Genomic DNA, 250,405 nt, shown 5'->3' with positions numbered 1-250,405 from the left:
ATCCCCGCTGCCTCTGACAGAACTGCCATGCGGCTTACACAGTACAGTATACAATGTTGAATGCTTCTCTTTTGCATCATATTTCCATTCTTCAGACATCAAAGACATTCTGCTCAGTATACGACCTTGTTCTGCTGTCTTCCTATTTCTTGCAGTCCACGGTCAAACATGTTCAGTGATTGGATTTAAGTTCTTACATCACAAATGGTTGGTGCTTGGCTTCCTGCAGCCCTGTCAGATCAGCACTGACTTCCATCAACATGGCATCATCTATCTTCTCTAACGACTCTTAACAGGGCTCCATGTTATTCTCCCTATGAGGCCTTGGCACCTCCGTTCCATAATGAGGCAGTGAAGAAAAGGGGTGCAGATTAGAATAACAGCCTTAACTAATCCATAACAGGCCGATGAGGCGCCACGTTTGGGGAAACCGTGTCATTTCTCATTTTGCAGTGCCACGGAAAAATCTCTCTCTCAACCCCCACGCAAAAACAAGCCCCAAGAATAGCGGCTGTGGCAAGCCGCCGGCACAAGGACGGCAATCAACAAAACATAGCTTCTTCCCCTGTCTCTCTCCTTTTCTCAGCTCGCACCAATAGTCTGAGGAGAGAGAGAGGAAATCTATGCCTCTCACTGTTGACTTTGGAAATCAAAGATGAGTTTTAGCTCGGAGGAAACCACTGAGGGCTCCAGCCCCCATCTCAGGGACAGAGGCAGCTCTGCCAGTGATTGCTATCGACAAGTCTTGTTCTTTAGTGATGGGCAAACGAGGCTTTCTTGAAACAGCAAGGCTTTCCAGCCAATAGTTTTCTTAAAATGGGTTTTATTTCTCCAGGCTGGGGGTGTTCACTAGGGGCCCCTGCTGGTCATAAGAATATCCAGCAGACAGGTTTATTATAGATTTAGACAGTGGAGAACTAAGAGAGAACTATTATGAGCAACCGTCGAAGCTCTGTAGCATTACTGATGTAACAAGGACCAAAACAACATTTTTCACTGACACTGTGGCCAAATGGTCAACAGTTTTTCACTCTGCTCAAAAAAAAGTTTAAAGATTAAACCCCCTGCTGTCCTGCAGCTGATTAAATATTGAAAACAAGATCAGATCCAGCATTATGTGTAATATATTTCACTTCAAACTTAATTTGCATTTAGAAACACTCATCAAGCAGCAAGAGGCCTCTTTTACAAGTGTGTCCAATTTGCAAGTCAAAAACCAGATACACATGAAAAAGAAGCGCATAGTGATTGATGGCATCTGGGGGTATTAGAGCGAGACTTGATGCGTGTACATAGATAACGTCAATTTATGACTGAAAGACAGATGGCCGATTATGTCTGAAGGATCTGGGGAACAAGCTTATCTTCACCTTTAAAGTGTAGATCAGTGCTTCGACATATATGAGTTTGTCATCAAACCTTATGCACAAGTAGACTCATTTCATGCACGTTTAATAAAAAATAACAGTTTGAAGGTTGATTACTTATTCTTGTCTGCAATTACAGGATGGCTTAGAAATGCTCTTTTAAAACCAGCAAAAGCAAGCTGCAGTTGTTCAATAGCTAGGTTACACTGAGCATTACAACATATGCTGATGACACACTCACATTGTACCCAAGTGCGATACACTTTTATTCATGTATAATGAAATGAAAGGACCTGAACTAGAGCCTTGAGTAACTCCTTTGTGCTAACGCTGTTAGCTACAGTCCATTAGACAAATAACCATGAAGCTATCTGCAAAGTACTTAAAGCAAATGGATAAAAGCTTTTATATTGTCAGCTGTGTCAGAGACAGCATGAATCTAACGAGGCTAAATCAGTGTGTGGATTTAAAGCTTACTTTACCACAAACATAAAAAGCTTGTGGTTGTTGTGCAAATAGGGTCATGGAGTTTCTTACTACACTGCTCAAAAACATTAAGGGAACTCTTAAATCACACATCAGATGCTGATGAAAGAATAATTCAAGTTGAAATATCTTTAGTGATGTACATTGTATATTTGTTGAGAAAAAAATGGCCTAACAATGGTCAGTGGAAAATCATCAACCCACTGAGGGCTGGATTCAAAATCACACCGAGAATCAAAGTAAAAAAAATGAAATCAACCAACTTGTGGGAATTTTATCATGTCAACTCATAATGTGACTCAGTAGTGTGTATGGCCCCTGTGTGGCCCATAGGTGCTCAGTTGGATTAAGGTCAGGGGAACGAGAGGGCCAGTCAATGGCATCAATGCCTTTGTCATCCAGGAACTGCCTACACACTCTGGCCAGGCATTGTGCTGCACCAGGAGGAACCCAGATCTCACTGCACCAGTGTAAGATCTGACATCTGCTGGTACATAACAGCAGTCAGGGTACCGTTGGCAGTGACATGGAGGTCTGTGCAACCCTCCAAGGATATGCCTCCTCACTGACCCACCGCCAAACTGGATGGCTAGATGATGGCAGCTCAATGTTCACCATGGCGTCTCCAGACTCTTTCACGGCTGTCACGTGGTCAGTGTGAACCTGCTCTCATCTGTGAAGAGAACAGGGCACCAATGGCCGACCTGCCAATTCTGGTGTTCTCTGGTGAATGCCAATGGAGATGCATGGTGCTGGGCTGTGAGCACAGGTCCAACTAGGGGACATCAGGCCCTCATGGAGTCTGCTTCTGACAGTTTGGTCAGAAACTTGCACACCAGTAGGCTGCTGGAGGTTGTGTTGTAGGGCTCTGGCAGTGCTCCTCCTGTTCTTTTTCACACGAAGGAGCAGATATTGGTCCTGCTGCTGCGTTGATGCCTTTCTACAGCCCATCCAGCTCTCCTCATGTAACAGCCAGTCTCCTGGTCTCTCCTCCATGCTCTTGAGACTGTGCTGGGAGATACAGCAAACCTTTTTATGATCACATGTATGGATGTGCCATCCTGGAGGAGCTGGACTACCTGTGCAGCCTAATAGGCTGCAGGTACAGCCTCATGCTACCAGTAGTGACAAGGACACTGATTTCCATAAAACAATAGCAAATTGCTAACACATTGAACTATGACTGATGGTCGACTGCTTTGTGATTTTCTCCTCTTTTATATGTTGATGAAACCTGTCACTGTATTGTGCTCTCGTAAAAATCCCGAAGAAATGGTCCCAGGTAAGGAGAATCACGCTCTTGTTGTGCAGCATCAGTAGCTGGATTCAACACGAGTGTCAGGTTCTCTAATCGCAGCAAGTCCGACTGATGAGCTGCTGCAGTTCTGGCCATTATCTATCACTTCCACAGCAGCTGCAGGCGATGATATGAATTGCAATGGTGAGAAACACGGAGCACCTTCTGTTGCATGCTCATGTCAGGTTACTATAATTTAATTTGACGTTTGACTTCAGCGTTGTTCACTTAGCCAATGGCCCTCCATTTCTTTGCACATACGATGTCTAGTGTGCCTCCCTAAAATGTTAGCTAATTTTGGACATGAAACAAAACTGCACCTTTTTGGACCATCTTGGCAGATTGCAAAAAACCCCACTGTGTATGTTGATGTATGCATGAAGCTGTGATGAAAGCTCAGCATGCAGCTCAGTCTGTTTGTCCTAGAAGTCGGTGTCTGTGCGTTCCACATCTGGATGCATTTTGCGTGTTTATGATGTAGCCGTACATTTATGCCATGTGAGTTTTGCATCACTGTGTTTTGCCAGCATCTCCTGTAATAAGGTCTGATTTAAGGTTGACCGGAGCACACCAGGAATAGTGCCTCGTCCCTCATTTCCTCTGCAGCCAGTGGAGATGAGATCTCTTCACAATATTTACCCAGGGAATAATGATGTTTGATTTGACTCTCTTCTGGGTGTGTCTCTGTGAGGGCTATTTTCGCCCACTGCAGCCACTGAGAGAGAAAACAGACAGGAGCTATGTCCACAGGAAAATAAGCCTCAGATCATTGTTTATGGATGATGCTAGGTCAGTGTATTTCTGTGCCCGGCCTTTAGAATGAAGAGCTGCTGTGTTGCACTGTGTGTAGCGTGAGTCACGCTCATTTTCTTAGCTTATTCCATTTTACTTACATGCTCTCGAGCAACTCAGGTTGGATTCAGTGTGCAGATGATGCATCTTTTGAGATTCTCAGCACTGAAAGGCAGTTATTCCAAAATGAGTGTCTCTTTATGTCTGTTTGTGGTCATTTTGCATCACTCTGTAGTCATTTAGAATTTCTGTCGATGTATTTTGCATCTCTAAGTAGGCATTTTGTGTCTCTCTTTGTCCATTTGTGGTCATTTTGCATCCCTCTGTAGATATTTAGCATCTCTGTAGGAATGTTGTGTCCTATTTTATCTGTTTGTTGTTGTTTCACATTCTTATGTAGTTAGTTAGCATCTCTTTGTATTAGCATTTTGTGTCTCATAGTATCTGTGGTTGTTTTGCATCACTTTGTAGTCATTTAGCATGTCTGTGTGGGTATTTTGCATTTCCCTTTGTCCGTATCTGGTCATTTTGCATCCCTTTGTAGTCTGTAACATCTCTTGCAAGCATTTTGCATTTCTTTGTAGTTTTCTGTGTCTCTTTGTAGGTATTTGTGGTCGTTTTGCATCACTTTGTAGTCATTTAGTGTCTCATTGTAAGCATTTTGCATCTTTTTGTAATCATTTTGTATCTCTTCCTGCCTGTTTGTGGTCATTTTGCATCCCTTTGGAGACATTTAGCATCTCTTTGTAGGAATTTTATGTCTATCTCTTTTGTGGTTGTGTTGCATCTTGTTTGTGGTCGTTTAGTGTATCTTTGTGGGCAACTTGTGTCTATTTTTATCTGTTTGTGGTCATTTTGCATCCCTTTGTAGTCTATAGCATGTCTTTGCAAGCTTTTCTTTGTAGTTTTTTTTTGCATCTCTTTGTAGGCATATTTTGTCTCTTTATTTTAGCGTATATTTGCAGTATTCTTAAGTCATTTCATGTCATGCAGTTTTGTGTGTGTGTGTAAGTGTTCGTGTTTTTGTATTTATTTAGCATATCTTTGTAGATGTTTAGAGCATCTTTGCTGACATTTGGTGTTTCACTTTGGTCATTTAGGGCATCTTTATGCCCTCTTTATGGTTATTTGCATCTTTTTGTAGTTGTTTTGTAGCCTTTGGTGGTGTTTGGTGTCTCTTTGTGTTGTTTGGTGTCCCTTTGTGGATGTTTGGTGTCTCTTTGTGTTGTTTAGTGTCTCTGAGGATGTTTTGGGTCTCTTTGTCTATGTTTTGTCTCTTTCAGGTGAAGCAGAACTCTCAGTTGCTGCTATTGGTTGAACCTCAGTTTGTGAAGATGAAGAGAAACGTTAGCCCAGTGACCCCAGGATATCTTGGGCCTCCATGACAGTAAGTAGAACATAATAATCTGTTTTTATGAAGCTCCAGAGAGTAGATGTGGGGTTCTGCATGAAATATTTATGATTTGATTGATTTCCTGATATGGATCATCAACCATCATATGCAGATATGACGTATAGGGGAAATAAACAACACAGAAAAGGGGAATATTTACTAGATAGGTTTTCTAACAAACCAATTTATTAAAATGTCCATTCTGATTGGAATTCATTATGTGTAGCAGCTATTCAAAGCTAAAGTAGGACTTGGGAATCCTCTGGGATTGTGGGTTGTATTTACCCACCTTGAGTTTCCTCAGCAACTCAGCTCCAATGCTACAGAAACGCACTGTAGAATTTACCTCATTATAGTCTGCACACTCTCTGAGGAGCAGAGTCATTTGCATGGCTTGTCAAACCATGTTAATATTGACAAAGATTTGAACCCATTTTAATCATGCCACGTAAAAGGTATACAAAGTTGTTTACGACTGCTCCACCGCTGAGCGATAGGCACATTCCGTACTGCAGTGCACATTAAAAAAGATTGCACTTTGTTCCAAGCAGCAATTGCAAATCAGACGTCAGAGAGGTAGAGGAAAAATAGATGACTGCGATGGCAGTTTGAGTCTAACGAAAATGCATTTACATATTAAACCACACAGCAGCGTGCGGAGGGAGGCTCTGTTTGAATTGCACGCTCCAGCCTGCCTTCCCTCAGTGTAAGGAGTAGCAGGGGCCTCGCCGCTGTGACTGCAGTACCGTAAATTTGAAGTTGTTTACGGATGCTGCCATCTTGGTGCGCTCCGGGAGGGAAACTTGGAGCGGGGCCATTTACCGGCAGCTTGATGAGAGTGCAGTGAGGCGAGTTAATTAATACAACATCCCTGGGCCCACAGGCTAGGCTGCAAAGCTAACCCAGGAGGGAGGAAGAGATAGAGAGAGGAGACAGAGAAAGGGGATGGAAGAAAGGACAAATCATGCGTGGGAATCACAGATATATACAGAGAGAATAAAACTGTGAGCAGTAAGGCTATGGTACCTGCTAGGCAGCAAATCACTGGCCAGTGCTCTCCTATGCTAAACAATGATATCATTTTTAAACAATATGCTCCCTATTTAGCAATTCTGATCAAATCCTAATGTCACTATGTCAGAATAAGCGATCATAGTTGTACAAGGACACATGGCAGGCGTTCAGGAGTGTAGGTTTCAATTCAACACTGGGGGAGACACATACAAAATGAAAAGTCTGGGGGTTCTCCAACAGAAAACTGAGCACCAAACAGTTAATTTCCCACTTTCTTTTTTCCCCACTAAGTTGTGTCTGTTCTTCATCAATTTATAGTGTAAATGTGTCTGGGTTTTTATCGGGGGTGACAAATGCACATGTTATAAATAATGAGGGGGACGTGCCCCCTGTGTCCCCCCGCAGACATTTGACCCTGCCCAGTCATACCCTGCTGTCTTTCATGACTTGTACATTGGAGCTCAGTAAGATGCCACAGATGGACCCTTATGCTGTGCCGGTTATTTTCAAGAAACTACATAGATTAAAAAGAAACAGTTGTCACACCCAAAGCTACGTCTGTTGAGTCAGATCATTCCTGGGCTGAGTATTGTGTAGTCTGATTTTACTGTAAGTGTGTGAGTAGATGTCAGAGTAAGTTTCTGGAAAGGCAGGCAGGAGGTCATACTTTACATCAGTTTGAAGTGTGTAATATGTGTTTTGGTTCCTTTGGTTGAGATACACTTCACTGTGTTTTCTGCAGGAAAATATAGGAGTAGAAGTCACACCTCAGAGGCCTCAGGAGTGGACCAGAGTCACATGACTTGGATTCGACTCAGAAGCAAGTCACAAATTTGACGACTTGAATCAAAAATAGTTGCAGCTCGACTTGAATTTTAACACCAGGGATGAGTGAGTACACCATTATCTGTATCTTTGTATCTGTTTAACTGACTAAATTATCTGTATCTGTATCTGTGATCAAAATGGATGGAGTTTAGACCAGTAGTGGGCCACAAGAAATTATTTCAAGCCTGAAATTGATGTGGGTTGATTAGAAGTTCCTATATTTATTATTAGAAAACTATTTGCATACAACAATCTCGGAACTGAGCTCCAGGTCATTTTTAAACAAAAGAATAAGAGATTGAACAACCTGGTGTCACTCCAAAGTCATCCAAATCCGGCACTTGGGCAGTGACTTGCAGCGTCAGACACTGACGAAAAAAGCCGTTGGCTTAATACATGGGCAGTCGCCATTATAGTTTATCGGCGCTTAGCGGTGTCAAGGGGAAACACTGCCGGACAAGGACGAAAGTTAAGGCGGCAAAAGTCCAAGTAGGGCGGGCACAAGTTGTGGTGGATGGGTTCAAAAAACACCGACTTTCATCTGGGAGAACAGTGTTCGCATCCTGTAAGGTGATTATTTTCCCCGTTAAAGGGTTTTCCCTTATCCGCCATGAGGGTCCAAGGACAGAGGGATATTGGATGCTGTCAAACCCTCTGAGGCAAATTTCGATTGGTGATATTGAGCTTTATAAACAAAACTGAATTGAATTAAAGCCAAACCCTGTTCTTTATTCCTAAATCCAACCATATGCATCAGCGGGAAAAAAGTCAGTTTGCGCTGTTGTACTGATGTAGTGCATTTATTTTGAAAAAGACTGTGTGAAAACATTACATTTCCTGTGAAAACAGAAGTGTGTTTTGAAAGAAGACAATGCATGCAACAGGCAGAATTTGACATGGTGTCCCAGAACATCAACAACCAACGCACGCAAGGTAGGTTGCACGCCATATCCGGACACGGAAGGTCCATGACCAAGCGTCAATATGTGACGAGGTCAAAGTTAGAATGTGTGGGATTGAACACAGGCACCCAAATGAAGATTTCCCTTCATCAAGAGTACAGATATTTTACCCGTGTAGTACTCGTACTCGTACACAGTATGTTATCTGTACCAGATGTACCAATCCAAGTATTCGGCTCCACCCTTTTTAACACCAATGACTCGTGACTTTATTTGGACTTGAGCCTTTTGACTTGAAAATACTCAATACGTTCCCTCAAACCTAAAGATTAAAAAGTATGCTACTTAAAAAACATGCAACAAATCAATGTATTTACCTTCATTTCCTTTATTAACCAATATCAATGCTAATCATTTCCAGCAAGCTGACATTCATTCTCTAGACCCACTTTGTTTGAACCAATCCAGCAGCATCCAGTCAGGTTGCAGGCGAGAACCATGAAACACTAATGCTATGTTACTGAGCAGCAGTTGGGAAAAGATAGAAAAGATAATTTTGTTCATGTCCACAAACTATGCATGATCTGTTAGTTAAAATGACATTAAATTTGGTGGGAGTGCATAATGATTAAAGTTTAGTCTAGTGTATACTAGACTTGAAACTTACTTGTAACTTTCAAAACTATGATCTGGTCCCACCTCTGCTCAACACTGAATCAAATTCAGAAGGTGATACAGGACGGCCCTGGTATTTACTCACCCACACTACAAGCTGCAGCGTGTAGAATATGTTAGACTCTATTAAAAATGCATCTGCTACAATCACACTCCAGCTTCCTCCTACTGGAATAACTGGATACCACCACTGAAGGTAGTGAGAGGAAGACTGACAGCAGACATGTGCTCCAGTGTGTATCTCGGTCCAACCCACTCCTACATAAACTTGAAACACATGGATCTATTGGCCTCCCTGACCTCTTAAACAAAGCGGAAAAGGAGAAACTTTGGTTTCCCTTCGCCTGCAACCGATTTTTGGTTGTGAGCTAAGATGTTTTTCAGCCATGGCACCTCAGTTGCCGCTTCCCCTTAACTTTGCCTCAGTGAGAAAACTCCTGTCTGTTGAGCTCCATCAAACAAGAGAAAAACTTGCCTGGAGATAGAGGAGTCCGTGGGGAGGTCCTCGCCTCCCCCTCTCGCTCTTTCTCTCTCCTTCTGTATCCATTTATTCTAGCTGGCAAAAAAAAACAACTTTGGGACCAAGGTTGTCAAACAATACTTTTTTTCCCTCCTGCAGAGGTGAATTCTACAAGAGGATAAAAGCAAATAACAATCTGCAAACTCAGCTATCCAGGAGTATTCTTCATTGTAATACACAACAATGTATGTAGTCGATGGAGAGAATACATCTCTTAAAAAAAGCTCTGACTGGCCGGTGCTCTCACGCCACAATGATATCATTTTTTAACAATAAGCTGCCTCATTCATTGACTAAGTTTATCACATTTGCAAATCAGCCAAATGACGGCAGCAAAATACTGTAAATAGCACGCCTGCCAGTAGACACAAAAGAGATAGGGGCTATAAATACCCTGAATAAATCCTCCTAATCAGGAAGCGGGAGAAGCATGAGTTGTGTTGATATAGGAAGCTGGTGGCTGAATCCCATTTTAAATGCTTTCGCCAGCTTTTTCCTTTTGGTTAATGTTTAGAATTCACTCGATAATTACCATATTAAAATGCATGTAGGAGTCTGTGCAGTTGTGGTGGGAAAAGATAAGGCAGCGAGGGGGGGGGGGGAGTCCACCGGAGGCCTATCAGTCAGCTCTGAATTGCTTTATAATTACTGAGATGCACAGACATAATTTCCGTCTAAAAATAATGCAAAGTTTCATTTCCATCCCTTCCCTTAATACTGTTGTGTGGGGGGAAGACTCTCCCCCACCTTCTCCCTCTCTCCCGAGCATTAACTTAACCTCTTCCTGTATTAGTCGGTGTGGTGCCATGTTAAGCACAGTGTAGCCTAGTTTCTGCACAGCGTGAGTGTTACTGCCTCCCTGTTTTGGGATTGGAGAAGAATCCAAATTCTGACACATTGGGGTTGTATTCATGAATATGACATACTGTCTGGCTAAAGATTTTTTTTACTTGTTGGAGTTTTATTTGCATAGAATTCTCTTAAGTTAAAATCTATTGTGTATACCACCAAAACAAATTATTTATTCTGTGCACAGACAAAGTTTCCCGTACTGAATAGCTGGATCTGTCGGTATCGCTTGGCCTTAATTAGGCCGAACCTGGAGACTGCCGCCAATGTAATGGGCTTTCTGATGGAGGTTTGGTTATTAAAGTTTAGGACATTTTTTAGGCCAACAGATGGCTGGGTGATTTTTTTTCCTGAAACAGTTCAAGTAAAGGTGAGTCTGCCCAGTTTAGACTTTAGTTCTTGCTAGAGAACTCCAAACATCTAAAACTGAGCCTCCACAGATAATAATTAATAACGTTTGTTGGCTTTTCTTCACAATTATTTTTGCACCATTAAAGACAGCTTCCCTCAGTAACAGACATATGAAAAAGAAGGACATTTTTATCTCTTGTTTTTTTGATGGGTTATTTCCAGTATTGTACATTTTTAAGGGGACATTCCACCAAAACATAGAAAATAACCCTGACAATGACACTGGATTTAGAGACGACACATTTTAAAAGAACAGCTGAGATACGACCTGTGGCTATAGACCAGGTGAGGAGGGCCTGAGAAAAGATGCTATCAACTTGCATTATGGGAAATGTAGGAGCCATACTTGGGGAAAAGACAGGATATTTCAGTCTGTGCTGCTTCATTGGTTACCATTCCTTTTTCTAAGGATGGCACCATTGGTCTGTCGCAGAGTCATCCGTAGGGCCAGTTTTGTAAACCCACACCTGAGAAGCTCAGTACAGGAGCTGTTACCCTTAATTATCGGCTATTCAAATCCAGATGGATCACGCCCTGCCCCATTATTATAGCCCAGTTTTCACCAAACACTTTCAGTATAGTACCTTTGGAACCAAAATAACCCTTCAGACATGGTACCTAGACCCTAGAGTTTCCACTGCAAACAGTACCCTTAAATGTGGGCAGGGTTGTTGTCACTCCCTGCTCCGTCCAGCACTCACTGTATTTCCTCATTAACAGTGACACAGTAGGAAGTCTGCACCTCTTTTATCGTCCACAGAACAGGATAGCACATCCACATTTTCAGAATAAAATAAAACAGGCCGCAGTGAGAGTCTCTCTCCATGGGATATTTAGAAATAGCAGGTTTGTACATTTTGTCCTTCTCTGGCAAGCTCAGCCGTCCAGAGCCCACAGGAACAATGCTCTGTGACACTTTTTTTTTTTTTTTTTTTTGCATTAGGTTATATACAGTTCACAGAAAATTAAAATATATTTTCAAACACTTGAAGATCCGCTCATTACTAAAAGTGTTTGTTATCCAAGAGAGACGATAAAAATTAAGTGATGGTCAAAATTGTCACATTGAAATTTAAGGTGTGTTGATTGAGTCAAATCATGATCTCATGCATTGAGTAACATTGCAAGTTAATGTTCCGCCTAAAAAGTTGCCGGCAGTCGGCCCAGTGAATAAAGTTATTTTTTCTCTGACTCCAGCTGCTGCAAGAGGCAGCAAAACATCCTTTCATTTTATAGTTACAGCCCACTAATAAAACTCTCCACGGTATGAACAGTGGTTACGTAAGCTTATGACCAGCCACAGCTCAGCCCTGAGCAGAGTGACTGTCCTCTATTGACCAGTCAACAGACTGCAGTGTTCACAGCTCCACCTTTTAGTACCAGATCTGTGTGCTAGGTACCCCAACAGAGGGGGGACCAAATTGATACCATCCACAACCTTTCACAGTGGAAAGAGATTTTTTTTTTCTTTTTCACATTTTGCGTAATGCACTGTCCCATTCAGATGTGCAAAGCAGTCGCACAGTCAGCTCCCACTTGTGGTTGCTGTAATGCAAAGTGACACGAAGATTACTGATTTTCTGGTAATCATCTCTCCGCATATCCAAAGTAGCTGCTCTGTTCTTCTCAGTCAGGTGCATCCTCAGTTCTGAAATGATGTTTTGTGGAATGCCCTCTGCATATCTTGACAGTCTGCCCCTCGATACAGTTGTCGGATCAGGCAGAAGCTGCTGAGCTGTGCTCACACCCATGAATTTATATCTATTTGGCATTTTGATATTTGGAGTTGGTACCTGTGGGTACTGAATCCCATGCAGGACTTTGGTCTGACAGTTTGTCCACCAATTTAGTCCAGACTGTCATATCTTAATAGCTGTTAGTGAGAATGCGATGTCTTTTTGTTCAGAAATTTAATTGTACCTATTCATTGAATCAGAGGTGTACATATAGACAGTGCAGGCAGTGCGGTTGCACTGGGGCCTGTGGGGTGGAGGGGCCCATAGAGAGTGGGCCCTCCAACAATGTGTTCAAAGGAGAACTTCAGTTCAATTCACACATTTTATTCACAAAAACAAATAAAGAAAAAAGTACATGTGCACTTCATAAGCAACAATGGAGATGTGAAATGGAATGGCCCCTCATAACCACCTTACACAACTGCAATGGATCCTGTGATTTTGGTGAGCCCCTGACCTGTAGCGTGAGCATGAAGTGATTAGAATGTGTGCAAACATGCCAAACTTCAGCAGACCACAATTCCCATTAGAAACAGTAACGTTACCATTTAGCTCAAAGCAGTGCTTCAGTGCAGCCTCAAAGAGCAGCTAGCACAACTGCAGACTGGTTATTGTTCATCTGTTTCCTTTAAAATCTCCCAGCTATGTGACGGTGTTGCGAATCCAACCCTTTGAGGGAATGCACAGTGCTACTGAGGTTAAAAAATAGGAAAAAAGGATGAACAAAAAATAATTTAAAGATTAATATAATTTCGGGATGTTGTCAGTAACCAGAGTGTAAAGACTTGGACAGTGTTGCTGTATGTGATCGGCGGTATTTCTGTTCACAGTGAACACCAAAATCTGGAACAATACAATTGTTCTTTGGGAGGTCTGTAGCCCACAAAAACAGTAGCCGAGGAAGGGAAAGGTTGCAGGAGGGGGGTGCGCAACGACCGGCAGGTTCTCCTATGATGAAATATTGATGGCGCTGACTTTGATTCTGCAATAGGTACTTTTGATCCAGATCTGTCGCGGCAGAAGAGACACCCTCCCCCCTATTCTTCCTCAGGTGTATCACTGGTCTATTCGCTTTCGAAAAATGCCACCCCTCCTCCACCACCTTTGATCACACATGTAGACTTTGAAGAAGAACTTATAGAGATCAGTGATGTGTGTATACAGGCAGGCAGATACTGTAGGTCTATAACTCAATATGTTGCAGCGGGTGCTGGGTGAGCGCCAGCGACAGGGCTTTGCAGTTAGTCAGTTGTTGACTTTTATTTATCATGACTGCTGCTGCTGTAATTGATGACTGAATCAAACACAGTGTGGAAAAGTAACCGCTGACTTCTTTGCTTTTTCAGCTGAGCAGCGATCGTGTCTCTTTCCCTCTCAGCACTCGTCTCAAATTTAAATCCAATACTTCCAAAAGAGGGGGCAAAAAAAGCAAGCTGTATTATTTAAAGAGACAGATTTCATTCAGAAAAAAAACTCAGGGCATTGTTCAGGCTATAAATCCTGAGGCTACACTGTCAGTGTGTTCACATCTCTCGTTCAGCTCTTTGCAGATTTGTAGATCGGCCCCCGATGCATCCACTACATGCTTTCCTGCCTCTTTTATTCTACTAAAAAGAGTCAAGTGCTCTTTTCTTTTGTCTGCCTACAATCCGGCGTGTGTGTGGAGTGGAGAGTATGATGTGTCCACTGCAGCGCTGTGTCCCTGGGTAATGGAGCAGAGAGCCATCTGTCTGTCTGGCTGGCCATCCGTCCGCATCCTCAGATCCTATCGCTGTGTCTCACCTGCTAATGAAAAGCTCGCAGGTACTCTGCCGCGGCCCTTAAAATGGATGACTTCCCTGCACAGTGGAGGCTGCCATGCACACTCGGCTCCCCTATCACTCTTCTTCTTCGTCTCTTTTCCTTTCCAACCCTCCCTGCAGCATGCTAACACTCAGTTCTGACCTTTTTGTGCTATTTTTCCACTTGTTTGATTTAAATTCGGGGCATCACACGCTGACCACGGCAGCAAATACTAGCAGCTGCTGAAGCTAACAAGCTCATAATCCACAGTCTGCTTTCTTCTCCTCCTAAATAGAATTCTGATATTTGTTTTGAAATCTAAATTGGCTCCTTGTTGTTTACCCTATTGCTCAGAAGAATGCAGTACTTACTTTTTCCTGCCCCTCCCTGGGAACCTGTATTATGCAACAGAAAAATAATGGCCCAGCTCGGCCACACTATATGTTTGAAATGCAAAGCAGCGACGCAGAGAAGGCGCTTCGTTAATAATTGCTGTAATTGTATAAGTATGTGGAAACTGCTACACAAAATGGAGCAATGACTATTATCAGGTTGATAACCAATAATTACTTACAAACTCTGTGCTCATTAAGCAGCTCCTGTGGAGAAACTGAGCTCAATATAGCCCTCCAGAATCCCCTCCCCTCGCCCACCAGGATCCCGCTGCTCTCCGTCTCCCTCTTGTTATACATCCCAGTTTCTCTCTTCTCTTCCTCCATCCCGCTCTGCTTTTCATTCCATCTGCCATCCACATTGTTCTGTTTCAATCACTTTCCATCTCTTCACTCGGGGGCCCGCTCCTCTTTGTCCCCCCTCTCTCTTTTTCTTTCTCGGCCTTCCGTTCTCTCTGTCTGTGAGTGGTCTGTGACATTTCCCTGCTTAAACCCCAACATCCTGTTTATTTATGTACATGGCACGCCGCTCTCCACCTCCCTCCTCTCTCTGGTCCTTCTCTCCCTGAAAGATTAACCATCTCCTCTGCATCTCTTCTCATCTATCATCCTAATGGGGGCTACAGGAAGTAAAAAAACAACAATTTGCAGAGGGAGAAGCAGTCGCAGAAGGGCGAGGAGAGCGTTTGGATCGCAATTGTTGATTCCAGTCGTGACGTGACGCTGGTGGCACGGGACCAGGCCCCCGCTTTAACAGTGGAACGTGTCAACTGATGGGTGGAAAGTTGAGAGTCTTGTGTTCAAAGTGTGACGATGGATAGAGTGACAGATGATGTCAAAAAAAAAAACAACAACCAAAAAATAAAATAAATGCATAATAAAATAAAAATAATATAACAGTAAAACATATAAAAACAATAATTAAAAAAAAAACATATTTTTAAAAATGATTAGAATATATATATATATATATATATATATATATATATATATATAAAAACCTGATAGTTAAAACAGAGATTTGGGCATGAAAATATATTAAAAAAAAGATGCACTTTAGCTGTTCTTGGGTTTCAGTTAATGTTAGCTCATTATTTTAGGTTTTTATTTAAAAAAATAAATAGAGAGAAATCCATTTTTGTATTTATCTGTGTTTATTAGCAAACAAAAACACTGAAAAATAAATAAAAAATATGATTATAATAATAAAAAAAATCCAGATTTTAAAAATGCAGTTTATAGCACAGCTAGTCAGAGTTAGAGTATTTTATTTTTCACATACTTATAGGAGCTCTGGCATATAATCAGCAGCTCATTTGCATGATCTTCTTAACTTTTTATTACCAGAAACATTTTGTGACCTTTCCTCATCGCTGCAGTAAACCATGGTAAACTCAAGCATGAAAGGAAACAACTTTTGGGTGCATGTGGAGATGTAATGGGTGAAAATTGGCTTCTACCGATCATCCTCTTTTCAAAAGGAAATCTGGATATTTTTTTTTAAATGCAAATCAGTGGAAAAATTATTTTAAACATCAGCTAACACCAAAGCAGCCCATACCAGATAGCCAGTACACTTTTAACATGCGATTACTTTTTGAACAAACTGAATCCCCGTTGCAAACACTGCTACAGAGGTGTGACATTATTAGGTTTCATGCAAATAAGCAGCAGCTCCCAACACTGCTGACATCTGTCATATCCCTCTTGGTTAATTTCAATTTGTAACCACTGTTCCTTTTTGTCAGCGCAGTCTTCCTTTGTTTGATAAGTGCTGTCACAGTTTTCCCCTTGACATTCAAAACCATTTTACAGTTCTTTTTTAAGCGACGCACGTGCACTTTGGGCACGGATGATTTTGCTTCTTTTGAGCTCTGTTTGCCTCAAAAAAGCTCAAATATCAAAGTGCTGATTACAAGCACAAACCTGGCATTAAATCTAATGTGACTCACCTTTTTGGCAGTGCTGGTAATCATCCTTAATTGAATATGCTCTGTATGTTCCGGTTATTTCATGTCATTTATGGGAAATTTTTAAAAATGCCCGTTTATTGCTTTGCTTCCCAGGCCCTGAACCGTCTCTCCAGCAGCCTCCTCCACTGTCAGTGGGAGAAGCCAACTGCAGGAGGCCCCTGGTAACCACATGCTATCACAGCTCGGCCTTCCAGCCTCCAACCGCGACACGCTTACACTCATCCACTCCACAGGGGAAGTGTTGAGCCTCACTCGCCGATGTGAGAGCACAAACACAGAAACATTTACCCTCCACTAGATAGGCAGCGCTGCTTATACCTCCCCTCCCTTCCTCCTTCTCTCAATTTCACATTTCTCTCTCTCCGTCTCTCTCTGCTCCTCCCACTGCTGTTTCCTACTCGGTTAGTTTGTCTCTCTCCTCCTCTCAAAACGTGCTTTTCCCTCAAGCTTTGTCGCGGGCTCTGTCATTTTTGTTGTTGTTTGTCTGTGTATCTTTCTCTTCCTCCTGCTCCTCTTCCCCATCCTCCTGTCAATATTAGTCTTTGTTCATCTGCATTTCTAATTCTCTCTCTCCTCTTCATTCTTATACGGCGTCAGCTTACTCTCTTACTGAGCGAAGCAATGTGTGACGCTGAAGCCGATGCTATCCTAAAGTATATCTACCAGTGTTTGGACTTAGTGTAGATTTTGAGGTAATACCTCAGTCTGTTTTCAGACTTTGTTTTCCTTTATTAAGACAGTAATGCTTGCACTGTTTGGTTGTTTCTGAAATACTGCACAGTAAAACAGAATCAGCCTGTGTGGAAGAAGCTGCCCTTAGCTTCTCAAAAAGAATAATTAAGATACAACAGAGCACGATTAAAACCAGTCGATAGAATTTTTGAAAGAAGAAATAACACATTTTGCTTCTAACAAATCAAGAGTAGCATTTGTTAAATAAAAAAATGCAGTCTTGCTTAATTCAGTACAATAAGGTAGAACAACCTCTTCTCATTCCAACTTATCTGATACCACCACTTTGTCACTGTCCTTAACATGAAAATATGACGCACTACGTAGCCTCCTGCATCAGTTTTAGACAAGTATACAGTCTATTAAAAAATAAACTTACTATGTGAGTAAAACATTGCATTTTACATGTATTTCCTTAGGTTTAGGCAACAAAGCACATGGTTAGGTTTAGGAAAAACATCATGGTTTGGCTTAAAATAAGTACAGTTCTCACTAACGTAATGTTGCCTCACGTGGCATATGTCATGTGACTTATGTCACCAGTGTAGTATGCCACACATACTAGTACACTACTTTGTTATTTTGGTTTCACACGGAAAAAGAAAAGCAGGCTCTCATGTAAAAGCCTAGTGTTTGAATAAGTCACCCACCCTACACGGACTTCCTCATGTGGTACATATCATACTGCAGCGAAGAGCGTCTTGGTGCATTTGTATCTGATCCTGGAATCACTGACAAAGTGGTGGCATTTGATGAGTTTGGAGTGAGAACGGGCTCAGTAGAACACGGAGTAGACAACTAAAATAATTAAGTAGCTGGAAAGGTAATCAGCAAATTAACTAGAATAGTAACGAAATATGCCAAGTAACCAGAAAAGTAACTGAAACAAGCAAGAAACTAGAAAAGTACCAAAAAGGCCAAATATTCCACGAACAACTAAATTAAGCAAAGTAACGAAGAAAGAACCTAAAAGTAATTAAAATGTGCTAAGTATTAGTGTGCTAGTATTAGTTATTAGTTAACTAGTTACTTGGAGAATAACTTAAATCTACAAAGTAACTAGGAGAGTGACGACAGTCCGCAAGTAACTACAAAAAAGTAAGTAAAATAAGCCAAGTAAAAGGCAGAGCAGCAAAATCCGTCAGGTGGCTAGATAAGTAATTAAAAAAGCAAAAGAACTAGGAAAGTAACTAAAATCAGCAAAGTATCCAGGAAATTAACTAACTGGGAAAGTATTGAAAATCAGCAAGTAATTAGTAATTAAGAGTAACTAAAATGAGCAAAGAAAGTAGAAAAGTACCAAAAATAAGCCAAATATTAGAAAATAACTAAAGTTAGCAAAGTAACTACGCAAGTAATTAAAATCAGAAAAGTAACTGAATATACTGTAAGAGTGAAGTAAAAATAGGCAAAAGTTAATAAAATAGTATCAGTTATTAGTTACTTAGTTATTAGGAAAATAACTAAAATCTGCAAAGTAACTAGGAGGGTGACAGTAACTAGAAAAAGTAAAATAAGCCAAGTAAGCGAAAGAATAACAAAATCAGCAAGGTGGCTAGAAAAGTAACTAAAATAAGGAAGTAACTAGGGAAGTAACTAAAATAAGTAAAAGAACTAGGAAAGTAACTAAAATCAGAAAAGTAGCCAGGAAATTAACTAACTGGGAAAGTAACAAAAATCAGCAAGTAATTAAGAAAGTTACACAATAAGCAGAGTAACTAGGAAAGTAACTTAAATCAGCAGAGTTCTAGAAAATATGACATTGTTATGGCATGCTAGTCCTAGAAAAGGCATCGTATAGTATGCCATTAAAATGTCACATTATAGTGTGTTTAACAAGTCATAGAAGAGTTTGTCATACAAATGTCACAGTATGCCATACAAACTAAAGTAGTATAGTAATGTAAACTGTCATGGTATATATTATATCATAAAAATGTCAGTGTAGTATGTCAAAAAAAGTTTAAGTATAATATATAATAAGAAGGCATAGTATAGTATGTCATACAAGATGTAATAGTACACAACCCCAATTCCAAAAAAGGTTTGGACGCTTTGCAAAACGAATATAACAACAGGCTGCGATGATCTTTAACTCCTTGTTGACCTATTTTCAGTACGATGACAGGCTATTTAATGTTCATACTGATAAACTTTAGTGTTTATTCTTCTCATTCTGAATTGTTATTCCTGCAATGCGTTCCAAAACAAGTTAGAACAGGGGCATACCTTAGCAGATCCTGGCTTTTTAACCATTCACAATTTGCATAGTAAATTTAGCCAAAAACAACTGGAAAATTGAACTTGTCAGACCACAGCTCACTTTTCCACTTTGTCTCAGTCCATCTCAGATGAGCTTCGGTCCGGGGAGTCAATGCGTTTCTAGACATTGTTGATATATAACTTAAGAGTCTTTACGTGCATTTGTAGATGTTAGCCACAAACAGTGTTTACTGACTGGTTTTCCAAAGTCCTCCTGAACCCATACAGTAATATCCTTGATGCATGATGTGCAGTCTGAGGGGTCAAAGGTAAGAGGTATTCAGTACTGGTTTTAAGTCTTATCCCTTATGTGCAAAAGTTTCTCCAGATTCTCTGAATCTTTTGATATGATGGTGAACCTCGTGCCATCCTTGTGTGTGAATGACTGAGCATTTTGAAGATGCCCTTTTCATACACCATAATGATACTATCGCCTGTTACCAATTAGGTTGTTCCAAAGTGCTGAGCATACCACAACTTTCCCAGTCTTTTGTTACCTCTTTCTCAACTTTTTCAGAATGTGTTGTGGGACGCAAATTCAGAATGAGTGAGTATTTTGTCTTAGTACTGTATTCAGTTGAACAAAATCCAAAAAGGCTTTGCACATCAGTGCGTCCTGTTTTTATTTAGATTTTCCACAGTGTCCCAGCATTTTTGGAATCAGGATTGTAATATGGCATTAAAATATTTATATATATATATATATATACACACACACATATATATAATAAAAAATAATCTCATAAATAATATTTGATGACTAGATTAAACTTTATTGTCATTGCACAGAGCACAGATACTGATAGACTGAATGGAGTTTAACATCTAATCAGAAGTGCAAAAAACAGAAAAGTGCAGAGCAGGTACAACATGTAGACAAAATAAAATATTGACTGAATAGTAAACAGTGAGGGGTCTGAATATACTAGATATATACAGTAAGAGCTGTATGAGGAGTATTAACACTGTGTGTAATTGTTGTCAGTGAGATGTAGAGATCAGCAAGGTGAAAGATGAGGAGAGGACGCCGTTGCTGAGCCTGCTGGTCCTTGAAAGGGATTTCCTGTAGCGCCTTCAAGAGGGGAAGAGGGCAAAAAGCCTGTGGCTGGGTAAGAGGTGTCATGTTGCTGTCCAGTGTGCCATAGAAAAAACTCACAATAAGTCAGAAGTATGTGTGTTATAAATGTATTTTATTTATAATTATTAATGTACAGTATGGCACAAAAGATGTGATGATATAGTATAATTGCATGTCTTGAAATTTAAAAAAACCCATAGTATAGTATATAAAAAAAGTCATTCTATACTATGTCATAAAACAGGAATATAAAATGTGATAGTAAAGTATGCCATAAAAAAAGTATAGCATGTGGAATATCAATAACGTCAAAGAAACTAAAAAAAAAAATTACAAACACACCGGCGTATAGTTTGTCAAAAAATATCCATAGTTTGGTATGTCAAAAGAGTTATGTAAAGTATATAATCAGAAAGTCATATAACATGTTCTCAAATCACATCAAATCAAGTCAAATAAATTCAAATCAAATCAGGCTTAAATGGTCATCTCAACAAACATACAACAGTGATGCAGGTACAACAAAACAGTGTTTGCGGGGAATCGTTCCAACACTAAATTAATAAATACTGATACCATAAAATAGACACCAATAAAATACAATAAAACCCTAACTAGCCAGCAAAGTGTGCCCGAAGAAAAATTATATAATATTATTATATTATTATGAAAGAAAACTGTCAAAAATTTTCATTCAAAATGTTTAATAGTGTATCATATCGGAAAAAAGTCATAGCGTAGTATGTCATTCAAAATTTGCATTAAAAAGTCATAGTATGTCGTCCAATATCATGAAAAAAAGGCATAGTATAGTATGTCGTCCAATATCATGAAAAAAGTCATAGTATAGTATGTCGTTCAAAATCATGAAAAAATGTCATAGTATAGTATGTTGTCCAAAATCATGAAAAAATGTCATAGTATAGTATGTTGTCCAAAAACATGAAAAAATGTCATAGTATAGTATAGTATATCGTTCAAAATGGCATGAAAAAAAGTCATAGTATAGTATGTCGTCCAAAATTGCATAACAAAGTCATAGTATAGTATGTCGTTCAAAATCATGAAAAAATGTCATAGTATAGTATGTTGTCCAAAAACATCAAAAAATGTCATAGTATAGTATGTCGTCCAAAATCATGAAAAAATGTCATAGTATAGTATATTGTTCAAAACTGGATAAAAAAGTCATAGTATAGTATGTCATCAAAAATCATGAAAAAATGTCATAGTATAGTATATTGTTCAAAACTGGATAAAAAAGTCATAGCATAGTATGTCGTTCAAAATTGCATAAAAAAGTCATAGTATAGTATGTCTTCCAAAATCGTGAAAAAAAGTCAAAGTATAGTATAGTATATCGTTCAAAATGGCATGAAAAAAAAGTCATAGTATAGTATGTCGTCCAAAATTGCATAACAAAGTCATAGTATAGTATGTCGTTTAAAATCATGAAAAAATGTCATAGTATAGTATGTTGTCCAAAAACATCAAAAAATGTCATAGTATGGTATGTCGTCCAAAATCATGAAAAAATGTCATACTATAGTATGTTGTCCAAAAACATGAAAAAAAGTCATAGTATAGTATGTCGTTCAAAATTGCATAAAAAAGTCAAAGTACAGTATGTCTTCCAAAATCATGAAAAAATGTCATAGTATAGTATATTGTTCAAAACTGGATAAAAAAGTCATAGTATGGTATGTCTTCCAAAATCATGAAAAAATGTCATAGTATAGTATATTGTTCAAAACTGGATAAAAAATGTCATAGTATGGTATGTCGTCCAAAATCATGAAAAAATGTCATAGTATAGTATGTCGTCCAAAATCATGAAAAAATGTCATAGTATACTATTGTTCAGAACTGCATAAAAAAGTCATAGTATAGTATGTCTTCCAAAATCGTGAAAAAAAGTCATAGTATAGTATATCGTTCAAAATTGCATGAAAAAAAGTCATAGTATAGTATGTCGTCCAAAATCATGAAAAAAAGTCATAGTATAGTATGTCGTCCAAAATCGTGAAAAAAAAGTCATAGTATAGTATGTCGTCCAAAATCATGAAAACAAGTCATTGTATCGTATGTTGTCCAAAATCATGAAAAAAAGTCATAGTATAGTATGTTGTCCAAAATCATGAAAAAATGTCATAGTATGGTATGTCGTCCAAAATCATGAAAAAATGTCATAGTATAGTATGTTGTCCAAAAACATGAAAAAAAGTCATAGTATAGTATGTCGTCCAAAATTGCATAAAAAAGTCAAAGTACAGTATGTCTTCCAAAATCATGAAAAAATGTCATAGTATAGCACATTGTTCAAAACTGGATAAAAAAGTCATAGTATAGTATGTCGTCCAAAATCATGAAAAAATGTCATTGTATAGTATATTGTTCAAAACTGGATAAAAAAGTCATAGTATGGTATGTCGTCCAAAATCATGAAAAAATGTCATAGTATAGTATGTCATCAAAAATCATGAAAAAATGTCATAGTATAGTATATTGTTCAAAACTGGACAAAAAAGTCATAGTATAGTATGTCATCCAAAATCATCAAAAAATGTCATAGTATAGTATGTCGTCCAAAATCATCAAAAAAAGTCATAGTATAGTATGTCATCAAAAATCATGAAAAAATGTCATAGTATAGTATATTGTTCAAAACTGGATAAAAAAGTCATAGTATAGTATGTCATCAAAAATCATGAAAAAATGTCATAGTATAGTATATTGTTCAAAACTGGATAAAAAAGTCATAGTATAGTATGTCTTCCAAAATCATGAAAAAAGTCATAGCATAGTATGTCGTCCAAAATTGCATGTAAAAGTCATAGTATAGTATGTCTTCCAAAATCATGAAAAAAGTCATAGTATAGCATGTTGTCCAAAACCATGAAAAAATGTCACAGTATAGTATGTCGTCCAAAATCATGAAAAAAAGTCATAGTATAGTATGTCGTCCAAAATCATGAAAAATGTCATAGTATAGTATGTTGTCCAAAAACATGAAAAAATGTCATAGTATGGTATGTCGTCCAAAATCATGAAAAAATGTCATAGTATAGTATGTTGTCCAAAAACATGAAAAAAGTCATAGTATAGTATGTCGTCCAATATCATGAAAAAGTCATAGTATAGTATGTCGTTCAAAATTGCATAAAAAAGTCAAAGTATAGTATGTCTTCCAAAATCATGAAAAAGTCATAGTATAGTATGTCGTTCAAAATTGCATAAAAAAGTCATAGTATAGTATGTCGTTCAAAATTGCATGTAAAAGTCATAGTATGGTATGTCGTCCAAAATCATGAAAAAATGTCATAGTATAGCATGTCGTCCAAAACCATGAAAAAAAGTCATAGTATAGTATGTCGTCCAAAACCATGAAAAAAGTCATAGTATAGTATGTCGTCCAGAATCATTAAAAACGTCATAGTATAGTATGTCGTCCAGAATCATTAAAAATGTCATAGTATAGTATGTCCTTCAAAATCATGAAAAAACAGTCATAGTATATATGTCGTCCAAAACCATGAAAAAAGTCATAGTATAGTATGTCGTCCAGAACCATGAAAAAAAGTCATAGTATATTATATTTTTCAAAACTGGATAAAAAAGTCATAGTATAGTATGTCGTCCAAAATCATGAAAAAATGTCACAGTATAGTATATTGTTCAAAACTGGATAAAAAAGTCATAGTATAGTATGTCTTCCAAAATCATGAAAAAATGTCATAGTATGATATGTCTTCCAAAATCATGAAAAAAAGTCATAGTATAGTATAGTATATCGTTCAAAATTGCATGAAAAAAAGTCATAGTATAGTATGTCGTCCAAAATCATGAAAAAATGTCATAGGATGGTATGTCGTCCAAAATCATGAAAAAAGTCATAGTATAGTATGTTGTCCAAAATAATGAAAAAGTCATAGTATAGTATGTTCAAAACTGCATAAAAAGTCATAGTATAGTATGTCGTCCAAAATCATGAAAAAAGTCATAGTATAGTATGTCGTCCAAAATCATGAAAAAAAGTCATAGTATAGTATGTCGTCCAAAATCATGAAAAAAAGTCATAGTATAGTATGTCGTCCAAAATCATGAAAAAAAGTCATAGTATAGTATGTCGTCCAAAATCATGAAAAAAAGTCATAGTATAGTATGTCGTCCAAAATCATGAAAAAAGTCATAGTATAGTATGTCGTCCAAAATCATGAAAAAAAGTCATAGTATAGTATGTCGTCCAAAAACATGAAAAAAAGTCATAGTATAGTATGTCGTCCAAAATCATGAAAAAATGTCATAGTATAGTATGTCGTCCAAAATCATGAAAAAAAGTCATAGTATAGTATGTCGTCCAAAATCATGAAAAAATGTCATAGTATAGTATGTCGTCCAAAATCATGAAAAAATGTCATAGTATAGTATGTCGTCCAAAATCATGAAAAAATGTCATAGGATGGTATGTCGTCCAAAATCATGAAAAAAATGTCATAGTATAGTATGTCGTCCAAAATCATGAAAAAATGTCATAGGATGGTATGTCGTCCAAAATCATGAAAAAAATGTCATAGTATAGTATGTCGTCCAAAATCATGAAAAAATATCATAGTATAGTATGTCGTCCAAAATCATGAAAAAAATGTCATAGTATAGTATGTCTTCCAAAATCATGAAAAAAGTCATAGTATAGTATATCGTTCAAGATTGCATGAAAAAAGTCATAGTATAGTATGTCGTTCAAAATCATGAAAAATGTCATAGTATAGTATGTTGTCCAAAAACATGAAAAAATGTCATAGTATGGTATGTCGTCCAAAATCATGAAAAAATGTCATAGTATAGTATGTTGTCCAAAAACATGAAAAAAGTCATAGTATAGTATGTCGTCCAAAATCGTGAAAAAAGTCATAGTATACTATGTCGTTCAAAATTGCATAAAAAAGTCAAAGTACAGTATGTCTTCCAAAATCATGAAAAAAAGTCATAGTATAGTATGTCGTTCAAAATTGCATAAAAAAGTCAAAGTACAGTATGTCTTCCAAAATCATGAAAAAAAGTCATAGTATAGTATGTCGTTCAAAATTGCATAAAAAAGTCAAAGTATAGTATGTCTTCCAAAATCATGAAAAAGTCATAGTATAGTATGTCGTCCAAAATCATGAAAAAATGTCATAGTATAGTATGTCGTCCAAAATCATGAAAAAAGTCATAGTATAGTATGTCGTCCAAAATCATGAAAAAAATGTCATAGTATAGTATGTCTTCCAAAATCATGAAAAAAAGTCATAGTATAGTATGTCGTCCAAAATCATGAAAAAAATGTCATAGTATAGTATGTCTTCCAAAATCATGAAAAAAATGTCATAGTATAGTATATTGTTCAAAACTGGATAAAAAAGTCATAGTATAGTATGTCGTCCAAAATCATGAAAAAATGTCACAGTATAGTATATTGTTCAAAACTGGATAAAAAAGTCATAGTATAGTATGTCTTCCAAAATCATGAAAAAATGTCATAGTATAGTATGTCGTCCAAAATCATGAAAAAAAGTCATAGTATAGTATGTCGTCCAAAATCGTGACAAAAAGTCATAGTATAGTATGTCGTCCAAAATTGTGAAAAAAAGTCAAAGTATAGTATGCCGTCCAGAATCCTGAAAAAAAGTCATAGTATAGTATGTCGTCCAAAATCATGAAAAAAAGTCATAGTATAGTATGTCGTCCAGAACCATGAAAAAAAGTCATAGTATAGTATGTCGTCCAAAATCATGAAAAAATGTCATAGTATAGTATGTCGTTCAAAATCACAAAAAAGTCATAGTATAGTATGCCGTCCAAAATCATGAAAAAATGTCATAGTATAGTGTGTCGTTCAAAATCACAAAAAAGTCATAGTATAGTATCTCATCCAAAATCATGAAAAAATGTCATAGTATAGTATGTCGTCGACAATCATGAAAAAATGTCATAGGATGGTATGTCGTCCAAAATCATGAAAAAAAGTCATAGTATAGTATGTCGTCCAAAAACATGAAAAAAAGTCATAGTATAGTATGTCGTCCAAAATCATGAAAAAATGTCATAGGATGGTATGTCGTCCAAAATCATGAAAAAATGTCATAGTATAGTATGTCGTCCAAAATCATGAAAAAATGTCATAGTATAGTATGTCGTCCAAAATCATGAAAAAAAGTCATAGTATAGTATGTCGTCCAAAATCATGAAAAAATGTCATAGTATAGTATGTCGTCCAAAATCATGAAAAAATGTCATAGTATAGTATGTCGTCCAAAATCATGAAAAAATGTCATAGTATAGTATGTCGTCCAAAATCATGAAAAAATGTCATAGTATAGTATGTCGTCCAAAATCATGAAAAAAGTCAAAGCATAGTATGTCGTCAAAAACCATGAAAAAAAGTCAAAGCATAGTATGTCGTCCAAAATCATGAAAAAAAGTCATAGTATAGTATATCGTTCAAGATTGCATGAAAAAAGTCATAGTATAGTATGTCGTCCAAAATCATGAAAAAAGTCATAGTATAGTATGTCGTCCAAAAACATGAAAAAAGTCATAGTATAGTATGTCGTCCAAAATCATGAAAAAAGTCATAGTAAAGTATTAAGTCCAAAACCATAAAAAAGTCATAGTATAGTATGTCGTCCAAAATCATTAAAAAATTTCATAGTATAGTATGTCGTCCAAAATCATGAAAAAAAGTCATAGTATAGTATGTCTTCCAAAATCATGAAAAAAAGTCATAGTATAGTATGTCGTCCAAAATCATGAAAAAAATTTCAAAGTATAGTATGTCTTCCAAAATCATGAAAAAGTCATAGTATAGTATGTCGTTCAAAATTGCATAAAAAAGTCAAAGTATAGTATGTCTTCCAAAATCATGAAAAAGTCATAGTATAGTATGTCGTCCAAAATCATGAAAAAAAGTCATAGTATAGTATGTCGTCCAAAATCATGAAAAAATGTCATAGTATAGTATGTCGTCCAAAATCATGAAAAAAGTCATAGTATAGTATGTCGTCCAAAATCATGAAAAAATGTCATAGTATAGTATGTCGTCCAAAATCATGAAAAACGTCATAGTATAGTATGTCTTCCAAAATCATGAAAAAATAGTCATACTATAGTATATTGTTCAAAACTCATGAAAAAGTCATAGTATAGTATGTTGCCCCAAATCATGAAAAAAAGTCATAGTATAGTATGTTCAAAATCATGAAAAAAAGGCATAGTATAGTATGTCTTCCAAAATCATGAAAAAATGTCATAGTATGATATGTCTTCCAAAATCATGAAAAAAAGTCATAGTATAGTATAGTATATCGTTCAAAATTGCATGAAAAAAAGTCATAGTATAGTATGTCGTCCAAAATTGTATAAAAAAGTCAAAGTATAGTATGTCGTCCAAAATCATGAAAAAATGTCATAGGATGGTATGTTGTCCAAAATCATGAAAAAACGTCATAGTATATTGTTCAAAACTGCATAAAAAAGTCATAGTATAGTATGTCGTCCAAAATCATGAAAAAATGTCATAGGATGGTATGTCGTCCAAAATCATGAAAAAATATCATAGTATAGTATGTCGTCCAAAATCATGAAAAAAATATCATAGTATAGTATGTCGTCCAAAATTGTATAAAAAAGTCAAAGTATCGTATGTCGTCCAATATCATGAAAAAATGTCATAGTATAGTATGTCGTCCAAAATCATGAAAAAATGTCATAGGATGGTATGTCGTCCAAAATCATGAAAAAAAATCATAGTATAGTATGTCGTCCAAAAACATGAAAAAATGTCATAGTATAGTATGTCGTCCAAAATCATGAAAAATGTCATAGTATAGTATGTCGTCCAAAATCATGAAAAAAATGTCATAGTATAGTATGTCGTCCAAAATCATGAAAAAATATCATAGTATAGTATGTCTTCCAAAATCATGAAAAAAAGTCATAGTATAGTATGTCGTCCAAAATCATGAAAAAAATGTCATAGTATAGTATGTCTTCCAAAATCATGAAAAAAATGTAAAAGTATAGTATATTGTTCAAAATCATGAAAAATGTCATAGTATAGTATGTCGTCAAAATCTATGAAAAAAAGTCATAGTATAGCATGTCGTCCAAAATCATGAAAAAAGTCATAGTATGGTATGTCGTCCAAAATCATGAAAAAATGTCATAGTATAGTATGTCATCAAAAATCATGAAAAAATGTCATAGTATAGTATATTGTTCAAAACTGGACAAAAAAGTCATAGTATAGTATGTCTTCCAAAATCATGAAAAAATTTAATATTTTATTATGTATTCAAAAATAATGAAAAATGTCTTAGTATAGTATGTCATTCACAAACATGTAAAAAAGTCATAGTATAGTATGTCGTCCAAAATCATGAAAAAAGTCATAGTATAGCATGTCGTCCAAAATCATGAAAAAAGTCATAGTATAGTATGTCGTCCAAAATCATGAAAAAAGTCATAGTATAGTATGTCATCCAAAATCATGAAAAAAAGTCATAGTATAGTATGTCTTCCAAAACCATGAAAAAAGTTATAGTACACTGTGTCATCCCAAATCATGACAAAAAGTCATAGTATAGTATGTTGTCCAAAATGATGAAAAAAAAGTCATAGTATAGTATGTCGTCAAAATCATGAAAAAGTCATAGTATACTATGTCGCTCAAAATCATGAAAAAAGTCATAGAACAGTATGTCTTCCAAAATCATGAAAAAAGTCATATTATAGTATGTCGTCTAAAAACATGAATAAAGTCATATTATAGTATGTTGTCCAAAACCATGAAAAAAAGTCATAGTATAGTATGTCGTCCAAAATCATGAAAAAAGTCATAGTATAGTATGTCTTCCAAAATCATGAAAAAAAGTCATAGTATAGTATGTCGTCCAAAATCATGAAAAAAGTCATAGTATAGTATGTCGTCCAAAATCATGAAAAAAGTCATAGTATAGTATGTCGTCCAAAATCATGAAAAAAGTCATAGTATAGTATGTCGTCCAAAATCATGAAAAAAGTCATAGTATAGTATGTCGTCCAAAATCATGAAAAAAGTCATAGTATAGTATGTCGTCCAAAATCATGAAAAAAGTCATAGTATAGTATGTCGTCCAAAATCATGAAAAATGTCATAGTATGGTATGTCGTCCAAAATCATGAAAAAATGTCATAGTATAGTATGTTGTCCAAAAACATGAAAAAAGTCATAGTATAGTATGTCGTCCAAAATCGTGAAAAAAGTCATAGTATAGTATGTCAAAATTGCATGAAAAAAGTCATAGTATAGTATGTCTTCCAAAATCATGAAAAAAGTCATAGTATAGTATGTCGTCCAAAATTGCATAAAAAAGTCATAGTATAGTATGTCTTCCAAAATCATGAAAAAATGTCATAGTATAGTATGTTGTCCAAAATCATGAAAAAAATGTCATAGTATAGTATGTCTTCCAAAATCATGAAAAAAATGTCATAGTATAGTATGTCGTTCAAAATTGCATAAAAAAGTCAAAGTACAGTATGTCGTCCAAAATCATGAAAAAAAGTCATAGTATAAAATATGAAAACATGAAAAAACGTCATAGTATAGTATGTCGACCAAAATCATGAAAAAAAGTCATAGTATAGTATGTCGTCCAAAATCATGAAAAAATGTCATAGTATAGTATGTCGTCCAAAATCATGAAAAAAATGTCATAGTATAGTATGTCTTCCAAAATCATGAAAAAAAGTCATAGTATAGTATGTCGTCCAAAATCATGAAAAAAATGTCATAGTATAGTATGTCTTCCAAAATCATGAAAAAAATGTCATAGTATAGTATATTGTTCAAAACTGGATAAAAAAGTCATAGTATAGTATGTCGTCCAAAATCATGAAAAAATGTCACAGTATAGTATATTGTTCAAAACTGGATAAAAAAGTCATAGTATAGTATGTCGTCCAAAATCATGAAACAAAGATCCAAAATCATGACAAAATGTCATAGTATAGTATATTGTTCAAAACTGGATAAAAAAGTCATAGTATAGTATGTCTTCCAAAATCATGACAAAATGTCATAGTATGATATGTCTTCCAAAATTATGAAAAAAAGTCATAGTATAGTATGTCATCCAAAATCATGAAAAAATGTCATAGGATGGTATGTCGTCCAAAATCATGAAAAAACGTCATAGTATATTGTTCAAAATTGTATAAAAAAGTCAAAGTATCGTATGTCGTCCAATATCATGAAAAAAAGTCATAGTATAGTATGTCGTTCAAAATTGCATAAAAAAGTCAAAGTATAGTATGTCTTCCAAAATCATGAAAAAGTCATAGTATAGTATGTCGTTCAAAATTGCATAAAAAAGTCAAAGTACAGTATGTCGTCCAAAATCATGAAAAAAAGTCATAGTATAGTATGTCGTCCAAAATCATGAAAAAATGTAATAGTATGGTATGTTGTCCAAAATCAGGTAAAAAAGGTCATAATATAATATGTTGTCCAAAATCATGAAAAACAGTCATAGTATAGTATGTCATCAAAAGTCATGAAAAAAGTCATAGTATAGTATGTCGTCCAAAATCATGAAAAAACGTCATAGTATAGTATGTCGTCCAAATCATGACAAAAAAGTCATAGTGTAATATGTCGTCCAAAATCATAAAAAAAGTCATAGTATAGTATGTCGTCCAAAATCATGAAAAATGTCATAGGATGGTATATGTCCAAAATCATGAAAAAAGTCATAGTATAGTATGTCGTCCAAAATCATGAAAAAAGTCATAGTATAGTATGTTGTCCAAAATCATGAAAAAAGTCATAGTATAGTATGTCGTCCAAAATCATGAAAAAAGTCATAGTATAGTATGTTGTCCAAAATCATGAAAAAAAGTCATAGTATAGTATGTCGTCCAAAATCATGAAAAAAGTCATAGTATAGTATGTCGTCCAAAATCATGAAAAAAGTCATAGTATAGTATGTCGTCCAAAATCATGAAAAAAGTCATAGTATAGTATGTCGTCCAAAATCATGAAAAAAGTCATAGTATAGTATGTCGTCCAAAATCATGAAAAAAGTCATAGTATAGTATGTTGTCCAAAATGATGAAAAAAGTCATAGTATAGTATGTCGTCCAAAATGATGAAAAAAGTCATAGTATAGTATGTTGTCCAAAATCACGAAAAAAGTCATACCATAGTATGTCATCCAAAATTTCGGCAAAATAGTCATAGTATAGTATGTTATCCAAAAATTTGGCAAAAAAGTCATAGTATAGTATGTCGTCCAAAATCATGAAAAAATGTCATAGTATAGTATGTCGTCCAAAATCATGAAAAAAAGTCATAGTATAGTATGTCGTCCAAAATCATGAAAAAATGTCATAGTATAGTATGTTGTCCAAAATCATGAAAAAAAGTCATAGTATAGTATGTCGTCCAAAATCATGAAAAAATGTCATAGTATAGTATATTGTTCAGAACTGCATAAAAAAGTCATAGCATAGTATGTCGTCCAAAATCATGAAAAAATGTCATAGTATAGTATGTCGTCCAAAATCATGAAAAAACGTCATAGTATATTGTTCAAAACTGCATAAAAAAGTCATAGTATAGTATGTCGTCCAAAATCATGAAAAAAAGTCATAGTATAGTATGTCGTCCAAAATCATGAAAAAAAGTCAAAGTATAGTATGTCGTCCAAAATCATGAAAAAAAGTCATAGTATAGTATGTCGTCCAAAATCATGAAAAAATGTCATAGTATAGTATGTCATCCAAAATCATGAAAAAATGTCATAGTATAGTATGTCGTCCAAAATCATGAAAAAATGTCATAGTATAGTATGTCATCGAAAGTCATTAAAAACGTCATAGTATAATATGTCGTTAAAAATCATGAAAAAAACGTCATAGTATAGTATGTTGTTAAAAATCATGAAAAATGTCATAGTATAGTATGTCATCCAAAATCATGAAAAAAATGTCATAGTATAGTATGTCGTCCAAAATCATGAAAAAATGTCATAGGATGGTATGTCGTCCAAAATCATGAAAAAATAGTCATAGGATGGTATGTTGTCCAAAATCATGAAAAAATAGTCATAGGATGGTATGTTGTCCAAAATCATGAAAAAACGTCATAGTATATTGTTCAAAACTGCATAAAAAAGTCATAGTATAGTATGTCGTTCAAAATCATGAAAAAATGTCATAGTATAGTATGTCGTCCAAAATCATGAAAAAAGTCATAGTATAGTATGTCGTCCAAAATCATGAAAAAAGTCATAGTATAGTATGTCGTCAAAAATCATGAAAAAACATCATAGTATAGCATGTCGTCCAAAATCATGAAAAAACGTCATAGTATAGTATGTCATCAAAAATTATGGAAAAAAGTCACAGTATAGTATGTCGTCCAAAATCATGAAAAAAGTCATAGTATAGTATGTCGTCCAAAATCATGAAAAAAGTCATAGTATAGTATGTCGTCAAAAATCATGAAAAAACTTCATAGTATAGTATGTTGTTCAAAATAATGAAAAAAAGTCATAGTATAGTATGTTGCTCAAAATCATGAAAAAAAGTCATAGTATAGTATGTCGTCCAAAATCATGAAAAAACTTCAGAGTATAGTATGTCGTCCAAAATCATGAAAAAACGTCAGAGTATAGTATGTTGTTCAAAATCATGAAAAAAAAGTCATAGTATAGTATGTCGTCCAAAACCTTGAAAAAAGGTCATAGTATAGTGTGTTGTCCAAAACCATGAAAATAGTCATAGTATAGTATGTAGTTAGAAATCATTAAACAAAGTCATAGTATAATATGTCATCCAAAACCGTGAAAAAAGTCATAGTATAGTATGTCCTTGGAAATCATGAAAAAAAGTCATAGTATAGCATGTCGTCCAAAATCATGAAAAAAGTCATAGTATAGTATATCCTTCGAAATCATGAAAAAAAGTCATAGTATAGCATGTCGTCCAAAATCATGAAAAAAAGTCATAGTATAATATGTCGTCCAAAGTAATCAAAAAGTCATAGTATAGTATATCGTTCAAAGTAATCAAAAAAAGTCATAGTATAGTATGTCGTCCAAAGTAATCAAAACAAGTCATAGTATAGTGTCGTCCAAAGTAATCAAAACAAGTCATAGTATAGCATGTCGTCCAAAGTAATCAAAAAAAATCATAGTATAGTATGTCGTCCAAAGTAATCAAAACAAGTCATAGTATAGTATGTCGTCCAAAATCATGAAAAACTTCATAGTAAAGTATATTGTTCAAAAATGCAAAAAAAAGTCATAGTATAGTATGTCATCAAAAATCATGAAAAAATGTCATAGTATAGTATATTGTTCAAAACTGGATAAAAAAGTCATAGCATAGTATGTCGTTCAAAATTGCATAAAAAAGTCATAGTATAGTATGTCGTTCAAAATTGCATGTAAAAGTCATAGTATGGTATGTCGTCCAAAATCATGAAAAAATGTCATAGTATATTATGTTGTCCAAAAACATGAAAAAAGTCATAGTATAGTATGTCGTCCAAAATCGTGAAAAAAGTCATAGTATACTATGTCGTTCAAAATTGCATAAGAAAGTCAAAGTACAGTATGTCTTCCAAAATCATGAAAAAAAGTCATAGTATAGTATGTCGTACAAAATAAAGAAAAAAATTCAAAGTAAGGCATGTCTTCCAAAATCATGAAAAAAAGTCATAGTATAGTATGTCGTTCAAAATTGCATAAAAAAGTCAAAGTATAGTATGTCTTCCAAAATCATGAAAAAGTCATAGTATAGTATGTCGTCCAAAATCATGAAAAAAAGTCATAGTATAGTATGTCGTCCAAAATCATGAAAAAATGTCATAGGATGGTATGTCGTCCAAAATCATGAAAAAATATCATAGTATAGTATGTCTTCCAAAATCATGAAAAAAAGTCATAGATAGTATAGTATGTCGTCCAAAATCGTGACAAAAAGTTGTAGTATAGTATGTGGTCCAAAATCGTGAAAAAAAGTCATAGTATAGCATGTCGTCCAAAATTGTGAAAAAAAGTCAAAGTATAGTATGTCGTCCAAAATCATGAAAAAATGTCATAGTATAGTATGTCGTCCAAAATCATGAAAAAAAGTCATAGCATAGTATGTCGTCCAAAATTGCATAAAAAAGTCATAGTATAGTATGTCGTTCAAAATTGCATGTAAAAGTCATAGTATAGTATGTCTTCCAAAATCATGAAAAAAGTCATAGTATAGTATATCGTTCAAAATTGCATGAAAAAAGTCATAGTATAGTATGTCGTTCAAAATCATGAAAAATGTCATAGTATGGTATGTCGTCCAAAATCATGAAAAAATGTCATAGTATAGTATGTTGTCCAAAAACATGAAAAAAGTCATAGTATAGTATGTCGTCCAAAATCGTGAAAAAAGTCATAGTATACTATGTCGTTCAAAATTGCATAAGAAAGTCAAAGTACAGTATGTCTTCCAAAATCATGAAAAAAAGTCATAGTATAGTATGTCGTTCAAAATTGCATAAAAAAGTCAAAGTACAGTATGTCTTCCAAAATCATGAAAAAAAGTCATAGTATAGTATGTCGTTCAAAATTGCATAAAAAAGTCAAAGTACAGTATGTCGTCCAAAATCATGAAAAAAAGTCATAGTATAGTATGTCGTCCAAAATCATGAAAAAATGTCATAGGATGGTATGTCGTCCAAAATCATGAAAAAAATGTCATAGTATAGTATGTCGTCCAAAATCATGAAAAAATATCATAGTATAGTATGTCTTCCAAAATCATGAAAAAAAGTCATAGTATAGTATGTCGTCCAAAATCATGAAAAAAATGTCATAGTATAGTATGTCTTCCAAAATCATGAAAAAAATGTCATAGTATAGTATATTGTTCAAAACTGGATAAAAAAGTCATAGTATAGTATGTCGTCCAAAATCATGAAAAAATGTCACAGTATAGTATATTGTTCAAAACTGGATAAAAACGTCATAGTATAGTATGTCGTTGAAGATCATGAAAAAAATGTCATAGTATAGTATATTGTCCAAAAATATGTAAAAACGTCATAGTATAGTATGTTATCAAAAATCATAAAAAATATCATGGTAAAGTATGCCGTCCAAAACCATGAAAAAAATGTCATAGTATAGTATGTCGTCCAAAATCATGAAAAAATGTCATAGGATGGTATGTCGTCCAAAATCATGAAAAAACGTCATAGTATATTGTTCAAAACTGCATAAAAAAGTCATAGTATAGTATGTCGTTCAAAATCATGAAAAAATGTCATAGTATAGTATGTCGTTCAAAATTGCATAAAAAAGTCAAAGTACAGTATGTCGTCCAAAATCATGAAAAAAAGTCATAGTATAGTATGTCGTTCAAAATTGCATAAAAAAGTCAAAGTACAGTATGTCGTCCAAAATCATGAAAAAAAGTCATAGTATAGTATGTCGTCCAAAATCATGAAAAAATGTCATAGGATGGTATGTCGTCCAAAATCATGAAAAAAATGTCATAGTATAGTATGTCGTCCAAAATCATGAAAAAATATCATAGTATGATATGTCGTCCAAAATCATGAAAAAATGTCACAGTATAGTATATTGTTCAAAACTGGATAAAAAAGTCATAGTATAGTATGTCTTCCAAAATCATGAAAAAATGTCATAGTATGATATGTCTTCCAAAATCATGAAAAAAAGTCATAGTATAGTATGTCGTCCAAAATCATGAAAAAATGTCATAGGATGGTATGTCGTCCAAAATCATGAAAAAACGTCATAGTATATTGTTCAAAACTGCATAAAAAAGTCATAGTATAGTATGTCGTTCAAAATCATGAAAAAATGTCATAGTATAGTATGTTGTCCAAAATCATGAAAAAAAGTCATAGTATAGTATGTCGTCCAAAATCATGAAAAAATGTCATAGTATATTGTTCAAAACTGCATAAAAAAGTCATAGCATAGTATGTCGTCCAAAATCATGAAAAAATGTCATAGTATAGTATGTCGTCCAAAATCATGAAAAAAAGTCATAGTATAGTATATTGTTCAGAACTGCATAAAAAAGTCATAGCATAGTATGTCGTCCAAAATCATGAAAAAATGTCATAGTATAGTATGTCGTCCAATATCATGAAAAAAAGTCATAGTATAGTATGTTGTCCAAAATCATGAAAAAAAGTCATAGTATAGTATGTCGTCCAAAATCATGAAAAAATGTCATAGGATGGTATGTCGTCCAAAATCATGAAAAAAAAGTCATAGTATATTATTAATGTAATACAAAATCATGAAAAAAAAGTAATAGTATAGTATGTCGTTCAAAATCAGGAAAAAATGTCATAGTATAGTATGTCGTTCAAAATCATGAAAAAATGTCATAGGATGGTATGTCGTCCAAAATCATGAAAAAGTCATAGTATAGTATGTTCAAAACTGATAAAAAGTCATAGTATAGTATGTCGTCCAAAATCATGAAAAAAGTCATAGTATAGTATGTCGTCCAAAATCATGAAAAAAGTCATAGTATAGTATGTAGACCAAAATCATGAAAAAAAGTCATAGTATAGTATGTAGTCCAAAATCATGAAAAAAGTCATAGTATAGTATGTCGCCCAAAATCATGAAAAAAAGTCATAGTATAGTATGTCGTCCAAAATCATGAAAAAAAGTCATAGTATAGTATGTCGTCCAAAATGGTAAAAAAAAGTCAAAGTATCGTATGTCGTCCAAAATCATGAAAAAATGTCATAGTATAGAATGGCGTCAAAAATCATGAAAAAAAGTCATAGGATGGTATGTCGTCCAAAATCATGAAAAAGTCATAGTATAGTATTGTTCAAAATCATGAAAAAGTCATAGTATAGTATGTTGTCCAAAAACATCAAAAAATGTCATAGTATAGTATGTCGTCAAAAATCATGAAAAACGTCATAGTATAGTATATTGTTCAAAACTGCAGAAAAAAGTCATAGTATAGTATGTCGTCCAAAATCATGAAAAAATGTCATAGTATAGTATATTGTTCAAAACTGGATAAAAAAGTCATAGTATAGTATGTCATCAAAAATCATGAAAAAATGTCATAGTATAGTATGTCGTCCAAAATCATGAAAAACGTCATAGTATAGTATATTGTTCAAAACTGCATAAAAAAGTCAGAGTATAGTATGTCAAAAATCTTTATAAAAAAGTCATAGTATAGTATGTCGTCCAAAATCATGATAAAAAAAGTCATAGTATAGTATGTCGTCCAAAAATAATGAAAAAGTCATAGTATAGTATGTCGTGTGAAGTCATGAAAAAAAAGTCATAGCATAGTATGTCGTTGAAAACCATGAAAAAAGTTATAGTACACTGTGTCATCCCAAATCATGACAAAAAGTATGTCGTCCAAAATGATGAAAAAAAAGTCATAGTATAGTATGTCGTCCAAAGTATGTCGTCAAAATATCATAAAAAATGTCATAGTATAGTATGTTGTCCAAAATTATGAAAAAAATGTCATAGTATAGTATGTCGTCAAAATATCATAAAAAATGTCATAGTATAGTATGTTGTCCAAAATCATGAAAAAAGTCATAGTATAGTATGTCGTCCAAAATTGTATAAAAAAGTCAAAGTATCGTATGTCGTCCAATATCATGAAAAAAAGTCATAGTATAGTATGTCGTCCAAAATCATGAAAAAATGTCATAGGATGGTATGTCGTCCAAAATCATGAAAAAAAAGTCATAGTATAGTATGTTCAAAACTGCATAAAAATGTCATAGTATAGTATGTCGTCCAAAATCATGAAAAAATATCATAGTATAGTATGTCGTCCAAAATCATGAAAAAAGTCATAGTATAGTATGTCGTCCAAAATTGTATAAAAAAGTCAAAGTATCGTATGTCGTCCAATATCATGAAAAAAAGTCATAGTATAGTATGTCGTCCAAAATCATGAAAAAATGTCATAGGATGGTATGTCGTCCAAAATCATGAAAAAACGTCATAGTATATTGTTCAAAACTGCATAAAAAAGTCATAGTATAGTATGTCGTTCAAAATCATGAAAAAATGTCATAGTATAGTATGTTGTCCAAAATCATGAAAAAAGTCATAGTATAGTATGTCGTCCAAAATTGTATAAAAAAGTCATAGTATAGTATGTTGTCCAAAATCATGAAAAAAAGTCATAGTATAGTATGTCGTCCAAAATCATGAAAAAATGTCATAGGATGGTATGTCGTCCAAAATCATGAAAAAAAAGTCATAGTATAGTATGTCGTCCAAAATCATGAAAAAACGTCATTGTATATTGTTCAAAACTGCATAAAAAAGTCATAGTATAGTATGTCGTTCAAAATCATGAAAAAATGTCATAGTATAGTATATTGTTCAAAACTGCATAAAAAAGTCATAGCATAGTATGTCGTCCAAAATCATGAAAAAATGTCATAGTATAGTATATTGTTCAGAACTGCATAAAAAAGTCATAGCATAGTATGTCGTCCAAAATCATGAAAAAAAGTCATAGTATAGTATGTCGTTCAAAATCATGAAAAAATGTCATGGTGTAGTATGTTGTCCAAAAACATGAAAAAAGTCATAGTATAGTATGTCGTCCAAAATTGTATAAAAAAGTCAAAGTATCGTATGTCGTCCAAAATCATGAAAAAAAGTCATAGTATAGTATGTCGTCCAAAATTGTATAAAAAAGTCAAAGTATCGTATGTCGTCCAAAATCATGAAAAAAAGTCATAGTATAGTATGTCGTCCAAAATCATGAAAAAATGTCATAGGATGGTATGTCGTCCAAAATCATGAAAAAAAAGTCATAGTATAGTATGTCGTCCAAAATCATGAAAAAACATCATAGTATATTGTTCAAAACTGCATAAAAAAGTCATAGTATAGTATGTCGTTCAAAATCATGAAAAAATGTCATAGTATAGTATATTGTTCAAAACTGCATAAAAAAGTCATAGCATAGTATGTCGTCCAAAATCATGAAAAAATGTCATAGTATAGTATATTGTTCAGAACTGCATAAAAAAGTCATAGCATAGTATGTCGTCCAAAATCATGAAAAAAAGTCATAGTATAGTATGTCGTCCAATATCATGAAAAAAAGTCATAGTATAGTATGTCGTTCAAAATCATGAAAAAATGTCATGGTGTAGTATGTTGTCCAAAAACATGAAAAAAATGTCATAGTATAGTATGTCGTCCAAAATCATGAAAAAAGTCATAGTATAGTATGTCGTCCAAAATTGTATAAAAAAGTCAAAGTATCGTATGTCGTCCAATATCATGAAAAAATGTCATAGTATAGTATGTCGTCCAAAATCATGAAAAACGTCATAGTATAGTATATTGTTCAAAACTGCATAAAAAAGTCATAGTATAGTATGTCGTTCAAAATCATGAAAAAATGTCATAGTATAGTATGTTGTCCAAAATCATGAAAAAAGTCATAGTATAGTATGTCGTCCAAAATTGTATAAAAAAGTCAAAGTATCGTATGTCGTCCAATATCATGAAAAAAAGTCATAGTATAGTATGTCGTCCAAAATCATGAAAAACGTCATAGTAAATCATGAAAAAACGTCATAGTATATTGTTCAAAACTGCATAAAAAAGTCATAGTATAGTATGTCGTTCAAAATCATGAAAAAATGTCATAGTATAGTATGTCGTCCAAAATCATGAAAAAATATCATAGTATAGTATGTCGTCCAAAATCATGAAAAAAAAGTCATAGTATAGTATGTCGTCCAAAATCATGAAAAAACGTCATAGTATATTGTTCAAAACTGCATAAAAAAGTCATAGTATAGTATGTCGTTCAAAATCATGAAAAAATGTCACAGTATAGTATGTCGTTCAAAATCATGAAAAACGTCATAGTATAGTATATTGTTCAAAACTGCATAAAAAAGTCATAGCATAGTATGTCGTCCAAAATCATGAAAAAATGTCATAGTATAGTATATTGTTCAAAACTGCATAAAAAAGTCATAGCATAGTATGTCGTCCAAAATCATGAAAAAATGTCATAGTATAGTATGTCGTCCAAAATCATGAAAAAATGTCATAGTATAGTATGTCGTCCAAAATCATGAAAAAATGTCATAGTATAGTATATTGTTCAAAACTGGATAAAAAAGTCATAGCATAGTATGTCGTCCAAAATCATGAAAAAAAGTCATAGTATAGTATGTCGTTCAAAATCATGAAAAAATGTCATGGTGTAGTATGTTGTCCAAAAACATGAAAAAAATGTCATAGTATAGTATGTCGTCCAAAATCATGAAAAAATGTCATAGTATAGTATGTTGTCCAAAATCATGAAAAAAGTCATAGTATAGTATGTCGTCCAAAATTGTATAAAAAAGTCAAAGTATCGTATGTCGTCCAAAATCATGAAAAAATTCATAGTATAGTATGTCGCCCAAAATCATGAAAAAAAGTAATAGGATGGTATGTCGTACAAAATCATGAAAAAGTCATAGTATATTGTTCAAAACTGCATAAAAAAGTCATAGTATAGTATGTCCAAAATCATGAAAAAATGTCATAGTATAGTATGTTGTCCAAAATCATGAAAAAGTCATAGTATAGTATGTCTCAAAATCATAAAAGGTCATAGTATAGTATGTCGTCCAAAATCATGAAAAAAAGTCATAGTATAGTATGTCGCCCAAAATCATGAAAAAAGTCATAGTATAGTATGTCGTCCGAAATCATGAAAAAAAGTCATAGTATAGTATGTCGTCCAAAATCATGAAAAAAGTCATAGTATATAGTTAAAAAAATCATAAAAAATTAATAGTATAGTATGTCGTTCAAAATCATTAAAAAATTTCATAGTATATTATATTGTTCAAAACTGCATAAAAAAGTCATAGTATAGTATGTCGTCCAAAATCATGAAAAAATGTCATAGTATAGTATATTGTTCAGAACTGCATAAAAAAGTCATAGCATAGTATGTCGTCCAAAATCATGAAAAAAAGTCATAGTATAGTATGTCGTTCAAAATCATGAAAAAATGTCATGGTGTAGTATGTTGTCCAAAAACATGAAAAAAATGTCATAGTATAGTATGTCGTCCAAAATCATGAAAAAATGTCATAGTATAGTATGTTGTCCAAAATCATGAAAAAAGTCATAGTATAGTATGTCGTCCAAAATTGTATAAAAAAGTCAAAGTATCGTATGTCGTCCAATATCATGAAAAAAAGTCATAGTATAGTATGTTGTCCAAAATCATGAAAAAAAGTCATAGTATAGTATGTCGTCCAAAATCATGAAAAACGTCATAGTATGTCGTTCAAAATTGCATAAAAAAGTCAAAGTATAGTATGTCTTCCAAAATCATGAAAAAGTCATAGTATAGTATGTCGTCCAAAATCATGAAAAAATGTCATAGTATAGTATGTCGTCCAAAATTGTATAAAAAAGTCAAAGTATCGTATGTCGTCCAATATCATGAAAAAAAGTCATAGTATAGTATGTCGTCCAAAATCATGAAAAAATGTCATAGGATGGTATGTCGTCCAAAATCATGAAAAAACGTCATAGTATATTGTTCAAAACTGCATAAAAAAGTCATAGTATAGTATGTCGTTCAAAATCATGAAAAAATGTCATAGTATAGTATGTCGTCCAAAATCATGAAAAAATGTCATAGGATGGTATGTCGTCCAAAATCATGAAAAAATATCATAGTATAGTATGTCGTCCAAAATCATGAAAAAAATATCATAGTATAGTATGTCGTCCAAAATCATGAAAAACGTCATAGTATAGTATATTGTTCAAAACTGCAGAAAAAAGTCATAGTATAGTATGTCGTCCAAAATCATGAAAAAATGTCATAGTATAGTATGTTGTCCAAAATCATGAAAAACGTCATAGTATAGTATATTGTTCAAAACTGCATAAAAAAGTCATAGTATAGTATGTCGTCCAAAATCATGAAAAAATGTCATAGTATAGTATGTCGTCCAAAACTGCATAAAAAAGTCATAGTATAGTATGTCGTCCAAAATCATGAAAAAAAAGTCATAGTATAGTATATTGTTCAAAACTGCAGAAAAAAGTCATAGTATAGTATGTCGTCCAAAATCATGAAAAAAAAGTCATAGTATAGTATGTCGTCCAAAATCATGAAAAAACGTCATAGTATATTGTTCAAAACTGCATAAAAAAGTCATAGTATAGTATGTCGTTCAAAATCATGAAAAAATGTCATAGTATAGTATGTTGTCCAAAATCATGAAAAACGTCATAGTATAGTATATTGTTCAAAACTGCAGAAAAAAGTCATAGTATAGTATGTCGTCCAAAATCATGAAAAAATGTCATAGTATAGTATGTTGTCCAAAATCATGAAAAACGTCATAGTATAGTATATTGTTCAAAACTGCATAAAAAAGTCATAGTATAGTATGTCGTCCAAAATCATGAAAAAATGTCATAGTATAGTATGTCGTCCAAAACTGCATAAAAAAGTCATAGTATAGTATGTCGTCCAAAATCATGAAAAAAAAGTCATAGTATAGTATGTCGTCCAAAATCATGAAAAAACGTCATAGTATATTGTTCAAAACTGCATAAAAAAGTCATAGTATAGTATGTCGTTCAAAATCATGAAAAACGTCATAGTATAGTATGTCGTTCAAAATCATGAAAAACGTCATAGTATAGTATATTGTTCAAAACTGCAGAAAAAATGTCATAGTATAGTATGTCGTCCAAAATCATGAAAAACGTCATAGTATAGTATATTGTTCAAAACTGCAGAAAAAAGTCATAGTATAGTATGTCGTCCAAAATCATGAAAAAACGTCATAGTATATTGTTCAAAACTGCATAAAAAAGTCATAGTATAGTATGTCGTCCAAAATCATGAAAAAATGTCATAGGATAGTATGTCGTCCAAAATCATGAAAAACGTCATAGTATAGTATATTGTTCAAAACTGCAGAAAAAATGTAATAGTATAGTATGTCGTCCAAAACTGCATAAAAAAAGTCATAGTATAGTATGACGTTCAAAATTGTATAAAAAAGTCATAGTATAGTATGTCGTCCAAAACTGCATAAAAAAGTCATAGTATAGTATGTCGTCCAAAACTGCATAAAAAAGTCATAGTATAGTATGTCGTTCAAAATCATGAAAAAATGTCATAGTATAGTATGTCGTCCAAAATCATGAAAAAATGTCATAGGATGGTATGTCGTCCAAAATCATGAAAAAAAATCATAGTATAGTATGTCGTCCAAAAACATGAAAAAAATGTCATAGTATAGTATGTCGTCCAAAATCATGAAAAAATGTCATAGGATGGTATGTCGTCCAAAATCATGAAAAAAAAGTCATAGTATAGTATGTCGTCCAAAATCATGAAAAACGTCATAGTATAGTATATTGTTCAAAACTGCATAAAAAAGTCATAGTATAGTATGTCGTCCAAAATCATGAAAAAATGTCATAGTATAGTATATTGTTCAAAACTGCAGAAAAAATGTCATAGTATAGTATGTCGTCCAAAATCATGAAAAAACGTCATAGTATATTGTTCAAAACTGCATAAAAAAGTCATAGTATAGTATGTCGTTCAAAATCATGAAAAAATGTCACAGTATAGTATGTCGTTCAAAATCATGAAAAACGTCATAGTATAGTATATTGTTCAAAACTGCAGAAAAAAGTCAAAGTATCGTATGTCGTCCAAAATCATGAAAAAAAGTCATAGTATAGTATGTCGTTCAAAATCATGAAAAAATGTCATAGTATAGTATGTCGTCCAAAATCATGAAAAACGTCATAGTATAGTATATTGTTCAAAACTGCATAAAAAAGTCAGAGTATAGTATATTGTTCAAAACTGCAGAAAAAATGTCATAGTATAGTATGTCGTCAAAAATCATGAAAAACGTCATAGTATAGTATATTGTTCAAAACTGCAGAAAAAAGTCATAGTATAGTATGTCGTCCAAAATCATGAAAAAATGTCATAGTATAGTATGTTGTCCAAAATCATGAAAAACGTCATAGTATAGTATATTGTTCAAAACTGCAGAAAAAAGTCATAGTATAGTATGTCGTCCAAAATCATGAAAAAATGTCATAGTATAGTATATTGTTCAAAACTGCATAAAAAAGTCATAGTATAGTATGTCGTCCAAAACTGCATAAAAAAGTCATAGTATAGTATGTCGTCCAAAATCATGAAAAAATGTCATAGTATAGTATGTCGTTCAAAATCATGAAAAAATGTCACAGTATAGTATGTCGTTCAAAATCATGAAAAACGTCATAGTATAGTATATTGTTCAAAACTGCAGAAAAAATGTAATAGTATAGTATGTCGTCCAAAACTGCATAAAAAAAGTCATAGTATAGTATGACGTTCAAAACTGCATAAAAAAGTCATAGTATAGTATGTCGTTCAACATCATGAAAAAATGTCATGGTATAGTATGTCGTTTAACATCATGAAAAAAAGTCATAGTATACTGTAGTATGTCGTCCAAAACTACATAAAAAAGTCACAGAATAGTATGTTGTAGAAAATTGCATAAAAAAAATTTATAGTGTAGTATTTTTATGCAATTTTGGACGACATACTATACAATGACATTTTTATGCCGTTTTGAACGACATACTATACTATGACTTTTTTCATGATTTTGGACGACATACTATACTGTGACTTCTTTTCATACAATTTTGAACAACAAACTACATGCTTTTTTAATCATGATTTTGGATGATATACTATAGTATGAATCGTCAGTAGAGTCTCAGCATCAGTCATAGTTACGACTGAGCTGCAGCAGTACGGCAAGCAGCTTTAGCAGCAGAGAAGCCGGACTTGCTCGAATGGTCTGCTGGAAAACCGAAGATCACGGACGCAGCGATGCGGCCCTGCCACGGCAGCTGTCTGTGGGCAAACAAATCAGTCTCCAGCAAGCTGCTGTCCAGTAACCTTGAATCTTTAGGGGAGGGGGGGCGGACACGACTCGCGGCAGTATTTAGAATTTGAGTGCAGTCACCGTTTTGGCCACATTCTTACATACAGTGCCTTTAATGCAATTTTGAACGACATACTATACTATGACTTTTTTTCATGATTTTGGACGACTTACTAAACTATGACTTTTTCATGCAAGTTTGAATGACATACTATACTATGATATTTTTATGCCGTTTTGAACGATATAATATACTATACGACAACTTACTAAACTATGACTTTTTTTATGCAATTTTGAATGACATGCTATAGTATGACTTTTTTTCTCGTGATTTTGGACGACATATGACTTCTTTTAGGCAATTTTGAACGATATAATACACTGTGACTTTTTTTTAAGTAATTTTGAACAACAAACTGTGACTTTTTTTATGCAATTTCAACGACATACTATAATGACTTTTTTAATGCAATTTCAACGACATACTATACTATGACTTTTTCATGTAATTTTCAACGACTTACTAAACTATAACTTTTTCATGCAAGTTTGAATGACATACTGTACTATGACATTTTTATGCCGTTTTGAATAATATAATATACTATAATTTTTTTATGCAATTTTGAACGACATACTATACTATGACATTTTTATTCAAGTTTGAACGACATACTATACTATGATATTTTTTCATTTATGGACAACATACTATACTATGACTTTTTTTCATGATTTTGGACAACATACTATGACATTTTTTCATGATTTTGGATGACATGCTATACTATGACATTTTTTCATGATTTTGGACAACATACTATTCTATAATTTTGTTTTAATGTAATTTTGAGCGACATGCTATTGGATGACTTTTTTGCAATTTTGAACGACAGTGAAGTTTTTTTCATGATTTTGGACGACATAGTATACTATGACATTTTTTCATGATTTTGAACGACATACCATACTACAACTTTTTTATTCAGTTTTTAACGACATAATATACTATGACTTTGTTTCATGATTTTGGACGACATACTATACTGTGACTTTTTCATGCCATTTTGAATGACATACTATACTTTGACTTTTTTTTGTCCTGGTATGCCTGTGTGTGATTGTTTTTCTTGAGTGGACGAGGGACCCCAAGAGGAAAGTAATTGGGAGTAGGAAACAGACATGGATAAAAGTGGTATGGGGGTTACCATAGGAATTACACAGCCCTGTTTCCTTCACTGTTTCATTGAATACCTTTCATAAATGTCTGAAACATGAATAAAGACAGTTGGAAAAAAAGGTAATGTATTTTTGTCATTTAAAAAAAAATAAAGCATGTTGAAAAAAGTACAGTACTATAGTTTGTTAAAAAATGTCATTGTATAGTATGCTAAAACCATCATAATAAATTATGTCAAAAAAGCCATAGTATACTATGTTAAAAATGTCACAGTAAGTATGTGGAAAAAAAGCCATTGCATAGAATGTTAAAAACAAGTTATAGTATAGAATGCTAATAAAACTCATACTATAGTATGTTAAAAAAAGTTATTTTATACTCTGTTACAAAAAAGTCATAGAATAGTAAGTTTAAAAAGCTATAGTATAGTATGTCAAAAAAAGTCCTACTATAGTATGTTAAAAAAAAGTCACAGTATCGTACGTTAAAAAAGTCAGAATAGTATGTTAAAAAAGTTAACATTTAGTATATGAAAAAAAGTCACAGTATCGTATGTTAAAAAAGTCAGAATAGTATGTTAAAGTTAACATTTAGTATATGAAAAAAAGTCACAGTATCGTATGTTAAAAAAGTTAACATTTAGTATATGAAAAAAAGTCAAAGTATCGTATGTTAAAAAAGTCAGAATAGTATGTTAAAAAAGTTAACATTTAGTATACGAAAAAGTCACGGTATCGTATGTTAAAAAAGTCAACATAGTATGTTAAAAAAGTCATAGTATAGTATGTTAAAAAGTCAGAATATTATGTTAAAAAAGTCATAGTACAGTATGTTAAAAAAAATCACAGTATAGTATATTAAAAACGTCATAGTAGAGGATGTTAAAAAAGTCATAATAGTATGTTAAAAAAAGTGATAATATACTATGTTAAAAAAAGTCAACATAGTATGTTAAAAAAAAGTCATAGCATAGTATGTTAAAAAAGTCATAATAGTATGTTAAAAAAGTGATAATATACTATGTTAAAAAAAGTCAACATAGTATGTTAAAAAAAAGTCATAGTATAGTATGTTAAAAAAGTCAGAATAGTATGTTAAAAAAGTCATAGTATAGTATGTTAAAAAAGTCAGACTAGTATGTTAAAAAAGTCACAGTATAATATGTTAAAGTCAGAATAGTATGTTAAAAAAGTCATAGTATAGTATGTTAAAAAAGTCAGAATAGTATGTTAAAAAAGTCATAGTATAGTATGTTAAAAAAAAGTCAGAATAGTATGTTAAAAAAGTCACAGTATAGTATGTTAAAAAAGTCAGAATAATATGTTAAAAAAGTCACAGTATAGTATGTTAAAAACCGTAACAATATCGGATGTTAAAAAAGTCATAACAGTATGTTAAAGACGTTATAGATTGTCAAAAAAGTCAAACTAAAGTATGTTAAACAATAGTGATCGTATTGGATGTTAAAAGAGTTATAGTACGTTAAAAAAAGTTATAGTACAGTATAATAAAATAAGTCATATAGTATAGTATGTTAAAAAAAATTCATGGTATATTATGTTTGTATGTATACACACACGCACGCACGCACAAACACACAAATAGTATTTCTGAAAAAAAAAAAAAAAAATGCCACAAAAGTGTATGTCGAAAAAAGGCATAGTATAGTATGTTGAAAAAAGTCATGGTATATTATGTTTGTATTTATATACAGTACAGGCCAAAAGTTTGGACACACCTTCTCATGCGTTTTCTTTATTTTCATGACTATTTCCATTGTAGATTCTCACTGAAGGCATCAAAACTATGAATGAACACATGTGGAGTTATGTACTTAACAAAAAAAGGTGAAATAACTGAAAACATGTTTTATATTCTAGTTTCTTCAAAATAGCCACCCTTTGCTCTGATTACTGCTTTGCACACTCTTGGCATTCTCTCCATGAGCTTCAAGAGGTAGTCACCTGAAATGGTTTTCCAACAGTCTTGAAGGAGTTCCCAGAGGTGTTTAGCACTTGTTGGCCCCTTTGCCTTCACTCTGCGGTCCAGCTCACCCCAAACCATCTCCATTGGGTTCAGGTCCGGTGACTGTGGAGGCCAGGTCATCTGCCGCAGCACTCCATCACTCTCCTTCTTGGTCAAATAGCCCTTACACAGCCTGGAGGTGTGTTTGGGGTCATTGTCCTGTTGAAAAATAAATGATCGTCCAACTAAACGCAAACCGGATGGGATGGCATGTCGCTGCAGGATGCTGTGGTAGCCATGCTGGGTCAGTGTGCCTTCAGTTTTGAATAAATCCCCAACAGTGTCACCAGCAAAACACCCCCACACCATCACACCTCCTCCTCCATGCTTCACAGTGGGAACCAGGCATGTGGAATCCATCCGTTCACCTTTTCTGCGTCTCACAAAGACGGAACCAAAGATCTCAAATTTGGACTCATCAGACCAAAGCACAGATTTCCACTGGTCTAATGTCCATTCCTTGTGTTTCTTGGCCCAAACAAATCTCTTCTGCTTGTTGCCTCTCCTTAGCAGTGGTTTCCTAGCAGCTATTTGACCATGAAGGCCTGATTCGCGCAGTCTCCTCTTAACAGTTGTTCTAGAGATGGGTCTGCTGCTAGAACTCTGTGTGGCATTCATCTGGTCTCTGATCTGAGCTGCTGTTAACTTGCGATTTCTGAGGCTGGTGACTCGGATGAACTTATCCTCAGAAGCAGAGGTGACTCTTGGTCTTCCTTTCCTGGGTCGGTCCTCATGTGTGCCAGTTTCGTTGTAGCGCTTGATGGTTTTTGCGACTCCACTTGGGGACACATTTAAAGTTTTTGTAATTTTCCGGACTGACTGACCTTCATTTCTTAAAGTAATGATGGCCACTGGTTTTTCTTTAGTTAGCTGATTGGTTCTTGCCATAATATGAATTTTAACAGTTGTCCAATAGGGCTGTCGGCTGTGTATTAACCTGACTTCTGCACAACACAACTGATGGTCCCAACCCCATTGATAAAGCAAGAAATTCCACTAATTAACCCTGATAAGGCACACCTGTGAAGTGGAAACCATTTCAGGTGACTACCTCTTGAAGCTCATGGAGAGAATGCCAAGAGTGTGCAAAGCAGTAATCAGAGCAAAGGGTGGCTATTTTGAAGAAACTAGAATATAAAACATGTTTTCAGTTATTTCACCTTTTTTTGTTAAGTACATGACTCCACATGTGTTCATTCATAGTTTTGATGCCTTCAGTGAGAATCTACAATGGAAATAGTCATGAAAATAAAGAAAACGCATTGAATGAGAAGGTGTGTCCAAACTTTTGGCCTGTACTGTATATATATATATATATACACACACACACACATACACACAGACACTGACACAGACACAGAAATAGTATTTCTGAAAAAAAAAAAAAATAGTATAGTATAGTATTGTGTTAAAAAACAGGCACAGTATAGCATGTAAAAAAAAAAAAGTTGTCATATGATATGTCATAAAAAAAAAGCCATAGTAGTATCTAGTTTTCTAGTAGTTTAGTATGCCAGAAAAAAATTCACAGAATGTCTGCTGAAAAAATGTCATAGTATGCCATGTATTGTGTTTTGAAAAAAAGAAACAGTATAGCATGTAAAAAAAAACACAAACGTAAAAATTGTGAACTGACTGACTAGCCCAGCACCTGCTAATGTGCGCTCACCTGTTTTCTCTGATAACTTAAGATCCAGATGTTAAGGAGCGTTTTACTGGGAGCTGAATCTTTCTGCAGAGGTCTCTTCCTCTCTAAAACAGACAGACCCAATGATTTAAACCTGTAAAAGCATCAATAATGCAGCTTTGCGTTAAAAAAACGTGTGTTTTTCCTACACTCGTTGTAGACAGCTGTAGGCTAAGGTGGCCAACACAAAAATGCAAGTCTTTGGTTTGTCTGTTCTGGGCTACTACAGACTCATGGCAGTACAACATGGTGATCTTCGTAGACTAGTGCTGTGTCTTAAATCACATACTTCCATCATATATTGCATGCACTATGTACTTACTTACATTTTGACAGGGTAGTGTTGAATGTGCTTTTATGACACATAATGAATGTCCGTAGCTGATACCGGCTGGCTCTTTCACTAGCTGATCTACCGAGTTAATGATTGTTGCCACACTTTGTGAATATTTACAACTTGTAGAGAATCTGATCTCAAATGCACTGTATTTTGCAATACTTCTCAGTGTGAACGCACTTATGCACTAAAAATAGCAAGTTTAGAGGTATCCGACCTGAAACACAGCAGAGGACCAGCTCCCTGTGTTCACGTATATATGTATATAAACGGCTCATACTAAGGTAATGAAAACACAACTATTCTTATTTTCAGGAGATTACACACTAAATAAAACATACTTATTATATTACATTTCTGCCAATAAATTTCCCCTAAAACTTTTACAGTAATAATCTTGAACATTTTCATTAAATAAATTCCTGTTATGTCACTATCTATTGCCAAATTTTAGCAAATAAATAAATAAATAAATAAATAAATAAATAAATAAATAAATAAATAAACTGTGGCTGCCAAAGGTTGGGGGATTTTTTTCGTGGTCCAACCAATCATCATTTTCATCATTTTTGACAGCAGATCAGTTTGACATATTTCAGGGATTACAGAAAGAGAAGGAGCAGCTACAGAGAGCTGTCAGATGAAGAGCTGCAGGCAACAGGTTGCAAACCTCCAACTTAGCAAGTTAACAAACTCCTTTCACTGTGCCCTGCTGTCCGTGGACTCATGCCCTGTGCAGCATGAAATCAGATCATGGTTCCTCACAGAATTATGTAAAAAGGCCAGACTTCTTTATTAAAACAATGGACAATGGACAATATAAGAAGACATGATCCCAAAAAACTGCAAGATATTAGTAAAAACATTAAAAACAAGGAAACCAGTAAAAAAAAAAAAAGAAAAAAAAAATTAAAAGCAAACAAACAAACAAGGAATCATAGGAGAGGGGCTGGAGCCTATCCCAGCTGTCATCGGGTGAGAGGCAGGGTTCACCGTGGACAGGTCACCAGACTATCACAGTGCTGACACATAGAGACAGACAACCATTCACACTCACATTCACACCTATGGACAATTTAGAGTCATCAATTAACCTGCATGTCTTTGGACTGTGGGAGGAAGCTGGAGTTCAAAAACAAAGTTAAAGACAAACAAACAAGAAAATGACCTGGAAAAATGTCTTAAAAATTATAATAATTCTGTAACATAATTTTAAACATATAACAATGATAATTATAGATGCAGTTTTTACCTTAAAATAATTTTCTAAATTTATTAATTTTTTGCAATTTGTGGAACATTTATTATAAAGTTGCTCTTTGCATTTCCCCCCCATGATTTTGAAAGAAACTGCACCAATCTGCTCAGAGTTCAAAGGTTTTCAGAGGAAAGCAGCACAGGAAAAGTGATGTTGTTCCAGGTTTCAAAGGGTTAATATTAGAAACAAAACTTGGTAAAAGTAATTACCTTAAATAATCTTAAGAAAAAGAAATTATATTAAAGCTTTGTGTCACTGTATCTGCAACACATACTGAATGTTGTATATACTGTATGTACTGTATTCTCACAAACCTAACACCTCTAAATGGTGTTGTTTGCAAAAAAGAAATATGTAGGCTATAGGCTGATTGTGAAGCGTCAGTATCGTGACTGAATAGATTGGAGTAAGTGTGGACGCGAGGGAGACGGATGTGACTGTCGCACGCCGACTCAACGCGAGCGTCCTTTTTTTCCCTCTCAGCCCTGAGGGTATAACTGGCCTCCCTTCAAAAGAGGAAGCTTAAAAACAATCTCCACAAGAGTAAAAAGACGGCGCTGGGTTGTGGTGGGCGTCAGTCAACCAGTCAGTCACTCACTAGTCAGTCAGTCAGTCAGTCAGGCGAAGGCCCCACTGTCTCCCACTCCAGAGAACAGGTACCCTGAACTAGTTTCTACAAAGCTGAGTCGGAGATTTAATGCAATATAAAGCCTCTGGGCCCTTTTAGCAATTTGGAGTCAACACACAAATACACCCACGCTCAACTGGAAAGACTTTCTATCCCTGCCCCTTCATGTGCAAATGTGCTGAATGGAGGTGTGTAAGTATGTGCTAGTGTGTGCGTCTGTGTGTGCTCAGTTTCCCTCCTGAATCCTTCCCACAACTCCCTTCTTCCCTTTTCTGATCTGCAGCAACACATCAATGGCCAGTCAGTTCAAAAAACCCAGTACAGAAACTCACAGTGCTAGCTTTTCTTTTTTTTCTTTCCAAATAAATGTCCATTTAAACCGCAATCTTCCAATGTGGTTCCCACCTACGCTGTGTGGGGTGAAGCACGCAAGTAATTTAACACATGATGATCATTCAGTAAAGTGAGGAGTTGTTGATACCCTGCAGATTGTCAAATCTGTTCCTTTGTGCGAGCAGGTTTTATCCAGGGAAAAAGTTCTTTACGAGACACCATCACATCACACCATATGGCAATGATGCAATATAAACTTTTCTCCAGATGCCAGTAATGCCTTCTGCAATATTAGCTAGAGTGCTGCTCTTGACACTGTCTGTGTGATTGGCAGTATTTCCAGCTGTTGGTCGTCGTAGGAGCCTGTGAAGGCTCCGTGTTTTTTTATGCTGACATCAGCTCTGGCATCTGTTGCATATCTGAAACTCCAAGTGGTATTGTGTTGTTTCCTTGAGATGGTGGAGAAGGAAAGTGGATAGCATCCTTAGAAAATCTGTTGTCTTTCCAGATTGGCTGATCAATTTGCGTTTGCCTTTACAGCTGCAAGATAATCATGATAATTACAGAGTGAGACTTTGCTGAATTAACACATTGTGTTCCACTCAGAATCTGAAGTCAAATCGCGTCTGCGAAAAGAGTTAGTGTGTTCCACTCAGAATCTGAAGTCAAATCGCGTCTGCAAAAAGAGTTAGTGTGTTAGTGTTAGTGTAGACTTAGTGTTATAAGCCAGTTTAGTTTCTAAAATTTTGTGCAGGGATGTCTTTTGTCTGATTCGGTTGACACAAATCTGACCATTGTCCTGAAAAACCGAAGGTGAAAGCAAATAGTTAGATTCGTCATCAAATAGAGAATGTGGATGGGAGCTGAATCCAGATAAATAAAAAACAGCAGTCCCTGGGCTACAAAGCCTGAGGCTATTGCATTGCTAGCAGGCAAACAGCCACCCAGCTGCCCCAGCAGGGTAGGAATATATCAGGCAGCCTATTGGATACCTGACAGCTGATTTAGCTCCCCCTTAATGAGCAGAGGGCCCTGCTGCACAAACCCCACAATCTGTTACATAACAACATCATAAATAGCATGCACAGTAAGGAGCAGACTGCTAACGCTGGCAGAATCTTGTGAAATCAAGAGATGTTATACGCAGTACACAATGCAGCACTAATAATAGTTGAAAGTGTGTAGACATTGTTAAAGGGTTGTGAAGCTATACATTAGAGTGCATAAATCTGTAGGTCTAATTATATATAAAACACTTTTTTAAATGACTCTTCAGGCAACGTTATGACAACGTTACAGTAAAAGCAGAAGAAGAATCAGGTAAGGTTAAAATAAAATATGATGAATTTTTATTTGTGCTTATGAATAAGCAGTTCTTTGATACAGCAGTTACAATGATAGCAATGTCATTGTCTTTATTCAGCAATCTACACTGTAATGTCGCTCAATACTGAAATATAGTGCAGTGAAAGAGGTATTTAAAGGATAAAACTCCCAGTCTTTTGTATTTTTCCTGACAAGAAAACATCTTAAAATCTTGAAAAGACAACAATGTGTTACTTTGGCTCTCAATACCTTTCGACTTCCCTGTCGTGTTGCTGGTGCTCAGTCCCAAGCCCATTTGTTCTTTCTGATGATGTAAATCTGTAGTAACAGGTCACAAATATGAAGTTACAGTTTTAAAAGAGGCTAAACAATTCCCTAAAACAGCTGGGCACTGTAGTTTTTAGCCAATGTTACTCAAACAGGAGTAAATGGTGCATTTGTTGGGGACTACTTTCAGCTGCAGATTGATACACATTTGGTACTAGAGTGAGTTTTTACAGCAGAATGATGGTGCATGGTGGACTGACTCAAGATAAACTACACTGCTCATGTTCATCATAATGTCACCCAGTACAACAGTGTGGATTATTGATCTTTTTAATAGTTTTTGGATGACAACAGAGCGCTATGCTAAGCTAGTTCAGGCTTTGGCTAAACAGGAAATACTATAGAGGGATGAAACCATTGCTGGTTTGATCTTTTCAAAGGTTTTACTGAGGAAAAACTTTAAATATCACTAGACTTGAACTTTAAAATTTAAGTAAGGCTATACCAAGGTAGCCAGTATAATGAAGTAAGGACACAGTCCATTTATTTGTGCTTTCATTTGACAAAGCAGTTACATTAGTGGAAATGCCATTAGACCCTAGTTTCACTTTACTGATTACATTATTTACATAATGATTTTGTTGGGCCTTAAGTATTAACCCGTCTAAGGAATATACTGCAGTGTGAAGAATACTTGTGTACACTAAGTAATTCAATTAATGCTCTATTCAAATATTAACACATGGCAATGTAAAGCAACACCGTGACAATTAATGAAAACTAAAGTGGCCCAGGAGCAGTGTTACTGAAAACCAGATTCTGACCTTAGCAAGACTTGCTTGGAAGTATATATGTTCTGACAACACAGATGTCAGAGGAGACCCTCAGGACCCCAGCTTGTCACCGCGGGCTAGCCAGGGGGGGGGCAAGTTAATCTAGGCTAGGCCAGTAAGGGAAGGGGTCACAGTTCACTGTGTATGCCCCGCTGCTTCAGCACCGGCTGACAGGCCACAGGAGTCTGAAAGTCCATGATGTACTGGCATTTGCTGGGCTCCTTCACCGATCGCAAGGCTGTCTCCGTTCCGCATGTCAGTGTGACCTAGAAAAGCACAAAGAGAGAAAAGTTGAGGTGGTGCAGGGAGAAGAGCCGTTGTTAGCCTGAGTCAAGAGCCATGCCAGTTTTATCTCCCGATGGGGGCTGATTGAAGACGCTGTCCTTCCTCTTGTTTTAGTAATTTTCGCAGCAATTTCAAACTTTTGTGAAGAAATTAGATTCACTGCAAATGATAGAATTATGCAAAAAAAAATACAGTACTAGTGGAGCTGGTGATTCAACTATAATCAGGTCTCTTGTCAAATAAAATAATGGCACTGTTCATGAAGAGTTTCATCACTGCCTAGCCTACAATCAGAGTCTACAAGACCTGAAGTGATGCTGTGACTGGGGGACACTGTGGCATTATGGGACATCGCTGCTGTCGTCTTCACGTGTGAACAGTGATTACCACTGTCACGACTTTAATAGGTGACTTTGACACCCTCTGCAAGAGAGTGGAAGGGAAAAGCAACTTATTTTACTTCTAGGGGGTTTCCATAGCAACCCCTCACATCATACTGCACCCGGAGCAGACAATCCCTCCGGCGAACAAAAGCACCTGGAGAGAGAGAGAGATTGGAACTTGACAGGTATTATTGTGCTGAAGTTTCAGGCTGGTACAACTGGTGATTTGGTTTTGTCCCGTACTTGGATTAAAAATAGTCTTTTGTTATGTCACTTAGTATCTCGTTGCACAGAGATATTAAGTGGGTGTGTGCCGCTCGGTGAGACAAAGTGTTTTCTTATGTGTGTGTTCATGGTTATTGGGGATTCAGTTCTGACTTGAGGGTGTCAGAGCCATAGGTCAGTGTTGGGTGGCAATACTTTAGACTTGTAGGATTATTTTTGTGTGATTCCAGAGCGTAATTTCTCCACCTTGTGTTTGTACTTGCTTGTGTCTTGACACATAACGTATATCAGTTAAAGAGGCACTTCAACTTTATTACACATGAGGATCAGTTCAGACATTGTGGTTAGTGCTACTCAGCCTGTAAAAACAGTTTGTATCTCTGCTGTGTCAAATCTGATGATGATGGTGTCATCAGGGTTATCGCATCTGGGACTTCCTCATTTATAACAGAAAGCTTGAGTCACAAACTGGACATGTGGAGCCTGCAAGACGAAGGGATAGTCTAATGAAAGATGTTATAAGTTGCGTTATAGGAAATGTAAGCAGTACAGTACGGTTCAGTTCAGTTCGCATTCTTTCTGTTTCCACTGTGAAAAGTTGTGGATGGTACCAATGGAACCGCTCCATACCGTCCCCATTTTTAGTTCCCCCTCTGTTGGGGTACCTAGTACACAGATGTGGTATTAAAAAGTGGAGCTGTGAACACTGTGTCCGTTGACTGGTCAACAGCAGACGGTCACTCTGCTCAGGACTGAGTTGTGGCTGGTTTTGAGGCTCATGTAGAGTTTTACATATGTTAGTAAACTATAGCTATAAAATGAAAGGACTGGTTCTTGGGTTATTTTTTGTTCTGAAAATGTCAGTGTTCATCTTTGTTCTGTGGACTATAAATGAGGTGCGGACTGATAAAGGAGGAAATACAGTATAAGTTCTGCACAGAGCGGTGAGTGACAACAACCCCGCCCACATTAAAGAGTCCTTTTTGCAGTGGAAACGCTAAGTGGACCTGGGTCTAGGTACCATGTCTGAAGGGTTACTTTTGGTTCCAAAGGTACCATACTGAAAGTGTTTGATGGAAACAGGGTTTTAGAGCTTGACATAAGTACATCTTGGCTTCTGCTACATCAATTTTGTCCGTTCTCTTAAATATAAGCACAATATTGTGTTACTTTAAAACATGAATATAAGAGCTAAAGTTAAAGGATTACTTGACCCCTAAACACATGATTTTAGCAGTATTTTAACATATGTGAAGTTTAGTTTAGCCCACAGTGATCGCTTACAGTGCTGCTACTTTTACCAACACTGCAGCTTTGTGATGACAACTAGGATAAAACACATATTTCATTAGAAAAATAATCCCCACACTGTTAATTGGCTCCCGTTATTATAAATGCCACATTTGGGTCAGTTAGACCTCATCAGTCGTTAACAAGGTTCTTTTCTAGCCTTTACTGCAGGAGCAGAAACAGTCTGACATTAAAGTTTTTTACGTGACATTCATCATCATCCAGCTTCATAGCAAAAAATAATCTGTAGTAATGTCACATTTAGGCCTAAAGCCCACTGGTACCTACACGTAATTTAAGTCTCGGCCGACTGTGAATTTTCGGATAGTATTTTCATTGTTTTGACATTTTACGTTATAAGTAGGGCTGTCAAATGATTAAAAAAAATCTAATGACTTACATGCTCTGTTTTTAATTAATCTAAATTACTCGCATACATCAACAAGTATTTTAAAAATTTCAGTTCAAATGTTCAATTAGCAGATGTGTCTTGGTAAAACTGCTGGACTTTGGACACAATTACACCCCTGTCCTCTACCACCGAAACTAATCTGTTAGTCGAGTTAGACTTAATCAGTTTGCGTCTAGTCAAGTGTGGCTTCTAGTGATAGCATATGTGGGTATGTTAGGTCGGACCTCCACGTTCGCTGCTAAATGCTTTGCGTTGAGGTTATAGTTCAGGCTTTAAGTACTCCTGTGGTATTAAAATTCCTTACTACAGAAATAGCAGAGAACGTTAGGAATGTTAGAATGTTAGGGTTAGTCAAACCAGACAATGAAAAGATATCCTGGGCGGCTTTGTAGCACAGGCCTCTGCAGCTCCTGTGTCGAGCAAGGTTAAATTACTGTTTTTGTCAATGGAGTCTGGCTTTGAAGAAAGCATCGATTAATTTTCACTTTTAGTTCAGTTTCCTCTTGGAAAAGGTTGTCCATTGTAGACATACTGAGCATACAGCTGGATAAATGAGTTCGTAAGCAGATGTTTTGATAGAGTTTTACTGTTGTTACACATTAACTTTAATTTGTCCAGAATTTTCTCTGTTTTTGGATTTGTCGTTCACCAGAGGCCTGCGAGAAAAAGGATTTCTTCATAGATTTAATGTAACATCCAGTGAGTAATTAATATAAAATGGTCAGCGTTCCTTTAACATTTCTAAGCAAAACAAATAACCATGTGATGGGTATGTCTGAATGAATGCTGGATCGGAATATAATAAAGTTAAAGGATAAATCTGGTGGGGCGGCACGGTGGTGTGGTGGTTAGCACTCTCGCCTCACAGCAAAAGGGTTGCCGGTTCGATCCCGGGCGTGGGAGCCCTTCTGTGCGGAGTTTGCATGTTCTCCCCGTGTCAGCGTGGGTTCTCTCCGGGCACTCCGGCTTCCTCCCACAGTCCAAAGACATGCAGATTGGGGACTAGGTTAATTGATAACTCTAAATTGTCCGTAGGTGTGAATGTGTGAGTGTGAATGGTTGTTTGTCTCTATGTGTCAGCCCTGGCGACCTGTCCAGGGTGTACCCTGCCTCTCGCCCGATGTCAGCTGGGATAGGCTCCAGCCCCCCCGCGACCCTCAAGAGGATGAAGCGGTTAGAAGATGCTGAGTTCTGGCAACACGGCAACATCACCAGAAAGACAAAGAAACAGAGAAGAAACACAATCAGACAGGTTGTGAAAAAGTTTATTGTCTAGTACAATATTTACATGACCAATAGAAATGATGGCCACACCTACAAATATCTGACCTATATTATAATAAACTAGAATTCTCCTTTAAGCAATGGGAGAGGCTGTATAAGATCTGGGGCCACAGTTGTGCTAGCTGTACAATAGCTAAACTCACTGCACACATGTAACAGTCACAGTCCAGTACTTTGAATTTAATTAATAACTGAAACAGTTGAGTTCACTCTTCCCCACAGACTCTTAAGATACACTGCACGCTGCTTGAATTTGGATTACCTCAATATCCATCGCTGAAACAATACATCACTGGTCCCACTACTCAAGTATAAAGAGAGAAGTGAGTTTCACCGCTGAAAGAGAGAGCACTACCCAAAGACGAGGTTCAGCATTTCAAATATAATGAGCGTCGACTTCTGACGAGACTTCATTTATGCCGACTGCACTCGGTTAGGGGGTCGTATCAAAGGAATTCAATTTAGTCTTTTCAAAGGGGGCCCCTGGATGGCATGAGTACATACATTTGCAAACGACATTTATTGGACTCTGATTTGAAGAGGGGGCCAGGCAAAGAAAATAAGATGATTAAATGTGCTACATTTTCAATTGAGCAAATTCTCACACAAAAATGTAAATGGATCTCATAAAAGTGGCTGAAAGGAAGAGGCAATACTAGGAAAATACAGAGAAGAGTAAAAGAGGAGAAAGCTGCAGGAGAATGCAGCCGGAGCAACATTAACCAGAAAACCAATGTAGACTGACAGAGGGGGGGAAAGCAAGTCAGCTTCCATCACTTGGCTTTGAACAAAACATCTTTTTGCCAGGCTGCTGAGTGGGCCATGAGGACTGAACGTCTTTTACTGATTGACTGACTAACTCTCCATTGTTGAAATGCACATGCGCAGAGCAAGGCATGCAGGGAGCAGACTGGGCAGGAAGGCTTCAAACTGTCCCCAGTGAATGTGGAGAGAGGAGCTTCGTTTGGCTGTTTCTCTTAGCTTTCCCTCTGGAAATTAGCAAACCACAGCCTCTCTGTACAGTTAACTTAATTTGTATTTATTTGTAAGGTTGACTGTTAAAGTCATTATCTACAGCAGTGATACCCAACCAGGGGTACCTGTAGCCCAGTGGGTACTTGGCAAGATTGTAGAGTAGCTCAACTAATTTGCAAAAATCGAAGATATGATTTAATTAAAATGACATTTCCACAAATTAAGTCAGATTGAATACTACATGTTACAATTATGTAAGACAGTCCCTCCAGGATCTCGCTGCTAAAAAACCTTGAATTTGCTGCCAGAAACCCTTGAATTTATGGTCAATTTGGTCAAAAATTGAGATAAAAAATTGTGGCATTTTTATGTGATTTTTTTGCGGGAAATTGCGGCTAATGACAAAAGGAGGAAAAAAAAAATGTGATTTTTGTCATGTAGTCACTTGCTATAATAATCATACTGAATATTACAAAAATAGCTGCAAATGTTTTTTATAGGTCTCTTCTTTAGTTTTATTTGATTTGTTTCAAAACATGGACTTCAACACATGTAGACATATAAGATACATCTTCTGTGAACATAACATTTTAATACATTTAACACATATTGTATACATTTAAACATTTGATGACGCGTCTCATGACGTTTCAAATGACGTGGCATGTGTGACAACTTCTGGTCGGCCAGAAAAATCACGGGACTTTTTAAAAATTGCAAGCCCCCGCAAATATTGCGGACGTTCGTTGAATTTGCGTTAATTATTGCGATCGCAAGATTACGATTTCCTGGAGGGACTGGTAAGAATGCCTGAAAGCATTTGGCAAGCAGAGAAGTTTAAATAGGTACCTAACAGTGTTGAATATGAAAAAAAATAGCTGAAAGTACTGACTAAACAGTTCAAATATTCAGCTAAAAGTAATGGACGACTGTAAAAGTTAAAAGTATTGCATATATTAGGGATGCACGATAATGTTGGCACATCATTGATATCAGCAGATATTGGCTTTAAAATGAAATATCGTAACGGCCAACATGCTGATAATATCGGTATGTCATCGGTATGTCAACCAATATAGGCTTTAAAATGATCAGACTCGATGCATACATACGTACACATTTTTCGTAATTTGAACAATCAACAGATATAATATACATTGACCAGTATTGTATAAAGTGGAAATATTGATATCATTATCGGCCAAATGAGTTGTTACATTTCAGCATATCGGATATTGACAAAAAGTCCATTACCGTCCTTACCTTAAAGTCCTGACTAAACAGGTCAGGTAATTCGCTTAAAGTAATGGATAAACAGTTAAAATAGGTGGCTGTAAATGCTGTAAATGCTGTAAATGTACAAGTGGCTGAAATTGCAACACTTTTGCTACAAAATCAAACTACTGTAAATTCTTAAATAAGCCTCAATTTAACTCAGCGGCCAAGAGAACCAGGTTTATATTAAATACAGGCCTTTATTGCTATTCCCCCTGTTCCCCATTTTAATGAAAACTCAAAACCTCCTCCATGTTTACTGTTGTCTCGATAAATTGATAATAACATTTCCACAACACTAATTTCATCAGCACAGCAAGAGTCATGTCTGGTGTTCAACTTTGCCTCTACCCCCAAACACTGTTAGGTTACAGTGCATTAAACACATCCTCCATATAAAAGATCTCATAGCCTTCCCTTTAAATGTAGGCCTTTAGTAAGAAAAACATCAGAAAGTGTTCAGTTTTGTCGCCTCACATCCATCAGAAGCACAGCAATCAAGAAACGACTTGAATTAATTACAGTATGAAAACATTATTTCTGTTCTAAGTGGTGAGTATCACATTACTCTGTGGCTGAATAACACTTATTAAACTGGCAAAATTTGTTGTAATAGCCTGTTTTTAGAAAGGGCCTGCTACTCTCTGGAGCTGAGGTAAATAAAGACCTCTAATACTACTACAGAACATTGTCCTGTAATACTGACAGACACTTTAAGTACTGAGCAGCACCAGGGACACATTCTACCAGAGGACATTGGTTTTATGGTGTGAGCATTTACCAGATTGTTCTATGCAGGTGTCTGAACTGAAGTGATAGGCTCACACCTGACAATGTCGACCAGTGGTTCCCAACTGGTCCAGATTTCCCCTTAGTCATTTGTTCAAGGTCCACACAGGATCGAGCTAGTTTTGTCTTTGTCAGGTAGGTGTCTGTTAGTCACTGTACGTCAAAATAAAGTGTTGTTTACAAAGCTGACATGTTCGCGAGTCACTTCATTCACAATCGGACTTAGACTTGCATGGCTTAATCTTTGAGACAAGCATATGCTACTGGCAGGATCAACCAGGTAGCCCCCCTTTTGGACCACGACCCACCAGTTAGGAACCACTGATACAAACCAAAATGTAAATTACAAAGATAGAATGCATGATTGGTATAGTTTTTCTTTTTACTTTTAAAGTCTAAAATCTCCACATTTGCCATAATGAATTAAAATCCAAATGAGGTCTGTATAACATTTTTATTCAGGCTGAAACTCTAATGAGTTGTGCAAATGACTTCTCTTTGTTGCCTCATCCTTTACTGTATCGTCTGTCCATCTGTCTATATAACAGTCTGTCAGTGTATGTACCATTTGTTCATCCATACATTTATTCATATGTGTTTCTTTGTGCTCTCATATGCTACTGTGAGTGTATGAGTGTGCGTGTGTCTACTGTATGTTTGTATGTACTGTCACTCATGCAGTACTTACTGTAGTACTGCGTGAACCTCCTTGCCAGCAGGGTTCTCCATTCTCATACTCCATCTGACTGTACTGGTTCTTTGGTGTTCCGGCCCACATCCCCCACCTCCTGAAATCAAAAGAAATAAGACATGATTGATTATTAAGTGTATGTTGAAACAAAATTTCCGACTATTAGTCACGCTAAACAAAATTCAGTAATTTCCTACTCCTTTATAAACAGTTGGGACAAATTGCGCACAGAAACATATAATTTGTTTTCAACACCACTAGGTTGGCTTATTGAAAAACACTTCCTCCCAGCAAACATAAAAAGCTGGCAAGATGGCCAGTCTGGCAGTGCCCTCCTTTGGATCCTGGCACCACAGCTCTCGCGTCCCCTCTCCTCTTCAACAATGGAGGGGAAATATTAATTACCATTTTGTCAGAGTTAATTCTGTGTGCGATACCACACGAGGGAAGGAGAAGAGAAAAAAAACACGACGCCAGTGAAGCCCATCTCAAATGAGGCTGTGCCTGCCCAGTGCTAGCTAATTACATTCTCACCAAACATTTCAAGGGGAGTTAGGAAAACCAAAGCAAACCAGGGTGCCAGTGGACACAGTCCAACACAGCTTGCAGTACTGACAGATGCCATTTGATTACGCTTTCACCGGCTAACTTTCTCTGATCTTTTGTTGAACTTGAGCAGCTTCTTTGAGGTGGCGTCGACCGCAGTCGTGCTGCTGGTTAAGTATTGATTTTTGTAAAACACTGTAATCCTGCTCGGGAGGAAAATCTTTCCTGCATTTGGTGCATGGTCTATTGCAGATTTTACTGACGTGTGTTGCCCTACAGAGGCGAGCAGCTACTTCTCTCTGCAATGCTAAGAGAACACAAAACAAATACTGAAATCAATCTTTCTACTTTCAGAGACGCATACATCAAGAAATAAAACCTGATGGTCTGCAAGCCTGTTTTTTTGTAAATAGCTTGTCGATGTTCTGTTAATCATTCTGGATAAAGAGCTACAAAAAGCTATAAATTCAGCATATTGTTCTTTTAATCTGCCTAAGTGCTTTTCTCACAACTGCCAACCCTATCACGAGTGCACAATCCTCGATCAATGTGCCTACACTGACCTTTCCACTTTGGATTTCAGTAACAGGATCAGCTCTGTTTTTTGAGTAATGCTTTTAGTATTATGAAAGATAATCTGCTATATTTAATGGCCTATTATGATATTGTTACTGGTTCTGTTATTGATCTCAATACTTATGTGTGTGCAAAGATTCATGAGTTTTCGAGTATCCTAAGCCCCTCAAAAATGTGCTTCTTTTCGGAAAAAAATAAATTAATAGATAGGCTAAATGATAATTCCTTCAGTTTTTAAGAGGGTCCTCACACCACGGGTGCTCGGGCCCTAATAAATATAGACCAGTCCCGATAACTAATTTTATTGGATGATATATTGTCACAGAAATAATTGGGATAAATTATATTATTGCCATTTTGAGACCTTTTTGTGCCAATGATATACTTTTAATTCTTAAGAATATTAGACAGTGATATTCTTGGAATTGGAAATTTACATATAAATATATTTTTAAAACGTAATTAACACCTGTTAATATGTGCATTGAAATATATATTTATATAACATTATATTACCTTATAGGAGAAGATCAAAATTTCTAAATTTGAGACTTAACACAAAGTTTGGCCAATAAAAACCAAACTAAGTGATGCCCCTTGCGACTAATGAATAAGATGAGCGAAACTCAGGGAACACTGCAGTTACCTCCATAATGTGGCTACTGTGATGCTGAGGGGCAATTCTGCATTTCCTAGGCAAAGGAAGGACCCGCTCTACTCTCCCGTCTGATTATCTATTATTCGTTGGCATCATTAGTTGGACTGGATAGGATTGGGCAAGAGGAGTGGTATTGGTTAGGGTAAAAATATCTGGGTAAGCCAATCAGAGGCAGAGCAGGGTGGGCCATGTCTTCGCTATGCTAGAAGATGGTCTGGGAGTTGTTGGAGGGTAAAACTACAAACAATGAACTTTTTAGGATGTTGCCAGGGTTTGGCAAGCTAACCACTTGCACTTTGAAGTGTTTTTTATTTTTCTTTGGACTTGCGCATGTAGGCAGGCATGGAGAGGAAGACAAGGTAAAATTGTTGCACCACAGTCTTATAACAGTTGGGAAACCTCTGCTGTTTATGTTAGCATCACGTTGGCTAACATGTTGGTAACACTGGTTGGTGATTTATGGACATGATCGAAGTCATGCCCCCCCCCCCCCCCCCCGAAAAAAACAACACAATATTGTAACTACAAATCTTAGATGGCAAAAGACAGAGGGACTGATTAGAATTTAGCAAGTAGTAGTAAAACACAACGTACTCTTTTTGGTTATGTGAAATAGTGTCCAACAAACATAGAATTTCTTTCCACATTTCTTTAAATGCAGTTTTATTCTCATTTGACCTTGATGAAGGCAAACATGGGAGTCCTCTTTGATTTCAAAAAGCACTCTCCAGCTTTTATGGACACATGGATGTCTTCAGGTCCCTGAGTGTGGCTTTTCTGCTGTCCATGATGTGCATGGCTTATTTAAGATGCCTGAACGGGTCAGTCAGAGGTGAATTGCTCACACAAGTGGAAGCCGGCTGGGCCCGAGCGTCTCGCCTTTTCCTTCCAGCCTGTTTGATTGGGTTTTAGCACTCTGTTAGTACCAGGAGGCCCTCAAATGGATTGCTGTCAGGGCCAGCAGACATGGCAAGCGGAGAAAGTGACAGTGCTCCGGCTCTCGCTGCTGGTTGACCAGCGATCCCTTGCGCATCACCTTCATGCCTCCTGGTTTGCCATACACCACCAGCCACTAACACACACGCACACCTCATTCCCTCACCTCACCTTTGTTCGCTTCCTTCCTTAATCTCCATTCTCGCTCTGTCAGCCCCCCTGCGCCCCAGGAGGCAGCGTAGGCCCTGTCAATTAGGCTTAAGTTATCACTGAGATGTAGCCGACACACTCAAGTCATTTGGATTCACAGAAGTCACAAGATGAAATCTTATTGACAAATCATTCCCTGTAATAATACCTGCCTGCACTTAATATTGGCAGGCCATTCTCTACAGTCACCACCAGACTAGTGCACAGCTCTTTATTTACACCTCAGAAAAACATCACATTGGGCCTCACTGCTTAATTCCATGGCACCAGGGTGCATAAACATTACTATATGTTAGTCTGACCCTGTGACTGTCAATATAGCACAACCCGAATGTGCAAAATGCAACCCCCCTGGCTCAATGACAACTTCATTTTCTCATCCAATTTATCACAGTTTGGCTTTAATCTGCAGCCATGATACACATGATGCTCACTTGCACTTGTAGCAGCAGGGCCAGTATCTTGAAATTATCTGGGTCTCTGTATGTATTTTCTTCCTTCTGAACATGCTGGCTGATCTGCTGCACCTGCTTTCTGCAGCCAAGCTGGAAATACTGTTTGCCTGTTCAACAAAATGGTTCACACCCAACTACTGCTATTCGGATAAGACTAAAATTTTTAAAGGCAGAACAAGGAAAACAGACACTCTTCTGTTTTCAGCATGGATGAACATAATTTAAGTATGTAAATAGATTAACGTTGGCATTAGAGGGTAAATTGCATCTTGGCTTTTGTAGAAAATCCATTTCCGACCACATGGAGACACGACTGGCCACAAACGCAGACTTCCCTTTAATGATTGATGACGGTTGATAGTGAACACATGCTCCTTTTAAGGCTTAAAACCTGGAGAATCTTATTTACAGATATCTGGGTTATAATTCAATCACTGTCTGGCCTCCTCTAATGCCATAAAATGCACCTTCCATCACAGATAAACCTGCAATAGCGGCATATCTAGGCAGCTAAACCTATTATCCATACATTTGCTTTGCATTGTGGGTGAGATAGTGGGCCTCGGAGAACTCAGACACGCCTCTAACCGCACACAATCTCATTTAATTTTCTCTCTGAATCACTAAGGTGTGATTTCTGTTGACACACAGAATAGCAGATGGAGTTGTGATTTAATTACATGCATTACCCACGAAGAGACCATTAAAATTGCAGTTTCACCTCCTTGATACCTTCAGAGCTAAGTATACTGCAAGACTATATACAGATCTGAAGAACATACTATATCAGAGAACACGTGAAATAGTTTTTGTAACTGTCATGACAAAATTGGTCTCGGACTACTCATATTGTTTGACTGATTTTGTTTTATAATCTAATCCTCATTAGGAATAATTAGCATTAAAAAGCTGATTAGCTTCTCCTTTTCTTCTTCTGATAATGGCTTGAGCTGATATAAGCTCCTCTTATTTCTTTAAAACGATGCGGTCGCCAGTGATTCTGTTTTAAACTTCATCGCGGCATTAATCCGTATGCCTCGAGTGATAAATCCCGAAGATCCACGGCTAATCTCGCTCAACACTGAGAGGAGAGTTACCCCCTCTGATATAGCCACAAATCAACCTTTCAGAAGCAATTATCATTTAGACAACTCCACTCTGGTGTTTAAACACCCCGCAGATAGTGAGGGGCGGGAGACAAATCTGGGCCAAAGGTGTATTTGTGCATGCCTTGATGTGCGTTTGTGTATTTTTGTGTTGTGTTTTGAGACCCTCTGCCTTCACTGGAGAGACACTGAATGAACAAAACCACAGGGGGGAAAAAACACAATGGTGGCCCCGTTTGGTATATCTGTGGTTTCCTCAAGAAAACTGAATATAAATTTGCTTATCTGCCTCCAGTGCTTTGTCTGTATGATTGGAGACATTAGAAAGGCCATATAAACTCTACTGAACGTTATGTCTGTCATGCACAGGAGCTGCCTGCACATATTCATGCATGAATCATGTTTGCACACGTGTACTGCATGTAAAGGAATTATATTCACATTTTTACAACATGTGCTTTTACAAGCAAAGTGTATATACAGTGAGGCATGTAGGACTGGGTATTTAAAGAAGTATTTCACATTAAACTGGGCTGTCTATGCAGTAGAAAGATGCAAATACTTTTGAAGTTGGTGCTACGTGACCAGAGAAAACAAAAGAAAATGGCTGTGGTATTTGCTTTTACTCAAGAGGTAGAAAACCCACAACTACCTGAATACACTGCGCCACCGCAGATTAATAAACAATACCAAAGATGGGCGACGCAAAGAATGTAGTGCAAGCTTGTCTGTTTTAACAGGAAACAATATGGCTGCCAGCTGGTTAGAAACAATCTCATATTACAGTTAAACAGTAAGCTAAAATATATTTCTGAAAACATTTATGGTGAGAAATAGGTAACACAGAAACAGACTTTTGGTTCATCTCAGTTTTTTCAGCCTGTGTTTTACAATACAGAAAACCTACAACTACCAGAATGCACTGTGCAGCACCGAACACTCTGAATATACGCAGTAGTGTTTCTCCTGCTGGCCTGGCCCACCAGTTCCAGCTCGGCTCATAGACTTTACACTGTGATGATGTTACAGATTTTTAACTTGTTTTTCTCAGCTCCAGGAAAGTTTCACAAAAGTAAAATCTCCATGGATCCAAAATTCAAGACAGAAAGAAAGATAATTGACCTTGGTTACAGTTCAAGGTGTCCTATCAGCAGTTGTACGGACGTCTCTTTTATAATGACGACCTATGGGGAAAATGCTTTTTAGGCTGCAATACTGCGAGTGGCCACTGGGAAAAATTTGCTGCAAGGCTGAGCTTGGCCATTTTTCCACAGGATACAATACGGTGCCACTTCCTGTTCACAAATTCTCATATTACAACAGTGCACTAAAATATGTTTCTGAAGACAGTTTAGATGAGGAATAGGCAAAATAGCAAGAGAATCTTGAGCTCCTTTTACACTACCAGATTTTTGGTGAATATTGGGCCGTTCTGCCGGCAAGCTGCGAGCATTTAGACACACAGAGTTGATCCGAGGCACCCAATTTTCCGCCTCGTAGAGTAGTCATATTGGTGGAACACTTTAAGTTTAAAAAGACCGAGGCGGCCTTCCGCCACGGGAGGGGCTGTTGAAGACTTGTGGGAGGAGCTGTTGATGATGCCGCATGTCCGACCCACTGGCAGTGGATAAACAGGAAACAGCTGATAGCAGGAATTAGTGAGCAGCTAGTAGCAAGAGGGAAACGCAAACCTGACAGACAATGTAAAGATGAACAACTAGGGAGACAAGGAATAGCACGCTGTCCTTGTCCTCGCAAAGGAAAAGGCCATTAACCGTCAGTTGACGGGGACAGTGAAGAACGGGCCAATTCATGAGAAAATCGCCATCTGACTAGCCGCGGATTCCCTCCCATGTCACTGGTTACATCACACGCTGAGCTACACGTTGTGTTACTTTATTTTATGACACATTGACTGAAAAGTTTCCATGGTGTCAAGTAACTGCCATGTACTGAAAACAACCACTGACTGCTTGGTTAATCTTTGCTCATTTTAAATCAGAATTTTGGTCATTCTATGGTGTATCTTATTTTGTATTTTAATATTTTCATTTCTACTGGCAGGTATTTTAATGCAGGATCAATTTGTGTAAATGCATTCTGAATTAACTGGCAGCCAGAAAACACATCACAGACACCTTTATTTTGAATTTCTACAGTTTAGCGCTAATTAGAAACTTAAATTAAAAGCAAATGGAGAAATACACTGAAAAAAATTATTCCTCAATGTCAGGTATGAAAAACAGGCTGTTAGGTATGGCACTGAAACATTTCAGCTCTAGAGGTATCTCGCATCAGTTTCTGTTATTAGAGAACGTCAACATCAAGCTGGGTCCTTCAAACACACTCCATTCATTTGCAGAAACTGTCAACGATCGGATGTGCCAACTCAGCATCACATTAGTTGTAAATACTTCCCTAACAACCAGCTCCTCATCCTGAATCCTAACCTGTGTTCAGATGGTGTTAAGTCTGTGCTTATTACCGTCACCTTCCCACTGTAGCATCCACTCATTAGCTGCCACTGCAATGAATTATACCTCACAGCTATGCTTTTCACTGCTTTAACAAGGGGTCTGGAGCAGCAAGTTAGTCCCCTCACCATGCTGTTAATGCGCTAATCATTTACAGCACGAGACGCCGCGCTGCACAGGCAGGTAGAGAGAGCAATTTGAGAGCTGCTGCTTAATTTGGATTCGGTGAAGCAGCACTCTCATAGCCAAGCAGTGCCAGGCATCGCTAACCTCTGCCACTCCTGTAAGGTCACCAATCAGAGTGCGGCGTTTTGAGATGAGCCCAGACACTGTCATTACTGTGCCAGTCACTGATGCTCCTCTCGCCCTCCTACCACCAATTGTGCCCAGCACCTCCATAAATAATTCATACGCATAGGAACATGTGAAGGGCACATGCTCAGTCAGGGCTTCGCTTTCACTTCATTTCAAATGACTGATATACAAAAAGGGCATTTTCTGAATTGTGGGGTGCAGTACAGGATTGAAATATATTATAATACCTAATGTGGAGATATAAATAAATCTCCAACAGGTCAATTATTTAAATTGCAGCCGGCAAACTGGATGTTTTTTGGCTGGTTTTCTTATGTATAGCGCTCTGACCCACATAATTACTCTAAATCAGTGAGTAACATCCGTGGCACATTTTGTTTTGCATTCGCTGCATAAACAGAACACCGAGGCCATTTTATGTGCGGTTATAAAACAAACTCAGGGTGCATATTTCATCAACACCTCCTGACAGATATGAATCAGGGCTGATGTCAAACCAAAATCAGTATTCTGTTAACAGCTCACTTGTGCCTCATTAACGACTGGGCTAGATGTTGCCATGGCGACCCAGCAGAAAGGCCATCAGGGGTTCACAGTGTCAGCCTCCCCCCACCCTCCACTCCCGACCACTTTAACCCTCTCCTCAGACACACAAGAGTCATTACCCCTTCGCCTTGATTGCCGTATAAAGTGCTGGCTGTGAGGTTCAGGGGCTGTATAGGCTACCATAAACACCTTAGCAACACAAATATAGGCATTACACTTCCTGTATCAGTGAGTGTGTTATATAAATGAATCTATGGCTGTCACTGGCTGCAGTGGTGTACTGTGGCATGCTCCTCTTGAGCATTGGGCATTAAGCGGCTGCCATGTTCCCAGGTAAAGAGGGCCCCTCTCTTCACTAATGGCACTCCAGCGAATGACCTTGACAGCTTGAAAATGAGCGCATTAAGTAGAACACTTAAATGTATAATTATGCACTTGTTCCAGTGGAACTGTCACTACTCTGTAGGTTAAATCATTACGGCTTAGATAAGATAAGATAAAAACATTAAATAATAAAATCAACCCTTTTTTCCCCCTCCAAATGCCTATCAAAACAATTAAGGGACGAGACAGGCTTTGATATGAGCACATGAAAGGGAGCATCACTCCACTTATTAAGTGGGCACATTCAAAAATGCAAAGCAGCGGAGAGTATAGCAACAAACACAGCCGTAAGTCATTTTACTAAAAAGGAGTATGCATGGAAATGTGACGTGCTTGTTTGCTACATGACAGTTTGATTAAAAATTTAACCCGAATAGCAAGATAATGTATATTTGAGAACATGAGCACTATGTTAAACTTTCATGAACTGCTCATACTATGAAAACTTACATGGGTATGAAAATGTTAAATGTGTATCAGTAAGACTTTTGTCTCTTTCATCATTATAATCACTTTCAAAAAAATTGACGGCAATCAAAAAGTCCATATTTGATTTGATTTAGGTGGTTAATCCAAAAAGAGGGTTACAAAAATGTAAAAGTGGTTGTTCCAAATGATTTTATTTGGCATACTCAAACAGTTAGTAGCAACTAGAGACTGTGTCATAACATTGGTCACCATTCTGTCTCCTAGTTGTTTGTTTGTTTGTTTATTTAGCACGTATTAAAAAAAAAAAAAAAGTCAACATTACAATTACCATAAAAAAATTGACAATCAGTAATACAATTACCATTAAAACAATTTACAGTCGGTGATATAAGAACTTCTTTTTAGGGAAAAAAAAAACCCAAAACAATGGGAACATGCAAGGAGGTCCAAAAAACCCTCGAGGGGCCTTTCCTTTTAGTCCTGCGCTCCACTGACACAATGAGCTTTAGCGCAACATTTCAAAGCGATATCCATTTAGAAGTGGTTATTTTTTTTTTTATTTGTGATGTAAATGTCTTGCCTTTTATTCTATTATCTTTTGTCTGTCTTGACAGACAGTCGGCTGGCTGCATTAACATGCAGAAGCATACTGCCCACTGCCTACTAGGGCTGGGCAATATGACCAACATCTCATATCCCGATATAGGTCATTTTAATCCAATGAATAAAAAGTTTTGTTCTGATTGTTCATAGTGGTTATGTTCTAAAGCACAAACACGCCCACACATCTCCACTCAACACTGAGGCTGTACTCCAAATGATGAAAAATTTTACCGTAAAAAGTGAAATTTGCATCACAACGATATAAACGATAGAGCAAAATATGAAAAGATAGACATTTTTCTCTCGTCACACGATATATATCGTCATATCGCACAGCCCTACTGCCCACCCCAGGGTCTCCACTGGTTAGCTAACATTAGCCTTGGCCACTCTACACTCATTTGCCGGATCGGGTAGGAGCTAGCTAGCGGATAAAAGTAACACCAGGAGTCTTATTTATTAACATCGCGTACACACAAGACAAGGCCGGAAAGAGGTGTACACCACTTCCAACGCAAAGTTTGATGTATAAAACTGACTTGATGGGAAAAACTTTGACCTGCGCTTACGAACATTTTGGAGACGGGAAACTGATGACGCCTGATTGTAGAAATTGTTGAATATTTTTTGGCGCACTATTTTTGGCTTTTGTCCATACGTCCATTTTTAGTATGGATCCTACACATTGTTCTAGATTTTGCTCTCTTGATATAGCCTTACCAGCTCAGCAATTGAGATGTCTGAGGCTAAGTAAATAGAGGCCACAGTTATGACTCAGTTTGTAAAATACCCATCATCTCTATCCTACTGTAACCAGTATTACATCAAATTAAATCACATTGTATGCAGTTAATTAGCATGCCTGTGGATCACTATGTAGCATTATCAAGTATGCTGCCACTCTGACTTTTGTTGTTCCAACGTTGCTGTTCTTACTATTCACCCAGCCCTGTTTGCTGACTCACACATCACACAGAGTTAGTGGAAGCTGAAAAACATCGTCAAATATCAAGATTGTCAAAATGCCAGGAAATATTCAGATTGTATTTTTAGCCCACAACTGTCCCCCCTAAGTGAGGCCATTTTGTCAAGAGGTGTTGAAATGTGTCACTCCCTGATTCAGTCTCAGGAGGATGTGCAATTTCTTTGTGCTCATTTGTAACCTGCTTGCGTTCGAGTAGTTTTACAGTAATAATCTTACAGCTCCCTCGCGATTGCTGTGCAATAAAAATGGCCACCTATCGAGATAATTAGCCACAGTGCTTTTCTCCTATTTATACATGAAAACTGCAAGTGAACAGTAATTAATCTTAAAAGGAGAAGGGACGTGATATATTCTCCATCAGAACTTCTCTCCCTTTATACTTTTAAAAAAGATGTTAGGCTTCACAGCTACTCTCATGAGAAATTGACTGTTATTTATCAAATGAATATATTTCCATATTACCATGGCCACAGAGTAGAGCCTCCTCTCTTAGGCGTGCGCCAATAAATTTGCTCAGCTGGATCATTCAAGCTTAGGCCCCTCAGAGGACTTTGACAGCCTCGGGGCATTCACATCGCTGGACCTCTTTCTCTCAGCACCTGGGGATTGTTTCTCAGTTACATCCTGGAGATCTTTTATTTAGAGCGCTACAAGAACAGCACAGTGGCAAAACAATATAGGGTCACTAGCGCTGGTTTTAAAGTGAGCCTGGCAGTCGGTGTGGGAAAACGTTGGTATGCTATGCCTGCATGTAGCTCAAAAAAGGCAGATCTGTAAACAGCATGCGTATGTCTACAGTGCACTGCTACAAACAGCCAACCTATTTGTATTTTCCACGGTGGCCAGCACATCCCACTCTCTCTGGGGTTGCTCTGCGCTGTCATTTCAACTGCCTGGCTCCTTTGCAGTGGGCATACACAGTCATTCACTGTGGTTTCAATGTTGCTAGGCTACCTCACTTCTCCACTGTTTTCTGTTTGAAAATCTACTGTTCAATAAAGCAGTTCAAGGGAGACCTGTGGGTTTGAATACTGAGCGATATGAACCTGCAGGAGTAACTGACAACACTAATAGCCTTTTTTTTTGTTTTTTTTGTTTCACAATACCCTTTTTCTTTTTCTCATGACTCGGTAACACAGTAGCACCATCTGTACCTACCTCTGCAGCCCATGCATCTGCTTCAGTCATAAGAGTCATCTACAGAACATTTATAAACTTCCTTAGATATATTTTTTTTTCTGTTTCAAAAGCATACAGTCTGAGTCATACATCTTCTTCCCTTTGTCTTCCACTGTTCTTTTATGGTTTGTATATATTCATATACGCCCAGCAGCGTCGAAGACTTATTATTCCTGTCTCTGTCTGTCCTGTTTTCAGCTTTGGCTGATGGGCGTATTCCAAGCCTGGACTGTCAAACGCAGCGTGCTGCTCGACGGGACCCTGCACAATTTCAGCACTGCTTTTTCTCTCTCTCCCCGTGTGCTCTCCATGATCACGAGTGCAGAGCAGTTTGACCCCGGCACAATGGAAGGCCTAGCTCCTTGAACTTTGCGGGGCAACACGCGCCGCCCCCGTGACCCTAAGTGCGTGGCCGACTGATTTCCCTGGAGTCCTGAAACAAAAACTCATTGGATGACCCTTCAACTGATCCGTTCCTCGTCTACAGCTCCATTTGAATCATCCAACCTCCTGCGTCTGGAGGAAAATATGCTTCATCTTAGCATGGAAATGCTGTTATTCTTACAGCATTGCATCTTTTATATATTTGTTTTGTCTGGCGGCTTATTCATACGGTCTATAGATTCAATTATTTTTTAATTTATCTGCATTTTCCTGCTTTACTGGCCTTCATGAGAGCATACATTAAAATCTTCCTGTTCAAAAAACACAGAATGAAGGTCTCTAAGTTCAAAGTCCTTGTTTTTTGAGTTGCTCCATTATCATTGCAGCTGGAGCTTTTTCCATGTGTTTATCCTAAGCTAACTCCGAAAGGGGCCACATAAATATTTCAAATGCACTTCTACTCCTGGTGAAAGGTGATTATGGCCAGGCGCTATTGTGGGGGCATACTATAAAGAGTTGTTTTTCATAGTTGTTGTGGTTGTTAGCAGGAAATGGTTTGAGCACTAAGCTAATTACTGGATGTTGACAATGTTCTTCCTGGGGACTTGTGTTTTTAAAAACCTAAATGGCTCAGAATGATAGCGAGCTGTGGTGCTACGTGTATTTAAGCCATTAGAGACATTTAAGAGAAATTAAAATTGCGTTATATAGTGGGTGCTCCCTGCTTAAAAAAAAAAACAAAAAACACTGCTGCTGGTGTCTTGTGTGATATACTTGACTATATGGCTTCAGTATGAAATTGTTTCTTGTTTGTAGTTGACACCGCACTCTGTGTTTCTGCCAGGGAGAATTTGGAACTACACTATACTGCGTTCTGTGCTTTGTCATCATTTTCACAACAGTGGTATAATGTTACTGCATTCAATTATGTTCCTGTGGTTTATTATTACGGTGTTATTGTTTCACTTTCATTTCTGAAAACGAGAAAAGGCTGTCACACTTTGCTTTTCTCTGCTCTGCTCTATGTTTAATGCTGCTTTTATATTAAAGCCTTTCGTTTTTCAGCCTAGACTTTTAACCCATGAGCAACTTTGATTACTAAACATAATTAATGTGTTGTAGGTAGCATGGTGAAGCATCAGGAACCTTGTCACATTGTAATAGTCCATTTTAGAGAGGTTGTGGGCACCATAATTAACACCAGTAGATGTCTGCTCTATCATGTCAACACAAACACTAACATAAAGTTTTTATTTATCCGTCAGTTTGGATTCTTTACACACATAAAGTTGTCTGTCTTTTAGTTTTACCTGACTGTACGATGTTTCACTTGGCAAGCGTAAAGCAAAATTATGCCCAGAAATTTAGGCAGCAATGACAATGTAAGAGAGAGCCCTAAGATTGAGTCACATTAAGAGGAAAACAAATGAATAGGGTGTCAGCTCTAAGAGGCGTGATAGTAACTGCTTTAAAAGAATAGTTAAGCATTATGGGAAATATGCTAATTCTTAATTTTCTTGCACACAGACAAGAAGATTAAATATAGAGCAGGGGCCAGGAGGTTGATCCCTGAGAATAGATTAACAAAAACACTGGAAGTCACTGCTTCAGGCCAACAAATAGTGTGACACATAACTCCTTGTAAAACCACAAATCGTCTTTTTTTAAAGGATGAAAAAAAAAGAAAAAAAAAAAGCCCAAGATGAAACTAATCAGTGAGCTTCACAGGTGCCTTTTTTTCTTAATGCTAAGATAAGCTAACCACACGGTACTAGTGGCATACTTAAAGCATACACATGAGAGTGGTTTAAATATTCTCATCTCACTCTCAGCAAGAGAACTAAAAACTATTTACCAAAATTCCAATTGTCTCCTCTTTTTCAAGGCAACATGCATATGTCAAAGACACCAGAAAGTTGCTGTCTGGACTGCAAATGCATTAGTCATTGTCTGTGCCCAATCTGTCCTGGCTGCCCAATCAGTGTTACGCACAAACAAATCTCAACGGAGATGAGAAGGGAACTAATGTTTCCCTGGTTAGCGACTTTCATCATCAACTCTGGAAAAAACACTGTGTATAATTTAGAAAGTAATTGACTTTATAAAAATATGTTTTAACATCTTCTGGATACAGTCTGCTGGGGTATATGATATGAGTATTAGCAGATAAACTTTTAAAGAAACAGGAAGTATACTGTTGCCATGAATACAGTGAGGCAGCAATGTTATATTTGTCTAAATAACAAAACAAATTTTGTTCGACAGCGCAAGCACCTTATTACAACCCATACTTACATTTATTGCAAACTGCACCACCCGCTAGTTGCTGTAACACTTATTATGGGAGCGTAGGAGGAAGTGTTATTAGTGTTATAATATAACTGTTATTATTGTATGACTATGGGAGGTCCTATAAGGTGGGCAGTAGGGGTGGTTAATGGGTCAAACAAGCACAGGACTTTCACCTGTGGCTCAAAGACAATGGTGACTTCTTTTAATAACAATGTAGGCATATGCTAGTACACACAGCATAATACACTAGTGGTATATATGATGTGACATATTATTTATAAAAAGTAGTGCTTATTACTTTCTTACTTAGTAAGTACTTAAAACCAAACTATGACATTTTTTTTCTAGTCGACCAAATGTTAGTCAACCAGAAAGGTCATTAATTGACAAGATTTTATTGGCTGCGTCTTGTCAGAATATACAAAAACCTATATGACCATGTGGGGATTTAATTTGAAAGGACAGACACAGGAAATGGCCAAGCTCAGAAGTCAGACAGGAGTCACGTTAATTCCAGGGCTGGTACCTGCGGTACAGGCTAGTTAATAACATGTCGGGCAGGAAATCCAAAGTGTGGGATCATTTTGAGAAGGTGAAGGATGAACCCAAGGTGATATGTAAACTCATCTTCATTGGACAAACATGACGTATCATCTGAAACATGGAAGGAGCTACATGCCCATTAGCCACTTAGCACAATCATTACTGCTTTGCCGACAGCGTCATTAACAGGCGGCTCGCTCAGTGTGTGACGTGCACTTGTAGATAAAATATAGGCCTATATTAATGAAGGTTCATTAGTACGGTTTTGTGTTTCTCTGTAATGTAGCACAGTGTTAACAATGTTACTGATACTATTCTTTCTCACACCTTCAACTCAAACCATTGTGTTGCCCTGCCCCAAAATATAATATCGTAAACATGCGAGGGACTAGTCGACTAATGAAAGACTATTGGTCGACCAGGAAAATTCTTAGTCGGTGGCAGCCCAACCTAACTGTACCGGAGGCATTGCAAAGCAGCAGAGCAACATTATGTGTTCTTACATTTCAGACTGAAAAAATAGCTATCAAATCAATGCATCCTGTTGTTAAAACGATACATTTAATTAATTCAGTACCAGTTAATATAGCCCACGCTTTCAAACCTTGCATAAACAACTGCATTATCACTTGGCAAAACTCAATATCCACACAGTAAAGCTGGCAGCAACCACAAGCTACAAGAGATGGAGTCTGTGTATCAGGTAAAAAAAAACCCTGCTCCGCTCCACGCATGTGACATGTTGCATCAGTTCCCCGGTTATTTCAGCTGTAACACTGCAACAGTTAAGACAGTAACATGTCATTTTGGAAGTGAGTGACAATCAACCTATTTTGTCCTTTAGGTATTACAGAGTGTTGGGAGAAATTTTATAAACTGGAGGACTTTCGGGCAAATTCTGAAGTGTTTCTATTCCTGCCCTAGTACACGCTTCAATTTGAGCCTTGTTTCCTATTTTCCAGAACACTTTGCTTAAAACATAAAGCACTCATTTTGATGTTCAAGCACATATTCATTATATTATATCAAGTACCGGCATCACCCAAGTGGTGAAACACAGAGAAGTCAGCAACTTCCAGATCACACAAGTCAGACCCATTGCAAAAATCAATCTTGGTCAATGGCCCTTTTTTCATTTCCCGGAAATGAAGATGTTAAAATGTGTTTAAAGCAAGTTTTAATCACTATCATTCTGGATTAAACACATTGTTTTCTGCAGAGCTGATGATGAAAGTAACTAATGAGTGAGCCATGCTGGTTCCCTCTCATCTCTGTCGAAAGTTGCACATGTACACCACCGATCAGGTAGTGGCGACAGATTGGGCACTGACGGTCATAAACTACAACAATGAATTAACAGGTAAGGAGGGAGAAAAGCAATCATACTATCATGATCATACGTGGAACACAACAAAATTCCAATGGAAAGGAGCAGCAGTGGTCTCAAGAAGACTATCCGAAAAACACTTAAAGGAATATTTGCACAACAACACCAGAAATTGTGGCTTCAGAGGTGACCACCGGGTTGAAATGAAACCTGCGACAGTCAACAAACATTATTAGCTTCAACAAATCATTATTTACTATCACTATTAGCACACACGCTGCAGCTGTGATATTGCAGAGAAACACATCAATACCACAGAGGCTTGTGGGAAATGACTGTGACATGCTGGTGACAAAAGGAGATCAATGTTCTGTTTGCATGTACAGTGTGTGTGTGTGTGTGTGTGTGTGTTGTTTTTCCTCAAATGAAGTGTTAAGTGCTGCGTTATGTAAGCTCATACATAAGCACAAGATGGTAACAAACAGCAATCCCTATATGCTTCTGCACACCAGTGAATTACATATGTGTGTATTTATTCATCTTTTCAGGTGGACTGCATTTAGCTAAACCCCGCTGTTCCGTCATTGTACCCACCACGTCTGCCCTGGGTGGGAGTGGGTAGAGGGGACATTATGAAGATGGACGACGCTGTCACAGTGGGATGGTGTTTGTCGCAATGCAAGCATTTTCTTCTACTCTATTATCATTATCATGGCTGATGTTATTGTTACAATGGCCATTTCAGGAAGCGGTTGAGCTGCTGAGACCGAAAGGCAGAAAAGCTAAATGGAAAAAGGAGACATTGGAATTCAGGAGGTGAATATGAGTTGTATAATATCTACATTTACAGATAATTGGGAGCATACAGTATGAATGCTGTGCCTTATGAAATCTTTATGGCTGTATGTGTGGCCGCAATATAAGAGCAAGCAGTTACAAAAGGAAGTGTTTCGAAGGCTGATTTATTGTTTCTTAAAAACATTTGTAAAGTTAATGGTGTAGTGCCAACTATGCTGCAAAACCAAGCATGAAGGAAGGTTAGCGCTAAGGGAACAATTTTAACTTTTATGAGCCTTGACACACTTCGCAAACTGAGCGCCGGCCGTGAGCTGTAATCAAAATTCAGCAGCAACACCATCCATTTAACACTGCGGAAACGTAACATAACTAATCCAAATTAGCCGAAATGGTACAAGCAGGCGTTAGCAATGTCATCGCCACCGCAGTCACACTTTCCAGCTTTCATTGACAGGCCACACATGTTAATGCTGTTTCTCCTTCCCGCTCCCCTCTGCACTTTCTCACATGGTTGTCCTTTAGGATGCTGGAGCAGGTGTGATAAATGCTGCCGTTTAAATCAAAGCACTCTCCTCTCCCCCTCCTCACCCCCTCTGGGGAGAAGGAGGATGCCTCCATGCAGATTGATATCAGGAGGCCCAGCCATATCCTGCAAGGGCTGACTGATGGTCTGTCTGGATAAAAAATGAACTTTATTCCCAGCGTGCAAGCTATGATTCATGTTCCTCCCCTCCCCCTCCTTCCCCAAAACCATTCCACATATACCTTCACTACACACTGTCTGGAAACAGTATAGTACATCATATAGTGCTGCACCTCTGGCCTACACCCAGAAAATACCAATGAGGTGTTTGCATGTGATCAAACAGAAACTAGCATTATTTTTCCATGAACGTGTTGAGGTGTATGAAAAATCAAGAATCCGCAACTGTTGTATTCAGCCCTATATAATCACTCCCATCTCCAGATGGGAAACATATACATTTTATATATTTGAAATCATTCCCTTGAGTTCTGTTTGGCAGCGATTTTCTTCCAAACAGAGTGACCAACTCACATGAGTCGTGTTTGACCACTGGTTCCGCTTGGTCCTTCTGCCCTTCCATACCATCATGAGTGACAGGCAGGCAGAAGCGCTGGGGTCACATTACTCACAGTTAGCATTCTGTTCTTCCTCTTTCCTGCGCTAAAAACATGGTGAAGCATTGCACTTTCCGCTCCAAAAGTGAGTGGGTTGTGTGGGAGGTGGCGGTGCAAAAAGAAAAAAAAACAACAACTCAGCCCTGCTTTAGATTCCAATTAATTTGCCATCTGAAAGCAAAACTACATGTGCAGAAAGGGATAATTGCTAATAAATTATCACATCAACTGCCAAAAGAAGACGAGTCGGGACTAATGGCATCACATCTCAAAGGAGACTAAATGTTTTGACACTTTGTCGCAAATTTTCTGTGGTCATTTGTGCCTTTACGTTGTCAGTTCGCAAAACAAGTGGTTAGCCTATGTGCCCGCTACCACCAAAACAGCACTGCAATTGAGTCCTCCTCTTCGGGAAGGAGTTGCAGCAAATCATAAAAGCTTTTCTCACAGAGAGGTTTCAATGTCGATGGAATGGTTTCTATAATTGCACCCTATAAAAGTGTCGGATCACTGATGGTTAAGGCTAATGAGAGAGTGGAAAAGGACAGCGAGGCGACATCCCGTAATTATCACCTCAAATCTTAAATTAAAAGAAGAGAATACGTAAAAAAAATAAAATAAAGGAACTATCAGCATGATGTATAAGTTTTTTTCTTGATCTGTTTGACAGAGATGTTACACTGATGGTAAGGTGAGAAAAGGTGGTGTGGTGTGATAATAGAAGAAAACTCGACAGCTAAAGGACGGCTGTTGTTTTGAACTTAGCAGGTAGAAAATAAACAAGATCACAAACAAGAAAGTTAGTGTTGTACTATGGCTAGTGTTTCTGCCGATCCTTTAGAGCGACTCCAATTTCAATCAGTACACTGACACTCCTGGGGAACAAAGGATGAACAAAACTGAACATGTCTTGTGACATCTAAAGGTCCGTTTCTATGGGGACTGAGTGGCATCTTTCATAGCACATGGGAATTTCAATGCACACCAAAGTCCAGCAGTCGACACAGCCAATCCCAAGGGGATGGTAAAAGGCCAGAGCGTAATCCTTTAGATGAAATTGAAACCCTTCAAGGCTGAGGAAATACAACCCCGGCAGTATATGAAACTCGCCCCCTGTTTGTCATTGATCAAAAGGTATTAAAACTATAATAGAGATCTGTTAGCGATTGATTAAAGGTCATATGAAGCCTAACAGAGATTGAATAACAATTTTAAAAAATCAATAGCGCAAATATTGGTCTTAGGGTAACTTCATATGAGCAGTGCAACAATGATTAAAGAGCTTTCATTGGAGTGCAGTGGTGGGATTTGTTTCAGGCTCATTCATGAAATGAAAAATGCTGTCATGTGAATTTATCTAATTGGTATAAATAAGAAATATTGGACTTTTCTGGCTTTATTGCGTAACGAAAGATCAGGGACAAGGGAATGTATGCTGGACTCCTAAAACTGTTTTAGAAGAAGCCTTTTTTCCTTCACATTAGAAGTCTGAATGTGTTTCGCTATAGGCTCTAAATGTCACTGCACACAATGTGCTCACAATGTTGTAAAACTCTCCGGAAAAGGTGTTCCTCAAATTAGGCACTGCATTGATAATATTTCCCCTGTCCCTTACATTGGGACAGTAGGCTAGTCATTGTTTGACATTTTAACAATGGAGGCTAAAGAGGACTTGATTGAGGTACTTACCCTAATGAGACCTCTGTTCCTGCTGTGCTCTTTTGAGTGACTTCATTAAACGGACACAGGGTATAAGTGTACCTGCAGAGGGAAAAAGAAAACACAATGTCCACATTAAGAAAATCTGCACACAAGGTTCATTCCATGGCGGTTTTACTTGGCAGCAGTCGTTTTCATGCATTAGCTCCTGTTACAATGCCTCTTAAAGGCAGGAATTTCATATAAAAGGGGGACAGTGTTGTCTTCAGGGCAACAACCAGTTAGTAACAGCGCCAAAACAGTTGTGACGTTTTGACATCTTATGGGTGTGTGACCAACTGTGGGAGATTTAAAAATATATGATAGCAGCTGGCAGCTAACTCAAGAAGAAGAACAGTGGCTGAATATGTTCACAAACTGGGAAAACAATGAGGTCCGGAAGCTCCGAAGGAGGACGAGATTACCTGCGATATAACAGGGATGGTTAATGATTGTTATCGCCATGTTATACCATTGTTATTGTTTAGAAAGTGCTCTTGATGTGTATGTTATATTTTACATTAGAGGCTGACGCTGTTATGTTACATGTCATGCACGTCAGTCCTCTTTTGCTTTCACGATGCTGGCTGTCTACAAATCACACACTAGAGCAGATAGATGCCACCATTGTTTGGTTCTGTGTAAAAATGCAAAGGTGGCATGAAAAAAGGACTTCGTAGCAGCTCTTTAGCGTGATCTCTCTATAACAAGTGGTTTTGTTTATTGCTCTCTTACCCAGACTTTGATGAAAAACTAGAGCTTGACATAAATACATTAGATTTGCCAAAATGTTTATCACACAGAGTTGTTTTTGCCACCTGAAAAGTACCAAGACATTTCAATACAAAATTGCTAAAGATATTTAAAGTAATTCAGAAACAGCCTCGACATTACGATTGGTGTGCCCTTTAGAGAACATTTTTCATTTGTAAAATGTCACACTCAACACATATCTTGGGTATAATCAAGCAGCAGCCTCTGGGGCCAAAAATGAAGACAACGTGGAAGAGCCAAAAAAATGCAGTTCCTCGAATAGCCACTGGTTGGCTCCTGAACTGAGTCAACCCCCATAGACACCCTTGTTAAAATGCCAAACTTTACAGCAGAAATAAACACGTTTACAGCCTGGTGCTAAAAAGGTCTTGGTCTCTATAGCAAAGTTCAACATTCATAACAACTGTACAGGGGGTGGATTTTTTATTTTATTTTTTTTTTATAACTCGCCCTTTTAAATTTTATTGAGGCTAAAACTTATGCATGATGGAGGGCGGGCTGGTTTGGCAGGCTGTCTGCTGATTGAGTCTGTAAGCTCACAGTTAGATCCACCCCTCACTCCTCTAGAGGTCCCACCTCTGGTCCAAATATGGTCACTTCTGGCTCCAAAAATCCAAACTGGCGACAGGCAAAACGGAGAACTCAAGGCTTCAAAACAACTACTAACAAACACAAACTAATGGATGATGTACGTTGGCTGTATCCATTTTATTCAGTCTTTAGGCATAATTCTTTAATACCCAAATGTAAGCGACCATGTATGTATATGTATATTGAAATTGTTCAACGCAATGTTTTTGTATGAAGAGTGGATCGAAATGTAATGTGAAATGCATCACTGGTGGTAAATCCACAAAGATTAGCAGTGCCTCTCAACTTTAAAGAGCTTTATAGCATTATATCGTTCAGCTCGTTGTTGTCTGCAAATTCAATGGTCGTTTTTTTTAATTTATTTTTAGGACAAAAGCTTTGACAAACCAACTTCATGCTAATTGTTCAGCAGCAAATGCAGAGAGACAGCCAGTGACTAGCTGGTGAACATAGTGTAGCATTTAGCAGACCAAAAAAAATCAAAACAGATATTTCCCTGGGAGTGGTGGAGATAAAAGCAGAGCTAAAAGGAGAGTGAGTACTGTACTTAAGTGTCAACAACAACTCCAATGAGTGGGTTATAAATAGACTACTGTTTGCAAATGCATTAGCTAAAACAACTCTATAAGGTGATAGTATTTCAGTGTTGTTTTTCTGCTGACCCGATCAGCTGGACAAATCAGTAAATATGTCTTTTTCTTTTTCCTATGGCTCTATGACAAACAAAACTTACACTGCGGACAAGCAAACTATGGTCAGACAAGTACCAAAACTGTGGTTTACTAAGCAGAATTATTGAACAGTGGGACTCTGTCTAGGCTTAGTGGCTACCTACTGGGACAGAAGATTGACATGGAGCTACCCCGCCACCCACAGCTCTCCTGCTAAGGCAAAGAGGAATCTAAAGGAGTTGGCAATTAGTCTAGCCCATTACTAATGCACTTGCTGGGGATAGTGCTGGAGAGTAGAGGCACGATCACTAGCTCCAGTAACAAACTGATCAAAGACCCTGATGGTGAAACCGACAGGGGGAAAAGCCAGCCTGGCTTTTTTCCTTGACATTTGAACCGTTACACTGACTGTTATAAAAAGAGGAGAGGGATGCCCAGATAACCACAACGAGAGAGAGAGAGAGAGAAAGTGCAGGGTGGATGGGGGAAAGATGGCTGCAGCCTAAGTAGACGTGGGCCGGGAAGTGCAGGAGGGATCAAAAGCTGCATGAGAGAAAAGCAAGATGAAAGAAAAGAAAATGATGAACATCAGAGAAAGGGGGATAGTGGGAGAGAGGTAAGTGATTGGCTGCCGACTTCTTTTGCTCATTGCGCGTGTTTGCGGATTGTATTAAATGCTTCTCATCTCGGAGACATTCATTTACTGTAGGCATTTATCCTTTCATGTCTACTGTATGTTTCGACGGGGACGGCCCTTTCCCAATCCATCATGTATAAGGGCAAGGAAAAAACATAACAGAAGCATCTTTTTTTGACTGCAGAGTAAGCAGTACAGCTCGCAGTAGAATTAAATGTGTCTCACCATGACTAAGCCTATTGAGAATCCATTCCCCCTCAAAGAAATCTGACACTGTGCAGCAAGGTTCCTCCTGGGATGTTTTCCTATTTATTTCTATTCTATTAGTTTATTTTCAAACTATAAACTTTACAGTCATGCTAGCAGCAATGTTGGTTGGTCCACCACCAGACTGAAATATCTCAATAACAAGGATAAATCCTACTAGGGTTGGAGGATATGATGGTATATACTGTGCTATGGTGGAAATGTGTCCACCTGTAGAGATACTGTTTCTACTATGGGAGCAAATCAGGGTGGGATTCTCGCATGATCTCACAAATCCAGCTACCTTGCAAGGTAACATGATGCATGTGACATGGATGATGAGAGTAAAGTTGTAAATACAAAAATCCATAACACTTGAAATTACTGTTCTCAGGAACCCTAAAGCTTCCAATTTACAGAATTTAAGTTTTACTGTTTCATTTTTTGTTTTTAACCTGTGTTTTCTCAAGTGAGGCAGTTTTTTATTTGTTTGAATGGAAGATTCAAGTAAAAGAAGAAAATAATCAAATGTATTGTATGATTATTTTAGACTATTTCTTAACTGAATTTACAGAACAATTACTGTATTGTGATACATACCTTTTACCATGAAATAAAATTACATATACCATGATAGAAGATTTTAGCCTAATTGAATTTGGTGATCCCTTGATGTTTTCTGTAGCATCACCTGCAATAAGTTTTCAGTTACCCAAGGAAATATCTGAACATCTACTTAATGGATTGGCACAATCGATGCATGCATCGATTTATCTGCCAAACATTAATATCTGATGCGATATTCACCTTGGTGTCGGCCATCAGCCTACTGGCAAATAAGATATCATACATTCAATCAATGTCTGTGTTTTGCGCAAGCTAAAAAGCAGGGCTCAAGACTAAGGGCGTCTTGTCATCCTGGGGATGTTAGAAAATGTGCTTGGGACAAAATCGAGACGAGATCTTTCCTTGGACACCTTTGCGACGAAAGGACCAAATAAACTTATTATCAGTGCATCAGGGGACGCCTACCATTGTTTCCCTGATAATGCCACATTGTGAGCAACAATCTGTGTCGAAATAAGCAGGAGAGCTAGTTAACAGAACAGAAGTTGCATTGAGTTACATCATGATGTGTTCAAGCTCTACTCAATAAAAGTACTGGGTGAAGGTAAATTACAAAGTTGTCTTGATGTGTTTGTATGTAATCCTGTAAAATTAGTTTTTGGCAAGAAACTTGAATAAATACAGCTGTTTGGAGGAGAGATTTGTTTTCAACAATATAAAATAGATATTAGAGAGGGAATTGTGATGTATTATATATATATATATGTTAAAAGGTTTTTGAAGCATATTTTTTAATAGATGTTTTCATGTAAATCAGGTCTACAATAAAGGTTGTTTCATAAATGTGTATGATTGAATGTGTGCTCATTCAAAAAGTGTTGTTATTTCTTTATAATGAAGATTTCTTTGTTTCCCTGGTACAAAAGGGGAACAAAAATACCCCAAACAAAACAAACAACACAAAAGTATTGGTATCGGCTTTTGGCCAAATTGTTTTTGTTTTTTTTTAAAGATATTTTTTGGGCATTTTTAGCCTTTAGTGGATAGGACAGACAAGTGTGAAAGGGGGAGAGAGAGAGAGGGAGTGACATGCAGCAAAGGGCCACAGGCTGGAGTCGAACCCGGGCTGCTGCGGCAACAGCCTTGTACATGAGGCGCCTGCTCTACCACTAAGCCACCGACGCCCCCCAAATTGTTATGTTAAACCTTGTTATCAGTACTGGCCCAGAATTTCACAGCCATTGCAAATTGAACTGTAATATCTTAGGTGATCTTCTGACATTTCATCAGACACCTTCATCCAAAAAAAAAAAACAAAAAAAAACTAAAGACTAACAACATTCCCATCAGGCCCAGCTGAGCTTGCTGTGTAAAGATCAAGCACACATGATCAAGATTTTGAACATGCTTAGCATCATACCTGGTAAACAGTTAGCATGTTAGCATTGCCATTGTGAGTATTTCTATTGAAACACTTTGCCAGCCACAAGTACAGCCTCACAAAGCTGCTAGCATATCTGTAGACTCCTGGACTTGTTCCTCTCTTCAGGGTATAAGAGGAGCAAAGGACTGATTAAAGGTGTCTTCGCAGCTGTCCTTGACCTCTCCAGGGGCACTCAACACCTTCAGTTAGCTCCAACATCACATGACAAGTTAGCAGAACACCCACACCTGAAGAATAATTTGAGACCTTACATAACTGCTGTGTGGTAGTTTAAACAGAATGTGAAACTCGTCGCTGCTTTGGTGGAACATTTATTAAAGAATTTCTCAACTAGAAGCTTTAAAAGTGCAATCAAATGCAATGTAAAATGATGTGATGTGTGTCAAACATATGAATCAGAATTCCCTCTTGACATTAGCTTTACATTCATTAGATTCATTAGGTTTGTAAAGCAGGTACTTCAGCAATAACAAACATCCTCATCTGAGCCCAGAAACATATGGCACCTGATAGACAGAGGTATTGTGAGCAGAGGAAGGAGGGGGAGGAAAAGGGGTAACACAGTGAAAAAGCAATCAAATGAGTCCCATAAGGGAGTACCTCTGTATGTCTGTACATCTCTTCCCCCTCTCTATCACCCTCTCTTTTACCCTCAAGGCAAAGCCATCCATCCCTGCCCACTTTTGCTGACACGCCAGCACTGCACGCACACACACACACAACAACAAAAAAAAACGCTAGGCTCTTTGTGAGTGAGGGCACTGTGATCTGACCTTGGACGCTCGCCTCCATGTGGCAGCTTGTGAGAAAACAAAAGCAGGCAAGACAACACAAAATGTGTCGCTGGGTAAAAGGCAAAAAAAAAAAAAAAAAGAAAGAAAGAAAGTTAGGAGAGATTAGAAATGCCGAGCCCAATATGCGGACGGAGGTGCAGGTTGATTAGCTGTCTGTCTCTGAGACAGACACTTCACATTCTGTCGTCTGCGTTACATAAATGGGACACAGCAGAAAGGTCAAACAGGCACATTTATACAAACTGTCCCTGGCTATCCTTAGCAAATGAGCACAGTGTGACACGAAGGAGGAAATATCCGCTGAGATGGACAGGCGGTGACAAAGGCTTTGAGGAGAAAAGACTGGCTGCGACGGAAATATAAGGCTAAGAAACAGCCAGGAGAACAAAGACAAAGACGGAGGAAAAGGGAAGGCAGAAGGATAAAAAGAAATAAAAGTGCGCAAAAGAGAGTGGGAGGGAATCAGAGTCTGCTGGTGGTGACGCTGTGCATATGAATCACCAACTGAACAGGCCGCGAATATGACAGATGATGACGTGCAGCAAGGGGGACACTCGGGCGGAGGATACAAAGGGTAAGGAAGAAAGAGAAACTTGGCGGGTCACCAATCAAACCTTTGACAATAATTAGAAGGCTATGATGAGCAGCAGATCATAAAGTGACAACAGCGATCCTCCCATACGGGTCCTGAACTCCACGCTCCATCTCTTTCTGTCCCCCACGTTCGATCTGTCACAGCCTGACAATGCAGCTCTGACGCTAGCCATAATAAGTTGGTACCACAGTGTCAATCTTTGGCAGGTGTTCTGGGCCTGAAGGTACACAGTTACAGAATAAATATCTTAGATGCAACCACTTAGCCCCTCAGGCAGTATTTCATGCTTCGCTGGATCAGACTGCAGATTCAGTTCACACAGAAATCTGCAGAGTTCTGGAGCCAATAGCTCAAATTCTTTCCAATGCCAGACAGCCTGTCACTCAAGCAGCCCTGCCCTTAAATATGCATAAATTTAAACGTTAATAAGGGTTAAACTTCTGACCATTTACACTTGTGCGGTGGTGTGTCTGTGTCACTCTGCAGTTACACCTCCAAAACAGTAGTTGGTGGTGGGGTTTCTGTGAAGCGCTGTAAAGTTTAGTTGATTCAAAACACACCCAAAACGTGGCTTGATAGTGACAATTTCAAACACAAGTACACATCTCGGCTTCACTATAACAGCATTCACAGACAAAGCACTTGTCTTTTACTGGACACATTTTCCCCACAAATACAACATGCTAATCTTTCTAGCACAAAATTCAGCTCCATTACAGCTCACAAGGTTCACCAACAAAACAACTGTCTAATACTAAACCTGTTTTCCAAATACAACATGCTAACATTATTAGCACAAGCCTATGGCATTTTACATTGTGTAAATTAGCCTGGCGACGAGCGGAGATTTCCTCTACTCATATGAAGCCTTAAAATGCTATTTTGTGGAGGCTTTATTGTCTTCACAATTTATTGTTTCTTTTCTGTGAAATTAAAGTAAAAAAAAGCTGTTTGTTTCCGATGAGGGATGTGGCTTCAGCTCACAAAAATAGACATGATGTCTGCATCGCCACGACGTGTAGTTACATTTCTTGGGAGGTACACGTCAGCCTACGGCACAGGGTATGGCGCAGGCTCTATTTCGACACAGAGCCTACGCTATAGGTACGGTGTCAATTCAACGCAGAGGTATAAATTCCACCTCACAAAGCGCAGCTGGCATGGATGTATCAATACTACATAAAATGAGTACTGAAACTGTGTCAGATATTTAGAAACAATATGTTTTGCCTATGAACCCGTAGAGTTGTAACTGAGCCAAATTTTCTACTTTTGTTTAATTGTTGTTGTTAAGCAGTGTCGAATGTGTGTCATTTGAGTCAGTTTAAATTAAACTTTACTACACTTAACTGACTGATTAACATTTACGCAAGATTTTTTTGTTTGTTTGTTTGTTTGTTTTTTCTTTTATCGCCAAAAGCAATAAAGAAAGAGGTGGCAGCTTCTTCTGTATCGGACCATGTTAAATGGGCATATGATATTGTCTCATATCGATCACAGGCCCCTGAATTGATTTGAATCTCAATTGTGTTGTGGCAGACTTTGTGATATCAGCAAATATTCTATCATTGTTGAAATAGTCAATATAATACTGCATCCTGATGAAACTAGCTATTTATACACAGTGATCTCAGCCTTTTATGTTTTTTTGCTGGGTACAATGTTATAGTAGATAGCAATGAAGGGCAGAACTCCAAAAATAAGACTCAACTTGTTATAATTGTATTAATTTTTCAACCGTCTATTGTTAATTACAGATCTGACACAGTCACCCAACTGATACACACAAGGGTTACATGGGAAAAACGCGATAAGCATATTTCTTTCTCAGTCCACTGAGATCCTGTCAAGAGAGGGAGAGAGACAGCAATTAAGCCTTTCTCCCACTACACTGCTGTGTGACGGCGTGGGTGGAGTTCACTGAGGGTGACACAGCAAACTGCAGCAACGTCAACACAAGCTAATTGGTTTACAGGTAACACTGTGTACATTCGGCTGGCATGCCAGAGGTCAAAGGTGACCCGGCAATATAGAGTGACGTGGTTAATTGTTTACTAGAAAACTTTAAGGAAAGCCAACACTGTTCATCTTGACGGCATAAGGCAACCTTGGGTCACCACACATATATAAGTAGAACGTGTTTCCATAACAGTGTCAACACTGCATTGGATGAGATTAAATAATAATAGAAAATGAACTGCTTTAGCACCTTTTTCATGCAGAGCACAAGGTAATTACAATTAATTATTAATTAAGCTAATAAAAAAGCTAATAACAGTCACATTTAACAGCAGCAAAATGTACAAATAACATCTGCCTTATTTGAATGGAAAATAAATTAAAGTAATACACTAAACATATTGGGAGGAAATCTTGTCTAGCTCTTTCCTATCTTAATATTTTGAAATCTCCTTTAAACTACTGTAGACTACAAAAACACTAAATTTTTAAATGAACCAAGTATTTATATACTTTTATAAATCCAGGTGCTTTTATTTTGAAGCACCCAGCTTGCCTCGGGCCAGAAGTGCTGAGTTTTTTGTTGTGACCTTTACACTTCTGGTCAACAATTATATATTAACAGTTAGCAGAAAGTTAATCTGCTGCCAGGGCGCCTTTAGATGTGATGATTTATTCACTGTGAGCTGGACACAAACTATCAGCTCTTCTGTACATATATTAAAAATATCTGCACTGGTGCTCCATGGTCACAAAATGTGGGTAAATAGTAGTGGTCTTGAGCCCTGCAGGGAAAAAAATTCACCTGCTCACAGTATTGTTAAACTAATTAAATTAAACTGTTACTATGGCACCATTACACATTGGGATTTATTCACTGTAAGGTGGAAACACATTAACAGCTCTCCAGTACATATATCAATAATATCTGCAAGTGGCATTGGTGCTCCATGGTTGGAAAATTCCACTAAAATATAGTGGGCTGGAGCCTTGCAAATAAACCACACGCTTTGTGTTAGCTCACACACTATCACTCAGGAGAGATTGATCTGAACGGGCGGAGGGATGTGTGCGATGTATCATGTCTGTGAGTCTTTCTTTGTGTGTGTGTGTCTGTGAGAGGGAAAGAGCCACAGGAGAGAGCAAGAGAACCGAAAAGCTGAGGCAAGTCTCGTGCTGGTGGCATCAAATAACGACTTGATAGTTTATACTCGATGTTGACGATAGAGTCACTTTATGCATCCAAGGCTGAACAAGCCACGATACTTAAAGTATATTCACATATTGACATTTGCCCACCCCCACAGTGTACATACGGAAGAGAGTGTGTGTCATAACTAAGTGTACCTGAACTACAGGAAATAGTTTGACTTTATGGGAAATTTGCTTATTCCTTTTGTTTTGTTTTTGGCAAGAGTAAGATAAGAAGATTGATACCAAGTTCATATCCATAATGTCAATATAAAGCTACAGCCAGCAGATGGTTAGCTTAGCTTAGCATAAAGGACGGGGACAAAAAAGGGTAGACAGCTATCCAAACTTGGTTGCCTGGCATCCTCTGGATTATGCAAGACTCCAGGAAGTCATTACAACCAGCCCAGTTTCTGTATGTATTTAGGCAGGCTGCAGCTTCAATTTTAAAAGACAGTTATAAAAGTTGAATCAAATTCTCAGCAAGAAAACAAATTGTTAACCTATTCCTCTGAGAGGATTTGGCACCCCTTATAAGAAGTGACAAACATATTTACTCAGTGTGAACATACAGTAAATCAACTAGAAGCTATTCTGAGCATCAAGTTCACGCACTCTATATTGTACTGGAGTAATTTTCAGAATCCCGTTGACATTATTGAATGTTTAGACAGAATCACACATTTTGTTTGGTGGAGACACCTGATAGTTGTTGTTTTCCCACAACCTGAATCAATAGTGAATCATCTGACCTGCTTGTAAAGGCAGCAGGGTTGTCTGGCACCTGTCTGTCCTTTAATCAGCACACCCAGCTTTAAGCCCCTGTGTCAACAAGTCTACACCTTGCTGAAGTGTCTGTGATGCAGCGTTACAGCTGCGACTGCACCCTTGTTACAGGTTACAGCTGGCCTCAGTACCACTACTATAAATGTAATGCTCTGTCTAATCTAAACTGCAGTATAAAGTCCACACCAACTGAACAAACAGAAAAAAAACAGCTATTCTGGATTGTAAGAGCCTGCATTGCACACTGTGTACCTTAACATACTGGGTAAGAATAAAATGGGCACCTGGAAAAGGGCATTCCCTGACTAAACTTGGATAAGTGCTGAGGAGGTGGGTTTATCTGTTGTTGTTTTTCTGTTTCAGTCCAACTTAGAAAATGCAGAGCTGGTATTGCTACAACATATTTTACTGTGCTTGTTTGTGTCTGTTTCTTTTCTGATTTTGCTGCCGTTTCACTTGTTTAATGTTAGCTTGCAATGGTTTTATTTCCCTTTACAGTGAATCAATATGACACTGGAAAGAGCATTTATGTGTGTGCTTACAATATACTGTACTGCGTATTTGAAATAGGGATGACTCAGCAATGTATTTTAAATAACTGCAATCACTCTTTATTATGTCATTTGCAGCACTCTTGCCGTCATTTTAAGTTCACACTGATACGTAGCAAAGCCAACACACTGGTTTTGCCAGGGTTTTAAGACCAAAACTACGATACTGGGAATACTGAAAATCCTCGAAGAGAACTGGATACATTGTTGGAAGTGGAGCCCCATTCTTTCCTACGAGAGCTGCTCAGTGGTGCATCATGGGGCCCACAGAGTAAGCTGGGACTTGGGACTTACGCCTCGTTTCCACTTGTGTATGGAGACGAGGCAACCGGAAGTCCATTCATTCCAATGGGAATCTCCGTGATATCTGATGTGCCTGCGAAACTCCTCCACTCTGTGATATTATGATCTGGAAATAGCCGCAAGTACGTTAAAAAAAATTGAACCTTTGTGTGCTAGGTTAGCTAACACGCTGCTAACTAGCTAACAGGCGATTTCCCTCAGTTCAGTTGCCTGTTGATTGTCAAGTGAGTTTGTATGATTGAAAAGAACTTGTTTATCTAGTTTGAATACATTGTGATTCTGAGTTATGTTATTCTGGTAAAATATGGTAATACATTATGTACAGTCAGATTCTCATTATGACTCGTTCAGCCATTATGTCTTTTTACTTAAATATTTCACAAAACACGCCACGTACCTGGCAGATCCTGTCTCTGTCCCGCAAATGTCCCAAGTGCATATCCACGACTAATGGATGGCAAACAACAGACAAAATAAGTCTCTCCCCCATGACTACAGGTAGTTTCTATCAAGTTTCTATCCATTTGTAAAGAACTGCACTTCCTTGCGTTGGACACTAGAGGCATCATCCTAATATCTATTTCATAATGCTGTTAAAATGCCAACAATTTCTCTTTCAAACAACTGTATCTATTCAAGTTTCTCAGTAAAAACTACATTTTACAAGATTACCTGGAACACATCACGAGAGCCTTATAATTTACTTCCGCCCAATATTGTTTTTTACCGATCAGAGCTTAAGCACATTATAATGTAACTCAATGCAACCTCTATCAGCTGTTGGTTGCGGTCACCAGCTGCTTAAAGCTAACGTTAACTAGCTCTCCTTTGTTGTTCACAATGAAGCATTATCAGGTAAACAATAGGTGAGTTTTCTGTTCGTTTAGTGGGACACCAGCTACTATGAGCCATCTCGTCACACAACAGTGAGATCATAGAGCCCATTTGACAGTCATTGTATTCCTCTTGTACCTGCTCAGTAATTTAAGTTTGTGACCGTTTTTTTAGCCTATGCAAAACTTATGTGACACAACAGAAAAACATCGGCCACAGCCATCTTACTAACCATATGGCAACGGGCTAGCTTAGCGTAGCTGCCTCCGCGCATGTCTCACTGGAGTAGAATGTTCTGGTTTGGGGGGCAGACAGCATGTTGCCTGTTTCATCCTGTTGCCTTGTTGAGCACAACGACACAGATAACACAAGCTGAAGCTGTATGTTTCATTTTCCAAATGTAACGGGTTAATTTAACATATCGTTTGGTACGTAATACGTATTGAGCCAAAAGCCTTGTACCGAAACAGTTCAATAAGAATATATGCATTGTTACACCCCTAGTGGTCACCATTGTTATTATTGTTCATCATTCGTTCTGGCACATAGCTTGACAACAGTGTTACTCCTACCTATGGCACTGACGGACTAACCATTAGTCCCCCCTGGGTGCTCACTGGATGGTTTGTTTTTAAGTTGAGAAACCGCTGTCTCGTGTCACAATGCCAGACGAATAAGTCAACTTAGTGGAGTAGGCGGATTCTAAGGTCTAGACCCAGGCACGCACGCACGCACACACAACTTGAAAGTTTTGTTACACAGAAAAGGGGAAAAAAGAAACAACTTATTACTCTTTTGCTGCGAGAATATAGTCCTTTATTCAAATAACATTATTACAAAGGCATTTAGGGTCTAGCATACAGACCCAGAATGTCTTTACATGCAATATAGATCTATTTAAATCCAGCTGGTATGAACATACTGTATACTGTATGATTAATAAGCACCCAGCTTTATTTTTATCCATGTTACAGCCACAGATGTAATCAGTGCATTTTTATTACACCATTAAACTAGCAATCACTGTACTGTTATAACAGTAGTTGCTGTACTTTTTATTAATAATAAGAGCAGGCCTATTCTTGTTTTAGGAACAATTGCCTCTTGGTACTACAGTGGGGTTTTTTTTCCCAGAGTGCATCTAATATAAGAGCATGTACTGTAAAGATGAAGGTGGGAGTTGGGCACTTTGATTTATGTCTTGGTGGTGAAAAAGTTCTGCAGTGTAAGTACAGTAAAAGTATAAAAGTGCAGCCGTGATGAGAGCTTTACTTTTAGCACTCAAATAGTCAGCTAATCAGGCCTCAAGTGCAATTATGAAATCAAAGTCCAGTAGTGTAACTAATGTAAGGGAGACTATTCCAGAACTTTCAAAAAGCATCATGACCGTTGTGAGATAGGGTCAATGCAATTCCTTTCCCTTGGTAATCGAGTTGAGAGTGAGCCGGGAGCCCAAAGACTCAATGCCAGTTCATCCTTTGACAGTCGGTTTAAAAGAAGACATACCCAGAGTAGGCCATTTTTCAGTTTACCTTCATTTTCCACATGGAGAACCACAAATGCAAGTCTGAATAAAATGCTGTACAGTGTTTCTACTATGAGTCTGATTGAAGCTCACTTTCCTGACAGCTTATCATATTTCGGCCCTGAAATTCTTTATGCAGGGCTGAGAGTCAATGCATAAGATATATATTTTTTTCTCTTATTACGCTTCACTTCTGTGAAACAACATGAAGAGGGAAGGTGAATGCACAGCAGAGACCTCTTTCCCACATAAATTACCCAGAAAGAAGAAAAAAGAAATAATAGCAATGCAGAGCGAAAGAGCCTCTCAAAAGATGCCTCAATTTATATGCGAAAAATGGGAAACAAAACAAGCCAAACTTGAAGCCAATTTAGTTTTTAGAGCCATCACTAAAGGCAATGAGGCAAATAGCTTCTGGCAGATAATTTAAAGTCGCATTCCTCCTGCCATCTCTCAAAATGTTACATTACTATTGCTGCTGTTTTGTTCTCGAAGTATGTGAAGGTTGAGGCATGTGGGAGATATGATAGGCAGTAAAGGATGACAGCTGGTCTTTATGGGTCTTTCATATGTCAGAAGAAATATACTGAACTGAATCACAAAATCATACTTCTTTAAAAGTATGTTGTTAGTCTTTTACATTACATTTTGACTGTAAAGGATATTTATTCATGGTGGAGTTGAAAAAGCTTTTTCAGTTTCTGACTTGAAGTTGCTGTTTCGCGCTGTCTTTCTTCTTTTGTTTAAATGCTGCCGTTTTCCTATTAATCCTACATAAAACAGATTGCATGAGCTCCCAAATAGCAGCTACACAAGTGTTAAGATGCCATAAGCTTTTCAGGCAAACTTCAAAGTGAGCTACATTTAAAAAAAAAAAAAAAAAAAAAAGAGAAATGCCTAAAGGGAGCTTTCCCATAAAGTGTTTATCTGTAATAGAGTATATAATGTAAAGGATCCTACGCAGGTGTGAAGCAAGTTGGCTCAAAATAATATTTTACACTTATCCTCCTCAAAAGGTGTAAAAAAAAAAAAAAAAAAAAAAGGCTCTTAACACTAAAGGGTGTTAGGAAATCTACTTCAACATAACTTAAGGTGATAATTAGAGTTCCCACAATAAAAGTGAAGAGGAACTGAGCCAACGATCAGAGCTTTGAAACCTGAAGAGTGACTGTGAAACATCTGTTCTCATGATCCTCCAGCTCGCTTTAGAAGTTTCCCTCTTGCACAGTTAGGGCTGCATGTGTTTAAGAGACGTACTAAAAACAACAGGTGCAAAACTTGGAGAGTTTTCACCACTTACACGATTTATTAAAATTACTTTTAATGCAAAGATGGTAGGTACAGTATAAGGAGATGCCCCAGTGTCATTACTTCAACTGTTGGATTTAAGCTGATACTGAACAATAATATACATTTTTTACGAGTCAAAATCTAGTCCACCAGATTTATCGGTCCGCAGATTTTTATCAGCCGTTATTGGCCTATCACAGATATACTGGTATCAGTGCCTGGGTAATTTTAGAAATGGTCCTATCACATAGTTTTTTACAACAGAGCACTTGCAATACCATGGCAAGCAGCACTGCATTAGACACAAAAACCTGCTCTTAGCATTGTCAACTGTCATTCAACACAGCGGACAAGAACTTACAGTCACCATAGCAAAACACAGCTAGTGTAAGGGCAGGGAACTATATCAGTATTATGTCTTTACCCACTTAGTCATTACGTCCACATTACTGATGATTCATGTCCCCTAAAAAATCATCACGATATTGATGCTGAAGTATCTACTGAAAAGTACTGTGATTTTTGATTTTCCCATATTGCCCAGCCATAGCTGGTGTCAAGGAACATAACAGCCACCTCACTAATGGTTAAAACTATTAACCAGCACAAAAATGACATGAGCCATGTTCTGAGCAGAAACATCTGAAACTTAGAGAAAGAAACATTTGCATTTTAGAACAAAAAAAAAGAAAACGTAACAAACTACTCAGTCCAGCATTAGGCAGGTATGATGGGAAATGAGGGCCATCGCTATTGCTATCTCAGCGGCAGCAGAGTGCACGTCACATCTCAGCAGATGTAAAGCAGTGTACCAGTGTCTTCAAGGTTAGCTGCTAAATAGTTTGTTAAATACTTTGCTCAAAACTTAATCAACAAACAATGACCCCATCATTTTCACTTTTCCATACAACTCTAACAAAAACCTCTCCCTGGCAACCATCATGTCACTCATGCTATGTTAGCTAGCTAGCTAGCTAGCTAACCTAATGTGTGAATATATATTATTCTGTTTGTGTTTGTTTTTGTTAATCGAATTCTTTATAATTATTTAATTCCCAGTGACCTTAACTGTTTTATTGCACTGATGTCATTCTGGACAATATTGTTTGTTGTACAGTTAAAAATCATGTCTTAATTACATGTCTTTGTCACAAGTGTTTGACAACCACATTTGAGAGAACTGCAAAAAAAACATCCCCATATATATGCTCACATTATCGTTATCAGAATTCTTTCCCTCCCAATATCGAAACTGACCCGAAAATCCAGTACTAGTCAGGCTCCATTGAACTCTGTATCTATATTTGTGGAATTGTTGGGGATAACTTTTCTAATCGATGTGGACAAAAAATATGCTTGGTCTGTGTCTGACTTGTTCTTGGTTAGGGCAATCTTAATGCTACAGCGTAGACAGTAGTGTGATTTAACTGTGGCCACAATGTAAGGTACGTAAATAATGGTATTCCGAGGTTGGTGAGTAAGAACTTGACTGACTTGCACAAAGCCCTGGTCTCACCCCCACAGATCACCTTTGGGATGAGTCTTATCGCGCAACACCATCGCCCGACCTCATTAATGGTCTCAGAGCTGAATACAAGCAAATGCCTGCAGCCACGTTCCATTATCCCGTGGAAAGACTTCCCCGAAGAGAGGAGGCTGTCAGAGCAGCATATTAATCTCCAGGCTTGGATGTTCACATCATCGTCATCATTGGATGGAGATGTCATGAAGATAACAGATGTTATATACACTGAGGTTACATGATGACAACTGGGCCATCTCCAGTCATCTCCATGACAAGTGAGCATGTAAATACCACTTAACTCCATCCACTGATGAGGACCGTGCAAAGCTAGTTCACTGACCTTACGTTGACAGCAGTATATACAGTTACAGTATATATTTTGAGAAGATTTGTCAACAGTATCCAGTGTAGATTGGTCACATTTTGCCGAAACTCAGTCCTGATAATAAGATCAGTACCAATGCCAATTGATTATTGGATACTGGATCAGGGCATCATATATGTACACATGCAAGAGGACCAGTGTTGGGCTTGTTACTCTAAAAAATGCATTACATTACTCATAACTGGACAAAGTAATATTATTACTGCCCAACACTGAAGAGGACACGTATTTCAAGCTATTTAAAATTGTGTAGATGCAACATAAGACTGACTCTGCTCTGCAGCTGAGACACACCGGAGAGAACAAGGGTTCACACTGGTTTGATCATTGCACATATACATCCTCCCTTCTGCTCTAAGGGTGGTAAGATAACACCATTATGACGCCTCTTTTTATGCCTAAATTTGACTTTGCTTTCCAAAACTTCATCTCATCATCTGACATTTGAAAGAAAGTAAATTTCAAATGGAACATTTACATCCTATTACATCCTATTTTCTTTCTCTGTGTGACGGACATCTGAACAACGTAGCAGAAACGTCTTTCTCCGGGCGAGAAGTTAAGATGTGCTTCCTCTGACTCTTAAATATCATTCTCAATTATAGGTGTTTTATTGTTGTAAAGAGATGGGAGTGATCCATTTCGATAATTTGCTCCAATTTGCACCGCACTATCGCCACTCCTTAAAATACATATTAAATGGGTCAAACACACTAAAAGTCTCGTCCCCATTTCCAGGCAGAAAATGCTTGGGGTAACAGGTTAGTAGATCAGAACTATCACAGTCATACTAATGTTAAACTCTTCAGTAAATACAGACCTGAATGTATTACCGGGAGCAGGAGACCGCGGCTCTTTTTACAGCCAATATGTATTTAAACAATCACACTATGTTTGCACAGTATGTACTATTTTTAGATTCGATGCATTTAGTTGCATGTAACCATAAAAACAAAACCACACCACACTGTTTTATAATGTGTTGAACTTTTCAGAAACTGAATCCTTTTACTTAAACTCCTTATGTGGGTTGGAGGTTAAAATTCATGTCAAACACTGCAGAAGTACATAATGTTGTGGAGCCCGCAAGAGTAGCGCAGCTTACTGAAGCAAGCAGTAGTGGTACAAACTACTCATTATAATGCTTCGTCTAACAGAAAAATATTTGTATGTGTAGGATGGTAATTACACTATTGCTGAAGTTACTCAGGCTGTTGAATTAGATCATATTAGATTTGATCAGATAAGATAAACTCTGATGATCTCACTTGAAAGTTCAGGTTGTCACAGCAGGAACTACAAATGAGACGCAGCAGGAGAAGAAATATAATATAAACACTGTTTAACACAGGGATTGTAATTGCTATACACCAACACACTTTGCTGTCTGTCTTTTGGGTTTTATTGATTTTTAACTTTCTGTTTAATTCTCTCCTGGGTCTCTGTGTTAAACCTTGGGATGATTTGTTCGTTTTAGCTGCAGGTTTAAAGATCACTCAGTATATAGTAGGTAAAACTACAGTTAGTGTTACTGTCAAGCCCTGTATTAAATTCATACGATTTACTGTTAGGGATGTCAGCAGTGACCTTAACTTACTTTAAAGGAAGCCCCCAAATGACCATTTGTAGCGTAAAATTCCAATTAAATGCCCAGTCCCTTTTACTAGCCTCATGTGGCTTCACATTTTGACAAATAAAGGCCTGTCTCAATTAGAGGCCTGGTGTGGTTGTCAAGCAGTTCTTGTTTTTTTAATAGAAGTTGTTTGGCTGTATAACCAGGTTTTTGGCTACCTCAAATAATGTGTCCATTCCTCAATTACCCTGTAGGCTATTCATATTCGTTTAGTCTGTAAGGGTCCTCAGATCAAAAGGGTTGTGATCATTTCTTAACAGGGTAAAGTGGGGTTGTTGGTGCCGAAATCCTCAAGTGCTGTAACTCACTCTCTAAGTCTCATTTTATCCAATCGTCTGCTCAGTACTTCCCAAACAGACAGCCCTTTATAAAGGAGAACAGATCTAAAAGTTAAACTTATATATGCTCTCTTCAAAGCCAGACCCCATTGATTAAAACAGTAATTTTACCTTGCAAAACACAGGAGCTGCTGGTCTACCACTGCCTCATTCAGTTACTTTGTTTGTGTTATTGTGTGACTTTGATGAATCTGAACTAACCCTTTAAAAAACAGTCACATAATATCAAAAGTAACTAACTGATAGAGGCAGCAGTAGACCAGGGGCCTTACTCACAAAGCTTCCTAGTGCAAAGAATTGTGCCTAGTGACAAAATTATAAGAAAATTCTTGGAATTATGACGTTTTCTAAGTTAGGACTAGGTCTTGGTAAAAATAAAAGTTATTCACAAAGCATCTTAGCCCTTAAAAAAGCTGCTAAGGTGAAAAACTGTTAGGAGCAGGGAAGAGGACTTTTAAGAGGCTCAAGAGTTAAGCAGAGGAGAAAATGGTGGAAACACAAAGAGGTCAGTGAAATATTCTCCAAACAATGAATGACAGTGTGGAAAATTAATGCTACAGGTTAGATCGGGCAGGAATGTTTATGGTTGATCTCATGAGGGACATGCATGCATGTCGTGCCCAATGCAATAAAGCTAAAACACTAGAAAGAAAATTACCATAACACCAAGATATCTGGAAAACTGGACAAATGCAACAGTGCAGCTATGACAACTTGGGTCTGTCTCAACCTTCCATCAGCAGAGTGATCACACTAACAATGACAACACTTTCAGGCTCATATTTTGATGCAGTTTATTTCATATCCACTGGGTGTCCACACCTTGAATGCTCACAGAAAGGTGTGTCTGTGACAACCAATCACATCTGCAACAGGGTCAACCACACCTCCTCACTAAGGTAAAAGTCTCTGTCCCTTCCTTGCTCAGAGCTGCTCTGAGAACTTTCCTAAATCACTCCTAAGCTAGGACTCCTTACTAATGTTTTTTAGGCTAAGTTAGGAGCTCTTTGAGAGTATTCTCAGAATGTTTGTGAGTATGGCCCCAGAAGCTCCCATGTTCATTGTCAGGTAAAAATTGTGTTTTTTATCAATGGAGAACACAGTTGATAAATTTTATTTCCTATTCAGTTGTCAGTCAGAAAGTACAGTCTGTTTGAGAAGTACTGGGCATACAATTGGATAAATGAGACTTAGATTATGATGTTTTCATATAATTTTGCTGTTGTTGTTAAATGGACCCCTATGACTTCAATTCATCAAGAATTTTCTCCAATTTTGTATTCTTCATTCACCGCAGAGACATGCAAGAAAAGCAATGTTTTCTTCACAAATTCAATGTAACATATGGTGAGGAGTTAATATACAAATGATCATTTGGGGTCGAAGTAATCCTTTAAAATATCTTTGTCATACTTGTCAGCAAATAGTGACTTTATGGCAACATTGTCAAACTTCAGATTGTAATATTTTCCTCAGACGGCATCACATATTTTTCACGATATATCTAATGCAAGTCTACTTTCTCTCGTACTGAACAAATAAATTATTCCTTTAAACGCTATCAGCGTTTCACTGATAAGCTACAGTTCTCCAAATCAGAAGAAATGATGGGGTATGTTTTGCCAGTTAAGACATATGTAGCTGTCATAAGTGTACAAATTTGCACATTGACAGCTGCATAGCCACAGGAAGGCCACGCATGGTCACAGCAGGATACTCATTGGATAGTTTGTGCCTGCATGAAACTCAAGAAAAAGTACTGCACTGTTACATGACAGGTCCTCTCTGCTGCATACAAACAAAAAGCCTTAATATGAAAACCTGTCCACTGGGCCAAGCTGACCCAGGCCAAACATTAACACAGGCAGGCTCCATGTTGGTTCGTGGTTTTCTTCATGAAGAGGAAATTAGGCGTAATTGCAGTCATGTTTTGGTGGTTAAGTTTGGTGTTTTGGTGGGTTATGTACTATCTGACAAAAGTGTAAAGCCTGTGCAACAGCAAGCAACTGAAATTCTAATGAACTGCAAGGACAATAGTGTCCTAAAAACAGTGAAGATGATTAACTTGGCTCTTAATCATCTCTATCTGAAATAGAAACAGGAAGTCCTAGTGTGCAGTGACAAGCTGGAATAAACAAAAAAAAATCTCTGAAAGGTTGACCCAGACTGTTTCAACACAACCAACCCACAGATACTCTGCTCACTGCCTACTTCTCTGGCCATAAAGCTGGCAGCATAACAAAGACTGATGAGATGTGATGATTTTATGACCCCACCAGACACACACACTCACTGCCAGCCCACAGGTCTACTGAACCAACGGAAAACTCCTGCTACTTCAGATGGCCACCCCTGCTGTGGACTGGGCAGCATCTCCACGTGTTTTCGGTTGCTTACAGGAAGGCACCGGCATCTTGACAGCCAAAGGCTTTGTTGAATCACAATCGGGTGAGGGAGGCGGTGATTCACCAGGAAGAAAAACTGACTGTGTTCTTCATCGTGGTGTCTAGTAAAAAATCAGGAGGACCAATTCTTCTACAAACTTATCAGAGGGCATGCAAATACATATGTATAACGTCTTCCTTTGTGCCATAGATCTCCATTGTTGTCATTGTTTATTTTGAATCCTGCTGCCATAAATACTCACTAGCGTATCAAGTCAGTGGCTAAAAGCAGTCCCCAAGTAATGCACTACTTAAATCCGTTTGAGTGAATTATGGTGCCAAGTTAATTGGTAAAACAAAGAAATGCTTATTGGATATGTTTTCTTTAAATAATGTTTATATCTCCAGTTGGAATTAGTGAGACTGGGGCTGACAGCCACAAACAGGGTAGAGAAATTGGATAGTACTGAGTAGAGGTGAGACCAGGCCATTGTTTTGTAAGTCAAAAGCAAACCTCAAGGCTTTGCACTCAAATCCTAAGACTTAAACTTTAAGTTTTGAGTCCTCAACAAGTCATAAGGTGCTCTTCACCCAATGTAATGCCATTTTAAGAACAGTGTATTAATATATAAAATTTGCAAAACTCGAAACGTGCGACTGAACTTAATCATTAAAAAAACGTAGCGCTGACATTGCACCTTATTAACATTTAGCACTATTAACCAGTGCCCCAACATAGCTATTAAGCTAACGTTTGCTGAGCATTAGCATGCTAACTTTGCTAATATTAGCCTTGACTTACTATTATCTGTGCTTTAAATGTCGAACAACATTGGAAGTTGTTGCGTCTCCATTTGTAATTTTCAAGCCACGCTTTTTGGCTACCATACTGCACATAGCTTCTTTTTTTTTTTTTTTTTAACGTATGTACGCAAACAATATTATTTTTGTTGTGATATTTTCAAACAGGCGCTCAGTAACGCAACATTGGTTCAATATGGTTCTCTCCTGCAACTTCACTGGATGCTGATGGATCGGTTCAAACAAAGTGGATCGACTTGCTGGGAATGGATAGCGTTAATGTTAACTGATCAGGAAATGAAGGGAAATGAGTTTATTCGTGGTTCGTGGCGTGTTCTCCCCATGTCAACGTGGGTTTTCTCTGGGTACTCCAGCTTCCTCCCACAGTCCAAAGACATGCAGGTTAATTGGTAATTGGCGCCCGTAGGTGTGAATGTGAGTGTGAATGGTTGTCTGTCTCCATGTGTCAGCCCTGTGATAGTCTGCTGACCTGTCCAGGGTGTACCCTGCCTCTCACCCAATGTCAGCTGGGATAGGCTCCAGCACCCCGTGACCCTTCACAGGATAAGCGGTTACAGAAAAGTAATGAATGAATGAACACTTTTTAAGTAACATATTTTTAATCGTTGGCCTTGGGGGAAGCTATCAAGTATTTTCAAGTCAAAAGGCTAAAGTCCAAGTGAGTTCACATGTCATTGGTGTTAAAGTCCAAGTCAGGTTGCAAGTCAAATTTGCAACTCCAGTTGACACTTCTAGTATTGAGAGCCGAACTGACGCATTGGCATCAGCTGAAAGTAAGAAAAACATAGTATATCACATGTTCCTTGACGCTACGGAGTGGAAATCTTAAAGCCTGCAAACGCACCCTGCCTGTCCCCTCTACTACTGACAAATGACCAAACGTGACCTTTTGAAGTTAATTAATTGCATGAGCAGCTCATTAAGAGTAATGCTAAATTTCATGCTTTAATTTAACAACAGTGTCCGTGCCACATCTATCATAATTTGAAAGCTACTGGGTGTGACAAAGTGCTCATGCTCTAAGGCATGGACCTGCATAAACAGCTAATGCAGCACAACCACTTATTTCAACAACATTCCAATTATGGTTAACCAGGCCTCCTGCCTCTCTGTCCCCTCCATAAACCGAGGCAAACAAGGTTTTCATTTCATTTGTGCACATGAGTGCATTTGTCTGTTGCTGGCTGTAGCCTGGTTTGCTTTCTGGCATTACGTCAGTTTCTAAAAGCAAAGGGCCTTCATGTTAAGGCTGGGCATAGTGAATGACTGTGTTAAATTACATTAACATTGAAAGCTAATTTTTTCTTTTCGCTATTTGTTGTCATTTCTAGGAAAATTGACATGGCAGATGCTCTTAAGAATATTACCAGGAAGAAGTACACTGAATTTTTTCCCTTTCTGACAAATACTTGCCATCCGCAGGCAGACAGCAAACACTGTCTAAAGATCCAAATGTTCCTGTAAATCAACTAGATAGTATTCATGGCACAGCTGTTATGAAATCTACCACATATATGGCTCTTCATTTCCAAGTAACACACACGACAGTCAGCAAACACATCTATGACTCCACACCACCCGCTTTACTGTGGTTAATATCCAATTTGAAACAGCTCCCTTTAGGCTATCCGCTCTCTTTCTTCCCTAGAAGAACCCAGTGCACTGTTAAGGCCATGTGATGTTCTACAGACAGTTGGAAGTGTCACTTGTGCTGCGTTATCCTTCTCTCTTCTCTGTCAAAGCTGAACCACAGTGGCGGGCATGACTCACTGAAGTGCTGTACTTTCTAATGACACGAGAGCGGAGGCTGAGTCAATCTGACCTGACAGTCTTGCATAAATCACGGCCCTTCGATTTAAGTTGCTTTGAGGAGTGTCAACAAATCCACGGGAGGAATATTAGACTCTGCTGTAGGTAGGGGCTCCACCTCTGAGAACTCATTATGGGGTGTCTTCCTTCATGCTGTGCCAGGCTGTGTTGACTGAATTGCCAAGCTTATTTCTGATTCACTGGCAGAAGTCTGCGTTTTAAATTCCCAACTCGTGATAAGAGCCCACCAGCACCCTAAAGACCATTTCAGGGGGAATACATGGATTTTTAATGGGTGAATTCTTGTAGGTGAGCTTCAACAACTAGAATGTGATGTAATGTAAAAAAAGGTAACTCTGGGCCAAAGAGAGGTGAATGGAGGTATAGGAATAAATGCCATTAAATGATAACGCACCAAGAACAAGCTCCCTCTCTACGCTTTTATTCTTGTTGTTTCTGTTCTTTGGAGAAGTTGATGAGAAGGCAATGTGGAGTGTGCTACTACACGGCATTTAGCTTCTAATCTTGCCGTTAATCATTCCACTTGAAAGTGTTCAACAACAAAAGGCAGGTTTTTTTTATCCCCTCCCTTTGAAATCAAAGTAATTGTATTTTTTTCCCTGGACAAACAGGAGACAGCTTCAAGCCCCAGTTTACAGGAGTGATTCACACCATCAGGAGGCAAGGCGGCAGCAAGACTGAAGGAATAACTCAACAAAGAGGTGCAGAGAAAAGGCCGCTCTTGCATAAAGACAAAGGGAGAAGTCTCAGCTGACACCTCAGACAGAAATGAAACACACTTATAAGTTTGGCCTGCAGTATATAAGAGTAAACAAGAGCAAATCCAGTTTCTGTGACTCACCTAAAAAGCCATCGGCTCTTCTTATTTCCTTGCTCCATTAGGGCTGTATACTACACTTGGTTGCTCTACACTTGACTGTCATCAAATGATCCTCAACTGCTAGTGTTTGCAACCTTCTGCTTGCCACACCAGCATCAGTTAAATTTCATTCATTTAAACATGCACAGCTATTATTTATATTAAAGATAGACAGCGTTTCAGCTCAGCAAACTTTCATGGCTCCAGGCACTTTTCTCCAATATTGGCTGCCACTCAAGAAATAAAAAAAGAAAAGAAAGAGGGAGCAATTTAATCGAACGTGAGAGATCTAAACATCAGGGAGGGCGAGTGTAAGATGGTTTCAACCGATGATCAAGAGCCTGGAGAGAGGAGTGTGTGATTCTGTTCCATTATTGGAGAGGAACTGTAGCTCTGCTAGTTCGCTACTCGAGGGCATGGGAGGGAGTGTTACAGAAAGCCGTTGGTTTATGTGTCTGTCAATGTCATGTCTTTTCAGGATCACGGTTCAAGGCGAACAGCAAGGATAAAGGGGGGCAGGGAGGGGAGCTGGTACATTGCTGAGAGGGTGCTGGTAGGTCAAAGGACCTTCAACTGAGTTGACGCTGGTGGATATTGTGCTCTTCAGTCATTTGAAGGGTGAAAAATAACATGGTGTGTTTGATACCACTAGGCCAGGGAGAGTGAGGTTAAGAGACTACAGTGTGGCTTTTTGTGCAAAAGGCTAAGGGTGTTAGAAATGGGCTAACTTGATACAGCTTGTAAGAATTGGACTAAACTCATATGCACAATTTGTATATACTGCATATTATGTTACAATTAAAACCTGTAATACTGCTGAAGCTCGCTGGAACGGCTAAATGTTTTGATTTGGTGACGTTAATATGTCTGCAAGACGACATAAATATTCTCCCACTACAGATTCGCCAATCGACCCTTCATAAGTCCCGCCTCCCGCCTTAGGTACTGTTGCTAGGTCAGACAAGCTCGACATGAACAAACATGGTGACGCTGGTTCCTTTAAGCCAGGTGCTGCAGTGTTTATTAGATAGTTTCTAGGCATCAAGTAATGTAGCTTCAAGAAGGAGACAGCAAGGACTACAGTATGTGTTGGAAGGATATATCAACAGTGTTAACTGTTATGGACGAGGCAAAAGGACGTGAATTGAGATTCTGGTCTCAATGATAAAGTTAGAGGAAGAGATTGAGGATGACAAGACATCAGTCAACATAGTCAACATTTTCCTGCATTGCTGAGTATGTGTCCACTTTTGCCCTTCTGGGGATCATTAAAGTGCTCTATTATGTGTTGATGTTTGGTTTTGTGGAGCAGTTGTTGTTGTTGTCGATGTTATTATAGTTGTCTGATTATTTATCTGACGATTGCTGAACAGCACACAATGAAGGACTAGGAAATATTCATCTGTCTTTATTACTGACAACAGACCGTAGTGCTGACCGTGTCCGGGGCATCGCGTGGCCTTACAGAGGTAATATAAAAAAGGGATCATTAACCTTGATCTATTCTGGCTAACAATGATTCATGTCATCCTAAAATTATCTCGGCAACCAACCTATCTGTCCTTTTCCAAAACTCTTTAACAGAAGGACACAGACCTGACTGAAGTTGGTGATCTGATATTAGAATAACTCTCCTGATGTAGCTGTACGTTAGCTAGCTAGCCAGTTAGGTAGTGTTTTGCTAACATCAGCTAACCTAAGATGTGACTACATACAGTGCAAAGTCCCCAGCCACATCTAAAACCATTTTCAAAGTTTGGTTTTCTTTTCAACATAGATGATGAGATAAGAAATGTGGCCGAAGTTCTGCTGGGTTCCAAGCTTGCTCAACCGTTATTGGAGCACAGAACAAAATGATGTGGGACTTAGGATGGATTTACAGACCAGATCACTGTGACGTGGTGCTAACAACAACAATCGCTTCTGGGTTGACAACTGCTAATTGATTTCAATTGGGATATTTGTACAAATCAGCAAACTTATTGTGTCTGTAGTCATTTTCAGACATAACTCTAGTGTGTAAAGGTATATAGTTAAACACTGTGGTCTAACCTATCTAGTGTTCATGCTGTACTTTGTTGTTGTGCTATCAACTTTGATAAATAAATCTATCGGCACTGAAGCTAAGCAATTTACTGCTGTGGATGGGGCCACAGCAAAACGTATTTTCACCACCTAGAAAAATCAATATCACTGTATATCTGCTTCACTTTACCTTTACCTTACACAATAACCAATCAAGGCAGTGGTAGACCAGTTTTGCTGAGTAAAATTCCAGTTTTGGTCAATGCAGTGTGGTGGCTTTGATGTAATGGCTTCCATTCCCCATTGGAAAAGGCTGTCTGATGGCAAAGTAAAGTGGGGAAAATATTCTAAAGGTAGAGTAAACTGATTTAATGTACGTGACACCGAGGTTTTCCATTTGGAAGTTATTGGAAGTTAACATTGTGAGTTCGTCTATTTAGCTAACGTTAGCCCCATAAAGTCCAGCTGTCCTTTTTGTGTTAGCAGTATTAGCATCTGTTTTTGGCTGCATACGGTACATGACATCATGCTAAAAGACCGCAGCTAAACCTGCATGTCCCAGGAAAAAGATTAGAATCCTCACCAGTCAATGATCCACGGAAAAGATATGAAAATAAATGAGCATCATTGCTCTTTTACTGCAGGGTAGAGCTAGTTAGTCCTAGTATTATAAGTCTAATCCATTTGTTCAGAAAGAGAAAAGAAAAAAAGACTTCAACCTCTTGGAGACCTACCATGCCTGGTATGACTGATCAATCACTGTATGGGGGGGAGGGGTTTAATTGTATAGCTTACATACATCTGCTCATGTGCCACTCATCCATTACTGTTGAGACTGCTCTGTTATAATCTTGCATAGCTATCCTCCACTTGTGTTTCTTCAACATTTGAATTTATTCATTTAAGTCTTTTGCCTTTCTATAAGTAAAGGACAATCAATATCCCACTGTAGGAGCCAGCTCTCCAGCCCTACATCAAGACATTAAAGCCTCTCGCAACCAATGTGCAATATCGTTATCTAATACTGTCTGCAGTAAACGGCTGAGATTGATTTTTCTGGCTTATGTACAAGAACTGCAACTTTCCTTTTCAAATTTCGCCTCCTAAATGGCAAACTAAGCAAACAAATCACACTGGTGTATAAGGGCATGGGAAAACCACTGATTCCAAGGATGTCTGAAAAATGTATTTGCAGTGCAGATCTCAGTGCAGATCTCAGATAATTTTCTTTCAAAACTGCAACCACCCACAGGCTTCTAAAGCTCCAGCTGGCAAGCAATCCTGAGGAGAACAGATTCTACCCCAGCAGGGGCCATAGGGATGCAGCGGGAGAGAGTAAAAGAAGCTCATTCTGTTGATTAAATTTAGTTGATTTAGCTGCTTGGCTTTCTCCAGGGTGACTTGGAGCTCACAAATTATCAACTTTAAATGGTGGATCTTTACTGAGATAGTTCACATTTGATCCAGATATAATTTGTTTTAGAACAGTTGCTCTAAATAAGAACCAGCATCTGGTTAAATGTACTGATTTTGTGATGGTTCTTTGAAACTGTTTTACTTTTCTATCCAGTGGTTTTTATGGCTACGTGCAGTGCTCAGGTATTGCACAAGTAATTGCTTCCTGTGATTTCTATTATTGAGAGTAGACATAACTATTAAAAGCTTAAACAATTCATGAGAAGTTTGTCAAAAACACAAAAATATGTTTACAAAGAAAGCTTTTTTTGTACTCACCCACACATTGGAGGACTAGTTTCCTTACTATCTTACTATATAATGATGAAAACTCTGTGTCTGTTCCATGTTTTTCTCCTCACTGACTTGGTCAATCCATGTGAAATTTGGCACAGTGGTAGAGGGTCATGGGAGGATGCGAATGAAGCAATATTACATCAATTGGCCAAAGGGGGCGCTATAGCAACCGATTGAAATTGCAAACTTTGAATGGGCATATCTCATGCCCCGTATGTCGTAGAGACATGAAACTGTGCACAGAGATGCTTCTCCTCACGAGGAACAAATTTGTCTCAAGAACCCATAACTTCCTGTTATACAGATTTTCCGCCATTTTGAATTTTTTGAAAAACACTTTAAATCGATCTCTTCCTAGGAAGTTTGAGCGATCTGCATGAAACTCGGTGAACATAATCTAGGGACCAATATCTAAAGTTCCCTCTTGGCAAAAGTTGGAAACTTACTAAAACTGAGCTTCTATAAGGAAATGAATATTGTGGAGGGCGTGGCTCATCACATAAAGGTGCATAACATCTCAAGGGTTTCACTGATCACCACGCAACTTTGTAGGCATATGACCACACATAGTCTGAGGGGACCCCTCCATTATTGACCCCATCAAACAAAATGGGGGCGCTAGAGAGCTAATTTCTTATCTAGGCCTAACCGCCATATCGATTTTTAATAAACTTGGTAGATATGTAGAACAGGATGCCTCAAGGTGACTGGAGAAATTTAACTCTAATTGGCAACTGGATGGCGCTATAACAACAGAAAAATAAACGAAGGCCGGATTCCAACCCTCACCGCCGCAACAAGGGCTAGCCGCAACTTTCCCATGTGAACTACCAGTACACCCCCACATATAAACACTTTAACTATCTGCCTTTCAATGTGCTACCTCAACTACTAATGTACAGTTTTAGCCCACTAACTATCCCACTATTGGCAATGGTGCTACTGTACTTTCAATAAAGCAATCGTACTATCAAATTCATAAAAACTCTGTCTGAATACATTGCTCTGCTTAATGGGCTCAGTTGACTATTTAATCTGCAATTTCCTATGAAATTACGTGGGCAACTGTGCACTCAATGGGTATGGACTAGTCAGAGAAAAATAACCATTTAAATAAAAAAAGTAATACATTCTGTCAGTACTTACTCATATACGTTCAGCTTGTAACACTGGCTGTTCAAAAACAGGAACTCCCAATCTGGTCCATAGTCTATGGCCAACTTCTTCCGGAGATCACTGAGGAAATCAGTGCAAATATATTAGCCCACAAGCTCACCATCAAAGAATACTTCACCTGCAAAATGGCCATTTGTGTTTTGATTACTCGCCCCATGTTTCCTTGAATTCATTCACGTCCACAGTGGACAAAGAATCCAAAAAGGACAAACATTCTTTGTGAAATAGAGTACATGGGGTCCTCATTTAACAACAGCAAAACTATATCAAAGCATCCATTTACAAACTCATTTCTCCCTTTATATGGTCAGTACCCAGCATTTTTACTAAAATCTTACTATTTAAAACACTCATACAAAAGGTCTCTGGGCAAAAACAGAGGTTTCTTTACCAACAAGGTAACAAGCAAGGAGTAACTGATATACAAATGATAATTTTGTGGGTCAAGTACGCTTTTAAGATGGATTTGTTTTAAGAGTTATGGACTTGAGCTATTACTGACATCAGACACAATGCAACATTTAAGCCAATTAAAAGTTTATTTTGAAAGTAAGACACTCAAAAATAGACAGAGTACACTGGTAGTATAGTTTTGAGCAAATAAATAAATAAATATGCCTACACTTAAGTTATGTAATGGTTTTAGTACAAAATCTGCACCACAACATAGCACAAATGCTCCTTTCAATATGAGAGAAATAAGTGTTGTTGAACGTTCTGGATGTACGTCATTTGTTTTAAGTCCCTGACAAGCTGCTTTAATAACTTCTAGATGACTCCTTACTGTGCTGACAATGTAGCTTTATTTTTTTTGCTGCTTTTAGTGACTGACTTCTTGGATGGCGTGCTGATGAGGTGGCCCTTTAAAGCCCATTTCTATGCAGTGTCTCCAATTATCTGTGCTGGCGAGGGCTGCTTTTCTTCACTAATCGCAAATAAGGGAACTGAGCCCGATCTCTAACGGTGCACAGGGCCTTATTTCCATATTCATAACACAGAATTGCTAATGGGGTTAACAAATGTTTAGAGAGGGTGATTGTTTCGCTTGAGGTTGATAAGGTAGGGCGGCATAGGGGTGGTGGTGGTGGTGGGGGGTGATTTGGGGTCAGAAAAGCAATGCAGGTTACGTAACTGTGCGTGCATGTGATTCTCTGTGGGGCAGGGGTCATAACGTTCATGCGCAGAGTCAATTTTTGTGGAAATTACCCTTTATGGCACGCTAAAGGAGTAATAAGGAGGAGACTTTAATTTCATGCTAGTTCCAAAAGGTATGAAGACACAAATGCATGAGCGCTGCATGCTGATAAAGGACATGGCCTGAAGACAACATGGAGGATACTCCAACACGCATTAATGATAATGAGTAATTTGACCAGGAGCAACTAGAGCAAGGTGGACAATGAAGAAATAGAGCAACTGAAATCATGCCAGCTCTTCCCCCCTCTTTCCCCCTCATGCAGCCGTTTTTGTTTAAGGGGAAAGAAATCTTGACCTTTTGGTAACTGCCATCTCTGTGGTTGGCTCTCGTCTCTGCCTACTGTAATGAACAGTTTGCAGGCCTAAGGGCCACAGCAGCTACTTATCAGCTTTTGCTAGCTGGCTCAGAGCAATGTGACAACATCTGAGAGGGAGCAAAAGCACGTTACATGAATTCTCACCTAAACCTGCTCAAGTTTTTTTCTTCCTTCTTCTCACACATGTTTAAGTGTGACTGTATACTAAGTTAGAAAGGCTGAAAGGATTGCTATTTAAATCATTTAAGTGTCTCAATATTTAAAGAAAAAAAAAACTGCATACAGCGTTTTGAGGCGGACAGATTCTCTGGATGGAAACATAAGTGTGCAGCTAATTTGTTGTGACAGGTCATTTTTTCCAATAATACAAAATAATTACAGCGTTTGCCACACTAATTTGTGCCATGCCTGTCTTTAAAACAAAGCCACAAAGAAGTTTGGATAATTCATACCCAGGAAGACACTCCTCTTCTCAAAGTAAGTTGGAATAGGCCTACCATCAGAGCACAGTAGGCAACCAATAGCGTTTGTTTTTCTTCATTAAAATTAGCCTCAGGTATCACACAGTGCAAATTCATTACTGTGCAGCTTTCCTCACTGCTTTAGCACAGACGGATGGAGTCTATTTTAAGGCCTGGTTACATACCATGCCACCCTGCTCATAATAGCAATGTGAGAAGCAAAGGCATCGTCCACATGAAGTACACACTGTTAAGGATTTAGCCACAGATATGTGACAATTACAGTTAACCTTCACTTTAATTTCTTTGTGGATTCCTCCCTTACCTTATTTCCATGTTGACTGTCTCATAGGCTTCTTCTACCTTCTTCAGATTGGTAGCCTCCCACTCTGCAGCTACACAAAACAAAAGGTCAGACAAATTAACAATGCGGAGTTGTTGCATCTCAACAGCTGCGTGTTGCCAAACAGTGGGCACTTAATATAGGCCGTTATATCTAGGAACGGGAGAGGAGCAAGGAGCTGCATATAAACAGAAAAATTCTATTTCCAGGTGTGGTAACTGCTGAAAGGCCCGCAGGCTTATTAGTCTCTTTATACTGACAACTGTGTTAACTGAGACTGAGGGAGAAAAGAAGTCAGAGGGAGTGTGAGAGCAGCAGAGGTGGCCACAGTGATAATATGTTTGTCTCTCTTTGTCACACTAGTATGTTCCTAGTATGACAATATGTCAGACTCGTGTCAGCTAGAGATCTTCCGACACCCTCTAAGTGATTGTGGCAGGTAAAATGAAACATAGTGAAACTGTTAGTAAAGGTCTATCTGTATAACCCTGTTGTTTGCATATTTTTCAGGGCACTTGAAAGCCAGTATTCATTCTACTTTTAGCTCTGCTTTAGTTTCCAGCGACGCCTGAGGGAAATATCTGGCTCTTTTGCAGCTAAATGTATCCTTTTTCCACATTGATGTGCTGGCTTGGTTTGGTTTGGTTTGACTGGGCACATCAGCCCAGTGCAACAGGAATTAGTGTCTCCAGTACAACAGTGACGATGTGTCTTTAATTGATGAGGGCTTGATGATGTTTAAAAGCAGCGGGCTAATTCACGACTTCAGGTCCCGATATTTATCTTTACGTGTTTTTCCATCACACAACACAGCAGGTGTAAGAAGTTTACCTGTTGGAGGTGAGCTGTTTGCAGAGGTGCAGTAAGAGCCTGTCGTCTGCAGCTCTTCATCCAACATTGACATGTTTTTATTGACGAAAAGCAGCTAACAAAGTTCAGCTAATTCGGTAATAAATACATTTCATTTCCTTTAGATTCTTCACAATAAAAGTCCCTAGTATTTTGTTATGTAAAAGCTTTTATGCTGAAGCAGCACAATCAGGAAATACTGGGTTTTCATCAGCAGTAACTTAACACGACTTCTATACAGCTGATAGTGAACATGAAACAGTAAAATAAAGCAGAAACCTCAAGTAAAAACAGGACCCAGGAGAGAAACTAAACTCCAGTTAAAAGCTACAACAGTACTGACAGCTTTTTTTCTCTCTATGGTTTCTACAAGAACATGTTTACTTGCTTTAATGTAAAAAAAAACGTCCGTTTCCTAATGCTGTCTTGCAGTGGAGCATCAGTTTCCACCCACTGAGACGCTCCATTTCAGTTCATGTCTCTTTGAGAGCTCCTGCTAAAAAGCCCAGTCTGCTCTGATTGGTCAGCGTCTTCAGGTCTTTCATTTCTTAGCATCTTTCCACGTTCATTTCAGCGGGGGAATGACAGTAACTAGGAATAGCGGCACTTCTACCGTGAAAAAACACCAATGAAAGCTTTTAAAACACAACAGAACATGTTCCAACAGGAATATGATCCAAAATCACAGAGAGATTAACATCATCAGCAACCAGTCATATGTTTCCCTGACATTAGCATAAAGCTAAATGTAGCAATGTACTTAGAGCCAGGGAATGAGTGTCTATAGCCATACTTTTTCCCGTTAAAGATCAACAAAAAAGCTTTTAAACACAACCAGACATGTTCCAAAAAGAATACGATTAGAAATAAGGGAGAAATTAACAACATAAGCAACCACAATTATTCTTGCTTGACCTTAGCATGTAGCTAAAAGTAATGTAAACGCTTAGAGTAATGTGCCTGGAGCCGATGACCATATAATGAAATTCCTTATTGGCTGACCTCATGAAGAAAAAACATTGGAAACACAATATTCAGAACAGTCTGAAGCCTTTGATTGTGGGGATTACTTTTATGTGTTAACTCATTATTTCAAATTTTGTTAATGTAATATGCACATCTGACACTGTAACATTGTATTTATCCACCTGAGACCCTGTGTCCTCATATGAGGACTTCACATTCTGGCTTTACTTGACCATATACATAGACATTCTACTTAGACCTGTTGTCTTTGTTCGTGGACACTTTTTCGTGCCATATAGTGGTAATAAGAGCATAATATGCTAATCCTTGTAAAAACAAGATGGCAGCCATCTCTGCCAAGTCAGTCTGCAGCTGATCCCGTTACAAAAGTGGACTACATCTGATCAAATTATTCATTCATTCATTCATCTTCTAACCGCTTCATCCTCTTGAGGGTCGCGGGGGGGCTGGAGCCTATCCCAGCTACATCGGGAGAGAGGTAGGGTACACCCTGGACAGGTCGCCAGACTATCGCAGGGCTGACACATAGAGACAAACAACCATTCACGCTCACATTCACACCTACGGACAATTTAGAGTTATCAATTAACCTAGTCCCCAATCTGCATGTCTTTGGACTGTGGGAGGAAGCCAGAGTGCCCGGAGAGAACCCACACTGACACGGGGAGAACATGCAAACTCCGCACAGAAGGGCTCCCACACCCGGGATCGAACCGGCAGCCCTCTTGCTGTGAGGCGAGAGTGCTAACCACCACACCACCGTGCCGCCCTGATCAAATTATATGGTTGAAAATTGTTTATTTATGATTAATAATGTTTGTAGTTTGATATAGCAACAAATTTGACCGATTTTAGCAACAGTTACAAGCTTAGACACTGTTGCTAAGGAAGTACATCTCCTCAAATGAGATGACATTTATTGTCATCTCATTTGAGGACAGTGGGACTTTACTGTCATCTTGGTTAAGAATGCTGGGACTAAATAATCGTTGTCAATGTTATGGTTTTTATACTTATCGGGTCCAACTGATCCCAATTAGCTAGGATAAATTAAAAATGCATACCAAACAAAGGTATGGGTCTCGGGAGGATATGACAGAAAATAAGGAGAAGGTTAATGGGTCCACTTTAATATAAAAATAGTAAAGTGCAGCTTTATTTATTTATTTTTTTTTATCAGCGAAGAGGTAAAACATTTGCCAGTTACTGACTCTTCAATTTGAAGGTTTGCCCCTTTACTGGTTCATATCATTGTAAATTTAACTTACACTTCCACCGACATGTGATGCGTATGCTTCTTTACTTGACATCTGATCAAGTCACTGGTTATCTGTTATTGATCACTCTTCACAGAATCATTCATAGGTGAACCATGTGTCTTTCACTGCAGCATTACATGAGAACAAAGAGGCTGAAAACTCAAGGAGAGAGACGATGGCACAAAATAAAAGTGACGACTCCAGTTTAATTGTCTAGCGCTGATGGACCTGGGGATTTACTGGGGTTTCTGGGAGTGGACAGGTTCATCTCTGTCGTCGAGGAAACTCTCGCCGGGGCCCGGCGCCGTGGCAACAGAAAAGACTGCGTATGCGGTAAGGACTGTGTGGGAAGCTGTCACAGCCCTGGTCTGAATACCAATTAGCATGTTTCTTGCATGTGGTCTCAGCTGGTTGCCCATAAAGATACCCCCCGCACAATTCCCTTAGCACCTATTTCTTACGGTGTACAGATGTGGTGTGTCCAAGAGGCAAACTGTGATTTCCCATGCTGTAATGGCTATTTTTACAGCACCGCGAAGGGGATATCTGTCCCTAACCCACCTCCGATCCCCTTAAACTCCATCAGAAAATCACATACGCACAAGAATGTTCTCTCTTGCATACTCAGAATCCCTCTCTTGCCCTATTTCTCTCTCTCTCTTACTTGCAGACACACACACATGCACCAATCATCAGACTCAGCAATGACAAAGGGAGACGCAGAATCCCAAGTGGGTGACATTTGACCCCTTGCAGCAGCCCGGTTGTATATGGAGAGAGTGGTGACGGTAAAGGGGGGAGCTGAGGAGGGAGAAGAAAGACTGAGGGAGCAGCCAGGCGTGCAGAAGTACCCAGAGCAGTGAACACAGGGCGAGTAAAGCCTCTAGAATAGTCTCTGCACCAGTCAGCCATTCATAACCTGAGGCTGATGTACAGTATACCAAAAAACCTCATGCTTATGGTTGAATGACTGCAACGATTAGATTAACGGTCATACGGTCAATAGATGTCATGCCATTACAATCGCAGCAAACATAAATTAAAGGGACAGTTCACCTCAAAATCAAAAGTCCATATTTTCCTTCTTACCTGTGGTGATGTTTATCAGTCCAGATTGTTTTGGTGTGAGTTGCCGAGTGTTGGAAATATCGGTCGTAGAGATATCTGCCTTCTCTAGAATATAATGGAACTAGATGGCACTTGGCTTGTGGAGCTCAAAGTGCCAAAAATACATATTTTCTTTCTAACAAACTCTACCAATCAACCATAACATTGCTCAGATGGAAACGTCCATCTACTAATAGACAAGGGGTGTGTGACAGCTGCAATGTTAGCTAGCTCAAATTTCCTTCAGCGCATTGAAATGGTTGGTGGGTGTAGTTCGGTAGAAAGAAAATAGCTGCTACCGGCACATGCACACAACAAGGTCTGTGGATTATCTTGAGTAACCAGGTCATGATTTCTGGAAAGAGACACTGCTGTTGAGTTTCTTAAATGTATTTTTTTTACACCATCCAGTTCCATTATAATCAAGAGAAGGCAGACATCTCTATGGCTGATATCTCCAACACTCTGCTACTCACACCAAAACAGTCTAGACTGATAAACAGCACTACAGGTAAAAAGTATCAGGGCTGACCCAAATGCTTCGAAGCCTCAATCACTGCCATGGTATTCGATGTCCAAATCAGCGTTCTCTGCGCAGTCATTGTCCCTCACCTAAAGTATTACATTGGCAGTTCGATGCAGACAAGGAACATGGATTAATTTTCTGTAACTGCTTATTCAGTAAGGGTCGTGGGGGGCCTGGAGCCTACCCCAGCTGACACCAGGCTTGAGGTGGGGTACACCCTGGACAGGTCACCAGACTATCACAGGGCTGATACATAGAGATTCATTCACGCTGACATTCACACCACAGCCAGTTCACCTAACCTGCATGTCTTTGGACTGTGGGAGGAAGCTGGAGTACCCAGAGAGAACCACTGCTGACACTGAGAGAACATGCAAATTCCGCACAGAAGGGCTCCCCCACCGAATAGTTCAAAACCCCCAACAGGAACCTTCTAACTGTGAGGCGACAATGCTAACCACTGCACCACTGTGCTGCCCAGGACAAGGAACAGGTGAGATGAATTGCGATTGGTTATCCACAGCTGCCAACTACAGTGAAGCACTTGCTCTGCATCTAGTGATGAGGCCTGACCCATGGCGTCTGAGTTATTCATGACTTAAAGAAATATTGCAGCGTCGCTAAGTCCTACTAAAGTCGGCACAGGTGCGGGAGGTTGATTAGCATAGATGAATAGGATTGATCACTATCACAACCATCTCCCTGTCCCTGTCGCGTCCCATTGATGCTTCAAATATTTGTGGGTAATTATCAGTGAAGCTTCAAAGCACCTAAAATGCTATTTGGGGCAGCCGTAGAACGTTTTTTTTTTGTTGTTGTTGTTTTTTTTACTTTGGGGTGAACTGTCCCTTCAACTGCACAAGCCTGTTTTTTAATGTACTCATGCTACATCTTTTAAACCAAATCAACATGGCTCTTCAACATTTAGATTCTAACATTTAATCATTGTTGTGCATACTGTAAGAAGAAAAGTCTACTTTCTCTACATGTAGGAGATATTCATATATAAAATGTAGGACAAAAGATTTCAAGTTGGAGCTAAATTGACCAGTGGATGACATTTTCCACTTCCACAGTTTACTGTACTTCACTTTTAGCACTAGACGCTATCAAGAGGGTTTTTAAATCACAGAGGCTGTGTACAAAAATAGAAGAGGAGGAATACACTGTATAGTATATGCCATCTCCTGTCAGAAATCTCCTGTGCATACATACCTTGAGCCGGAGACCAGAGATGCTCTGTTTACATGCGAATGGATCGATAAGCAAGGCAATTTCTCTGCAGCTCTAAGAAAAGAAGCCTGGGAGTCGGTGCAATGTGCGCAGCACTGATGCTTAACAGAACAAGGGCAATGCAGTGAGGCCACCCTTGAACCTCACACTCACACAAGCAACAAACACCTTTAGCTGGATTACATCGGCTATCGGGCACATGTAGGAGTTTGCTTTGTTGTCTGTGAAACCTGGTCTGTAAAATAAAGCCTGGCTCAAGCTTCCACGTTGGATCCGATTCACTTTCCTTCATAACCTCTTTTATTCACCCCCATCTATCAACCCCTTTTTTTCTTTTCATTTTGACTTCAACATTCTCCTCTCCTTCAATATTTTCAGCATGAGCTCCTCTGAGTCTCGCTGTCACCCTCACCTCCCTCTCTCCAGCTCCATTTTCTCCGTTTTCCCTCAGTTTCTCTCCTCAACCGGTGAACTTGTTCTGACTGCAGAGTGAGGAAGCGGGGAGGGCTAAAATATAGGTTGAGGATTCTTCTAATGAAATGTTTATCGCAGGTGGTAACAAAGAACAAGAGGTCTTTCGGATGCTGTCAACAGGGCTGGCGATAGCATCAATAGCCACCTGCTAGCATCAAACACGACCGCCCAGAGGTGCTAATTACCCTTTTTTTCTTAAAGTAGCTATATTATCAAAAATTAATCCAACAAAGGTAACATGAGAGGTGTTACATGGTAGAAAAAAAGAATGAATACTTGCATTTAAGTCTAAAATAAAATGAGCTCAAAAACAAGGACTGTTAATTAATTCCATTCGAATACATAGTTACGCTTCCATTTCCGTATGTTTATCCATCCAAATCTCACAAATGATTCTGAAACTGTAGCACAGGCTGCTGGGAGTTGAGAAGAGGTCAATCTCGCCCCCTGCATAATCGTTGTGTTGGAGTGTCTGATTATATTAGGGTTGAGTGAATAACAGTAGCTGGCAGAAATAGCATCATGTTTTGAACTATCAGTGCAATTCATAGCCTTGCGACTGACTCAGTTTGTATTCAGTCTCCCACACTCTCCTGCAACTCTCTTTTTTATCCACAGCGGCTGAAGGACAAGTGCAGCAGCACGACTAGGACGCGCTGAAATTAAGAATGGGTCCATTCACCGCACAACTGCTATTGTATCAAATCATATAAAAACAAAAGTGAGAAAGGTGGGCATCAGTAACCACACATGACGTGTTTTGATTATAAGACTACAATCAGATGGTTGAATGGTAATGATTAGAAAAGAACGTTGTATTATCTGGTACGCATATATACATATTGTATTTTACTAGATCTGAATGAGAGGGTCAATCAATAAAGCTATACATGCAACAGTAAACATTTAAAGGGCTCGAATTAGTGCTGAAACAATTAGTCCGATTGATAACTGACTGAATATTAACCAGTGAACGTTTAAAGGGACAGTTCACCCTCAAATCAAAAACACTTAGTTTTCGTCTAGATTGTTTTCGTGTGATTTGAGTGTTGAGATGTCTGCCTTTGCTCAAATATAATAGAACTAGATGGCACTCAACTTGTGGTGCTCCAAGTGCCAAAAAAAACATACTTCTGAGAAACTCAACAGCAATGTCCCTTTTTTTGTGGAATTCACCCACGGTATCACCGTGCAGAAGGAAGCGTGCGCCTACTGTTAGCTTACCAAGCAACACAAATCTAGCTAATGTGACAGCTCAGCCAAGGAGGACGCCATTAATGTTTACATCTCGCACTGTCACAAGCACAAGCCTCTTCCTTCTGCGCAGTGATATGGTTGGCGAGTGTAGTTCGGAAAAAAGAAAATAGTTCCTACATGAAACTGCTCACAACAAGGTCTGTGGATTATCTTGAGTAACTCGGTCATGATTTCTGGAAAGACACATTGCTGTTGAGTTTTTCAAACTTATGTTTTTGGCACTTTGAGCACCACAAGCTGAGTGCCATCTAGCTCCATTATATTCAAGCGAAGCCAGACATCTCTAAGGTCAAAATCTCCAACGCTTGGCATTTCACACAAACACAATCTCGACTGATAAATAGCACTACAGCTAAGAGGAAAAACATGTATTTTTGATTTTGGAGTGAACTGTCCCTTCAAGTGTTTTGTCAAGAAGAAATGTCAAATATTTCAGCCTCACAAATGTTTGGCTACTTTTCTCTTTTTTTCATACAAATGTAACTTGAATATTTTTTTACTTAGGGGTATTTCTTTTGCTATTTTCCAACATCTTATGGACTAAATAATTGTATTAATAAAAACAAATGACAGATTAATCAATAATAGAAGTAACTGTAAAGTAACAGATGTAGTTAGAAATTAAACATCTGAATGCTTACAGATTAGAGGAGATTTAAAGGAATAGTAATAGAAATAAACTTATTTGTGCTTCCTTGCTAAAGTTTAAATAGTCAATAAATACCACTCTCGTATCTGTCTGAAGCTGCAAACAGCAGCCAGTTAGCTTAGCATAGCTTAAACACTGCACATGTGGAAACAGCTAGCCTCGCTCTGTCTGAAAGACACAAATCCCCCTACCAGCACCTCTGAAGCTCACTAATCAACATGTTATACCTCAAGAATGACAAGTTGTTGTTTTACTAGGTGTCATGTGTTGGACAAGTTCTTGGCTGCGAGCAGCGACTTCCTGGGGTCTTATCGTCATCATGAAGTTGCCAGGTAACCAGCAGAGTCCTCGCTCCCAGCCAAGATACAGTCTGGCACATAACTCCCAGTAACATCCCCCCTACCTTCGAAAAGAGCCTGCCTCGCTGTTTGCCCCAGCTTCCAGTCTTGATGCCAGGGTAAGCTAACTAGCTGCTAGAGCCATATCAAGCTCCATACAACTCTCATATTTCTCAAAATGTCACACTATTCCTTTAAATAAAGTATTGTTCTGACTTTATGTTAATGTTGGATTGCTGATGTTTTAAACTCGATTAAACGCATGACTTACTGAGAGGAAGTGGGGTTAATATGTGATTACAACAGTGTGCTATTCATGTCATAGCGGTAAAATGCATGTAAATGCAGCAGCCAGAGTCAATTGCTCATATTATCATGGTGATGCGTAATCACTATTTAACATTTAAACGGAGAAGGGGGCCCAATGAACAGAATAAACAGTCTGTGTGGAGTGAGTTCACTCTGCAACAACTGGGTGCTGTTTATGAATATGTATGATGTAACAAACGCCTAGGAGCTGACCTACTTCTGTGTCTCCTCTGCTCATGACTTGGTCCCCTTCCGGGGTAACTCTGTCATCTTGCAACATACTGTAATAGCAGGAAGGATGCGACTCTCATGTACAAATCAACATGCTCCCTTTTGATGGTTTTGTAAGTGATGATAACTGTCTGCTGAGGAGCATGCTCAATAGGTGATTGCGCAGCTGTAGGAACAGTCAGGATGTGGTAATGACAAGTTGCTCACTCGTCGCACGTGAGTTTTGACAAGTTTATCGCTTTTGCTCGCCTAAATGTGGATATTAGGATCAAAAACATCGATTTGTACCTGTTCTGAGGGAGTCATGTTTAAAAATAAACAACAAATGGTTGAATGTGTGCTAAAGTGGTCATGTGACGTGCATACAAGGAGATGCAGGAAATGGAGTAAATGTGTGATGGACAAGTACGTGCAGACAAAAGAGAGCTCTCGACATAACTGGGGCTGCACGCTGGAGAGTACTCGTCTGCACCATCTCATAAAATATCTTTATCTGGGATCATCTTGGTACGGTGCCAAACACTGTTAGCTTCAGGAGCTGGGAAAGGAAAAATCTATTTCAGACAACATAAGAGACAGAGAGCTGGCAGCCGCTCAAATCAGACTTCCAACATTTGATAAGTGAAAATGGGCTAATTTGGTGTATCCCTCAAATGGTTGCAATCCAATACATTCCTCCTGTGGCTATCAAAACACACGAACAAGGGTGAGAGAGGGTGAGAGGCAAATCGTTTCAACCTCTCGACAGCTTAATGGAAGACGAAAGAAAATACTAGTGGCTCATTCTATAGCAAAGGGAAGCTTGCTACACTTTCCCACCCTGCTCCTCTCTTGACTCTTCCTTTGCTCCTTCTGTCGAACCAGCACTCAAGGTGAGCACAATTATGTCTTCAAGGACGCGTCGCCCTCAGCCGGGGTCAGAGGTCTCGCCGAGCACCACGTTAATGGCAAACCCCTCCTGCTTAACATTTCACATCTAATTTGAAAAGTGCTGAACAGAGCCTTTAATTAACATCAGCCCTTGCCAAGGTTTCTAACCCGCCGGAGCGCCAATCCCCGTGCTCTTTTGCACGCCGAAGCTCCGCTGCCTCACATGCCAATTCATTTGTTGAGTGCTGAGATGCTTTGTCTTAGAAAAGCTCCCTGGTCAGCCCGATGTGAACTGAGGGACATGTTGAAGCAGTTGTACGTGGGAGACGGAGGTGTAGGAGTGCGGTTTATGGAGAGAGCTGTCACGCCAGCATTTGTAAGTCAAAAATCTTGTTTAATAAGCAGCCAGTTTAACTTAAACACATTTACAGAGAGCATTATAGCAGAATAATATTATGATCTGCTACACATCTACACACCTCATCTTATACCACCTTACATTCCAGTCTCCAGATCTCTCTCTCTCTCTCTCTCTCTCTCTCACATGGCTATTCCTTCCCTCTAAGTTGTCTATTCTTAGACATGCCCTCACATCTTTAGATGCAACCTCACTAAATTAGATCAAAGTGAACCCTACTTCACACAACCCATACGTACAAAGCTAATTTATTTATGCTACTGAAAGCAGCAACATCTAAACAAGTAGCATGACAAAAATAACACAGTGGACTCCACAACTGTAGCTATGCTTGCCCCTTGGATGACACAATAGCCTCTCCCCAACTGTCCAGTCATGCACTAGCACTGATCCACAGTCATTCTTGGGCTTTACCACGTCATATGAAAAGTTTTCTCTGAGTGTATGTTAGTGTTGTTACAATACCAAAATCTTTGTTTCGGTACCAATATCAATATGAATTTCTATACTTGGGAGTTTGGTAACTCAAATGTTCCACCAAGTTTGTGTTGTCTCGTGTTGTCTCCCTTTGCGAGGCAGACTTTCTCTTGTCTTTTTTTATGTGCGCCAGCTGCGAATGCTGATACAGGTGTTGTCATACACACCACTTGTGCAATCTGTGCTCCAGTAGGAACAAGAAAGGCGTTTGTGTGCATAAATGAGTAAAATAAATTAACTTAATTAATGAATTAAATCAATTTCAAAGTACTGGTATTTTCTAAATGCAGTATAGTACCGTTTGGAATACTCTAGTACCGCGGTACTATTTTAGTACCAGTATACCGTTCAACACTAGTGTATGTCTTATGTATATACACTTACCAGCCACATTTAGGCATGTAGACATGGTCAAGACGACCTGCTGAAATTCAAACTGAGCATCAGAGTGGGGAAGAAAGGTGATTTAAGTGACTTTGAACGTGGCATGGTTGTTGGTGCCAGATGGGCTGGTCTGAGTATTTCAGAAACTGCTGATCTACTGGGAATTTCACACCCAACCATCTCTAGGGTTTACAGAGGATGGTCTGGAAAAGAGAAAATATCCAGTGAGTTTTGATGCCAGAGGTCAGAGGAGAATGGCCAGACTGGTTCAAGATGATAGAAAGAAAACAGGAACTCAAACAATCACTCGTTACAACCAAGGTATGCAGAAGACCATCTCGTAATGGTGTGGGGGATATTTTCTTGGCACACTTTGGGCCCTTTAGTACCAACTGAGCATGGTTGAAACACCACAGCCTACCTGAGTATTGTTGCTGACCGTGTCCATCCCTTTATGACCACAGTGTACCCATCTTCTGATGGCTACTTCCAGCAGGATAACGCACCATGTCACAAAGCTCAAATCATCTCAAACTGGTTTCTTGAACACGACAATGAGTTCACTGCACTCCAATGGCCTCCACAGTCACCAGATCTCAGTCCAATAGAGCACCTTTAGGATGTGGTGGAACAGGAGATTTGTATCATGGATGTGCAGCACCTGTGTGATGCTATCATGTCAATATGGACCAAAATCTCTGAAGAATGTTTCCAGCACCTTGTTGAATCAATGCCATGAAGAATTAAAACAGTTCTAAAGGCAAAAGGGGTCCAACCTAGAACTAGCAAGGTGTACCTAATAAACTGCCCAGTGAGTGTATAGCAAATAGGGATAGAAATCTAGAATTGGCTCCATTTCAAAAGCAGTTTCAAATTGTTTGATCCATCAGAATTGTATGCCTCAGGGCTTATTAATTCCTGTTGGTCATACTAGCATGTCTTTCTAACAGTACACTGCAAATCCATGATGTCAAACTCATGCCTCCATGCTGCAGAACACTTGCAACAAGAGGAAGTCATGGCAGTGAGGAAGACACTGTCCTCATTCCACAAAGACAGATGCCAAACAGAGCTGCTTGTCATGTCTTTAAAATGATCATTTCAAGTAAGGGTGGGGACACCAGTAAAATGCTGAAACATCTGTCTCCACAATATGGGCATACGTTCCAGGAATGCCATGTCTTTGACACTCTGAGCATGAATGCCGCTGCTTCTCATACAGAAAACTAATCAGGAATCAGTGTGGAATCAGACTGATAAGCAGAATCAATAATGTCACTGAAATGAACAAGATCTCTTTAACAATAAAAGAGGAAATGCCAAATGTCTAATAAGTGTCTTTAATTTCGGTTCTCATCTATTAAAATAATCAACACAAAATGTGGTCAACAGAAATTGCAGGGTGCCACTAAGCCACAAGTGACACTCCCCCTACTGCAGCGCACAGTGAGTCACCAAAGTAGTGAACTGGGAAAATCCTCACTGCACCTCAGGAAAAAGCCACAGCGCCTGCACAAAGATAGAGCCCATCAACTTAGAGCAATGACAAATCTGCTTCCCGGTACACATTTAACTGGCAGGATATGAGCCGGGTATAAAAAAAGGTCGCTCCTGAGGATTCAGAAAATGGATCCACGGTGGCAGTTAGCAGCTTATAATCTGTGGCAGACACTGGCTCTGCTCGCAGTTAGCGGTTACTGGGCAGCTCAGACTGAACCGGGGCTCAAACCAGCAGTGTTAGCACTGTGGATGGCGTGCACTCTGCTAGAAACAGATGAGCTAGCAGAAAGGACAGAGCCGACAAAAGCTAACACAGTCAGCTGTAGCTCAGGGAGGACCAACTGAAATAGGACCAGTGATGATAGCACCATGGACAGCACCAGTTTGCCCCGTCTAAGTCAGCACCGCAGAGAGCGCTTGCTGAGCAGGCACCGAGGAAAACAGTCTACAGAGAAAAGGCTGGGCTTAGAGCTCACTGAGCTGCAACTACCCTCACACAACAACACCAGTGGAGAGATTCAGACTCAAGACAGTTCTATAAATGCTGTTTTGTTTCCTTTTGCCACTCTCCATGTACACCACATCTGACCAGAGGGCCTGGAAATTTGCGCCTGGGTCATAATAGGTGGTTAGTAGAAGTGACACTGGTTGTTTAGGATGAGATTTCAGGGGACGCTGTGAGTTCAACAGAGGAACTCCACCCTGTTTGTTTCTGTACAGGAAGTGATCTCTGTGGACACCACTGCACTCTAAGCGGTGCTATGCTAATGTCTATCCAAATGGGGGCTTTTCAGGACATGCCAGACAAATTAGAGAATTAGAAGGCGAGAGAGGGAGACAAACATGCACGCGCACAGACATGCTGACACATACAACTGCGCTGTGAGATAACAACAAAGCCCATGAGTGTGAGAGAGGTAGTATGTGGAACAACAGAGAGTAAGAGGGGAGGGTGATGTGAAAGAGGGGGAAGGGAGAGGGTGTGTGTTTGCTACTGTTAGTGTCAGCTGCTGTTGGACTAAACTGAACCTCATTGAGTGGCTAATCTAAGCAGCGCCGCTATCAGCGCAGCGAGGGCGCTGCTGAGCAGCACTGACCTCGACCAGCTCCAATGCCCCTGAAGGAAGGGGGTTGGTGGAGACAAGCCTGGTGACCTATGGTCTTCCCACAGGCAACAGCTCTTTGTGAGTATGCTATATATATGTGAACGTGTGTGCGTGTGTAGTCCTGACATACATCTCCACACTGCATCAGTCTAATCGGGGGGAAAGAGGGAGAAGGGAGAACGACAAGTGTGAGTCAAGTCGTCACGCTACGGCTGGCGATACACTCGGGGATAGCTCTCACCGGCCCTGGAGCGTAGCTCTTTATAGCAGCAAGCTCGGTCCTGAGACACACTCACATACACACACAAACACACACACAATGAGAGGATGATGGTTGTGCACCTGCATTTTAACCAACAAGTTTACATACAGTTGAAGCAGAATTGGGTGCTCTGCGTGATGCACATGCTGCTGTGTATTGCATTGCTTATAAAGTTACCATCAGTTTCTACCATATGTAGAAAAATAATGGACGTAGCAGCTTCTACATCAGTGATGTAGATCTTTGAGACATACATTATTGATTTATGGACCTTTCTTTGAAAACATCAAATAGTAGGTTTGTAAAATCATGCAGATTTATAAAGTTGCTGCACTTTTATTCTATACAATTCCTACTGTAGTTGAGCCAGTGCAGTCCTTCAACTGAACAAGTGCTTCAACTTAACTATTCTGTCTTTATTCCTCAAAGGAGCCTTTCCTTTTTTTCACACCACATTTCAAGACAGACCCATCTGCCTCATTTACTTTTACAACCATCCCCAATCCCTACTGGGATGAGCGTGTTACCTCCCTCTCTCCTGGCAGTGTCACAATTATGATCAAAAGCTGCCTGTATGTGCGCGCATATGTGTGTGTGTGTGTGTGTGTGTGTGTGTGTTTGTGTGTGTGTCAGGGACAAGTGTGGACAAAACAAATGGTGAAGCCAACACCAAACCCTCTTGTGTCAGTTAATTATTTTCAGCGCTCCAGATGCTGTCGCTGACTGAATACACAGCTTAAGACTTTGCTGAGGGCACTTCTTTGCGAAGGCGCGCCGGCCCTTTAAATAATACTAGAACTAACGGCGAGGGACGGGGCTCTGGCTACCAACACTGATACAGCAGCCGCAGCCTGATGGCAATTATTTAGACGTCCACTTGCTAATTATAATAGAGGATGACAGGTGCCCAAAACAATTTGAGCGCAAACTGCCTGTGAGCTTCTGCGTGTGGTTGTCTCTGCTTATGGTTAGAGATAAAGATAGCCGAGCCAATGTCTTGTCAAACGAACGTCTCTTTCCCTTCGCAGCTGGGCTCGGCTGCACTTGATTGTTTCTGATGAGCATGTTGTTACTGAGAAGCTGCGTGTTGGTGGTTTCACCAAATACCTGGAGCTCTTTGTAATAGACCTTGGAGGTATGACGGGGAAAGATTTTACATTTCTTAAGAGGATTTTATTGTTTTGAACAAAATTCTGTGTAATCGCCCATCTAAGGTTCTTACTGTGTCTGGAGGGGATATTAAATCATTGTTTTCAGGTTGTATTCAAAGGAATTTTGCTTTTATGTTTTAAATTATGCATGTATTGATTTCTATCCTTGCTGCTTTTGGTTTAGAAAAGGACTAGCATTGAAAAATATGTATTACTGAGGATGCATAACTGAACAGCAGTTTACCAAAAGTGGTTATATTCTACTGACTATCCATTAGTCAGTCAGCAAAATATTTTCTTGATTTGCTGAATAATCGTTTTGTCTTGAAATTGTCAGAATTTTTTTTTTTTAAATACTTAAATACTGTTCACCAGAAGTGGAATCAAGTCATTGCTGAAGTCACAAGTAAGTCTCAAGTCTTTGCATTCAAGTCCCAAGTCAAGACAGGCGAGTTATGAGCCAACATCAAGTCCTAAACATTGAATTTTGAGTCCTAAACAAGTCAAAATAGGTTCTTCACCAAAGGTAATGCCATTTTAAAAGAGTAATATTGCATTAAATTTAGAAAAATTAGAAATGCTTTTCGAAATTTGTATTTATTTGTTAAAGGAAATGCACTTACCCATAAAAAAAATAGTGTTGACATTAGACTTTCATCGCACTATCAACAGTACATCAACAGAGTGAATTTCGTTTTTTTCCATCTCGTCTTGTATTTAACTCATCTGATTCTGGAAAAATGTAGGGATGCACAATATTGGATTTTTTGCTGATATGCCAATATGTAACAACTAATTTGACCAATAACCGATACCAAAACTGATATATCCACTTTTTTCCCCACCTAAGTTTAGTGCTCATCAAGTCTCTTCTAAAGTGGAATTAACATCATCTTATGCATGCATGCTCTTATCATGATGGCCCACCAGCAGATGGAGACATGATATAGAACAGGGATGCACCGATCCGATATCTGAATCGAATATCGGCCCCGATATCATCAAAATAGATGTCTCGGGTATCTGAAAATGCAACCTATACCTACGGCAATCCTTTCCCTTTAAATCTATTGCGACATGAGCTACGTCTTATGTCATGGAGCGAAGGAGAGAATCTGCTGTGTGGAAGTATTTCACACTATTTCAACTGCTGTTGCACAATTGTTTATTTTTGTTAAAAATAAATAGTTCATCATTGCGTTAACCTGTTTCATCTTGTTTCATTTTATCTTAGGAAAGAACTGTGTAGTCATCAATGCCTGATGCCTCTAGTCTTCTCTGTTCTACATGTAAAGGTATCAGAGCATGTGAGCGGAGCGGAGCAGGTGAAAATTTCCGCTCCTCACTCGCAGACCTGTCACTTTGCGCCGCTTGTACGCTCCGCTTGGTTCTGCGCATTCTTCGCTCCGCTCCATCATAAATTTTATCCCGCTCCACTTGCTCGCCACTCCGCTCAAAACAACTGCGTCGTACTACCCTAACCTGTAATATTCTATTCACAAATAAAACGGGGTCTGCCCATTTTTCCGACAGCCCATTGGTCCGACATCCCATTGTTCTGACCATATTAAACCCATTGTCCATGATGCCCTGTGGTTAAGGTCTGGTTAGGTTTAGGCACAAAAACCACTTGGTTAGGGTCAGGAAAAGATCATGGTGTGGGTTAAAATGAAAAAGAAAGTGGCAAACACATAAGCCGTGAGCCTGCTTCACCTCAAGCCTTTCCCAGCTGACCCAGAGCCGGTTGTGGCGCACCATCAAGGCAGAAATACGCCCGCCGGGAGCTGTTCAGCACAGCGAAGAGCTCCCCACACAACCCCGACCCCAGAGTTAATAACAGGAGGTTATGGTGTTTCATTCTCTCCTCTCTATGACACTTGTATCTCGACCAGTAGCCTACTTTTGTTGCGTTGCTGACCCTCTATGGTACACAAATAGGATACAGCAATAATCACATATCGGAACAACGGGACGTCGGACTAATGAGAGGTCAGAACAATGAGAGGTCGGAACAATGCTACGGCACCAATAAAACATGAGCTTGGTAGATTCTCCGGAGAAGCCCTCTTGCCTCTCCCCGCAGTTAGGGACCGTTCTACACGGTACTGCTGGCAGGGTGGAAATAGTCAAAGTGTAGAGGAGACGGACCAGGTTAAGCAGCCGACCTCCGAAGCCCTCTCGCCTCTCCCCGCAGTTAGGGACCATTCTCCAAGGTACCGCTGCTTCTCTTCTCAGTTTCTTTTCTGAAGTACACAGCATACTCCATAGTTTTGAAAGAAAATAGTGTGGGTGTGCGCAGATGCAAAGATGCATTCTGGGTGGGGCATGAGCGACCGGAGCGAAATTGGAGCGAGAGATAAGGCTCCGCTCCACCTTTTAAAAAAATAGCCGCTCCTCGCTCAACACAAAATCCTCCCGCTCCCCACTCTGCTCCCGCTCCACTCCGCTCACATGCTCTGGTATATAGGTATAAGGTATGGTATATAGCTTTTTAGGTTAAGGATGGTACTGGATCGGTATCTGGTATCGGCTGATCCTCAAAGCCACAGCATCGGGATCGGTATCGAAACTGAAAAAGCTGGATCGGTGCATCTCTAGTATAGAATGCTTTTCAGTGTATGTAATATTCATTCACTGTACAAATTAAGAAAAGGAATGTTGTCCAATTCTAATAGTTCATTTTAAAGCCAATATTTGCCGATACCAATGACATCAATATTATCAGCATGTTGGCCGATTCCTATATTTCATTTTAAAGCCAATATTGGCAGATACTGATGGTGTGTCGATATAATTGTGCACCCCTTGAAAAATTTATAATTTTCTTTTCCCAAATGGGCTTGTGGGAAGGTATCAAGTACTTTCAAGTCAAAAGGCTCAAGTCTAAGTGAAGTCATAAGTCTTTGGTGTTAAAATCCAAGTTGGTCAAGTTGCAAGCCTTTTATGATTTTGTCAATTTGAGACTGAAGTCATCGAAATTATGACTTGAGTCTCATTCAAATCCAAGTCATGTGACTCTAGTCTACACCTCTGTTGTTCACAATTTCCAAGAGCTCAACGTAACACTATCGAATTTCTTGGTTTGTCCAATTAACAGTCCAAAACCAAAAGAACTTTAGCACACTATCTCACAAGACAAATAAAAGAAGCAAATCATCACATTTAAGAAGCCGAAATCAACGGATTTCCATGATTTTTAAATCATCATCAAAACAGTTGCAGATTACTATTCTGTCAATAACCTATGTGTTTCAGCTCTACCATTCACCCATGTTCCATGTTGTTTTAAGATACCAGACAATGAAAATACATCAAACCTAGGGCTGGGTGATATGGAGAAAATCAAATACCACAATATTTTTGAACAAATACCTCGATATCGATATTGCAACGATAAGTAGGATTGACTTTTTGTGCCACTATATATCACTTCCCTGTACTGCAGCCTTAAACCCAGGAAAAGGTAACAATTACGATATGACGATATCCAAAATTTAGGACATATGTTGTCTCATATCATGATATTGATATAATATCGATATATTGCCCGGCCCTAATCAAAACCCTCTGCTAACAAATCGTCAGGTGCTGAAAAAAGAGTTATCCATGGTGTGCAAATGTTTTATCGATATCAACAAAGGAAGCCAAAAAAAAAAAAAAAAATCTTAAAAAATCCAAAATACACGACTCACTAATATCTGTATAAAAGTGAGTCTCTACTGCTGTGGAAAAAAAGCTTTGAGTCTTTCTGCAGACTTATTTCCTGCCTCTTTTCTTTTAGTATAAGTCCTGATCAAATCCATCTGCTCTCTACTCATATCCCAAAAGCCTTATTACTGCCACACACTCAGCACCATTTAACATACATAAAAGACACAGACACAGACACACACACACACACACACACACACACACACACACACACACACACACTCATACAGCTATCCACTCAAAGAGCTGAGGGGAGACATTGAGCCTTCCCATGGGACTGAGGAAAGCGAGGGAGGAGCCAGTAGGTGGTAGAGGGTATATCCAATCACTGAAATCAAGGCAGTTGACTGGTGAATAATGAATATAAATTGAATGCTCTTCACTGGCGTCGCCGCGCGTGGCGGCGGTGAGTGGGAGAGCGAGCTGATGCACAGCTGTTGATGTGTTGGGGTGATTGTGGGGTGTGTTTATACACACTTAAGATAGGACTGTATTACTGTCTGTCTGTCATTTTGTCGGCTTCTCTCCTTTATTGCTGAGTCTGAGTGTGTGTGTGTGCGTGTATGTGTGTATGCTTCTCTGTGTCTGTGAATGAGGCCTATTGACATCCTCCACTGTGACCCTCTGACTCCTGACAACTCCAATCAGTAGGATGAGTGGGAGGCGAGGGGGGAGGAGGGTGTGAGTCCACAGCAAGCGGTTATGATGAGCGCGTGTGTTTGTGAGAGGACTTGTGTGTGTGTGTGTGTGTGTGTGTGTGTGTGAGGGAGTGAGAGGCAGAGAGCTCTGCACACAAATTGTTGCAATCCATGAACAAAAGTTCATGAGAGGAGCCAAAAAAAGCTCTCTTTCATGTGCTGAGCTGATCTGCACACAGTGTAATGTAAATGAAGACATGCTGTTGCACCAAGTAGCAGGTCAGCTTCTGTTTGTATTATCACAAGTCATTTTAAAATTACAACACACGAGCAGTATTTCATTAGATGAGCAGATGTGTGAAAGTAAAGGAATATTTTACCATGAAAGAAAAATTAATGAACAAAAAGACAACTTAAAATCACCTGAAAGAGAAAAAATACGGAGGTTGTACTTTCAATGAAGATCTCTATTTGGAGGCAGCATCACTGGCTCTGACTGCAACATCATACAGCATGTCATCTCCTATTACGCTAGCAATTATCTATTAGCACCATTGCCTGCACTGGGGTTTGTGAGAGTCGCATGCCAAACAGTGTGACCTGCCATTTTCTATCAACAAGGTCCAGATTTAGATTCCACATTAGTCCCTACATGATGCCAGGCGCCTGTGTGAATGAGAGAGAGGAAACCCGTTGCACTTTGCTTAACACAAACACAATCCCAGATGGTTTTCTTCTCCGCTCACGAGGAGAGCGAAACCCGACGCCATTCGCGCACACGTATGTGTGATTTTTAACACACACCCCAAAGGGAAAGAAAGAAAAAAAAAAAAACGGTACACTGTCATCCTCCTTCAGCCAGTTGAGCCAGAAATCAGGCTCTCACTCCTGTTACTCTGACTGAAGGCCCTTACACACCGGTGTGACAAATAAACAACACAAAAATGCAAAAAAATAGTTTGCGTCACAACTGGCAGCAATGTGAATCTGTGACAGTTGCAACTCTTGTTCAACAGAAGATTTGATGTGAATAGGTTTGCTGGTGGCAAGGTGAGTTTGCCACAACAACAAGCAGCATCTGGTCCACTGTCTGAGCTACACTGTTGTATAGTCTGAGCTACCGTGAGCTATTTTATTAAGTTTCCTCAAAGCGAAATGCTCTGATACGGCTTTTCCCCCAAATTAGCTCTGGTTCTTGAACCGGTTCTGTTCAGGATTTTTGGAACCTTGGTGCTATCTAGCTAACCAGCCTGTGTTTCACCAGGTATGAGCAGAACTATTGTAATCTAGGACAGAGGATGTTTCACAATCAAAAGTAAAAAGTAGTAGCAAAATCGCAGATTACATCAACGTCTCTATGTCTCTTCTGTAGTGGAATTTACATATTGTGCATGCATACTCTTATCGTGATGGCCCACCAGCAGATGGAGACATCAGATACAATACTTTTCAATGTATGTAACATTCATTCATTGTGCAAAATTTTAAAATAGCATGTTGGCCGATTCTAATCCATCATTTTAAAGCCAACATTGTCCGATACCAATTACGTGCCAATATTATCGTGCATCCCTAATCCCAAAAATAAGCATGCACCAGCTATTAATGAGACCACTACATGGACACTCGTCAAGTTCTCACTTGACTTCTACACTGGTGCCTTCTCTACCCTCTCTTTCCAACCCGTAGAATACTACACACATGGATAATGTTACAGTTTGCACTTTGGGTCAAGGAAAACCTGCTATATTTTGGTTCAAGCTGTAAACAAACATGATGGGCCCTGAACCAATTTATTTTTGGTCAAAATACTCTGAAAAGTTTAAAATTAGGGGCAGGAGCTGTCTGGGGCTTTTACTGTAAAAGGTAATAACAGAAGTAGTGGATCTGGTAAGAGCTGCCTTTGTCAAGGCTTAACGAAGTAACAAAGCCACTGTAGCAACTCTGTGAATTTCCTTAGGCGCAGCAATCCTTTGACCTAAATGCTAACATCAACATGCTAACAAGCACATAATGACAATTCTAACATGCTGAAATGAAATAGCCGAAGGACAAATTGGACAAATTGGCTGACGATGCCACTAGATGAAAAGTTAAGGGGTCATTAGATTAATGGCCATCCATCGTGAGAGAAACATGAACGTCTGTACAATCCACTGAAATTTTATAAAGACAGAAATGTCAAAATCATGGTGGCTCTAGTGGAAGAGTTGTCAGGATTCATCCTTTGGGGAACCTCAAATGTCTGTACAAAATAATTTGGCAATCCATCTGTTAGATGCTGTGATATTTCACTGAACAAGTGAAAACTCTGACCTGTATTTGGTGCTAAATGAAAAGTCAGGGGATCACAAATGGACACCATGGATACCAGCACTAAATTTTACTGTGGCTCATCAAGTAGTGGTCCAAAGCAATGGACTGACTGACTGACATTGCCATTCTTAAAGCAACAGCACTAGCGTGGCCAATAATAAGTAAACACTTGTTGACAGTATAAAGACCTTTAGCCTGACATGGCAGTGAAAACCTGCAACTGCAGTTACACCTTCATTTATTCCTGCTGATTAACATAAAAATAAAAGTCTGTTTGGTATGTTAATCAGAGCCACAGGCATGCATGGACTCCACTGAATCAAGCTGATGACGTGCTAAATGGTATTCACACAAATGGACATGTTTTCAATTTACACAATTTAAAGGGCAATGAAAAAGTTCATGCTGCTGCGTGTTGTAATATTTCTTTCCCAGCACAAAGAAAAGAAAACATGTTAGCATGCTTGCTTGTTAGCATGCACAAACTGAGGAAAGATTGAGAGGGCAAAACAAGACTGAATGTGATTTATGCCTAATCTGGGCACTCAGTTTCATAAGGCTGTAACTGCACTTTCATTTCAGAGAGTAGTTTGTTACCCACAGAGAGCCCTGTAAAAACCTCTGCATCATGCCATGATATAGTGGAGGTACTTGGGACTCGGGGTGCACCACCGGTCTGCAGGTACACCCGTGTCGCATTTCTATGCTGGTGAAATTGAAGTGTGTTCCATTTCAGAGGTCCTTCATGAGAGGTGTAATATATGTTTCAGTCACATGACATATCAGCCAATAATAGGCTTTCCATTGTTTACAACCAAACATGAATTTTTCCTCTTTTTTTTTAACCAGCAGTCTCAGGCTTTCAGGCACTTTTTCATAGGCACGTAAAAAAGCGTCACATTATAAATTCCCTGGTCTATTATTACCTTTGCTGTAATGACACATCCCACACAGCCAGTGCCAGAGAGCTCCGCTTGGGAACGGGCCCAAGGCACTATGTTACACCTTGCTAACTGCACTGTAGTGATTGAAATCTGAAAACCGAGTGCTAGGCCTCATTTTTCTCCTGCTCTGTACGTCACACTCGCCTCTTTCTGGTTTTGCTCATTCGCTCACTTGCATGCTCTCTATCTTCTGCTTTTATGCCTGGGTGCTCTAGGGCCACTCTGGGGTCGTCGTTGGCTTCAAGAGCCCACTAAATATCATGAATTACGGACTTAAGAATGTGACTCTCAAGTACACAATTATCTTGAAGAATGGCACTTTAAAAAAGTTGTAGTTTCATTGGCCTTGAACATTTGGCACCAGCATACCGCCACAGATATAAGTATGCAGTATATCCTGGTGGTTATTAAAGAAAATAAAGGTAGCAATTTCTGTTGTAGTACTTGAGATCATTCTTGGTTTTAAGGCCATTTTTTGAGGGTCTCCATCTGGTATAGGACTTGACCACATTTTTACTTGGTCTTGTTGAGGTCTCAGACAGAAAGGATTGAGGAATTTATTTCACAATTGGTCAAGACCACAACTGCTGGGATATCACTAAATTGCCTGTGTAAATATTCCAATACCATGTATCCTTCCCTATACCAATTCCAATACTTGAAGTTGTGTATCGGCCAATACCTTGTACCGATCCAAAGCAACAGCCTTAAAACGGAAAAAAAAATAGTTGTAACAGTTTTGTACTACATACCAATTTCCATGTCAAAAGTTAAATAAAAAAGATGAAGCAGAGGTCATTTAAAGTACTTTTCTAGACTGCAGCATTAGGGAGACACTGTAAAAACAGTAAATAGAGTACTGATCTCATATACAATATGGACGGGTTTGTTATAGTTTGAAATTATGGGAAATCCGATTGGTGCATAAACTTGCATAGCTGCCGGCATTTTAGGCAGTATTTAAGGCATTTCGGATACTGCTATCTGTACTGGAACAACTGTGAAAACACAAATTTCACTTCTGCAATGCCTTTTGGTTATTTTATCAAGACATTTCTTAAGGTACTCTAACAGACACACACACACAGGTATAGACAGTACCGCAACAAAAGAGGCAAATGAAGAGGAATTGAGAGGTGGATCTCTCAGATCAATTTGAAGAGTGGCTATGCTTTGCAAGTTCCACATTTCATCATAAGTTTGTCATGCAGTGTGGGACTGGCAACAGTCTGGTCTTGGTCATGACCATACAGGTAACCTGTAGCTCCAGAGCCATATACACCTCTTCAGCCCCTTTCAGTGACTCCTCTTGGCTTTGTTAAAAAATTCCATGGAAATGAATTACGGTTATTTTTTTTTCCCATTTTGATTTATCATTGCTGTAGGCCTTAAATGATTCTTACATTCGGAGCCCAGTCTCACTCCAAAGTCGTCGAAATCCGGTACTTGGACAGTGACTCGCAGCGCCAGGCATCCTTTAACGTAGGCATGATATGCAGCCGGTTGCCATTTTAGTTTAACGGCGCCCGGCAGCATCAGGGGGAAACACGGCGGGACAAGGACAAAAGTTAAGGTGGCAAATGTTCGAGTGAGGCAGGCAGTAGGGGTGGTGGATTGTTTCAACAAACATAGACTTCCACCCGAGAGAGCGGTGTTTGCGTCCCGTAAGTTACTAAAGCCAAATCCCGTTCTTTTTCTTAAATCTAACCATGTGTGTTTGTTGTTATAGAGGAAAAAATGGTTAATTTGTGGTGTTGTACCGATGTCGTGCGGTTATTTTGAAAGAGACTGTATGTGAACGTTAAATTTCCTGTGAAAACGGAAGTGTATCTTGAAAGAAGACGCATGGAACAGAAATAACTTGACACGGTGTGCAAGAAAAGCAACAACCAACACACCCAGGGTACCTTGCACGTCATATGTGGACATGGAAAATCCATGACCAAGCACGACAATATATGACGTGGTTGGAGTGAGAATGTGTTGACATTTGCCAGTTACGAACATGTGTAGCCAATACGCCACATAAAAAAGAACATTAACATTTTGTTAGCTAAAATGTACGTCACACATCTACAGCCTGGCTCCTTTTCCTCTAAATTTTGCTGAACCTCAATAGTGGCTAGCCTTTAGTCTCCATAGCTAGGCTAGGCTAGCTATGGATTTCAACTCCAAAAAAGGAAAAGTCTCGTAGGTAAATCGGGATTTAATAGTGCGTGGACAGATGTGTTTGCTTTTACTGCCAACGCTACAAAGTTTAAGTACAAAATAATCATTAATAGCCCAATGTAGAATGGGCAACTTGTGATAAAACATATAGATGAATGCTCATTTAGACCTATTAATAATGTTGATAGGTTAATTTAATAAGCCCTGTTTCTTTCATTATGAGGCTAAAATGTGTTTCCAGACTTTTTTTGGGAAGGATGTCCAAATTGGCTCTTGCCATAGTAAAGGTTGCTGACCCCTGCACCAGACTAACTAAAATAGTGGAATAAATACGTTATTAAAAAGGACCCATTGGTTCTGTAGCACCATTTGTAAAATGCGACAACACTGTGTCACATTACTTGTTATTCCCCTATCTCTGCTGCACCATCTAGTGCATCCTGCTCTAATTTCTCATTCATATGTATGTAAGATCATGTTTTGAAATATGATATCAGTGTGCTACAGTATCCCCATGGTGCAAGCGTAAGCAGCCACTGTAAAATGTGAAGTAATCAAGTCTCAGCTCTGTGCATAGGAGAATATTTAGCCCCTCAATACACACTAGTCTGAAAGACAACAGCATAAACTGCACAGATATGATTGACTTGCCTAATCCAATTACATTAAGAAACCGTTGTTCATTTAAGATGTACATTAAGCTCCAATTTGAAGAATATTTTCTGATTAGCACAGAGCAACAAACAGACTAATTGTTGTGTCTGGTGATTTGTGCTGCATAACATGATTCATGCACTGTCAATCAAGCTCCACTCCTGGATGGAGGGATGCACTGTTGCTGTCAATCGCTACAGCCCCAACATGCAAATGGCATGGAGGCACGTCTCCATGTATAGTGTGCATACAGTGTGCATATCAGCACATTGAGCTCGCTTACATTTTTTTTATCCATACTTGTATTTAACAGCCCTGACATTTACCAAAATTGATTTCCTTCACAGCCTTGCATTTGTTTGAACATACAACGGTGATGACTCTGTAATCCCATTTTAATTAGAAAGATGTAGCAAGCACGCTAAGCTCACGCGCTCTATTCCCCGCAGCGATGCCACACTGGCAAGGAATCAATCACCAAGGCACCGGTTGCCAGGGCAACAAACGGGGGGCTTCTGCACTACTGTCTAAGTGGTAAATGATTGCCGGTGTAACTCATTGGCGGATGTGAGGAGTTTTTATCTATCTCTCCGTCTCTCTCACTCTCTCTTCTTCAACCCCCCCTCCTCCCGTCGCATATCCAGAGAGTTAATTAAAAGCAGCCAACATGAAATAAATCTAAATCGGAGTAGAAATGAAACATACAGTACAAATTGAATTCTCACGTCAAGGGGTTTGAGGTTGGGCGGATAGGTGGGGGGTACCAGAAAGGCAATAGTAGTGATAAATGAATATGCAGTGTGAGAGAGGTGTGAAATGAAGAAAAACATACACATGCCTGCAGAGGCTGGTGAATGGAGGAAGGCAGGGAGGGGCCTAAGAAGGCAAGTGAATCCCAGAGAAGGCATCAGTTTGCACATTTTAGACTTCAACTCGGACCTTTCTTTCTCAAACCCTTGAGCCAGGCACTGCTTAAACCTCGATCGGCTGTTTATTATTCAGGTATCACATCGTATCTCACCTACGCAGCCCTTGGATTTTGTTTCAACTGTGAAGCTCTGGTGAGACTACAGTCATGGCTGGAGAGCAATCAAACACCAGTTTGCTAATGTGACAATGAATTCAAAATACAAACAGCACAGTTTAATGAAATGGTACTGTACTGGTTATGATGAGAGCATTGCCTGAAAATCTGAAAATTCCAAGCTGAGAAACTCATGAAAGGGCAGGACATTAAACAAACAAAGTTAGGGCTAGAGATACTGAATCTCTACAATCAGGTGGTAATCTAATTTAACTGAATTAAATCCTTTTCAGAGAAGAAATCCAATAAATAACATCACTGGCTTCATTTATCTGTTAAAGTGATCCCTTTTAGGTGACTTTTCAATTCAGTTCAATTCATTTTATTGTCATTGTAAATAAATAAAATGAAATTCAATGCACAGAATAAAACCTCATTTTAAGAGTATTTAATTTTAAAGTAACAGAGTATTCATTAAAGAGAACCACTTTACAGAGTGCTGAGCTGCTGCATGTACACGAGCTACCATGTTGCAACAAAACCCGCATGTAAGTGTTGATAGACTTCTTTCCCATAGCCAGTAGACAAGTATGCCTTTCTTTCTTTTTCTTTTTTTACCGTTGTGTCACCTTCAATGTCAAAAACGCACTGGAAAACGGGGTTAATAATCAGTAGAAAGCAGCATGGAGGCCCTTGAAAATGTTATGATGGTTACTTCCATTATTTACCGTTTCTGTCTCTTTTTCAAACTCTGTGCTGACATATTTGAAACGAAGTTCCCGCGCTGCTGGGACAGAGACGAATGGAATTTGTGGCAGCGCATCATTACATCACGCTGTAAAAGGAGCAAAGCTTAGCATGTCCACCTGGTTGTCAAGTTTCAATCACTGCCCATCGATACCATTCGGAGCTAAAGCTGACAAACACCCCTGATTACTCAAGAGTCATTTGCAGAGGTGGGAGCAAGTCATTCTTTTGCAAGTCACAAATAAGTCTAAAGTCCTAATTTAAGTCAAGCGAGTCCTAAACTGAGTTTTTACTTCTAAACAAATCATAATGCTCTCTTGACCAAATGCAATCCCATCTTAATGACAACCTAATAATATAGGATAATGAAGTGAAGTATGGCTTCACCACAGCAAAGAGAAAGGTTGACATGAGCTAAATAGACGTAAAATGTACTGAAGCAAAAAGCAACAGATCCTGAGCAAGCCCTGAAGGGCTCCTTTATAGCCTTGTATCAGATGGCCCGCACAGAAACCACACATTGTCTGTGAAGATCCAATTCTGCCCGCTGCTACAGACATTGTTCTTGAAATACTGGGGGAGGGAGACTGCTGGGAAAGTTGATACAATACAACTGTGTACAACACAGCGGCCCGGCACAGGATTTGTCAGTTCAACATTTCAACTTTTGTAGGAGCTCGCACACAGCACAGATTTTGCATTCTGAGTGAATAAAAGCAAAAGACAGCCACTGCTGCACAACTGCTTGTTTATATTCAGTTTCAAAATGAGGAGAAGTTTGTGAAGGAAACTACCAAGTGCATCAACAAACCTAGAGTGCACCTCTCTCTGTCTCTTAGAAACAAACTGCAATGCAACCGCTGCAACAAGCAACATCTGGGGACCTTGGACATAAAAAAAAATGTGTATACATCTATCTCTGAAGCTAGCTGATGTAGCCATAGCCCTCTTTTCACTCTGGCCAGCTCATCTTTCATGGACAAATGTTGGTGCTCTCAGCATAGAGAAATATTCAATGTAAGCTCTTACAATGCATCACACAAGTGAAACTGCAAACAGGCCCAACCTTCCTAAGAGACATTATACAAGTTTATGTATTCCCTATGGAGAGCAGCAGCATGAGCAAACAAAGCATGCATCACATCTGACGGTACATCTGAGCCCAGCTGAAAACATTTAAAGATTTAAAAGGAACAGTTTGACATTTTGGAAGATTTGCTTTTCTGCTTGACTCTGAAACCCCCTCTCCTGTTATCATACGGTGTACTTTGCTTGTCTATGATATTGAGGGCTTTAAAATGGGAGCCTTTTTTTATACATACTTCCATTAAAGAAATGGTTTCAAGGTCCAATTAAGGCTCATTCAGACTGATGATAATAATAATAATAATTCTGCAACACCATCATACCGTGAAACCACAATACTAGAGAGTCGTGTCCCCCCCCCCCCCAAAAAAGTTAATCAGTTGATCTGTTAACTATCACTTGCCACCGGTCTAATGCTAGCAAGCCTTGCACCCATTCTCATAAAGTTTACTAAATAAGATGTCAATCTCTTCATAAGTTGTTATATCGTTTTGCTCCAGATTTTGTTCTGGCCTCTTCTTTAAGTTTGTATTCAACATAGTACCTTATTATGTATGATGAAATGTACTGAAACAAATGTATATGTGACAAACAGAAAAGCAATTTATTATTTTGGCGGGTAGAAAATATGCTTGGGCGGTGGATCTTTTCATCTACCAGCCACCTTGGCTGGTAGGTCAAAGAGGCAATTTTGGACACTGGGCACTATGGTGCCAAACTTGGCAGCCTGAATGTGATTAACTAGTGAGATTTGGAGGTGTTGTTAGGCATATTTTTGAACTTGGGACAGAGCCAGGCTAGCCATTTCCCAACTCTAACTCTAACATACTTGAGACTGAAACAGCAAATAAGAGTGTTTCCCAATGTCAAACCTCTCAAGGCTCAAATCTTTTTCGATATGGGCCTATAATTAAAAGAGGTATTGGTCTGTGACAATAAAAACACTTTAAAACAACTACAATAAAATACATTTTTTTGTATTATGGATGTCACAAAAATTTTTACCCAGCCGTCCAATCACAGTGTGGAGGTGAGGCGGGACATATAGCTAATCCCAAAGACTAACTGACACATCTTACATGTACAAGTGCTGAATAACAACAACAACAACAACATGTTTCATCGCCAACAAAATCTCATGAATCCACATGGACTAGTGCTTCGTGGACCATCAGAAATTGATGATCAAATTTAAACTGAATGATTTCAATGAAGGCCTGCACGTTTGCAAGTATTTGAGATTTATTGTTTTGTTTTTGCTTTTTATTGTGGTATAGAATTGGTTATATATTTAGATAGCTGACAAAGGGGGTTAAGAAGAGGGTTGTAGCTTCACATGATGGTCAACACTGACATTAACAGTTATAATTTATAGACACTTAAAGGGGCAAAAAGCGAAATCCTTTCACCGCTTGGTTCGCTGTTGTGCACTGCCTGTAGACCAAAACAAAGTGTGCCATGAGCCACACCTCCCTCTACCTCTGCTCTCCAACTAACGTCCCTACGCTTCTCCGCCAGGCTCAGTGAGCCAGAGCCGAGAAGTGTGAGGACGTTAGCGTTAGCATTAGTCGGCTACCATGCTAACGTTCCGGGAGCCTGCTTCTCGGCTCCGGCCAATGAAGCGTGGGGACGTTAGTGTTAGCACTAGTCGGCTGCCATGCTAACGTTCCAACTCTTCTCTGTGAGACCGTGAGCCGGCTCCCGGCTCCGGCTCACGGAGAAGAGAGGAATGTTAGCGTTAGCTCCCAGAGGTAGCACTAGAGCTACTACTGCTACTGGAGTAACTTGCAGCTATGGAGCGCTTCTACCAGCTCTTCTAGTCACTGAGCTTTGCCTCCATCTCAGCAAATATATTGCATTTATTACAGGGACCATCATCATTGAAGTAGGCAGGGGAATAGCTAAACACAGCTGCCAGGCTGCCCGCCAGGCTACATTTTACAATGCTAATTGCATATGTTAGCTGGGCTGCCGGGCTACTCACCTAACACAACCGTAACGTAACTCCTGACCCATTGCTGGGACAGAGCCGCTAAGAACTCAAGCTCCGGACATTAACCCATGCTACGATTGTAACATTAAATTTAATTGAATCGACATAGCAACATGTACCTAAGGTTACTGTAACACTAATTAAAACAGACATTTGACTTTATGTTGTACCTGTCCAGGAGAAGAAGAGCTAGTTCCGAGTCTGACTGTAGACCCTTTAGCTCTTGCAGTGCTCTCCACCTTGGAAATGCAAGGCCAATGTTAATCCGGGTTCTGTCCCTTTCTTTATCCGACAACTTCTTTGCCGACAACTGTTGTTTCTTTAGAGGTAATGTCAGATCCTGGTCGTCTTCAGGTGGACGTTCCACTCTCTGCCATTTCATTTTGAAAATACGCGCTGCCATTGCTCACCGGCTGTAGCCTTCTATGGGGGGAGGGGGGGGGTCATGAACGCGCAGCCGGACCGGCTTGTAAACAATGGGCTGGGCTATTGGGTTCCCCCCTGTATGACGTCTCATGATATCCGATGATATGAAAAATTTCTGCTGATAAATGCTCTAAAAGAATATTCCTTTTCCTTTGTAATTCTGTCTGTGAAAATGGCAGCATTTTGCAGCATCTGAGATGTCTTGGGCCAAACAATGACTCTCCAACAAGCTCTTTGTAAAATAGAACACACACCACATTGGCCTGAGAATGAAATGGTGTGCACTCCAGCAAACTCAGGTTGTCCATCTGGCAGCAGGCACTGCCTGTCTATCCACTGGGATCATTCCTTCCTACTCTTCTGCCTCCCACCACTGTCTCTCCAATTAAAAGTTACACATCAGCCTCAAGTCTGAGCCAGACTTCCAGATGGTTGGAATGATAGAGCCAGCTTTTCTTCTGTTGCATTGTCAGTGGAGAAATCAGTTACCTGTGTGTCTATTTTCCAAAAGTGCTGTGCAGTTGGGTGGTTGGCGGATGCTTTGGGAATTGAGCCGAGTTCTTGTGCTTAGTTAAATCCCCAAACTCTGCTCTGTACTTTTAGACACAGCAGTCTGAAACTGAGCTCGGAGCTGCAGATTTCAAATGTTAATACAGAGCTACATTTTGTTCCTTCTTAGGCTAGATGAGATTGTTCATTTTTTACTCTGCTCTCAAACTATGGAGAGACATTAGAGGAGCTTAGGTTTGCTTTGGTTTTAAGAAACATCGTTACACTTCATCACTTGGTAAAGATTCAATTGTCTAGAATTAAAAGAATCCTGCGTTGTAGGAAAAACCTGTGAATTATTCTTTAAAGAGACACTCAGACTTCTATTGAAATCTTTCAGAAAATGTCAATTATAGCTGTGCATACATAATAATTTAATTTGCACTCCCACCATGCTGTAAAGTAATCCATTCAACTATGCAGCAAAGGAAGCAAGTAAAGAACTGAGCTTACATATCAAATATTTGTCTGATAAGCTGACGTGAGAAATTATTTTGAAGACACTGAGGCCTTCAAAACACAGACATCCAGCCAACCATCTATTAATGCAAGTTTATTTTCTACTTAGCTCTGAGGCGCTGACATACATGCAGCCGTCAGTGACCGAAGATCACAGGAACGGCATGTCAGCCTTTATTTTACCATCACAGCGTCTAGCGTATGTTATCCCACGTGCTTAAGTGCAGTTGACAGGTAAATCCCATGGCTGAGTATTTCTGCTGCTCTAACGCTTCCTTGTGAAAGTCTTTCTGTGTATGGACGACCGTCACATCTCTTGGGACCGAGAGACTGCAGCTCTTGCAAAATACAGAAACCAACTTAAACAACTGAGAACATAATCTGAGCAAACACAGGACGAGCAGAGACAGCACAAAGAGGAGCGCATTGTCTTGGGATGGTCAGCATCTCCTTGATGCATCCATAGCCAAGCCTGTAGAAAAGCATCAGCTCCGAACATACCCTGCAGTTAACACCAATCCAATGTGGGAGACAACTTATGTTTTTTATGTATCTTTACAAGGCTGGCAACCACCTGTCTCCATGATGTGCTATGCTTGAATTCTTTAATTCTTCAGTAAGCATGAGTTTTTGTTCCAATAAAATCTGACAGGCACATCTAATGATAAGCGTATCTGCCAATAGCCCAGTTCTTCAAAGCAACATGGGACTTTAACAGAATTTCAGTTTCTTGAACTGCCTTTCAGTCGACTGCTGCCAGGATAGATTGTAACAGAACTTGAAAGCCTTGGATGGTCAAGCTGAATATCACTGTGGTAGGAAAATCGCACAGTTTGACACAGATTGTGACTGAGACTTTATTAGCCCAATCTCACACAGTGTGGCATTCGATGAACTTGGAAGACTGTTGGTCTTGCGCAGTCTATAGAGGCCTTAATGCTGTCAAGTTTTCAGTCTGAAATGCTTATGCTAACTAAGCTCATCACATCTAAGAGAAAAAATAGACATATACCATGCTGCACAGTCAAGTCTTGAAAAGCCCAGAGGAAATGAGGTCAAATAGTAATTGAATAATGTCGATCCTTTGAGCATTGTTACAATGCAAATCAATACAAGCCACCACACTGGCATTCACCAGGGTCACCCCTCAGTGATCTCTGGCAGGAAATGTGTCTATTGCCGTCTCCTGCGTCAAGCTCATTACCTGCCAAATGTGGGCTGAAGGTGAACTGCCTGGGTGAGCCTCAAGTATGCCCCTAATAAGTGCTAAAGTAGCGTGGTGGGCACTGGGGGAGAATACACGGTGATAATTGAGAGCATAATGGTCACTTACAGGATGTAGACCCTTCTGTGTTAAATATAGCCTGGAACATCCTGGAGTCCACGGTGAGCAGCATATCAGATAACAGGCTTTCACAATATACTTCATGAGGGTAATGTCTGAAAGGGGTAATTCCACTGAGGGTGTGAAAATGGAAAAAATTCTTACAGGATTACCATCTTACATTTACTGGTTTAGATGTTATTTCCACCAGAAATAGTAGCTCGTGTTTACGCTTGCAACCTGCGAGGCTGGCTTACCAACCAGGAAAAATAAGCAACTGTCACAACGCCCAGACCCCCAGGGGCCCTGAAAGCCTCAGGTTTACCGTATGCCATTTGGCTTGTGGTAATTTGATTCATTGCATTGAATATTTGTTTGGGAATATGCACCGCTAAAGCAAAATATCAGCTGAAATTTTAAGGGCCTTAAGGCAGGTGCTGCATCATTAACTAATCTTGAGAGTTGCCTGGTGTCCAAATCTGCTACTGTAGCTACTGCAGTTTTAGAACTTTAACATCTTAATGATATAGTACGTTCATAGCACACATCCCTACAACTTTCATTTCATTATTAGAAAGTGACATGATTGACACGTACCATACAATGTGGTATTCCATTGTATGAGAACTGGTTAATTTCTCTGGCTCTGGGCAAAATATAATGAACTTGCCATGTGTCTGCTATATGCACCGTGTCTGAATGTCAGGCAGGGTGCCAGGGTTTCCATTATGCAGTAATTACCGGTTTTTGACCAGGCAAATCTGTTGAAGTCCGACATTTTCAAATCTCTCTGGTCATAATGTCCACTGAAAATAACTCCCTCTGAGAATATACAGGCCAAACACTGTGTCCTAGCAGCAAGTGGAGCATCTCTCTTTGTCCACAGTGAATCCATTAAAAATGCACTTCTATTACGTCATGTAAACAAACCACGTATATCACAGAGTTTCCCACACATTCTTTTTTTTGTGCATGTTGGCATGATTAAGACATCTACCGCCATGTTAAGATTTTTGGATTTTTTTGGAGCTGGACCGTTAATTAGGAGCACTGCTGGAATTTATCAACCGTTTGGCAGGCGCAGCACCTTCAGCTCGCTGGGTCTTAACATTTGCTTTCACTCACAAACAGCTGCTCTTATCATCCATCGATCTGATCTGATCAGCTCTGACCGGATCAATTATCTGCCACGAGACTCAAAACTCCACAAACTGCTGAGTTCCAAACCTCTGAATATAGACAGGGGACAGACACTGATACAAGGACAAACAGAAGTCTTCATCAACTACCACCACACTTACATTGTAATCCCTATGTTTGTACTTTTTAAACATTAAACACATATATATTGTGGTATTTACTGTAAATGACATTAAATATAGCCAACAGTAAGTACGCTGTTATTAGTGATGGTCATTAGCCAGAAACTTTTAGCACCCTGGCAAACTCCCCAGTCCCTACCTTATTTAGGTTTTTCTAATGAAATGAGGAGGTACTGTACAGATAGTGCTTTCTATTGCGGCTTCCAAATAAGTTAAAAAATAGCTGCACCCAGATGCCATAACGGGAGGTATGATAAACTTGCTGTCTTTGGTTTAATTGTACTCATTGTTCGATGATTCAGGGTGTTTCAGTTGGTTTAAGAGTTGATTGTTTGCAGGATGTATGGAGAGTTACAGGTTGACGCTGTATAAACCGATTGTTTTGACTGCTGCGTTAAAAATGGCAACGAAAAACCCCAAACAAACATTCCAAAGATAAACAGGCCTTTACAAAAACAAAGTCCAAATCAATAGGGTATCAAATGACTTAACCAAATAATAAAACTAAGGTTAACCAAATACACCGTGAGTTCATCATATCTTCCGTTATGGCGTCTGTGGACTGCTATTTTTTAACTTATTTGGAAGCCGCAGTAAAGTTAAAGACTGTAACCCCGTGGCTTTGTCCATGCTCCACACTCACTTCGGCACACCTGCATTTGATTAAAGGTTCTCAAGACGCCAGGTCAGGTGGTGCATTCAAGGGGCTAAACACAAAAACTAGGACTTGCTAGAAATGGCTCCAACAGCTTTGTTTCAACTTCACGAATCAGCCGTATCTTTTTGAGTTTGTAAGTAAGCTAAAGAAATTCTTTATGTTTATGTGTTGCTCCAACAACCAATATTTAACCATGTATGTCTCGTTGAGATCAACAATCTCTTTTACAAGGGATATTTGGCCAAGACAGCAGCACACAAAAAGTTACAGTCTGACAACCGCACAATAAAAAAACATAAAAGATATACAGTAACACGTAGAAATATTGGAACACCTACTCACAATGGCAAGACCCAACCAACTCATTCGTCTTTGTACTTATGGGAGCTTTAAAATAAGGCAGAGAGACCAGTTCACATAGTTTCAAATCTTTTTGAAGGTTATTCCAAGTGAGAGGAGCAGAACACATGAAAGCTTTCTTTCCCAGCTCAGTCCGTGCACTTGGAACAGACAACAAAACTAGATCTTGAGATCTCAGACTATATATGTACTATGATAATTTATTTTTAAAATAACATTATTGTGGATGCGAGTCTATTCAGTAAACACAGATCATGTTTGACCAGAATTTATACCATGGCCATGGGAATTTTTGCTTGTATTGCAATTGCTGAGAACTAGGGCTGCTTCTATAGCACAAACAGTCCACAATTCAACTCCAGCTGACAAAAAATGGTCATAAATTGCATTCAGTTATTATTAGTGCTCACTTTTTCTTACTAGGGAGCTGTTTTAAAACATTTCAGCATAGCTTCATAATGTGTGCCTGAAACAAGACTTAACCAAAGCTGGACCTGACTGTCTAAAAATACTCCAACACTGCTTTGACACTGAAAAAATGATATCCTGAGTACCTCTGTAATAAGACTTTTAGGAAATGGAAGTCAGTCTGTAATTTTCAACCTAGACTGCATCTAAATTTGGCATTTTGATGGTGCTGAATGTTCCATTGTTTTCTTACAACGCAGCCTTCTGAGCTGTAGAAAACTGATTTCTGATCTGAATTCTTATATTGCCCACACTGAACAAAACAACTGACTCTTGGTTTACTAAACAGGAATACGTCCTATAGCTAAGCACACTCCTGGAATACAAATGATAATAAAATTGGGGATATCTTTACGGAGGAGACAGGTGATGTGAAAAGGTTTCAGAATACTTAAAAACATGCCACTGAATTCCTCCTCATACAGCTGCTGACGAAACAATAACCTCGTTCTCAAACTGTAGTCAGAGTATTGTAAATAACAGTGGTGTCATTAAAATTTGTACTAACATTTACGCCCTTACAAGGTTTCTAAACATGTTTGAATAGATAGAGCACACTGAGCAGAAATACTGACAGCTGGTATGAGGAAAAAAAACTTATGAATACCAAATGATGTTAAAATGTCATATAAACCTTGGATACAAAGGCCCTGGGAACGCATCTCGATTGAATAATCAATGTAACAATGTAACAGGCTTATTAATGAGTGCTGTGTTGAACACCAGGAGCTCAGACCATTTGGGAAGAGGGGAAATTTTGAGTTAAGCCAGTGCACATAGATTAGCTTCCTGCAGGTTTAGAAAAAAAACCATCACGGTTTGGCTCTACATTCACATAAAAACTCAACACCTGCCACTTGGATAAAAGTCTTGTGTTGTTAGACCCATCCACCACACCTCCCATCCATCTTATAGGCCCTTTTATGGCCCTTAAATTCCATTGTTGTCGGGTGGCATGTCAATCTGATGCTGTCCGGTGTCGTTTTTCACTGACGCCAACCAACAGCGTAACATACTGCCATGAAAGGATGCCTGTTTTTCATTGGTGCCTGATGCAGAAATCAATGACTTAGCGCCAGTATTCGATGACTCTGGAATGACAACATGTTGCCAAAATCAAAAACCCAAAAGCAAAAGCGTAAAATACAGTGGAAACAATCAGCTCTAACATAGCATATATGTTGGGCTACTTACAACAGTAACTTAACAGTAACTTCCAAGGCCAAGGAACATTTCATACTACATTATTTTGTGGGGTTACATGTAGCTTTTCAGTGGGTGCGGTTACATGATGGCTTGTCATTCGGAATGAAATAAATCTGAATGAAATCATTTGGAATTAAAGTTTTTCCAGGTAGTAGTTTACATGGGAAATATTCATTCCGAATGAGGGTTTACACGGGAGATCAGTTTAATCGCCTTTATTCAGGTCCGCGCAAGGTTTGGGGCAGGGAAGGTTTCTGATTGGATAGGGGGCGGGGCGGATATTATGTGTTTATGTTTACCAGAAGAAAACACTGTAGTCCTCGCTCCGGATAACAAGATGCTTGACGACGCCGTTATTAGTGCCTTTTTCGGGCTTGTTTTGCTTATATTCTTGAAGCAGCAGTACGACAACAACCTCGTTCTGCTAATGCTTCGTCTGTTGACGAGGAGAAGGGAGGCAGAAGGTCGTTATCGCGCCACAAAGGCAAGGAAACAAGCATGCGCAGAAAGACCGGAATGAACTTAAAGAGGAATGAATGTATACAAGTGTGAGAAATTCTTTCATTCGGAATTAGAAACGGAATATTCCAGCCCCTTACATCAGAATGAATTTTCAATCGCACTGGCCATTTTCATTCCGAATTAGGTGTTTACAAGATCACTTTTAAGAGGAATGAACTTTCATTCCGAATGAAAAGGGAATTAAACTGTCCATGTGAACGCACTCAGTCTACTGGCATGGCATCATGTGTGTCGCCATCAAACTCACATTTAAGTCTCCTGGAAACATGGAAAAAATCAGCCGGAGATATTTTTCAAACTCTTGCAGCTAAGTCAGATGGATTAGCTAGATAAAACTGATCATAAGAGTAAGAGATTGAACACAGCTACCCAAATAAGGATTTTTCCTTCATCACCAGTACAGATGTTGACACCCTTGACTCATACTCATTAAAAGTACATTATCTATACCAATACTGGTTTTATCCGAGTTCTTGGCTCAACCAAATACCACCAAATAACACTAGGTTAAAAAATTCTTGTGTCACTTTGTTGACATATTAGAGCCAAAGCGTTTTACAGAGGGAAGTGTAGATGTTTCATTTTATCACTGCACAACTTAAATAACATAAAATCAATTTTAGCCATGTTTTTATAAATAAAATGTTGTATAAATCAGGCTGTAAATGATATTTGAAGAAACCCCTTGGTATATAGGTTAATTAAGTTTGATAAAAATTGGAATATAGATTTGAATAAAACTGAAAACTTTAGCTGAAGTGGTACTGAAGTGAAAATTTCTGGTTCAGAGTAAGTGAAAAAACTCCTTTTGGGAAAATAGCCCTATGCACTATTGTCCGAGTGTTAACCCATATGCTTCCTGGCATTGACTCTAGTTAGCATAGATTGAGAATAAGATTTAAGTGTTTGTGTGTATATAAACTGACTTGTTATAATAAAACTTCCCTTTTTCTTTTTATTCCTCAGTGACATTGTGCTTCGCATAGAGACGACTAGCTGCTAAACAAAGAAGTAAAATGTCTACAAACAAAGGAAAAATAGTTTTATCTAAGCTCAGCAGAACAGCGCAGACAAATTGGTGTAGTCACTGTTACCAAATCAAATCATTTCATACCACAAGTAATAAACAACTGCCTTTTAAATTACAGATATTTACAGTGCCTGTCTCCTAGAAAAGCACAAGTCTTTGTTGTGCCAGCGAGGAAGGGAGGTCAAAGCAAAGTCATTTATCTCTGTTGAGTTGGAAATTAACTTCTGCCTCCGAGCAATTCAACCTAGTAAGAACCCTGCTATGCCGCTGACCTCTCGGGCAACATGTGTGTGGCAAAAATAGCATGGTGGAGGGTGTATGGCTCCGGCAGATTAGCATCACATTGTTGATATGACATACATACACAAGAAAAATGAGAACATCTTCAAGCCATTTTAGTTGCAGGGTGAAGATAGGAAAGGAGAGGAGAGGAGAGGAGAGGAGCGCGGGTTATTCACAGGACAAACGGGTGCAAGAACTGGAAATTATTACAAGTGTAGAAAATCCGCGGGTATAAATCAGTAAATGTGATTTCCAATTTCATAAGTAATAAGGATCCCTGTCTGTTTACAATTCAGAATGCTGCTTCTGACGATTGGAAATGATCTCAGAAAAACCTAGACAGCATTTCTTGGTAAAAAAAAAATCAATAAATAAATACAAATAAAGGATGTGTGTGCTTTCCCTTTCAAGCAAATGTAAAGCTTTGATCTTGAAACATAGCATTTGGGCAGCAATTACAATTCTAGCTCCCTAAAATAGTCAAGTTCATGTCCAAAAACATGCCACTCATTTGACTTGAAAACAGCTGATGCTTCCATACAGCCAAGACACACGTTTAAGGGAAAAATAAGTGAATATCCATCTGTTTTAACTGGTTTTAGTTTTACAATTTTCTCATTTTGTATTTCCTCTGGGATTCTTTTCCATCAGTGTGCGTGAGTCTTGCACTGCCAGAAGTTATTTAGCGCCTCTGCTTCCACAAGAATAGCTTTAGGCACATATTTCTACACAGTTGTCACTATCTAATTATATTTAAGAAAATGCTTCCCATTGCCATTCCTAATTGCTCCTGCACATGGGGGCGGATGTAAAATTTGGCATCAAGTGTTTCAATCTATATTGCTACTGTTATGTTGTTTGTAAAAAACAAAACAAAACAAAATTTTAAAAAAAACCGATGATAATTAACGAGTAAAACACTGATACAAGCTATGAGCATAAAAAATTGTAATTAAATAATTCAAGAGGTTTTTGATTTGAGTAGCAGTAAACCATGAATGCAACAGTGTGATGTTCAGTGTGAGCTTCAGTCAGAACCACAAGGCCAGTGAAGCTATTTCAGCTGCACACAGAAAAATGGTCTTGCATGTTTTGCGCCATCTGATCAGCCTTGAAACTATTTAGAAAGAACACAGGATGAGAGTGATCATTGGTTGATCGATCAGAGCACCCATATCTGGCAGTTTTCAATTTTAAATCTTTGCTTTTCTCTGACTTTAGCTGCTTAGAGATAGCGAGCTAATTGCGGCGCAGCTAAATGTGCATCGGGGAAACTGTCATTTCTTACTGCTTTGTCTTTGCTGTTACTGTTGTTGCTATGACGTCCTATGTTTGAAAGCTGCAGCCTGGCTCATGACTATGGAAACTGTAAATGGTGTATACCTGAAAAAAGAACCAGAACTACCCATTTCAGGCAATTTTATATATATATAAATGCACATGGTCACAAAAACCCAGATGATGTGGTATGATATAAACTGTTCACTATGTTTTATTCCTAGGCCAGGTCTCAACGCTCAATGATACAGTGAGGATAATTACAGGGTATCGACATGAAAAAGTCGCATATTGCAGCTTTAAGACATCACAAAGTTGCTGCTGCCTTTGTGTGCTCATGCACACAACGGCTGGCAAGCCTGAAGAGATCAATTTTCTGGGCCCTGCTCTCTTTTGTGTGGCCTCAGAGATTCTGTTAGAAGGGATAATTGTTGTCTTCCATACACTCGCGCTAGCTGTAGGGACTCACCTGGAAAAGTACATGCAATACAGCGCGGAGAAATCAATACAACAGCGCTAACTGGGCTCTCAGCAGAGAGTCAGGAAATGGCTGCAACTCGTACGCCTTTCTACAACCCAGAGAAGATAAAGAGCAAAGGATGGAATGTGAAACGAGTGACTGTGCACCTCTTAATTACCAATAGAGAAAAAAAGCTTCAGATCAAATACAAGTCTGTCCACCTAACATTCAACACTGGACGGTTGCACGTGGTCTAAAACTTTTCATTCAGGGTCTGTAGCTCTCTTTCTAATCTTCACCACACATTCTATTTTGCAACAGTATGTTGACATCGAATCTCCTGTGGTCATGGGAAATCTTTACTCTCTTACTTTAGGCAAACAGCATAGTAATACAGTAGCTTATCTGCTCGTGCTGAAAACCGCTTCAAAGATACACATTCATACATGGCAGTCAAACAATCATTACTTTCCCTGTAGCCCTTTACAGCATGGTGAAAACTCTTATCAGCTTAAAACACCTGATTTTTTAACACCAAGTAAGACAAGTATCCACAGGTTAATGTAACTTCAATGTCTTACACAACAATGAAGAAAAAGTGAATCCCTATAAGTAGATAAAATTAAATCGTTTTCAGCGGTGGGTGTAGACGGGGATGGCTGAGAATGTCATATAGCAACGGTAACGTGAAATCCATTAAAGCACATCTACTTATTCCATATCTTATGGACATAATGCAGAACTAAGTCTTGCTATTAGTGTGCTTTCAGGTACAGGTGACATGTCTGTTACACTGAAGGGGCTTCCTTGGCATCATTTGTACTGTGGGTTCTTTAAAAGGGAAAACACAGACAGGGTACTATTCCACTGAGTCTGTCATCATGCAGATCAATGCCGCTTTAGTCAAAGGGGAAGCCAGAGTGCGGTCTGGAGCCAATACAAACCAGGACAATCTTGCCAGAGCACAGCAGTCCTACAAATCCCCGGTTCAGATTCATGAAAAGAGCGGCTGGTACACACCCCCAAAGGAGGACGGCTGAATCCGACTCCCGCCTTTCCTGCATCACCGAATGTCTGTGACTTATTTTTTGCTTGCAACTAGTATTCTTTTTATCCTGAAACCATTTTGTTCAATCAACGTTACATCAACCCATAGCCACCTATATTGGTAATTAGTTTGATATCAATGCACCAATTCATTGGCTGAACATCGGTATCGGCCAATATCCGCCATGGTGACTGTCATCGACCAAAGCATAGCAAACCATAGCAAATAAAATGGCATTCACCCATGGCGATTGCTCATATTTTCCTATGTGTCACGTCAATTTTGCACAGGCTAAAAAAAAGAATGGTGTCCTGCTAACTCACTATTGACGCATCAGGGGAAGCACCCTATCGGTTTCCTGGTAGTGCTACATTGTAAACAACAAATCACTGTTGATCAGCAGGAGGAGAGCTAGTTAACTTTAGCTGTTAGCTGTTAGCAACCAGTGGCCGGAACTAACAGCTAACAGAGGTTGCATAGAGTTACGTTATGATGCGTTCATGCTCTATTCAGTAAAAATGAGTATTGGGCAAAGGTAAATTATGATGTTTTTGTAATGTGTTCATATGTAATCTTGTAAAATTTAGTTTTGGAGACAAACTGAAGCAATTTTAAAGATGTTTTTCTTGTTACAGTAGGTTACATTAAAGGCTGTTTCATAAATTTGTATGACTGAATTTGTGCTCTAACAGATAGGACTGCAGATTGGTACCATCTAACATTTCTTCTGTGTGCCAAGCATGAATTCCTGGTTAGGATTTCTTTAGTGTTTGTTGTTCAGGAGGTTTTAACCGAGGCCTCTGTTGCTCCAAAACAAACCAGCACAAACACTGAAACTTGTGCAGTTTAGCTCGTTGTGAAGAGGCTGCTAACCAAGAAGGATGACACAAAAACGTAAAAATGCTAACAGCCCTATCTGGAGTGTTTTGTTTGTCTGTTCTGGGCTGCTGTAGAAACATAGCAATGCAACATTGCCATTTACGTGAATGAGGACCTGCTCCCCATGTAGACATAAATGGTCTTATTTTCAAGTAATTATACACTTAGGAAAACATTTGTTTATTCATGCATTAATTCTGTTACCACCACTAGGGGTTGTGGGGGTGCTGAAGGCTATCCCAACTGTCACTGGGCAAGAGGCAGGGTACACCCTGGACAGGTCGCCAGACAATCACAGGGCTGACACATAGAGACAAACAACCATTCACGCTGACATTCACACCTACGGACAATTTAGAGTCATCAATTAACCTGCATGTCTTTGGACTGTGGGAGGAAGCCGGAGTACCCAGAGAAAACCCACGCTGACACAGGGAGAACATGCAAACTCCACACAGAGGGGCCCAAGCCAAATTGTCATTTCAAGCAACAGTATCATCCCAGAATTTGTTTAAACACAAGCAGAGATTCCCAAAAAAATATAGATTCAGGTTGATTCAATTTAGGAACTATCTGATTGAAGAATAGTAAACAATATATTACAAATCAGACATTTGATTCCACTTTTGTGTACTTCAGTTTTTGATACTCTGTGTTATCAAAGTATTTAAAGCTCAATATCCGGCCATATTTTGCCCATATCCATGATGGATGTACCATGCCCTTTCCATACCAACTGTCAGAGCCCTCATGTGTAATTACTGCAGGCTACAGCATGTAGTACAATGGTGTTTAATAAATCCAAATGCTCCATACAATGCTTTGGAAGCAACGTACTGTATTTACATATGATAAGACCTGTATTGCATATAACCCTTCGCTCTTTACATCAGCAATCCCGCTTCACCGGAATAAATATAAAGGTTTTTGAAGCTGTGAAACAACCAAGAAATTGTCCGACACCCTTCATTTCCTGATTCTAAGGAAAAAGCACAGATTTAGTGTTGCTGGTGACTGCCTCAGTGCATGCACTGTATGTTGGCGTCTATGGCTGGGATTGTTTCTCTCTTCCCCTCTCTCCCTCTCTTTCAGACTCTGAATCAGCAGGTCCCTTCGGTAAACAAGGCAGAGTGATTGTTGGATTTGCATATTCCTGAATAAATCATATTGCATTTCTGCGATAAGCAGCGCTCTACTGTTTGGTAGCTTTTCCTCCTCCTTTTCTTCCTCCTCTCTTCTTTCTACAACATTCACGCATGCTGCCACGAATTAACCCTGATCATGAGGGACCCCGGCGAGTGAGAAAGTGCTGCTCAAAATTCATGTTTTCGGTGGTAGGAAAAACCATGCCATTGGCCCCTGGTGGGGGCCCCGACTGCCAACTACGTGGATGGTTAATCAGGCCTGATAATGATGCATGCCCATGTCCGCCACCAAGGACAAGCATGGCAGCCACGCTCAGTGGTGGGAGTTGGGGGTAGAAAGCCTGGGAGGAGAGGAGGTGGAGATTAAAGAGACTGAAGCTGCAGAGAATCAGGATAGTTAAAGAGATGGAGGTGGAGAGGAGAAATAGGGAGATAAGTAGTGGAGGAGGAGGAGGACTCCCAATGATGAGTCTATGAGGGAGAAAGAAGTCTGATCCAGTGGATGAGGTTATCTAATGTGGGTGCAAATTACTATTTTGTGTGTGCATGTGTGTATATGTGTGCAGCCAGGCAGGCATATGGACATGTGTGCATATTCACATCAGTGTGTCTAATGGGGCTGGGGGATGTGGTTTCTAATATGAACACATCTACAGACTGTAGCCCCTGTTTAATTACAGCCCTGGCATGCTAAAGAAGCGACCAGGAGGAAAAAAAAAAAAAAATTCCTCCATTACAGCCGCATGTAGGCCTGAGCCTTTCCCCCATCAGTTCAGCTGATGACTGCTTTTTTTCCTTCTCCCCCTTATTCCCCTCTCTTCCTTAGGAGAATTGGGCTGGTGGTATTTTGGCTGTGAAAAGGAAACCATCGGACGGCAGGGGCATGAATATTCCAAATGACTAATGTTGCACATGCTTATTTTTGACATATCTGGCTTCCGCAGGGAAATAAAACACTTCTAATGCAGGGGGACCATCTGTTATCTGTTGCTGGTGTTTCAGAGCAGGCGGGATCCGTGTGCACACACTCGCTCGCGCACACAAAAACACACACAGACACACACACATACGCGCGCAGGCAGACAGATCGACACATTCTCGCACAGCGGGAGGCATACATAGACAGCGAGACACATGCGCGCACACATGTGCTAACAGCAGAATCCGTTGGGAGCATGCACAACAGACAGGCTCTAAACTCCTATACAAATTGAACACTCCTTTTTTAATTCAGTGTGTTTGTCAAATGTGCTGTAAATCTCGAGCTGTAGGGTGACAGGGAATGCACACGCTTTTTATGCTAGCCATAAATACCCGGGCCTGTCTCCTCGCAGCAGCTGGAGCGGGATAATATGCTCGTGGTGTGAAGGGGGGAATAAACTAGCTGCATCACCTTGAAAACAAAACATGAGACACACAAACAGCCTTCTGCATCAGCCTCACATCTACACTAAGTGCATTCGCACTTAGATTTGTTTGGAACTATGGCCAAAGGAATAGATGTACGGTAAACAAAGCTCTCTCGTGCATGGGTAATCTGTTTGTTATTCTCAGACAATAGCCAAGCTTCTAGGTATGCCAGAATACTTCTATTCAACAGCAGAATATTTTGAAAATTTTGGAAGGCTACATTTGCTGTGGAATCTCCTTTCAACTCCTGTGCCTGCACGTATCAACACCACTGAATATGTGATGTGAAAAAGAGCCCAGTGGATTTTAAATGTCATACAGTGGTCTGTAGGGGTGTCACAATCTGGATCAATGGACCTCTGGAATAATCAACGATCCACTTTCATTTCTGCAAAGTCAAAACAAAGATCCATCATCTTTAAGATACGCCTTTATTTTGAAATTCCCAAGGCACCTAGGAGCCAAGAAGATGAAGATGTGGATATTTACTCCCCTCTTGGGAATAAATCAGCAGTGTGGATTTATTTTGGATTTCAGTGAAAAGACAGGTCAACAGACACACATGACATATGCAAACAATACCTTTATGAGATTAAATACTCAGGAAACACAACATAAATGTCCAGGCACCTCACTTAGCTAGCATGTTGCTCTCTCTACATCAGCATTAGCTGCTCTGTTTAATGTGCACGCCTGCTTAAGTTGTGCTGTTCTGTCGGGAGACGCAGTGATTAAACCAACGATGAGTAAGAAACAGTACAAATATTACATTCAATTTGTGAAACTGTGAGTTAAGGAAAAGTCTGCTAGCTGCTAGGCTAATGTCTGCAGTGTAACATGCTAAAGCTAATAATGGTTACTAGCAAAACATAATGTTTTTGTCTATGAGTCTTGACAGTTATTATTGAGCTAGTTTTATACTTTAGTTAAATGCTCTTGTGTTTAAGCTATCACTTAGCCAGTTACAATTATTTCTTTCTTCTATGGCCAAAACCGTGTATCGGGCATGCGATATTTTCTGATATTGATTGCACGCCCCTGAATTATCGAATCAGAATCGTACCATGGCAGACTTCCTGATATCAGCTAATATCGTACTAGGGTCCAAGGAATTGATATCATACCATACCATACAATACCATGAAAAAACTAGTGATTTACACCCTTAATGGTCTGTGCTTCCAATATATTTCAAAAAATTTTTTACTAATGGAAAAACCTAGAAATCAACTAATTTGCGTAAAAAAAAATCTGATTAAGAAAGATTGTTAATAATTGCATACAGTTTTTTTAAGTGATATATAATAAGGTAAAACCACGTACGATTTGTGCATTTCTGATTTCCTACCACTGACACCAGTGGTGGCACAAAAAAAAGAGACTCAAACAGCAACCATCACCACGCCATCCACCTGCACCCATTTTTATCAGAAAGGTCTCTTTTTTGTCTTTGAAAGTTCAGATGTCAGATTTCTTTATTGTCATTGTAAAATGATTAAAGTCAGACGGACAGACTGAAAACATAAAAACTTAAACTTAATAATCTGCAGTTGGAAATAAAGGTAATAAATTGCAATATATTTCATCGCATATCACAATATCACAACATTATCGTATTGTATCGTATCGTATTGAATCATGAGGTTCTCTGGTGATTTCACCACTATTGAGGGTACACAGAAACTTTGGACTGTATTATGTGACGTAGTAAAAAAGATTTGTTTAATTCCATACAATTTTTTTTGAAGGAGGGATTTTCAGTGAGGGTCACAGGAGCAGTGGGGGTAGACAGGAGGGTGAGGGAGGTTTAATAACTTACCTCTGTCAGCTGCCTTCAAGTGAGGATCTTCACCCACAAGGCTGCCTGGTGCTCCATGTGTGTCTTTGATCTACAAGCACATAATGGAAGCAGAGAGAGAGAGAAAACAAGGTCAAAGCTCTATACACTTGGAAGACCTTGGCTATCACCTGCATTAATGTATAAAGTGACAACAAACATCTGTGTGTCTATGTGTGTGTGTGTGTGTGTGAGACGGAGACAGTGATTGTAAAAGATCATTTCAGCTCAAGTCCATGACTCTAATATGCGCCTCCCTGCAGACATTGAAGACACTGTGCGCTTGATGTTGCAAAATACAAGGTTCCTTTCTGTGCTCTAGGAGGCTCCCAGGAGCCTTTGAAAGACAGTTTAATGATGAAAGACAACATGCCTGGATGCTAGCGTTCTGTTTTAGGTCACAGGGGAAAAACAGGCAGAGCCAAAACAATTTTAGGTCTTTAATTTTCTTTTTAAGACGCCGCATTCATTTAGAAAGATCCAAGTCACATTGCAGATCCTCACCTTGTGGAAGGTTTTAGGGGAGATAATCACTAAATCCTTGCTAGAGTAAATATTGCTGATTGCTGAGCTGTAGTGGTAAAATATTGATATACCGAATATCAAAATATTGACATGTATCTCTGGCTGGGAATCTACCTGAGGTTAGAGAAATGTGTGTTATTACAGATGTGCTATATTCTGCTGTTGACGCTTGTAGGCATTCTCTATTATAAAATTAAAAACAACAAAACAAATATGGTGCAAAACATCTTTCCGGAGTGTTCACAATGCCGAGGAGGACTAAACATGACAGGATTCCCACATATAGGGCAGAGGAAATATGGGTCTGATTTGATGACTTGTCGCATGCTGCATGCTGTCATTTCTTCCTTCACTGGAAACCAGACTGTAAACTCAACAGTGCAAGTGAGAGGCGTCGCCACATGCAATGTGACTCACCACCTCCGAGAACAAAAACCCGCTTAAGATCACTGTGACATCGCATGCAGTATTTGAGCTTCAGAATATTTTGACAGATTGAATACAAATGTGAAAATTGTCACACCAAAAAAAAAAAAAAAAAAAAAAAAAAGCCTAAGAAAACGTGTCACCGGGTTACTCTGTTAGAAAAATCTTTTGGAAGTTATAATCCATTAATGTTATTCCCATGAAGCTCTGTCAGATCATGTTAGACACCTGGAGGGGTATTTTATTGATCACAGAATCGGCCCATTGATCCTCGCTCTGTGTTTTTCTCCCTATAACATCAAGGTTATAGTAATTTGGTCTGCCTTACATGGAAAACACTGAGACAGCTGTTGTTGTTGTTGTTTTTCATTAAATACAAATGCAAAATAGAAAATAAGCACAAAGTGAAGAAGTTAGATTCTCCACTCTCCATTCGTCCACAGCTCCATCATCCCTCTCCTAATGCTGGTAAACAAAGGAGTCTTGTCATGCAGGTGTGTTACAAATAGAGTAAAAGATTCTTTTGACTGAGTGCCAACCAGTTTACCTTCTGTTAGTCTAATCCAAGTAACACACTTTATACTATCTTCTAATACCACAGTGCCAAATTACAAATGAATAAACACTACAAAATAAAAAGTTTGTGGAAAGAAATAAATCCTCTTACTATTCTTAATTTAAGTTCCCATCTGGACACTTTTTAGAGTATAAAAATACTCTGCTACAGTTCATTTTTTGGTTAAACATGGTTTCCCACATAAAAAGCAAAAAAAAAACAACCCTGAAAAGAGGCTGGAAGCAGATCTACTCTTTCCCCCTCACTGAGATATTGTGGATCTGGCCTCATGCCACACCAACCACTGCTGCTCAATGTAGGTTTCGCTTTTAATTTCCTCCAATGCAAGCGCTAAAGTATGGCTATAGATCTGGCTATGCGAGACAAGCGCTAGATTGACCGGTCAAAAGAAAAATAAAACAACAACAACAACAACAAAAACGTGTGCATCAAGTTTGCTAGCATTAGCATTAGAGGAAACATCAAAGAGATTTAGCCATAACTTCATGTTTGAGCCTCAGTGGTGTTAGCTTGTAAGCTAACTGGCAGTCGCTGAGACAGCATTAGTGGTTGTGAAACATACAACAATATCTGCTACAACGGAGTTTTGACAGATAGTGGAAGGAAACTCAGAAAAACAGCACATTCTACCATGTTTGCTTATAAAACTTTCACTATGCTAATGCTAATTCTGCTCTCTGTAGTAACAAGTCCAATTTGTGTTGGAGGTTTCAGGTTTCTTTGCCTGAATTGTGTTGAAGTCTGTTTCCCTGTCTACATGTATTTCCCTATTAGACAGCAGAGACATTGTTCCACTCAAACAACGCTGCAACTGCTCCTTTCTTTAACAGTCGGCGTCCTGTGTCAGATCCTGGCTCACGGACATCCTCTTTTTTGAAATGCCGGCTACGAACTCAGGTATATGGGCTATCTGTAAATTTCTCCCCACTGATAGCGACAATCCATTTTTGGCTGGTTTCCTTATCGGAGGGAGATGTACTTTGTTGTACTAACAAGAAGCTTGACAAAGACGCACACAGCAATGTTCAGCTGTAGTACTTCTATGAAATTTAAAGTTCTTGTTATGAGACATTGTCGCCGTTTGACAAAAATAAAAGCAGCCGATACAGCGGAACCATAGCCTGAAAGTGATGTGACTGTCAGACGTCAGCACCACTGTGTTCATGTAGCCTATTGGCTTTCGAATTTGTGACGTACCTAATCTAACATGCCTGGGGTTCGTTTAAGAGCATAGACATTAACCCCTTCAGTAGAGGAATGTGAAAACACCTCTGTAGACAAACTTTGTTCAGATACAAGTCAATATTAGTCAAGGTCGGACATTTTAGGAGACAAAACCCTAGCAGAAACACATTATTGAGTGGATCTTGAAGTGGTGGACACACTACAAAGTGACAATCGCTTATCCATGCTAAATAGGTGAGGTCGGAAGCGTGCTGATGTAGTGACTACCTGCAGGGCTATTTGGTGACATGCTGTAGCTGGCCAGGTAACCATGAACTTGCTAACTGGCCCAGTTTGTACTAGCTCTAGTCAGACACTGATCATGGTAATTCCACAGAAATGAATTGATATCACTGCAAGATGCTGCCATCTTAAGTGGGACCAGGCGTTCATGCATGCTCTCTTGCACTTAAAATACTTTTACAGTATGCACTACTAAACTATGCATGTCTTTTGGACTTGCATACAGACCAACAACATATGTAAAAAGATTGAAGAAAATGTCCAGGTCAAGCAGCAACCTCCAAGGCTGAAGTTGATGCTCCAGTGCCAAAACTACAGTTCCTCTAATGGCCACTTGAGGCTGGCTCCAAAAGTGAGTCAGCCCCAACAGATGGTCATGCTAAAATGCCCAACTTTACAACAGGAAAAAGTCAGTGCTGCCTAATGCAAAAAAAAAGGGTTTCAATACCTAATTTCCTTGCTCATGACAACTGTACAAGGGGTGAACTTTTTAAGACACATGTTTAAATGTTATTAAGGCTTACTTACTTCCGGCTCCACCCTGTCATCCAAACATGGTCACTTGGGCACCAAAACATCAAAGATAAATGCCAAGCTCAAGGCTTCAAAACCAAAGCCCACAAAAAAAATAGGGTGACGTCACGGTGGCTACATTTATCATTTTTACACAGTTCCTGGTGCTGGTATGTTTGATTTTTCTTACATTTTTGATGTGATATACAAAGTGCATTTTTTGGCTCACATTGGTTTTGGTTGGCTATAAAAGTAGAAGTATCCTCCTGACAACAGTCCATGCTTACGTAGCCAGGGTAGCCTCAACAAGATAAGTCTCTGGCATGTATTGTTGGACTGTGAGAGGCAGAAATAATGGAGGCATCACTTCAAGCTCAGTCCTCTTGGTCTACCTATCTTTTCATGTCCACATCATTCTCCAGTTCTTGTTTGTGTCTGAGAAGGAAATACTGGCAGTGTAAAGCCTTCAAGCGGCTACATACGCTGCTCCAAGAAATCAGCCGGCACATGAAAACAGAGGCTTGCTCTTGAAAACTGTCTGCCTTTGAAGGATCTTTATTCTCTGTTCCCCAGCTGCAGGAGATGTGTGTAACGACTTAGACATACAATGGGTGCACCGTGGGTATTTGTCCACAGAGAGCAGGGCCCACTAAATGAAAAGAGGGGCACACATACCCAGGAAGTGCCTAATTAATTGACAAGCAGATATTTCTGAGTTTATAATCATCAAACAGACTTCATTTTGTTCCCCCACCACCATCCTCGCCAACCCATCTTCCCAGGCGACTTACTTAAGAGACTTATCTTATAAATACAGCCCTAATCAAAATAAATGACTAAAAGCTCTAAGGGAGTTGAAGGCTATACACATTTACATCAGAGGAACTGATGCAATTTAAATAGCCGCCCGTGCACCGACTTAAGGTTCAAATCACAGAGAATCCTAACTTATGTAATACTTTCAGTTTTTTGTGTGTGTGTGTTCTTGCTCAGTTTGGCAGACCTATATTCATGACAGCCAAGTCGGAGAGACACGGCCTCCTTCTATGTGTGTGTTATGTTAATTCCCTCAGCAGCGTGCTCAGCTGGTGAGCGTGTCACATTTAACAGAATATTTTTAATATTTAATGTGTCACATGCTTTTTGTCTCTTTGAACCCAACATGTGTGTTCTCTACATTTGTGTACATCTCGGTGCTTTACTTCCTACATACTTCCTGCTCCCATTTTGCTATCCTCTTACAGAATGCAGTTGCGGCTTATTTTTGCAGCCAGTGTCTTAGAGGCTTCTTTATGGCCGGTCAGCGATGTCTAGCTAAGGTGAAGATGGATGGATCATCAAGTTTTCCATCAGCCAAAGTTTTGATGGATATGTTTCTGCCACAGAGCCCAATACAATAGATTGCACAGAGTGTGAAGCCATATCTCAGAGTGTATAAAAGTCCAACAGCTCTCCGATACTTTAAACAGAGGCTGCTACAGCAATTTAACACTCAGGCTTCAGCTGTACTAAAGTCAAATTTAGGCTTTATGTGGAGACTGCAGTGTTCACAGCCTGACTGGAACCTCTGCAGAGGTGCAGAGTTTAATGGTTAACGTGGCAGCAGAACAATGTTTGCTGAGCTCCCAGAGTCTCCTCAGCCTCGTGACACTGTTGCTAATGCAAACTGAACTTGACTGTGACATTTGTGGAAGCCTCTGCAGAGTTTAACTTTTGGACAGGAGCACAGAGTGGAGGGTCGATGTGGACCCCGCGTAGACCTTTTGCAGAGCTCCACACTCACTACACTGACAGGTTCTCATGTTTTGTCGGTGAGGTTTGTTTTTGTTTGTCCAGCCTTGTATGACCACTCCAGGATCGACTCATCAGCGTTTTCTTACCAGGAAAATAAAGTTACTTGGTTAAAGGAGCTATATGTAAGAAATCTAAAGCAAACAGTCGTAAAATCCTCCTAATATGTCACAGAGACTAAGGAAGAATGTTTATATAACGTACTGATCTCACCGACAACAATAGTACAGCCAGAATATTCGCATTTAAAAAAAAAAAAATTACGGCCTGCAAATCATGTTTATGTTTTGAATTTGTGTTTTGGCCTGTTGCGCTACCCACTGCTGTCCACCAGTCACGCAGTCAGTAGAGTCTCAGCATCAGTTACAGTTACGACTGAGCTACAATGGCTGACGGTGTGACTAAACCCAAACGACCTCGTTATGATTCCCAAAAAACGCCAAGACAAAACTTGAGGCAAAGCGAGGGTCTATATAGGAGATGCTTGTGAACGGTGGAGATGGTTGAAAGCGGAGAAGAATTTGAAATCAGATGTCGAAGTGGCTACTCTTCTCCTCGACAGGTAAGCTTTAGCCAAAGTTGGCTAACTAGCATCATAGCTAGCATCAATACTTTCAACTGTTACTCATTTTCGATCATACATTGTAGCCCATGTGCAGGTGGGTCATTGATCCGACTGATGTTTTTGAGAAACAAATGTTAGCAGCACGGCAAGCAGCATTAGCAGTGTCCCGGTACATAGCATTAGCAGCCAGCTCCTCCTCAGCTGTATCCCGGTAGCAGCGGCAGAGAAGCCGGACTTGCTCGAACGGCCTGCTGGAAAACCGAAGATCAAGGACGCGCCGACGCAGCCTTGCCACGGCAGCTGCCCGTGGGCAAACAAGTCACCCCCACACACGACTCGCGGCAGTATTTTGAATTTGAGTGCAGTAACCGTTTTGGCCACATTCTTACATACAGCGCCTTTAAGGGGTGAAAAAGACTACCTTCATTCTAAAGAGAAAAAAAAGTGCTTCAAGGTGTGGGAATGCATAACATAGTCTGCAGTGTCTCATGCCTTGTCTGCCCATCCTCCTCCCTAAGGGTGCATTCACACCTGCCCTGTTTGGTTCAGTTCAATCAAACTCAAGTTGTTTACCCCCATTATATATACTAAGTGTGGTTCATTTGGGCAGGTGTGAACACAGCAATCGCACTCGGGTGAGCACCAAACAACCGAACCGAGACCTTCTTGAAGAGGTGGTCTCAGTCCAATTACAAAATAACTACTAATTGTTTGGGTTAAACATGAGCATGTTACAGTCCTGGAGGATTATTAATGTGCACCTCCTCCTGTATTGCCTTAAAATGCCTAAAATGAACAATACAATTTTAATTGAGTGGCTTGTCTGGTCCAGAAAATAGACCCAGGTGTCACTCAACTTGCATGAGCAACAGGTTGGATCTATAATATTGCGGGCAAAAAAGTTGTGGGGAATATACTATTTAAAAAATGATCAGGTCCAATCAGATCTCAGAACAAATTTCCTGGATCCATCATTTTGGACTTGTGAAGACCTTTATTCTAAGGCCGAAGTTACACCAAAAATTAGCAGGGTGAAATTCCTTTTTCAGATCCTAGCAAAATAGGTGGTGTTAGAAGCTTAGTGACATGGTGACTACTTATGACCTCCATGTGAGACTCTCTGATTACCTCTGTTCTCTCCAAGATCAAGACCAAGAATTTTCATTTGGTCAACATTTGTGTGTCAAAGTTCATCAAAGTTGAACTCTTCATGAATTCACAGCACAAATCTTTGTCAGCTCAACAAGTGACACAAAGATCACAGCAAATCCATTGGAATAAACTGACATTGGTCCAAAATACTGCCGTTAAAATGCTGCTTTGATCACTCCCTATACCGAGGGACAACTGGACACGAACAAATCATGCAATTCAAACAATGTCAGAATGTGTTGACGCTCGCAAGATAGCAAGTAGATTTTAGCCAAACATTAAACAGTTTCTGTGCCAATACTTCCGTCATTTGCACAGAGCCAAAAAATATTTCAACCTCACATCACTGGTCACTCCTGCAATCTTTGCTACCCCACAATATTTTGGGAGTTATCTTGGGTCCCACACACTAACAAATGGAACCAAACTTTGCTCATTGTCACTGTAAAACTTAATGTGCCAGATAACGATATAACCTTGATTCCATCTTTGCTACTGACAGAAGTCATTTATTTTTAACGTATTCATGCAACCAAAAGAGGTCCCTTGTGGCAGTTTAAACAAAGTCCAATGCTGACACTACAGTATATGAACAAACCATACATCCATAAATTAATGCTAAAAAGTGCTTTGTTTTAGTAGCATGAACAATAAATCCTATTTTAAAGCATCACAGTAAAGGGGGTTTGTCAGTAATGCAAAATCTAGTTTTAGAGCACTTTGGAAATATGTATTAATATCAACAATTGGCTTATCAGTGTTTCCACTATAATACATGCCAAATGTCTAATATAAAAGACCAGTTATGCAGTATTTTAACATTTTATGGCAACGACATTCCAAGAACTAAAATTTGCAGTCTGTTTTCTTCCATCCCGTTTAAGTTGGCCATGTTTGAGGATCTGATGCTGGCAGCATTTAAGAGTAGATCAAGACAGCACAGACAGTGTGTGGTGGTGCGAGCGTGCATATGTGTGCCTGAGAGACGGCGTGTGTGCTCTGTGAGAGGTAAAATAATGACAGGCGAGGACGGATGGCTGGTGACGCTGTGACGAGAAGAGCGCCACATATTTTGGGCCTCAGGCTGGGCAGCTGTGAGAAACTTCTTCTCTCTTATCCCCTCTTCCACTGGTCCCCCCCTCCCTCCCTCCACTCCTCCCACTCCCCCCACCTCTGTGGCACTGTTTAAACAGAGGACAGAGACGCCCTGAGTGGTTTTTCCTTTTCCGATGCCATACATGGCTGCTGGCGCTTTCCTCTTCTGTATCTCCAGCTCGCAGCGAGGGGAGTGACGGAGTGAGTCATGGTGGTTTTAACAAGTGAATCTTTTGATTAATTTTAATGGCACTTCCTAACAAAATCTTCTTCCACCAGGAGAATATCTTCCTGTCTATTATTACATGTTATCATGTTTTACTTTTACACGAGTTGAGATTATGTTTGATACTGAAAAAAGATTACAATTGCAGCTGCACCTTTTGCTGTATGAGTCATGTCTTCTGGAAAACCATGTTTAGACTTAAAACAGTGCTGATGGAGTCAAAAGGCTACCTCTGATGAATGCTGCATTTTTCAAAGTCTGTGGGTATTTGAGTGTGTGTGTGTGTGTGTGTGTGTAAGTCGGAGAGAGAGATGTTGGTTCTTTAAGCAGCATACTTGACTTTGAAAACTACACTCAGCGGTAAATTCATGGACATATGGCAGATTTATGTGTGACTAAATTTGATGAAAACACACAATTTTATGAAAATGAGAGACACACACACACATGCACGAACACACAGCATCTTTTATACATCACTGGCACCCTCTGCTGCATCCTGGGACGCCAGTTCAGACAAGAGCGAGAGCCAATTAAAGTTCTTTAATCTCGAAAAATGACTGCACTTCTCTGTATGTATGTATGCGCATTGGACGGCTATCAGCAGCGAGGAAACCGGCAGCTTGCGTGTCGCCGTCGCACTTTCAGGTCATGCCAGTTGGCTTTCTCTGACGTGTGACAGCGGTGAGATCCAGACAGAGCAGGAACACGAAAGTAAAAGAGCAGAAGGGGAGAACATGGCAGCCGAGGACTACCACTCTTACATCAAACGGATATTGTCACAACAGAGCAACAGAGCCGCCCCTGTTAACTGTGACACCATTCAGCTGCTCGTCACACTGAGCAAGGCGAGGCAGAAACCTACTGTAAGTCAAGCAAGCACAGTGTTTATTAAATAAGAGAGCAGAGAGGAAAGGGGGGGTGGGGAGGGGGGTTGGGTGCAGCGGCAGTGGCGGCGGCAGCAAAGTGAGCATACTGTAGTGTTGTCAAACCTTCGTAAGTAGCATGGAAAGGCAGCATTTTCTCATCCCTCCATGAAATTGAATGTTGGGGAGGGAAATGAAGTGTGCCTTCAAATAACAGTAAAGGCAATCATCGGAGCTTGCACTTGAGCAATACGATATCGAGGGGTTGCCGCTGGAGTTTGACTAGCGCTGAAAGGAACAACAAAAGTGATTATTTAGTGGTATTATTTTATGGTTGATGCAGCATATTTCTATAATGTGCAGCTTGAGTGAAGAGGGAGGCTGAGGTCAGCTTTAAAGGTAAAAAGCAGATGGAATCATTCTGTATCATGAAAAAGGGAAGTGCTTTTCAAAGCCACTTGAAAGAATGACAACTCCTTTGCAAAGAGAACACTTCCCTTTTGATAATTCGATAATGCTCTCCTTAATGTAAGCATCAAAGTTGGCAAAAGAAGCACAGTTAAGTTTCTGTATGATCTCAAAAGCATGTAATCGAATCATTAAGTGCTATAATTGTTGCAGTCTGTGCAAAAGCAGATTTGAGCCCATATGTTGGCATTTTGCAACAGTATCAGATGGATCGGCAGAAGTTCTGTAGTCATACTAAAATTTAAAGAAACAGCTAAATGATTAGCGGCCAGACTCTCGCCCGAAAGAGCTGTTGTCTGTGACAGAAGGAAAACAGGAGGGGGAAAAAAAGAGTAGGAGTGTCACAGGAAGACCAAAAAGAAAGGCTGTCTCCTAGCGGACGCCGGCGTGTGGTCCTGTCAGTCGTCATCGCGTGCCACTCTCCCTGCTCGACACTGTGAAACTGAGGCAATGTACCCCATGAAATATTCACTAAAGTTGTCTTTGCTTAAAAAGGAGGGGGGGGAGAGCGAGCGGGAGGGAGAAAAATGTGCTGCGATAGATAGATGGAGAGTCCCCCAAATGCTCTTGATGTCAGGTTTGCTTAGGCTTCTTTTAAAGGGGGGGGCCACGGGGAGTCCAGCAGGGGGTCCATTAAATGTTCACACAAATGTACCCCTAACAGCGCACCAGTCTTCATAGCAAAAGCCCCCAATCCCCAAAAATACTCCACTAATTCTGTGCTCTCTATATATCCAAAGCATGTGTGTGCCACTTCTGCTGACACTGCTGCTTCTGGCTTTTCCAAAAGAAGTGTAAAGACAAGTCTTTATGTTTTATTGCTGATGCTTGAGGCGAATGTATATTGTCGAGCCACTATTGTAGTGCTGTTATTGTGGGTAAATTACAGCCAGTGAATGCAATGCTTTCAACCAGGATGCACTTTGACATTTGACATTTGAGGCCAAACTACTGTATATTTACTGCCATTCTAACCAATAATATCTATTAGCAAATACCAACTGATGCCAACTTTGAGCACAGAGGTAAAGTCTGACAATCTGTGATCTTTCAGTGCAAAGAATGAAAAATACAAGGCAGGGGTTATGTGATGTACAGGGACTGGGTGCGCTGCACAAATCCCTTTCATTATTTATTGTAACCAAGGCCATTTGGCAACCATTTGACGAGACAAAGAAGGCCAGGTGAACGTCATATTAAATGAAAGAAAAGTGAGTAACCAGTTCCCAATTAGGCTGTATGAGAGATGCACTGATTCATTAGTGATGTTTATTCTTGAAATGGAAAGCACTGTCATGGCCATTGCTTTTGTGACGACCTCTGTTGCCTGGGATGAGATGTGTAAGAAAGTGTGGAATCTCTGCAGCCACTGTGTGTCTGCGTGGAAAGGTCCTAATCAGTAACCGGTCTCTATGCAGCACATTTAACAATACACTCTTTTCCTGATCTGCTTTTTGGTTTAGGCATCTCGAGAAAATCAAAGAAGGTGTCACGTGTAAGTGAACCGAACATATGGCTGGAACATAATGAATGCAAGAGAGAGATGCTTGATCAGGCTGTGAAGAGCAAGAAACCAAGAGCTATGGAGACTCGAGTGCTTACGAGTGGTGCACGACCCCTTGAGAGTTTAAGTGTCATGCTGATGTTTAAGTGCCACATAGCAGCTGACACGTCTCCTACAGTAACACGGGCAAAGCTTAAGACTGCTTTATAAAAATGGCAAACTACTTTCACAGGCTGGTTTGTGGTTGCTTTGCATATTGTGATGAATAAATCAACTCCATCACACCAGCAAAAGCCGCCGACATAAAAAATTTACAGTACCCTAAATCGAATAAAACTCTTCAAGCAGAGATGATAAAATGTTGACAGAATAAAACTTTAAATGGACACAACAAATTAATGAAAAAGTAAAAACAGCATATTGAATTAGTATAGTTAAATGCGTGCCTTAAGCAGGATTTATACTTATATTTATACGTCAGTTCACCGCAGAGCCGACGCCATTGCGAGCATTTATACCTGTGATGGGATTTCTGTGAAGTGTTGTAACTTTAGTTGATTTAAAACATGGCTTAATAGAGACAATTTCAAACACAAGTACACAAATCAGCTTCACTATAACTCGCAGCATTCACAGACAAAACACTTGTCTTTAACTGGACACATTTTCCCCACAAATACAACATGCTAATGTTGTTAGCACAATCCTATGCCACTTTATATTGTATTACTTAGCATAGCGGCTAGCAGACTTTTCCTCTACTCATATGAAGCCAGGGACAACAGCAACATTTAACAAAGGTAACGTTACGAAATTCGGCTCCTCTACAGTTCACAGGGTTCACTGACAAAACAACTGTCTTTTACTAAATATGTTTTGCAAACAAATATAACATGCTAACGTTATTAGCACAAGCCTATGGCATTTTACATTGTATAAATTAGCCTAGCGACAGGTGGAAATTTCCCCTACTCATATGAAGCCAGGATGAATCACACACAAGACTTAAAATGCCAGTTTTGTGGAGGCTTTATTGTCTTCACAATTTATTGTTTATCTGTGAAATTAAAGTAAATAAATGCTTTGTGTCCACTGAGGGAAATTGTTTCAGCTTACAAAAATAGACAGGAGATCTATGTCGCCGCAACATGTAGTTACATTTCTGAGGAGAAGCATGTCAGGCTATGGCGTAGGCTCTACGTCGATGCAGAGCTTACAGTGTAAGTATGGCACTGATTCGATGCAAAAGTATAAATCCCACATTAGGCTGCATTCGCACCAAATCAGGCAAAACGCCAGTCCTTCAGTTCACTGGAATGTGAACAGCCTGCACGAAAAAGTTAAAACAGAATCAACTTTTGGAGAATGTCGCGCTGTGGTGGTCAATTGCGTCACCACGGTCTGACCAGAAGATGCAGGTCCCTGGAACAAGTTCAACAGTCTCTTTCTATCATTAAACACTATGGTGAATAAAAGAAATAAAGTATGTATTGACAGCTTGTGTGTACTATCCTACAAAGGAGAGCGCTCGCTTTGTTCGTGTGTGCATGTGTGGCAGTAAAGATACAACAGTTATGATAATCAAAAGGAATTCTACAAAAGCCAACATAAACAAACTTACTGAAGGACAAACACTCAGTGTCTGAGATGAGGAGATTGGCTTTCTACAGTTGATCTCAACTCTCCTCTCCCCACACAAAGGCCATTTAAGTGACACTCCCACACCACTGCACAACCCTGCGGCTGATCGTTGCAACACCTAATTTGGTGTGAATACAGCCTTATCATATCCTTTGTACTAGACCTGTAAGAACTGAGAGCGCTGATCAGCAGCCTGTCCTCGTCTAAAACATAAGAATGAGCATTCACAAATGAACATATGTACAGGTACAATGAGAGTTCCCCTCAAACAACCCAGCTTTTCAGCACCTTTCAGCACCCACTTGCTCTGTAGCCACGGCCATAAATACATAAAATACCCAGCAACAAAGGACTAAAACTCTGTATCTTTACAGCCCTTTCTGTTCAGTCAAAGACATCAAACACTTGTCATCTCGAGGTTGACAGAAAATGAACATCTGCCTCAGGGGTCATGTTTGGACACCTCTGTCAACTGAGACTTTCAATGCCTACTTGCTTGAAAAGTGACTGGATAATAGTTAAAGGTAAAGATTGGGCTGGATGAAAAGAGAACTCAGGGGCAAGAAACCTTTTTTATGTGGAGCTATTTCACGTCTTTTCTCTACGTTTTTGTGTTTCATAAATACTGTGTGGGTTTTAAATTGTTAGTTTTTGTCACAATTTAAAGGTCTAGTGCATAGGGTTTAGTTACATCTACTGGTGAGGCTGCAGACCGCAACCAAATTAAAGTTCTTCTGTGTGTAAGAGAGCTATGGTGGCCGACACAAAAACGCAAATGGCTCCTATGTAAAGCCAATGATTGGTATGTCCATTCAGGGCTACTGTAGAACAACATAGCGGACATATATAGATATAAAAGGCTCATCCTACGGTAACAAACAAACAACTAGTCTTAGTTTCGGGTGATTATTAACCAATGAGAATGTAGCTGTAAAAATTATATTCAATTTCTATCAAAATATCCCCAAAAATCTTTCACAATAGTCCTTTAACCAAAAGCAGACTCTTCTAGAGGTTTCTAAAACAGCGATGCAAGCATTTTGGATGATTTATCATTTTATTTTTAAGACTTTCTTGACTTTCTTCAGCTAGCACTAATAGCATCTACCTGGACCAGAAAATGTATTGCTCCTTTAATAATTCCAAAATGGTAAAGGTATTTCTTAAAACGTGTCAATTTTGGTGATATTTCTAATACGGGCATCAAAATTCAGCCCAGCGTAGCTTCTGCTAACAATGATAGTGCAAATGAAATCATTCCATTTTCAAGTCCATATGTATTTCAGTTGTGTTTTTATAAGAAGACGGGGGACAGGAGTTTGCCTTATAATTCACATTCTATGATGGAGCAACACTAAGATAAGCCAGGCGGATGGTGAAATCTAATCTGAACCCCAATGTTTTTTGTCTATGGAAATGACTAGCTTCTTATCGGCAGAGTGGGTTATTTGAGCAGATCCTCGCTGTGGCTTAGCGAAGGGACTCAATCACTGCTGCCCAGCGATAGGCCTCACTTTCGTCCTCTCCCTCTCTCATCTTTTTATCTGGAGAAGCGGAAATGAAAGGATGGTATCTCGTGCTCTCCGCGTCCTCAGTTCAGGAGACGGAGAGAGGCACGGACATTTTCTTTTAGGCCTTAGCTGTCAGATGAAAACGTGGTATAGAAACCTGTGCTCAGAATGAAATATGTCGGCAGTTTAGAGACTCTAAATTAACACGGACTCGAGAAAGGAAGGTATTATGAGGCTATTTGTGTTGTGGCTGTCAAGGTAGAATAGAACCATGAGATAAATCTAATCACACTGTGGTAACTAGAAGAACATCATTGCGTTAAATTGCCAGCGGCTGCATTTACAACTCTGGAGTAATCAAGCTTGTGCACATTTCGGTTACAGGAATACAATTTTTCCTCATTTTGTGCTTATCATCTAGATTTCCTCTTGTCTCTATATTGTTTCCTGGAGGTTATAGCACATAGTCAGTGAGGACACCAATGCTTTACTTTCCTATGTGCATCTAGCCATTGTCAGGAAGTTGTTTTGTAACAGCCAGTGGAGAGGCTTTCGGTATGGATCAAAGCAAAATGACACAAAGAGGGAAAGGGTTGAGACGATTTGAATCTGCTATAGGTGGATGAAGGAAGGAATCAATGTGAGATAAGGGCTCGGTCACAAAGCATTTATATAGTCAATTAACAGAATTGCTACAATCATCGGATCCACTATCAGAAGCAAAGAAGATTTGCACGGTAACTTTGAACTTCGGCATTCACATTCTTACCGTTTTCCCTTCTGCAAGCTGTCTTTACAGCCATTTGAGGGAATGCATGGAGGTTAACTGGAGAGGCCTATTATATTAGCTGTGTCAAGCTGGAATTATGCTTCTGCAAAGTCAAACATAAATGTTTTCTTGAATGTTTACGAACGACACCCCTGCACATTGGATGTTCCAACATTCACAAGACCCACAAGAAATAACAACTAAATGTCACTAAGGTTCTAGCTCCACCTTTTATATATGGAAGAGTCAATTGGTCAATGGTTGTATGCCCTGTTACAGTTTATATCCACATCTGTACAGACTAATATGTTGCCATCACATCAGACAACGCTTCAAATATGTATGTTCCTGCAAAGAAGCCACATGTTTTAAAACATAGATGCTTCACAAACATGTTCAGCCAGGCAGCACAGAAGATCCATACAATCAGCACTAGAGCTGGGTCGGTATGAGAAAAAAAAACAAAAAAAAAAAAAAACGGTCAGGTTTTTGTGAAAAAAACGCATCAAGTCGTTAATGCCGGATTTTCGCCACTTGGCGGCACAATTGACTCATTTAAAATAAAAAACGACCATAGGACAGCAGAGTGACAGTAACACGTTGTTTCTTTTATTACTTACAAATAAATAGGTTTAGTTTACTCAATCAGTGCAAACAAGGGTTGCCTCCTGCGTCTGGCGCAAAGCCAAAGTGTTGCCATATTGGCGCATTCTTTGATTATCGACTCCCCATCACTGTTAAACAAACTCCAGGCTACAGTAGAGGCCTCAGCGTATGCGCACTCGCACTGCCTAGCTCAGTCCCCGCCCCACCCCCACCGCCCTCTCTCTCCTGCTCGCTGTGCACTTGGTGAAGAGGCAGACACAGGTGCTCACAGACTCGGGCGTACTATAAGCAGAGTGGACTCCGCGAGGAATGTCCGCAGTCATTCGGGCTTCCATAGTCGAGCGCACTTCTGCGTAGTAGTTTCCTGTAAAAATGTCCGTGAAAAATCCCTGCAATGTGAGAAATACATGCCAGAGTAGTCTTTTGTGTGACACTGGTGTGCGGAGCGGAGTACGCGCGGTCGTAAAATCGGAGCTTTGCACGCACAGGGCTTGTGGACGTCCACTTTTAGTCCGGGCGGACAAAAAAAAACCCAGTCCAACATGGAGCACCGAACCGAATTGGTATTACCAAGAACCAACCCAACCCTAATCAGCACAGTTTCAAGGTGGACACTTAAGATAAGTGTCAGTTATTCAGTATCTGACCAAATGTCTCCCCTTCTGTTCCTTAGTTATGATGCTAAGTAATGGCCAGAAAAGTGCTTTTGCAGAACATTATGATGTCAAAGTAACCTTTGAACTGTGGAGTATATAATGCCATCACTTCATTGTTTTATCCTATGAGACATCTGCTGTCATAACTAACGTATGAACTCTGGCCAAAAGCATGTTTTGTCAGGTCACAGTGACTTTTGACCATGAAATTCTTATCAGTTCATCATTGAATCAAAGTGGATGTTTGTGCCAAATTTGAAGGAAGGAACTACCTCAGGGTGTTCCTGAGATATTGCGATTACAAACAGTAGGGCTGACGCGCTAACTGCAGTAATGCATACTATCAACGTCACCATCAGTATCAACAAGCCAGCTGAAGGAGATGGCGAGCAACTGCCACAACCAATATACTCATGTTGTTTCCTTTCTTTCATGGGAAAGCACCGTGTGTACTCTATGCTACAAACTCAAGCAGCATAACAAGGCGCTGAGAGACAATTTTGCGCCGAGCATTGCATGTTTAACATCTATCTGGTTGATAAATAATAATAAACTTTATTTATATAAAACCTTTCCAACAAGAAATGCAGCACAAACTGCTTTACAACAAGGGTAGTAAAATCAGGAAAAAAAATTTCCTTTTTATACATGGAGGAGGACCTTAACATCAGTTCTAAATGTAACAGGAAGCCAGTGCAGAGCAGCTGAAACTGGCCTGATGTGCTCTCTTCTCTTGGTTCTGGGTACTAGCCAAGCTGCAGAGTTTTGAATGAGCTGAAGTCTCTCAGTGGTGTTTTTCTGGGAGCCCAGTAAAAAATGCATTTCAGTAGTCGAGGTGGCTTGAAATAAAGGCCTGAATCAATTGCTCGGCATCTTTTTCCATTTAGAAATGGTTGGACCATGTTCAACCTTAGGTAAAGCTCTGCAGCCACTCGTCACTGTCACTTTTTACCCTGCTGTCCGATCACAGTGGAGGAGGGGTGGGGCAAATACCACAAAGACCAACCATCACACTGTTGAACAACAACAATAGTCGTCTCTCACTAAGTACTTCAGCCTTCCCTTCTTTCAGAGCAAGTATTCTACCTTGTGCCAAAATTTTTCCTTTTGTGGATATTCTGTATCATAGCAACCAAACGCAACTGAAGTGTATTATTGTTCTTTTTGGTTCGGCATTTAAAATTAACAAGTATTTAATTTGGTTTAAAACTGTGTCTTTGTCATTTAAACAGTAACAATGTGCCTGATTATAGACTAAAAATTTTACTAAGCCATAAAGTCAGGATAAATGAAGTAATGTGCAAAAAAAAATGGTGGCAATACAACACATCATGCTGTTGAGCCACCCTTAATTAACACAGGGGGAAGAATTCCTTCACTGCGACAGCCCTAACAGACTGACAACGAATGCACATACAGATGTACGGACATAAGAACGGACGAGTGGACAGCCCGAAAACATAATGCCTCCAGCCACGGCTATCGCCAGTGCTGACACACAAAAACAAAGAGAAAGAGAAGTGGGTGGTGGAAGAATGAAGAATGATGCCGCTCACCTTGACACTGTCTCCTTTTGTCAGGATGTCCCAGAGTGTGTGTTGAAACTTGGTGAGATCCACCTGATAGCCGCCTCCCAACAAAGCCTGAGGGGTAAGAGTCATTTTTTAGTCCAAGTATGATAAACACTGTAACTGGGCAGTTGAGGTCAAATTGCAAACAAACACATTCAGTGTGCAAACACAGTATATTAATCAAACATAGAGCTTCTGTATCTTTACAAGCACTTAACATATAAGGCTTTCTCTTCTCTTGTAAATTCTTAATGCAACCTAATACACAACCTGCGCCACAAGCGCACACATCTCCTCAAAAGCGCGTATACTTTCTGACGCATATCTTGAGATGCACACAAGCTCGCAATCTCACATCTATCACAGAGTGCCTGCTGGCCCCACAGGTATGGGCTTATAAAAAGTGCATTACATAACTGATAATAAACTGCATATCATCCATCTCCCATTCAGCTCACCTCCCATTAATCCCTGCTGCCATATCTGCTTATCTATTCAAGTCACTCTCTCATTAAATCAGCTTTTACAGCCAAACGGAAGAAGTTTACTGCTTATAGAAGTCAAATACCATTAATCACAGGGTAGGGTGTAGTTATACAGATATACTGCATGTTTTAATTCACTGGAGGACAAACACGTCGTTCCTCCTATCTGAATAAACCTCTGCTGAAAAAAAAGAAAAGGGTGGAAAAAATTGACAAGCGAATTAATCTGCTGCCTTTTGCCAGCTGAAATGGAAGTCAGTGAGGCGGTGCATACTAGTGGATGCCCATCAGTCACAGGACCTTGTGCAAGGCCTGAAAAAGCCGAAATGTGATGCTGCTGCGCATTGGGAGGTAAAGGATGGGGGCGGAGGGGTGGAAGGTGGTGCAGCTTTCAGTGTTTATTCATCTGAAACAGTGTCCCCTGGAAGCCATTTGGCAGCGATGTATCACAGCAGGCACTGACCTTTAGATACTATGCACAATTAAGCTAAGCTAATAAACACGACTGTGGATCTGGACATTTGGACTGGCAGGCAGGTGCTGTGAATCACCTTGGACGTGAGCGGCGGAAAAGTTCTTTTGTGCTTAGATGGTCTTTCCGAAGCCAAATCAAAATGTGTTTGTTTGAAATTTGCTGTGTGCACAGGGAGGAAATGAGCTGAATGCGGCTGAAGTTCACTGTTTGTTATGCAGCATTCGGTCTTTATCTTTTGTTACTGGGGACACGCTCTTTGCATCTTGATTTCAACCTTATGAACAAAAGTTTGGTAGGACAGAATCTATAGTGGAACTGAAACAATGAGTCTATGAATCCATTAGTCAATCGACAGATAATTTATGTGCAACAATTTTGGTTATGAATTCCTCATTCAAGTCATTTAACAAGGAAAAATGTCAAATATTTTCTGGTGCTAGTTTTTCATTTGTAAGGGTTTTCTATTTATCTCATTGTCAGATTATTTCAAATTGAAGATCTTTGAGTTTTGGACTGTAAGTCGTCTAAAACGGAGACATTTATAGACGTCACAGTTTCAGAACTTGTGATTACAATTACTTGAAATAAATGATAGAGTAATCGATAATGAAAATATTACTTAGTATCAGCTAGGCCTGTCACAACAAACACCTTTGTTGATTGATATTTTGTTCTACAAATGATTGCAATAGGGCGGCACGGTGGTGTGGTGGTTAGCACTCTCGCCTCACAGCAAGAGGGTTGCCGGTTCGATCCCAGGCGTGGGAGCCCTTCTGTGGGTTCTCTCCGGGCACTCCGGCTTCCTCCCACAGTCCAAAGACATGCAGATTGGGGACTAGGTTAATTGATAACTCTAAATTGTAGGTAGGTGTTAGTGTGAGCGTGAATGGTTGTTTGTCTCTATGTGTCAGCCCTGCGATAGTCTGGCGACTTGTCCAGGGTGTACCCTGCCTCTCGCCCGATGTCAGCTGGGATAGGCTCCAGCCCCCCCGCGACCCTCAAGAGGATGAAGCGGTTAGAAGATGAATGAATGAATGAATGAATGATTGCAATAAAAGACATATAATGATAATATAACAGCACAATAATGCAAGTACATCCTTTCAAAGAACAATGAACTTTAATTCTTAAGACTATTCAGACATTGAAATTGGGATTTAAAAAAAACATTTAACACACTTTTAAAGAAAAGTAATTAACACCTGTTAACTTAAAGGAGCTATATGTAAGAAATCTAAAGCAAATAGTCGTAAAATCCTCCTAATATGTCACAGAGACTAAGGAATAATGTTCATATAACATACTGATCTCACCGACAACAATAGTACAGCCAGAATATTCGCAAAAAAAAATTTACGGTCCGCAAATCATGTTTATGTTTTGAATTTGTGTTTTGGCCTGTTGCACCACCCACCACCGTCTACCAGTCACACAGTCAGTAGAGCCTCAGCATCAGTTACAGTTACGACTGAGCTACAGCAGCACGGCAAGCAGCATTAGCAGTGTCCCAGTACATAGCATTAGCAGTCTCCTCAGCTGTATCCCGGCAGCAGCGTTAGTGGCAGAGAAGCCGGACTTGCTCGAATGGTCCGCTGGAAAACCGAAGATCAAGGACACAGCGACGCGGCCCTGCCACAGCAGCCGCCCGTGGGCAAACAAATCAGTCTCCAGCGTGCCGCTGTCCAGCAACCTCGAAATCTGTAGGGGAGGAGGGGCGGACACGACTCGTGGCAGTATTTTGAATTTGAGTGCAGTAACCATTTTGGCCACAGTCTTACATACAGCGCCTTTAAACAAGAACGTATATGTAAAAAATTCTAGTACCTTTGTAGGAGTAGCCCAAAACTACTCAGTTTAAGATTTAACACAAAATTTGGTCCACAAAACCAAAACCAAATGATGCCTCTTGTGACTAACAGACAAGTTTAGCGAACCTCCAAAAATTGCAACCTCAGTAATTAACCTCCATAATCCAGCTGTTGTGCCGTCATAGATGGACAGCCTGGGAGTTGGGCGGTTTGCTGGTGGACTTACAGAATTGAGGACGAAGTTGTTTTAAGGGTAAAATGACAAACAACTGACTTTTTGACTAACTTTCAGGGGTTGGCTAGTTAATGACTATCAGAACTGTGCCTGTTTTTATACTTGGTCTTTTTCAGCCTTCTAAATTGACTCAGACTGGTGACTTAGCATTTTCTGCGCATATGTGAACACTCCAAGAGAACTCAGACCGCTCTGAAGCGAACCCTACAAGTTCGGTTCACTTCAAGTCCACACTTAACCTGTGCCCTCCTAACACAAAGCATTCCAGGTTTGGTTTGCTCTTTGCCATTGTATTTAGCCCTCTAAATCACATGCTATTGCACTGGAACACTTGAAAAACAGACCAAACCATGTCTGGCTGTAACACTTGCAAGGACGCAGGGAAAGGAGTAGTTTGGTCCACTGAACATACTGCACGTCTCCAGATGTGGAATGTAGAGTACATCAAACAGATACAGTCTACAGCACACAGAAATGCTAAGGTTTTCCTCCATTTTTAAGTTCATCTGAAAGCGAGGGGCTTCATAACAGCACTGCAGTACCACGTCCAAGTGAGCACAAAACTATGTCATCATATATTATATATAGGCTATAGTTTGAACAGAAAGAGGGCTGAGCCTCATCAGAGCTGAAGTTGACCAGAAAGAGAACTAAGTCCTTTTTCTGTTGGTCCACTTTTTGGTGCACTTTAAAAGGACTGAGTTCAGTTTGTTTAAAAAGGACTATATGTGAAAACACTACTGGTGTCGTCTTTAATTTTCATCGTACTCATACAAAGGGAGAATTTCTGCACCCACGTTTTAAAATGGCCAGGGAAACACTGCTGTTTATTCCGGCATCACATTGGCTAACATGTTGGCGACATTCTAATGTAAACAAACACACATATAAACAAAAGCAGCAATATTAAGGTCAGCAAAATGATCAAGGTCATGTCCATATATATCGTGTCATAAGTCGATAACATATTTATTGTGACAGGCCTAGTATCAGGCCAACTGTTGTTTGTCAGATTCTGCTCAGTTACTTCAAGCATCAGACTCATAGCTGCAGACAGCTTCATATTTCTAAGTGTTTTACACCGATAAAAATAACCATCTTTGCTTGGTTGGCCAACAAGGACGACTGGAGAACTAAAGTGAACCTTTTTCACTCCCACAGAGTCCAGCTGTAATGAGCCTCAACCTTGTCCATGTTAATTTATTGAAATATAGAAACAAAACAAGCTCCGGCTAACAAGGTAACAAAGTGAACAGACCAAAATGCGTCAACTGAGGGTGAAGATAAAAAAAAAATGACGTGAAAAGCCTTTTCAAAACTGTCAGATCCTCACTAGAACTGCATCTTTAAGAGATGTTATGTAAATGTGGTCTTGTGGGTAAATTGCACATTAAGCATCTATCACTTTTATGTAGCAGCACAGTTAGTCTGTAAACTGTATCTAAACTGCAATTTCTGGGAGATTTGACTCCTGTTATGTGAAAATTCACCAACAGTTCCGACAAATAAGCTCTACAGTTGATTTAGTCAAACTAACACGAGCGCTGATATAACAGTATGCAGAGATATTGCCTTTCAGAGAGAAAGAGGGAGAGAGAAAAGAGGAAAGATCAAATAACATTGCTACATACTGTGTTATGTTATTTGATAGACCCAGCTAGTCCCAGAAGCACAGTTCTACAAATACCACTTATATCCACCTGGCAAGAGAATATTGGGTTTCTAGTTATGAAATGCATCACCTTGCAAATACGTGGAAACACCACAAACAAAAAGATGAGACATCTATTACCATGAACCCACACAAGTGAAAATATTACCACTCCCACACAGTATTAAAGCGCATACAGTATGTGTGCATACTGAATGTACACATATGTGAACAGAGAGTCACATATGTAATAAAGCTGCCAGACACCTCTGTCAGTTTGCCTCATTTATGCATTTCTGTCACTCAATTTGGGCTTTTATCCTCAGTCGAGTGCAGCGGCAAATACAGCAGAACAGCATGTTGTTCAGATAGAAAAGTACTCGCTAGTGATCCTTGCTGGGGTATTTCAGGCGCTTTGACAGACGAGGACAGAAACATCGACCAAAATAATAGAAGTCAGAGGCAGATTTCCCATGGCAGCAAGAACACTGGTCATCTTAGCTGATACCGAATGGTACATACAATCCCCCGAGCCCAAAGGTCCAATTTAAAGCCCAGATGGTTTTCACTGAAACCTTCCCTGGTAATTTCAGCCGGACCTTTCTGGAACAAGTGAGACTCGAATCTCAAGTTTAATTTGGTGATTAGGGATTGTTCAGGCAAACCTGGAGTGATTGCTTCGCACTGCTCTGTGGAATTAAGGTATTCTTCTAGCCCAGGAGGGAAGCTAAAAGACCTATAACCTTAAAGGAATACTTCAACCGCGTAATGATCATTTGTATGCTAATTACTCACCCTGTGTTGTGTTAGATTTGTGAAGAAAACTTTGAAGAATCCAAAAATGGAGGATATCATAACAGCCCATGTTTAACAACAGCAAAACTATGTCAAAACTTATACAGTATTATCAAAGTCCCATTTGCCAAGTTGTATGGACCCTTTTACTGTTATGATGTTTTTTGGTGGGTGGGGCTTGGCTGGAAGCAAAACAATTCTCCACAGACATTAGCTAGTGCTAGCTAGCAAGTTCTGTTGGCTTGTTTCAACAATGGAGGAAGATGATACAAGTCTCTCTGGGGAGGGTGCATTCGGAAACATCCATTCAGAGTGCTGGAGGGCCATCTGGCACAAACTGGACCGTTCATAAATTCAGAGCACTGTCAGAATGTACCGTTCGGTTATCCAGAGCACCACACTCTCAGAGCGGTCTGGGGAGACAGAGCAGCAGAGCGCCAAGCGGTAAATGTGTGATCAACTCAACCTTTGTTAACTCATGTATAAATATAACACTCCGTTTCTTCGACCAACAGGGATCTCATTTTAGTGTAGAGAGTGAATTTATGAACACACCATGTCAGGTCACTCACTCACTCTCCGGGACCACGACGAGTGTTACCTGAATAAGTAAACACTGACCAACAGGACCAGACCGGCCGACCAGTCAGGATTGCTGAAGGTGGGATGGCCGGCTTTATGGTTGATGACTACACCAAACTTACAAAGGAGGACAACTCTCCAGTTTCCTCCGCTTTGTTTTGCTATAGAAGCTAACGTTAGCTAATGCACTAAAATTTAGCATTATGGAGAAATCCAATATTCCCCTTAATACCTCCCCAAAATCTGATTAGGTGGAGATGATAACCCTTAATACACATAACGTTATTCATCCCTACAACAGTAAATACTTTATCCGTAACTTGACATGAAGTGTGCGCTGCACATGCAGCATTTTTGATGACAGTCTCTATCCAGTCCTTATGTCTTATCACATTTAGCCATAGTTGTCTTTATTTTTGTTGACGGGCATTTTGAGCCATGAATCCTTCTATTCTGTCTCCCAATAACACAACAAGACAAGATTTTAAGACTCCTATGTAGCCTACAGCCCTGTGGTGGAGAGTCGTGTTGCCCCCAACTAATAAAATGAAGTCCTCCTGACGTCAGCCCTAAAAGCCTCAATGAGACAGCCATTTCCGAAGAGGAATGAAACCTTAACTGAAGCTTATCAATGCTCTCTTCAAAGCCAGACTCCATTGACAAAAATAGTAATTTTACCTCACTGAGCATGGGTGCTGCTGGTCACTGGACCACTGCCGCGATTACTTAGTTTGTTTGTGTTATTGGGTGCGGTCACATGATGGCTTGTCATTCGGAATGAAATAAATCTGAATGAAATAATCGGAATTAAAATTTTTCCAGGTAGTTTACATGGGAAATATTCATTCCGAATGAGGGTTTACACAGGAGATCAGTCTAATCGCCTTTTAATCGCCTTAATTCGGGTCCGCGCAAGGTTTGGGGCAGGGAAGGTTTCAGATTGGATAGGGGGCGAGGCGGATGTTACGTGTTTAAATTACCGGAAGAAAACACTGTAGTCCTCGTTCCAGATAACAAGATGCTTGACGACTCCATTCTTAGCGCTTTTTTCGGGCTTGTTTTGCTTATATTCTTGAAGCAGCAGTACGACAACAACCTTGTTCTGCTAATGCTTCATCTGTTGACAAGGAGAAGGGAGGCAGAAGGTCGAAGAAGGGAGGTAGAAGACGCACGGTCTGTGGCAAATGGAAACCGGTGAGTGCAACGAGTCCGACTGCTCTATCTCAGCCCGTTGCTATGCATGCTGTATACATCATCATGCCAGAAGGGCAAGGAAACAAGCATGCGCAGAAAGACCTTAATGAACTTAAAGAGGAATGATGAGTGTTCACAAGTGCGAGAAATTCTTTCATTCGGAATTAGAAACGGAATATTCCAGCCCCTTACATGGGAATGAATTTTCAATCGCATTGGCCATTTTCATTCTGAATTGGGTGTTTACAAGATCACTTTTAATAGGAATGAACTTTCATTCCGAATGAAAAGGGCATTAAACTGTCCGTGTAAACGCACTCATTGTGTGGCCTTGGCTATTCTAAAGGGTTAGATCGGATTCAGCAAAGCCACACAATAACACAAACAAACCACCAATAGAGGCAGGGGTAGACCAGCAGCACTTGTGCTCAGTGAGGTAAAATTACTGTTTTGTCAATGGAGTCTGGCTTTGAAGAGAGCATAGACAGGTTTCACTTTTAGTTCAGTTCCCTGTTGGAAAGGGCTGTCTGTTTGAGAAGTCCTGAACATACGACTGGATAAATGAGACTGCATGAGCTGTGTGAGTTTGTAAATGGATGTTTCGATATGGTTTTGCTGTTGTTAAAGATGTATCCTTATGACTTTAATACACAGAGAATTTTCTCAGTTTCTGGATTCTTCATTCACCAGAGGCCTGCTAGAAAAACAAGCTTGTCTTCACAAATTCAGTGTGACACAGGTTTAGTAATTGAAGTATTCCATTAATCATGTAAATCATAAGGTATAATGTCATATATTTGCAGCACATGTTTACAAACTGTAAATAAAACAAGTCAGTCTGATATAATGATAACTGAGAAGAGAGATGGCAGCCTATTTGCTGACAACTTATTAAAATGTAACTGGTACATTTAAGCTTTTTACAAACTAAATGCACGATTACAGTAATTGTGACTTAAGCATCAGTTGATATAGCCCTGAAGCTGATAAGCCACATAATAATCTTGCAATGTATCAGCCTGATTAGGCCACCTGAGGCAAAGTAATTAGGTAAAGCAAAGTCAAACTTAATACTCTAAAGCTTTTTGGCTAACTTCACTTAGATCTGCAGGGGCATAATCTTAAAGAGGAAACACTGATGCAGTTGAGCTTTCGGCTTATCCGTCATTTCTTTGCTTAGTCAAACTGCTGCTTGTACATGTCTTAGTGTTCAATATCTTAGTGAAAGTGGCAATAAAATTCTTTGGTTTTAGACCCAGAATCAGATGAGAACTTGAAAGAGATTTGGCTCGGACCAAATTAATCAGGACGTGATAGATGGAGCCCTGAAGTCTACACTGTGCCATAAAAAATAAATCTTTCGACTTTAAGGCTCCAGTGGAGTATATTTCATAAATGACAGTGGTCCCTGTGGCATTTATTTACCTGTAATAACTTGTCATCATCAGATCTAACTTCAATTAAACAGCCCACCTATTGCGTCTTTCCAGCAAAGCTCGATTTCAGCCTTTAATGATGTAAAAGTCAGGTGTTGCTGTTAGATTCTTTAACCATGCTAATGAACAGTGCCTCTTTTCTTTAGATAAAAGCAAGAAGACAGGCAGATGGATCGATATATAGCATCACATCAGTCTATATTTTGCTCACTATCCGGGCCCAGGGAACATTTCATAAAGGCCATAGGGTCGGCTTATCACGGAGCTAAATGCCAATGTAATTATTAGTGTCTGGAGATAGTGGAAAGGGAAGCACATCCTGCGGCAGTACACATATTTAATTAATAAATGTCACTCTGTAGAGGGAGTGAGGGGAGTGCGTGAGAAAAGAGAAGGAAGCAGGGAGGGAGGGAGTAAGAGTGACAACAATACTGATCCTGACTTAAGTGCACAAGCACACAACCACACCCGGCACAAATGCATTAACAAACACAGGAGACTATATAAGATAATACGAGCAGGAGAACATGAGCGTAATCAGGCTCTTATTTTAACCCTTCTTATATAACAACTACTGTCTCTTATCAATTATGTTCATAATCTGGGGGTATAGTGACATACATACAATGCACAAACTATACTGTCAATTAAGGAAATAATGTGACACTCATTTAGAATAGCCAAAAGGCAAAATCTTTGACACCCTACCGTATGAAAGGGTATTATTTACAATATTTCATGTTTAAGGTAACGGACAGCCAATGGAACATGAAAATAAAGCACTAATGGCTAATGGTCAGTGTTGTTGTTCTAATTCTAATTCTCACCATTATAGATCAATGTGATCTCATCCCTACTTGTCATATTTTGAAGCTTGGGCACAAGCCGGCAGCCTTTCGCGTTCTATCTAGACATAGGGGGTCGGCATAGTCAACGAAACTACTTGGTTAGGGTTAGGAAAAGATCAAGGTTGCTGTTCGTCACGGCAGTTAACGCACACAACAAACAACTAACATGACAAAATAAGTCAATTTTGACTTTTAGTTTCACATGGACACAAACACTGGTCTCCTGGGTCGAAGTCCTGTGCTTGTTAGACCCATCCACCTGCCCTAAGCAGAGCTCTTAATACTACGTCAGCTACTCTGAATGTCTATTTTAAAGCCCTTGGGGAGAAAACAGGCTGTAGAAACAAAGACACAATAAGTATTTCTCTGTATTTTCTAGAGTTGAGCCGAGTACTTGGATGAAACATGTATCCAGTACAGATAATGTACATTTTACGAGTACCAGTATCATCCAAGTAAAATGTCTCAATATCAGTACTTGTGATGAGGAAAATCCTCATTTGGATAGCTAAGTTCAATCTCATTCTTGCGATCAAAAATGATCTGAAGCTCAGTTCTGAGGCTGCTCTGAAAACAGTTTTCAAAAAATCAATCAACAATATAGGGTTTAAAAAAAAAATTCTGGTCAGGTCCCACCCATTTCTGCTTTAAGCCACACCTACTTCAAATTCAAACCCCACCCATTCTGAGTACAGATGCAGATACAGATAATGGTGTGCTCCCTCATCCCTAGTATTTTCAGTATTAAAGAGAAACTTTGCCAATTTTCAACCAACTCTGGACACTTGCGGCACGCAGTGAAGCCAACCACCATTCATCTGCACACACTGCAATGACACAGAGCTGGCTGAAAATCGGCAAAGTTTCCCTCTAACTATCTACCGAGTTGAATGTTCAGTAAAACACAGAAAACACACATACACAGAGTGGTAAGGGCTCCGCACCAATGCACAGAATTGCTACCTGCGAGAATGTGTGCGCTTTGACTAACAACACAGTGATATCATGGTCAGTTAACAGCAATACAGTTTAGTGATAAATCAACTACAGACCCACTTTTTAAACAGACTAAGTAACTGGATGAAACTCAAATCATCCTCCAGCCTGTTACACTGAAAACACTTGACCAGATGTGTTCATTACCAACAACAGTAACACATTGGTTTATACTGAACCTGTGCATCGTTGATGCTCTTGTTTTTAACAGATTGTGTTTTACCTGTGTAGTGGACCTGTGAGTGATCAACTCTGCATGATACGTGGGTACAGAGCAGCCAAAAACTTTGGCGCACACTTGCATGCAGCTGTTGTGTTCACTGTTGCTGGTTGGCACGAACACCAACATGAAGCTGGAGGAGTTCAGGGACCATCTAGTCTGTTATTGTTTCGGTTTAACACTGAATATTGAGGGAACAAAATTAGCTTTCTTTCATTTTTGAAGGCAATTGTTGACGTGTCATTACAAATACTGGAGAGGCGGCAAAGTTCTCTTTTTCATATCCGATCACAGCAACTAAAACATTATTTAACTCTTTCATAGTCATGTTTAGGACACTCATAGCACTTGGTTAAGATTAGGAAAACATTATGAAGAAGGTCCACGCTGACTTTAGACTTAACCAAAGTGTCTTGGTACCTAAACCTATACCTAAGCATTTCCTACTGGAGATAAAACATTGCAAGGTAAAACATATTGAGCAGCAGTAGCATTTCCCACGAAAATGTGATTGAAAATACAAATTCATATTTTATCAACATTATTTCTAGGTGATATGATTTAATTGGAGCATAATTCTTGGGAGAAAAATGAGGAAATTATTATTATGGAATTCCGCTCTTCCCAAAGTGTCGCCACTGATGCATCATTGACAGCTTCATTAATTAGCTCGTTAGACCTGAAATAATGGCAAAAGAATAGCGATGAGCTGTGCACAGAATATTACATAAGTAGTTTATTATTTAGCTGGATTTTTCCTCACAAAAAAAGCAATTAATTCAGAGTGTCTACGGCAAACAATATCTATATGCATAACACATTTCAGCCAAACATCAAACCAATAGGTTTTGGTAAACAAGAGCTGATACAGGACTGTATTTATTTTTTTGATCACAGTGAGCATCTTCCCTAAATGTACACCACACACTGACCTCATGTTTGGAAAAATCTAACCATTTAATAATCTATATGTTCAGTCTGAAAAGGAAAACAAAGCCCTCTGAATTAGAATGAAATCAATGAACTCTAAGCTCTGCTAATACCTAGCTCTTTAAAGTGGCTAGCACTAGCATGGCTGATATTGTATAATACCAGATGTAAGCTTAGTGCACTCAGTTTCTGCTTCGCCTTCCTGCTTGCAGGTAAGCCTCAATCACTGGTTATGTTTCTATGCACACTAAAAATCTAATATCACTGAATTAGATATGGTTCATGTAAACAGCATATTGCATATGAACATTCAGAGTTAGGCCTTTTTCCAGTTGTAGCATTTTCTGATGGGATTTGCCGATATTACTATTCCATTCTTTGGACATATACACTGTGCATTCACAATATGCGTCTCAGTTGGGATTTTTACTGCAGTTTGAGACATACGGCCTTTTCTGTTTACGGTTAGCTCTCACAAACCAACAAGCCAACAGTTGGCAAGGCTTTTTCAGAGACGCATACCCAAAACAAAAGCCCAGATTTCTGGTCGGAAGGAGAAACACTTCAGTCGGAACACCAAGAGCTGCCATTTATAAGGATTTTAACGCAAAGCGATGTTTCGATACACCTAGGGGTGGGTGATATGTATCATTAACAAAAATATCATCATTGTTGTTTTAACAATGTGCAAATTTACGTTATCGAGTATGCAAATGACTTCACAAAAACAACTGAAAACACATGTTGAAAGGTTGAAACCCCACACATTCATTGAACAAGAGTTACGTAACTTGCGTGCAGCAGCACGCCGCAGTACGCCTAGGTGTTCACATGATCTCTCACTGGCAACTTCCCGGCAGGTTAGCCTGCTGCTAAACAAACATTAGCGAGACAACATGGCAACACCGCCCACAGATGCTCCAGCAGCTTCGGAAGACGTGGGTCAACTGTAGTGATAGGTCCCAGCCTGTCAGGTGGGAACTAAGGTCATGCTGTATTGTGTTGCAGGGGAACAATTAACGGGTTGCTCAAGTACCTGAAGCCTGCGTGGTTCATGAGTGGTTTGCGGTTATACCAATAAATAACTGAACATGGTGCCAGTAGTAAAGGCAGATGCGAGCAACAGTACTAGTGACTTAGTCTGCATATAGCGACACGCAAAAGTGTCTAGTTTTAGGTTGGGAAAGTTCGCGGTACCGGAAGACCATCTACGGAGCTACCTAGCCTAGCCACAGTTAGCTGAACGAAGCGGCAACATGGCATAGTTTCAAGTCTCCCCGCCAGAAAAGTTCACCTTCAAGGCTGAAGACTGGCCTAAATGGATTAAACGCTTTGACAGATTCCACATTGCTTCTGGATTGGAGATGCAAGCAGAATAGAGTTGCAGGAATGTGATCTTTGGAGAGCAAAGTTTAATCAGCGGCATCAAGAAACGGGCGAGACAGCCGCCAGTTTCGTTACGGCGCTGCACTGCCTGGCGGAGCACTGCGGTTACAGGGCTCTACATGATGGGATGATGGGGGACAGGCTTGTGGTGAGTCTGCGGGACAAACGCCTATCTGAACAGTTGCAAATGGACCCGGAATTGACGTTATAAAAGGCCGTCACCAGAGTCAAACAGAGCGAGCAGGTTAAAAAGCAGCAAGACATGTTAAGATCATTTTTCCTTTAAAACATTGTGTCCATTAATATCATCCATGAGAAACAATTAATGAGCTATAACTCAAGCTGTTAAAAACACATATTTAAAAGAATATCGTCTAATTATCGTTACCGTCAAAATCCCCCAAAATATCGAGATATCATTTTTTTTGTCCATATAACACACCCCTAGGTACACCTGTACATATGGTCTTGATTTGTTTTTGTTCAAATGTCCAAAAAAATCTGCTATCAAAAATATCTTCTCATAGCATTTTGGCCTTTCCACTCAGCAAACAATTCATGTATCTGAACACCAGTGACGTCAAACTGTTGGCCAGAGTTTACTGAAATAAATGCAGAGACAAGAGAGGTGCACACTCATGCCACTGCTGTTCAGTAACAGAAGTCTGAGTCCTGTCTTACTTTGGCGAAGGTCAAAGGGGTCAGATGTCCTGTCTCTTTGCTTTTCCTGCTGTCAAGGAGTATGCACACAACAGGCAGCCTGTCACACAGGACGCAAGTTTCCACGATGCCCCCATGCTTTTCTCTCGCTCCTTGCCCCCCTCAATCACAACCCCCTATCTTGGAGTGCTACTTGAGTCATGACTACACCTGGGACCCTCTCGCCTCGGTGCCATTTTTGTCATTGGATCAGCTGCTGACTCCAGCCCTATATTCCTCGTCTTTTGTTCTCTGCCCACGTATTAACTCTAAACTGCCTGGAGAACAGAAAAGCAGTTGAGGCAGCTTTGAAAAAAGAAAACAGATCAAGGTCCTGGAAAGCTGCAAAAAAAAGATGTGTCTAAATGTTTCTTATGCAACAATTTCTATCCCTCTTACACATGTCTTCTGAAGGCGACACTCCTCAGCACACAGAAGTGGGTATCCTTATTTGGAAACAATAGCAGGCGTGCTTCTGAGGCAACTGTTAAGCTATTGCAAAGCAGATGCTTTTTTCTCTCGCCAATCAATTTAACACCTACACCTCCCCTCTCCTCCTTCATGCTGGCTTTGGCTCATCAGTTTTAAATGGCACAAGGCTTTCTTGCATTGTTCTTTTGACTTACTCAGAGGACAAGAAATGTCTCTGCTGAAGTAACAGCCCTATCCAGCCTTAATCACCAATAGGTTGGGTCAACACAGACAAAAAGAATAAAGCACGGCAAGAAAACAGCACAAAAAAAACACATTGTTGCAGTATGTGAAGACTCACTGGATTCTTATACTTCTGTAGAGGCAATTATATTTCAGAGAGTCTGTAAAAACAGGATGAAGATTTGGAAACAATTTTTTTCCCCCCTCTCTGAATCTTGCGCTAGACAGAATTGCAAGGGAAAAAGCCATCTGTGTCTGACTCTTATCCCTGGCTTCTCCAGAGCCTGGATGAGCCTGAGCCAGCAAATGTCAGTCGGATAAAGACCAAGCCTGACAGACAGACACAGGAGTTTTGTCATTCCGTGTGTCATCCCTTTGCTAGCAAGCCCAATCTTTGCCGGTCTCAAAAGCCCAGAGATGATGGGGGAAGGAAGCATTCTCAGGGTGAACGTCAGGTTGTGTAACTCCTCCAAGTGCCACAATAGCTGCAACGTTCAGGACGTGCACTATTCTGGTGCCCCTGCGGCCTTTGAGAGTTTTCATTATTGTCTTATGTGCCGCGCAGCGGGGTCACCATGGAAACACAAAACACATCAACCGTTTCACCACAAAGGATATGAGGTTCCTCAACAAGATGTTCTTTCAGGAGCCAGTGGTCTGTCTGGGGTCAGTGGATATGAGATGTGACTTGATATTTAGAAATAAAATACAGAGCTCTGCAATTCATCTGCAAATAAATGCAGTTCAGCAGGATGTCTGATGTTTAAGACTGAGAAATCTAACAATAAACAGGTAAGTGTGGGGTCGGGCAATAATCTATATTGTATACTGACTTCTTAAAAGAGAAGAATATTATTGTGATTATTGATCATATCGTGTTAACATTTAAAAAAAAACAATCAATTACAAGTGAAATGGACTTAAAACTTAGTAAAGTAGTAGCTTAGGTAGTAGGGTTTTTTTTATGTGTTGCATTTTGATTATTCATGTGCATTCATTTGCAATATCACCATCTGAAAACTATCCTATTAAAGGAAATTCCAGTACGTCTCAACCTCTGTCTCATTTTCAATATTGTAGCAAGTGGCAACCTCTAGAGAAGCCAAGGGCTTTATGCCAAAAACTGCAGTTCTTTAAATGGCCACTTGAGGCTGGCTCCAAAAGCCAGTCAATCACCAGAAGCCCTTTTTAAACAGGAATTGTGCAAATTTGCAGGAAAGCCCAATCAGTCTTTTTTCAGCATTGACAGTATAAAAACAAAATCGAGGAGTGCGGTAAAATGTCGCCTACCTACTTTTGTTCATACAGAATGCGCCTTTTTCGGGGCAATGGGGGGTGTGAGCAAGTAACAAAACGTGTAGCTCAGCGTATGACGTAAACAGTGATGTGGGGGGGAAGCCACGGCTGGTCAGTCCTTCGGCAATTCTCTCATAAGTCAGCCCGTTCTTCACTGTCCCCGTCATGTGGCGGTTAATGGCCTCTTCGTTTGCGAGGACAAGGAGGGCGCGCAACTCCTTCTTTCCCCAATTCCTCATCTTTACAGTGTCTGTCAGGTTTGCGTTTCCCTCTTGCTACTAGCTGCTTGCTAATTCCTGCTATCAGGTGTTTCCTGTTTATCGCCCGCCAGTGGCTCACACGTGTGTCATCATCAACAGCTCCTCCCACAAGTCATCAACAGCCCGTCCCTTCGCGGAAGGCCACCTCTGTCTTTTTAAACTAAAATGGTTCCACCAATATGACTACCCTATGAGGTGGAAAATTGGGCACCTCGGATCAACTCGCCAATCCGGCTCTGAGTGTCTAAACGCTCACAGCTTGCCAGCAAAACGGCCCAACATTCGCGGAAAATCTGGCAGTGTAAAAGGTGCTATAGACCCCCATGTTAAGGTACACAACTTTACAGCAGAAATAAACATGTTTACAGCCTGGTACAAAAAACGGTTTTGGTCTCTATAGCTAACCTCAATATTCATGACTACTGGTCGGGTGTGAATTTTAAATAACTCAACTGTTAACATTTCATTAGGGCTTAGAGATACCCATATTTAAAGGGGCGTGTCTGCTTTGAGTGTCACCACACTCTACCAGTCAGATCCACACCTTGCTCGTCCCCAGCTCCACCCTCTCAGCCAAATATGATCACTTCTGTCTCAAAAAATCCAACATGGTGACTCTCAATGCCAAACAAGAGTCCACAAACTAATAGGTGAAGTTACGGTGGTTATATCTGTTATTTTTATACAGACTATGAGCCATTGTATCTATGTGTCATTGATACCTATGCAGTTAGCAACGGTAGCTAATCCAGGAACCTGCTATCTGTGTTTACCTTTGTTAGGACACGGAAACAAGTTCATTTGGCTTATGCTGCTTGCCCTGATATACTTTGCTCCTAATCTGTACAACAAAGGTAATGAGTGCAAAGTGAATATGACCCATAGCCAGAATGGCCATAATTATGAGACTAAGACAATGGTTGAAAAATACCAAATATTCCTTTTTGAGTTGTAATTCTTAAAATTATCATGAAATGAACCTCCTTTTCTGATACTATTCATGGTTGACGTTAATCAGTAATAGCTATTCAGTGTATTCACACCCGCTAATTACCAATTTATGTATTATTTATTTATTGTTAATGGTGGAGTTGGGCATTCCTGCACTGGATTGAAATGGTCTTTGCACACATGACGGATTCACAGGAACATTGCAGCATTTCACCCATCATTACACTACTTAATTTGATATCAGCCCTACTGTTTACTGTTCACTCTCCTACAGCCGTATCAGAGCTGTATGAAGTTAGTGCTAATGCACGCCCAACATTTTCTATTGCTCCTGCTTTGCATGAACAGCACTCGAATGGTGAAAAATTGGGTGGCTTTTAGTGTTTAGCAGTCATACTTGAGAAAAAAAAAGTCATATCTGTGACCACAGTTAGCGACGACTAGCAAGTTTGGTCGATTTCCACTTTTAATGGTCTAGTCCCGTGCATGACTTTACATCTGTTTGATTTTGTGCAAACCAGCTGAACCATGCATGTATTAAGAGACCTTCATACAGCATTAGCAGTGGGGCTCCATTCACTCCTACGAAAGTTGCTAAGTGGCGCATGAAGCCAAAGCTGCTCTGTGTTTGGGGTATGAAATTACTCAGATCATCACTGCTGCGGAGCACTGCAGAGCACCACAGAGTGCGGCCAAGTGGCTGATTTCTGGTTTAGCGCTCTGCTAACTTGAATGGGGATAAAAGTATTTAATCTTGCGTCTCTTGTAGACTTCCCAAATATTATCTAGCCAAATGGATTAAATCTTAATAGTGGAATGAGTGATTTGGCGGGGGCTGTGATGCTCAAAAAAAAAGTATCCACGGATTTATAGACATCTCTTGCCCAATGTAAGTCTATGGAAAAAAGCATTTCTGGGCCCAGTGGCATCACGTGACAGACCCCAGAGATTGCAGTACTGCTGCCACTACGAAAATTGGCTTCAAAGCCAGGTGCACTTCCTGTGGGCCTGATCTGAATGGGTACTTGTCATTATCACATGTTCTGCCAAATCAAAAAGTAGCCTACATCAGCAACCTGTGCTGACAGTATTTTACTTCTTATGCATTATTAATAAGCAATATGACAACATGTTAACATCATGTTATGTCTGTTTAACAGTCTAACAGAGCCACTAGCGTCCAACAGGCTGTGCACAATTAACTGCTGAGCAGCAACATGAAGGAGATCAAATGGGAGAAAGATAAACACAGCACACATTTTTTTGTTTACTAGAAAGTTCATGTGTTTTTGGGGATGACAGGACGAGACATGGCGGAGTTAGACTCACAGAAAACTAAAACTTGACCAATATGGCAACATTTTGGATTTAAAGCTGCAGCAAAGTGAACTGGAGTCGCTACACTGTCATTCATGAGCTGTCTCAGTCTCAATAAGTTTCACTAAGTTTCACTTGGTGACTAGTGTGACACCTAGTGGTAAAATCCAGTATAACATTCCGGTGTTTGGTTTACATCAAACCAGTTTGAAAATTTTTTGTTGGCCCAAGTTTATCATTTAGCAAAAATACAACTACAAAACAAAACCTTTTTGGCAAAAGGCTGCACACCTTCAACACCTCAGCATGGTAACCAGCTCCTGTTACTCATACAGAACTCTGGAGAACTAGTCGTGCTGTGCAGACCATGAAATCAAATTAAAGTTTCAGTTATTTTGACCAACTTCCTTTCTAAAACAACACACGTTTGTTGGGTTGACTTGTACAGTTGCTCCTTTGCTTCTAACAAAGAAGCTGCTCGATATGTACTATCAAAGCCATCTTGTTGTTGCCATAGGGAACCACAGGTGTCACCAGATTACTACTATAGCAACTACCAACTAACTGTATTATACAACTGTATCAGCCACCCCAACTTTACTGTAAAAAGAAATGCATATACATAAAATAAGCCGATTATCCACTTTCTGTCATTAGCATAACTTACAAATAATCCCTCTAAAACGTTCCCGAAATGTTAGGGGGATATTTAGAGCCTGCTCCCGCTGCTGAAACATCCTCTCTGTTCTTGTGATACAGTGCAAGATCACTGATCAATGCATTCACCTGGGAAGCTGTAGCACAGATTGTCCCAGAGGAAGCTGAAGTCTATTCTCTCTGGACGTTGCTCATTGCACAGTGTGTACCCTGTTCTTGGGAGCTGCAGTTACACGGGTGCAACATCAATAGTATTTGTCAAGTGGTTAAAGCTGATAAGAATACAAACGATTGCCTTGAGCTTGCTTTAAGGCTGGTTTGTCAGTACAGCTTGTAAGACAGAATTTTCAGCGATGGAGTCAAAGCGGTACAAACACAGCTGTGAGATTCAACTTTCTTAAGTCTGACAGTGTTGTATTTTTTCACTATTTTCTATTATTTTTCATACTTTGAGGGGAGGCTTATAAAAACAATGAAATTTTGTCAAGACACAAACTGTAAATAGAAAGCAAGTAAAGAAAGAAGTGGTAGATAAACAGATAGGGAACAGATCGACTGACAGATACAGATAGCAAAGACACCTCTTGATATAAGACCTCTTTCAGGACTTGTTGGAGCAGCATAAAACGATGCCTCTTCACTCTGCTCCTTCCCTCTCTTGCCTTTGACCTCCCACTGGTTCCATTACCTGTGCCACCCGCGCGACCTCGAGCGCATCCAATCGCGGCAGTTACATAACAAAAGACAGGCGCGGAGGAGATTAGAGATGCGGAGGAAAAGGGCAAGGCAAGAGATTGAGGAGTGTCAGGTGTGCAGCCTGAAACAAATAAAAAAAAAAGAAGTCTTTCACAGTTACCACCCAAATCACTCGTCGCACCCCTCCTCCGCCTCCCCTCGCTGTCCTCCTATCTCAAAAGAACATGACACGTTACAGCATTTTTTTAGCAGGTCAGTTTTCTCTACCTCAGCTCTACAAACCGCATATCACTCCACCTCTGGTTTCAGCCTGTCATTTCACATTATATAGCTTGAAAGCACTCCAGCTGGGGAGCAAAAACATGACGCATGTGATGGGAGGTGATGAATGGTACTGGGGGGGGGGCAGCACAGACAACCCCCTTTTTTCCCCCTCAGCCCAGCCGGCCTCATATACCCCAGCAGGCTTTTAACACAAGACTATAATCTTGTTGGAATACAGAAACGGATATGCAAAACCCGAATATGGCTGCCAGTGTTTACTACCATGATTCTGCTTGCCTGCGCATACCTAATTCTACCATCTACGTTTCTGAGATCATACAGTGTAAGCTGTGCATGGTTTACCTTTACTACTGTGTAATCCACAAGCAAACGCAGCATGGTATGGCAAGCCTGTGCACACACTGTAAAGTAACATCATGGCCTACATCCATACAGTCACTTCAGTGAGACTGGAATCCTAAGTACAGCTTAGGTCTGCAGATATCAAACTTCTAGGTTACTCTCAGTGACGTAACAGCGCACATTGCTCCAAATAAAGGCATTTCAGAAAGTTGAATACAGACAGTAAAAAAAAACCCCTGCTCTTGCAGTCCTATCCAGACCCAAAACTCTCCCCAGAACACACACATTAAATACTAGAATCACTGCAAGCTTACGAAACCTCCCCACAAATGCATGAGAAAGGAAATTCTTGGAGGCAGATGAGAATTGCTCATTTCGGAACAGGAGGGATCTCTCTCTTTTTTCGAGAGAGCGAGGCAGGAAAACAGCACCAGAGGCCCAGCCCATGACAAAACAAAGAGATTAAATGACCTGTGAATGTGACTTTCCATTTTTCCATTAGCTCGCACTCAGCTTAGAGGCCTGCTGCCCCCTTCTGGAGGCTGGCGAGACATCATGGAGCAAGACAGTGCCTGCCTTTCTGTCTGTGTGATTTGAATTATAATCCTCTGGGTTGATTAAATGTGCAACAATTACAGTCAGGGTTACATCTGGACTCTGGATGTAATGGGCAGTTTGTGTGAAGCATTGTATGAGAAGTCAAAAGCCATTTCACTGTATACTGCGCAACATTTTAAAAGCCTCCACGCTGATTCGATATGCATCACTTAATCTCTCGTCACTAATATCTCGCACATTCAGTCAAGATCTTAATTCTTGCCTCTGAGATAAAAACATAGCTCAAATCTGCCGTCTTGATGTACAATACAAAAACAGAATGCTAATATGCCGGGCCCCCCTCTGAAGTGAGATTTCAGTGTTGGCTAAAGCCAAATGTCAACCAGCCCAAACAGATGGTGTGAAGAGCCGGGCCGAGCGGCTGACCTTGGTTGGTAGTGACTCGAGGTGGGAGGGCAGCGCAAGGTGCTGGGTGTTTGTTTTCTATGTAGCTGTGTATGTTGTGAACATCAAGAGAGCTCAGTGTTGTTGCCAAGATAGAAAGGTGAAGTCACATCAGGCCGGCTTGCTTTGCAGGTGTGCTTTCTGGCTCTGCGGGATGCTGTCAATCTGTCACTGTGACAGAAAAATGTCAGAGTTGGATAAATGGTATAGGGAAGGTTTTTGCTGTTGATACCTGTAATCATGTTATGGGAAGTATTTTGACATAACTTTTCTTCTGGATTGTTTTTTTTACCAGCAATTCATTCCTCTCTTTTTTTTATATTTATTTCTATGAATATATAAAGTGAGCATCACGATTTCTACATCCCAAGGTGACATCTTCATATTGCTCTTTTTTTATGAAGCCAACAGCCCAGACCTCAAATGTGTTCAATTTGTAGCCATGAGCCTCTTTTATACAGCCTGTTCAAGGCGGGAATGCTGCGCTGCTATTCTGCCATTCTGTATAAAAGGTAGAAACACAGAAAGGGGAAGCATCGCCATTGGCAACTCAAGCCAGCAGGTTGGGACGGGTATGAAGTTTTGACATTGGGTTATGTGTGTGACCGACTAGTGATTTAAACTTCAGAAAAAATATTTTGGAAAAAAAACAACAATATTCAATACCATTTTTGATACTAATGAGAAAAAATAAAAAAAAAAATAAAAATTAATGAGAAATAAAGGTAAAAAGACTATAAAATGATGATGATGACTTTTCTATTCTTGGCTTGTAGCAGAGATGAGCAGCATGTCTGTTGTGCATTAACAATAATTAAATTTACATTGAATAATTAAAACAATGTAGTGCACATGTTCAAAAGCCCCCTGAGATTGTCAAACACTCCAGAGGCAATAAAATGCAAGTAAAAAACAAATACCTGTGTTATCTTATATTGTATTTTTTTCATACAATGTAAAAATAATAAACATAGCTACCCTGATGGCACCCACTGGTATGAGGACTCCCATTTTTAAGCCTTGAGTTTGGCATTTTGGCCATCGCCATCTTGGTTTTTTTGGAGCCAAAAGTGATGTTTGTCTGGACAAGAGGTTGGAGGAGCGAGGGGTGGATCTGAGTGAGAAGCCAAGCTGCACTGCCATTAATTATGCATAATTCTAAGCCTTAGTAAAATGTAAACAGGTGAGCTATTATTGAGAATCGCAGTTTTTGGCACTTCTGTTGGCTTCGTCTTTCAACCCTGATGGTTTCTGCTTGTTTTCTTTCCTTATGTATCTTATATATTTTCAATTAATAAATGAGTAAGAAAAAAATCAAATGTAGGTAAATACTATTCTTGTAGGTTATACTGTGAGTGAGTGAGAGGAGCCAGGGCTCTGTGGGAACTGCAGCGGTGTGCGTGTATCAGGGGGAAGGGAAGAGACAGCGATAAAGTACAGCTGGTATTGATAATATTGATACTGTGGAAAATGTGTATTGAAACCATTTCAAATATTCTGCATTCATATGTATTGATAAATTGATATATTTGACAAAATTACAACCCAGCACTGGGAGATTTAAAGAGCAGCTAGCAGCAGTTGACGGCTAACTTAATAAACAAGAAGAGCAACCAAAAATGTCTGCAAATTAGGGAGACATTGAGGTCCTGAGGCTTCTTACCTTTTTGAGCAATGACGAGATCAACCGAACCAAATTATTCTTTTTGCCATGTTATGCTATTGTTATTGTTTAGAACGTGCTGCCTGACACATGTAATAAGTCAAATTAGACGCCAATGCTCTAGTATAACGTGTCACGCTCATCACACCACCATGCTATATAAGGTCCCGTAAGCATGCTGCAATTTTCTGTGCCCTCTCACCCATTGTTGTCAATGTAGACATGCTGAAGTCACCGTCAAAGTGAGAGCGACACCACTGCAGCACACATGCGTTCCCAATCGCCTATTTTTCAGGGCACAACAGCTGCGCCCTGAGATAGAAAGTTCAGTTTTTGGAAAGCAGCAGGATGTACGTAATGTCACGTGACATGGTTAAACCAATCACAGCTGGCAGACATCTTTCCTTTCTTCTGTAAATACCAGTCCACAGTAAATACGGAGAAGAAGCCATGTTAATTTGGGGCTTTACATCTGTCCCACAGACTAGATTTTAGGCCTAATACACACTTAATAAACAACGACTGGAAGAGGACCAGCTCTGAAACTGGGATTTCTGGTAAGTAGGCCATTATACGATGCTGGTACTTAGCAACGTAGGGCGTTTGCAGCAACCAGTGCCTACCCTTTCCTTTTTTCAAGCTGTAAGATGATGCAGCATGAGTCCAAGCTTTAAAATCAAACAATGGGATGGAATTCTGTCGGTGTAATTTGGTTCAAATGCTAGCCAACACCAGCATAATGCAGGGTCTTAGTTGGGGCAGTACTGCAGGATCTCTGGGTAAAAAGCGGGATATAAAAGCTACAAATCAGGGAAGTCTAAAAAGTTTTGCATTTTTGCTTGTCGTTCTAAATTCTAGACAATTCGCGATGACAACTAATTGTTTCAGCACCAATTATAGTATTTTACTTGCATTTGTAATGACAATTTTTTGAGAATTATGTTTGTTTAAAGTACTCAGTAGTATTGAGAATTAATTGTTTATCAATTTCAAGCTCCTTGAAGTGCTCCAAAAGAAAAATGGACATTTGCACAGTGTACATGTACAACGTCATGACTGGGCCAACTCCATGAGCTGGTAAAGACCTTGTGATCTGGTCAAAAGCTCAAAATCCGCAACTAAATCAACATTAAGCAACACTGTTTAAACTTAAACTCTAAAATGCACACTTGATTAACATCATCCTAGTTTACAGCATAGTATAGGATTACAGTGTGTAGACCTTTAGCTAGTCTGAATGAGAGTAAAATACAAGTTTCCCTTTCTATTAAGCACTGAAAAAGGAGTATCTAGTGTTACGGTGATATACCATACAGGATTTCCTAAAGCTGGTTATAGATGCCAAAGAGTTCATTATAATGAGATCTTTAAGGTTCTGTTTTTCCTTTGTCCATGCACCACTACCTCCCAACTACACTGTCTTTATTTCTGCCTTGTTACCAACTAATGGCAGCTCGTCTACTGTATATAGGAACCCCTGGGGTATAGCCAATATTATTAAACTGTGAAACAAGCAAGATTTCCATACCTTCTAGCAAGCTGTTATGGGGAATTCCCAACCACTCATGCACCTACAGCAATGTTTCTCATCTTCTCTCTTATTTTTCTTTTTAAAAAGTCAAATTCCTCCATCTTTGCTCGCTTCCCATCACCACCAAAAGGTGCTCGAACACCAAAGATTGATTTATTTTGTCCTCCTGTTCAAAAGACAAAGAAAAACATATTCTATACTCGGTCTCTCTGCGTTTCTGGTAGACTGCGTAAGGGGCTTTGAAGGGAGGCAGGTGGGTAGTAGATGGATAAGTGAATTTCACCTCTGCACAAATGCCTATTTCTTGAGAGAAGGCAATTTCCTCCGGCTCTGTTCACTAGCACATCACTACGGTCCAAGCTTGGTCACACATCAGTGCTCCTGAGAATGTATTGTCCTATGGTTAATGCCCACAGAGAGGACAGTCCTCTCTTTGCAAGATTTTGCTAAGACATTTAGTGGAAATGTTTCGTATTTAAATGGCATCCACTCAGGTCTTTTCAGGTCTGTGTTTCACATGTGTTTAAAGGAGACAGCTCGACATGTACGGGGCTATTTTTTTTTGACAAGACATTCTTCTTGGATAGCTACGATTACCTTCTAAAAGCGAGTGAACTTGAATCTACATTAACAGAGGTTTCTGCGGGAATGGAGGGGCTATAACATAATGATAGAATACTGAGGCAGCGCCACGTCAGAATATCCCTTTTCCCTCCCGAGTGGAGTGCTTCCTTTGATCATCAAATTGTTCTCCTGAAAATCCTCTCTGTTCTTGAATTATCTGGGCCGCTGAAGTGGAAACTAAATTTTCTGTGGAGGCCAAAGCTTCTTAAGAGAAAGGGAAAAGAATGGGGGAACTAATAAAAAGGTGTGAAAATGACATAAATTGAATAAGCGTGCCAAAAACAATATATGGCCCTATCCCTGAGTGTGACGGTAGAAAAGTAATCAAGGTCTTCAGACATTACAACTGAGCACCGATGAGGAAATAACTCCCCCTTTCCTTCCTGTCCACATATAAAAGAAAACAGCATGCAGTGTTATTGCATTCTCCCAACAACTGTGGTATTTATTCATCAATCTGAAAGGATTTACACATATTCAGGGTGTGCTCTGGCTGTACAGCAGCGTAATTGCAATGTTAAAGTCACCAGAAAATGTATTTCTACGATAGAAATGCCAAGGAGGCGATAGAAAGGAATTAATAGATTGTTACAGAGCAAAATCACTTCTCTAAATCCTTCCCAGTACACAGAATTAACTTCTCGTACGGTACAACTGTTTCTGCCCTTGGACCTTGATTAAGGTGCTAACACAGGACCGCTTGTCACTTCTAATGTAAATTGCCTGTTAACTACTGTCAATGGCGCCCTGTTTAATTTGCCCGGCTTGATCGCCGTTTGTTGTGGTTGCAGTTAAGCACGCATTTTCATATTCATGCATATTCATACTGATTCATCCTCTTCAGATGCAGTTCAATTCATTAGGAATGCCTCCCCATTAGCCAGCAGAAATAACAAACGAGCACTGATTTTTCCCATCCGGCAGTCTTTCATGTTGGTTACAGTGATGGTGCTGCTTAGCTTTCCTTTTTTACCCTGTTACATACTACCACCACAACATCCTGACAATTCCTCTGGTTAGACATTTTAAAGCAGCTAAAATTAGCAAGCCAATGCAAGATGCGCACTGTCACCCCATACAGAGCGGAGGACATTTCTACCTTCAACCAGAAATGCTGCAAACTTAATTTGTGAGGAATTTGAACACCTCTGTAAACACATTTTCAGCAATGTGACAACCTACTCACAAGCTGAACTTTTCCTGCCCTGCAGTAGGAGAACCCAGCAGACGTTTTCTTTTTTTTTTCTCTCTCTCTTTTTTTTGCAGGAGTGTATGATTGTGCATACCAATTGCCATTTATAGTAGTAAAGGGAACAGGGAGAAGAAGAGGGGAAAAAAATTGAGCTCTAGCCATTTTGTTTACAGCCAGAGATTTTGATATCTGCTGCCTGGTAAGAGGGAGGCTCAACAAGTTTAAAGTGAAACCGACAGCCGCATTCTCGCACATTGCAGCTTGAGGGAAAATCACTGTTGGGAAACTGTGCTCGTCCTGTTCAGAATTCAAATGAATTTGGAAGGGACCCTGTTGTACGAGTGGAGGAAAACAGCGAACCCCGGCAGACAGACAGTCAACCCAAGCAAGATACAAAAAGCACAGAGAAGCCAAGGTGGATGAAGATGTATATCAGCTTCTTGTTGGCAAATCTGACAAATGCTAAACTGAACGACGAGACTGTGTGGGTAATATTGGGTATGTTGAAGCATTCACATTAGATGCAGCGTAGTTGTTTTAGGAAACCATTTTAATAGTTGGTTACGGTTAGCTTGGTCTTTTCATTAGATGTATTTCATACTTTAAAGGATATCTCCTCCAACAGAGAAGTGGACATGTGGTATACCAATGTATTCGATGATATACTGTGTATTATGAACATCTTGCTACACACTCTTGTTATTGTTGTCAAGGACACCAAGCATCTCAAGGTCAGACAGGACATGGATTCAGGCCTTAGACACAACCTGACTCAAGGCAAAGCCCCTGGGTGGCCTTCAGACTTTACTATATGTACAAGCCTTATAGTATTAACTGTGTGAATAAAAGACAACTCACCATTGCTTCATCGTCCGAGAGAACCCGCTCTTCATCGTGGACGAGTGCCACTTTGGCCTGGACTTCATCCACTGTTATACTGTGAGAAAAATATATAAAATATTAAAAAACAGATCCAGGTAACAGCAGAGTGTTGGTCTTGAGTAATGTACAGAAGGTGCTAAAGCTGTCATGGCTGGTTACTACAGGGGAATTTAAGTCAGTTTTAAAGGGTCAAGAAAATAGCACTCTTGGTGAATGTGAAATTGTTTCAGATAATTTCACATGCTTATGTATGTCTTTGTCTTTTGTACTGCATTCTAACTAGATGCTGTGCTTCATGCTGATGCTGTCCAAGCTGTCCTCTATTTAAAATGAATAAAAGTAATCTCAAAACATGAGCTCCAGTGTCGAGAAGAGCTGAATGAAATGCATCAACTCAAGTTTGTTAACAAAACGTGGTTCGTGTTTTCCTCACAGTTTAAAGCACATCATGATGTTATGAACACGTCAAGGCCTTCACCACTGCAACTGACACCAGCAACTTGTTGACGATGTATGTATTCTAGAGCACCTGAGGGCCAGCACAACATTTCCACTGGCCTTGCTGCAGGGGGGGGACTTGAGGTTTGCAAGAAATGAAAACTTTTGAGACACACAAAAAAATAAATATTGTACTTTTGGACCCTAAGCTCGATCTTTTGGCTTCACAAAACGCGGATTATTGTGCACAAGGTTTCTGGAGTTTCAGTGGAGGAGTCTGCCTTCCTCTGGAGATGACACAATAAAGCAACACTAGCTAAATCATTGTAAATTAAACTGCAGTCAAAGGGTACGGTGAATTTTGTCCTTATTCTTCAGGCCAGTTTGGGCTAAGTAAACACCACATTGACACAGATTCTCACCTATCTCGCTCTGAGTGGCACACAACACACAGCACAATCAAAATCACACACACCACATCTAATCCTGAAACACTTAGATCTTTTCTTAAGCTACTCTTCCCTGCTGGTGTCTTTCTTCCGGAGGTTCCACCTAAACTAACATTACTGAGCTGAGATAATGACTGCATAGCCGGGATCAATCCCGAGAGTCCATCAAAAGCGGAAGTGCAGGCAAACATACAAAGCGAATAGCTTGTTCCACTACAGAGGATCAATGCTAGGGGTAAGTGCTGGAGAAAAACAATGGCTCCCTCCATTGTGAGGCGGCACACAGGCTGCAGAGCAGCGCCTCTGAAAAATCTTGTGTGAAGAAAACTGGCTTTGGCCCCAATCACAGAGGGCATTTATACACATAAAGATCATAAAAGCAGGTGCTTTACAGTGCACACCTACCGTGGGTTTGACCGACAGAGACGGTAATAAACATTAGGGAACTCACTCTCCCTCGCACTTATAATCCTGACAGAGAGGAGGGGATAAAAAGCACAACCTGTTTGTGGGCCTTTGGGAGGCTCCATCATGGTTCATTTCCTGAAGCAGTTGGTAGACTCTATTTATAGGCCAGCATACTGGTACCAGTTAATCCTGCACTGGGCTGCCAACTGCCTGCCAGCTGGCACAGTGGGTTGCACTTGTGTGTGGTGCTCGGGAAGGTTTGGGATGAAATAATGGTGAGGAAGTCCACAAGCTACCTTAATGACCAGTGAGTGGAGGAGATTTTTCCCCCCACAGTGCAACGCCAATTCCAAAAAACTGCGTAAAACATAAATTAAAAACAGATTGCAACGACATGCAAAACATTTTTGTCACATATTCAATTTCGTTAGGTACAAATATGTTATAACTTTATTGTTTTCTGTAAATATACCCTCATTCTAAATTTGATGCTGGCAACATGTTCCCAAAAAAAAGTTGGGACATGGGCATGTTTCCACTGTGTTACATCATCTTTTATTTTAACACCACTCAGTAAATGTTTGGGAACTGAGAACAGTAATAGTCAAAGTTTTGAAAGTAAAACTCTGTTCCATTACTTTCCTGTACACAACTTCAGCTGTTCAGGTCTTCATTGTCACATTTTGCTTTTCATATTGCACCACACATTTTTAATGGGAGTTAGGTCGGGACAGCAGCCAGGCCAGTTTAGTACCTGCACTTTTTAATAGAATAGGAGTGAGCAGCGTTTGTGGATGTTGTTGATATATGGCTTTCACTTTGCATGGTAGAGTCTTAACTTGCATTTGTAGATTGACAGTGGTTTTCCAAAGTGTTCTCGAACCCATGTAGGAATATCTTTTTAAAGTTGTGTTGGTTTTTAATGCAGTGCAGTCTGAGGGGTTGAAGGTCCGAACATTCAGTGTTGGTTTTTAGCATTGCCCCTAATCTACAGAGACTGATGATGCCATGGATTGTAGATGGTGAAATCTATAAAGTCCTTGCAATTGTAAGTTAAAGGGAAATTTCAGTTTATTTCAACCTGTCTCCTTTCGTCCTAAATTTGTTTCAAGTGACTAGTGACATAGAAATAATAGTTAGCACGTTAGCCGTTAGCCTAGATACAGCCAGGGTGCGTGGTAGCGTCAGACCTGTTAAAACATAAGTGAATGGGCATACCTTCAAGTGCAAAGTTTGTCCACTAAACAAGCTTTTTTTCCACAAAGACCGCCTCATATCGTTAGGATAAATGTCAGAGAACACATAGAAAACGACATGTAAACTCTGCAAAATCAAATTCCTCCTCCACAAAGTCGAAGTCTGGCAAAAAGTCAGCCATTATTCTATAAATCTTCATAAAGGAAATGAATGAACATTTCAGGCTACTGTCCGGTTCTGCCTTCCAGCTGTTGCTGCTTGTTCTCGCAAGATTTCAGGCACGCTATGAGATCGCTGCTTGTTCTTGCGATATTTCAGCCGTGCTTTGGAAAGCAGAGCTAGATGATAAACAAACATGGCACCACACCGGTAAGGTAAGACAACACGTTCACATGTCGTTTTCTATACATTCTCTGACATTTATCCTAACGATATGAGGCGGTCTTTGTGGAAAAAAAGCTTGTTTAGTGGACTAACTTTGCACTTGAAGTATGCCCATTCACTTACGTTTTAACAGGTCTGACGCTACTATGCGCCCCGGCTGTATCTAGGCTAACGGCTAACATGCTAACTATTATTTCTATGTCACTAGTCACTTGAAACAAATTTAGGACGATAGGAGACAGGTTGAAATAAACCGAAATTTCCCTTTAAGACATGTTGTTCTTAAACTGTTTGACTACCGTAAAACCTCAATTAAATGCCCAGTCCCTTTTACGAGCCTGGTAAGGCTACAAATTTTTGACAAATACACACCTGTCTCAATTAGAAGCTTGGGGTCCAATTCATAGAACATTTTGAGGATCCATACTAAAAATGTACATACAAACAAAAAACAAAAACTGCGTTCGCCAAAAAAATATTTGGCAATTTCTGCAATCAGGCTGCCACCTCACCATCTGTGTCGCCAATTTTCCGTCTCCAAAATGTTCATATGCATGGGTCAAAGTTTCTCCCATCAAGTCTGTTTTATAGATCACAAATTTTGTGTGGGAAGTGGCATACGCCTCTTTCAGGCCTCGTTTCGTGCGTACGCAATGTTTATAAATGAGACACCTATAGAAGTTATTCTGATGTATAAAAGCGGGCTGTTGGCTACCTCAAATTATGTGTCCATTCCTTGATTACCTTGTAAGTTATTCATATTCCTTTAGTCTAGATTCCTTGCATAGAAATGAATCCAAGTTGTGAGTATTGTTTTAACAGGATAAAGTGGTGTTGTGTCTGTATGCTGGGTACCATAATCCTCAAGTGCCGTAACTCGCTCTCTCTCTGAAACAGTCTGTAATAGCTAGATCAAATGAATGACTGCTAACTGATAGATTATCTGAAGCCTCATTTTTAGACAAGTAATAATCGTACTGGTTTAAAGAAACAATTTGATTGTATTTCCCATCTTTGGTGATTTTGTGCCAAAGGAATTAAAGGCCTGTCCCAAATATAAGCCTGTTGATTTCAGTGATTTAAGCAAATAATAGCGCAGGCTATTAATTGAAGCTTTATGGCATTTGCCTACGCAGCTTTTCACATGGAACCTTGTCCCATCCTTTCTTATTGACGACAGAGCCTTTTGAGGATGCCCCTTTCATATCTAATAATGATATTATCATATGTTCCCAATTAAAATGTTCCAAACTGGTGTTTTTCGAGCATTCAACAACTTTCTCACAATTTGTTGCCCCTGTAACGTAACACTGTAGTGTGTTGCAGGCATCGAGTTCAGAATTAGTTATATTTACAAACATGAACATGATATATCTTGTCTCTGTATTGTATTCAATTGAATATAGGTCATAAAGGATTTGCAAATCATTGCATTCTGTTTTTAATTTACACAGCATCCAAACGTTCTTGGAACTGGGGTTGTACAAACTGATAGGAAGAAACTTTCACTGACTACACATTCTAGAGAGACCAAACTGTGTGAACCTGCTAACCCACAAATCACTGGAGCAACAATATTTCTACAGAGTTAGTTTTTGTTTAACAATACAATTAAGATGATAATCAGCGTGTTAGCTTCTGACATATTTCTTCATGTATTTCAAAATGGATTTGAAACTCCCCGAAAATAAAATTTGTTGCCATTTTTGTCATGAAGCAATAATTATTGGTGGCTAAACAGACACAAAAATGAGATTAGTTCACAGTATAAATGAGAGAACAATTATCTGTGAATCTGCATTAAAGATAATTAGCAATTCCAATCGAGTGGATTAAGAACGGGGTAGTGTTTTGCTAAGTGTCATTAGGGACAAAGCCAAGAGCTTTTTTGTACAAGATAAAGAGTCTGCAATGTGCATGCTAATCCGGTTCAAAGTCAGCAAATTGCCTGGCAGTGTGCAAGCATCAGGTACACCGGCAATGACTCTGGACTTTGCATTTATCAAAACGGAAACTAAATCAGGCTTGACACCTGGGCGTGTGAGCTGCACAGCCTTACAGGAAAAAATGGTGATGTAGCATATATATACAGAGCCTCCACCTCCTGATTTATTCAAATGGGCATCAATACATGTCCTGCCTCAAGATGGCCAGCTCACCGAATCCCATTGACTGACAGACTGAAACAATGGCTGTATAGAAATAAGCGGCACTTGCAGATATTTCAGCTTAGTAATGTGTTTGTTTAAGCGCAGCCCGTGGAGAGACACCGCCTGGGATGGAGCGGATAGAGTGGATGGATGGAGGCAGAGGTGGGGAGGGATTGGGAGGGGGGCAGAAGGGCTGAATAATGGTACACATCCAGGCACAGGAATGCATAAGTGGGCACATAGCGCTCCCTGGAAAAAAAACGCTGCACAAGCACTTCCTCCTCGATGCAGCCATATGTTTTATAGCGCTTTCAGTTTACTATGCCCAGCCCTGCTTCCTTTCCGGGAGAATATGCCCAGTTAGCTTAAGCAGTATTGATTTTTTTTTCTTCCAGGCGTGGTGTGGGAAGGTGAGGATTGTGATGGGTGGGGATAGCAGTGGAGAGAAAGCACGGAGGGGACATGCTCATTGGATGTGACGCGCTCTGTTTTTCTGCAAGCCGCCAGCACATTTAAGTATCTTGCTTCAAAGCAAAATGGATGCTACTCGCTTTAAAGCTGGCAGAGGTTAAACACTGCTCACGACAGCATGTGAGTCAGCTTGGGTGGCTGAGGGGGAAGCTGGGAGATTGGGTAGGGGGGCGACAAGTGGGTCTGTTGGGACTTGAAGATTAAACAATGCAAATAAGCCAATGAATTACTTTTTGAAGTTTGCTGAAGAACAAATGGGCGTAGGAGTTTCAGGGAATGAGATGTGTGCACTCAGCTCAGACTGATGAGACTTCCCTGCATCAGAAGTTAAGGTGGAACTAATGAGTGTAGTACATATACATATTGATGTGAATTAGGTGCTCCAGAAACACCCATTTGTCTTATAGCAGGGGCAATAAAAGATAGAATGCACGTGAGAGGAAAAAATATGAGTCATTATTATAATCTGGTGTTATGGATCTTCTTCATCGTACTCATCTTTCATGTTGTTTTTGTTTCACTTTGCTGCATTAGCAGGATTCCTCTGGAGGACGACAACAATTACAAGCAAGTGAACATGAGTTCTGTGAATTTGTTGCCCCATGTGACACGGTAATATTTCCCCTTATCCACACTGACACAAATTACAGGTTTTATCCATCACATAAAGCTACATTTGTTTCCGTGCTGAGATGTCTATAAAAAATAAATACACGCCCTAAAGGAGGGTCGTTTTTAATTTTTGTGTGCAAATTTATGGAAGTAGCTGATGGCTATTAAAATGATTAGCAGTGTTTGCCATTGAGAAAGCTTTACATCTCAAAGACCAAAATTTGCCATTAATATTAGGAACCGCAAGATCCTTGGATAGCCCGACTTTTTGAGTTGTTTACTTGTATTTTAAAGGTAAACTATACAGGGATTGTTTGCTGGCGATACTGTGTACTGTTTGTACACAGTATCGCCAGCAAAAGCGAAAGTGAAAGCCAACCCAGATTCACTCCAATTAATTGGCATTTTGCCCCTCTATTAGAGCTGCAATGATAAATTGATTAATCTATTAGTTTAACTATAATTAACCACCAACTACAGTGATAATCCATTAATTGGTTTGAGTCATTTTTTAAGGGAAAAAAGTAAAAATTCTCTGAATCAGCTTCTTAAATGTGAATATTTTCTGGTTTCTTTACTCATCAATGATAGCTAACTGAACATCTTCAGGTTATGGACAAAAATTTCTGACATTTTACAGACCCAACAACTAATCAATTCATCAAGAACATTATTGACAGATAAATCAACACTGATAATAACTGTTAGTTGCAGACCTACTCAGTATATTTGTGTTTTTCCCTGGCAAAGTGTCAGCCATTTTCATAGCTTTTTCTTGGACGTGTGCAACTTATGGTGGCACCTGGTTGCTAGTCCTGACTTCACGTGCACGCTGAAAGGCGACATAAGAAAACACAGGCCGCAGGCAGAGTCTCTGCAGATAAATAGACCGCCACAAACCTCTCGAGGGTCATAAGTAGGGCTGGGCGATATCACGATTAATTGAACATTTTATCTCGATTACGATTAAAGAATGATTATCTTGTTTTTGTTTTTTGCCTTCATATTTCACCGACAAAGCTTGTACTTTAAATATGCTCGACTGTTAAAGCTGTGGTATTTTTTGTAATGAAATGCAAATCTTATCTTTGTGATTTTAAAATAATGGAAGGAAACACACAGTTGAATATTTCAATATTTGGAATATTGTGTAGACTTTGTAAATGCTTGTGGTCTCAAAAGCTGCTTCGTGAAGGCACTTGTTGCTGGGTGCTTATCAGTCTCTTTCTTTTTTTTTTTTGAGCCATGCACTCTTCATATTTGGTGACATGATTGTGCCCCAAGCGCTACAACATATTGGTGGTGTTACCTTTGGTCAGTGAAACAATGTTTTTGCAGCATTAACATTTGATTTCTTTCTTCATGAGAGCCAAAATGTGTCCAAACGACAGACAGCATTTTATTTCTGTTTGACTAGGTGTTGGAGTTCTCCATGTTGCTTCCAGGTCATGGATTGGACTGGGCGGAGTCACATGACAACACAGAGAGGTATGTTTTTAAAGGGACAGTACATGAACACACACAGTCAAAGAGTATTAACAGAATTTAAAAAAACGAAATTACTGACGTGGGCAGGATTACATCAGTTAGAGTTTCTGAATGTCAGTATAGATTAATTTTCAATTAACTGCCCAGCCCTAGTCCTAAGTAATAATTGAGAGGGATTACTTTTAAATGAGCCTATACATTGTTTTGTAAAGAAAATCCTGCATAGTACACATTTAAAATGCCCCTCACATTGTCCACAACTGAGCTGAAAATGTGCCACAGCTATATTTATTTCACTAGACCTTGCTCATTTTAGTATCCAGTGGTTAAAATGCGCAGCTCGGTTAGAGAAGCACAATGTTCAAGGACAGTAGATCACTTGGAAGAAAAAAAAGGTGCAGCAGAATTATAAAGCAAGATTCAAAACCTTCAACCGTGTTCCTTTTTTCACACTCCCCAGCCTTCAAGCCCTCTCTGGTACATTTTTTAAACTGCACAGTAGGAGGAGAAAAGCCCAAACCGAGAGCAAATATGCTTTAAGAATTTCTTTAGTATTGGATTTCATAGCAATCTAAATACTGTGACAGAAGCCTTTTCACCCTGGCCACAGTAAAATCCTGAGGCGAAAAAAAAAAACGGTTTCACTATAAAAATATCAGTGGTGGCATTCGGGAAAAAAGGATCGGTGGATTCCTTACTTTTAAAAAAAATATTTGCAAACACTGTTTTTAATATAAAAGGTTTCTATTTTCATTAACACATCACACATGCGTGGGCTTTGGAGGGTTTTCATAGTTTGTAGAGTGATTAAAATGGGTGAGCACAGGGCAAAACATGAGAATAAAACTGGAGCCACAATTATCAATGATGAAATAATCAGCATGTTAGTTACCTGCCATCTTTATTGCTGTCCAGTAACTTGAAAGTGCTGCTGACTGAGCTGTTCTGACGTTTGAGACCTAAGAAGAAAAATCATATCTGGGTTAAAGCAAAGCTACCTGATAGTTTTAAGGCACCACGGTCATAAGCACAATGAGTCGACAAAGAGGTGATATTTTCTATTACACAGCCATGTTGGACTTGTTGTTTAATCACCAATCACTGCTATAAACACTAATCCATGCGAATGCAAGCTGAGAGGCAAAGATGGAGAAAGGAACAGAGCTGGAGTTGGATTTAAAAATATGGGGAGCGGAGGGGTGTTTGGGAGGGGAGGGGGGGTGGAGGTTGTTGGGCAATCAGGCAATGAGTCAGTCACGCTGCGCAAGAACATTTGGTTTCCCTGTAGGGAAAAAAAAAAGCATGTCAGAGTCCAGAATGCAATCAGGAGGCTTTGTGCTGTAACGGCTGCTATGACAGTGATTTCCCTCTTCTCCATTCACATTCGCAGGCAGATGAAAAGGAGACGCAAAAACTTCCTCAACCCCCTTTCCAGCGAGCATGTGACCCCAACTGATTCATTTTGTGAATCGCATTCATTGGAGTGGGAGGGAGAGGAAGTTCTCTTATGCTCGGCACTAAGCGTCTCCCACATCATCAGCAGAACGGAGAATGTAAAGGGGCAAACTGATTGGCCCCTAAGTCTGGGGAAAAGCACTTTACATAATGCTAATTGCACATCCGCCGCAATTACCTTTCCGTACTAATTACAGAAAAGCTAATTGTGAAATTAGCATTTTTTTTTTTCCCAGTGTACAGTAGAGCGCCTGTGTTGAGTGTGAGCTGTAGGGGTGTTTAAAAAAAAAAAAAAAAAACCCTAAACCCCAGTTCATAAATGCAGCCTTGCCAAAATGAATCCATATTTATAAAGCCGAGCAGTTTCCTTGGATTTAAGTTTAAAAAGATGCAAGAGTGTACAGCACATCTTGTCACCCACGACATGACTGGAAGCTGCAAGTGTCTACAGAGCAGCCAGATTCCTCACCCTCGTTGTTGACTCTACTCAGCCAAGGGGAAAAACAAGATTTGCTAATATTCTTCTGCAATACACACAGCATCTGTCATATTAGTGGCCTATTCTTTTGCGCTCTATTCCCAACTTAATGCTTGACATTCTCAACCCATCCTCTAGTCGCTCTGTCTCGCAAAAAAAAAAAAAAAAATGAGTGCACAAAGGAGGAAGAGAAATGGTCTCATCCCTCCCTCTACTGCAGAGCTGTAGCTATGAAAAACAACCATAAGGAGGATAGATGGAGAAGGGAGGAGAGGAAGGCAGAGAAAGAGGAAAAAGATGGAGTGGGGGCGGGGGCGGGGGGGGGGGGGGCAATGTGGTAAAAGGTAAGAGGAAGAGTGGGGAAGAATGTGGAAAATAAGTGAGGAGAGAGTAGGAGGGCGAAAAAAGAAAAAAAAAAAGACAGAACGGAGGTTCAAGACATTGGCTCTTTAGGCCGATGGCACATATAGGGGGCTATGTTTACTAATGGACACCATCACTCATCCACCCATGTTGCCCTGGCGATAGCGCAGCACACTCGTAAAATAAGAGAGGCACAAAGAGAACAGAGAAAATGGAACATATCAGCAGGAGACTGCAGATCTATGCCTAGGCTACAGACCGTGTTATCCACACAGAGCTTTCTTTGTTATTGGAAGCTCTTCACTCCAAGGCTAACAAAACACACATTTTGCTTTCTTTTATACACTATAAGCAATATTTCCAGGCAGAAAATTACCCCCTTTTCTGAGGGAGAAAAAAATGCTTTGAGATGGAAATGGATCAAAAGGCTGCAGGTGTTGCACTGAACCTTTACTTTGCGGAAAAGAGCACATTCTGTAAACATAAAGATAGAATCCGCAAATAAGTATTTTAACCTAAACGGTGCACTGGATGGTTCAGCTATACTGCGTCGCATTCAGAGAAGACTGCAGCACAATAAGAACATTGCAGCATACAAAATCAGTGGCTTTCTAATTTCAGTTTGTTCATACATTACCAGGGTTGTGGTAACAGTCGCTGCCTTATTCTCTTGTATGTTCCCACATGTTAATAATGGGCATTAATTAACCACGTACAGCCGATATGACAGGTATCACAAATAAGACAAATTAACCTGTCAAATCCTGGGGCTGTAGGATATGCAATACAAAATCATATTGCAAGATGCTTGATGATGCCATTTTTAGTGCCTTTTTCGGGCTTGTTTTGCTTATATTCTTGAAGCAGCAGTACGACAACAACCTCGTTCTGCTAATGCTTCATCTGTTGACAAGGAGAAGGGAGGCAGAAGACCGTGCTGTGGCGAATGGAAACCGGTGAGTGCAACAAGTCTCGTTATGCTATATACGTCATTGCGCCAGAAAGGCAAGGAAACAAGCATGTGCAGAAAGACCGGAATGAACTTAAAGAGGAATGAGTGTATACAAGTGCGAGAAATTCTTTCATTCGGAATTAGCTACAGAATATTCCAGCCCCTTACATGGGAATGAATTTTCAATCGCATTGGCCATTTTCATTCCGAATTAGGTGTTTACAAGATCACTTTTAATAGGAATGAACTTTCATTCCAGATGAAAAGGGCATTAAACTGTCAGTGTAAACGCACTCCATGTTTGCCTCTGCTTACATCATCATTCCCTTTTGCGCGTTCTCTGGATATATAGAAAATACAGATGATGAATTGTGTTTAGCAGGAGAACATCTACACTCAATACTAAAACAGGGGACAATTGCAGTGGCAAAATTAAATTTTTAAAATAAATATAAATGAGCTACAAGGAGCCCTGGTGGCATTGTGGTTAAGGTGCAAACCATAAACTGAAACATAAAATAATAAAAGCTAAAAAATACCCCTGAAATATACTTATAAAAATCATTAAATACTAAAAGTCTACTATAATACTGACTTCCCCAGTTTCAAGGCACTGCCAGGGACATTTTCATGAAGTATGAAGGGAAATAAAGAGCAAAGTCTTTCTATTTCTATGACAGTAGATGTAGAAGAATGTGATCAAGGAAATATGTGTTTTTTCTATTAAAAAATGTATGAAAATTTACATTTCCCTATTTTATTTCTGATTGTGGGGGGAAATCGGAGTATATCAAAGCAGCATGAACATGAAATGTTTGGCACTGATTTGCTGCATCTGGGTTACCTCAGGGGGAACTTCTACTAAAATCCAGAAATCTGGAAGACTAATTTTGTGTCTTCACTGCATATTACATGTTTCTCAATAACTATGCAGCCCTGTGCAAAATCCAACATATATAGGATTACATGCATACATACAAAGACCCTCATACATAAGCTATATGGCACAAAGATGTTAATGCTAACACAGACACCAGACAGCAGCTTTTATTGAGAGATATTAGTCCAAGTCCTACGTGTAAGCTTGCTCCTGAGTGCTTATGTGCAAGTTGAAAGTGCTGTATCCTTAATGGAACAGCACACAGAAGCAAAAGTAAAAACAGCAAAGGTCTGTGTTTTAAGAGAGGACGTAGACGTACCTCAAACCCTTCAAACAAAAGTATGAGTCAGTTATTAAACTCACTAGCAGCGTTGGCATGACCTGATGGATGTAAGGTAAGGCTGTCAATTCACTCAAGACTTAACCAGTGGTTCTGGAACTGCGATGAACTTGACTAACAGGATAGAAAAAAAGATATTTCTATGACCCTATGACGCCTACTATTAACATGCAGACCTGTATCTGGATATCAGGACAAGGAAAATGCACGGTAATGCTGGTGTACTGCATTGCAATCCAAATGCTGTTGGATCATTCAGACCACATCTGGAAGAAATGCATTTTTTTTTTAATCGCACTGCAGAGGAATAAAACAGTTCAAGCAAAAGCGGAAACATGCTACAAATTTCCCCAATTTATAAAGTCGTCACCAAGCAGATGGCAAACAGGTGTGAAACGAGCTCTCACCAGTGCCGATATAAAGCAAAACATCTGACGGTGTCTTACAATGAGGCGAAGGATAACCACACTCAACAAATCCACCAGCTCCACCTATCTAATTGGCATATTGAGATCTGATCACAATGCCCGAGGAATCGAGAAGACACGAGCAGGTGTGCATTCAAAGGCCTGTGATCATATTTTATTATCAAGACTGCGTCTCCAGATACAGATCACATGTTTCTAGAAGGTGTAAATTAGGCCTTTGCATCAACGTGTCTTATTTTTCTGTTATTGGCACTTTGTTGTGAAATACTTCTATGCCTCTAGGCTCCTGCTAATAATTAGTCAAATGACTTTATTAATATGGCAAAATCAATAATCATCTTCTCTTACAAGCACTAATGATCTCCCTTAGGCTACAGTATGGTAGGGGAATAGATAAGCTTCTGTTATTCTGTGAGAATTTACTTTGAGTGCCAAACCTTCGTGCACCAAATGAATGCCCCTGTGGTTTCCTTATTTATGTATCAAAATTTTATGGTCAGTCCAACAATACCGTCTGATAAGAACAAGGTGCAATTTGTTGTGCTGCAGTGTGGTTTTATGAATCACTAATAATACAAATAATTCAAAAGGGGATGGAGCCTGAATAAATAAAAATGGCAGCGCTGACTATGTAATAACTAACATTTACACTCCGCTATGGATCTACAACTGCTGGGGAAATGTATGAATAAATATGACTCCAGATATGACATGAATATGACATTGTCTAATCATTATGCATGACTGTATGGATGGGAAAAACAACCAAATATAGATGCAATTTCAAGGTGAAATTGCGTGAGTCTCACATCCAAAAGGACGAACCATGAATTATGTCCATGTTTGACAGAACTGAAAAACAACTAATTTGATTTGGTTCATACAAAATGGACAGTAAGAAAGCTGCTGTGATGTATGGTATGGCTACAACAGTGGTGGTTTGGCTGCTGAGGCATTCTTCTACCTCAATACATTTAAAGTCATTAGTACTTACACTAGTGCTAACATTTTGTTTAACGTGGTTTTCCTACATTAAGAAAATCTGAAAAAGAGGCATCCAGAAATCCTGGATCCAGGTTCGCAGCCGCCTAACACTGCTGCTTGCGGTAGGTTTTACTTCTGCCTTTTGTAAGTTGACTGGTGAAAAAGCAATGGGCATCAAAATAGCTACAATTAGAGGAGGTATCGGAAAGATTCAGCCATACATGTTTGAGCCTCAGTCAGACCCAGTCTCAAGCGAGGAGTCTGTTGTGCACAAAACCAGCGACTAGAAGACGTATCAGAATGGTAAGTGTAGTTAGCATCTTTTACTTATGTTGTTTGTTAGCTTGTAGGCCAACAGGCAGTGTGAAACATAAAATAACATCTGCTACGACAGGGGTTTTGGTTGATAGGGTCTACATCCAAAAACTGCACATGCCTATCATGTTTGCTGTCCAACCTTTCACTATGCTAATGCTAACTCTGCTCTATGTACTGACAAGTCCGCCCTGCACTGGAGGTTTCAGGTTTCTTTGCCTGCAGTGTGTCGAAGTCTGTTCCCCCATCATATGCGTTTACAGTATTAGATAGCAACTGGCTTTTGTGTTAGGGACGAACCTAATCTAGTTTACCCGCCGAATGTTTAAATCTCAGATTTTACGTAAATGCAGACCCTTTCAGTAAGGAATCTGATAACACCTCTGTAGCCAGACATATCAAATCATCGATACGTGTTGATTCTGAATATCTGAAACCATTTCAAAACTCATTTTCGGCAGTATCAATACACTGGTACCAGCTAATGTTAGCGTTTACTACAGTCATTCTGTTGTTCTCTGCTACAAACCAAGAAGAGCTCTTGTTGATACGCTATAGCCTTGTTATATTAATCTCTAATTTAAAAAAGGTTATGTCCTTAATGCCAATTTTCCTCCAATTTTAGTATCAAAAATCATTATTTTCAAGGTATTGAATCACAGTGTTGTGACATCACTACCCTCTAGTGCAGAGGTTGCGCTAGACTTTTTCGTCACCGGTCATTTTGACCGACAGGATCATAAAAATCCGGTCATAATCTATTTTCTATTTTAATTTTTGTTTTTAAATGATAATAAAGATATTCAAAGACATTTAGTTTTCATTCGTTCGTTTTTAATAAATCCAACAAGCAAGTTATAAAGTGTGCATTAATAAGGACATGAACGAAAAGATGAACAGACATCCACACACTGCAGCGCTTCAGTTCGGTGTCTGGTCTATTTTTCACGCGAGCCGCGAGCGCTTCTGTCAAGCTGGATAGAGCAGATCGTACCAAACAGGAAGTCGGACACAGAAAAGACGAGAGAATCCGGCCAATTTTCAAAATAAAATAACAACAGCATGCACTGAGGAATGTGAGGAGAAAATACCATGTTTATAATTTAAAATAACACAACAGTGCATAATCGAACACATTTTTCAATACCATAATCACTTCATTACAATTTTAATTTTGTGTCACCGAGTCTACAGGCATAACTACATAAATAAAATGGTCAGAACAATATGCCCTGTTCATTCAGTGTTTATCCAACACGCTCAATACATGGACAAGCAATGACAAATTGTCATTACTAATTATAAAAAACGATGAAAATATGGCCTTACCCATGTTTAAAATGACCGGTTGAAGTGAAAAAACGAGTACTGACGGGAACAGACGAGTGGAGTCGATGTTTAACCGGTGCAGAGAGCGCAGGAGAAATGCGCTGCCTGTGTGGACAGTCAAGCGCCTGCGAGTACAGTCGCAGGACTTCTGCGGCACTAACACATCTGGTGTGTCCAGGGCATTATGTCAACAACACTATATGAAGCAGATGAATGACTTTTTCTCTGCAGTATGAAAACAGCAGCCACTTAAACCACTGACTGTGCACTCCGCCGCCAAGTGGGCAGGGGTGGTAATTGCAACCGGTCAAATGACCGACGGCCTTCAGAGTTTCCGGTCATTGTTGTAAAAAAACGGTCAATGACCGAGAATATCCGGTTAACGTGACCCCTGCTCTAGTGACAAACTTTGCAAAGATAAAAATCACAGGGTTTCCCACATTCATTTATTTGTGGCAGCCTGCCACAATAGCAACATCTGCCGCCATGTACTGATTTTTTATTGTTGGAGCTGGACCACTCATAAGAAGTGCTATTGGGATATATATATATATATTCATATATATATATATATATATAAATATATATATATATATATACTGTTTGTTTCTTCACTGCACCACACTTTCAGAGTGCAAAGCGTACCCTGGGCCCAGCTGGAGCAGCAGAAAGCCAGGGGCAGTAAAAGTGAAACTTAATCATTAATAGATCATTTAGTTTCACTGGCCTCTGCAGCAGCTGCTCCTCTTATCCATCGATCTATTCTGATCAGCTCAGATCAGACAATTATCCACTACATGACTCAAACTTTAAAGACTACTTAGGGATAAAAAAGAACTCAAAGTGGTTAGCTCCGCGCTACATTCAATGACCTGCAAAAAACCTATGCATTTAGGGGGACACAGAGGCTACCACCAAACATAGACTCTAGTTTTGTGGGAAACACTGTGGCAGTGTAGTGAAGCAAATTGCTTTTATGGGACATAAATATTAAAAAAAAAATACATTTTTTAAGGAGAGGGGGACTTCAATTTACTAAATAAATTACATTAAATTCAATTCAATTCAATTCAATTTAACTCAACTGCCTCACTACACTCATGTACCTTTGGAAACATGAGAAGCAGGGGGGTGGTTTGCAAGATGTTCCACTAGAGAAATCAGGTCAACCACTGGATTACCAATGAACTTGAGGAAATCTCCTCAAACTGTGGTTGAACTCTGAGACAGTGTAGCTTTGCATATTGGGACGTACCATTAAACGCAGTAACGGACATAAAATACAATGTGTCTCTTTATGAGGGGATCATATCAAGTAAACATCATCAGAGATGGAAGAGACCTCCATGTGAACCCGAAGCTTATTGAGGTTGGCATTAAAAAGGTTTTGTTTGGGGGTTTTTTAACAAAAACAACACGCAAACATGATCAGTGTCCTCTCTGACAAGCCGGGCACAGCAAAGTCTTTGTTATTCAATGAGGATTTAACCAGATTTCCCAGCATGCTTTGCAAAGTGCATCAGAATCATAAATACCGAGCTAGCTAATGGAATGACAGGATATGGCTAATTAATGTAGTCCTATTAATCTTTGAGAACAATGTCCAACATCCTTGTATGCTGAAAACATGATAATCACACACTACAGTATGTGCATTATTTGTTGGACTGTGAAACAGTATCACATTAGCACTGCAGCTCCGAAACACTTCTTCTAAATCTGGCACCTGCTCAGAGTCCTCCAAAAGCATGTACACTAAAGACACTCTTAGAATATAATTTCCTCATGTTAAATAAAATGGCACAACTCATACTTTAATAACAATATCCAATATCTCAGATCCTCCAAGCCCTGCAATTATTGTTTCATCGTGGCAAAAGCACTGCACCATGAGAAACAGCAATTTCCTTTGAGGGTACAAAAACCCCAGCCTTTTAAAAGTTCTCAATAACTGCACATGAAGCCCTGGAGACATGTTTGAGCGACAGCAGCAGTAAAGGGAAAGACTGTTAAGTTCTCCTTTGCAGGCTCAGCTGCTTGTTGTTCTGGCTTTTCATTCCTATTTTGACACAGGCTATTGACAGGTCATAAAGGGAAAGACAAGTCGCTTATGAAAAAAAAGTGTGTTTCGTCTTTGTGATGTTACTATATTTAATTGGGATACGTCAATATTTGTCCTCATGGGTCCTCTGTAGTTTAAGGATAAGCTTTACAATCCAAAAATCTTTTGAGACGTGGACACGAAACTCAATTACAACTTGGTTTAAACACTGACCTTACAGCATAAAATGCAAATGTAAAATGTGATGTTAGCATGTATGAAATGTTGGACAATACTTCCTTGATTATGACTTCACTTGTACAACCTCTGCATTACTGTGTGCATGTTTTATCTCCAGGAATTAAATTAAAATGTGCGTAAAAGCAGTATTAACTTGCCACCCAGAATAATAACAGCAAGGCCAATCGGGGGGCCATAAAGTGTTTGCTGAGTTATACAGTAGTGTTGGCAGATTAATGGTGCTTATTCTAATTTTTAAGTTTTAATCAACATGTAATGTCATAAGTTGCAGGGAGAAAAGGCTTCCAGTCACTGGAACTTCCCGTCAACTTCAACACACACACACACACACAAACTGTCATTAGAACGGCATAATAAAAGCCTAGATGGATAGCCAACATGGACAAGACATGCCACGGAAATGAAAATTGATGGTTGTTACGCCCTGAAGATGAGCAGTAATGGAAGCAAAGGATGACAGGCTCAGGAACATGGGGTGTCTATGATGTCTGGCAAAGGTCAACTCTCGCAGTGGGAAGCATGATGGATGCATGCTTAGAGGAACCAGCAAAGTCAAATGACCTTTATTGCAATCAAAACTTTCACTTGAGGGCCAGTTTGACACCACGCAGACTATCAACTGACAGTATTTCATGGCATCAGAGAAGAATGTGAGAAACATGACGGCAATGCATTAACAAGTAGACAAATGATGTTTGATGCATTGGCATTCAAACAGCAGAATATGGTAAAAATGAGAAAAATACCATTAAATAATTACAAATTACATAGTGGTGTGTTTGTTTCTATGAAGGCCCATTTCTGCCCGTGTAATGTAAAAGTGAGATCCTATAAGTCATTATGATGAAAGGCCTTCTCAAAATAATGTGTTGGTGTTTTAAAATAATGAGTTATCTAAAAAAATTGTTTCTCAAGATAATGAGTTAGTATCTTAAAATAATCATCTAGTTTCTCAAAATAATTTGTATCTTAAAATAATGACTGTATCTCAAATGGATTCATTACTATCTTACAGCAGTAATTTAGTATCTCAAAATAATGAGAAACTGGATCAAAATAATGTTAGTATTTTAAAAAAAAAAAGACTCAGTGTCTTAAAATAATTAGTAAAAAAAAAAAAACCTTAAATAATGACTTAGTATCTGAAAATAATTACAAGTATCTTAAAATAATGATTTAGTATCTCACAATAATGATTTAGTATCTGAAAATAATGAGTTAGTATCTCACAATAATGACTTAGTATCTCATGAGTTAGTATCTCAAAATAATTATCTACTTTCTCAGAATAATGAGTTAGTTTCTCAAAATGAGTTAGTATCTCACAATAATGACTTAGTATCTCATAATAATGAGTTAGCATCTCAAAATAATTATCTACTTTCTCAAAATAATGAGTTAGTATCTCAAAATAGTGACTTAGTATCGCAAAATAATTACAAGTATCTCAAAGCAATGACTTAGTATCTCATAATAATGGCTTAGTATCTCACAATAATGACTTAGTATCGCATAATAATAAGTTAGTATCTCAAAATAATTATCTACTTTCTCAAAATAATGAGTTAGTATCTCAAAATAGTGACTTAGTATCTCACAATAATGAGTTAGTTTCTCAAAATAATGACTTAGTATCTCACAATAATGACTTAGTATCTCAAAATAATTATCTACTTTCTCAGAATAATGAGTTAGTTTTTCAAAATAATGAGTTAGTATCTCACAATAATGAGTTAGTATCTCATAATAATGAGTTAGCATCTCAAAATAATTATCTACTTTCTCAAAATAATGAATTAGTATCTCATAATAATGACCTAGTATCTCACAATAATGACTTAGTATCGCATAATAATGAGTTAGTATCTCAGAATAGTGACTTAGTATCGCATAATAATGAGTTAGTATCTCAAAATAATTATCTACTTTCTCAGAATAATGACTTAGTTTCTCAAAATAATGATTTAGTATCTCATAATAATGACTCAGTATCTCATAATAATGACTCAATATCTCAAAATAATGACTTAGTATCTCAAAATAATTACTCAGTTTCTCACAAATAATGAGTTACTATCTCAAAATAATGAGTTAGTTTTTCAAAATAATGAGTAAGTATCACAAAAATGACTTAGTATCTCAAAATAATGAGTTAGTATCTGAAAATTAGTTAGTAATTTAAAATAATGACTTCATAACTCAAAACAAGTTTGTATCTAAAAAAATGACTGTCTTAAAATAATTACTTTGTACCTTAGAATAATGACTTAGTACCTCAAACTGAAGTAGTTATTCAAAAACAATGACTTAGTATATTAAAATGATGGGTTAGTATCTCAAAATAACAGGTTAGTATCTCAAAATGAGGTAGTTATTCAAAAGCAATGACTAAGCATCTTAAAATAATGACTTTGTATCTCAAATTATTGACTTAGTATCTAAATAATGACTTAGTTTCTCAAAATAACTTACTATCTCAAAAAATGAGTTAGTATTTGAAAATGAGTTAGTAATAATACAAGTATCTCAAAATAATGAGTTAGTATTTGAAAATGAGTTAGTAATAAAGTATCTCAAAATAATTACTCTGTACCTTAGAATAATGACCACAAAATGAGGTAGTAATTCAAAAACAATAACTAAGTATCTTAAAATGATGAATCTGTATATAAAATTATTGACTATCACAAAATGAGATGAGATGAGACATGATGAGTTAGTATCTCAAAATAATGACCGTGTATCTTAAAATAATGACAAACTTTCAAAAAAAAAAAAAAAGACTTGGTATTGATTATCGTTTCAAAATACTTAGTCATTAACTTTTAAATGTTTTATTATAATGACAAAAATGATCATTTTTTCATCACACTGGTAAAAACGGGCTTCCATAAGTTTCCCATCAGTATTAAAGGTGCATGTTTTTGTAGATCATAACAAATGGGAATATGAAAAATATTCATTCTGCAACAATCTAAAAATCTAAAACTTTGAGCTAATTTAGCTCCAGTAATCTCTATCCCCTGCCTTCTTAACACATGCACGTAATGATTCTTCTAATCCTTCTGGACTTCAGTGCAAAATTGAGTGAGCCCATTTTCTATCCAGCCCCACAACTTTCTGTACATTCACATACGCAGGTCTGAACGTCACTAAAATGCCGAGCCAGCTAGTGCTTGGAGCGATAAGGGAATTTTCCTGTGAGTCATAAGCAACTTCTCTCTGAAGGTTTGAGGAACGTGAAAGAAGAGCTGTGGGACTGCAATATGCTGTTGCTCAGCAGTCCTCTCCAAGTCCATTTATTTCAATGGCACAGGCATCTGTATTTAACCCTTCCAGCTGTTTCTGATGTTCCACCATTTGTCATCCTGACTATCTGGCCTGGGGAGCTAAGGTCAATTTACTTTTGTTGAATGTAAGGCTGAGCTGAAATAAAACGGAAGCTGCCCTGTGGTAGCTGTAACAATGACCTAACTATATCTACAAAGCGGAGCAATTCTGTGGCTTGACCAAATTGCTTTGACTGGACTCAAACCAAATCATGGGAGGTTAAGGTGGCAAAACACTTACTGCTGTCCCCTGCTTCCAGAGCCTTTAATGTTTGCTCTTTGAGTCGGTCGGCCTCGTGTTTCTTCCTTCTGTGTTCCTCTAATTTGATCTGTAGGTCCTCGGCTACCTGCTGAAGCTCTCTGAGTTGCGCCTGAAGAGAGATGATAGAGAGAAACACAAAGTCTAAGATCAGCGTAACATGGGAAACATTCTAGCTGCCAGGTGATGGACACTTTCAACCCATTCAATTACAATTACAGCACAAATAGTTAGTGATACGCTTGTCTAGTTTTACAGTCAGTCTTCTTGATATTATCCCTAACCTGTAGTGCATACAAGCACAACTGGACATTCTGTTTCAATCAAACCCCCCATGGTACTTTCCCACCACTGTTAGATCTAATATACAGTACAGGCCAAAAGTTTGGACACACCTTCTCATTCAATGCGTTTCTTTATTTTCATGACTATTTACATTGTAGATTCTCACTGAAGGCATCAAAACTATGAATGAACACGTGGAGTTATGTACTTAACAAAAAAAGGTGAAATAACTGAAAACATGTTTTATATTCTAGTTTCTTCAAAATAGCCACCCTTTGCTCTGATTACTGCTTTGCACGTTCGCAACGACAATACGCCACCTTGGATAAAGACATCTATAATGTGGTAACCACCACATGAACGCAGTCCAAAGCTGTGTCGATAAGCTAGCAAGTGGAATACAGACACAGGACTCACATGTGCTATATGCACATGCAGCCAGACTGGCTACCACAACAAAGGACAGAGAAGCTCGCATTGCAACACATACAGAAGTAGAGTGACTTCAATTTCTGCTCAGGGCGCCATTACTCCACCAACATCGCTACACAGAATTTCATTTCATTTACACTGAATTTCCCCTTGGGGACTAATAAAGTATATCAAATTAAATTAAATCAAAATTAAATTAGCAAATACTGCTTGCTTCTTCTTAATGTTGTGAGTGCTGTATAGAGCTCCTTTAAGGCTTGCACTGTAGATTTAGCATATAGTAGAGCTACTACTTTCCAGTTTGGAAAAAGTAGATCATTTTGGAGCATTTCTGGCACTGGCTCTAGGGATGGCAATGTCAGTCTCCTAAAAGAACCTTGTTAATCTAAGCTAGAGTATTATTTTCAACACAATCATGATTATATTTTACTGAGGAGAAAATAACATTAACAGTCAACAGTTATAGTGACACAATTCAAGTGTTGACCACAGGATAGTTAACTTATAGCCTTAAAGGTATTTATAGAAAGTAGTGCCTGAATTGGCGCTAACAGGTGTTTAGAATCTGTCTCTGTTCGTATCTCCTCCTCTCACCTTATCTTTCTTTCCGCATCAGTATATCTACCTCCAGACCACAACCAGCCTGTGTGTTTACAAAAACTTGTACGACAGCAGTCGGGCCTTCACAATGGACTATTTAAATCACTTGCGTCAGGAGGTGTTGCTGTCACACCAAAAATGACAGCTTTTGACAACCAAGCACAACCTATCATCACTCTCTGTAATGGACCAATTAATATGAAAGCGCGGCAGCTCCTTGTTTGCGACCGTGTGCGTGTGTGTGTGTGTGTGTGTGTGTGTGTGTGTGTGTGTGTGTACCGCCTTCCGATCTCTCCTCAGAGACTCTCATAATGCAGTGATGAATTCTGCTTGGTTCGGATAGGGATGACTACCTTTCTAGGCCACGCTGCTTGCTTAGCCACCTTCAGTTTGCCGCAGTGATTTATGGGCTCCATTTTGAGAGTACAAGAACATATTAACTTGTGATTAACAGTCGTAACATGTGGACGAAAAATTTCTCCACAGTAGGGTTGGACAATAAATCAATGTGATATCGATATCATGATATAAGACTAGATAGTGTCTTCTATTTTGGATATTAATGTAATAGCTGACATCTTTTAAAGGCTGAATTACAGTAAAGTATTATAATTTTCTGAAGTTACCAGACTGTTCTAGATGTTCTATTATTTGCCTTCACCCACTTGATCATTATATCTACATTGCTGATGATTAATTATGAAAAAACTCATATTTTAAATACAAAAAGCGCAAGTGGTCAGTTCTACAGTATCGTTCATATATTGACATCAAGGAATTTATATATTATGATGTTTGATAGTGTTAAAATATCATATAAAACACTAGAAACTAGTGTACATAGTATTTGTGTTTCCATAAATTAAAGCTTTATGATGATGATGTTCTGTTTAGTCTCATTTTAATCTGGAAAAAAAAGAAATATTCCATTTGGGATGAGTCAAAATGATGTAGTTTTTCATTTTAAAACATCAAGGAGTGCTGATTCAGTACTCAGTGTTTGAGAGTTTTCCCTGCTGTGTTATGTGAGAAAACTGTAGTACAGTTTGGACAGAAAAAGCACTGCATGTTCCTCTCAAATCCTGACAAAATTCAGACAAGGCTATATTGAGAAAAAAAATATTTCTAAGAAGGATTTAGGGCAAGCAAACGCTGCACACCGTTCCTTGCTTTAAACTGTGCAGAAAGATAATCACAAACCTCCTCCTCCTTTTATCGAATACCTATTTGTATTGAATACCAATTAGGACACGCAGTGCTGACGAGCTAGAACGAGCTTTCATTATTCAAAGGCTTCTAATTTGATTAAAAAGTTTCCTAACATCCTGTTTCCTCAGCAGCACATTTTTCTTTAACCCTTGAACCGCAGGAAGAGTTCAGTTTTGTGCCATTGTGTAAGGTTTCCCGAGACGAGGCCCCTGAGGTGACCCTGCCATATCAACAAAGACACACTGAGAGAGGAGGATCGCGGTGTGCGGCTAGGCTACGAGGACCGGGTGACACTTCAGCCTCGATCTGCCAATCAGCCGCCACAGAAAAGAACATGGAACAAAAAAAAAAAAAAAAAAATGTGCAGGGTACACACTCAGAGACCATCAGCTGGCAAATCAGACATGTGTGAGCGCGTATGTGTGAAAAAAAGTGGCCTTCGGTCAAAATCTCTGTTGTCAAACAAGTGGTATCTTGTAACTCCATCCTCCATACATCTTTTAAACAAGTCTGACATTCGTGAAATGCATTTTTTTATTCACAAACGGTGTAAAGTGCTTCAAAATTCCTTGAATAAAGTAATTTCTCACATAATAAATGCAGAAGATAACACAAGGATTGAGGGCAGCCCTGAGAGAGTCAAAGTACTGTAAAACATTTTTCAGCTGCCAATTAGTCCTTCAGAATCCCAAATACATACTTTAAAATGACCATAACTACATATTTAATGGTACTCTGGTCTCACACTTCAATTTTCTATTACTAATGCACTACAAAAAAGGAAAACTATCTTTATATGTGCAACATGTAGTAGGTGAGCTACACTTGACCGTTAAACAGTGCAGGGAGGGCAACTTGTATTTCCCAAATTAAGGTAATGCATTAAGTAATGAGACCACTGAACCAGTAAATATAACTAACAAACATCTAAAGAGATCCTCGGCTGCCAAATTTACCAATTTAATTTGCACCGAACTCCAGGGCTCCAGTTTCTAATTTGGCCTAGTGCTTGTTGAAATAGAGAGCAGGGGAAACTGTGAAGTACTTCCTTGAAGCTCTATAAAAGGAGCATGTTGATTCAAAATGGGCTTGATCACTCAGGTGCTTGTTTACTTATGCCGACTTACCCCCAACCACTGACTCCTCACAGCTTTAGAGTGATTGCAAATGAAGCAGTTTCAGCAGAAATCCTTAAAAGACACGGTAAAACACCAAGTTTCTGGCAAGAGAAGAATATGAGGGTCTTTATGGGTGACAGATGACTAGAAACCAGAATTGTTTGGATGGGAGATGTGAAACATTTGGAATATTGTGTTTGTTATGTTAACATGGGAGGACGCTCATGAAGAAATGGCAGAAATTAATCAACTAAAACAGTGATGCAAGTGAGCCAGTGGCTGGGAAAATGCTTTGTGTCGGTTTGTAGAGCAGGAAAACAGTGAACATCTTACAATGACATGGCAAAAACTAACTACACAGCAGGCAGAGGTTAGTCTTAGAAAGTGCACAGCAGACATCTGTAGCAGCAGATGTCACTAACATGTATGGTCAAAACAATATCATAGAGCACAAGCTGCTCACTGAGATCAGGAATTCTCTGTACGCAACACATATAAAAGCAAATTAACCTCAATGTCTCGATCAGTCAAGTGTGTTGGCTAGCGAGCCAGGTAATAAGACTGCAGTTACTAAGTGGCAGCACAAAGTAGCCAAGATGAAAACATAATTAAATCTATTGGGAATAATAGAAACAATGTCTACACACAGTAGCCACCAGATAGAAACACACCACTACATTTTAATTATCATTTTAGGGCCATTCTGTCTTAATATGGTAACTGACAATAACAAAAGATTACTAGAATTAGTGCCTCACGGCTGAATGCCTCTGCACACCAGTCAGGTAGCACTTTCAGTTTACGTCCCTGTCTGTGAAAACAGGGACGCTTCACACCCATTGTTCCCATGACAGCACATAAGGGCAGTACAATCAGCACAGTTTCAGGATGGACACCCAAGATTAGAGTCACCAATTTAGCATCTGACCAAATGCCTTCTGTTCCTGTAAAAAGTTCCAGAAAGGTGTTTTTGCAAAACATCATGATGTCACAGTGAAGATGACCTTTGACCTTTAGAAAATAAAATGTAATCACTTTATCAATATATCCTGTTAGACATTTGTGTGATTTTTTTTCATGATTAGAGTATGAGGTCTTTAGTTATGGCCAAAACCATGTTTTGTGAGGTCACAGTGACCTTGACCTTTGACCACTAAATTCTAATCAATTCATTTTTGAGTCCAAGTGGATGTTTGAGGAAACTTCCTTAAGGACTTGAAATACTGCATTCACGAGAATCAGACGGACGCAAGGTCACAGCGACCTTGACCTCTGACTACCAAAATCTAATCAGTACATCATTCAATTTAAGTGAACATTTGTGACAAATCTGACAAAATTCCCTCGAAGCATTCATAAGATATTGCCTTCACAAGAATGAGACAGACGAGGTCACAGTGATCTTGACCTTTGACCTTCAACCACTAAATTCTGATCAATTCATTTTTGAGTCCAAGTGGACGTTTATGCCAAATTTAAGGAAACTTCTTGAATGACTTCTTGAGATACTGTGTTCACGAGAAAGAGACAGACACAAGGTCACAGTGAACTTGACCCTTGACTACCAAAATCGACCAAGAATGAGACAGATGAGATCACAGTGACCTTGACCTTTGACGTATGGCCACCAAAAACTAATCATCTGTTGAGTCTAAATGAATCCTTGTGCCAAATTTGAAGAAACTCTCTCAAGTCGCTTTTGAGATATTGCGTTCATGAGAATGGTACGGATGGGCGTATATACGTACCTACCCAAAGACAGGCATAAAAAGAGGAAGAAAAACCATGTACCCAGGATGCTGGTATAAATGGCACCCGAGTGAACCAGATAAATTCACTGAATGCACAGTAGACAGAAATTAGTTCACAGCATACAGTGTATGAATCTGTGCCAAAGGTCTGTGCAACAGTTCAGGATCCATCCCTGGGTTCACCATGTTAACTTCAATGGGCTCTGACAGGCCAGTGTTCATTATGAAGACTACAGGACACACACTGCTCCCCAGTGTGAGTCAACAGGCTACAGGTGCAGAATTATTGTACCATACACCACACCAAACTAGGGTTTACCCAAATGCCTCAGAGCTTCAATCATTGCCTAATAATGGATGTTCAAATCAGTATTGGAATGCTGTGTGTTATTGTATCATGACCTCAAAAATCCCAATAAATTAAGAAATAATAATCCAACATATTTCATTATGCATTAACATTAATTAATTATTTTCAGACATATGTGAACTCAGTGATAAGCCTAGTTCTGTGACTGCAACAGTTTGACCACCCCTGCTGGGCTTACAGATGCACTGGCCCCCAAAATGTCCAATAATTATTGCTGTAGTATTTTTTATACTTTATGTCTGTTCAGGGTGCTTGTTTCTCAAGGTCACCAGTTTTCTACTGATCCAGGGATTAAGTTAAAATATATAGGCTGTCATACACTATATATAGACCACTTAATGAACCTTGTGTATACTCTGTGCAGGTCAAGTGAAAAGCAGTGATAAACACACAAGTGAAAGTCGCTGGTTTTCTCTCAACAAGAACAGGATAAAGCTTTTTAGGGAAAACCCTAATGACCATCCTGTAGCTCTGCTGCCTGCCATGTGGTAGTAGTTACTTCAGCAAAATACAGTCAGTGTACCTGTTTCTCCCTCCAGAGGAGCACTCCCTCCTCAATCAGTTGCTGCTTGAGTTGCAAACCCTCATCCAAGGTCCTCATCTGGCCCTCCACATATTCTCTCTCTCTCTGTCCCAGATTCCTGGAGGAGAGCAGGAGAGAGAGAGAGAAAGGATGCACAGTCCCATCATTACCGAGAAAACATCGGCCACCCCTGCTATGGTCATTGAGATGGCGCAATCCAATTTTTAAGGGCCCACAATGCAGCAGGAATCCAGATGGGAAAATAGAAGAGTAAATAAGACGGGGGGCTGATGCTCTGTGGCTGAACTAAATTGTTTTTGAAGTCTGGCAAACACAATATGAGTGTGGACCTTGTGAAAACATAATGAGATATACTCTGCTTGTATGCGGTTTTGAGGCGAATGGCAGTGAATGAAATAACAGAGGACTGTCAACAAAAGAAGTGGGTTACCATATTAGGAGTTACATTTACACAGCGGTCCACATTACAGCAACATAGTATGGTCAATCTTTGCGGCACAGCTCAGAGAAGATGATAAATATGACCTGGCAGGGGCCTGCGTTCTTATATGTATATTTATCCACAGACCTACCATCCATGCACTGTGTCATTTGTATCCTAAACAAACTCAATTATCTGCATGACAAACACCTCTGGATGGGGTTATTGAGAGTACAATTTACAGAGCGAGGAGGAGCGCCTAATGAAGTGGGGAGTCAGATCTGTCTTTATCATGCATGAACTCTTTAAAACAATATTGTGATGCATATACGTTGTAAGAGCAGGTCTGAGCTACATCAAGTTTTCAAATCATAGTGACACCATGCCCCCTGGTGGCACAGTGAATGAGTCACTATCACAAGAGTGCAGCAAGTCTATCACTCTGATGCTGTGATAACATCCTTATGTTAAACACAACTTGTATTTAAGGAAGAGCTGCATTTTTTTTAATCAAACCTCCCAAAATGAACTGTTTGATACATTTCCCAAATCGAAATGGACTGCTTGAATATTTATTTCTTTAGCTCTGCGTGGGCCTCTAAAGCCATATTTTGAGTCAAAATCTGCATGTGTTATTTTATAAATATTGAATCTCAGTTTTGATTCAACTGACCAGCAAGTGTTCTGGCAGCGAGCGTGGCTGTTGTATTCATCTGAAGCATCGCAGCAATCTGGCACGAGACACAGGAGAAACCAATCCAATGCACATACAAGAGAACAGAAGAGCATTCATTATATCAGCGAGGAGAGGTGAGCACAACATCTTTATTCTACATGATGTCATCAATACAGAGTCTGGCAATTAAAAAGGGTTAAAGTTAAAAACAATACTCAACAAAAACACATCATCAGGAAGTATGAGCAGTTTATTTTCAGGTACTTTCTGGGGCCTAGTATTATCACTCACTTGTGCCCCGAAAAGTGAACATTTACATTGCAATCACTTGCTATTCATAACCAAGAGAAAATTAATCAACAGTTATTCTGATAATGAGTTCATCATTTCAGTAACTTTTCAGGAGCAAATGCCCAAAAATGTGAGGATATGTTGCTGTTTTTGCCATACATGACTTTTGTAGAATTTTCTTTGCCCTATTTGCTGACACAGTGTGTAAAAAAAAATCATGTTCCTTTGATTCCTCCTCTGCCTTCTAATGGCCTTACTGCACATGAACGAAATCAACCAATCAGAGCTGAGGAGTCTCTAACGAAGCTGTCAATCATGTCAATCACTGCTTTAACTACAGTAATGCTACTGTTTAGCTGTAAAATAAGAAGCAATGTTGGAGCAAACATTCTCATTCTACAGCTAAACAGTACACTAAAATATATGTCTGAAAACATCTGAGACAATTAATAGGCCATGCAGTAACAGAATCTTGATTCATATTTGATCAGCGCTGCCTAGTTTGACAGTTTGACTGCAGTTCAGAAGCAGTGATTGACAGCTAGAGGATCCTCAGCTGTGACTGGGTGCATCATGTGAGCTGCAGCTTTTAGCAAATGCTGTTAGAAGCAAAACTGGTAGGAGTGGGAGGAGGAACATAATTTTTTCACAGACTATCTGTCTTATGTGCCTCTGTGTGAATACAGTGACAGACTTAGCAAATATGACAAAAAGTTATTTTCATAAGTTACCAGCTGTACCTTTAACTACAAATTTTGGGGGGTTTTGGACAAAGCAAGATATCTGAAAATGTCATCTTGTGCTGTGGGAGATTAAAATGGCCATTTTTCAGTATTTTCCGATCATTCATAGATTATCACTCTCATGTTTACAGCAAATATAAGGCTACTGCTGCTGACTGTCACTTAGCTTCAGTTAGCATTGCTGCACAATATGAGGAAAATATGCAGTTTATGATAATGTTGTTGACCATTGCGATAATGATATTACTTGCGATAAATAACCAAAGGGAATTAAAGTGTACTCAGTTGTCTGCTGCTTTCAGTATATGATAAAATACAACAAATTAATTGCTGATATAAGAAAAAAATTGAGGAAATTATTTTCAACATTCTTTAATTGAGCGAATTAAACATTGAACTTAACAAAAGTAACCAATAAAAAAGAAATGATAGTTATATTTTTAAGTGCAAATTTCTCTGATACTAAAAAAAATCCGAGTGCAATATTCATGTCTTTTGCAGTGTGTCTTTTTGCGCAAGTTGACATCGCCATAACAAAAAAGATATTTTGTGCAGCTTTAGTTAGCATAAAGACTAGATATGAGAGGTCTGTTCACAGGTAACAAAATCAGCCTTTTTGTTGAATCTCTACAAAATCTGAGGAGTAAAACAAAGAGCTAGGCTAGCTGTCTCCCTGTTTCCAGGATATGTGCTAAGCTAAGCGAACCAGCTGACTGCTGTAGCCATATAACTGACCGACAGACATGAAAGTGGCAAAGCATGTATCTTTAAGGCTTTAGTCACTCTTCATCCCCAGTGAAGACGAGATCTTTGTATCTGCTTGATATCTCACTCTTTAGTTCAGAGAGGGTCTCTCTTGAGATCGACCACTCGTAAAGATCAGCCGCATGGTGTTCTGTGAGTGCTCAGATCTGCCTTTAGCTTAGATGTTTCACCCCAGAGAGTGGGCACAGTGTGATATTTCTCAATTATCCAGAACCCCATTGGTGACCGGTGGAACCAGAGCTTTTACAGCCCAGAAAGGGAAGCCAGTGAAAATCTCTCAACAACCAGCCGAATAGGAAAAGCAACAAGGTGTTAGCTATTAAGTGGCGCCACTCAAGGCAGGGTATGTATGAGCAGACAGGTGGGAGAAGAATAAAGGAGGGAGGAAAGGGAGAGGGAGGCTTTGAGAAATATTCCACGACTGCTCTTTCATTCTTTCAATTTTTTTTTCCCCTGCAATGGTTGCATGCTGTCTAATGCAGCCAAAAGTGCTGGTGACGGAGAGGAGATGTCGACAACGAAATGTATTGATTCTATCCAAAGTGAAGATCTACTGGAGAACAAACGTGAACGAGAAGGGGGCTGAAAAACTATCTGATTAGGTGCAGAGTGTGGCAGATTTTACAAGCTCGAATGGAGAAAAGCCTTGAGGAAAAGGACAGGATGTTTTTCAAGGAAAACTGTGTGAGGAGAGCCGAGCGTGTGTGTTAGACAGCCATGTTTTGTTTGCTGTGTCTACTTCATCTGTTTGTTTGTACTACAAAAGGAGTGACAGTCTGTACACCAACATGTCAGCTTCTTGACATAATGTAAAATATGAATTCCGGTCCATGTTTGCAAAACACACAAAAAAGGTACAAAAGCAAACAGACTCTCACCCCATAAAAGAAAGGGATGTGATTAAAACCTCACCATGAATAAGTAAGTTGTGAGATATGAGAGCAACCTCGGCATCAAACCTTTCCACCAGCTATTTTGAACAAAGAAGATGGCGATTCATTTTCTGCAAGAATAAATCTGTTCATCACTGCAGCACTTGCAGCGCTGCCCCTGTTGTCCTTGAAAAACGCTGAAGCAGAAAACATTGTTAATCCACTGCCTCACTTCAGGTTCTGCAAAGTTTATTAAAAGTCACCTCCCAGAAGAGCATCATTTCATCCGCCATAATGCAATATATATAAAAAGCCTTACCACAGATGCCATCATTGACTCGCGATGATGGGATGTAGTGTGGGCGGAAGCCCAGATTGGTGCAGTAGAATCGGCCACGAGGACAGGCTGAGGTGCCTACATGGGGGCAGAAGCAGAGGTCAGCGCTGCATAATGAACTAACTTACAGAAACGAATGAAACCAATCAAAACTATTTATAATACATGCATGGGGGTTGCTAAGACATGTGGTATGTCACTTTCTAGAACTTGTACAGATGATGCCGGCATTTTGTTTTTGTTGTTTTATGATTTCATTTTAATAGCCTGGGTGCTGCTTTAAGAGTTGAAATGAGTATGCCTCAAAATTTTGTTCAGTAGCAGAAGCAGTGTGCAGTTTAAAGCTGTTTGCACCAGCTCATAGAAGACAAAAATTATCTTGGTGTTAGTGAGCAATCCTTGGCCTTAATTGCAAAATATGAACATTATTTTGTTTTTAATGTGTAATAAAGTGTTCTAAAAGGGCCACTGTTTCGCAATTTCTGGTTGCATTACATTGCATCCTGTTTTAATGTTAAAGGGACAGTTCACCCCAAAATAAAAAATACATATTTTTCCTCTTACCAGATTATTTTGAAGTGAATTGCAGAGTGTTGAAGATATCAGCCATAGCGATATCAGCCTTCTCTCCAATATAATGGAACTAGATGGCACTCAGCTTGTGGTGCTCAAAGCAGCAAAAAAAAACAACAGTAATGTCTCTTTCCAGAAATCATGACCCGCTTACTCAAGATAATCCACAGACCTTGCTGTGGGCAGTTTCATATAGGAAATATTTTCTTTCTACCAAACTACACCTGCAAACCATATCACTGCGCAGGAGGAAGAGTGCATCTACTGCTAGCTCACCTAGCACCACTGAGCTAGCTCATGTTACAACTCAGCTGAGGAGGACGACAGTATTGACATTTTGTGCCATCACCAACACAAGCCTCTCGTACATGAGTAGATGCACGCTTCCTTCTGCGCAGTTATACAGTTGGCAGGTGTGGTTTGGTAGAGAGAAAATAGTTCCTACATTAAATTGCTCACAACAAGCTCTGTGGATTATCTTGAGTAACCATGTCAAAATCTTTGGCACTTTTAGCTCCACAAGCTGAGTGCCATCTAGTTCCATTATACTGGAGAGAGGGCAGACATCTCTGGGATCAATATCTCCAACACTTGGCAACTCACACCAAAACAATCTAGACTGATAAACAGCACTACAGCTAAGAGGAAAAATATGTATTCTTATACACTCAAGTATGGTTTAAAGTACTACATGGACAATGAACACATAACTTGAGGCCCGGGGAATTTTAACCTCTATATTTCCGTGTCTACACTTTACTACTGGCTGCATCAGCTGGCAACACACGGGGTCAATCAGTCCAAAATCTCAATGAGGGTAGATAACATCACCAACATGCTCAATTTCGATTTGGATTTACAGCTGCAGTACGGCACAGCATAACAACAGCAGAGGCAGATTATGACCTTAAATGGTCCAATAGATTGTTTGTTGGCTTGCAAAGTGTATCCATTCACCAAGTCTTTAAAACGTGCACATGTGTACACAACAGAGAATGGATTAGCTCAATAAGTTCAGTCACTTAATGACCAGTTAGAATCTAAATGTAAAGGCCAGTAGGAGGGCTGAGTGCATTTGAGGGACCTGCAGATGACGCAGGAGTCCAAAGTTCAAAACTGAGAGGTCATTTTATTTTCTTGGTGGATTTCTTTATAAAGCTTTGTGTGTGTGGTTTAATCTCTGCAAAGACAGAACGTCAAACTAAAAAAAAGTAAAACAAATATTAAGTAAGTAAATTCAATCACAAGACACACATCATGGCTGAGGACAAAAGGAAAGAACAAAGGGAGGAAGGCAGCATAATATAGCCTCTCATCAACTGTTTGGTTTGGTTAAACATATCAGGTCTCTTTACCCAGTCAGTGCGGTTCATTTGGACTGGTGTGAAAGCTGTCAATTGAACCCTGGTGTGAACCAAACAACCGAAGCAAGATCGCTTAAAAAGTTAGGACTCTGGTGCGGGTCATTTGTGGTGTGAAAGTAAACAAACCACCACAGGATTTTATGACAGCAGATATGCGATTTTAGCATGACTTCAAAAGCTTAACTATAATAAATCCATCTGCTGATCATGAACTCATTTCAGGGAGCGATCTTACAATTGAATTGTATAGGCTATGTATTTATGCAAATCATTTGAAAACCATGGCAACAGGAGTGCACGACAGCATAGGTATTTTGCCTGATTAATATGTCAAAAGCTGTTAAAACTGCTGTGCTTGTCTGCGACTCTGTGTACAACGTCAGTACATTAGGTCCATTATAGTGTGAGACAGTGATCCCACAGTAATGAGCTTTGAATCACAACTGTACGAGACGTGTCCTGTTCGTCCTGTCTCTACCTGTTAGTCAGTATTCATAAGTCTAATAGTAATAATAAAAATAAGAAAGAAGATAAATTTACTCATCAGATAAATTAAAGTGCTGCATAAACTTCTGTCAGTCACCAGAATTTGATTTCTCCATGTGGGACCTGATGATGTAAAAACTACCCAATCAACATGTTACCTGTCGATCTGCATAACTTCATGTTTACTCCTCTTGGTTTGTTTGTAAAAAGTAAGTGTGAACCATAACCGGACCAACCAAGATTAGAAACAGGTGTGAAAGCATCCTGAGGTGAAGTGCTTGCACATGAGAGGGGCGGTTCCTTCCAGGCAGGGGTGTTTGCACTATCCTGCCTGCCTCAGGTGTGATCATGTCATCTCCAAGTTGGGGACTTTTGACAGACCCCTTCAGCAGACGACTTAATGTTTTTGTCTTTAAATTTCTTGTGTTCTGTGACAACTGCAACAAGTCCTCATTGTGCAACGTCAGCAGCAATTTAGAGGGCTCCTGATTCCACATGGAGCAACAGATCTACACGGTGATTTTCAGAAAGAGGAACGTGAATCAGTAACAAGTTGATGATGAATAACGATGACATGATACCGGAATAAAATAAATGTAATACATTAATTCATAACCTAGTCTGAATAGCATATGGTCTGTTTTAGAGGGTGCCAGTGTGGGTTTATGTGATAGATAGTCCAGCCCATTAGTTATCCGAACATGTCTGAAAAGTCCAGTTCAATGTTATTTTCTCTCGAACAGAAATTCAGTGTACAGTAATTATTAACAGTGCCCAGGTCACAGTGCTGACTCACAGTTTGCTAACACTGGTAAACACACACCCACTCGCACATGGGTCCACTTTTTACCTGGTTCATCAGAGCCGTCTTCACAGTCACAGTAGTCATCGTTCACCTGCTCAAAGGGGATGATCTTCGACCCATCGATGCACAGGAAGGACTTCCTCTCCCTGTAGAACCGCTTGTCTGTCACAGAATAAAAACATTACAGGCTGATGCTTGTTGGTGACCTTGAACTGCAGCTGGAAGTGTAACCAAACAAAGGTGAGGACTCGGAACATGTTGTGCCTGTGACATTTATTTAAGGATAAAGGCTGGGTGCTAAAGGAGTCCAGAGTCTGTGGAGAAATGCTACAGGAACAATTTAAAAAGCTATAGGTGTGTTATTAAAGCTACAACCCCGAGCACACTTTAACTGCTGTGTACAGCTGTTACAAACTACCTGCAGCGATGACACCCTCCTAAGTACTTGCTTCATGGTGTCTATGTTGACGCTAATGAGCTGTTAAAGTCATTGCACGTTGCACCATGCAGCTTAATTAACAAATATGATGATAGCTACTTAGCTTTAAGCTAGCTCGAAGGGGACAGTGAACTTACAGGACGAAGATATCCCTCTAATTTTCCGCGAGTCGACGAAACCACACCAAAAGGCAGCGGCGATAACAACGTGGAGACGCATGTCAGACGGCAGAACTGTAAACTGTCGCCCTCTTCCCTAACAAGAAAACCCGCTCAATGGTGTTTCAAACTCATGATATGCATCCAACATTTAAACTGGCCATGTCCCGACTTCCTGAAACATGCGGTCTCGTGACGCCTCCGAGACGTTCTATTGGTTTTCATTCGAGTCGCGTGCAGCTCCTTCGACCAATCATGAGTGAGAACGGGTTCCTGATGCAGAGGAAGAAACACACTTGTTCAGATTTTTATTTTAGACTTTATCGACGTTTTTTAAAATGGAAAGACGAGCAGTTTGTGAGCTTTTGATATGTTAAATGTCTCTGGGATTTGAAATGGATATATTAAAGGTTTTTTTAGTTTGTACGAAGGGGTCATTTCCGGCAACTAGTGATGCATATTGTGACCAAATATTGCCTGTCGCTAGCACTAGGAGCCTACACACACAAGCAAGGAGCTAATATAACAATGGCTAAGCACAATGAAGAGTAAAACCTAGAATTTGTCATAAAACAAGGTTTTAAGTATGTATGAGTACTCAAAATTAAAAAGAAAACTCGTCTTTGAAGCTGTATTCCAAGGCCGTAGCCATGGATTTAACATGGGGGGGGGGCAAATCTACTGGGGGGTCTGTCTCCCCAAAAAATGTAAAAAATTTGATAACTCTTTTGCATTATATTTAACCATATATAGGTCTACACAAATATGCAATGAATGAAACTCACTACTGTCTACAAAACGACACATGCAGTGCGACATGAATGACTGACACATACTTCTTGTGGGCTGTAATAAAGACAGTCGAATATGCCTGTGAGCCATGTTCTGCTGGGGTACGGCAACACCACTTAGACAAACTACATGCAGAACTGCAGCACACAGTAGTAGCTAGACCCAGTATAATAATGGTAATTTGCTACCCTTATTTATGAGTATGATTACATTTGCTCATGATAATTTTGGGCAATGGTGTGTAGTTGCCCACCAGAACTGCAATTATTTATATATGAAAAGTGTAAAAATACCAAGGGCTGAAAGAGGAGGAGTAAAGGCAATATGTGTCAGTGGTTACTCGGAGTACTCAGGGCTGTGACCCCCAAACTGGGAGAGTGCCTCGAGCAGATTCCAGCTACAACATCAACATCCACTCATTAAATGACCATTAATATTCCACTTATCAGCTACATTATAACATGTAAATCTCAGTTTAAACTGTTGACTGGACCTATATTGAAACACTTAAATACTGTGAGGTTCCAGGTTTTATTCTCCTTTGTAGCATGCATCACTTTAATACAGTCTAAAGAAAATATGAAGATGGGTGATGGATATGTACCTGACCTGTGAGCACCTGCTTTTCTTCTCAAAACTTAAAAAGGGACACATGTGCTGTGCACATATACTTTGTGTGATGTCATTAATTTCTTGTACTTATCGTCCTTATTATTGTGTGGCGTTATATATATTTCACTTACATTTTAAGTAGGCCTAGTGGGCTATATGCATAGGCTCAAAACAAATAGTACCTATCATAGGATAAATTCACTGTAAAACAGAATCCATCCAATTTTAGAAAGGCACGCTTTATGAGTCTATAGACACAAAATTCATAATAAGGAATGTTTACTTTGTCTCATTTTATTGGAAAGAAGTAGATAGATGGAATAAATTGGCACAAAATCATGAACACATATAAAACAAGGGTGTCTGTTGATAGTTTTATTCATATTAAAAATCTTTACAACATTTACACTATAAAAAAAAACAAGTCTGAAGTCTGAAGTCGAAAACTATGAAATTGTCAGAATGCAGTGATTTCAATCAGCACATGGTCTGAGGCACTTGAAATGCGATTTAAAGATAAATCCAAAAGTCAATTTACAATAAGGTTCACTTAAGTATAACATTTTTTAATTATTATACTGTCATTTTTCACTGTTGAGTCTGGAGTAAAGACCTGTGCTGCACAGAGACTCCTTGCTCTGAAGGTAAGAAAAGTCTCGGATCATGCCCGGGAAGGGATATGAGTCCAAGGGAGGACGCAGTGGGAACACTGGCATCAGTCCGGATGTCATGTATGGTGACATGAAACCTGCCATCCCGCCGCTGGCAGAGGAATAGGCCAGCCTCAGGGGGCTGACACCCAGGCGGGGGCTGAGTCCGTACAGACTGTCTCCCCCGGCGGCCGTCGGCGGCATGTGGAGCGGGGAGAAGGCAGACTTGTTCCCCAGAGCACCGAGCGCTCCAGGCAGTCCAACAGAAGGCCTGAGCGCGTTGGAGTGATTAGACAGAGACGAGTCATCACAGTCTAGTTTGCTCTCTTTGGAGCTCAACACCAGTTCAATGGTTCTGACGATGTCGCCTTTGCATGTTCTCACCATAGACTCCAGGGTGTCCCGTTTCTGATGGGGGAAGATCTTGGCTATGATATCAGTGGGGTCCCGCTCCAGGCTCGGGTAGTCCCTGGGCTTCTCCGACTCGCTGCCTGAGTCTGGATCCGAGGAGGAAAGTGACCTCTGTGGGCTCTCCAAGTGGTCTGAGCGCTGATCAAACGCTGGAGACGCACTTGCGCTGTCGTCGTTAAATGAAGTGGTGGTGTCCTGGTTTGGAGACAGGTCTTTCTTGTCATTTGGAGAGGGCAGGCGTGCGGTGTGGGGTGCAAACAGTGGTCGACCCACGTATCCGTTATAAAAGTTGTACTTGCTCAGTTTGTCATCTGGAATGCGGACAGAAGAAAAACAGGTTGATTAAAATCAGCGCTTCTGTGTGCGTAAAATGCTCCAAACAGCGCAGTCTTTAAAAATAAATTGCATATGCTGTTGTATTTTGGGGTGATACGTAAATTAATTATGGGATTATTTTCTATTTGGAAAGAAAATAGTCAACTTTTATTTTTAACTCACCATTTTTTTGGTTCTCTGCTCCAAAAACATCAAAACTTGGAGCTGTTGGAGTGCTGCTGGTAGCTGCTGGCACCCCGGGGCCTACGGGTGACGCCTGGGGCATCCCTGTCTCCCCACCGATCCCCGAGCCGGGGTACATGAGCCGGAGCTCCCGGGCCTCGCTCTCCTCCTGAGCCTGCTGCCTCCTCAGCGCCACCTGCGCGGCCATCACCCGCTGCCTCTCCGCGATCAGAGTGCACTTTGCGCACACGCAGTCCCTCCAGCGACAGAAGCGTTTGTGGCCTTTCAGTGCTGACACCACGCCGTGGTTCCTGCACCGGGCGCACTTCGGGGTGCGGGGGTATCCCCTCTCCAGCGCGGGGTTGCAAGCCCGGAGGAAGAGAGGCGGAGGACGCAGGAGGGAAGGTGGCACCTGCAAGCCACCGAGAGGGGAGGCGGTGTGCCCGGCCAGGCCGAGCGGTCTGATCCTGCTGTCCATCGCCTGGAGGGTGACAAAGTCTTAAAGTCCAATACAGTTAGTCAAGTGAAATCAGTGGTCTTCTCTGAGTGATTGGCGTCTCTGTACTGCCTCCAGCACCCTGAGCCAGCGCTCCTTAAGTGTCTCCTCTCCAGGTGGTTTGACATGTAATACAACACCCCAGTCACACCCCTTTCCGCTCCAGCCTGTTAATACCCTATCATGTTTATTTGCATCCCGGATGAATAGTGGTCTAATCTGATGCAACTGAGCCTATATGCAGCTGTATTAGGAAAAAGGCCTGCCAGGACCAGACTATGATCTTTATAAATGCACTCATGAAAACTGGGATTACATCAGTTAGACATTTGTTTGACACATAAAGTGATACAAAGTTCAACTCCACCAAAAGTCACATTTAAACTGAAGTTAGGGTTGCTTTATGAGTAACTATGTGTCATATGCACCACCAGTCAAAACGTTTTTAATTTGTTGAATGAGGTGTTAACCAGGGGCGCTACAAAGGGGAGGCCATAGCCCCCCCCAAGAAAACCTAAAGCAGGATTCAAGCTTGTGCATCAGCTGCAGAGCCTACACACGTGGTCTGCGCCATTGTGAGCATTTACACTTGTGCAGTGGTGTGTCTGTGTCACTCTGTAGTTACACCTCCAAAACACTAGTTGGCTTAATAGAGACCATTTCAAACACAAGTACACAAATCAGCTTCATTATAACTCGCAGCATTCACAGACAAACACTTGTCTTTATCTGGACACATTTTCCCCACAAATACAACATGCTAATGGTTTTTAGCACAAACCTATGTGTTTTTTACATTGTATACATTAGCCTAGCAGCTAGCAGACTTTTCCTCTACTCATATGAAGCCAGGGACAACAGCAACATTTAACAATGGTAAAGTTACAAAATTCAGCTCCATTACAACTGACAAGGGTCACTAACAAAACAATTGTCTTATACTAAACACTTTTCCCAAACAAATATAATATGCTAACATTATTAGCACAAGCCTATGGCATTTTACATTGTATAAATTAGCCTAGCCGCTAGCAGACTTTCCCTCTACTCATATGAAGCCAGGATAAATTTTACACACAAGACACAAAAAAAATGTTATTTTGTGTAGGCTTTACTGTCTTCACAATTTATTGTTTCTTATCTGTGAAATAAAAGTAAATAAAAGCTTCGTTTCCACTGAGGGAAATGGCTTCAGCTCATAAAAAAAGATAGGAGGTCTGCATCGCTGCGACATATAGTTACATTTCTGGGGAGGTGCACCTCAGGCTACGGTGTAGGGTACAGTGTTGATTCAACACAGAAGTACAAACTCCGCTTAAAGCGAGCCAATCCATTGGTGCCAACCATGTCAACATAGATTGTCGGGAAGGGGTTGAATTAACATTTCAGCTTTAGGCTGCCATTTTCAGGATGGTCTGAATGAAAATGGGTTCTACGGGTGCCCACAAGTCTCCCCTTAACTCAAGAGGGCTTTTTCCCAGTAATTGTTTTGTTCCTTACAATCAATGTACTCCTTCAAATTAAAGCTGTACATCTGTTTTTCTTAAGGAGAAGGACAACCATCCTATTTGAAGAACAATGAATTGCCTAACATGTATACAGATACATAACACATTAAAACAGGATTGTTGTGAAACTCAAAATTTTAGCTGTAGGTATATGCACATCAGATAAGTAGGAATATTGACTGTAAAATAACAAAAGGAAGTGTATCAGTATCTCATTCCTGAACTCTCCATATTAAAATAGCCAACTAGCCTATATACCTTAACAGCATAATCAAATTTCTGAAATTTGATTTATGGCTTTTGGTATTTGGTGTGTCACCCCAACATTTTCAGTGGAAACCAAGCTTTTACTAATCAGGGAGAAAAACATGTTGCCTCAGGTCAGCTACTCTAGATACAATGACCCCCTTTGGTTGCCTCGAAGAGCAATGAATATTCAGGATGTTTTAAACCCAACAATAGCACAAAAGCAACAGGTAATTATCTACCTGGTTATTCTGTTCAACAAATTACCCTGACAAAAGACCCATCTGTCAACAAACACCCAGCAAGACTGGTGGATAACTAGTCACACCTTGTCACATGTTTCATTCATTTCTCTCCATTCAAAACAGGATCCAGTTACATGCAACAGATTGCCTTACCGTTATGATTACATGGAGAGCAACTTGAGAGAATAATGTGACAAACACAGTGGCAGTCACCAAGGGAAACAGAGCTAAAACACTGTTAGTCATGCATTTGCACACACTGTCTTCCTCGAGTTTTCTTTTTACTGCAAATGTATGCCTGCAATTGCCTGATGTCATGAGCAAGCAGACACTAAAATGGTGACTAAAATGTTAATAATGATAGTATCCTCAGCTATTGGACATCCCCTAATCATCTGTAGATGTAAGAGTGAGACATCAGTGGCCTCTCTTGGTCTCCCCGTAGTTCTGACTCCACTAGTCTCCCTCTGAATAATGGATGTGGGTTAAAGAGGCATAGGATGGAAGCACTCAATCCCCTTGTGGCGTTTTACAGAGATAATGATTCCCTGAAGGGCATCTCTGAGGAAGGTCTGCTACAGCAGAGGCCAGAAAAATTGCTTACAGTCTAATACGTAATGATTTGATGCAAACATAGCTATTATTAGTCATTTATATTACTACTTACCGCATGTACAGACTGGTAGGTATTTCAGTTTGATAAGAAGACGATTTTTTTTTTTCCGTGAGTGACAGATGAGTGATTTTTTGCACCTCTTCTTCCTCTTCCATCAGATGGATCTTATCAGCAGTGTACCCAGTGCCAGATCTAGCACGATCTGCAACCTAGGCAAGCTTTCACTAACAAGCAAGAACAAAAGCTATTGAGAAATCAACACAAATAAACAACTCAATTAACATAGCTCAGCTTTCCAAAGAAATTCCACTCCACCATACCCATAAAAGCTCTAGCACCTGGGTTTCAACATGGGGTCCGCCACTCCTCAGGGGTCCTCAGAGGCCGCTGTATGACCTTTTGATAGCTTAATTACAATTTTATTTATTTGTATGTTTTATTTAGTTTGTCTTTTTAGTAAAATGTGTCTGAAAATACACATTAACATGAATCTAACATATTATTAGTGAAGATAAGTTGGCCTTTTCATTAAACCTATTTAGTTTACAGCACACAGCATTGATCATAAGCTAACTATGGTGTAATCATGTGAACTGGCTAATGCTGACTCACCGTGCTGCACCTTTTTTTCATTTATTGGCCAATTCAGCTTGTTCTCATTCCAAAGTCATCGAATGCCGCCACTTTTTCTTGACACGACCAGACATCACCTGTCACAGCAGTATAATATGCTACTACCAAACCACATGCTTTTGGAGCATGGTCTCACTCCGAAATCGTCAAAATCCAATGCTTGGGAAGTGACTCATGGCATCTGAAACCAACGAAAAAAAGCACGCTTTAACGTCGGCCTGAAATGTGGCCGGTTGCTGTTATAGTTTAACGGGACAAGGGTGATGAAAAGGGGATGAAAGTTAAGGCGGCGAAAGTCCAAATGTGGCAGTCGGGATGGGTGGTGGATGGGTCCAACAAACTCTGACTTTCACCCAAGAGAGCAGTGTTCGCATCCTGTGAGATTATCAAGCCAAACCCTTGTCTTTTTTTTTTTAGACCTAACCATGTGTGTTTGTTATTGAAGGAAAGAAATGTCAATTTGTGGTGTTGTACAACTGTACCGTTTATTTCAAAAGAGACTCTATGTAAACGTTAAATTTCCTGTGAACACGAAAGTGTATCTTGAAAAAAAGAGAACTTGACACAGCGTCCCAGAACATCAACAAACAACGCACCCAGGATACATGACATATGTGGATGTGGAAAGTCTATGACCAAAAAGTTGATATATGACGAGGTCAGGGTGAGAATGTATCAGCTTTTGTAGCGTAAATCTAACCATGTGCTTTTGTTGTCATCCCAGCATTGGTGATGGCATCCTGGAACATCAACAGCAGATGCAGAAGGATACCTAGCACGTAATATGTAGACATGAAAGGCCACTGACAAAGCAGCGCTACTTGACAACTTGGGATAAGAACGTGTTGGCCAATTGGCTGTATTTCTACTGGTATGTCATGTGTACGGACATTCTTGTGAGCCACAATTGATTGTTGTGTAACTTTCTTGAGCAAAAGACTCTGACACACCATCCAACTCAACAACCTTAACAGATACAGGCAAGCGCAAGTGAGGAAAACCCCAAAGTATTCAGAGAAATTTATAGTCCAGCTCCTGCGCCGTCTCTCTCAGCAGTGGCCTTAAGACCCCTGATCATGGATGTTCTGGCTATGTTGACCACTCACTGATGAACTGGATGTAGTAGAGGTGATACCTTATTATCGACCAACCTTTTAGCATTACATCTTTTTTCATTGTTGTTTCATTTTTCATCTGGGGTAAGGTGTATAGGAAGATCTGCCACCAAGAATACTTGCTCACCTGCCCCATTACAATCATGCATGTCTATATGCAAAGAGAAACCACATGCTGTGCAAAAACCCAAAATCTGTTCATTTGTGTGTACAGGCATTTACGCTAACAAAAGCATCCCAATCATGACTCGTGCAAAAAGAGGTTTTGAAAAGCGGGTCTGCTATTTGCGGAAAGATGCTCAGCAAGTTATGGCCCTGGTTGGATAGGGGTTGGTACAGACTCAATCCAGCTGTGCAGGACATTGAAGATAATCTGAAAAGCATCCATCAACACAGAATGCTAAAAACATAAATAAATGCCAGTGATGCAGATGCTGTGTGGACGCACATGCAGCTTTTATCAGTTCATCCACTGTGAAGTGGAATTTGAGGTTTGGATTTGTGGCTGGCAAGTTTATCCAGGCACATTAAGCTGCTCTCACCTGGCTCTTTATACAGACCACTTAGGCATCTTATATGGACCAGG

General features: G+C 39.4%; 2 protein-coding genes across 2 annotated transcripts; both read right to left on the bottom strand.

The window, feature by feature from the left end:
* Positions 1-55,105: 55,105 nt before the first annotated feature.
* LOC125883863 (glucosidase 2 subunit beta-like) lies at positions 55,106-242,169 on the bottom strand. Its single transcript, XM_049568472.1, has 15 exons — positions 241,977-242,169; positions 241,446-241,562; positions 238,155-238,250; positions 235,162-235,219; positions 234,047-234,164; positions 227,741-227,870; positions 215,237-215,303; positions 206,724-206,802; positions 179,641-179,727; positions 161,709-161,778; positions 114,377-114,446; positions 112,047-112,136; positions 82,581-82,652; positions 63,003-63,102; positions 55,106-55,662 (listed from the first exon to the last, which is right to left on the bottom strand). The coding sequence occupies exons 1-15, from the start codon at positions 242,056-242,058 to the stop codon at positions 55,525-55,527; spliced, it is 1,374 nt and encodes a 457-aa protein (XP_049424429.1). The 5' UTR covers positions 242,059-242,169; the 3' UTR covers positions 55,106-55,524.
* A 1,567-nt stretch (positions 242,170-243,736) lies between these two features.
* LOC125883864 (doublesex- and mab-3-related transcription factor A1-like) lies at positions 243,737-245,602 on the bottom strand. Its single transcript, XM_049568474.1, has 2 exons — positions 244,961-245,602; positions 243,737-244,773 (listed from the first exon to the last, which is right to left on the bottom strand). Exons 1-2 carry the CDS (start codon positions 245,436-245,438, stop codon positions 243,983-243,985), a joined length of 1,269 nt encoding a protein of 422 aa, XP_049424431.1. The 5' UTR covers positions 245,439-245,602; the 3' UTR covers positions 243,737-243,982.
* Positions 245,603-250,405: the final 4,803 nt, after the last annotated feature.

Source organism: Epinephelus fuscoguttatus, linkage group LG23 (assembly GCF_011397635.1).
Source record: "Epinephelus fuscoguttatus linkage group LG23, E.fuscoguttatus.final_Chr_v1".
NCBI classification, from domain to species: Eukaryota; Metazoa; Chordata; class Actinopteri; order Perciformes; family Serranidae; genus Epinephelus; species Epinephelus fuscoguttatus.
Note: the sequence above shows the minus strand (reverse complement) of the source record. Positions and strands in the feature narration are given on the sequence as shown.

Excerpts from the sequence above, each read along its gene's own strand:
- LOC125883863 (XM_049568472.1), bottom strand. The coding sequence starts at position 242,058 with ATGCGTCTCCACGTTGTTATCGCCGCTGCCTTTTGGTGTGGTTTCGTC. Across the intron at positions 238,251-241,445 it reads AGACGGCTCTGATGAACCAG|GCACCTCAGCCTGTCCTCGT; the intron begins GTAAAAAGTGGA and ends GCCCCCATGTAG. Across the intron at positions 112,137-114,376 it reads ACAGTCAACATGGAAATAAG|TGATCTCCGGAAGAAGTTGG; the intron begins GTAAGGGAGGAA and ends TGATTTCCTCAG.
- LOC125883864 (XM_049568474.1), bottom strand. The coding sequence starts at position 245,438 with ATGGACAGCAGGATCAGACCGCTCGGCCTGGCCGGGCACACCGCCTCC. Across the intron at positions 244,774-244,960 it reads AGCAGAGAACCAAAAAAATG|ATGACAAACTGAGCAAGTAC; the intron begins GTGAGTTAAAAA and ends TCCGCATTCCAG.